At 39.1% G+C, this 266,113-nt stretch overlaps 2 protein-coding genes, 1 long non-coding RNA gene, 1 other non-coding gene and 1 pseudogene across 4 annotated transcripts; 3 read left to right on the forward strand and 2 right to left on the reverse strand.

Annotated features, from left to right (window-relative positions):
* Nucleotides 1–11,038: 11,038 nt before the first annotated feature.
* WIF1 (WNT inhibitory factor 1) lies at nucleotides 11,039–107,166 on the reverse strand. The gene is made up of 10 exons (XM_055579727.1): nucleotides 106,806–107,166; nucleotides 106,116–106,255; nucleotides 46,227–46,335; nucleotides 33,444–33,584; nucleotides 32,457–32,552; nucleotides 26,790–26,885; nucleotides 22,192–22,287; nucleotides 16,279–16,374; nucleotides 15,656–15,751; nucleotides 11,039–11,987 (listed from the first exon to the last, which is right to left on the reverse strand). The coding sequence occupies exons 1-10, from the start codon at nucleotides 106,951–106,953 to the stop codon at nucleotides 11,866–11,868; spliced, it is 1,140 nt and encodes a 379-aa protein (XP_055435702.1). The 5' UTR covers nucleotides 106,954–107,166; the 3' UTR covers nucleotides 11,039–11,865.
* LOC129642539 (U6 spliceosomal RNA) lies at nucleotides 23,741–23,843 on the reverse strand. The gene has a single exon (XR_008709805.1). It is a non-coding gene; the product is annotated as a U6 spliceosomal RNA (small nuclear RNA).
* LOC129650981 (uncharacterized) lies at nucleotides 106,955–109,476 on the forward strand. The gene is made up of 2 exons (XR_008713983.1): nucleotides 106,955–107,090; nucleotides 108,918–109,476. It is a non-coding gene; the product is annotated as an uncharacterized LOC129650981 (long non-coding RNA).
* Nucleotides 109,477–179,427: 69,951 nt separating this feature from the next.
* Nucleotides 179,428–252,327, forward strand: LEMD3 (LEM domain containing 3). The gene is made up of 13 exons (XM_055579740.1): nucleotides 179,428–181,088; nucleotides 215,246–215,283; nucleotides 219,332–219,398; nucleotides 221,654–221,721; nucleotides 239,417–239,496; nucleotides 239,581–239,726; nucleotides 240,841–240,942; nucleotides 241,050–241,152; nucleotides 241,827–242,005; nucleotides 247,727–247,808; nucleotides 249,624–249,729; nucleotides 249,830–249,908; nucleotides 250,126–252,327. The coding sequence occupies exons 1-13, from the start codon at nucleotides 179,561–179,563 to the stop codon at nucleotides 250,287–250,289; spliced, it is 2,742 nt and encodes a 913-aa protein (XP_055435715.1). The 5' UTR covers nucleotides 179,428–179,560; the 3' UTR covers nucleotides 250,290–252,327.
* A 5,349-nt stretch (nucleotides 252,328–257,676) lies between these two features.
* On the forward strand, nucleotides 257,677–261,381 carry LOC129651000 (ubiquitin-conjugating enzyme E2 D3-like; annotated as a pseudogene).
* Nucleotides 261,382–266,113: the final 4,732 nt, after the last annotated feature.

Raw genomic sequence — 266,113 nt, forward strand, 5'->3', positions numbered from 1 at the left:
GTCATTTCAGGGTAGCTCTTCTTGGTTTGGATTTTTGATACATGCCAGATAATTTCAATAGTCATTCAAGCCAAACACCATTAGGAAGAGAAACGTGTTACCAAGAAACAATCCTGTGATGCTGATGCTTAATACAGATTATTTTCCATTTGTAATTTTGATATTCTTAAGATAAACCAGTAAACAGGTGCTAAATCAATTTACATTTTAAGTTTACATTAGAATATTTAAAAATCTTGCTGAATACCTGAATACTTTATGATATCATTTCTTGTATATGGTTTCTATTTTTTTTATCTTGAGCCATATGGAGGACATTTATTCAATATGCTTATTAAACTTTTATATTTGTACCACTTGCATAAACTGCCAAAATTATGATGATGAAACTCCTGTCTTTGGGTAGTCATTTGTTTTCCTTCCTTTTCTTTTTCATTGCCTCAGGAAATTCTTCTGAAACGGCCAGTTTCTCATTTACCCAATTTAAAAATTGCTCACCTGGCGATAGCCCTTTCCTCTTTACTACTTTGGTAGAAAAGTTTTCATTAAACTATACTTTATTGTGATGATTTGCCCCTTCTTGAAGAATATGGAAAGAAACAATCCTATCTATTGTTACTCTGTTGATATGACTGAGAGCGTTGTGTATTACATCACATTCTGATCTCTTAGGAGAACCCATAGGAGACATAGCTCTCTGCTCTCAGTTGGAGTTGGTATAAGTGCAGGCCCATGTAGGGCTATGCTAGCATCTCAGACTGTGTCATTAGGCACACTGGACATGCAATGAGAGAAAAAAATCTAGTTAATATGTGTCTTATTTTACATTCCACATATAAGTGACTTCTTATGATACTTGTCTTTCTCTTTCTGACTTACTTAGTATGATAATCTCTAGTTGCATACATGTTGCTGCAAATGGCACTATTTCATTCTTTTTTATGACGGAGTAGTATTTCATCAAATAGAGGTACCACATATCTACAAACAAAAACAAACTCACAGACATAGAGCACAGACTTGTGGTTGCTGGGGGGGTGGGGCGGGAGGAGGGAGAGGAGTGGACTGGGAGTCTGGGGTTGGTGCTTAGTTGCTCAGTCATGTCTGACTCTTTGTGACCCCAAGGACTGTAGCCCACCAGGTTCCTCTGTCCATAAGGATTCTCCAGGCAAGAATACTGGGGTGGGTGCCTTGCTCCCCCACCTCCAGAGATCTTCTCAACCCAGGGATGGAACCCAGGTCTCCTGCATTGCAGGCAGATTCTTTACCATCTGAGCCACCAGGGAAGCCCTTGGGGTTGGTAGTTGCAAACTATTACATTTAGAATGGATAAAACAACGAGGCCCTAATGTATAGCACAGGGAACTATATTGAATCAGTTCAGTTCAGTTCAGTCGCTCAGTCATGTCCGACTCTTTGCGACCCCATGAATCGCAGCACACCAGGCCTCCCTGTCCATCACCAACTCTCGGAGTTCACTCAAACTCGTGTCCATAGAGTCGGTGATGCCATCCAGCCTTCTCATCCTCTGTCGTCCCCTTCTCCTCCTGCCCCCAATCCCTCCCAGCATCAGGGTCTTTTCCAATGAGTCAGCTCTTCACATGAGGTGGCCAAAGTACTGGAGTTTCAGCTGTAGCATCAGTCCTTCCAAAGAATACCCAGGACTGATCTCCTTTAGGATGGACTGATTGGATCTCCTTGCAGTCCAAGGGACTCTCAAGAGTCTTCTCCAACACCACAGTTCAAAAGCATCAGTTCTTCGGTGCTCAGCTTTCTTCACAGTCCAACTTTCACATCCATACATGACCACTGGAAAAGCCATAGCCTTGACTAGACAGACCTTTGTTGGCAAAGTAATGTCTCTGCTTTTGAATATGCTATCTAGGTTGGTCATAACTTTCCTTACAAGGAGTAAGCATCTTTTAATTTCATGGCTGCAATCACCATCTGCAGTGATTTTGGAGCCCCAAGAAATAAAGTCTGACACTGTTTCCACTGTTTCCCCATCTATTTCCCAAGAAGTGATGGGACCAGATGCCATGATCTTCATTTTCTGAATGTCGAGCTTTAAGCCAACTTTTTCACTCTCCTCTTTCACTCTATATTGAATATCCTGTGATAAATGGAAAAGAATTTGTAAAAACCATAATGGAAAAGAATCTGTAAAAAGAATGTATAGCTATACATTTTTAACTGAATCACTTTGCTGTATAGCAGAGATTGGCAACAACATTGTAAATCAACTCTACTTCAAAATAGAAAAACATCTGATAAAACTTTTTAGGAGGTGTACTGTATATGGTCAGAGGAAATACTTTTGTCAAGCCACTTGCAGAGGTGTTAAGAATTTCAAGGGGTGTGATCAAGTAACAGTATGCTCAATAAACTCCCCTCTGAGTAGTGTGGCTGGACTTAACTAGAGAGCTTTTGTCTGCTGGGTGGGGCACAGAATTCTACAGTCAGAGACAAATTGCCTGGGATATTGGATGAGAAGCTGAACCCTGTCAGCAACCCTTATTTAAAAACCTGTCATACATGCAGCTCCTGTGTAAATAAATGTGGAAAATTTAAAGACTATCAGCTTGAAGGTATGCCAAAAAGTAGCTTTACCACACACCTACACATCTTGATCTAGTGCTAATGTGAATTCCTTACATAGTTTAACTTCCCCTGAGCAACTAGTTCATTTTTGCATTTATGATCTTTGGGCATCATTACCAATAATGGTTTCTTCTTTGAGGTCCTGGAGCAGAGCTTAGAGCCAAGTATATGGTCCACCTCTCTCAAGTATGAAAAGTCCCTGTATACCTCTGTCCTAAGCTCATCCCTGGGTCCATTTTATTGTCTAACTTTTTTATTTCCTTTTGCCTCATTTCTCCTAATTATTTTATCTTACAAAATGGTGTACATCTTCTCAGACTGCCTTCACTCAATCCTACTTCAGCTTTTAAATTATTATTTTCATGCATGCTAAGTAACACTGAAGAAGCTGATTGGTTCTATGAAGACCTACAAGACCTTTTAGAACTAACACGCCAAAAGATGTCCTTTTCATTATAGGGGACTGGAATGCAAAAGTAGGAAGTCAAGAAACACCTGGAGTAACAGGCAAATTTGGCCTTGGAGTACAGAATGAAACAGGGCAAAGGCTAATAGAGTTTTGCCAAGAGAATACACTGGTCATAGCAAATACCCTCTTCCGACAACACAAGAGAAGACTCTATACATGGACATCACCAGATGGTCAAAACCGAAATCAGATTGATTATATTCTTTGCAGCCAAAGATGGAGAAGCTCTATACAGTCAGCAAAAACAAGACTGGGAGCTGACTGTGGCTAAGATCATGAACTCCTTATTGCCAAACTCAGACTTAAATTGAAGAAAGTAGGGAAAACCATTAGACCATTCAGGTATGACCTAAATCAAATTCCTTATGATTATACAGTGGAAGTGAGAAATAGATTTAAGGGACTAGATCTGATAGACAGAGTACCTGATGAACTATGGATCGAGGTTCATGACATTGTACAGGAGACAGGGATCAAGACCATCCCCATGGAAAAGAAATGCAAAAAAGCAAAATGGCTGTCTGGGGAGGCCTTACAAATAGCTGTGAAAAGAAAAGAAGTGAAAAGCAAAGGAGAAAAGGAAAGATATAAGCATCTGAATGCAGACTTCCAAAGAATAGCAAGAAGAGATAAGAAAGCCTTCCTCAGCGATCAAGGTGAAGAAATAGAGGAAGACAACAGAATGGGAAACACTAGAGATCTCTTCAAAAAAATTAGAGATACCAAGGGCACATTTCATGCAAAGATGGGCTCGATAAAGGACAGAAATGGTATGGACCTAACAGAAGCAGAAGATATTAAGAGGAGGTGACAAGAATACACAGGAGAACTGTACAAAAAAGATCTTCACGACCCAGATAATCATGATGGTGTGATTACTCACCTAGAGCCAGACATCCTGGAATGTGAAGTCAAGTGGGCCTTAGAAAGCATCACTACAAACAAAGCTAGTGGAGGTGATGGAATTCCAGTTGAGCTATTTCAAATCCTGAAAGATGATGCTGTGAAAGAACCGCACTCAATATGCCAGGAAATTTGGAAAACTCAGCAGTGGCCACAGGACTGGAAAAGGTCAGTTTTCATTCCAATCCCAAAGAAAGGCAATGCCAAAGAATGCTCAAACTACCGCACAATTGCACTCATCTCACACACTAGTAAAAGAATGCTCAAAATTTTCCAAGCCAGGCTTCAGCAGTACATGAACTGTGAACTTCCAGATGTTCAAGCTGGTTTTAGAAAAGGCAGAGGAACCAGAGATCAAATTGCCAACATCCGCTGGATGATGGAAAAAGCAAGAGTTCCAGAAAAACATCTATTTCTGCTTTATTGAGTATGCCAAAGCCTTTGACTGTGTGGATCACAATAAAATGTGGAAAATTCTGAAAGAGATGGGAATACCAGACCACCTGACCTGCCTCTTGAGAAACCTATATGCAGGTCAGGAAGCAGCAGTTAGAACTGGACGTGGAACAACAGACTGGTTCCAAATAGGAAAAGGAGTCCGTCAAGGCTGTATATGGTCACCCTGCTTATTTAACTTCTATGCCGAGTACATTATGAGAAACGCTGGGCTGAAAGAAGCACAAGCTGGATTCAAGATTGCCTGGAGAAATATCAATAACCTCAGATGTGCAGATGACACCACCCTTATGGCAGAAAGTGAAGAGGAACTCAAAAGCCTCTTGATGAAAGTGAAAGTGGAAAGTGAAAAAGTTGGCTTAAAGCTCAACATTCAGAAAATGAAGATCATGGCATCTGGTCCCATCACTTCATGGGAAATAGATGGGGAAAGAGTGGAAACAGTGCCCAACTTTATTTTTCTGGGCTCTAAAATCACTGCAGATGGTGATTGCAGCCATGAAATTAAAAGACACTTACTCCTTGGAAGGAAAGTTATGACCAACCTAGATAGCATATGAAAAAGCAGAGATATTACTTTGCCAACAAAGGTCTGTCTAGTCAAGGCTATGGTTTTTCCAGTGGTTATGTATGGATGTGAGAGTTGGACTGTGAAGAAAGCTGAGAACCAAAGAATTGATGCTTTTGAACTGTGGTGTTGGAGAAGACTCTTGAGAGTCCCTTGGACTGCAAGGAGATCCAACCAGTCCATTCTGAAGGAGATCAGTCCTGGGTGTTCATTGGAAGGACTGATGCTAAAGCTGAAACTCCAGTACTTTGGCCACCTCATGCGAAGAGTTGACTCATTGGAAAAGACCCTGATGCTGGGAGGGATTGGGGGCAGGAGGAGAAGGGGACGACAGAGGATGAGATGGCTGGATGGCATCACCGACTTGATGGACATGAGTTTGAGTGAACTCCAGGAGTTAGTAATGGACAGGGAGGCCTGGCGTGCTGCGACTCATGGGTCACAAAGTGTCAGACACGACTGAGCAACTGAACTGAACTGAGGACACTTCAGTTGTGTCCGATTCTTTGAAAACCCTATATTTCGTAGTTGCCGAGCTCCTTTGTCCTTGGGATTTTCCAGGCAAAACTACTGGAGTGTATTTCTGTGCCCTCCTCCAGCAGATCTTCCCAACCCAGGGATTGAACCCATGTCTCTTAGGTCTCCTGCATTGGTAGGCAAGTTCTTTACACCTTCCTCTTCCTCCTTCATTGTCTTTTTCCTCTGCCTCCTCCTCTCTGTGGTAACATCATAAGAGTAACAACAAAAGAGCTGACCTCCACTGTTGTGATTCTACATGAATTGACAGTGACCAAAGGGTATATAATTCAGATGAAAATTCATAATGCATATGGTGGAGGGTAAAAGGGAGGAGTGGCTCAATCAATTTGCCCAATAGTAAAGGGCACATTGTTATATAAATAAACATACATAAGTAAGCAGCAAAGTATGTTAACTGTATGTAGAATCTAAAAACACAATAAAACACAAGTTAGTCACATTGCACCTCACCAAATAAAGCTATTATGTATATTGTTATTAAAAGTATTTCAATATATAATGAGTATCCTTCATTTATAATATGACTCAGTTCAGTTCAGTTCAGTTCAGTCACTCAGTCGTGTCCGACTCTTTGCGACCCCATGAATCGCAGGACTCCAGGCCTCCCTGTCCATCACCAACTCCTGGAGTTCACTCAGACTCACGTCCATCGAGTCGGTGATGCCATCCAGCCTTCTCATCCTCTGTCGTCCCCTTCTCCTCCTGCCCCCAATTCCTCCCAGCATCAGAGTCTCTTCCAAAGAGTTAACTCTTCGCATGAGGTGGCCAATTTTTGGGCCTAAGCTCCTAGCTGTATTTCCAAATGCCTTAGCAGACAATTCCACCAAGATGCCCTAAAGGTACATTAAACTCATCTTCAAAACCAAACTCAGCATCTCTGGAAAGGCACATCTCTGCTCACTCTTGTTCCTCCTTACTCATTAGCATCACTGTCCAGGTTCCTTTCTTTTCTTAACCCTTGCATCCAATCAGTCATCTAGTCCTCTGATTAGATTTGATGTTTCTTTTGAGTCTAAGCTCTCCTCTCTGATGCTAAAGCCATTTCAGATCCTATTATCTCTTCCCTTTACCTGAAGTCTCCTATGGGGGCGTATGTGTACGCCAGGTGTATGTAAAGTTACCTTTGAGGGTAAGTGAAGGAAATAATATATTAGAGATGGTACATATATTTTTACCTGTTCCTTTTTTAAAATTTATTTTTATTGAAATATGTTTGTGTGCGTGCTAGTCGCTCAGTTGTATCTGACTCTGTGACCCCATGGACTGTAGCCTGCTAGGTTCCTCTGTCCATGGGATTCTCCAGGCAAGAATACTGGAGTGGGTTGAATGCCCTTCTCCAGGGGACTCTTCCTGACCCAGGGATTGAACCCGGGTCTCCTGCATTAGTAGGCAGATTCTTGACCGTCTGAGCCACTGGAGAAGCTCAGCCACGGGGGAAGTACAGGGACTATAGTGTTGTGTTAATTACTGCTATATTACAAAGTGATTCAGTTCTGCACACACATACATATGTGTGTGTGTATATATATATACACACACACACACATACAAGCATTCTTTTTTTTTTTTTAGTTATTTTTTTTTAATTTTATTTTATTTTTAAACTTTACATAACTGTATTAGTTTTGCCAAATATCAAAATGAATCCGCCACAGGTATACATGTGTTCCCCATTTTTTAAAAAATATTCTTTCCCATTATGGTTTATCACAGGATATTGGATATAGTTTCCTGTGCATTACAGTAGGACCCTGTTGTTCATTCATTCTATATATAAAAGTTTACATCTGCTAATCCCAATCTCCCATTCCATCTCTCCCCCAATTCCCTTCTCCCTGGCAACCACAAGTTTGTTCTCTATGTCCGTGATTCTGTTTCTGTTTCATAGTTAGGTTTGTGCTGTGCTTAGTTACTTAGCGGTATCTGACTCTTTGAGACCCCATGGACCGTATGTAGCCTCTGACTCTTTGTGACCCCATGGACTGCAGCCTGCCAGGCTCCTCTGTCCATGGGGATTCTCCAGGCATGAATACTGGAATGGGTTGCCATGCCCTCCTCCAGGGGATCTTCCCAACCCAGGGATCAAATCCAGGTCTCCCGCATTTCAGGCAGATTCTTTACTGTCTGAGCCACCATAGTTGGGCTTATTTTTGTCATATTTTAGATTCCACATATAAGTGATATCATATGGTATTTGTCTTTCTCTTTCTGACCTACTTCATTTAGTATGATAATCTCTGGTTTCATCCATCTTGCTGTAAATGGCATTATTTTGTTCTTTTTTATGGCTGAATAGTATCCCACTATATATATGTACCATATCTTCTTTATCCATTCATCTGTTGATGGACATTTAGGTTTTTTCCATGTCTTGGCTATTGTGAATAGTGCTGCTATGAACGTGAAATATATTTCTGACCAAAACAAATGATCCTTTCATATGTTAGACTCTGGGAGAGAAAGGTAAAAGTGCTTCAGAACAAGTTTTAAATGTTTAATTCTTCTAAGAGCTATTTCTCCCAAGGTTTTAAAATTGTGAAATAGAGTTCTTCTATTTGTTTATAAAACACCTTCTTAAGCAATAGATTTCTCTTGAAGGATGTATGAATCTTTTTGAATTATAGTTTTTTCCAGATAATATGTCCAGGAATGGGATTTCTGGATCATATGGAAATTCTATTTTTAGTTTTCTGAGAAACCTCCATACCAAAATGTAAACCTCCAGCTTACATTTCCACCAACAATGTAGGGTTTACCTCTTCCTTTTAACATTTCTGGCTTTTATAATGTACACAGTGGTACAGTTATACATGTAAATAAATAATAGTCATATATAGGACTATGAGGGCCTTCCCAGACGGCACTAGTGATAAAGAACCCCCCTGTCTAGGATAAAGAATCTCCTGCAGGAGACTTGAGATGTGTGTTCAGAGGAGGGCATGGCAACCCACTGCAATATTCTTGCCTGGAGAATTCCATGAACAGAAGAACCTGGTGGGCTATGATTCATAGGGTCACAAAGAGTCGGATACATATGAAGTGACTTAGCATGCACACACGCGTAGGACTATGAACTCAAAAATTTCTGCTGGAGTGTGCAGTCAAAATGGTTTGGAGATGACTAACCTAGACTACTGCAGTTTGTCACCACGCCTTCAGTCCAGCTTCCTTGCAATTCTATTATTCATTGTGAGTTAATACAAGTAAAGTGTTTGGAATAAACTAAGCACTATGTAAGTGTCAACTATTATTATTATTATTATCCTATTCCCAAAATTAACTTTCTGCTGCCTCTTAGATACTCCTAATCGTGCATCTGGACTTTTATTTAGAAGTCTTTAATAAATAAGCCAGTTCTTATATTAGGATTTCCTGGATCCTGGTCTGCTTTGCCAAGTCTTTGTGAGCATAGGCTGACACTGGGCTCTGGCTAGTTGGAGGAGAAAGACTGCTGTCAATCACTGAGGTCAATCACCTCCACAGGATGTGATCACTCTGCTTGCAGCCTCTCCCTTCATCTCTTCCCCTAACACATGTCACTTCCCTAAATCACACAACTGATTATGTCACTGTCCAGTGTAAGAAGGCTTGTGAACTTTATCTATAAAATAAGGTCCACATCCCATTGGGAGAATGAGGCGAATAATAGGTTGAAAAGTTGCTACCTAGGATTTGTAGAGTTTTGTGTTCTGCTGTATTTGCTGAGAAAATGAGAAGAGCACAGTATTAGGGCTTCAGAGGCAAGTGGCATGAATTCAAGCCCATCCCTATTATGTGTAGTCTTGGGTAAATCACTTCTTGTCTCCATGATTTGGTTTTCTTCTATGCAAAATTGCATAATGATACCTGCCTCATAGGATTGTAAGATAACACATTTCATATTCTTGGGAACCAATATGTTCTTAATAAATGGCAGCACTTAAAAAAATGAAGTATGGTTGAATTACAATGTATGGTAGTTTCTGATATATAGCAAAATGATTCAGTTTATATATATATATTCTTTTTCAAACTATTTTTGGATAGTTTATTACAGGATATTGAATTTGGTTCCCTGTGTTATATAGTACGACCATTGTTTATCTGTTTAATATATGGTAGTGTGTATCTGCTAATCTCAAACTCCTAATTTATCACTCCTCCACCACTTTTCCCCTTTGGCAAACAAATTTGTTATGTCTGTGAGTCAGTTTCTGTTTTGTAAATAAGTTCATTTGTATCATACTTTAGAGTCCACATGAGTGATATAGTATGGTATTTGTCTTCTCTGACTTCATATGGTATGATAATCTCCAGGTCCATCCATGTTGCTGCAAATGGCATTGTTTCACTCTTTTTATGGCTGAGTAATATTCCATTGCATACCACACGTTCCTTGTTTAAATTTTTATTTTATGTTGGAGCATAGTTGATTAATAATGTTGTGTTGGTTTCAGGTGTACCATAGAGCGATTCAGTTATGCATATACATGTATCTATTCTTTTTCAAACTGTTTTCCCATTTAGGTTATCACAAAATATTGAGCAGTGTTCCTGGGCTATACGGTAGGTCCTTGTTGGTTACTTTTTAAATTAATTTTTATTGGAGTACAGTTGATTTTCAATGTCGTGCCAGTTTCCACTGCACAGCAAAGCAACCCAGCGACACACATACATACACTTTTTTTCCAGTTCTTTTTCCATATAGATCATTATAGAGTGCTGAGTAGAGTTCCCTGGACTGTACAGTAGGTTTCTATTAGTTATCTATTTTATATATAAAATAGTGTGTATATGTCTATCTCAATCTCCCAGTTTATCCTTCCCCATATTTCCCCCTTTGTTACCATAAGTTAATTTTCTACATCTCTGACTATATTTCTATTTTGTAAATAAGTTCATTTGTACCATTTGTTTTAGATTCTCCATATAAGAAATATCATTGTTTATCTTTGATTTACTTCACTCAGTATAATGATCTCTAGGTCTATCCATGTAGCTGCAAATAGCATTACCTCATTCCTTTTATGGCTAGTATTCCACTGTGTATCCCACATCTTCGTTATCCTTTCATCTGTTGATGGACATTTAGGTTGTCTCCATGCCTTAGGTATTATAAATAGCGCTGCTATGAATGCTAAAATGCATATATCTTTTTGAATTATAGTTTTCTCCAGATATGTGCCCAGGAGTGGGATTGGGGGATCATATGGTAACTCTCTTTTAGTTTTTTAAAGAATCTCCATATGGTTTTCCATAGTGGCTGCATCATTTACATTCCCAGTTGGTAACACTTTCATTTGTAATATTTTCACACCATTAGAAAGTCTTCACTAATGGGATATTTAACATAGTCTAGTTAGAGAAGATTTCTTGAAAGAAATGACAAGCTGGGAGCTGACATAAATAGGAGTGTTGCAGGCTCTGACAACAGAGTGTAGTGTGGCCTGGCTGAAGCAGAGACAGAACTGGGAGGGAAAGATGAGGCTGGAGAGCTAGTCCAGAGTCAGGGAAAGAATATCTTCTCTTTTTTATGATATTGCAAAGTTTTAACTTCTATTCAATTGCAACCAACTTTATTTCCATAAACTAGCACATGCAAAGACCATTCTATACCACACTCAGAAAACTAAAGCAGCATCTTTATTTTATACAAACAGTATAAAATGTTTATGTAAGAGCTGTGTTTTGTTTACAATATATTATATTGCTTCAAGCCAATGCCAACAGTTCATACATATATTCCCTATTTTATTGTTTACAATATATTATATCATTAAATGTCACTACCACAATGTTATTTCTTTCTATCTCTTTTTTAATACTGAATTCTCTGGAATCATGGTAAGGTCATGGTAAGGTAAAATGTATTATGAGTTTAAGGGGAATTTAAAAAATGTGACAAGTGTCTAAATACATGACAAAATAAGTTGAAATGCTAAGACTTCAGCACTGTTAACTGCTTCATCCAAACCCTTGTGATTTATGCATTTTTGTTCCATTTATCTTCTCTAATGTTGCCCAGCCTCTCAATACCGTGAATGCATTGCACTTTTGGAAATTATCTGCCAAGTACACACTGAAAAGACAAAAATTTAACCTGAACAACTGACATAACATAAAGTTGGTCCCAAAGCACCGAAACAAGAAAATCGATACCATCATGCTACAGCTGTACTTAGAAAACTTAAAAGGAAGAGTAAATATCAGCTCAGTGATTTATAATGAAGCTAATAAAATTCAGGCCAGTATTCTTAACTGTACTAAACATTACTTGAACATTCAACACATGAAAGGTTAACAAAGGCTATGAACTTGGTGTAACTTAAAATGTTTCAGATGTCGGAGTTCACCAGATGTAATTGGATTCAGGTGGGTCCTGCCGCTCCTCGGCCTTTTTAACTGAAGGCGTGTGCTGCCTGAGCTGGGCGCCTGCTGGCCTCAGGGCATGCAGGAGGCTGGCTCCATACCCTGCAAAATTATTCACAGCTTAAAAGAAAAGAAACTACAAAAACAAGCTCTTCAGATTCATTATTCACCATTCAAATTAAATCCATTTTCCCTTTCCAACCCAGAGTGAAAGACCACAGTGACCACAAAAAGCTACCTGAATGATGAGATGTTACAGGTTCAAGATCTCTTTTAAAAGAAATTCATTTTACTAACTCCATCAAATCTGGCTTCCATTGAATCTCTGATTCACTATATATTTTGGTCATGCCACGCTTGAAGCAAACTTGGGATGAATGTTATTGAATGGAAGGATGTTCTCCATCCAAAGGCTCGTAAGGATCGAGCACTGAGGTCTCATTGCAGGAGTGCTTCTGCAGAGAATGTTGTCATTGATCCTTTCATTGCCTTGCAAAACCAACCTCCATTATTATTGAACTGCAGTCCATGGGGTCACGAAGAGTCGGACACGACTGAGCGACTTCACTTTCACACATCGGAGAAGGAAATGGCAACCCACTCCAGTGTTCTTGCCTGGAGAATCCTAAGGACAGGGGAGCCTGGTGGGCTGCCATCTATGGGGTGGCACAGAGTCAGACACGACTGAAGTGACTTAGCAGTAGCAGCAGCAGCAGTTCAATAATAACAACTCCCATTCTTCATAAAGATCACATGATTAGGCATGGCTATTGCATTTACACAAAATATGAATTTTATAATAATTAAGGACTTCCATAAGTCAGACAGAGAAGGAGAATTATTGTATGAGATCCCTTATATGTGGAATCTAAAAAAAATGATACAAACAAATTTACTTACAAAAAAGAAAGAGACTCATAGACTTAGAGAATGAACTTCTGCTTGCAGGGGGTGAAGGAGAAGGATGGGTAGAAGGGATAGCTAGGGAGTTTGGGATGAACATGTACACACTGCTATGTTTGAAATGGACAACCAACAAGGACTGCATAACACAGGGAACTCTGCTCAATGTTATATGGCAGCCTGGATGGAAGGTGAGTTTGGGGGAGAATGGCTACATTTATATGTGTAGCAGAGTCCCTTTGCTATCCACCTGAAACTATCACAACATTGTTTATGAATTGGCTATACCCCAATACAAAATAGAAAGTTTTAAAAAATGAATCAATCTAAAAGAATTTAGGAAAAGAGAAGTGTTTAAAAAAAAAGTACACCAGTACATATATTAGAGAAGGGTTAGGAATTGAACTGACTCCTTCTCAGTGGGCTTTTGTGAGCCTTGGTCAAGATGGGTGTCTACTGATAGCATTTCCAGTTCATTGTAAGAGGAGTATAACACAATAATACAATGTGAGCTGTCAGTTACACAACTCAAGACTTCTTTTCTTCTTACTTATAAACTTCTGAAGATGCCTGGATCACTGACTCACTTCTGCTGATTTCCTAAAACTGATCTAAGACAGCAGTTAAAAATCTGCCTCCATCTTCCTGTGCATTAGAGTCAAGTTTGGCATTTCATTTGTTCCCTGTAGTTTTTAAATGCAAGCATGCCGTTAAGTAACTGCTGAGAACAGAATGCTTTGTTCCTGAATGCTTTTCTTTGAATTGTCAGCATGTAGGCTAGTAGCTCTTGGACCCGCCAAGACAATGAGCCAACAATCCCTACCCTGCTGCTCACCCTGCCACCCATGAAGCCCAAACCTCCCTGGTGAGGCAGAGCCCGAGCCAGGAAGTCTGTCTCCAGTGTCCTCCTCCCAACTAGGATGTCTGGGTGTCTAGGACCTCCCAATGTGTCGCCTCACTGGAAATCTGTTCTTAGTGGAACTCTCTGCCTCACAGCTTCCTTGTCATCTCCTTTTAAGCAAAATTAACCTCACTCTTTCAGCCTGATTCTCTCAGCCACTGTACAAAATGGCTGGGGGGCCTCTCCTGTAAAACATGCTTGCGTTTTAATCAAGCACCAAGGCATCTTCTTGACATGCATGGCTGAATCTGAAATGCATGGCTGAATCTGAAGTGCATGGCTGAATCTGAAGGCGGCAGAGATGACAAAAGCTTTCAGCAGAAAAGTCTACAAGTGAGGGTGCTACTGGGGCTGGGAGACCTGTCAGAACTGCTCATCTAAACTGCGTGCATGAGGGCCTCTCACTTGCCTTCTTGGAATGGTTAATTATCTATAGGTCTTTTACCTGAAGGAAGGTCCCCTTCTGCCCCATTTGGTACCATTCCATCATTCCCACCTGGGTAAAGGAGCCATTTTCCAGAGGAATCCACTTTTTGTTAAGCTATGTCCACCTGAAGCCAATTCAACCTACCATCCAGCCAAGGCAATGGTGAAAAAAAGACTCAGCTCAATGGCTCAGTGTAGCGTAGGCCAGACACCAATATACTTTAAAACAAACAAACATGTAAAGCTACACATAACTGGTTTTATACATATCAGAATAGTACAATGTGTGTTATAAAATATGTACAAAAAGTAGGAATTAGAGATTGAGATATATAACTATACATATAAAATTTCTACATAAATGTAATAAAAGAACATAAAATATTTTTTAAATCTCTTCAAACTAATATTTTCCCTCAGCACCCCCAGATGATTATTCCACACTCACTGGGCTATATGCATCACCCTTTGGAGACCATTAGAAAAACACCTGATATGAAAGTGATCTGTTCACTTTGTGTACATTATTTTGGAAACAACTTGATAGGCACAATCTGGACTTCTATTAATCAAGGGAGCTGCATGACTGAATGAAGCCTTTCTTTGCCCACAGAAAGTAGCCAGTGGGTCCATCCTCAGCAGTTAAGAGTTCAAGCTGCAGGATGAAACTGCAGAAATGCATTATTTATTTCCTTCACTTGCTGATCAACTGCCCCTCTCTCTCGATTCTGGGCACCACCAGGAAGGATCTTTTCTGTCTGTTCACTGATATGTTTCCAGTGCCTCGATTCATGCTTAGCACAGAGACGATATCAATCAAAACAGAATGATTGAATTTAGCAACTTTAACTTTCATTTTATGCATAAAATAGACCAGTGGTTTATTATCTTATCAGATCAGATCAGTCACTCAGTCGTGTCAGACTCTTTGCGACCCCATGAATCGCAGCACGCCAGGCCTCCCTGTCCATCACCAACTCCCGGAGAGATAGTCCATTTTTGGTGGTCAGTAAATGTGAAAAAAAATACAACTCCATGTTAACATCTCTCCTGTACTTCACAGACCTTTTCTCTCCCTTGAAAGAACCTATTTAAAGCATCCCAAAACCAACACAGTGTAAAGATTTTACACAGCAAAACTCTTCATGATCTAATGCTCCTTGATCAATCCTGAACGATAAAATGAGAACTGTGTAGCTACTGATCTACATTTGATTTAGAAATCTTACTTTTATTCATTTCTATCATAGTTAACATACCATATTACCAAACCAACCTGGAGTACTAATTTAACCTGGAAAATATTTGTGGTGATATTTTACAGATGTGGTGGTATTTTACAGCGATGCTTTCTTTCCTCTACACTCTAAAGCTTAGAGAGTTCTGGTGGTAGTGGGGACCACTGGAGAGAGCAGGAAGAGGAGGAGAAGTTGGTTTTATGCAACGGAAAGCAGAGCTGAGTTATGGCTTGTCTGTCCTGGCCTTTGGAGCCAGGAAATAGACGTGCAAGAGTCTGGCTCCCCAGACAGTTCACACTTACTTTTATTGCAGTGTCTCCCGTGCCAGCCTTCCTGACACTGGCACTTGTTGGGTTCGTGGCAGGTTCCATGTGTGCCGCAGCCAGGTTTGCAGACAGCTGGAGTCAAAGGAGATAAATAGAAAGTTTCCTGAGCTTTCACCAGTTAACAGAATTATGCAGCTGTCTTCCCCGCAGTTCTTTCGAATGTGTTAGTTTTGGCTTCATCCCTTCATGTGTTTTCCTAAGTCAATCTCCAGCTAGAAGTCAGCTTTGGACTCTTTTGAGTCAGTCCTGGAAGTGAGCTAGACTTGATGTTTCTCCGTGACAAAAGACACTCAGGAGGACTTTGAAACTGCCAGGCAATGGAAGTTAATCTTCCTTAAGAAAACTCCTAATAGTTAAAAAGTTTGGTGGTGTGTGCAAATGTGTCCAAGTTTGTTTTTTTGTTTTTTGTTTGTTTTTTTACATGCATGGATTTCATGTCTTTGGTCTACCTCAAGAAACATAAATTTCAGTGAAGAAAGGTTAATTGTGATGCCTCAGCAACATGCAGTAGGTACAGAAGTTAGGAAGTAAGAGAGAAGAGATCCCTGCTAGTTTAACTACCCGATAACACAGGTCGGCTGTGTGTACAGGGTACTTACGCTTTGAACAGAGGTCTCCTTGGTAACCTTTGGAGCACTTGCATTTGTTTTTACCAATGCATTTACCTCCATTTCGACAGGGCTGTGGGCATTTGCCTGAAATAGAAGAATGCAAATAAGCAAGGAACTCTGTTCTCCTTTCAGAGGCAATTACATTTTTTCAAAGGAATCGCAAGGCTTTGAGAGGATCAAGGCTTTTAAGTGGCAGTTATTTCCACTTATTTCCGATCAACCCTGGCTTTGTTACTGTTTGAGCTTCGTTTTGGGGACAAATAGGCTCATATTTTATAATTTTGGATATGAATCTTCCACAATGAGTATTGTTCAAATGCTGTATTTACATCACTTTTTTGACAAACAATGTTTTAACTGATTCATAAAAACTTGTAATTCAAGATATATTAAAAGTGAAGATATGGATGGCCCCCTAAGTGATCTCTCCTCTGAGTTCTGATTTTTGACTGTCACTGTTTCTGAAAGCAGGCCTATACCTGGACACGATGACTTCTGCCTTAGCCTAGGATTCTCCAGAAATCAGGACCTGCCTGCAGAGTTTATTTGGGGAAGTGATCCTTGGGATGAGGAATAGGGGGCAGGGAGAGTCAACAGCAGAAGAGAAAAAGCCAACACAAAAGTATGTTTGTAGATTGTTCATCACTGCAGGCAACTGGGCTCTATTCTGCAGCATCTTTCTGAGGAGTCAGGTAAATGGACTGCTCCTTCAAGTTGCCTGAAGGGAGAGAGAGGGGAGCGTTTATTCATCTGCACCAGTGTCCACTGACCAAAGGTCACCCCATGGAATAACTTTCTTGAATTTCTAGTCTGTGACTACAGATTATATATGTATAATCTGTATATATGTGCAGTTGCTCAGTCATGTCTGACTCTCAAGAGTCTTCTCCAACACCATAGTTCATCAATTCTTCAGGGCTCAGCTTTCTTTATGGTTCAATTCTCACATCCATACACAACTACTGGAAAACTATAGCCCTGACCATACAGACCCTTGTTGGCAAAGTAATGTCTCTCCTTTTTAATATGCTGTCTAGGTTTGTCATAGCTTTTCTTTCAAGGAGCAAGCGTCTTTTAATTTCATGGCTGTGGTGACCATCTGCAGTGATTTTGGAGCCCAAGAAAATAAAGTCTCTCACTGTTTCCATTGTTTCCCCATCTATTTGCCATGAAGTGATGGGACCGGATGCCATGATCTTCGTTTTCTGAATGTTGAGCTTTAAGCCAACTTTTTCACTCTCCTCTTTCACTTTCATCAAGAGACTCTTTAGTTCCTCTTCACTTTCTGCCATAAGGGTGGTGTCATCTGCATACCTGAGGTTATTGATATTTCTCCTGATAATCTTGATTCCGCCTTGTGCTTCCTCCAGCCCAGCGTTTCTCATGATGTACTCTGCATAGAAGTTAAATAAGCAGGGTGACAATATACAGCCTTGACGTACTCCTTTCCCAATTTGGAACCAGTCTGTTGTTCCATATCCGGTTCTAACTGTTGTTTCTTGACCTACATATAGGTTTCTCAGGAGGCAGGTAAAGTGTTCTGGTATTCCCATCTCTTTAAGAATTTTCCACAGTTTGTTGTGATTATATATATATATATATATATATATTTTTTTTTTTTTTATATTCAGTACTCAGGAGTCTCTGGTGGGAAGCGAGAGACGTGTGGCTCAGCTCAGGTGCAATCAGACTATGTTTGTACAGATTAGGTCATAGCAGTGATGGAGGGAAAGGCTGCCTGAGAAGGATTTGAGGTGGGGCACACAAAGTCCTTGATTCCACACTTGGGCATTTTTCTGGAATGTCTCAGATCCTAATAATACTTCATGCTTTATCTCTGTGCCAAATGAGGAGTGCTGATATTTTCACAGATCTCTGCATCCCAGGATTTTAGAGCTGGATGTAGATGTAAAAATCATATTTTTCTTCTTTCTTACTTCTATGCATGTGCAATCTAGAATTTGCCATCCTGAGGCAGAAGTTTTTTCTGGGTAAGCATTATGCTTGACAGACATGAAGTGAACCCCATATGAAAATCATTTTGCTAAAAACACTTTTTTTTATTTATCCAAAATGACTTTCCTCACATATAAATAATCCAACATGTACTCACTGTGGAGATCAGAGAGACAATTGAGATGTTAGTGTCTCTCAGAAAACTGAAATGCCATTAGAGCTGTAGGCCTTTCTGACACAGGGATGTTTCACAGAAAGGTGTTAAAACAACCTTAATACTTGAATGCCACCTTTCTATCAACCATTAAAATCCAAAAGAACCCTTTTTGCTAGGTTTGCACACAAAGAATAGCATTTACTCTGTGGTCAAGATCCAACTTCAATTTTAGGAAAGGAATATCTAACTCTGAATTTCCATTTGTATCAAAGGAACATCTGATCCCATCATATGCTCAGAATTGGATACTCTACAACATACTGGGGTTTCTCAACTAAGCAAGATGTGGGACAATAATTATATGGCAGAGAAGATAGAGGATGTATTGTGAACTACTTGGGGGGCCCAAAGTTCCCCATATTCCATGAGATGTGAACTTAGTATCCAGAGAGAATGGAGAGAATGGCTGATAGAATCTTTTCATTGTCTCCAAGAATGTTTTTGTTCCCTTGGCAAGAGGGAAGTGAGGACCCTGAGGCTCACTGCAGCCAACAGGGAAGACGTTCTCTCCCAGTTATCACAGAACAGAAATCTCTTTGCAGGTGACTGTTAGAAGGCCATTCCTAGATCAAACCTCATGGAGCAAAAGTATCATGAAGGGATGACTGTTTTAAAGTTCAGAATTCTATAAATGTCTTTAATATTGACTTTCTTTTCCTAAAACTATATTGTGAACAAATTCTTATCATTGGATAGTGGAACCCTGAGTCAACGTGAGAAATCACACATTTTTACCCAAATGAGACTAAGCACTGCCTGAAGACAAATAGATTTGACTAATTCTAAACAATTCAAATTTTAGCTATAACCAGTGAGGACAGTAGGATAAGGTACTGACAAAATAAAGATATTAAACATCCTCCACCCATCAGATTGTGAGGTAAATTTGTGACTATCCTTCACATAGAGAAAAGATGAAAATGGTTTACCATAAGTGCCAACAACCACCATCTCTGAGTCTTAGAATTTTACAAGTGATTTTTAACTGTTTTATCCAATATTCTAATTTTTTATGGCAAACATTTTATATAGATTACCTTTACAATAATAAAACCCATTAAGGTATTTAAAAACCCACTTTTGGTACAGTATAAATAATTTGGTTTCTTAAACTGAAGGTTTGTTAAGAAATCTTATAAAGTTTATGAACCTTAAAGAACAAGAAAAACATGTATATATATCCAGATACTTCTAACCATCGTCGTTTGTTAACCTGCAAGTATATCTCACAATCAAGTCAGAATGAAGTTTGAAAAGCCATCAACTTTGATAGAGGCCAGGAGAAATGATAATAGCATCAGAATACATATTTTATCTTAAAAAAAAGAGACAATAATAAATATTGGTAAGGATATGGAGAAATTGGAACCCTTGTACATTGCTGGTGGGAATGTAAAATGGTACAGCCATTTTGGAAAATAGTTTGGCAGTTTCTCAAAAAATTAAAGAGTTAACATATGGTCTAGCAATTCCACTCCCAGGTATACTCAGGAGAACTGAAAACATGTTCACACAAAAACTCGTACACAAATATTCATAGCAGCACTACTATTTGTAGTAGCCCTAAAGTGGGGACAGCCCAGGTGCCCATCAGCTGATGGATGGATAACCAAATGTCGTTGGTATATCCACACAATGGAATATTATTTAGCAAGTAAAAGGAAGTAATGATATATGTAACAATAGAGGTGAACCTTGAAAATACGCTAAATGAAAGAAGTCAGACATAAAAGGCCACATATTGTATAATTCTATTTATATGAAATATCTAATATCTAAGTACATTAGTGGATTCCAGGGGTTTGGGGTGAGGACCATGAGGAGTGACTGCTGATGGGAATAGGGTTTCTTGGGGGGATGGTAACATGTTCTAGATGTAGATGCTGTACAACTTGGTGAATATAATCAATATCAATTGTATGCTTTAAAATAGTTTCATGTATGTGAATTATGTCTCATGTTAAAAATAAGATATATAATTCAACTTTTTGTCTCTATTACACTATAGGCACTTTTCAATACAAGGCCCATTTTAATTTTTCCTGGTAATATGGTTCTGGCGATAGAAAAAAAAATTTCCTAAAAGGATTTGAGTATAACTTGTGATGGCAATAATCAAGAGCTTTCAAAGGCCCACATTTTTGGTGCAATTAGGGGAAAAAAAAGAATAGAAAACATTATCTCTGCCAATGGAAAGGTCATAAACCTAAGGGCATGAAAGAGCATATGTCCATGAAGAGAAAGGAACCCATGAACAAAGATTCATAAACATGAACCAATTAAGTACACAAAGTCTGAGTGTAAGTGTGTGGAGAAAATTGAGGGGAATTAGTTCAGAGATATCTTTATCGGGGCAGGGTAATTAACAAGAACAGAAACCACATCCTGACAATTAAATTACATGTTCTATGAAAACTTCAGAAGTATTTCATTTGAACTCTATAAAAAAAAAATCGTCATTTCAGCTATTACTCATTAAAGTGAAAAAATCCCCACAAATAAATTAGAGGTTGAAAGTTAAAATAGTAAGTCAGTATTATTTAAATCTGAACCCACTACAACTTCAGAAACTATGGCTAGAGCAAACACAGTGGTGTTTTATGGATATAATACAGCTGGAGGTGAAAATGCCATATTCCAGAACTTCCAGAAAAGTAGGGACATGCTCACTCACATTCCTTTTGTTTCTTCCTGAGCCAGGCTTTGGTGTTATCTGTTTTTGGGGTCACAAAGCAATCTAGGGTGAGGTTGGCTCATTTCTGAGTTGAGCAGAGAGCTTCAGTGACAGGAAGATAACAGGGCCAGGGCAAAGAGTCTGGTATCCTGGTTCCCAAAACAATGATTATCCACCACATTCCACTCTTAAATTTTTTTTTTTTTTTTGGTATCACAGCATGACAAACATCTAGAGAAGGCATAATGCGCATTGATTTTAAGTTTATGGATCAACTATTTTTTTTTTGTCAACCATAAATAAACACTTAAGAGACACTTCCTTAATCTAGATACAGAGTATTTTAGGCACATCAGAAAGTTTTATTGTGCTCCCAATCACTATTCTGGTTTCTATGATCTCCTATTACTTTTGCCTGTTCTTGAACTTCATAAAAATGGAATCATCCAGCATGCATTTTCGTGTGTCAAACTTCTTTTACTTAGTATAACATCTGTGCAATTCATTCACGCTGTTGTGTGCGCTATTAGATGCTTTTGTTTTTATTGCTCTTTGCCTTACTTCCCTCCTTTTTCTTGAGTCTGTCCTTTTCTCTGAGATGGATTACTAGGCCCTGGCTGGTTGGGAAATGTGGCAGTGAGTTGGGAAATGTGAACAGAAAGAAGAAAGCCAGAGGTGGGGGAAAAAGACTCTATGCCCGCAGGTAAGTGAACAAATTCCAGCTGTCCTAAAGCTCTGGTCTACATTTCTAGTCTCAAACTATGGACTCTCCACAAGAAACAGTGCAACATGGTGAAGAGCGCCAAACCAGACACAACCGAGTCAGAGAGTGTTTAATGAGTCAGCTGAGCTGATCTATGCCCCCTCCTCTACCCCACTGTTAGCAAAAATGGATGGCGGCTGAATCTAGTAAAAAGAAACCCCTGGCCTGAGACCTTAAGACAAGCTATTCATTGTCTCAGGGCTTCAGATTCCTCATCAATAAAATGAAGGGGTTGGACGGTGCTGCTAACATTCCCCACCCCAAACAAAGACAATGCAGGTCAGCACTCACTTGTTTCACACTGCTCTCCCTCTAGTCCTGGAGGGCAAATACACTTTCCAGGGTAGAAACAGGTCCCTCCATTAAAGCAGGTGGCTGAGCAATTTGCTGTTAGAATGAATAACAGGGTATTGCATTAGATAGTCACTTAAATCTAACAACAACATTTCATTAAGGCTAAGTGATACTTCTTAGGCATCTGCTACTTGCCCATTTACTTATTTAATAAAATAAGCCATATTACCCAGACAGCAGTGGTAATCAATTGCTTGACCATTTGCAGATTCAGGCAATATAACAGGATACCACACACGTGACACCGGACCCACCTCTAGGGGTTTGTTTGCCTCTTAGTGAAAAAAGGCAACAGTGGGTAAAAACAAATATCTTTTTAATTTTATTGTAAATATCTATGCTCTTAAAAGGAGAAGAATGCTATAAACCCAAGAAAATATTCAAGATGAACGAAGAATAAAAGGAGAAAACCTTCTTTGGAGCAGATAAAAGGGAGAGAAGTCATAAATATTAGGATTGGACAAAGGAGAAAGCAACTTTTTTCCTGATTAAGAAGAACAGAGATGCATCTTATATAACAGAAATTTTTGAAAAAAATAAGTTTTTATGACGTTTGCAAGAAAGAGTAATTATATTCAGGAAAAGGCAGCCTATTCCCCTTTATGAGATCCCGTAGGCAGGGAAGTGGCAGCAGCATGAGCTAGAGGGATGAAGAAAGTGGGTATGTGATTGTGGGAGTCCAATAAACTAGATTTTCCAGGTGATAATCATACTGCTGGTAATTCATCCTAAACCCTCCTTTTTAGAGTCAGCTTCTGGAGTTTCACTGCTCACTGGCACCTAAAATAGAGGGAGGACAGAAATGAAAACGGGGGAGAGCAAGTATCTAAAAATAGACAAGTTGGCTCATTCTATAACGGAGATGAAAATAAGAACGTAGCTATTCCAGTTTCACGGCCTATTTGTTCTTGTCCTATATAAAACAGGCCAAAATTGGCTGTAGGTGAATGAAAGCTGAAATAAGCATCCAGGAAGAAAATCAGAAAGGATTTCCAAAAGTTCTAAGTGTGTGCTTTCTTTGCGGAAATGAAATCCAACTAAAATATTCTATGAATATCATGCTTCCTAAATGATAAAGCTTTCGTTAAAAATCATAAGCATCTCCTAGCTTAAGGCCATGCTGTACTTGCCTTGGCAAAATCAAGCTTCCTGTCATGGAGGGTAACAGCAGCGCTAGAGGACAGGAGTTAGGATTTAGGAGAATCCGTTTTTTGAGCTTCCTCTTTGTTACTTGCCGCTAACATTGTTGAAAGTGAAGTGCTGCTCAGTGCTGTCTGACTTCGCAACCGCATAGGCTGTACCTCACCAGCCTCCTCTGTCATGGAATTCTCCAGGCAAGAATATTGGAGAGGGTAGCCATTCCCATTCTTCTCCAGGGTAGTATCTTCCCCACCCAGGGATCGAACCCAGGTCTCCTCCTTGCAGGCAATTACCATCTGAGCCACTGAAGCTAATATTAGGGCTGGACCTTTTTTAATAATCTAGAATTATTATGGAATGTTTCACAAATTTGCCGGTCATCGTTACACAGGGGCCATGCTAATCTCCTCTGTACTGTTCCAACGTTATCACATATATTGCCAAAGTGAGCAGAGGACAGTTGTTTTTGTGAGCATGTCCTATCTCCCCACTTGCCCCTGTTTCTCCTGGGGATAACAGGAGATGAGAAAACATCAGGATCTGTGTCCACTTTGCTGGATCTCACTGGACACTATCCTTACTAACATGTACAATGCAATGAACCTGGGAGTTTAATCAAAAGTTACAGAATGTGACAAACATTACAAATGTGACAAAACTGATTATTGAATCTGGCCACACCCTTAATAATTGCATAATTGCTTCTCTCCATCTCTGTTGTGCGATGATTCTTGACTAAGAAAATGAGCCAGAGACACCAAAGGACTTTCACTGGGGCTGAAGGTTTGCTGGGCCAGTATTTAACCACTCAGCTGTTAATGTTTACAACAGATGTCCCAAGAGCCAATGAAAGTTAATCTTTAGTGTTTCTTTAAATCTGTAGTGCTAAGGTCTAGTTCCATGCCAGTAATTAAACCATTTTTCAGAAGCTCTATACTCCCTCCTGGATAATAAATGCATCTTTTGGTTGAGATAGTAAAAAAACATTATTTCTTTTAATGTTCCCAGATCTCCAGTGAGACCAAGTGGAATTTCAACAGACTTTCCAAAAGAATAAGAAAAAGTTACTGGAATCTAACAAGAAGGAAAATCTTTCATCTGAAAGGTAAAATATTACAAATGTAAAAGGACTGGAATACACATAGATATTTTCCTTCACAGGACCATGCAGTGTTGAGACACCCTGGCATAAAAAAGACATTAGAGTTGATTATCAGTCACTGTGCATACTACACCAATAATAAGCCTCATAAATGGTCTTTTAAAATTGGATAATACATTTGTTCTTCATCCAGATTTCTGAAGGATTGGCTCTATTGCCTAGTAAATTTGAGATAATATGAATTTAATTCTGCTTCTAGAATTAAATTCTGCCCAATTCTGAAGTAGCAGAAGGGCCGAATGCTAAATTTAGACAAATGAAAAGAAGCTGCACAAGAAAGAATTTTTTACTCACTGGCTATTATTATCAGTGTCATTAGTGATTAATCTTTATAAAATTTTAAAGTTGTTTTCATTCCAATGCTATAGTTTTCAAAGACCACCTATCAATAAAAGGTAGAGATGTGAACATGTACTCTCAGTTAGCTTAGAGATGGGGGAACCAGGGGTCAATGGCTTAATTTCTATTTACCGTTGGGAAAAGCATGGCCCACAGAGATTGGTTTCTCTACTCAGAGTCACTTGTAGAGGAACCGGGTTCTGAAACAGGTAGCCTGAGTGGCAACATGGTACAGTGGAGGGTGTGAATTTGGGTCAAGCTACTCAAGGTCTATAAACTTTATTTTTCTTATCTGGGACTATGATGAATAATTATTTACATATCTCAAAAGATTGTTAGAACTAAAGTCAGGTAATTGTATGAAGATACTTTGCATATCACAAAATAACAGACAACCATAAATGATTATTCTGACTCATGCTAAGGGCTCTTTCCTTTAGCTTTTCTTTCATTTTAAAAAAGCTGCTCATTTCAATCTTAACTGGTGCTATCTGTATTATCACTAAAGAGACACTTCTTAAAAATAAGCACATTATTTTATTTTGGCCAATCCAATATTTATTTTAGAAAATAGTGCCCTACTCATGCAATTGGCTTTTCTGGTGGCTCAGTGGTAAAGAACCCGGCTGCCAATGTAGTAGATGTGAGTCAGTCCCTGGGTTGGGAAGATCCCTAGAGGAGGAAATGGCAACCCACTCCAATATTCTTTCCTGGAGAATCTCATGGACAGAGGAGTCTGGCGGGCTACAGTCCATAGGGTTGCAAAAGAGTTGGATACAACCAAGCAACTAAACAACAACAACAACTCACACAATTAGCATTTTTGACAAAAGGATAATTTCATTAAATACATACACTTTAAGGATGTTAATTTTTTTCCATCATACACTTTACAGATGTTAATTTTTTTCCATAAAAGATGTGAACCAGGCAAAGTAGATAGGTGTCTTGCAAGACTATGAATCACATCATTCTACTCTAGAGCCATGTTTGAATCTACTTTCTGAGAGTAAAATCTGGCTATGCTGCTGCTTCATAGGAAGGAGGGACCCAAGCTCTCAGGGATGTGATCTGTGAGCAGAGAATTAAATGGGTGATCAGTGAACTTCTAGGTCAGGCAATTTGGAAGAGACTGTTTTAGAAGCTCACCCATAAAACTGATTTGGGACATATGAAAACAGCAATGGGCCAGGAGTAGCTAACTGTCCATGAAACGTTATGCTCCCCTCCCATAAAGGGAAATAGCTGTCCAACCAGGAATGACATTTCTCCTGCTTGCATCCAGGTAGGTAATGAGGCTAATTCCTATCCATGGAATGTGTGTTGAAAGTTTCGTGGGTCACTTTTGGACTTTTTTTGTTTTTTTTTAAAGCAGTGCCTATTCCAATCTTTGCTGGAACCAGAAAGCTCCTAAGCTGTCAGCAGGATCATCAGTGCCTGGGGCCCTGAGTCACTGTATGGAGAACTGCCTTGCCCACTGACCAGGTTCCTGCACTGGAGCATTCTGTGAGTGAATGTAAACTTGTACTGTGTTAAGCTACACTAAAATTTATGGTTAATGTTAAAGCAACCAGCGAAGTGATACACCCTATTTATAAAGCTGTTATGAAGAGTGATGATATAGTAAATATACTTCTTTTAATTGAAACATATATATTACCATATGTAAAATAGATAGCTAGTGGGAAGTTGCTGTGTAACACAGGGAGCTCAAACAAGTGCTCTATGATGACCTAGAGGGGTGGGAAGGAGATTCAAGGGGAAGGGGATGAATGTGTACTTATGGCTGATTCACCTTGTTGTACAGCAGAAATCAACACAACATTATAAAGCAATTATCCTCCAGTTTAAAAAAAAAAAAAAAGGAAAAAGAACCATGTTCTTAGGAAGTTACCTTTATCACAATTGACTCCATAGAATCCAGGTGGACAGATGCAGAAACCAGGAGTAACACATAGCCCGCCATTCATACATCGTGGTGAGCAAAGGACTAATGGGGAGAGAGAATTCTAATTAAGGCCAATAGGGTTTTAGAAACAGGACCATTTTGGAAATGTCGATAATATAACAGGTCTACATTTTCAAGCTTTGTGGTTGACTCTAAAGGGGTTGCAGTATAACGATAGAAGTTTGCTATATTAAAATTATTTTGTGCAGTAAATAAGGTTATATTTTTAACCAATTTCATAGAAGAGAATTTTGGAATTGTTCCACTTGAATGGCTGATTAAAATTTTCCCAGAATCATTATTTTAAGTAAGATGTGGTCTTCTTAAGAAGTATCTTTTTCTGCCTTATTTCCTCAATTTTTCAATTTCAAACTATCTTCTGTAAATATCATTTTCTGCCGTATTTCCTCAATCTTTCAATTTCAAAATCAGTCCAGATGGAGCTCAGGACAAGATGGTGGAATAGAAAGACTTTGAGATCACTTCCTCTCATGAGAAGACCAAAATCACAACTGCTAAACAATCATTGATAAAAAAAAGACTGGAACGTACCAAGAAAGATATTCTACATCACAAAGACATAAAGAACAAACCACAACAAGACGGCAGGAGGGGCACATCCTCTACACAATCAAATCCCATACCCCCTGGGTGGGTGACCCGCAAACTGACAACAGTTGCAGAAGCTCTCCCACAGGAGTGAGAAGTCTGAGTCCCACATCAGCCTCCCCAGTCTGGGGGTCTGGCATCAGGAGGAGGCTAGACTTGAGTGCAGGAGCTCCACTGGACTGCAGGAAGCAGAGACTCCACTCTTGGAGGGCATACCTGGGCCTTGTGTTACCAAGACCCAGGGCAAAAGTAGTGACTTTACAGGAGCCTGGGCTAGACCTACCTAGTCTTGGAGGGTCTCCAGGAGAGGCGGGGGCAAGCTGTGGCTCACTCTGGGGACAAGGACACTGGTTAGAAGATTCAGGGAATTTTCACTGGCATGAGCTCTCTTGGAGGCCAGGCCAACATTTTGGCACCAAGACCGGAACCCACCCAACAGCCTATAGGCTCCAGTGCTTGTACACCTCAGGCCAAACAATAAACAGGGTAGGAACACAGCCTACTCATCAGCAGACAGGCTGCCTAAGGACTTCGTGAGCTCATAGCCACCTCATCTTGTTCAGTCACTAAGTCATGTCTGACTCTGTGACTCCATGGACTGCAGCACAGCAGGCTTCCCTGTCCTTCACGATTGTTTAAACTCATGTCTATGTCTCAATGATGCCATCCAACCATCTCATCCTCTGTCGCCTCCTTCTCCCCCTGCCCTCAATCTTTCTCAGCATCAGCCACCACTAGAGACACCCCTTGACACGGCCCTCCCCACCAGAGGGCCAACACCCAGCTTCACTCACAAGGCCCCTCCAAACAGGAAGCCTACATAAGCCTCTAGACCAGCCTCACCCACTGAGGGGCAGATAACAGATGCAAGAAAATCACAACCCCTCAGTCTGAGGACCTAGCCTAACCACAGCAGGCCAGACCCTACCCTGGGTGGGACCAACTGGGCCCCAGACCTGCAACTAGCAGGCTGACACAAGCTTTGGGACACCATGGAAACAATCCCACTTGCCATCACATCAAAAAGAATAAAATACATAAGAAGAAACCTATCTGAGAAGACAAAAGATCTATACTCAAAAAAAACTGTAAGACACTGACAAAAAAAAATTGAAGATGATACAGATGGAAAGATACACCATCTTCTCAGATTGGAAGAATCAATATTGTTAAAATGACCATACTATCCAAGGAAGTCTACAAATTCACTATTCAGTTCAGTTCAGTCACTCAGTCATGTCTGACTCTTTGCGACCCCATGAATCACAGCACGCCAGGCCTCCCTGTCCATCAGCAACTCCTGGAGTTTACTCTAACTCATGTGTATCAAGTCAGTGATGCCATCCAGCCATCTCATCCTCTGTCATTCCCTTCTCCTCTTGCCTCCAATCCCTCCCAGCATCAAAGTCTTTTCCAATGAGTCAACTCTTCTCATGAGGTGGCCAAAGTATTAGAGTTTCAGCTTTAGCAACAGTCCTTCCAATGAACACCCAGAACTGATCTCCTTTAGGATGGACTGGTTGGACCTCCTTGCAGTCCAAGGGACTCTCAAGAGTCTTCTCCAACACCACAGTTCAAAAGCATCAATTCTTCGGCGCTCAGCTTTCTTCACAGTCCAACTCTCACATCCATACATGACCACTGGAAAAACTATAGCCTTGACTAGACAGACCTTTGTTGGCAAAGTAATGTCTCTGCTTTTTAATGTGTGCTCTAGGTTGGTCATAACTTTTCTTCCAAGGAGTAAGCGTCTTTTAATTTCATGGCTGCAGTCACCATCTGCAGTGATTTTGGAGCCCCCCAAAATAAAGTCTGCCGCTGTTTCCACTGTTTCTCCATCTATTTGCCATGAAGCAATGGGACCGGATGCCATGATCTTTGTTTTCTGAATGTTGAGCTTTAAGCCAACTTTTTCACTCTCCTCTTTCACTTTCATCAAGGGTCTCTTTAGTTCCTCTTCACTTTCTGCCATAAGGGTGGTGTCATCTGCATATCTGAGGTATTTCTCCCAGCAAATCTTGATTCCAGCTTGTGTTTCTTCCAGCCCAGTATTTCTCATGATATACTCGGCATAGAAGTTAAATAAGCAGGGTGACAATATACAGCCTTGACGGACTCCTTTTGCTATTTGGAACCAGTCTGTTGTTCAGTGTCCAGTTCTAACTGTTGCTTCCTGACCTGCATAGAGGTTTCTCAAGAGGCCAGTCAGGTGGTCTGGTATTCCCATCTCTTTCAGAATTTTCCACAGTTTATTGTGATCCACACAGTCAAAGGCTTTGGCATACTCAATCAAGCAGAAATAGATATTTTTCTGGAACTCTCTTGCTTTTTCGATGATCCAGCGGATGTTTTGCAATTTGATTTCTGGTTCTTCGGCCTTTTCTAAAACCAGCTTGAACATCTGGAAGTTCATGGTTCACGTATTGCTGAAGCCTGGCTTGGAGAATTTTGAGCATTCCTTTACTAGCGTGTGAGATGAGTGCAATTGTGTGGTAGTTTGAGCATTCTTTGGCATTGCCTTTCTTTGGGCTTGGAATGAAAACTGACCTTTTCCAGTCCTGTGGCCACTGCTGAGTTTTCCAAGTTTGTTGATATTGAGTGCAGCACTTTCACTGTAATCCCTATCAAATTACAAATGGAATTTTTCACAGAACTAGGACAAAAATTTTTTAATTTGCATGGAAACACAAAAGACCCCTGGAACAGCCAAGGAAATCTTGAGAAAGAAAAACAGAGCTGGAGGAATCAGACTCCCTGACTTCAGATTATACTACAAGGCTACAATCATCAAAATAGTATGGTGCTTGCACAAAACCAGACACAGAGATCAATGGAACATGATAGAAAGGCCAGAAATAAACCTATGCACACCTATGGTCAATTCATCCGTGACAAAGGAGGCAAGCCCATGCAATGGAGAGAAGACAATCTCTTCAATAAGTGGTGCTGAGAAAAGTGGACAGCTCCATGTAAAAGATGAAATTAGAACATTGTCTAACACCATACACACACACAAACATAAAAATCAAAATGACTGAAGACCTAAAGATGAGACCAGATACTATAATACTCTTAAAGGAAAACATAGGCAGAACACTCTTTGACATATACTGCAGCAAGATCTTTTGGGATTCATCCCCTAGAGTAATGGAAATAAAAACAAAACCAAACAGGACCTATTTAAAGTTAAAAGCTTTTGTATAGTAAAGGTAACCATAAACAAAATGAGAAGACAAGCTGCAGAATGGCAGAAAATATTTGCAAATGATGTCACCAACAAGGGATTAATTTTTGAAGTGTACAAACAGCTCATACAGTTCAATATCAAAAGAACAAACAACCTAATCAAAAAATGGGCAGAAGTTCTAAATAGATGTTTTTCCAAAGAAGAGATAGAGGACTAATAGGCACATGAAAAGATGCTCAATATCACTAATTATTAGAGAAATGCAAATCTAAGCTACAATGAGATATCACCTCACACTGATCAGGCTGGCCATCATCAAAAATTCTACAAATAATAAGTGTTGGAGAGGGTGTGGAGAAAGAGGAACCCTCCTACACTGTTGGTGGGAATGTAAATTGGTTCAGTCTCTATGGAGAACAGTATGGAGGTTCCCAAAAAACTAAAAATAGAGTTACCATATGATCCTACAATCCCACTCCTAGGCATATCCAGAGAAAACCAGAATTTGAAAATACACATGCACCCCAGTGTTCACTGTAGCACTATATATAATAGCCAAGACATGGAAGTAACTTAAATGTACACTGACAGATGAATAGATAAAGACATGGTATACATACACACACAATGGAAAAATACTCAGGCATAAAAGAATAAAATAATGCCATTTGCAGCAAAATGGATGGACTTAGAGATTATCATACTAAGTGAAGTAAGGAAGGGAAAGACAAATATCATATGGCATGGCTTATCATATGGGATCTAAAAACATGATACAAATGAACTTATATGCAAAGAAGAAACAGACCTACAGACATGGAGAGCAAACTTATGGTTACCAAAGGGGAAAGGAGGCCCAGAGAGGGATAAATCTGGAGTTTGGAATTTATATATTTATACCACTATGTATAGAACAGATAATCAACAAGGACCTACTGTAGCTTAGGAAGCTATACTCAGTATTTTGTAATAACACATAAGGGAAAAGAACCTGAAAAAATAGATATATATGTATGAATAACTGAATCATTTTGCTGTACACTTGAAGCTAACAACATTGTAAATCAAATACTTCAATCCAAAAAATAAAAAAATAAATGCAAACAAGAAAAATTCTTATTTTTTTGAAGATGAAAAATATTTTGCTTATTCTTGTTAAATAAGTTCAGTCTATGTGAGCTTGTGGTTTATATACCTTTGTGGTTGAGAACTGGACACAACTGAAACACTAAGCATGCATCCAGTCATGGGATTAGTAAACATTTTCATGTTCATCTCTTTTTTTCGTATAACTTTCTTAGTAGTAATTTCACCGAAACAGATATATTTACTACACAAATGATCTTCATCCTCCCTTTTTTGCCTAGAGCACCTTCATAACTCAGGTGTAGACTTAATTGTGATTCAAGCTACTTTTATTTGGAGTAGATACTTTCAAATCGGTCACAATTCTCTTTTTAAAACCAATTTTAGTGGAGGGAGAAAAACTCAAAACTTTTGTAAGATTGTGCCAAAGCAGAGTGTATATAGTAGTGAGCCCGGGTGGGGGGATGGAGGAGAGTAAAAGTGGCCACAAAGAATGTAGACACTGAGCCAGTTTTCTGTGCCTGTCATCACATATTGGATTTAACAGAAAACCACTTCTAGAAGAAACACTTCCCAATAGCTTTCCTGTGGCTTTTTAAGGCTGCATGAATCCATATAATGTGACCAGAAAGATAATTTCAGGGGATGTGCTAAAAATACATGTGGGGCTCCTGTGTGACACCCATTTCACTAAGAAGCAAGCCAGGGAGCTGGCTGTCCGTGTTCTTTACCTTTCTCACAGTGAGGGCCGTAGAATCCATCAGGACATTCGCAGACCCGTCGTTCATTACAAAAGCCTCCATTTCTGCATCCTCCTGGGCACTCAGCTTCACCAAAGAGAAACAAGCTTTGTATGACACTTTTCAAAACATATTGAGTGAATTACGGGGAGCACGAGGAGTTTAGCGGTCACATTTTCCCCAGCACACCGATTGTAATCTATCGAATACCAATATTTCCACTTCATTCTCTCTACGTCACTTGTACTTTCTTAAGTTTTCAGGAAAATAAGACTTTGCTTCTCTCAATCCTACTTTTGACAGTTAAGGGGCTCGTGGAAGAAGGCAAAGCAAGCTTTATATTCTTCCTTCATCTCACCTATCAATTTACTGCACTGGACCTTCAATTCACACTGAGACAGAATGATGGATATTGCCCTCCATATTCATTGTCAGAGTGCGTAATGACTTTTTGGTACATCCCTAGGGCACTGAAAGCCTCCAGAGCTAAAATTCTGTGCTGGAAGAGCTTATATCAGAATAGGGAAGGGGACAGGCCTTCCCTTTCCCTGGTTACCCGGGCTGTGGTGGGAGGTAACTTTGCCTGGCAGAGATTGCTGGTGAGATGGCAGCGACCTGTTTTCCATGAAAGTCAGAAGGATAAAGTGTTTGGCAGCGGGTATGGGTAGTGGTAGTTGCTGGTGATGACTGGTGACCTTGCTATGAGGTTGAGGACTCCCAAAGACTATACTGGAAGAGGGGAGAAAGAGGTGGAAGACAGCATTTTGAAGGGTACTGGAGTCCCTAAAATTGTGAGTGGGGTCAAAGCAGAGCAAGTCTATCAGTACTATTACTGGACCCTGCACTTAGCAGCCCCTCCTCCCACTGGTGTGGTTATAATTATACAAAATAATTATCTAGCTAGCTAGCTACAATTTTTTTTGTCCAAATCACACCTGGAAGTTTTATGTCTTCTCTAGAATCACCATCACTGATTACCTTGTTGACATGTTTTAAAGAAGATGGCATTTTGAGGTGTCTGCAGGATGGTATTGCCTTCAGAATTCATGACAATCACATTCACTTCAAATGCTGCCACTCCATCTTGTTTGCCGAGACATGGGAAACCAACCTGAACAACTAAAGAAAAAAGAAGTATGGAGAAACAGTTTATCTAGTTGATTCCAGTTTTACAGACACCTCAGTAAGAGAGCAAAGAACAAAACAAAAATGTTCACATTCCGTTATTTGACATTCTTGTATCTCCACTAAAGTAAGAGCTATATTTTTATTATCTGGGCATTCTCTGCAGAACATATACATCATGCTGGGTAGAGAAAGAATTAATGACCCTCATTAATTTGTACCCTACTAATATAAAACTGAAGATATTCTGTTCATAGTCTGAACTTGTACCATCTTGAAAAAAAGATGGTAAAATTTTCTCTGAAAAGTAAAGGTGCAAACAGGTAGCATAGATTAATTAATTAATTAGGAAAAGAAACTGTATGAGCATCTTTACCAGCCTCCATATAATTCAAAAAGAGCTAAAAATCAACATTCCAGAATCCATTAAATAAAGCTCTATAAGCCACACCCCCACTGGTTTATTTTTACTCTCTATGCTTGAAAGTGACAAAATATCTCCTTTGGAAATACACCACAACTCAGACTAGACCCTAGTCACTGGACCGAGTTAATGAAGTTAGTATTTCCTCAGGCTAATTGTCAATATTAAGAAGTGTTCGTACCTCAGGAATTTAGAAGAGATTTCGCTGTGGTGAAATAATCTCACAATAGACTTATAACTAATGGTTTAGGTTCCTAAATAGGAGCTCCTTCTTTTCAGTGAGATGAACGATCCCTTGGGGTGTCTAGGTGTGACTCAGCAGAGAGTGGGAACTAACAGTGTTGCTGTACAGAGGAGGCGAGAGGGCCACCAAGTGTGAAGTACCCACAAGTCATTAGGTAGAAACGGGCTCAAGCCATTGGCTGAGAGGCTGACTACGTAACATTTCTGAAATACACGGGATTATCATCATATATCCACTGGGGAAAATTGATCCACTAGATTCTAGTTCCTCCTTTTGAATAGAAGAAATATTAATAAGAGACTGAAATTCTGTTTCATTTTGTTTCTGTATGGCAGGTTATGGTTATTGCCAAGCTTGGGAAAATCATACCACGCCAAGAAAAATACTTTCCTTTAAGAGTTTTTTTAAACCTTCTCCCTAGGTTTATAAGAAGAAATGAGCTAGAAACTGATCTTCTCTTACTGATGTTATCTTTTCTGTAAGGCACTGCACACCAGCTGGTCATAAAATCTTCTTAACATGCTTGGCAACCGAAAACCTACTCTCAAGGCTTTGGCATTGTCAGTGTTCATCACTGTGCCCTTCTCCAAATAACATGAATTTCTTTCCTGAATCTTGAGATCTGACCATTGCAAACAATCAATTAAATGGGGAGGGGGGGTTGGGGGTGGGGACAGTTTAAAAGAACTAAAAAGAGAAAAAACCAAAATTGTTTCTGAAGTTCCAAAGTAAAATTGTCCCCATTGAAAACCTTGGTTGAATGAAATCTTATATATGAAAATGTAAGTTTACAAAACACTAAAATCCATTGTAGGGATTTCCATTTCAAAAGGAGGTGAAGGAGCTGACAGGTAATTTCTTTCAGTCATTAACGCTACAACGCATTTTCACTTTGTTCAGATATAAAGTGTTTCTCTCATGACTCTTGCGCAGATGGGTAGGCCAGTAATTGCCCTGAGGCATAAAAACATGGAAGAACCTAAAAGATAGAACTTTCAGAATCTTCCTTACCACATCTTTCAGGTTTATCTTTTTCTTGGACCTTACTGAGCCTCTACTTTGTAGCCCACCTAATTCTCTTCAAGGCACTTCAGAGTTTTTTTAGCTTTCAAAATCTTGGTATGGAAGAGAAGATCCTTGTATGCAAACTCATCTTCATTTCTATTTATCAGCATTGTCAAGTTGCAAAACATATCTTAGATATCAAATATCAAAACATGTCTTATAATATGTATGGGAAATTCCATTGAGAATAATTACTAGTTTGTCCATATTTCCAGATGTGCTAAAAGCAAACCATTTACAAATCTAAGTTATGACTACATGTCCACATGCTCCAGTCATCAGGGGGTCTTCTAGACAATTTGGAAGGTTCTCATGTAAATGTGTGATTAGTTAACATAGCCTCTAAGTTCAGTGTAGGTACCAAGATGCACAGAGTTCCCTGGCCTTAAATATGAGTGTCAGTCACTTAGTTGTATCCGACTCTTTGCCATCCCATGAAGTATAGCCCACCAGGCTCCTCTGTCCATGGAATTCTCCAGGCAAGAATACTGCAGTGGGTAGCCATTCTCTTCTGCAGGGGACCTTCCTGACCCAGGGACAGAACCCAGGTCTCCTGCATTGCAGTCAGATTCTTTACCATCTGAGTCACAATAGTCCCACCTAAACAATATGTCTCTGAGCAATCCCAGGGAAGAAAAATGAGGATATAAAGTCCAACAGAAAGAAAACATGCCATAAGTAACTTCTTTAGAGTTTTCAAGACGAATTTTTCCCTTTAAATGGATAAATACAAATTTGAGTCAATATACAAACAGTTCCCAGTGGCACTAGTGGTAAACAATCTGCCTGCCAACGCAGAAGAAGCAAGAGACTCAGTTCGATCCCTGGGTCAGGAAGATTCCCTGGAGTAGGCAATGGCAGAGTTGGACACAACTGAGCACACACAAAGAGTTCATCCATTCAGTAAATACTTACTGATGTTACCATGTGACACCGCTCTAAGCAGTGGGGGTGCTTTAGCAAACAAGACAAAAACCCCAGGCTTTTGTGGCACTGAGGTCTCAATGATTTATTTTGGAGATATTTTGTGACAGTTAAATATTTCAATCATTTAAAACATATAGAAAAATAAAGCAAACATTGACACATGTTTAAAGCTACAGACTGGTTAGAATTCAAAGTAGCTGCAATGTTTGAGTCTGCAACTACTGGATTCTTTGGGTCTCAACTTTTATAACCTAAGTTCAATTTGCCTGTATTTTAACTTCACAACAGATGCATAAATGTCTTCTGAGCATATTGTCTAATGCTTAAAAAGGATCAGGTGGAGAATTGCACTTGCTGTGATCCATTGATTTGGATGGATCACGTGGTTTAGTTAAACTTCTCAGGCCTCAGTCTTCTCCTTTAGCCATAAGACCAATAATACTACTACTAAAATAGTTTTAAAAATATTTTCTTTTGGTGTGGGAAGACCTGTAATTTGAAAGGTTAAAACTGTAATATTACTGTTCACCATGAAACATGTCTTTCATTTTAAAAAGTCATTTAAAAAAACTCACACATCTAGCATAGTTCTGCAAAATTATGCCAACTGCAAATAGAGGAAAATAAAGTCTTTTATATTTTTGATTAGGAAAACCTGAGGCAATCTTGGCAGAAAACTAAAGATGTGACATCTTCATCTTCTCAGTAAATCAATAGAAAAGAATTATTTTACCAATCTAAAATTATGCTCAATGAACATTATTATAATACGAAGTATTTTCTATCTTCATCATGTAAAGATCTGATAAACTCTAGGTTTAAAATTATGCTTATTTTACTTATATATTTGTAATTTCAACCTGACAAATTCAACTTCCAGTGAAAGATGAACACATGAAAAATCCTCTCACCCTAGGTAAAAATATTTTCCCATATATATTCACCTCTTTTGATATAGGAGGCATATAAACATAACTGTTATGTTAACCTCAGTACAGAATGATTTGAAAGGAACTAGGAAATAATGTTCAGAGGTTAGGAGATACATAGTTTATGAGTTTCAATAAATTCACTTTTAAAGTAAAAGTAGAAATTAATGAAAGATGTATAAATTGTGCTAATTACACTTGCCCACTTTTCAGTTTTGAAATGTGAAATAGAAATTAAAAAAAAAAAAAAAAAGAAATTTTATTCCTTTTCTGCAAATTCTACTTGTCCTGTTTTCTGTTTATAAATTTTACCTGTAAGACCATTCAGGTAATAAGAATTATAATTGAACACCTTTTTAAACATATTTCAAAGAATTTTGCTTAGAAAACAAAATCTGACTTTAGTTAGCCTCATTTTCAGGGACTTGTATATAACCTGTGCTCAACTCAAAATAGATTTCTTTCAGTTCCCAAACATGTGGTGCATGTCTGCAGTACCTGACTCTGCACGCCTATCCTGCTGCCTGGAATGTTCTTTCTCCTCTTTTCTGTCCCGTGTTCTTCTGCTCACCACTCAAAACCCAAATTAAACAGCACTTGTTCTCTGTAGGTTTCCCTAACACCCCACCGCTGCCGCTGATGACATCATTTCACATATACCTCTGTATACAACTGCATTATAATCTAATGATTTGATTATGATTCTGCATCCCTTGCTAGGCGTCCCAGGTGGCTCAGTGGTAAAGAATCCACCTGCCAATTCAGGAGATGCAGGTTTGATCTCTAGATCAGGAAGATCCCCTGGAGAAGGAAATGGCAACCCACTCCAGAATTCTTGCCTAGGAAATCCCATGAACAGAGAAGCCTGGTGGGCTACAGTCCATGGGGTCACAAAAGAGTCAGACATGACTAAACCTCTAAACAACAACAAACAACAAATCCTTTGCTAAGAATGTGATTTTCAAAGGGAAGGACCATATGGTATGTGTTTTTATAACCTCAGCACCTAGTACATTGTCACAAACTAGGCACTGACAGTAACAAAGATATACCTTATGGGAGACACATCCATATACCTTTACACACACAGACACACACTTGCACAAATACATGTGCACACCTGCACACATACACAGACAGAGACAGAAATACCCCTGAGGCAGTGGGAGACAGAGTACAATATGAACAATGTGCACTCAGAAAAAACACACGCATAAAGAAAAAGACCTCAAAGGGAGAAACAGCACAGGCTCTCTATTTCCAAGGAATAACAGAAATGTGAAAGTTACCATGTGCTTTTGCAGCAATAAGCCTATGAGTAGAGAGCCACTTTTACCAAAAGCTAGATGGAAATGAGGCCAGATGTTGTGAATTCCAGTGCCATCTAGGCTGTATAATCGAGACCAGGGTAAATTACAACAACTCAGAAAAACTCAAGTAGATTGAACATAACTCACATGGCATTCAAGTACACACTGATGTGCCACCAACTGCACACAAACTATCTCTTCTATAGACGTAAACAACAAACTTATTCTGATTAAATAGTTCTTCTACACTGAGACAGGCACAGTGCTCACACAGCCTCAGCCTTGGTCATGCAAGCCACTGCCTCCCAACAAAGGAAGAAATGAGAAAGGCAGGCTAGGTCAGAGCTCATCCTCAATATCACATGATTATATGCTGCTCCATGAATATAAATCATTCAACACAAGTAGTCATCCGTGCTCCACGCTGTGCTGACAGCCATTCATTCTCCCAGCAATACTTACTGAGCATCTACTCTGGGCTTCACTTTCTGCTCAGAACGGGGGTCACCGGGAAGAAGATGGTCCTCCCAGCATTAACACCTATTTGACAGTTCCTACTCATTGGATTCCTGATGGTCTTGGTTGAGAAACATTCCTGCTGCCTTGGTTTCATGGGATGACAGAGACAGTGTTCCAACAGGCCAAACCTTGGCTTGATGGAAAATGTTTTTTGTTATCCAACTCAGGTATTTTACTGAACCATCCAGTTTGTATTTCCTCTTTTTGTTCCCTTCTGATGCCAGAAGGCAGGCACTTCCTAACTGTTAAAGATCAAGAGTTTTCTATTTCATGCAATGCTTAGGCACATAGGAGTCTGTAGGAGAAAAGAACACCTTAGCAGCTTGAAGATATTAAACAGACCAGCAGAGTAACGAATGCTACCTGGATGCTTAGGAGCAAGACACACTGATTTGATTACTTTTTAATAATTCAAGTTACCCTCATTGCTCAGGCTGGGGGTACTGAGCTTAATGAGGCAATGAATAATGCCCTGCAATGGACTAAAATTCCCATAAACTTCCTGCACCTGCATTTCTGCAAAAAAATCCTACATCTGCTTCCAAAAACCTACTTTGGCCACCTCATGCGAAGAGCTGACTCATTGGAAAAGACTCTGATGCTGGGAGGGATTGAGGGCAGGAGGAGAAGGGGATGACAGAGGATGAGATGGCTGGATGGCATCACTGACTCAATGGACTTGAGTCTGAGTGAACTCCGGGAGTTTGTGATGGACAGGGAGGCCTGGCGTGCTGCGATTCATGGGGTCGCAAAGAGTCAGTCACGACTGAGCAACTGAACTGAACTGAACTGAAGGAGGGGAGGTTATCTGTATAAAGTGTATGTGTGTGCGCATGCACACACATGCATGAGTCACTTCATCCCAGAAGGTTTGTTCTTTTTAGTCTCACCTTGTCTAATGCATTATCCACTTTCCCCTCTACATTTGATTTATAAAGATTCTAAATTATCAGTAAGTGATGTTTTCTCTAAATGTAACCAATTGAAATATATACTCAAAGCCTTACAGTTTCAACATCCCAAGAAGTAGATTTTCAGTAAGCTTTTTTTTTTCCAGCAGACACAAAAAATTAATAAAGCTGGGAAGATTTTGGAGACAAGCATTTGATTAGAAATCCAAAGATACAAGATTAATTTAAGTTGAACAGGTGTCACTGTGTAATTAATTTAATTAATGCATTTTCAAAGGGTTAAATGAGTTTGCAGTTCTTTAATAACAGAAAAAGATGCAGGAAAAATTCAAAAATATAAAATGGAAATTGAGAGACATGTTGTATATTTATCTTATTCCTGATCACTTCTTAAAAGATCAAAAAATATCAAGAAAAATTTTATAGAAAATTATATTTGACCAAAAAAGAACATCAACTGACATGGCACAAAACTGAGTAACACCCTATTCTAAGAATTTGGTGGTCATATTCTAAGAACTTTCTTGTCTCCATGATGCAGCGGTATGCAATAGTACAAGCACAATCATCTGAGCAGAACTGGGGTTTTCCTGTATTTGGAAAGGGATATTCACATCCTTGAAGCTATAAACCTCAGGTGAGTGTATCTCCAGAACCCAAGGCCTTTTCCTTCATGGGAACTTCCATCTCGATTGGAAGCAAATCCTCTGAGAGGGCCATGAGTCATAGCAGCAGCATTGTGATGACCCACGAGAAACTCAGATTCACTCTTCCTGTCTATACTCAGATGGGCGCCTATGCCAGAAAATTAGAAAAACTCTGTGCTTATTTAATCCCCAACTCTTACAGTGCTGGGATGCATCAATACAGATACATTTGGAAATAGTAGATAATCACAACCTGAAAATGGACTCTGTAAGGGTGCCTGATTTCCTGTTTCACCAATTTAAATGAGCTCCTTAGGGAGGAAACCATAGACAAAATGAAAGGGCAACCTATGGACTGGGAGACAATATTCACAAATGATGTGACTGACAAGAGGTTCATCTCCAAAATATGCAAAAGGTTCATACAGCTCAATATAAAAAAAACGAACAACCCAATCAGAAAATAGGCAGAAGATCAAACAGATATTTCTCCAAAGAAGAGATACAGACAGCCAACAGGCACATGAAAAGATGCTCAGCATCACTAATTATTAGAGAAACACAAATCAAAACTATACCACCTCACATTGGTCAGAATGGCCATCATTAAAAAGTCTACAAATAATGAATGCGATCCATCACAAATGAAAAGATAGTTTTGACCACACAGGATTTTAAACCCTCCTCAAAAAAAAATAAAACATAAATGATAAGTTGAAAAAAACTACAAATACTTTACAGTGATGCCGGGAGCCAGCGTGAGGAACTCTGCTCGTGGCAAAGGTCATGAGGAAGGAGGCTCGGCATACGCAAAGGTGGGATTGAGCCTCAGGAGTCCCCCTGGAAATTCTCAAGCATCTACCCCCAAAACCAGAGTCTGCCTACTTTACTGCTTTGTGCTCTCACCTACACCTCTGACTTTACGGGGGGCTGTCCCCCACCACCTCTCTCTCTCTGAAAAAGAGTTAACTTACAGCTCCAGTTAATAAAGTTCCTGGACGTGACAAGACTGTTTTAGTTCACAAACTCCTTTGGAAGTTCTCTAGCCTGCCTGAACAGGTTCTTCAGGCCACTTGTGATTGTTCACAGCCTCCCAACCGTGAGATGCACGAGATGTTCTAAACTTTCTAAATACAGATTCTTTTGAGCAGTTAGAAGATTATTAGTATAGTATAGTGGGTTGATTAGAAATTATATTGGTGAAGGGTTTTCATTTATTGGGCCAATGTCTGCTGCTAAGTTTCCATATCCCTTACCTACTGTGTCCCTGGGAGTGTATTGATTAATATAGTTGGTGTATAGGAATGTAAGTAGTAGCTTTAATGTTTGTAACCTTGGACCCTTGAGTTAATTCTTTTCTTGTTATAGCCCACCACACTTTTGCCCTATAGGAATGCAACTTTATCTAATGCTTTCAGAGGGTGGCGCCTGACTTTAGAATAATCACCTTTAGAGAAAAATAAGTTTTCTGAAGAAAGGGTCATAAAATGTTAACAGGCCTCCTGGCCAGAAAATGATGTAAATCACCTAAACTTTTGCATATAAGTTTGCAGGAAGAAAGCCTGGCTTTGATAAGGATCAAGGACTGCTGACCTTGCATGACTCTACCCCTCCCCCCATTATCCTCTATGCACAACTTAAGGTATAAAAACTACTTTGGAAAATAAAGTGCGGGCCTTGCTCACCTAAGCTTGGTCTCCCCATGTTTTTCTTTCTCTCACCTTCTGGCTGAATTCCCATCTGGAATGTGGAGGCTCGCCAAGCCTACTAATTTTGCCTGGGCTTCTAAGATCTGACTGGGGAGGCCTTAGTGTCTCCTCTCCTTCGGGAGAATGGGAGGATGCCTGCAGCCTACGTAGGTAGTGCAAACTCCTTGTCTTGGAGTTTTATTGGTTTTCCACGTAAACCAAGTTATTCAGCCTCTTTTCTCCACTGAATTTTTTCACTGAGCTATCCCTATTTAGCCACTCTTTATATCTCTAATTAACACTTAATTAAGCTATTGTCTCCTGATAGCCGACGTCGTCTCCCCTTCGAATTCCCTGGATCCACCGGGGCTGGACCCCGGCACAGTGAGCTTTGCAAATTAATGAAAAGAACCACAAAATATGAGCACAACGTACAGACATTTTACATTGTCTAATACAAGAAAATAGTCTCCTACCTCAATAGGCATTTAAAAAATCAAATTAAAAGAACATTGAGAAACCGCTTTTCACTTTTTAAGCCAGCTAAACAGCTAACATGATTAATAACCCATGTTGATGAGACTGCAATAAGTCAGGCTGTCTGCCACACTGGTAGCCAAGGTACCAATGGGTGCAATCTTTGCAGAAAGTAATTTGGGATTTTGGCAATTTGTTCTAAGAGCCTTATAAAAAGTTCAAGTTCATATCTTTTGACACAATAATTTTACCTCTAAGAAACTATTTTAACAAAATAATGAGAACTCACTGTTTCCAGATGACATGATCCTCTACATAGAAAATCCTAAAGACTCCACCAGAAAATTACTAGAACTAATCAATGAATATAGTAAAGTTGCAGGATATAAAATCAACACACAGAAATCCTTTGCATTCCTATACACTAACAATGAGAAAATATAAAGAGAAATTAAGGAAACAATTCCATTCACCATTGCAACGAAAAGAATAAAATACTTAGGAATATATTTACCTAAAGAAACTAAAGACCTATATATAGAAAACTATAAAACACTGGTGAAAGAAATCAAAGAGGACACTAATAAATGGAGAAATATACCATGTTCATGGATTGGAAGAATCAATATAGTGAAAATGAGTATACTACCCAAAGCAATTTATAGATTCAATGCAATCCCCATCAAGCTACCAACAGTATTCTTCACAGAGCTAGAACAAATAATTTCACAATTTGTATGGAAATACAAAAAACCTCGAATAGCCAAAGCGATCTTGAGAAAGAAGAATGGAACTGGAGGAATCAACCTGCCTGACTTCAGGCTCTACTACAAAGCCACAGTCATCAAGACAGTATGGTACTGGCACAAAGACAGAAATATAGATCAATGGAACAAAATAGAAAGCCCAGAGATAAATCCACGCACATATGGACACCTTATCTTTGACAAAGGAGGAAAGAATATACAATGGATTAAAGACAATCTCTTTAACAAGTGATGCTGGGAAAACTGGTCAACCACTTCTAAAAGAATGAAACTAGAGCACTTTTTAACACCATACACAAAAATAAACTCAAAATGGATTAAAGATCTAAAAGTAAGACCAGAAACTATTAAACTCCTAGAGGAGAACATAGGCAAAACACTCTCCGACATATATCACAGCAGGATCCTCTATGACCCACCTCCCAGAATATTGGAAATAAAAGCAAAAATAAACAAATGGGACCTAATTAAACTTAAAAGCTTCTGCATAACAAAGGAAACTATAAGCAAGGTGAAAAGACAGCCTTCAGAATGGGAGAAAATAGCAAATGAAGCAACAGACAAACAACTAATTTCAAAAATATACAAGTAACTCCTACAGCTCAATTCCAGAAAAATAAATGACCCAATCAAGAAATGGGCCAAAGAACTAAATAGACATTTCTCCAAAGAAGACATACAGATGGCTAACAAACACATGAAAAGATGCTCAACATCACTCTTTATCAGAGAAATGCAAATCAAAACCACTATGAGGTACCATTTCACGTCAGTCAGAATGGCTGTGATCCAAAAGTCTACAAGCAATAAATTCTGGAGAGGGTGTGGAGAAAAGGGAACCCTCTTACACTGTTGGTGGGAATGCAAACTAGTACAGCCACTATGGAGAACAGTGTGGAGATTCCTTAAAAAACTGGAAATAGAACTGCCTTATGATCCAGCAATCCCACTGCTGGGCATACACACTGAGGAAACCAGAATTGAAAGAGACACGTGTACCCCAATGTTCATTGCAGCACTGTTTATAACAGCCAGGACATGGAAGCAACCTAGATGTCCATCAGCAGATGAATGGATAAGAAAGCAGTGGTACATATACACAATGGAGTATTACTCAGCCATTAAAAAGAATACATTTGAATCAGTTCTAATGAGGTGGATGAAACTGGAGCCTATTATACAGAGTGAAGCCAGAAAGAAAAACACCAATACAGTATACTAACGCATATATATGGAATTTAGAAAGATGGTAACGATAACCCTGTATACGAGACAGCAAAAGAGACACTGATGTATAGAACAGTCTTTTGGACTCTGTGGGAGAGGGAGAGGGTGGGATGATTTGGGAGAATGGCATTGAAATATGTATAATATCATATATGAAACGAGTTGCCAGTCCAGGTTTGATGCACGATACTGGATGCTTGGGGCTGGTGCACTGGGATGACCCAGAGGGATGGTATGGGGAGGGAGGAGGGAGGAGGGTTCAGGATGGGGAACACATGTATACCTGTGGCAGATTCATTTTGATATATGGCAAAACCAATACAATATTGTAAAGTTAAATAAAATAAAATTTAAAAATATATATTTTTCAAAAAACAAAACAAAACAAAATAATGAGATGAACTTTAAGATTCTGCTACACACATTAATCCAACAAGTGTTTTTTGAATGCCCATTCTGTGCAGGGCCTTATATTGACAGTCGTGGTGTATTGACCATCTATTACTTTAAAAAAGAATGGTTACTGTGATATTTTTAGTATGCAAACCCTAAAAACAATCTACATAACATACAATAAGGGAACATAAATTATGGTATGTTCATAAAATAGAATATTATAAGCACATTAAGAACTTTTGGAAAAATCTGCAATGACATGGGAAAATGCTTATGTTAAAATGTTAAAAGCCAGAAAAACATTATGTAAAAACAATATATAATATTACTACAATTATGTAAAAAAAAATAGACTCAAGGCATAAGGAAATATTGGAACATGTTAACATAAGAGATCTCTGTATTTTTCTAAAAGTCATAAAACCTGGGCTCTAGTTTCAGCTCTGCCACTTACTACTAATATATGACTTTGGGAAAGTCAGTTAAACCTCACAAGCCTCGATTTTCTAATTTGTAAAATGGAGATGTAATTCAAGCCTTGACTCTCTCTCAGAACATGAATTAGATAATGCAAGAATTGGTGCTTTGTAAGCTGAAAAGTTCTAAATACCGAACTGCATACTGTACTTTCTAAGCAGAGAAGGATGATTAGATCTGAAAGACTGAACCCTTTTCTCCCACTTTTGCATGTCTCTTCTTTACTTCGAATTCCTATTTAATACAATGTTCATTTAGGGGAAGTTTTTCTTGATTTATCCCATTCCCTCTGAATCACTTAGTTTGTATCTTTGCCACATTTATATGCATTACATTAATTAGCACTTGTTGGCCAAGTATATTTTATACAGTGACTTTCTTTTTTTAATCTGGAATCATTTATGAACTGAATTTTTAGGAAATTCTAAAACTTCCATTTCTTCACGCCTATCCTAATCTTTTGTCCAAAGGAAATTGGGACATAACAACTGATTTGCCCTAAAATCAATAGCTCTCTTCAAGAAAACATCCTGTAATCTCTCTGATGGATGACATTTGGATCTAAAATAGTATTCCCACCACTATTATATTTTAAGCATAAACCTTTTCTGAGGCAAAGACCACCCACCTGATGCCTTGTGAGGCACTGTTCCCAGAAGAGGGACATTGACGGTTGGGTCTGCCATGATGCCTTTATCCAAGGAGCGCAAGGACAGGAATTCATAGAAGTATTCTGCCTGCAACAAAAGGCATTGACAATCAGTACCATGGAAACCACAGAGAGTGGGAAGGCACTTCTCAATTCATCATCCCTCTGATGGAATACTGACATTTTTCACCATCGGAATTCTGGAACACACAACACCTAAAATATTGTGTAGGCGTAACTCTGTCTTCTGGGTTTTAGAACTCTAGAATTAGACTGCTTGGAGAGAAGTGATTCTTCCAAAACATTAATAACACATATCCAAGATATTTACAAGGTAGCCTTTTAGCTTAATAGGATTGAGAAAAATGCTCTGAAGGAAATAGTTGATGTCAAAACAATCTTCAACTAGCCCTTATAAAATCCATCTGTTTCTTGGGTCATTCTTTAATTCTTTTCAAATGTGAGGTGACTTTTTTGATCAGAATTTGGAAAGACATAATAAATAAGTGATAACAAAAGCAAAAACCTAAGTGCAAAAGAAGATATGAAGGTCCAAAATTTAATGATCTTGGTGTTAACATTTATTTTTCAGTATCATTTCCTTTGGAAGGTTTATATAACATCTCAATTTAATTATGGAGAGAAAAAGTCTAAAAATGTAAAAACCACCTCTGCAATATGACAGTAAGCCTTAAAACTTTACATTGTAAAGTTTACATTTTCACTTTACATTTTCACTTTCCCACTGAATCTAGTTGAGAAGATGATTCTTGTTACTTGAATGGCCACAAACTACTGAGAGTAGTAACGTATAATCTCACTGTAGAGCTTTGATGCTTAACTGATTCTCATCTGGGTTATTAAAGGGACTTGTAATGGAAACAACGTGTTCTTGCTTAGGAATAAAGAACAATCAATAAATCATACAGATACCAAAATGAGAGTTAGGCAGACTAAGTGGTTCTGCAGTTATCTGCAGAGATATCCAGAATTTGGATTGGTTAATTAAGCTGATTACATAAACATGGGCTAGGAAGAGGTTTTAAAAATACAGCCTTTCTTACATGCAGTATAAAAAATTTACATGCATTATAAAATTTATTTTCCAACATGGAAGATATAAGAGATACATGGTAGACACTGATACAACTTTCTGCTTTAAGTCACAATATCAATGTATTAGGCATTAAGAACTTCATGAGTAAAATAATGTAAAAGGTTAATCTTAGAAGGTAATCTGTAGGGATACTGTCACACCTGTCTCAAGCTGAAAAGCACTTCAGGGTTTTACCAGGTCAAAAGGAGCACCTTCATTAACCAAAATTCCACTGCAACTGTTTCTTTGACTTGTGGCAATGGTTCCATAAGACCACTGTGAAGGGTTTCCTGGGTGGGTAAAAATGTTGTGTGAATTAATTTTACTAAATTCATTCATTAGGAGGGCCTTGAGGATAAAGAGTCATCAAGAGTTAATTCCTACCCTGTTTAAGGGAAGGCAGAGAATTGCAAGAAGTCTGATGAAAGGAGTATCATCAGGAAAGGTCATTCAATTGAATGAATTCCTTTGAAAGCAAGAATATTAATTATGTCCCTTCAAGAAAACCAATGATTATTAAAAGTGAGCTACATCTTAGATGGCATTTCATGAATTCAAGTGTTTTAAATGACTTCTACAAGCTGTACTTCCCTCTACACTTTACTAGATAATATTTATCATTTCACATTTTGTTCTAAAACATATCTTGGTTGGCATTATAAAGGATTTGGTGCTGTATGCCTTTATAGTTAGTAACTTTTGGTTATTTATATTACCAAATACAGTAATAATAACTAGCAACAATAAAACATCACTCACGAATGGCATACTACCAGCCAAGACTTACTCGAAATATTTGTATTTGTAGTACATTTAACATTGGAAAAGGGTTGAGTGAACAGAGTGCAAATATGTTTAAAATAAAACAATTCAGTTTTATTGAAAATAAAACAGTTTGAAGCTATATTGCTTCAAATACCACATGTTATCATTTGCTGCTCCATAATTATACCTTTGAGCTTTATCACATTATACACTAAATCTATGTTTATGTGGATGATATATTTTAAAATTGCATTTATAAAAACAAATATAATTTCAGCAAGTTTTAAAAATTATTTTTTGGGTTAATAAGAAAAAGGATGAAAGACGAGAGATGAAGATTAAAGAGAATGACTGCACAGGATTGATGGTAACTGATTTTTTGCCTTTTCTCTCTCTCCCAAATTTTCTACATATGGTTCCATGCCTTTCATAGTGAAATAAATACACTAATTTAACAATAGACATAAATCATATACCCTGCTTTCAGTTCTGTGTGGCTGATGATAATCACCGGCTCTACTTGTATAAATCTCTAATCATAGACGAAATATTCTTCTTAGGCTTCTATTTAGCATGGCTGTGCTCAGGTAACAATGTATTGAAATCTCTTGCTCTTCTTCCTGAAACTGTGCTTCAAGAAAACAACACTCAGTATCTAAGCAGCTTCTAAATGTCTCTTTCAGAAGTTTTTGATGATGTTCACCCAGTGTGGGACAGAAAGAATTTCACCCAGTCCAAAAACGTAACTTCATAGAACCTTTGGGTCTCCTGTTATTATCGTTTCATAACAAACAAACAAACACAACCTTTGCCAGTTTCTTTTTATTTTTTTTTAATTATCATTTGGCATGCTTCAAGTCTTAGTTATGGCATGTGGGGTCTTCGTTGCATCCTGCAGGATCTTTCCCCGTGGGCTGCGGTCTCTCTTGTTGTGACGGGCAGGCTCAGTAGCTGCAGCACGTGGGATCTAGAACATACAGGGTCCATAGTTGTGGCACACAGGCTTAGTTGCCCTGTGGTATGTGGGATTTTAGTTCCCTGACCAGGGATTGAACCCGAGACCCCTGCATTGCAAGGTAGACTGTTAACCACTGGACCGCCAGGAAAGTCCCTCCTGTTGCTGTTTTTCAGTATGATCATGTAAGGTGGGTTGGGAAGCATGAATGTGCTATCTTCAGTCCCAGAGAGTTTATAATTAGCGTTGGCATGACCTCACTGCAGGATGTAGCTGGGTTTAATGAACTCATCTGGCCAACCAATACTCTGATCTTATCAATCACAAATTTCACAGTAGGGTGACCCTTTGATTTCTCTGAGAATCAGTAAACATCATGGCTTTTCTGCTACAATCCTAAGACTGTATCACAAAGCAGGAACTGGTTAAAATGGCTTCTTTGGATTTTATCAGCAAAAGACAGTTGCCAGAGAAACCCATTTTTATTTGTTTGGCTTTCTTTTTAGAGATATTGATGCTCTAATCTCTAAAATAAACAATTTTCTTCATATATGGTATATTTGTTTTTAAAAGAAGTTTATGTCCACTGCCTTCTTAAAAACTCTAAGTTGAAAATCATTAGAAATTGACCAATTCTTTGTCTGATAGTGGAACAGACTTCTTTCAAAGTTTCACTGTCATTATAAAGCAATCTATCCAAATCACCAATACCATATAAATGTTTTTACAAATAAATCATCATCACCATGAAGTAGAGATGAAATAAATTCCTCATTTAAATTAAGGGCTTAAACACTTCCCTCCAAGTCATAGAGAATGGTTGATGAAATAAGTGATAGATTTATTAATGTTATAACTCCTAGATAGGACTTTCTGCTTTTACTTTATTTATAATATAATAACTATTCTTAGTCCCAAACTCTCTCCTGGAAAAACTTATTTGGGGGCAAATAAAACCTAAATTCTATGCCAAAGGGAACAGAGAGCTAGCTTTAAAGTTTGGGAACAAGTCTTACAAATTTCAGATTTATTACTAAGATAAAAGGAGCCCAGAGTATGAACTGTAATAGGGAGGTAGCATGCTGGAGAGCATAAAACCTCTATTAGGAAAAAGTACATTTTGTTACACTCAGTGACACTAGTGGAAACTCAGGTAGAGGTAACCAGGGTGCTTATTCGGGAAACACATGAAAAGATTGCCTTGTACTCAAACAAAGAATGGGTCTATTCAGAAGAATAATTCACTTCTAAATTAAGTTGCTGAGAAATCTTGCTGGCCTGGTTTACCACGCAGTAAATTTTCTTTTCATACAGAAGTATAAAAGACACCCAAATATTATCAAGGAAGGAGTGCTGGAGCCCATTTAACTTGCTTCCAAGCAACTTGGCTGAATATTCAGGTTGCTCCTTCCAGAAGAGATGAAGACATCATTTAAAATACAAATGGGACAATTCTGAAGGCCTTCACTCTGGCACTCTTTTTTGGGTAGACATAGAGAAAGGAAGCAGAGAATTGCATTAACCATTGGAGGGAATGGAGAGAATCCAGTATTTCTTTTTTACCTTTGAAGTTCTGAGTTTATGGTGTACACTTAATCTAATAAGCACAATAATTGCAGGAACCTCTGAGTTAAGAATCAAAGGTTCTTCATAAAACCATGGTTCTCAAACCCCTTTCAACTTCACGTATTATGATGTTGGCCTAAGCAGTCACAGGAAAATACTTAAACAGTAAAGGCATCGTATCTGTCCCCCCTAAAATTTCAAGTAATTCAAAAATATAGAATACAGTGCTGTAAAGTTTGCAATTTTACAAATAATTTTTGCTAAGTGTTTACTATACTCCAGTCACCATTCATTTAATTTTCACAACAACCTACTACTATTATAGCATACAAATATGTTCCGATTAGCCAGGCCCTGAGCGTGAGAATTACTAAAGGAATATAAAATAGCTCCTATACAGTATGTGAAAGGCAAGAAGAAATCTACTAAAATAAGAAAGGAAAATAGTTCAATGTTGAAGTTCCAAACAAAACGAATAAGCATGCCTAATGCTTAAAATAATCTGACGCCTGAATGTCTAGACCCAAATTTGCCAGATCTCACATTCTTCCTCAGCATTCTTCTTGTCACCTCTCTGCAAAATTTCATCCTTCAAGTTCACAACTCGTTGTCCTTGGATTCTGTGACAGTCTGCTGATTCTTCTCCCACATCTTGCTTTTCCTGCATTTCCTTATTAAGGCTCCTATCAGCTAAAAATCTTGGAAAAATCATTAGGACCCAAGCCTCAGCTCTTCAATCTTTATATTCTGTCATAAAACTCCTGCACTTTCACAGACTGAACTTTTTCCTCCTGAGCAACGAGCTGCGCGGTGTGAATACTTCACAGCACCTCATGGCTGTGCTTGTGCACACAGAGCCTCATTCATCACCTTCCCAAAACAGCTTCCCCACCTGATTTCTTAATTTCTGTTGACAGTATTATTATTTTTTCATGACAAAGGTACTGAACCTCAGAGTTGTCATTTCTTGCATCTCCCGATAGCCAGACACCAAAATCTTATCGTTTGCCTCTCCATAATCTCTCTTGAGTCTGTCTCTTCCATTCCCATTGCTTCCGTCTTAACTCAGACTTTATTTCCTCAAGGTGGCATTACTGTAAAATTTCTGAAATATCCTCCCTCCCTGCCTCTTTAATGCCATAACAAAAGCTAATATATCTAACTGAAACATCACTTTTTTATTAAAGTCAGAGAAGGCAATGGCACCCGACTCCAGTACTCTTGCCTGGAAAATCCCATGGATGGAGGAGCCTGGTAGGCTGCAGTCCATGGGGTTGCGAAGAGTCGGACACGACTGAGCGACTTCCCTTTCCCTTTTATTAAAGTATAATTTACAATATTGTGTTGTTTTCAGGTGTATCATATAGTGATTCAGTATTTTTGAAGATTATATTCCATAATAGGCTATTACAAGATAGTGGGTATAATTATCAGTGCTATCCAGTATATCTTTGTTGCTCATCTATTTTATATAGTTTTATATTTCTTAATTCTATAGTCCTAATTTTTTCTTGGGGATGGTCTTGATCCCTGTCTCCTGTATAACGTCACGAACCTCCGTCCATAGTTCATCAGGCATTCTATCAGATCTAGTCCCTTAAATCTATTTCTCACTTCCACTGTATAATCATAAGGGATTTGATTGAGATCATACCTGAATTATCTAGTGGTTTTCCCCACTTTCTTCAATTTAAGTCTGAATTTTGGCAATAAGGAGTTCATGATCTGACTATGCCAAAGCCTTTGACTGTGTGGATCACAATAAATTGTGGAAAATTCTGAAAGAGATGGGAATACCAGACCACCTGACCTGCCTCTTGAGAAACCTATATGCAGGTCAGGAAGCAACAGTTAGAACTGGACATGGAACAACAGAGTGGTTCCAAATAGGAAAAGGAGTACGTCAAGGCTGTATATTGTCACACTGCTTATTTAACTTACATGCAGAGTACATCATGAGAAACACTGGACTGAATGAAGCACAAGCTGGAATCAAGATTGCCAGGAGAAATATCAATAACCTCAGATATGCAGATGACACCACCCTTATGGCAGAAAGTAAAGAGCTAAAGAGCCTCTTGATGAAAGTGAAAGAGGAGAGTGAAAAAGTTGGCTTAAAACTCAACATTCAGAAAACTAAGATCATGGCATCTGGTCCCATCACTTCATGGCAAATAGATGTGGAAACAGTGGATGACTTTATTTTTTGGGCTCCAAAATCACTGCAGATGGTGACTGCAGCCAAAAGACGCTTACTCCTTGGAAGGAAAGTTATGACCAACTTAGACAGCATATTAAAAAGCAGAGACATTACTTTGCCCACAAAGGTCCATCTAGTCAAGGCTATGGTTTTTCCAGTGGTCATATATAGATGTGAGAGTTGGACTGTGAAGAAAGCTGAGCACAGAAGAATTGATGCTTTTGAACTGTGGTGTTGGAGAAGACTCTTGAGAGTCCCCTGGACTGTAAGGAGATCCAACCAGTCCATCCTAAAGGAAATCAGTCCTGGGTGTTTATTGGAAGGACTGATGCTGAAGCTCAAACTCCAGTACTTTGGCCACTTGATGCGAAGAGCTGACTCATTTGAAAAGACCCTGATGTTGGGAAAGATTGAAGGCAGGAGGAGAAGGGGATGACAGAGGATGAGATGGTTGGATGGCATCACCAACTCAATGGACATGAATTTGGGTAAACTCCGGAAGTTGGTGATGGACAGGGAGGCCTGGAGTGCTGCGGTTCATGGGGTTACAGGGAGTCAGACACAACTGAGCGACTGAACTGAACTGAACTGAAACTCCTAATTTGCCTTTCCCTAATCCCCTCTGCCTTTTAGTAATCACAAGTTTGTTTTCTCTATCTGTGAGTCTGTTTCAGTTTTGGACATAAATTTTCCCTGATGGCTCAGACGGTAAAGAATCCGCATGCAATGCAGGAAACCCAAATTTGATCCCTGGGTTGGGAAGATCCTCTGGAGAAGGGAATGGCATCCCACCCCAGTATTCTTGCCTGGAGAATTCTATGGACAGAGGAGTCGAGGGCTACAGTCCACAGGGTCACAAAGAGTTAGACATGACTGAGTGATTAACACTTATTTGTATTATTTTTTCAGATTCCACATATAAGTGGTATCATATAGCATTTTTCTTTTCTTCTCACTTACTTCACTAAGCATAATATTCTCTAGATCCATCCATGTTGCTGCAGATGGCAGTACTTCTTTCTTTTTTATGGTGGAGTAATATTCCATTGTGTTAGTTGCTCAGTTGTGTCTGACTCTTTGTGACCCCCATGAACTGTAGCCTGCCAGGCTCCTCTGTCTGTGGAATTCTCTAGGCAAGAATACTGAGGTGGGTCAGCCATTGCCTTCTTCAGGGGATCTTCTCGACCCAGGGATCAAACCTGGGTCTCCTGCATTGCAGGCAGACTCTTTACCATCTGAGCCACCAAGGAAGCCCTGGATTTATAAAAGGCAGAGGAACCAGAGATCAAGTTGTCAGTATCTGTTGGATCTTAGAAAAAGCAAGGGAATTCCAGAAAAACATCTGCTTCATTGACTATACTAAAGCCTTTAACTATATGGATCACAACAAACTGCGGAATACTCTTCCACTGGGAATACCAGACCATCTTACCTGTCTCCTGTGAAACCTGTATGCAAGTCAAGAAGCAACAGTTAGAACTGGACATGGAACAATGGACTGTTTCAAAATTAGGAAAGGAGTACATCAAGGCTGTATATTGTCATCCTGCTTATTTAACTTCTATACAGAGTACATCATGTGAAATGCCAGGCTGGATAAATCACAAGTTAGTATCAAAATTGCCAGAAGAAATATCAACAATCTCAGATATGCAGATGATACCACTATAATGGCAGAAAGCGAAGAGGAGCTAAAAGGCTGTTGTTAAAGGTGAAAGAGGAGAGTAAAAACCTGGCTTAAAACTCAACATTCACCTGGGGTCCGGAGACGTCTATGTTGGCCTTGGGCAGATTCACGTCCACTTCTGGGCCCTCTCCTTTGAAGCCAGGCATGCTGAACTTGGGCATTTTCACCTTGGGCATCTTCAGGTGCCAGTCTGGGCCATGAACGTCCACATCTGGAACATCAATGTCCACTTTGGGGCCCTTGATGTCAACTTCAGGGCCCTTGAGGTCACCTTCAACTTTGGGCAGAGATACGTCCACATCACCCTTTACCTTGGGGCCTTTCAGATTCAGGTCAACTTCAGGCATGGAGATCTTGGGTGCCTTGAGGTGCAGGTCAGGCATTTTAAACTTGGGACCCTTCAGTTTTCCTTCTGGACCATGAATGTCAATGTCGGGAGTATCTATGTCCAGTGCAGGGCCTTTAACATCTACTTTTGGGCCTTTCAGATCTCCTTCCAATTTAGGGATGGAAGTATCCAAATCTCTTTTTATCTTAGGTCCTTTCAAGTTCAAATCGATGTCACTCATGGAGATTTGTGGGGTTTTGAAGTGGACATCAGGCATCTTAAATTTGGGTCCTTTGAGCTTCCCTTCAGGACCTTCAATGTCCACCTCTGGCCCTTTCAGATCGCCTTATACCTTAAGCAGTGAAAGGTCCACACCACCCTTTACATTTGGCCCTTTCAGATTGATGTTCCAGATGTGAACATTGAAGGTCCAGATGCAAAACTGAAGGGTCCCAAGTTCAAGATGCCAGAGATGAACATCAAAGCTCCCAAGATCTCCATGCCTGACTTTGACTTAAATCTGAAAGGACCCAAAGTAAAGGGAGATGTGGACATTTCTCTGCCCAAGGTGAAAGGTGACCTCAAGGGCCCTGACATTGACATCAAGGGCCCCAAAGTGGACATTGATGTCCCAGATGTGGATGTTCATGGCCCAGACTGGCACCTGAAGATGCCTAAGGTGAAAATGCCCAAGTTCAGCATGCCTGGCTTCAAAGGAGAGGGCCCAGAAGTGGATGTGAACCTGCCCAAAGCCGACATAGATGTCTCCGGACCCAAGGTGGACATTGATGTTCCAGATGTGAACATTGAAGGTCCAGATGCAAAACTGAAGGGCCCCAAGTTCAAAATGCCAGAGATAAATATCAAAGCTCCCAAGATCTCCATGCCTGATGTTGACCTGGATTTAAAAGGATCCTTAGGCAAGGGTGATTTTGATGTATCTGTTCCTAAGATTGAAGGGACTTTCAAAGGCCCAGAAGTAGACCTTAAAGGTCCAGGTCTAGATGTTGAAGGCCCTGATGCCAAACTCAGTGGCCCACGTTTGAAGATGCCATCACTGGATATTTCTGCTCCTAAAGTAACTGCTCCTGACATTGATTTGCATCTCAAGACACCCAAAATTGGAATTTCTGGTCCCAAATTAGAAGGTAGTGAACTGGACCTCAAGGGACCCACAGTTGATTTAGAAGCTCCAAACTTAGATGTACATGTGGAGAGCCCAGATGTTAACATTGAAGGGCCAGATGTAAAAATTCCCAAATTTAAGAAACCCAAGTTTGGGTTTGGGGCAAAAAGCCCCAAAGCTGACTTCAAGTCACCTACACTTGATGTGACAGTTCCTGAGGCAGAGCTGAACGTTGAGGCTCCTGAAATTAGTGTTGGTGGCAAGGGCAAAAGTAAGTTTAAAATGCCGAAAATTCACATGAGTGGGCCTAAAATGAAGGCCAAGAAGCAAGGATTTGATTTGAATGCTCCTGGGGGTGAAATTGATGCCAGTCTCAAGTCTCCCGACATAGATGTCAGTGTTGCAGGGCCTGACGCCTCACTGAAAGTTGACATGAAATCTGCCAAGACCAAGAAACCTATGTTTGGGAAAATGTACTTCCCAGATGTAGAATTTGACATTAAATCTTCTAAATTTAAAGCTGAGGCATCTCTCCCTAGCCCCAAAATGGGGGGCGAAATCCAGGTGCCTGATCTGGATATTTCTTCACCAGGGATTAATGTGGAAGGTCCTGACATCAAGCTGAAGGCTCCCAAGATCAAGGCACCAGGTGTCGATGTCTCAGGGCCAAAGATAGAGGGCGACTTGAAAGGCCCCAGGGTGCAGGCAAACCTGGACGCACCTGACATCAACATTGAAGGCCCAGATGCTAAAGTCAAAGCACCATCATTCGGCATTTCTGCCCCTCAAGTATCCATCCCTGATGTGAATGTTAGCTTGAAAGGACCAAAGATAAAGGGTGATGTCCCCAGTGTGGGACTGGAAGGACCAGATGTAGATCTGCAAGGTCTGGAATTGAAAATTAAGTTCCCTAAGTTTTCGATGCCCAAGATCGGCATCCCTGGTGTGAAAGTGGACGGTGGGGGAGCTGAGGTCCAGCTACCCTCTCTTGAAGGAGGCTTGAGTGCACCAGACGTCAAGCTTGAAGGGCCTGATGTGTCTCTCAAGGGGCCAAAAGTAGACTTGCCATCAGTGAACCTCTCTACGCCAAAAATCTCTGGACGTGACCTTGACCTGAACTTGAAAGGACCAAGTTTTAAGGGAGATCTGGATGTATCTGTTCCCAGCATGAGGGTGCATGCTCCTGGGCTTGACCTCAGAGGTGCTGGTGGAAAGGTGAAGGTAGAAGATGATGGAGTGAAGGTGCCTGGAATTGATGCCACAGCAGCGCTTGACATTGGTGTGCCAGATGTGACCCTGAAAGGACCAAGCCTGCAGGGCGACCTGGCTGTCTCTGGTGACATCAAGTGTCCCTTGGTATCAGTAGGTGCTCCTGATCTAAGCTTGGAGGCACCTGAGGGTGGTATTAAACGTCCCAAGATGAAGCTGCCCCAGTTTGGCATCGCCACTCCAGGGTCTGATGTGGACATCAAGGGGCCTCAGGTGACTGGAGAACTCAAGGGGCCTGGCATGGATGTGAACCTTGGAGGCCTGAACCTGAAAGGGCCTCAGATCTCTGGCCCTCAAATCTCAGCGCCAGATGTGGACTTGAACTTGGAAGGACCAAAAATAAAAGGCAGCCTCGGGGCCAGTGGTGAGATGAAAGGCCCCACGGTTGGTCTTCCGGGCATCAGTGTTCAAGGCCTGGAAGGAAGCCTCCAAATGCCTGGAATGAAGTCATCTGGATGTGATGTGGCGCTGCCAGGTGTGAATGTGAAACTCCCAACTGGGCAGATTTCTGGTCCTGAGATCAAAGGTGACCTGAAAGGTTCAGGGATAGGTTTCCGTGGAGCTGCTCCTGACATTGACATGAAAGGGCCTTCATTGAATATGGCATCTCCTGAGTCAGATTTCGGTGTCAGCTTGAAGGGCCCGAAAATCAAAGGCGGCAAGGATGTTTCAGGGGGTGTCAGTGCCCCAGATATCAGCCTAGGTGAAGGGCACGTGAACGTCCAAGGTTCCCGTGGGGAGTGGAAAGGACCCCAGGTCTCCTCTGCTCTCAACCTGAATGCACCTACATTTGCTGGAGGACTTCATTTCTCAGGACCAAAGGTAGAAGGAGGTGTCAAAGGAGGCCAGGTTGGACTTCAGGGTCCTGGACTGAGCATGTCTGGGCCTCAAGGTCACTTGGAAAGTGGATCTGGAAAAGTAACATTCCCCAAGATGAAGATCCCCAAGTTCACCTTCTCTGGCCGGGAGCTGGTGGGCAGAGAAGTCGGGGTGGATATTAACTTCCCTAGAGTGGAGGCCAATATCCAGTCTGGTGCCGGAGAGGGCGAGTGGGAAGAATCCGATGTAAAACTTAAAAAGTCCAAAATCAAGATGCCCAAGTTCACCTTCTCCAAACCTAAAGGGAAAGCTGGCGTCGCCGGCTCACCAGAAGCAACTGTTTCGGGGTCCAAAGGTGACCTGAAGAGCTCCAAGGCCAGTCTGGGTTCCCTGGAAGGCGAGGCCAAGGTCGACACATCTTCACCCAAAGGCAAATTCTCCTTATTCAAAAGCAAGAAGCCAAGCCACCGCTCAAATTCCTTCAGTGACGAAAGGGAGCACTCTGCCCCTACCACCCCCACGGGGACTTTGGAGTTTGAGGGTGGGGAGGTGGCACTGGAAGGCGGGAAAATCAAAGGGAAACATGGCAAGCTGAAATTTGGTACCTTTGGTGGATTGGGGTCAAAGAGCAAAGGTCATTATGAGGTGACTGGGAGTGATGATGAGGCAGGCAAGTTACAGGGGAGTGGTGTCCTCATCCTCTTAAGAAGTCCCGACTGTCATCTTCTTCTAGCAATGACAGTGGGACTAAGGTTGGCATCCACCTTCCCGAGGTGGAGCTGACAGTTTCCACAAAGAAAGAGTAGCCGGCCTCTGTGTGTGTATATATCTGTATAGAACTCCATCAGCCTTGGGTGTGTTTGTATATAAACTCCAAAGAGAAACACGCCAACAGCCTCAGCGACAATTCAAAGATCTGGCCTCTGCCAGGGGCAAGTGCTGAAAAGCCAGCCGCCTTTAGGCTCCTCCCAGAGCTTTACAGATAGGTTCCAAGTTCTTCGTCCAGCCCACGTGCAAAATCAGCAGTATTTGCCTTCAGATTTCAGTTTTTTGTTTTGTTTTGTTTTCTTTTTTGCATTGAATGCTGAGAGCTCCTGTTTACTAAGCCAGCTTTTGTGTTTATTATCTTCATTTTTACTGAACATTGTTAGTGTGGGGGTCATGGAAACCCACTTTTTTCATTGTAATGACTTTTGGGGGCTTTTGTTAGTAAGGGTGGGGTGGGGTAGAAGGCAGTAGAGGGGAGCCAGACCTTTTTCTCCTACAATTGGGTCTACTCAAGCAGCAAACACCCAAAGAGGGCTGAGAGGAGCCAGCCGGTGGGGTGTGTGGGTGTTTCTAGAACTGTGTATCATTGCTTTTTGTTTCCCCAGGGGTGGTGGTCGGTCCCAGCCTGTTCGGTGCTCACGGGGGAGAGGGAATTAGAATCTTTTTGTAAATTAGGCCACCCACTTGCTCCACACAAGGGCCTTCCATTCTGTGTGTTGTAAGAGAAATGTTTTCTTCGTGATCGCCAGGTTCCTGATATTAGTTCTGATTTCCTTTAACAAATGTTATTGTGATTAAGAAAATTTCCAGCACTTTAATGGCAAATTAATTGAGAACGTAAGAAAATTGATGCTGTCAAGGGCAAATAAAGCTGTTTATTAACCCGGAAAAAAAAAAAAACTCAACATTCAAAAAACGAAGATTATGGAATCTGGTCCCATCACTTCATGGTAAATAGATAGGGAAAAATGGAAACAGTGACAGACTTTATTTTCTTGGGCTCCAAAATCGCTGTGGACAGAGACTGCAGCCAGGAAATTAAAAGATGCTTGCTCCTTGGAAGAAAAGCTAAGACAAACCTAGAGAGCGAATTAAAAAGCAGAGACATCATTTTGCCAACAAAGGTCTGTATAGTCAAAGCTATGGTTTTACCAGTGGTCTTGTACAAATGTGAGGGTCGGACCATAAGGAAGGCTGAGCACTAAAGAAGTGATGTTTTCAAACCGTTGTGCTGGAGAAGACTCCTGAGAGTCTCTTGTATAGCAAGGAGATCAAACCAGTCAATTCTAAAGGAAATCAATCCTGAATATTCATTGGAAGGATTGATGCTGAAGCTAAAGTTCGAATACTTTGGCCTTCTTATGAGAAGAGCAGATTCACTGGAAAGGAGCTTGATGCTGGGAAAGATTGAGGGCAGGCGGAGAAGGGGGTGACAGAGGATGAGACAGTGGGATGGCATCACTGAGTCAATGGACATGCTGCTGCTGCTGCTGCTAAGTCACTTCAGTCGTGTCTGACCCCGTGCAACCCCATAGACAGCAGCCCACCAGTATCCTCTGTCCCTGGGATTCTCCAGGCAAGAATACTGGAGTGGGTTGTTGCCATTTCCTTCTCCAATGCATGAGAGTGAAAAGTGAAAGTGAAGTTGCTCAGTCGTGTCCGACTCTTCGCGACCCCATGGACTGTAGCCCGCTAGGTTCCTCTATCCATGGGATTTTCTAGGCAAGAGTACTGGAGTGGGGTGCCACTGCCTTCTCCTGTCAATGAACATGAGTTTGAACAAACTCTGGGAAATGGTGAAGGACAGGGAAACCTGTCGTGCTGCAGTCCATGGGGTCACAAAGTCAGATGTGACTGAGAAAATGAACAACAACAGTATTCTGTTGTATGTATGTACCACATCTTTATTTACTCCTCTGCTGGACATCTAGGTTACTTTCATGTCCTGGCTATTGTAAACAGTGCTGCTATGAACACAGGGGTGCATGTATCTTTTTGACCTAATATCACTTTTGTCACATCACCATTCCCCTATTTCTCCTTATCTCCAGGATAAGGCCTTTAGCCTGTTTGAATGCTCTCCAAAATTTGGCTCCATGTTTCCCTTATTTTTTAATATTCCTCAACAGGGACATGCTGCTGGAGCTCAACTGGCCTACTTTGAACATACCAGAGATATGCCTGTATTCCAGTGTTTTCACTTACACTGACCCGTGTGTGTGTGTGTGTGTGTGTGCTAAGTTGCTTCAGTCGTGTCTGACTCTTTGCAAGTCAGACTGTAGCCCACCAGGCTCCTCTGACTGTAGGACTTCCCAGGCGAGAATACTGGAGTGGTTGCCATGCTCTTCTCCAGAGGATCTTCCTGACCCAGGGATCAAGCCTGCGTCTCCTGCAGCTCCTGCACTGCAGGCGGATTCTTTACTGCTGAGCCACTGGGAAGCCCATACTGACCTGTGACAGGACTTAAACCAATTTGGCCCTTAAACATGTACCACCATATATTATTAAGAAATTTTTCACATGGGTATATCATGTATTCTCATGTACATCTTGGATTCTTTGTGTTAAGAATGGGATTATATTTTTTTTCCAGCACTCTACTGGAGATTCACTCAGCCTTTAGATATTTGCTGAATGAATGAATGACCTACCAGGAAGCATTCAGATGTGTAAGCCCAGTGCATCCAGAACACTCTGTTGTGGTGAAGTGGCATTAGCCTCTGATTCTACTGACATGCAGCAGCTTCTCTGTTTTGGCAATTGGTAAATTACTGTACAGGTCGCAAGAGTCTCTTTTATTTTGCTGTCTGGCCAATCACCCCAGCATACGTAGAGAATAGTGAAGGTTTTGGAAGAAAAGATCAAACAAACATTGACATCTGATAGCCAGCCAGTCTGGGCATAGTTTGTAACTGTTTCATGCTTGTTTAGGGACAAAACCTTGGCAATCAGGCTCCCAGAAAGAATACAAGCAAATAATATAAACAAGGTCCAGTTCTAAAACATGACTTTATCCAGTGCTCTTCTGGTTCATATTTTCTACTTGCATCTCTCCTATAAGTTACATATGTATAATTATAAAGACAAGTAATTTGTATAAATTTTAAAGTTAATTAAATTTGTGAAAGTCACTCAGTTGTGTCCGACTCTTTGCGACCCCATGGACTATACAGGCCATGGAATTCTCCAGGCCAGAATCCTGGAGTGGGTAGCCTATCCCTTCGCCAGCGAATCTTCCTGACCCAGGAATTGAACCAGGGTCTCCTGCATTGCAGGCAGATTCTTTACCAACTGAGCTACCAAATTTGTAAAGTTGTATAAATGTACATAAACTTTGTGTTCTGTAAATTACAATATGCAATTGCAATGTCACTAAAATATCAACAATGACTTTTTTCCTGCTTTCTTTTGAAACTGGCCCTAAGAGGAATTTGCTTCAAAAACAAAAAGAAAAAGCACCTTCTCATGCAGGGTAGTTATTTCATCATGTCGCTGGCTTGGATGAAATTGACACTGAGATTAACAAGGCTTAAAGAGAGAATTTCAATTTGCCTAGTTCTTCTATTCTAGTAATCATTTTTTATACACCCTAGACTAGACCACAGTCAGTGGACCGGTTGAGGGAGTGAAGTTATTGGAATATAATGGTAATACTAAAACTTAAAGTCCAAGTAAACACACCCGGGACCACAAGAGTTTTGTAAACTAAAACTGGCAGGAGATCACACGGTTTGGCTTCACATGCATCTGAAATATCTAAGACATTTTCCATTTTTTCCTCCTAGGGTTTGGAACTATCCTTGCTCATGCAAACCAAAAACAGACCTGGTTATCCGACAAATCCCTGGCTAGTCACTCTCTTTTAAGAGCCCTAAAGAAAGGAAAGCAATGCAATAGAGAATTAAATTGCTATTTTGTATTAGATAAAACCAAAAGTTAGGATTGTTTATTTTTTTAAATGTATTTTTTGTGGGAGAGTTAAAGAGTTGACTCATTGAAAAAGACTCTGATGCTGGGAGGGATTGGGGGCAGGAGGAGCTTCCCTGGTGGCTCAGTGAGTAGAAAGAATATGCCTGCAATGCAGGAGACCTAGGTTCGATCCCTGGGTCGGGAATACTCCCTGGAGAAGAAAATGGCATCCCACTCCAGCATTCTTGTCTGGGAAATCCCACAGACAGAGAAGCCTCCCAGGCTATGGTCCATGGGGTTGCAAGAGTTGGACACAACTTAGTGATTAAACCACCACCACCAGCACCATAGACCATGTAGGCTCTAAGGAAAATCCTGTTCAGCACACATTCATCAGACTCCCAAAATTTTCCTTGGAAAGAGCAATGGAGGTGAGGCAAGAAATAGATGGGTCCCCAGACTGAACAGCTGGTCTTTGTCAAGTGAAATAAAATTGAAGATTTGTTCTTATTCAGACACTCGAAGGACAAAGCTAATGGCAGAAGCTGAGCTCTGCTAAAGAGATAAGATGACCTTTCCTGAGGTCAAGGAAAACTTCCCTGTCTTGCGCATGTGCAGGAAGGCTCCTTGGGGGTTAAAAAAGGAGGGGTCACCACCCATAATAAGTGTGGACATACTCCAACAGGCCTCTGCAGGGGGACCCGTCTTAGCAAAAGGTTGCACACGTGTATTGAGCAGGGTCTATGAATCAGTCAGGTGTAAGGAAAAAATCAAATTGGCCAAAAGTAAACAAAGACCCAGAAGTACTATCCTATATAAATGATTTAAATCACTTCTTTACCATGCCCCTTTTTAGAGAGGATGCCCATATGCTTTCTCTCTGGGTCTGCATCTCTGCCTAGCTTCTGACGTAGCTGTGTTTCTCATTCAGGATGCCCACACTCCTCTCTGGGTGTGTATTTCTGCCTTGCTTCTGTCTTAAACAAACTGCTTCTGTGCTCTCACATGTTACACTGTCTCTGATGACAAACTCTGTGCCTATTTTACAGTTTTTGCCTCTATGAAACATTCTTGCTTTCAAAGGAGGTAAGAGCCAGGGAAACTTTGCCTCTAGCCCCTTGTGGCCTAGCAGCTAGGATTCCTGGTTTGTATCTAGGTTTCAACTCCTGGGCACTAAGATCCCACTTTAGGACTGTTCACTCCTGTCTTTCTGAGATCACAGGCAGCAATGGGGCCTCTGACCTTGAGGCTTCTGAGACAAGTACCTCCTTCTTAGAATAATCTTGCCCTGATTCAAACATTTGCAAAGTTATGGATCACTGCCAACCTAAAAATTAGGCCTTAAGAAGGAGGACTGTTTGGGGCAACATTGAGTGGGGTAAGGTAAGGGACTGAGGAAAGAAAACATCATTCCAAGAGGTGCAGATGGCACTTTGGAGACTAGGTTCAGTCTATAAGTATGGGGGGGAAACAGTGTGGAGGAACTCAGGAGCACAGCTACAATTTCTCCCAAGTACTAAGACAGAAAAGTTATTGGAGACCATGGAAGGGCTAATAAAGCAGTCTGAATGGTCTTAGAGGAGATGGGAGAGGGAGGGTTCAGTTCTAACAAAGAAAAAGGAATACTTTTTCTATTTTTCCCTCCATATCTCAGGATTTATATTTGAATATATTTTTGTTAAAGCTTCAGAAGCATCACTGGGTATTCATGCATTGGCTAGGGTGGGGGAGGATGTACTAAGAGTTATTTCTTTAATAATTATTTAAAAACTGAGCAATCACACTTAGACCTCATTTATTCTTCATCAGCATCTCATCTCCTTGTTCTCTCCTTCACACAATTCACATGGCAGTGTATTTCAGCACATCACATTTTGGGGGGACATAATGACACTTACAAAATGTACCAATAAATTTGGGTAGTACATATACATACACTTCCCTGGTGGCTCAGACGGTAAAGCGTCTGTCTACAATGCGGGAGACCTGAGTTCAATCCCTGGGTCTGGAAGTTCCCTGGAGAAGGAAAAGGCAACTCACTCCAGTACTCTTGCCTAGAAAATCCCATGGACAGAGGAGCCTGGTGGCCATGGGGTTGCAAAGAGTCGGACACGACTGAGCGACTTCACTTTCATGCATTGGAGAAGGAAATGGCAACCCACTCCAGTATTCTTGCCTGGAGAATCCCAGGGACAGGGGAGCCTGGTGGGCTGCCGTCTATGGGGTTGCACAGAGTCGGACATGACTGAAGAGACTTAGCAGCAGCAGCAGAGGTATACATATTTCATTCTATGGATAAAAAGCGCTAAAATTTTTAATGGGCTTAGAAATATTGGGAGATATTGTCAATGATGGCTTATCCCATATTTAATATCAGGTCTTATTTTTCTTAGTTTCAGCTTCAGGTAATTTTCTTCAATTATTTAATATATTTTTCTTGAATCCACATGGACAGTATTAACTTCTTTGATAAAAATCATAAAAACCAGACTTTCCCCCTTAACTTTATGTTTTAAAAAAGATGCATTAAACTACCTTGGTAACAGCTGTGAGATATGCCTTAATTTGACTTCTTTGTTCATATAATTTCAATTTCATATACTAGAATACTATGTGACAAGATATCTTCCAATGCCCAGTTGTTCTGTTCCTACCTAAGAGCCAAACAGAAAAAAAAAAAAAAAAATCTGTAACCTCATAATTAGATTCACAGAGGCCAAAATTTACAGAACTAGTTGAGTAATCAGTTCAGTTCAGTTCAGTCGCTCAGTCGTGTCTGACTTTTTCTGACCCCATGGACTGCAGCACGCCAGGCCTCCCTGTCCATCACCAACTCCCAGAGCTTGCTCAAATTCATGTCCATCAAGTTGGTGATGCCATCTAACCATCTCATCCTCTGTCTTCCCCTTCTTTACCTGCCTTCAATCTTTCCCAGCATCAGGGTCTTTTCCAGTGAGTCAGTTCTTCACATCAGGTGGCCAAACTATTGGAGTTTCAGCTTTAGCATCAGTCCTTCCAATGAATATTTAGGACTGATTGCCTTTAGGATGGACTGGTTGGATCTCCTAGGAGTCCAAGGGGCTCTCAAGAGTCTTCTCCAACACCATAGTTCCAAAGCATCAATTCTTCGGTGCTCAGCTTTCTTTATAGTCCAACTCTCACATCCATACATGACCATTGGAAAAACTATAGCCTTGACTAGACGGACCTTTGTTGGCAAAGTAATGTCTCTGCTTTTTAATATGCTGTCTAGGTTGGCCATAGCTTTTCTTCCAAGGAGCAAGCATCTTTTAATTTCATGGCTATAGTCACCATCTGCAGTGATTTTGGAGCCCCCCAAAATAAAGTTTGTCACTGTTTCCCCATCTATTTGCCATGAAGTGATGGGACCGGATGCCATGATCTTAGTTTTCTGAATGTTGAGTTTTAAGCCAACTTTTTCACTCTCCTCTTTCACTTTTATCAAGAGGCTCTTGAGTTCTTTTTCACTTTCTGCCATGAGAGTGGTGTTACCTGCATATCTGAGGTTATTGATATTTCTCCTGGCAACCTTGATTCCGGCTTGTGCTTAATCTAGCCCAGCATTTCCCATGATGTACTCTGCATATAAGTGAAATAAACAGGGTGAGAATATACAGCCTTGATGTACTCCTTTCCTGATTTGGAACCAGTCTGTTGTTCCATATCTAGTTCTAACTGTTGCTTCTTGACCTGCATACAGATTTCTCAGGAGGCTTCTTGACCTGCATACAGATTTCTCAGGAGGTGGTCTGAAAGTCCCATCTCTTTAAGAATTTCCCACAGTTTATTGTGATCCACACAGTCAAAGGCTTTGGCATAGTCAATAAAGCAAAAGTAGATGTTTTTCTGGAACTTTCTTGCTTTTTCGATGATCTAATGGATGTTGGCAATTTGATCTTTGGTTCCTCTGCCTTTTCTAAATCCAGCTTGAACATCTGGAAGTTCACAGTTCATGTACTGTTGAAGCCTGGCTTGGAGAATTTTGAACATTACTTTGCTAGCATGTGAGATGAGTGCAATTGTGTGGTAGTTTGAGCATTCTTTGGCATTGCCTTTCTTTGGGATTGGAATGAAAACTGACCTTTTCCAGTCCTGTGGCCACGGCTGAATTTTCCAAATTTGCTGGCATCTTAAGTGAAGCACGTTCACAGCATCATCTTTTAGGATTTGAAATAGCTCAACTGGAATTCTATGACCTCCACTAGCTTTGTTAATAGTGATGATTCCTAAGGCCCACTTGACTTCGCACTCCAGAATGTCTGACTCTAGCTCAGTGATCACACCATCATGGTTATCTGTGTCATTAAGATCTTTTTTACATAGTTCTTCTGTGCAGTGTTGCCACCTCTTCTTAATATCTTCAGCTTCTGTTAGGTCCCTACCATTTCTGTCCTTTATTGAGCCCATCTTTGCATGAAATGTTCCCTTGGTATCTCTAATTTTCTTGAAGAGATCACTAGTCTTTCCCATTCTATTGTTTTCCTCTATTTCTTTGCATTGTTCACTTAAGAAAGCTTTCTTATCTCTCCTTGCCATTCTTTGGAACCCTGCATTCAGATGGGTATATCTTTCCTTTTCTCCTTTGCCTTTTGCGTCTCTTCTCTTCACTATTTGTAAGGCCTCCTCAGAAAACCATTTTGCCTTTTTGTATTTCTTTTTCTTGGGGATGGTCTTGATCACTGCCTCCTGTACAATGTCAGAAACCTCCATCCATAGCTCTTCAGGCACTCTGTCTATCAGATCTAGTCCCTTTAATCTATTTGTCACTTCCATTGTATAATCGTAAGGGATTTGATTTAGGTCATACCTGAATGGTCAGTGGTTTTCCCTACTTTCTTCAATTTAAGTTTGCATTTGGCAATACGGAGTTCATGATCTGAGCCACATAATCTGAGTCAGTTCCTGGTCTTATTTTTGCTGAAAGATAAGACACTGAAAGATGAACTCCCCAGGTCGGTAGTGCCCAGTATGCTCCTGGAGAAGAGTGGAGAAATAACTCCAGAAAGAATGAAGAGATGGAGCCAAAGCAAAAAAAAAAAAAAAAAAAAAAACACAAAAAACAAAACAAAAACAAACAAAAAAAACCATGATGCTGTAAAGAACAATACTGCATAGGAACCTAGAATGTTAGGTCCATGAATCAAGGTAAATTGGAGGTGACCAAACAGGAGATGGCAAGAGTGAACATCGACATTTTAGGAATCAGTGAACTAAAATGGACTGGAATGGGTGAATTTAACTCAGATGACCATTTTATCTACCACTATGGGCAAGAATCCCTTAGAAGAAATGGTGTAGCCCTCAAAAGAGTCCAAAATGCAGTATTTGGATACAATCTCAAAAATGACAGAACAGTCTCTGTTCGTCTCCAAGGCAAACCATTCAATGTCACATTAATCCAAGTCTATGCCCTGACCAGTAATGCTGAAGAAGCTGAAGTTGAACGGTTCTATGAAGACCTACAAGACCTTCCAGAACTAACACCCAAAAAAGATGTCCTTTTCATTATAGGGGACTGGAATGCAGAAGTAGGAAGTTAAGAACTACCTGGAGTAACGGACAAGTTTGACCTTGGAGTACAAAACGAAGCAGGGCAAAGGCTAACAGAGTTTTGCCAAGAGAACACACTGGTCATAGCAAATACCCTCTTCCAACAGCACAAGAGAAGACTCTACACATGCATATCACCAGATGGTCAATACTGAAATCAGACTGATTACATTATTTGCAGCCAAACCTGGAGAAGCTCTATATAGTCAAGTAACAGTCACCACTATAAATGTTTTTTATACTTCAGGAAAAACCATTGCCTAGAACATGTAACACAATTAGCCTTTTTAATTTTCTAGGCTCCTCTGGATATTTGCTATTTTAAATTGTTACTCATACATACACCAATCATCCCTCTTCAAGAAACAGAATCAAAGGAATTTCCTGGAGAATACTGATGCTGACAATCCATAGTCTGAGGACTGGCTCAATCTATGTGGCCAACTCCAGTAGTATCCAAGGACCCCTGAGCAATTCTTTTAAACATCTCTTCTCCTACACACAACAATTCCATAGACTCCTCGAAGTCCTCTGCCCATTCCTACTGTCTTCACTCAACTGATGACAATATCTTATCCACAAGACTGTTAGACAGGAATACTCTCCACTTTCCTCCATCCATCTACAAACAGGCACATCCACATTCCATCTTGCTTCCTTCCCACATCCTGAGTCTGGCAGCATCGATAATGTCATCTTCTCTCATTTATATTAATGTAATGAAAAGGTTAAAAACCCAACCCTGTCTCTACCAGGCTATCTTTCTTCCTTCCTGTCATTATGATGCTGCCAGAGGAGGCTATACTCATGGGCTTGGTTTTCTTGTCCATCAGTCTTCTGCTCACTACAGTATGGCTTTTGCCCTCATTACTAACAACATGCTTTCTTAAAAGATCACTGATGACTTCCAAATTGTTAAATCCATTGAGAGCTGGACCTTGCTCCTTGGAAGAAAAGCTATGACAAACCTAGGCAGCATATTAAAAAGCAGAGACATCACTTTGCTGATAAAGGGCTGTATAGTCAGAGCTATGGTTTTTCTAGTAATCATGTACAGATATGAGAGTTGGACCATAAAGAAGGCTGAGCACTGAAGAATTGATGCTTTTGAACCGCGGTCCTGAGAAGACTCTTGATGGTCCCTTGAACAGCAAGGAGATCGAACCAGTCAAACCTAAAGGAAATCAACCCTGAATATTCACTGGAAGGACTGATGCTGAAGCTTCAATACTTTGGCTACTTGATGTGAAGAGCCGACTTATTGGAAAACAACCTGATGCTGGGAAAGACTGAGTGCAGGAGAAGCGGGTGATAGAGGATAACATGGTTGGATGGCATCCAAATCAATGATATAAATTTGCGCAAACTCCGGCAGATAGGGAAGGACAGGGAAACCTGGCGTGTTGCAGTCAATGGGGTCACAAAGAGTCCAACAACAATCAGTGACTGACCCAATAAAAATATTCTCTTAAATGTTTTTTATTACAATCAATTTCTCTCTCTTTTTTTTTTTTTTGACCTATACATTACAACAATTTCTCTTCTCTCTCTTTCTCTGATGTCTTTCACTATGACCTTCACATACTTCTCCTTTTATAACTGCACCTGACAAAGAGTTCAGATGTGGGCCCAGACACCATTAGAGAATCCATAGCTTTTGTGTTTCCATAAATATGACTGTTTTTCTGTGGAGAGTAGACCCTAGCTTTTATCACATTCTTAAAGGAGTCCATGACTCAAAAAAAGGGTTAAGAATCACTGCCTTCAAGGTGAATGTTTCCAGGATACAACTTCTGGGCTCCTCTTCCTGCTTTTGCTCTCTTCTTGGGGTATCTTATCTGTTTCTCTCTCTTCAACTTACACCTATGTTTCTGTGATCTCCACATTTTTATCTCCAGTTTTTACCCTTCTTCTGAGTTCTAGATTCATATCAACAACTATCTACAAGACAGCTCCCCTTGGACTTAACATGTTTGAACCGAACTCATTATCTTTCCAAAGAACCTCTTCACTTTTATTTCTTAAGATAGCAACCAGTCCATAACCAATTGTCCAACCTATAAATGTGTTAGTCTTTATAAACTATTCTTTCACCAATCACCTCCACAAATCCTCATTGATTTTTCAGATCTGTCCCTTTCTTTTCCTTCCCACTGTTACTACCAAAATTCAGACACTTCTCACCCATGCTGCTGTAATTGTCCCTGACCTCTCTCTCTATTAATTAATGACTCCCAGATTTATTCCCTCCAATCCACATTATCATCCAGTTTTTCCTCTCTCATGCCAGCTGGACCACATCACTGTTCCCACTTAAAACTCTTAATGATTTCTGATCACAAGGCGGAGTTCAGCTACAGCTTTACATCAGGCTCTGCCCACAACCTCTTCTCTCATGTCTTCCCTCACAAGGCTTTGATCCAGTGACAGCAAGTTTTGAGTCCATTAAGCTGCCATGCTTTCACACAAACCCTGCTCCCTTCTCTATGTTTGAAATGTTTACCACCTGCCTTGTCGGATATGACTGAGTGACTGAGCTTGCACACTTTTGTCTACCAAGCAAACTTTGACTTAACCTTCCAGACTCAGGTAAAATGTCACCTCTTTGGTAAAACTTTTCCATTCCAGATGAATCTTTCCTGTATTTTCCCTTATCTTTACTATTGTATTTATATTAACAATCTATTTACTTGTCTTCCCACTCTCCTCTGTGGCAAGAACTTTGTCTATTGTCTATGTGTATTTGAATCCCCAGTGACTAATATTATGTTGGCCAAAAAGTTCATCTGGAGTTTTTCAAAACATCTTACAGAAAAACCCAAATGAACCTTTTGGCCAACTCAATATATATTTTTGTGGCTCAAAAACTATTCTTATTTGAATCCCCAGTGACTAATATATTTTTGTGGCTCAAAAGCTTTAGGTCCAATTAGTTATATCCTTAAAAAAAATAGGTAAATTATGTCTTACTATGTCTAGTCCAAGTCATGAAATTTCTGATTTTAAAGGAAACAGAAGCCCCAGTATACTTGTGAAGCTTTGACTGAGAGAGGTAGACTGGGATTCCAATCACAACTTAGCAGGAAAGGGTGACAGTGAGGCCGCACACAAGGAAGCTACGCTGGTCCTGAGCCTGCTCTCCATGGAGACAGCTTCTGCTGCTGCTAAGTCACTTCAGTCGTGTCCCACTCTGTGCGACCTCATAGACGGCAGCCCACTAGGCTCCGCCGTCCCTGGGATTCTCCAGGCAAGAACACTGGAGTGGGTTGCCATTTGCTTCTCCAGCGCATGAAAGTGAAAAGTGAAAGTGAAGTTGCTCAGTCGTGTCCGACCCTCAGTGACCCCATGGACTGCAGCCTACCAGGCTCCTCCGTCCATGGGATTTTCCAGGCAAGAGTACTGGAGTGGGGTGCCATTGCCTTCTCCAATGGAGATGGCTAGCAGTCCAAATAATATCATCCAGAGGCAGGCATGAATTTGGGCTACAGTCGGACCAACTTGGAAGAAAGCAATGACACCCCACTCCAGTACTCTTGCCTGGAAAATCTCATGGGCGGAGGAGCCTGGTAGGCTGCAGTCCATGGGGTTGCTAAGAGTCAGACGCGACTGAGTGACTTGACTTTCACTTTTCACTTTCATGCACTGGAGAAGGAAATAGCAACCCACTCCAGTGTTCTTGCCTGGAGAATCCCAGGGATGGGGGAGCCTGGTTGGCTGCCGTCTATGGGGTCGCACAGAATCGGACATGACTGAAACGACTTAGCAGCCGCAGCAGCAGCAGACCAACTTGGCTTGAATTCTCATCCCACTGCTTACTTGGGCAAAGTCTTAGCCTCTTATTCTTTCAACCCGTATTCCTGAGTGTGCCAGGCACCGGGCATTGTGTATGCCTCCAGTGCCGAGGTACAAAACCAGTATTTGTCCTTATGGAGTTTGCAGGCTAGAAGGGAGTTGATCAAATAATTAAGACTGTGATAAAGTATTTCAGAGTAGAAGTATGTAGTGCTTTGAGAATATGTAATTTGACTTCACTGGGCTTCCCAGGTGGCACTAGTTGTAAAGAAGGCATGGAAACCCACTCCAGTATTCTTGCCTGGAGAATCCCACGGAAGAAGAGCCTGGCAGGCTACAGTCCAGAGGGTCACACAGAATGGGACACGACTGAAGAGACTTAGCACGTACACACAGGGGCTCAAGAAAGGTTTGCCTGACTTCTGCTGCATAAGTGGAAGTTAAACAGGTCAAAGAGGGAACAGCGCTTTTGGCAGCGGAAAGGTCAGGTGAGGAAGCTCTGAGAGAACTTTGGCAAGCATGAGGAACTGGAGGGAGGCCAGCCCCTACTTTACAGCACTGTTGCAAGGATTAAAATAAGTACCATGTGTAAAGTAGGTAGCCAATGTTGGCACATAGTAAGCATTCAACAAATATTAGGATCTATGCAAGTCCCTTATTGATGGGGTGTGGCAGCAAAAGTTTCTAGACAGTGGGAGAACCCACAGGTAGAAAGAAGCAGTCTGGAGGTTTCTGGATGTTTGGGGCGGGAGGAATGAAATCAAACCATCCTATAGGACATCAGCCATGAGCTGAGGTGACAGAAGAGTTCAAAAGGGAAGCAGTGGCTGAGAAAATAGTCTAAAAAACTTTTCCTTTTTTGCTTTTTGCAGACATGCATTTACAGTCCATGTTATCATACATGGCAAAATTGCAATTACCTTATTTCTTTAGCTTAAAAACAAGTTAGAAATGCTTATCAAAGTATTAATTTAGATATGGTTAAAATGGGATGTTTTATATTTTATGTGATGTTTATCACAATAAAAATTTTTTTTAACTTTTTTCCTACAAATTATAGTATATCTGTAAAATGGAATATTATGTTTCTATTAAACACACTAAGGTATAGCTACAAAAAATATTAATTTAGAAGACAGAAGAGCAAGTGAAACTACACCACAAAGATGTAATCTACAAAATCTAGGTTATGGGAACCTCTATAGGCCAAAAACCTAGTCTCCTTAACAAAGATTTGAAGCAATTTAAAAAAGGAGAGCAACAAAGGGCAAACACAGATTACAAGAGGCCTAAAAGACTTAGTCCAACTCTCACATCCATACATGACTACTAGAAAAACCATAGCCTTGACTAGACGGACCTTTGCTGACAAAGTAATGTCTCTGTTCTTTTAATATGCTGTGAGAGTTGGACTATAAAGAAAGCTGAGCACCAAAGAATTGATGCTTTTGAACGGTGGTATCAGAGAAGACTCTTAAGAGTCCCTTGGACTGCAAGGAGATCCAACCAGTCCATCCTAAAGGAGATCAGTCCTGGGTGTTCATTGGAAGGACTGATGTTGAAGCTGAAACTCCAATACTTTGGCCACTTGATGCAAAGAGCTGACTCATTTGAAAAGACCCTGATGGTGGGAAAGATTGAAGGCAGGAGGAGAAGGGGACGACAGAGAATGAGATGGTTGGATGGCATCACCAACTCAATGGACATGAGTTTGGGTAGACTCCAGGAGTTGGTGATGGACAGGGAGGCCTGGTGTGCTGCGGTTCATGGGGTTGCAAAGAGTCGGACACAACTGAGCGACTGAACTAAACTGAAAAGACTTAACCAATCACAATGTGTGGACCTTATTCTGGATCCTTATTCAAATAAAGAAATCTTTAAAAATGTATGATGTTTCTGAGAGATAGTAGGAAATGTAAACACTAACCAGATGTTTGTCTATATTAGAGAATTATTTTTACTAGTTTTGTAGGGGAGTTGTAGTTATCTTTATAGCGACATACTGAAATATTTATGAAATGATATACCACCTGAAATTGTTTCAAAATGCTATGGGGAGAGGAGGTAGGTACAGAGTATAGATAAAACAAGACCAGCCAAAGTTAATAATTCTTGAATTTGGATGATGGACACATGGGTGTTCATTTTACTATTCTGTCTATATTTGTATATGTTGAAAATTTTCCATAATAAAAAGCTTTTTAAAAAATAAAACAAAATCTCATATTGACATCTGTGTGGAATGAATAAGCTTCAATTCACAGAGAATAACACACCCCAAGTGATACAGCAGAGTTTCCCTGACAGTCCAGTGCTTCCAATACAGGGGGCACAGGTTCGATCCCTGGTTGGGGAAATAAGATCCCATATGTGGCACAGCAAAACACACACACACACACACACACACACACACACACACACAATGAAACTTCATTCCCAAGTGCTAACCCTCTGGCTGGATGTTCATAACCAAGGCTCCCCACCCTCTCTCATCCAGACACACCAGCTTCCTTGCCGTTGCCTTAGCGTGCCAGGTACCTTCCCACCTGGGGAGCTTGGCACTAACTATTCCTTCTTCTAGGGAGCTTGCCCCTCAGATATGCACACAGTTACACCCTGAATTTTATTCTGGTTTCAAGTAAAATGCCATCTCATCCAAGCAACCTTGATCATACCTCCTCTCTGAAATAACAACTCCCACCATGCATATTCTTATTTTCTGCTTATAATTTCCCACATAACACTTATCATTACTTGACCTATGTCCACTTAAACTTTTTATATCTCCTTCTATTCACCACATGGAAAGTCAGCCCCACGAGGGCCAACACTTCACCTCTCTTCTCTGCTGCATCCCTACCACCTCGAGCAGTGCCTGCCGCATTGCAAGTGCTCAGTCAACTCACAGGATGAAGGAGAGATGGAAGGAATAAAGATCAGCTACATACAATGACCTATTCTTCTGTTTATGTTTCAATTTGGAGAAGATTTTGTTATTAATTAATCAGATGTAATTTACTTTAAAACCTTTGCCATCGTCAGAGCTGTTGGCTGAAATGGAGCCGTAAGGTAAAAGGCAAGATCTAGGAAAATCAAACATGCTTTTGGAAATATACACACAGTATAATTTAACCACAGTATCATTTTTATCTGTTTGTGACTTCTTTCTGTTCAAATTGAAACATAGGAAATTGGCCGTATGGGAGAAAACATTACATTTAGTTTAAGCAGAAGCAAGACAATCGACTCTCTGCATCCATTGATTTTGCATCCATGGATTCAACCAACCACTGATGGAAAATGGATGAAGCTGCAGATATAGAAGGCCAACTGTGTTCATTGCACTGTGCCATCATATATACTAAGGGGTAGAACATCATCAGATTTGGGTGTTCACGGGGGCTCCTGGATACTCCCCAGGTGGTGCTAGTGATAAAGAACCTACTTTGCAATGCAAGAGACACAAGAGACACGGGTTCAATCCCTGGGTCGGGAAGATCCCCTGGAGAAGGGCATGGCAATCCACTCTAGTATTCTTGCCTGGAAAATCCCATGGACAGAGGAGCCTTGTGGGTAGTAGTCCATGGGGTCACAAAGAGTCGGACATGACTGAAGTGACTTAGCAAATGCAACCAACACCCTGTGGATACTTATACCCTTAAGTAAGTTCAGTCAAGTAGTAGTTTCTTGAAGACAGAGACAAAGACGACTTCTGTAGTTCTTATCTTGTCTAACACTGTACTATACACTAGATGATATAGGCAATAAATACTACTGACTTAAACCAGTACTATATATATATATATATATATATCTGTTGTTGTTTTTGTCAGAAAAGTGTCTGTATCAATACAAGTAGGTCAATATGAGGATGAGAAGTCTTGTAAATAATTGAACAAGTATCTGAGAGAAGAGCACGCCAGCACAAGGAATGCTGCTGTTGCTGCTAAGTCGCTTCCGTCGTGTCCGACTCTGTGCCAGCCCATAGATGGCAGCCCGCCAGGCTCCCCCATCCCTGGGATTCTCCAGGCAAGAACACTGGAGTGGGTTGCCATTTCCTTCTCCAATGCATGAAAGTGAAGAGTGAAAGTAAAGAGTAAAATTGAAGTCGCTCAGTCGTGTCTGACTCTTAGCGACCCCATGTGCTGCAGCCTACCAGGCTCCTCCGTCCATGGGATTTTCCAGGCAAGAGTATTGGAGTGGGGTGCCATTGCCTTCTCCGGCACAAGGAATGGTTAGTGCCAAATCCCTTGGGCGGGATGGGACATGGGACAATCAGGAAACAGCACGGAAGCCAATGTGGCAAGACCAGAGCAGACTGGGCACTGTGATTATGGGCGCCCAGATGGGAGGGAAAGCATTGCCCTGGCACAGGCAAAGGTGCCAGATGCTCCCAGAGGAGGGACTCAGGAAAACTGCCCTTAATAACAAGATCAGCTCTAACCATCCTCTGGAGGTTAACTGTGTTTGACTGTGGGTGACACCAACACCCTGCCTTGCATCTCGTCTCGCTCTTTTGTGGCCCTCCCACCTGCACCCTGGGCATCCAGCCCGGGAGGAGGTCTAGTGAGAACAGTCAGCCGTGGTGCCTTTCAGGTCCCAGATAAGGGTGGGGAGGAGTTTTAACTATGAGTACATGTTTACTACTACACAGAAATGGATATTTTGATTACTGAAATGAGAACAGTTTTAGCACTAATCAGAAGACATTTTATTATCTCTGGCTGATGAGCAAAATTCCAGGATCTGCCTGAGGATTTGTCCAAAGGTCTAGGAGAAAGAAGCCCTATAGTAGATTTGGAGGTTCTGTTGTGAAAAAGACTGCTCTATGGCGTTTTGCTTATTTGCTGTAATAGTTTTAAGTCCTTAGATCCTTACAGAAGGATTTTTAAGAGCCAAAGACAGGACACCACATTTTCCATTTGAGTGTAAGCCAACCACACAGCCTCTCATTTTGCCCACTTAAAACATGTCAGAAGATTAGCACCATTCTGAACCTTCCTTTATTACTAATTGTTATGTTACATAGTTGCTTTTTCATTTCTAAAAGTTATTTCCTGTAGATAATTTAGTTATCTATAGGATAATAAAATGTCCTCTGATTAGTGCTAAAACTTTTCATTTCAGTAATCAAAATACCTATTTCTATGTAGTAGTAAACATGTATTCATAGTTAAAACTCCTCCCTGCCCTTAACTAGAACTTGAAAAGCACCGTGGCTGACTGTAGTTCCTCTTCTGAGAGGTAAACCGAGTTAAGGATAAGCTCTGTCTTCCCAAGCACAGTGAATGTGCTTTACAGGTAAAATAAACAGTTACGAGGCAAATGCAAGCAGACACCACAGTTAGCCAAGCTGATTCATTTAAAAAAAAAAAAAGCACATTAAAGCTGAATCAACTGTCATCTTTCCATGATGACTGTTGATCTGATGTGATGAGAGAAAGTTCACACACGTGGATGAGTCCACTGGGCTCCCTGATGGTCTGGGACATCGTTAACTAATAGACTGATTCTGGCCCTGGTTCAAACTTCTAAGCCTTTGTTCTTGGGGCTCAGAGGATGGCTTTGAAGTTCAGGATAAAGCTCTTCTAACACACCATTACCAAAGAATAACCTTTTGATTATGATCTCATGAAAGTCTAATCAATAACTTACATAAGTTAAAACCATGGCAAACAGTGACGATCCTGTAATTGGACCTTTATGAATTCCATATGTTACAATCTCGGCATTAGCTAGCAGTCTTGCATAATACATGTATCTCTTCCCCAAACACAGCCGCTGAACTTTTTTAAAAGGCTATGAAACTTTTCACAGCTACCGAAAAGAGTTCAGCCTTGAACTCTCTGGGCCCTTAAACTAGGGTGTGGGTACCTAGTGGGTAGGAATTTGGGGAAAGCTTAAAAGGCTACTTCCTCCAAATCCAACAGACACTCATTTGTGTAAAGCAATTAAAGCCAATAACTTTTTACTTAATTGCATGGCTTGTGTGCGTTGAAAAAATATTATCAGGGGAATAAAAGACTTCTCCAACAAATCACTGTTAAAACATAAATGGAAACTATATTCATTCAGCAAAAGGCATGCTCTCATGTGAAGTTCTCAAATAACCTGGACTTGGCAAGGAAGCCATTACATCATTATCTATAGTATCTAAGATTTATATTTACTTCTAGCTCTCTCTCGTTAAGCTAAATTACATTATTACTAAATTTTAAAATGTGGGTGTTCAGTGTAGCTTCACTAGCTTCACTTTGGGCGGAAGGGCAGTAGCAAATGAGAGAAGATTTGGAAAGGAAAGTACCTAATTCAGAGCCATGGGAGTTAAATACAAACAAAACAAATCCAGAGTTTTCTGATCTATGTAAGGGGACAAGGAAGTCTAAATTGAAGGAACACTTAATGACAGAATAAAAGATATCCAAAGATCAGTCCTACCTTTTTGGACTAAACATCAGATCTTTAAAGAGAAATGAGAATATAAAGCCAAAAGCAATGGCAAAGAGAGGACACGTCAAAAGAGTCATTTTTGCATGTTGGCCCCTCCCTCAAAACTATTACTACCCCGGCCAGTGTCACCTATTCAGTTTCATTACCGGTAACCACGATTTTTTTCCTTTTGCAATATATTTTAAAGTTGCCAAATCTATTTCCTAGCAAATGTATATATGCCTTTAGATGCCTTAGTTCAAAATAGCACTGCTAAATCTTTGTAACTCTACTGCTATTATATAGAATATCTCCACTTGCAAATGTTACTAGCTTTCAAATTAAAATTTGAATTACTAACTCACAATGCATTCATTGTACCCATCTACAAAGAAATATGATATCTGGCTTCATATCTCCTCTATTTGATTATAATTCCTAAAGGCTGAGACCATAATTTTTTAGCAATCTCTTTTAAATGGTTTAATGTCATTTTATAAAAGTAAAATCAAATATCTTGTGCATGCACACACACACAGAAAGGGATGATCAAAGCAGGCCATAACATCAATGGAAGAAGGATCCGGCTTTTAACCTCTTCAGTTTGATTTTTTTTTTTTTTAAGAAAATATCAGTGAGCTGATTTTGGTCCAGGTTCAATTCCTGGGTAGGGAATTAAGATCTCGCTTCACGCCCCCTCTCATTGCAGCCTTGCTGAGATCAGTCCCCAGTTATGACAGAGGATAACAGTTTACATAAGGAGGAAAAGACAGACCAATAGGAAAACTGTATGTATGCAAATCTGCAGAGCTTATATGATCTGAATCATGATTTGCGTGAATGTGTGGAAATTAAAAAATACTGAAAAAGGGGTCTCCTGTATTCAGGAGGGGCTCGATTAACTTCAAAAATGTCCTTGGTTCTGGGCTCCACTTCTGTGGCATTGGTACAAGACCTCTCACCAGTTGCCTGGAAGCAGGACTCAACATCCTGGGACTGCCCTGGCGGTCCAGTGGCTAAGACGCCACGCTCCCAAGGCAGGGGGCTTGGGTTTGAGCCCTGGTCAAGGAACTAGATCCCCATGTGCCACAACTCACAGTTTTCATCCCACAACTAAAAGATCCCACATGCTGTAGCTAAGACCCTTTCAGGAGGGGAAAAAAAGAATGGCTCTGGAAATTACAAACAGATCAGCATCAATATCTCTCTTTTAATAGCTAAAGGGATAAGCTAGACATCAACGTAGAGTCACAAGACACAAACAGTGCCTGACTTAACTGATGGTTTTCCTTAAGAGAGAGCACAGGAAACAATGGAGAGAGTCTACTTTTATTTCAGAATCACTATGGATTCCTTCCCACAGCTGGGACATCTAGCCTTTCTACCATGCTATGGAATGGTGACACAATCAAACTAAAAGGTATGCCCAAAGCATAAACCTGGAGAAGGCTGGTCTGCACACTGGTGTTTCACTCAAACTGATCTTGGAAAACCAACCACTTAGATATTCTTATTCTTTTAGAAACAAAATGTGAAGTTGCTCACAACAGCTATAGACTTTCTTAAATCAAGTAGATTTTAATACACTGCAGGACAGAAGTGTCCACATCTTAACCTATTTTAATTGGTTAAATTAAACAGAACATTATTAAAACTAGAATAAAATATGCCAACCACTAAAGCATAATGGGGCAATTGAAACTAGGCAAATCAATCTAGAAAATCCTAGCTTATCACAACCTGAATTTGAGTAAGCAATTTCATGCTATACAAAAAGTCAACTTGATTATGAAACCTATTGTGTGCAAAAATCCTTTCGTGCCATGCATTAAATATAATACTACTATTTATTTAAATGATATGAATCCAAAATTTCAGAGAAACATACAAAAAGCTTACTAAAGCTATTTAAAATGGCTTATGAAAGCTGCTTTTGAAAATTAAGTATTACTTTTCTAATTTTGTTTTTTGTCTTTAATTCTTACAAGGCTTTTTTTCTTTCTTTCTTTTTACATATCAGTATGGGAAACTAGTCTCTGATGTTAGTGACTTTTTGCTAAATGGCTATCCTTAAGGGTACAACAAAAAGAAGTGAGATTTCATTGTAGTAAGTGAGATTCTGGATGGATAGGAAGTGTGGGCCATCAATATGACGAAAGTCTGGATAGCCAAAATGATGGGGGAGTTCTTACAGAGGCACTTGAAGATCCACCCTGCAATGCTTCCTGTGAGAGGCTGAGCTCCCTTCCAGCTCTGCTAAGCTATGGCTGACCTTGAAAGTGTCTTTGTTCACAAGCAGCCTCTCTGTCAGCATTTCCTCCCCACTCCTGTCTGGACTGGCGCGCTGGTTCCTTCTTGTTTCGACTTTTTCCACTCCCAAACTTTGTCATTTGTTCATGCTACTCTTCCTGAGCCCCCCAAAACTGCTTTATTCTGGAAAAAAAAATCCTCCCATACATTTATTTCTAAGTTATCTCACTCCCACAGAACTCTTTCCATCAGCTTTTTTTTTTTAGAGTCATCTTGGCATTATCCCTTATATTTCTGTCCCGAGTGTTTTCCCTCAATTTGCTTTGGTTGAGCCATATCACTTTTCATATTATTAGAGGAAATGAAAGTAACAGAAGTTCTCGTACCATGGGGGGAAATTATGTTTATTAAATGGAAGAAGGAAGGAAAAGGGGAGAGGCTGTAATTCTAAGATTGCTGGATTCTAGGGGAAAGCATTTAGCCCCAGGAAAAGCCAACATTCTAAAATGAAATGAGAGAAGGACAACACAACATAAGGGTCACGACACGTTGTGCTGACATGATGACTTTCTTCCTTCTTAGGCAGTGGACAAAAGACCAAGCCAATCCTTTGCCTTTCAAAGTCAAGTAAAAACAGTGCTATGTTTAAAGATATATATTATCTGACTATTAAAAACTTTTCAGCTCTCGTTGAAAAATCTTTATCTCTAGTTTCTTTTGATGCTGTTGGAATCTCTACAATTCAGGATCTCAGAGAGCTTTGTAAACAGGTCAGTCTTCATAAAGCACCCCCTCTAAGGTAAAATGGTAGAACATGATAGCTTTGAGCTGGAAGAATTCTAGGAGATCATGTGGGGAAATTGAAGGTCATAGAGGTTAGGTTATATTTCCAAGGTCGGCACTGGCAGAACTGGACCAGCATGTTTTCCATGATATCACACTGCCTCCCTAACAACCATTTCCATGATGCTAACATTGAGATGAAAGGGGAAAAACCCACACTGATACTAGCCTAGGATTTGGGGGACTGCCATCATTAAATATCCACCGTGTCCTAGGCACTGTGTTGGATGAAACATACGATGGCCAGAGCTGAGCAGCATCTGTAAGGATTCCATCCAACTGCTGCCCCCAAATTGAACTTTAAAGTGTGTGTGTGTATGTGTGTGTGTTTATTGGGCTGGATAACACAAGAACAGATCAACAGATTTCCTTGACTCCATCCCGGCAGAAAAATTGTAGGCAATTCTTTCCTTCCACATTTTATGGGACCATTGAATTGTGATGTGGTGATGCTACTACACCTTTTCACAGCTTAAGCAAAGTGGAAAGCTCTGCTCTGGCTGCCAGCAGATGTGAGCTCTTTGGCCAGCTCTGTGGCTAGCTTTCTCTGTGATCCTCAGAAAGTCAGTCATCATCTCTGGTCTTGAATTTTCTCATCAGAAAAATAAGGTGTCTGAGGAATCTTTAAGATTCCTTCCATTTTAAGAGTTTATCATTCTAGGTGGAGGCAGTTCTTGACAAATTCTTCCAGGGTTGAACCTAGAGTCTGAACACTTGGCCATTTCGCTTCTGTTCACCATGTGTTCTTGTAGTTCATCCTGCATAGGTAACTAGATGGAGAACTGGGCTCAGTGAAGAGTTAGTTCTTGAACTTACAGTTACCAGGGGAAGGATGGGGGGTGGTGGGGAAGGGATAGTTACGGAGATTGTGATCAACATGTACACACTGCTATATTTAAAATATAAACCAACAAGGTCCTACTGTGTAGCACAGGGAATGTTGCTCAGTGTTATAGGCAGCCTGGATGGGAGGGGAGTTTGGGGAGAATGGAGACACGTATATGTATGGCTGATTCCCTTTGCTGTCCACCTGAAACTATCACAACATTGTTAATCAGCTATGCTCCAATATATAATAGAAAGTTAAAAAATATGATATATATATATATATATATATATATGTTTTAAAAAAATAGTTCTCAATGTTAAAGCCATGGCATATTAGCTCTGTGCTCTCAGTGATTGGAGACTCATGATTCATTAGAGTCATCCTTGCAGAGTGTATGGAAACATGGATATTTGACACACAGACATCCTTGTTTGCACATTTTTGTCTTTATCAATGTCTGAGTTCTTCAAAGTGCAGAGATACATTTCGATAAGCAAGTAAATAGATGACTTAAAACGAGGGAGCCAATGGGGTAGCTGAGAACTCTTATGCCCATTTCTCTTCTGTTCATCATGTGTTCACATAGGAGATCTCAGAGAAGCATGAGAGCTCCTGCCTTCGAAGTGGCTGCAGAAGATGCTCACAACAGAGAGGCCAGCAGTTTATAAATAATTATTTGAATCTACCTACCAGGTTTTAGTTCCCCCCTGAACATTGTATTCCACAGAAAGCACATTCAGCAGAGGTTAACAGACGCTTCAAAGGCTAACATGCAGAGTATTTACTCAGATATCAAGACTGCTGAATCAAGTGAAACCAGTTCTTTAGCTGCCCGAGCACTTTCTCTTAATAAATACTCCCCCTTCCACTCTTTCCCCTTCTACCCACTTGGATGTTCAGCTCTGATAAGCAAATTTACTTTGTCTTCTCTGTTACCAAACACCCATAGTGAAGTGAAGTGAAAATCGCTCAGTTGTGTCCAACTCTTTGCGACCCCATGGATATAGTCCATGGAATTCTCCAGGCCAGAATAATGGAGTGGGTAGCCTTTCTCTTTTCCAGGGGATCTTCCCAACCCAGGGATCGAACCCAGGTCTCCCACATTGCAGGTAGATTCTTTACCAGCTGAGCCACAAGGGAAGCCCAAGAATATGGGAGTGGGTAGCCTATTCCTTCTCCAGTGGATATTCCAACCCAGGAATCGAACCAGGGTTCCCTTATTTTGATAAATGTAGCAAACTATGTGGAGAAGGCAATGGCACCCCACTCCAGTACTCCTGCCTGGAAAATCCCATGGATGGAGGAGCCTGGTAGGCTGCGGTCCATGGGGTCACTGAGGGTCGGACACAACTGAGCCACTTCACTTTCACTTTTCACTTTCATGCACTGGAGAAGGAAATGGCAACCCACTCCAGTGTTCTTGCCTGGAGAATCCCAGGGACGGGGGAGTCTGGTGGGTTGCCATCTATGGGTCACACAGAGTCGGACACGACTGGAGTGACTTAGCAGCAGCAGCAGCAGTAGCAGCAGCAAACTATGACATTCTTCCTCGTAGAAAGTGCTATCTTCTAGCTACTAATGATAGTAACTCTCTAAGCTTTGAAGTTGATCTACTTGCTAATTCCCCTCTACCTTGTCCCAATCAAAAGTGACAAAACTTTACCACAGAGTGTTGGGAGAAAAAATTACTTAATATCTGTTTAGAAAAAAATTTAATGAGTATACATGCAAAAATAAATATTCCAATCACTATTTGAAAATATTTTTGGATAAGTATTTCTAAATATCTATATGAAACAGGCAGAGAAACTCATAAATATTTATTCATAGTCACTGAAAATTCATAGAAAATGTGCTTTGTTGCTATGTTAAAGGAATTACCTGGTTTATTCTTTAGAAATTACCTACTAGTTTTGTGTTTTTAGATTCAGTTCACTTCAGTCGCTCAGTTGTGTCCGACTCTTTGCGACCCCATGAATCGCAGCACACCAGACCACCCTGTCCATCACTAACTCCCGGAGTTCACCCAAACTCATGTGCATCAAGTTGGTGATGCCATCCAGCCATCTCATCCTCTGTCATACCCTGCCCCCAATCCCTCCCAGCATCAGGGTCTTTTCCAGTGAGTCAACTCTTCGCATGAGGTGGCCAAAGTATTGAAGTTTCAGCCTCAGCATCAGTCCTTCCAATGAACACCCAGGACTGATCTCCTTTAGGATGGACTGGTTGGATCTCCTTGCAGTCCAAGGGACTCTCAAGAGTCTTCTCCAACACCACAGTTCAAAAGCATCAATTCTTCCACGCTCAGCCTTCTTCACAGTCCAACTCTCACATCCATACATGACCACTGGAAAAACCAGAGCCTTGATCAGAAGGACCTTTGTTGGCAAAGTAATATCTCTGCTTTTTAATATGCTATCTCCGTTGGTCATAACTTTCCTTCCAAGGAGTAAGCGTCTTTTAATTTTCATGTCTTTTAATTTCAGTGTCATAAAGTCTGACACTGTTTCTACTGTTTCCCCATCTATTTCCCATGAAGTGATGGGACCAGATGCCATGATCTTTGTTTTCTGAATGTTGAGCTTTAAGTCAACTTTTTCACTCACCTCTTTCATTTTCATCAAGAGGCTTTTTAGTTCCTCTTCACTTTCTGCCATAAGGGTGGTATCATTTGCATATCTGAGGTGATTGATATTTCTCCCGGCAATCTTGATTCCAGCTTGTGCTTCTTCCAGCCCAGCATTTCTCATGATGTACTCTGCATAGAAGTTAAGCAGAGTGACAATATACAGCCTCGACGTACTCCTTTTCCTATTTGGAACCAGTCTGTTGTTCCACGTCCAGTTCTAACTGTTGCTTCCTGACCTGCATATAGGTTTCTCAAGAGGCAGGTCAGGAGGTCTGGTATTCCCATCTCTTTCAGAATTTTCCAGTTTATTGTTATCCATACAGTCAAAGGCTTTGGCATAGTCAATAAAGCAGAAATAGATGTCTTTCTGGAACTTTCTTGCCTTTTTGATGATCCAGCAGATGTTGGCAATTTGATCTCCGGTTCCTCTGCCTTTTCTAAAACCAGCTTGAACATCTGGAAGTTCATGATTCACGTATTGCTGAAGCCTGGCTTGGAGAATTTTGAGCATTACTTTACTAGCGTGTGAGATGAGTGCAATTGTGTGGTAGTTTGAGCATTCTTTGGCATTATTTTTAGATTAGAAGTATAATTTTAATTAATATCTATCTGAAGAGTTATTTCCACAGTTAATAACCACCCCTATGAGGCAGTGTTGACCTTGGAGGGCTTCACATCCCTGTGTGGAAAGGAGAGTTGCTTACTGCTCCCCCACTGCCCCCTACAGTGGGAAATTCCCACTGAGGTGAATTGGTTAGAACTTAGCAAAATGCAGGCTAAGATCAACCTCCATCAGTACCATTTAGAAAACTTCATTTGGAGGTTTAGAAATACGCCAGAAAAGGACACTGAAAAGGACACCCTTGCCTAAGTGTGTTTGAATGTGTGGCTCTGACAAGTGCTGTCTTCCATCCACAGCCACAGTGTACGTGCCAAGAGCCTGTCCAAGGATAGCCCAGCTGCTCTGACACAGAATTCCACGTGTGCAATTCAGTCCTAAGGGACAATTTTATTCATACTATTAATCCTAATATGGAAAAACTTTTATGCATCAATATGCCCTTCACAGAGTAATTTATATAGTGAAAAACTATCTAGAGACATAATCAAAACAGGAAAATATTTAAATAAACCAGAGAACAAACATAATAACATGTGAAACTGCTCCCACTTGTCCTTAAGCAAACAACAAACAAGTGAAAGTCGCTTAGTCCTGTCCGACTCTTTGTGACCCCATGGACTATACAGTCCATGGAATTCTGCAGACCAGAATACTGGAGTGGGTAGCCTTTCCCTTCTCCAGGGGATCTTCCCAACCCAGGGATCGAACCCAGGTCTCCCACATTGTGGGTGGATTCTTTACCAGCTGAGCCACCAAGGAAGCCCAACAACAAACAAAAAAGGACATAAATTGTTACTTCAGTGCAAAGAACTAGATGAAAAAAAAACCAAAATATTTTTTATTAGTTTTTATTGGAGTATAGTTGCTTTACAATGGTGTGTTAGTTTCTGCTGTACAGCAAACTGAATCAGCTGTACGTATACATATATTCCCTCCTTTTTGGATTTACTTCCCATTTAGGTCACCAGAGAGCATTGAGTAGAGTTCTCTGTGCTATAGAGTAGGTTCTCATTAGTTATCGATTTTATACATAGGAGAATCCCAGAGACAGGGGAGCCTAGTGGGCTGCCGTCTATGGGGTCGCTAAGAGTCGGATATGACTGGGCGACTTCATTTTCACTTTTCACTTTCATTCACTGGAGAAGGAAATGGCAACCCACTCCAGTGTTCTTGCCTGGAGAATCCCAGGGACAGGGGAGCCTGGTGGGCTGCCATCTATGGGGTCACACAGAGTCGGACAAGACTGAAGCGACTTAGCAGCAGCAGCAGCAGTGTATATATGTCAGTCCCAATCTCCCTATTTATCCCACTCCTTCCCCACTTAGTAGCCCTAAGTTTGTTCTATAAAAAACACCAAAATATTAACATTTCTTAACATAAGTTAACCATACATGACTCCCCTATTCTTCTTTCTCTTTTTCTGTATTTTCCAAAAAAATGTAGAGTGTACTAGTTTATGATGGAAAAAAGTAATGAAGTTAAAATAAAACTATAAGCATTCATAAAAAGAAATAGTTACACTCAGGAAATTAAGTACTACAAACTCTAATGAAGCCTAGTTTATGTTCCTGAGTATTGGGTTTTGCAAGTTATAATTAGTATAAAGACAGTTTGCAATGAAAAAAAAAACAAAAAACAAAAACCTCAATTTGTAACAGTGAGACAAGATCTGAGTTGATTCTCTATTCTTTGTAAACAGCCAAGCCAGGAATAAATGTTATGATTTGGAGAAGCTCTTAAAGGATAATCAATAGTAATACTATAGCTGCCCTGTCTTACCTGCCTCTGAGCTTAGCTCTCAGTTTATTAGTCAAACTGAATGGGCTAAAACCAAGCTAATAAGAAAACCAGAGAAAAGTTGTCTAAAATAGATTTTAGGAGATTTGATCCACATTCTGAAGGCAAACAGGATTTTGAAAAGTTAATTCTGCTTAAAATTTATTTTTGTTGTTGTTACAATTAACTGAACAGTCCAAACTGTTTTTTCTTCCTGTGATTTGAATTCAGACATAAAGCTAAGAACAATGCGGAAATGGTAATGATGAATAATAAATCATAGACATTTTAGAACTGAAAGGAACTCTTATTTTACAGATGAGAAAGAAAATGAAATACTTGTCTGAGGAACCAGATAAATGGTGTGGGGGCCAGGCTGGAAGCCAGGTCTCCGGAGGTTGGCTCAGTGTGACACTCTGAGTTCAGAGAGTGAGCTGCCATGGCTTGGGGTGGAATCTGGGCACCCTGCCAGCATGCTCCCTGCCTGGGATCTGGCTGACTACCTTCCTTTGGCTTCATGGCTCCCATTTAGCACTAACAGCTCATTAATACAAAGGGAAGAAAAGGCCTTACTTTTTCAGTGTCTACTACGTGTCAAGTACTTTGTACACATTATGCAACTGCATTTTGCTGCCACGGTACAAAGTAAATTAATTCTTTTCTTTTAGTACTTGAAGAAACCAAGGCCCCAAGAGTTTAAGTCGATCAGGATTTGGCCGAGGTATTCATTTGTCTCTTTTTGATGGTAACTTCTCCCACTGTTAGGCAGCTGACATGGAAAACTAGATGTGTTAGAGTTCTCCAGATACAAGAAACCAAGAGGATAAATAGATTGACTTGCTATAAGGAATTGGTTCATATAATCATGGAGGCTGACAGCAAGCTGGAGACTGAGGAGAGATAGTGGTGCTATTCCAATCAGAATCCAAAGGCCTGAGAATGAGGAGCATCAGTAGTGTACATTTCAGTCTGAAAGAAGGCAGGCTCAAGACCCAAGAAGAACCATTCTTTCTGTATGAAGGCAGCAGGTAGGCGGAGTTCTCCCCTCTCGCTCCTAAGAGGGTCAACCTTTTTGTTCTATTCAGATCTTCAACTGATTGGCTGAGGCCCACCCACATTAGCCCTTCGTCTACCAATTCGAATGTCAATCTCATCCAAAACGACTTCACCGATAAAGCAAGAATAATGTTTGATCAAACGTCTGGGTGCTCTGTGGCCTGGTCAAGCTGACACATAAAATTAACCAGTATACATCATATTCTTCAGTATGTTGAGGACCTGGACTAGGGAGAGGTAAGCAAGACACCCAGATCATGGATTTACAGAGGAGCTCACTCCTGGGTTCAACAAACACCCTGGAAGCCTTGCCAGTCTCGCCCTAGTCCTGGCTCTATGCTCCACTCAAAAGGGCAGATTCAATTACCTTTCTTAAACTGAAGTGTTTATATTATGAAACAACTTTCCAGAATCATGTAAACACCATCCTGGAAAAGTCTTGGGTAGGCAGAATTTCTTAAGGAATTGAAAGCAAAAAAATATCTGGAATACCAAAAGAAAACAGATCTGGGGGAATTCCCTGGTTGTCCAGTGGTTGAGACTCCATGCTCCCGATGCAGGAGGCCAAGGTTCAATTCTTAGTGACGAAACTAGATCCCACACCTGCCACTAAAGATCATGCATGCCACAACTAAGGCCCAGCACAGCCAAATAAATTAATATTTTAAAAAGGAAAACAGATGAAAGGTAATTATTTCTATGCTTACTATTGAATGGAATGATAACCCACTTATATTTTCCATGGAAAATATTTCCTTATAATTTAAACAGTATTCTACTGCACAGATCCTAAAGCCTTTCTACAAAATCACAAACACACAAATCTGTGCATTATAGAAAAATGCATAGCTATTCAAGATTAGGCTTGAATTATTTTACTTTTGGCTAAAGGTTACTCCCTGTAAATTACAGTTATCCCTCATATTTAGTTATGGGCAGTTACATTAATGCATGATTTTTTTCACAGTTATTGGGAGGACTGAATGAACCTAATGAGATCATATAAATGAAAATGTGTGTTAAACTATTAAGTGCAATAAAGAAAGGCATCACTGCTATTAATGGGATGATAGAGCAATGTCTTACCTCAATTTAGGAGCATGTGTGTGCTAAGTCGCTTCAGTTGTGTCCGACTCTTTGTGACCCTACAGTCTGTAGCCTGCAAGGCTCCTCTGTCCATGGGATTTTCCAGGCAAGAATACTGGAGTGGGTTGCCATTTCCTTCTCCAGAGGATCTTCCTGACCCAGGGACTGAACCCACATCTCTTATGTCTCCTGCATTGGCAGGCAGGTTCTTTATCACTAGCGTGAGCGCTGTACTAATTTATACACTTTCCTTCCATTAACAAGTAAATGTTTCCTCAAACTCTAGACACCATAGGACATGCAATGATAATTCTCCAAACTCAAGCCTGTGGGTATCCAAGAAATCAGATTAGTTTAATAATCAAACTTTGAGAACCAAAGACAGCTAGTCTGGAGTCAAGTTCTATTTGGCATTTGAAATAGGTCTTGACTTAGATGATTTGTTATTTGCCTTGTAAAGTAAGACTCTAAATGACATGGGTTGCAGGAACTCAATATTGATGTCTTCAGTTGGGGTCAGGGTCTTAAGCTCTACTGCATTAGGTATCAAGTGACAAAGTTCAGTGCTAAACTTTGGACAGGGGCAGACTTATTTTTGCACAGAACACCAAGCTGCTTTGAGGCTGTAAGGCTTGTGAAGAATATAGCCCAGCTTGGCCTCTTGAGTTTGTATAACTTAGGAAGCATGGAGAGGCTGAACCTGGACCTGAGGAGGCGGCTTCTCTCAGCGCCTCACTGCAGCAGCAGAGGTCAAGACAGTCCCCTCCAGGATGGAATGGGTACAGCCTTTCTAAGAACTCACAGAAACAGTTGGTCTTTGCTAGAGAAGAAGTAGGGGTAAATGAACCAGAGGCCGTACATCAGCAATGGAGGGGACAAGTCAGTAAATTTAAGGGTACAAATGCAAAGTAGCACTCACCAAATGTGAGTGCACAGACTGGTGGAGTCTTGGAATATTAAAGTTACAACAGGAAGACACGTTTTGGACCATTAAGAAGAGCAACTTTCTATGATTATCATGGTCAAAATCACTAAATAAAATCTGCCATAATAAGTTAGCTGCCACTGAGCATGTTCAGCTAGAGGCTATGTGACCGTGATCATGGATGCTTCAAAGAAAGGTTGGGATTCATGGGGTAGATGAGCTCTGAGATCGCTTTCAACTCTGCTAGTCTGTGACCTTTAAATAGAAACCAAAGAAAAAAAACTGGATGAACATGGAGAGATAACCCAAAGCTTGACTCCTGTCTGAAACTGAGCAGTTGTTTAAAAGGAAGAAATGGGTAATCAGTGTATCATGAAATCATTCACATTTTTAGTTATTTAGGATGAGTTCTCAAACATCTGATGAGTTTTAATGTTTACAGGGACCTGAATTTGGGAAAGCTGTTTTCTAACTTGCTGAATATATGAATGGTCTAATGAAATGAGTTACATAAAGATCACAGTACCCACAAACAGGTCTCTGTGAGAGAGAGAGCACCCCTACGGCCTTTAAAAATGCTGGGGTGGAAAACTCCACAAAGAAGTAACCTTTACATTGCCATCTGCTGGCTACTGGTATAAGTGCAATATAATACAATCTGAAATATCCTAATCAGATCCAACTGGAAATAAGAATACTGATTGAACTTACAAATGATAGGAATCAAATGGCTTCACTAAGTACTCAAATGCAAAATAAATACTAGAATACTTTTATAAGTCTGTTGGAGATTCACCCGGTTATTACCTTAATTAGATGTCCTACTTGACTTGTGAATTCTCCCAGTGGTGCATCCATGACCAGTACTGAAACGGCCCTTGGAAATGAGGCATCCTAACAAGTCCTACATTGGCAGTTTATTCAGGCCAATGTTCAGCTCCCACAGATAGTTTCCTTTGGGAGAGCTGACTCTATCCCCTAGCAGTATAGTGACATTTGTTATATTCATTTCCAAAAAAACATATATATATATTTAATATATATGGCAAGCGGAAGGCAGACTACATTAGGCCAAATTATCTTAAGTACATTAGTCATGAAGTCAAGCAGAGAAGCCATTCCAAATGCACATATCTTAGTCTCACAGGTGATAAGCTAGGCCTTGAAGAACACAGGGCCCCTATGCTGATAATTCACTCCTCCCCCAACAGAGGTAATGGGCCCTCTTCAGTACTTTCATAGCATCTTTTTCATTCTGCATTTAAAATGTGGTTGTTACTGTATTATTGCTATTTTGGTTCCTATCTGCTTCTGTACTAAATTGTAGTCTCCTTGAAAGCAAGCTGTGGTGTTGGAAGAGACTCTTGAGCGTCCCTTGGACTGCAAGGAGATCCAACCAGTCCATCCTAAAGGAGATCAGTCCTGGGTGCTCTCTGGAAGGACTGATGCTAAAGCTGAAACTCCAATACTTTGGCCACCTCATGCGAAGAGTTGACTTATTGGAAAAGACTCTGATGCTGGGAGGGATTGGGAGCAGGAGAAGGGGACGACAGAGAATGAGATGGCTGGATGGCATCACCAACTCGATGGACGTGAGTCTGAGTGAACCCCGGGAGTTGGTGATGGACAGGGAGGCCTGGTGTGCTGTGATTCATGGGGTTGCAAAGAGTTGGACACAACTGAGTGACTGAACTGAACTGAAAGCAAGCATCATATACAATTTACATTTCATTTTTTTAGCATTCAATACATGCTTTGTCATTAGGTAGTCCCTCAATAAGTATTTATTGAGTTGAGGTCAAAAGAAGGAAGGAAGAGAGGAAGACAAGAAGGACCCAAAGTGTCCAAAATCAGTATTTCTATTCTATACATCATGTCTTAGCTCTAGACTCTCGTTTTCAAATGCAGACTCTAGTTTTCAAATCTCAGACTTTGCCATCTGAGATGTTCAGCAGAAATTTCATCTTCAGCAATTTCCAAATGAGGCCTACTATCGTTGTGCCTCAAACTGTTCTGTAATTAGTTTACCAGTTAAGACTTAACTATCTTCCCAACCATGTAAGTCACCCTCTATTCCCCCATTTCCAGAATACTTACATTCAATAAGTTCTGCCAATTATACTGAAAGAGACCCATCAGTGGTATCTTCCTATTTCCTCCCTCCTTCTCCCAATTACCTGCTTTGGTTCACATCCTTGCCACCTCTTGTGGCATCTTAAATAACTTCCTAATTTGCTCCTGCCCTCAGTCAGCTACCTCATCTACCCTTCATCTGCCACCAAAACTATCCTCCATACAGATACATCATCATCTACTTTTAAACTTTCAATGGCTTGCCACTTTTTATAAGACAAGCCAACAGTGGCATACAGTAGTCATCATAATCTTCTCACACTTACTTTTTGAGATATTTTGTTCCCTAAACCCTAACAATTCTGGACAAATTGTCTTTCTCCAGCCGCTCCGCTGATTCTCAATCCTGTGTGCCTTCCCACAGGTCATTCAGTAGACCTAGAATGCCCATCCTAACCCCACCTGCCTTGGTCACCGTCTGCCCACTGAACAGTTTGTGACCCAGTTTAGATGGTACCTCCACTGTGCTGTTTACCCCAGAAGATAACAACTACAAATTTACCTGATCAATGGCAAGATCCTCTGGTTTTATATTCCCATAGCACTTTCCTTAGGGCATTTAATATGGGCAACAGCTAGCCCATAGGAAGGCTCTGTGCCAATTAGGTAGAAGTGTCCCCTCTGGGCAGAGGCAGCTCTGTGTCAGCTCTGTAAGACTTGACAAGTGAAATATGGGCTGGATTTCAGCTTAGTCGGGTTGAACTTGATGCTTTGGTCAGATTCCCTCAAGCAGTGACAAACCTCGTCCAACTGAACGTGGTAGCCCAAGAACTTACCACAATGATTACGATTGCTTTTTTTATTTTTTAAAAAAATATTTATTTATTTGGCTGCACCAGGTCTTAGCTACAGCATGTGGGATCTTTTAGTTGTGGGATGAAAACGGTTAGTTGTGGCACATGGGGATCTAGTTCCCTGACCAGGGCTCAAACCCAAGCCCCCTGCCTTGGGAGCCTGGAGTCTTAGCCACTGGACCCCCAGGGCAGTCCCAGAATGTTGAGTCCTGCCCCCAGGCAACAGGTGAGAGGTCTTGTACCAATGCCACAGAAGTGGAGCCCAGAACCAAAGACATTTTTGAAGCTAATTGAGCCCCTTTGTAACCGTGGCCAAAAGCCAGTGGTCATCACTAATAAGCTTCCCGACTCCAAATTAGGCAAAGATGCCCACTCCAGTAAACACCTTAGGGCACTCTAACCAATCACCTAACACTAACCTTCCAGCAGGGATTTTCTTTGTCTTGAGGCTATAAAAATTGGTTATTAATCCACGAAAACTGTTGACTCTCCCTGCCTGTGAGGTCACCCGCTGTGCCCATAATACCCCTTTATCTCTGCTCTTCGTCCTTAATAAACTCATTTCCTTCTAAAACGCTCTATGTGTGGAAGTTCTTTAGCACCCAGCACTTGGATTGCCCCAAGACATAATGGCCTTTCTGATGCCAGTCTTTACCACCAGCTGATGAATTCCTAGAAGGCAGGTAGATCAATCAAAATTTGTATTCTCAGAACCTAGGCCATGTAAAACATTGATAAGTATTGTTTGAATGGCTATTTTTTGGCATGAGGAGATATTCCAAAAATTATCAAAGATATCTTAAATATATAAATGTGTACATAAGTGTTCTTAGTTGTGTAGTCTTGGGCAAGGAATTTGACTTTCTTATGCCCTAGTTTCCTCATATACATAGTGGACATAAAAATAGTACCTACCCTAGGATTGTTGTGAGGATCTGATGAGATAGTATCTGTAAAGTGCTCAGAAAAAGCACCCCGTCCTGAGTATGACTTATTAAGTATTGTCTGTTACTATTAACATAGGATAAAAAAGAAAAGATTCTGAGGTGAATCTTTTTAACATTGACAATGAGACAATTCTGGAGGAAGAATTTTTCTGCTTTGATTTAAAAAATATAGAGACATTTCAGTTTATATAAAGATGCTATCATTAATATTAAATGATTAAAGATATTTTAATATTAAGGTATAGAATACTAATAGTTCAGAATTTGGAAGGCGTTTAGAGGTAACCCCACAGCTTTTCGTACAGATATAAGAACTGGTCAAGTGACCTTTCTGCAGGTTCTAGTGTTTCTCCATCTGACCCTTACCAAGTGTCCAGCATCATTTCTTCATCTCCCCTCTTCCAGAACCCCCAATATTCTCCCTTCCACTCATCTAGCCTCAGTCTCAGGTACCATTAGCCTTGCCCACAATGCATTTTCACAACTTTTTTTGCCTCTGCCTGTGATATCTTCCGTCCTGTGCCTTGATCCCATCTCAGAGGACTTAACCCCTCATGCACATTCTTCAAGCCCCACTTTGATTATTAGATCTTCTCTAGTGAAGCCTTCCCCTACTTCCTCAGCCAAAGCTAGCTGCTTCCTCCTCTGTGTTCCCAGAGCTCGCTCTGTGTTCATATACCTATTTAGCATGAATCAGAGTAAGGACAGGTCTTCCCAGGTGGCTCAGGGGTAAAGAACTCATCTGCCAATGCAGTAGATAGAAGAGACATGGGTTTGATCCCTGGGTTGGGAAGATCCCCTAGAGAAGGAAATGGCAACCTACTCCAGTATTCTTGCCTGGAGAATCCCATGGACAGAGAGGAGCCTGGTGGGCTACAGTCCATGGGGCTGGAGAGAGTCGGATATGACTGAGCAATTACACACTGGAGTGCAAGGACTCTAGATCCCACCTGTCGAGGTTTAAATCCCAGCTCTGTCACCTTTCACTTGTTCTTCCTTTGCTCTTCTCAGTTGTTTTCTCTCTCAAATGGGAACAATAATGTATTCATTCAACAGTTCATTATTGATTGCATATTGTGTGTCCGGAGAAGGCAATGGCAACCCACTCCAGTACTCTTGCCTGAAAAATCCCATGGATGGAGGAGCCTGGTAGGCTACAGTCCATGGGGTCGTAAAGAGTCGGACATGACTGAGCGACTTCACTTTCACTTTTCACTTTCATTCACTGGAGAAGGAAACGGCAACCCACTCCAGTATTGTTGCCTGGAGAATCCCAAGGACAGGAGCCTGGTGGGCTGCCATCTGTGGGGTTGCACCGAGTTGGACACGACTGACGTGACTTAGCAGCAGCAGCATTGTGTGTTAGGAGTTGTTCCAGGACCTAGAATTGTATGGCAAATAGGTCAAAGTCCTTGCTGTCATGAACACTTATGGGGAGAGTCAAATAATTAAAAATGAACAGTGGTTTGGCCAAAAAGTTTGTTTGGGTTTTCCATAATGCTATATAGAAACACCCAGCTCAGAGGCATCCCCCATTCTGCTGACAGGATGATCTAAATTCTAACTCTGCCTCTGTCTTACTCCAGTGGGTTAGTCACTAAGTCATGGCTGACCCTTGCAACCCCATGGACTGAAGCCTGCCAGGCTCCTCTGTACATGGGATTCTCCAGGCAAGAATACAGGAGTGGGTTGCCATTTCCTTCTCCAGGGTATCTTCCCAACCCAGGAATCTAACCCATGTCTCCTGCATTGCAGGCAGATCCTATTGTATTCTGTTTCATACTTTTTCATGGATTGACTCAACTTTACCTATAGAGTAAGTTTCAGGTGCCTTGACAAAGGATGAAGTTGTGGAGACCTAGCCCCTGCCTTCCTCTCCACTGCCTACCTTGCACATACACTCCAGCCACACCAAAGTACTAGTTCCCCAGATAATGTATGCCTGGTCTCTATGCCTCGCTTTACGTTGTCTCCTTTCCCTGAAAATCATCCCCTCTTCCACGTTTGTGCTTGTCCAGTTCAGACTCAGGGCCAGAGTTCTTTCTCCTGTGTGCTCTCATTCTAACCTGGGAATGCTTCAGTACTTCTACAACACTGCTGCTGCTGCTACGTCACTTCAGTCGTGTCCGACTCTGTGCGACCCCATAGACGGCAGCCCACCAGGCTCCCCCGTCCCTGGGATCCTCCAGGCAAGAACACTGGAGTGGGTTGCCATTTCCTTCTCCAATGCATGAAAATGAAAAGTGAAAGTGAAGTTGCTCAGTCATGTCCAACCCTTAGTGACCCCATGGACTGCAGCCTTCCAGGCTCCTTCGTCCATGGGATTTTCCAGGCAAGAGTACTGGAGTGGGTTGCCATTGCCTTCTCTGGCTTCTACAACACTACTTACCAGGAATTCTTAAAATGATCTGTCTCCATATAGCTGCCTCTCCAATTGGCTTCTAATTTTCTCAAGGGCAGGGACTGGGTTCTTTTGTTTTTTTGTCTACGTTGTTTTATTCTGGTGTTTTTTTTTTTTTTTTTAGAAACACTTATTTTTAATTGAAGGATAACTGCTTTACAATATTGTGTTGGTTTCTGCCATACATCAACATGAACCGGCTATATGGGACTGGGTTCTTGATTATGTTCTGTACCCAAGGCATGATCTGAGTTCTGGCCAAGAGCAGCTAAGCAGGGACTAGGTTCATATCCTTTATCTCACTGTCAGCTAAGAATTCACTCCCTAAACACGTCCCTTTGTCCCAGGCCCACAATACACTGCTGCCTGGGAGGTTTGTTCAGGTGAATAGGTTTCAAAAATGCCTGATATTTTCCAAGTGTCTTTCATCAGATTCATCCATAAAATCTAAAAAGAAGATAAAATGTATCTCTCAGAGGCAGAGACATTTGTTCCTTGATCCTAGAGTTTTAACTCGTAGGTTTTGAAAGGAAATCGAATACTTGAAGAAGCAGGCATAGTTTGAATTCATCCATTTACACTGTTCAACTTCTCATTATTTCAACTGCAAGATCACCTGCTAAGTATAATTCCTATTATCTTTATCATACTTTTTCTTGATACTTGGAAAGTTTTTCTTAATAATTAGAAATGTAATATAAGAGTTGAGAATGCTAAGTCAATTCCTCTTTGAACATTATTTTCTTTACTTAAGCATCCTTCTACAGTAAGTGCAAAGCTCTAGATTCCATCAGCAAATTGTTTTCCTATGCACTCACATAAAGTGATTTTTTTTAATATAAAGTGATTTTCTTTAATAGTTCTATGCTCTAATCACCTAAAAAAATTTAACCTGGAGCTGAGACTAATCATCACAAACTTTCAAAAGTTTAGTAAGAAAAACAAGAGCTAAATTATAGTTGTAGAAAAGCCATTGTCATATAATCTAAAATATGACACAAATTAATTTATCTATGAAACATGCAGACACAGAGGTTGCAAACATGAAACCACAGGCTTGTGGTTGCCAAGGGGGAGAGGGTTTGGGGAAGGGATGTTTTAGGAGTTTGGGATTCGCAAATGCAAACTATTACATATAGAAACGATAAACAACGAGGCCCTACTATATAGCACAGGGAACTATATTTCATATCTGTGATAAACCATAAAGGAAAAGAAAATGAAAAAGAATGTGTGTATATCTATGTATATGTATATCTGAGTCACTTTGCTGTACAGCAGAAATTAATACAACACTGTAAATCAACTGTACTCAAATAAATTTTAAAAAAGAAAAGCCACTGTCTACTTAACAGAGAAACCAGATTTCCTTAATATGTCCCTGGGACAAAGCTGCAAAATGTTTGAGTCCATTCTGTTCATGGTAGAAAAGAGAGAAACCTCCTTAAATTGTTTCTACCTTCTTCTCCCCCAAAACCCTTGTCCATTGTTTGACCTTGACATCTCCTTTACTGAATTTCCATAATCTCTCAGATAAGATACAAGGTCCACCGTGATCACCTAAAAGATGCCTTCCCCTTTAAGACCTCCACGCCCTTGAACAGACTGAGCTCTTCACTTGAAAAGCACTTTCTTCTCTTGCTGGTCTGGTGAAAGCTTACTTATCCTGCAGGAATTAATTCGGAAGTCACCTGCTCAGCTCCTGGCTCCCTTCCTCCTCCAGACAGGGAAAGGGGTGGCCTTCTTTGTGCTCTCAGCCAGCCCTAGACTTTCTAACCTCATTTGCCTGGGTGTGATGGATATTTGTTTCCTAGACTATGAGCTCCCTGAGGGCAGGGACCATGTTTACTCCTCTTTGTATGCTCCAGTGACTGACTGAGTGTCTGTATCTGTTGACTGACTGAATGCCAGCGGCAGAGAGAAACACTGCATGGGAGAACAACTCCTCACCCACGAAGTGTTCAGGGGAATGTAACCAAGTTCATCCCAGGCTGGCAAATGGAGAAAGCTGGCTAAAAAACTGCAGCAAAAGAAGCCCTGATCTGATAATACTTCATCCAGAGATGTGGCTGAAAGATGAAGAGCATTTTCACTACATTCTTGTTAGGGGAAACACTGACTGAAACTTATCCACCCCGGTTAGGCACCATAGTAACTATCTGCATGAGTCATCTTACAACAGGAGGTCTGGTAAGGAACACGGAACTAACAAGCCACCACCAACCGGAAGAATTTGGGAAAGGTCAAAATGAGACGCCACATGTCCTACCAACTTCCCAGAACCCTCCTTGCTGGAATCCCTCTTGGCTGAGCAATGCATGGGGCATGAGAAAGAACCCTCAGTCAGAATGACTGGCTAGAGAAAACCCAGAAACTAATCCCATCACCATAAAACCCAAGACAGCAAGCCACATGGCACAGCAGTCCTCCTGGGTTCCCTTACCCTACTGCTCTCCACCCAGGCACCCCTTCCCAGTAGTCTCTTGCTTTGACAGCAAGTGTTTCCTTGGAGACAATTCATTTCAGAGTGTTAGACGAAAGTCCACTCTTGGGCTATGGAAGTATCTCCCTTCCTGTACACTCTTCAATCCTCAAATTCTTTCCTTACAACACTCATCCTACTCATCAGGGACATTTAAGTTAAATGAGTTTAATCCAAAACAACTATGCTGAGACCTAAATGTTAAAGAATGCTGTGTAACATACATTCAATAAAGTCTTGATTTAAAAAAAAAATGATTTATCAAACATCATTTCTTTCCACCTCACCACAACAATTTAAAAGATTTCTATTGGTGCAAACATTTAAAAGTCAGGAATAAACATAGAGGATAACAGCAAAGGGTTTGTTTATGTATGTTGACACCACCGTGTGAGGAAGACCCAGCAGGGTTTACGTTTATGCCATATAAATCGCTCTAGAACCAGATGAGGCTTACAAGGTACCTTGCAACTCATCTCCTCTAAGCTATAAAGTCTCTCTTTTTTTTTTCCCCTGGCAAAAGTTTGAGAAACTTACTGCTGTTTTCTATCAGTGGATACAACAGATGGCTGGCACATGCCTGCTTGCTAAATGAAATGGGCCCTCTGCAGAATTACTCTTTGATCCCTGGTGGCACGTCCACAACACCACAATGCAAAATACCACAACGTAGCAGAATCTAAACACTAAAGGTTTAAAGTTGTGCTTTTGATATGAGTACCTTCTTTTTTAAAAGAAGAAATCATGCCCACAGTATGTAAACGTTTCCACATTCTCACTTGGAAACCATGAAACAGGGGTCAAAAATCGAGGAATTTCTTTCATTTGGTGACATAAAACCACTGCAAACTCCAAGGGTGCAAAGGGATGCAACTACTTGGGTTATAACTACCAACGCAATCATAACTCCATCAGGAAAAAAATGTGGACGGTACACATTGAAGGATTTAACTAATGACAATAAGCACTACCATAACTTCAGAGTTGGGAAGAGGTGTTTAAGGGCATTTGGCAGTTGCTTTGAAGAGCAAGAGGAAGTATTTAAATGAAAATTCACTCTCTATTGTTTTTCTTTGATTTTTGTCAAGGGGAGAAAGGAAGGAAAACACCATTTTAATACAGGTCTTCTTAACTCAACCAGTCCAAGGGGAAATTTGAGACTTGGAATTGCAACCAAATTAAGGGGCCCAGTGTTACATCATATCAACCACCATATTGCAAAACAAGCTCTCTAGGGGATGATCCAGTTGATCTTATAGATACCTGTCAGTAGAGTGATCCTATTTAAAAAAAAAAAAAAAAACCTAGCAAAAATGTGAGTCAGTTGTCAGGAAAATGGTCTGTTTCTGACTCCCCCCCCTCTCAATGGTACTTTCTTCATTTTAAATCTGAATTTGGATACAAATACACATATATAGGCTTTCCAGGTGGCACAGTGGTAAAGAATCTGCTTGCCAATAAAGGAGACACAGGTTTGATCTCTATGTCAGGAAAATCTCCTGGAGAAGGAAATGGCAACCCGCTCCAGTATTCTTGCCTGGAAAATCCCATGGACAGAGGAGCCTGGTGGGCTATAGTCCATGAGATCACAAAGATACACATTATGCACGCACATGCATTATGTTACACACTATTATATATAAAATAAAAAACAAGGACCTACTGTATAGCACAGGGAACTATATTCAATAGTTTGTAATCTATAATAGAAAAGAATCTTCAAAAAATATATATACATGTATAACTGAACCATCTAAAAAATAATATATATATGTATAACTGAACCACCTTGCTGTACATATAAAATAACACAACATTCTATAATAAAACAACAATGCTTCACTTAAAAACAACCAAAAAAGGCTAAATTTGGGTGCTAACTGGAATCATTTACAAAGACACAACAATCTAGGCAAAAGTCTCAGTCTTTGCTTATATTTGGCTTTGTATTATTGTTATTCTGGCAGTTTTCAGTAATTCAAGAAGTTTTTTTAATTGTAGAGAGCTAATAAAAGTTATGAACACATTTATATTTAACCTTACATTTTGGAAGATATTTCACTTTATACACTGTATCTTCAGCATATCTAATATTTTCTATTTTCAATGATCACACATTGAACAAAGAAGCATGTTCCTGCAGTTTAATCCAATAAAGTAAATTTTCCACACCATACACATGTCCACCCATTTCCCCAGGGTAGCAGGTAAAATGTTCTTCCTTTCCTGTATCCACAGCAATGTTCTAAACTTTTGTTTTTAAACATCCTAAAACTGAGAAAAATGAATATATATATATATATATTAGTGACTTCTAGAGGTTTCAAGAATTATGACCACTATACATGACTACTATACCGGGCTTTCCTGGTGACTCAGTGGTAAAGAGCCCGCTTGCAATGTAGGAGAAGTGGCAGGAACCTCCGGTTCAATTCCTGGGTTGGGAAGATCCCCTGGAGAAGGAAATGGCAACCAACTCCTGTGTTCTTGCCTGGGAAATCCCATGGATAGCCCATGGGGTTTTAAGAGTCGGACACGACTCAGCAACTAAACAACAACGATACATGACAAAAAGCTTACTCTAAGATCTGGACCTGTTGGTACAGATCATCAGAGCTTCCTTAATAATTCAGGTGATGGACTTAAAAGTTAATATTGGCCCATTATCTTCATCCAGAAGATTTCTCTTCCATAGACACCAATTTCATTCCAACCCTTGCCAAACATTATGAAGTGCAGGCATTTGGTCGTAAGAAGATAAGAAAACTAGCATAGATGGCTCAGCATAAATTCATCATCACTGCTACCAGAAGCTAGCAGAAAAAGGGGTGCCCTATTAACTAGGGACCAGAGTCGTAGTACCTTAGTATCTTTATGCAAGTGACAGAATATAGTAAAGTGATTAAGATCAAGTCTATATAATCTTTATAAACAAAGATCTATTTATACAATTTCTAGAAATAAAATATTTGGCCTGACACCAAATTTCTTCATATGGAAATCAAGAGTGGTGTCTCAGTATTAGAATTCAGATTTGTCTAACAAAACTTCTCATAAAAGTTTTATTTGAAAGCCTTTTGGTTTAGAAAGGGTTATTTTCCAAATAAAATGTTTAATTAGCGTGTAGTGTAGAAAACCAAAGTAGTTGCTCTTGGCCTCTACTTGTCTCAAATTTAGGGAAAAATTAGAATAAAGAATGCCTCATTGAAAAATATCAACTATTAAAAGTTATATACAGTAATAAAGACTATTTTCCCTTTAATTATCCCAATCTTTTAAGCTTAAGCCTCTTTAGTAGAAATTCTCTAATCTAAAAGCCTTGAGAAGGTGCATGTCAGAAAATGAATGAATATTTTAAATGGGCAATCAAGTAGAGACAGAATTTTTAAGAGAGAGGAAGAGGTCAAGGAATCTGATTTCAGGCAGGAAAGTTTAGCAAAGCAGACTTTTGAAGATTTCACAAAAAAATAGTCAGTGAGGACTATACATAAGCAAATTCTTTGGGATCCACAGGTTAAGATCAGCCATTTTACCATTTTGTTGAGTGATCTGCAGTGCAAAAATGAAACTGGATAAAAATATAAGTAAACTATTTATAATACAGTACATCATCCAGTTTTAGATTCTGAAGTATAACTTTTTACATACATTTAATGTAAAATAATTTTTAAAATTACAAATCAAAACACATTCACTGTGGAAAAACCAAAACATAGATAAACCAAAACATAGAAAACCAAAACCAAAAGGTAGACATAACTAACGTTAACACCTTGGAGGATTAGACATTTATCAGACATGTTTTCCTATAACTGTCCATATATTCTGTAATGAAACTAAACAGAATATACTATTATAGGCTATTGCATAATTTGTCATGAACATCTTTCCATGGCATTGAGTAGATGTCTAGATATATTTATTAATGCTTCTTGCCATTATCAGAGACTTCTAGGTTGCCCATTTTTTTCCTTTTATTAATAGCATGACCACGAACAGGCTGGCACCAAAAACTTTATTCGTATCCATGATTATTTTCTCAGGATGAATCTCTGGGAGTAAAATATCCTAGTCAAATGATCCATGTCAATTCTTTTGCCATCAGAGTCAAATTGCCCTACAGAAAGGCTAACATGCATCAGAAACAAGTCAGTAAGGATAATCCTCCACAAACTAAAAATACTTTTAAAAACTTGACCAACATAGCGTGAGAATATGAATCTCACTGTAATTTTTATTTGCATTTGTTTGGAGTCAAACATGAAAGTCATTTTAAATGGCCCCAAGAATAGCATGGGTTAGTGAACAAATACTTTATTGGAAGTAGATAACACCTACTGGATCTTCAATCCTAAAATTTTTAATTTTCCATGGTTACCGAAACATTTAATATTTAAGATTAAATTTTCATTAATAAGCTATGTGTCTTGCTTGTGCTGAAATCCCTAAATGTTTGACATTTTGAATGAAATAACTAGATAGTGGAAGGAACTCTTCATTTTTCCATGTAGATGTTTTGATGTGGTTTGGATTTAGCCAAAGTTGCCTTTCTAAAGTCTTAAAGTATTTTTTGGTATTGAAGTCATATTTTTTCCATATTCAAAATTTCCATGCATTTCAAAAACTATGGTGCTGGAATCACAGAACTTTATTGGCATTAGTCACATCTAAATAATATTTTAAAACATCTTGCTGTTTGGCATCATGTAGATTCTTTCCCCTTTCTCAGTATCCCCCACTCCTCCAAAAAGGAAACATACCAGATTTCACACAGTTACCTGTGGTAACCTATCTGGAGCAAACTGAACTGAGGTGCTAACATTGGCCAGCATAATCCACAAGAGGAATCAATACCTAAACCAGAGAGAAAAAGACTCTCGAAGCTTCATCTACATGCCAGTTCCACCACCCTCTCTAATCCTCTACAAGAAATATTCCTCAGATTCTTGGATATGCAATCCATTTTGTACTCAACAATATGTCAACGTTTGCAAAGGGGAGAAAGCATGGAATTTAAGCCTTTGCTTCAAGTTCCATTCTTCAGAAGACAAACTCATAGGAAAAATAAATAGATTGATAAACCAATCAAATCAACTAACCAGAGCTACTAATATTTTCTACTTTGCCTGAAGTTACTAAACACTGTCAGCTAGGGAGGGGTGCAAGTCAAACTAACGGTTCTTTGCTGTTGTTTGGTCACTAAGTTGTGTCCGACTCTTTTTTTGACCCCCATAGACTGTAGCCTGCCAGACTCCTCTGTTCATGGGATTTCCTAGGCAAGGATACTTGAATGGGTTACCATTTTCTCCTCCAGGGGGTCTTCCCAGCCCAGGGATCAAACCCTTGTATCCCACGTTGACAGGTAGGTTTCTTACCACTCACACACAAGGGAAGTCCCTAATGGTTCTTACAAATCTATAGAAGTATAAATAAAGAAAATGTTCCTTTTTAAAATCACAGAATCAATATTGATCCCAGCTGACAAGTGGTCAAACACAATAGATTCAGGTGAAAAATAAAAGGTGGCAATAAGACCATTCATTGATTTATCACTGGGTTTCACAATAATTCAAGATTAGCTGTCCATAAAGTATCTATGAAGAGGAAACTGTAGCGGGGGAAGGAAGGAATACCCTCCTCAGAGAGCAGTAGGAGCTTCAGTGAGCTTATCTGCAAAATGGGGGTATTAGAATAGATGACCCTCCTGTTAGGAACTCTGGTGGACCCAAAACATCTATTCCTGTATGACAATGGAAGTGTTGAAGGATCTAGAGTTGAAAGGAAAAACGAGAGAACAGACCTGTGGAAAAGGCAGCTTAAATAATCATGCCTATACTACAGCAGGTAATTAGAGAGAACCAAAGTGGTGTCTCAATTCAAAGTAACTACTTTTTATAAAGTGTTTTCTGGATCACATTCTTTATGAAAATAGCCATTTAAGCAGCTTTAGAGTAAAAAGACCTAAAATGTGATTTTAATTACAATGATTTTCATAAGTAGACACATTTTACCCACTAACGAGCAGAAGAATTTATTAACTTACCATTTGTCCTCTAGAGTAAATTCTCCAATTGAACAAAAGAAACTAAGCTTACATTTTATCTTCCCTTTCTTTTCCAAAATACAGGTCATTTAATACTGAAACACAAAAAAAGATGCTAATATGCTAAGAAATAAAAGGAATGCTTCTTCATAAAAATACAGTGTAGTTTTCTTTTTCATGTGAAGGTATTCAAAAACCAATAGCTTCCAATATTTTACAAACATTCTTTTATGACACTTTGAGTCTGTGAACTTGTACCAGAAATATATAGTGTTATCATTAGTGAATAACACTCAATATGTCATTTTTTCAAAGGCACAATATCAAAAGTACTTACAGACTTTAAAAATTGTTTTAAAGTGTAAACAATGTCACAGGTGGTTGGTTGGTATATATCAATACTATGGGGAAAAGAGACTTTTAAGTATTATGTTAAATTTTAAAGTCAATGAGCACAGAAAAAAGTCATGCTGCTATTTGAGGTCATTATATTTCCAGCAGTCTGAAGACACTGAGACTTATCAAAATAGTGATCTTAGGCACTTTGCCTAGCTCTTTCTTTTGGGAATCTTCAATTTATGTGACATATTTAAATAAATGGGAGTTAACTCTTTATTTGCTTTGGAGATCAGATGAGAAATCACTCTTGAAAATTGTAAAAAAAGAAAAATGTAGCTGACTACATGCTATATCGCCTTATTTCTATCTGCCATCAGGTGCTGGAAATATTAAAGGGTGATTTTCTCCAGCCTTTCTGGTTAACAGGACTCACCTGCCCTGCAGCTTGCCAGGTGAAATTCATAGAATGGATATTGACAGGAATAGCTGGCATTCTCTGCTGTGCTCTTCTGAAATCATGTGTAAAGGGGGCCATTTTCCCCTCTGAAACAATCAAGATATCTTCTTCAAGTCCTGGTTTAAAACACACACACAAAGAAATAAAGCTATCAAACTAGCTGAACTTAGAAGAATCCAAATCAGAACTTGAGTGCCAAAAGAACACCGAAGAATTAGTAATGGGTCATTTCTTTTCACAAAGCACCTGCCTTCAAGTACCAATTAATCTTCCTGTGGATGATAAGAATGATGGCAAAGACATGCTTTCAGTGAAACGGAGTGAACTGTGGAGTAAACTGGTGCCAACAAATGCTCGGTCCACTGAAAAACGCTGGATTGTAGAAACCAACAACAGCATGATCAGAACATTAGAACAGCTTAGATTTATGGAGAGAAAAGCTTAAACGCTTTTAGATGGAAAAGCGATAGTCCATAGGATCGCATAGAGTCCAACACGACTGAAGGGGCTTAGCAAACACGCAACTAACTAAAAAGGGGACAATCTTCCTTGGAAATTAAGTTTTAAAAACATTCTAAATGCATGTATCTCTCCTTTAATAGAAGAGCGGCAGGGCGTGAAGACCCAGGCATTTGGGAAGAAGTAGAAGCTCCCGCGAAACCTTACCTATGAGCACTCTCGCCTGGTGAGCGTCGATCCACAGGTACAGGCTTTCCTCCGGCTGCTGCCCGACCTCCGCTCGCAACACCAGCAGGTACGGGAGGATGCTCCAGAGCCAGAGCGCGCCGGCAGGGAAGGCGCTTTTCCGGGCCATGCTACTCCGGACCTCCTGGATCGTGGTTCTCGCAGCTGAAACTCCTCCCGCACCTACCCAACCTGCCGCCCTTAAGTTGTCTCCCAGCCGGAGCAGTTCCCCGCGTAGACGGCTGGGCGTGTAGCCTCTTGACTCTGGTACGAGTGAGCCTGGGTGTGCTGGAGGAGGAGTAGGAGGAGGGAGAAGAACTGGAGAAAGCGGGACAAGGGAAGGGGGAGCAGGTGGGAGAGGAGGGAGCGGAGGCTCAAGACTGGCAAAGCAGGAGATGCCAGCCCGCCGAAGGAGACACAACAGTCAGAGGGTTAAATATAGCGGGAGAGTTAGAGCAGGAAGGGCAGGCGCAAGTGCGATGCGAGCAATGAGTGACGGTGCCCGACGCCACTGGGGGGCGCTGGGGGGGACGCGCGGGGGTGGGGCGGCGCGGAACCCCGGAGACCTAGTCCACCCGCCGTGCGCCGCTTGGGAGCAAACGCGGAAAAGGGCGCTCCAAAGGACCCCTGGGACGTCACTTGCGCTGCCTTTGGCCAGATGAGGCATGAACGGAGGGAAATGCGGTGAATTGACTTATTACGGCTTGACTGAACCCAGACGATAATAATGATGATAAGTTCCATTGGTACCCCGGCGTTAAATGAAGGCTCATATTCCTCCACTTTTCTCACTGTCCCACTTCTCCCATATTCCGCCCCTGTCATTCTTCACTCTGCAAACACTTGGCGCATTCCCATCTATTTAAAACCCGAGAGTCCACTGTCCAGAAGTGCCCTGGTTGCTGGCGCTGGGGCTGACCAGGGCGTGGGGCTTTCACTCCTCGCTTGTCTGACACTGCGGAGAATGCTTTTTACAGCTGGGGAGGCTCTTCTCCCTGCTCACCGGCAGCACCCTGAGCTCTGGATGACAGGCTTGCCTAACGTGCTGGGGTCGGGCTCAAAAAGTCATGACTATCTTCATGCTGCTGCTAAGTCACTTCAGTCGTGTCCGACTCTGTGCGACCCCATAGACGGCAGCCCACCGGGCTCCCCCGTCCCTGGGATTCTCCAGGCAAGAACACTGGAGTGGGGTTGCCATTTCCTTCTCCAATGCATGAAAGTGAAAAGTGAAAGTGAAGTCACTGAGTCGTGTCCGACCCTCAGCGATTCCATGGACTGTAGCCCACCAGGCTCCTCTGTCCATGGTATTTTCCAGGCAGGAGTACTGGAGTAGGGTGCCACTGCCTTCTCCGACTATCTTCATAGTTGCAGGTATATCGAGAAATTTGGAGGCGCGCCGCGCTGGTACTGAAATCTCAGGCGCTTTAGAGCAAGCCAAGGCTCTGGCCTTGCATAAGGGAAGAGTAGTTGGCTGGCAATGGGCTCTGGCCAGCTACACCCATTAAACCCCAGTAGGGATTTAATTTGCCCCCTGCCAAATCCCTTGGGTGTGTGATGAAAACGGAAGCAAAAGGGGCTTTCTTCTTTTGTTTAACTTAGATTTCAGACTCAGAATCAGGTTGTTTACTTCTCTGTTTTTTGGCATCCAAATGCTGCAACAGATGTCCCAAGGATTGAGCCTGTGGTGTTTGGCGTGTTGTTTGACTCAATCCCTTGTGAGGAGGGGCTTCCCTGGTGGCTTAATGGTAAAGAATCCGCCTGTCAGTGCAGGAGAGGCATGGGTTCCATTCCTGGGTCAGGAAGATCCTCTGGAGACGGAAATGGCAACCCACTCCAGTATTCTTGCCTGGGAAATCCCATGGACAGAGGAGCCTGGTGGTCAACAGTCCAGGGGGTCACAAAGAGTCGGACATTACTGAGCACACAGGTACAAGGTGGGAGAACAAACCTGAAGTGGAACAGGTGCATGCATTAAGTATTGGGTCATGAGTTACTAAAGCATATGCATTTCTAATTATGAAATATTTTCAGTTGTACAACTGTTCATTTTCTAAAAGAACAAGTGTTTTGATGAAAGTTTTGCTTTCATTTTAGGTTTGAAGAATTTGTTAACAAAAGAAACCACTGGTCACACAATAAACAATTTCAATATTTAATCGAGGATTAATTGTCTTCATTTCAATTATACAGTCATTAAAAGAAAAGACAAAGGTCCTTCTAGTGAAAGCTATGGTTTTTCCAGCAGTCATGTATGGATGTGAGAGTTGGACCATAAAGAAAGCTGAGCACAGAAGAATTGATGCTTTTAAACTGTGGTGTTGGAGAAGACTCTTGAGAGTCCCTTGGACCGCAAGGAGATCAAACTAGTCAACCCTAAAGGAAATCAGTCCTGAATATTCACTGAAAGGACTGAAGCTGAAGTTGAAACTCCAGTACTTTGGACACCTGATGCGAAGAACTGACTCATTGGAAAAGACCCTGAGGCTGGGAAAAATTGAAGGCAGGAGAAGGGGAAGACAGGATAAGATGGTTGGATGGTATCACTGACTCAATGGACATGAGTTTGAGCAAGCTCTAGGAGCTGGTGCTGGACAGGGAAGCCTGGTGTGCTGCAGTCCATGGGGTAGCAAAGATTTGGACATGGCTGAGCAACTGAACTGAAAAGAATAAAGAAAAGTAAAAGCACATATATCACCAAATTGCGCCAACCAACATCCAGGCTTGAACAACCCTAGGAAGTCCCTCATTAATAGCAATCTGGAGTCCCATTTGGGAAAAGATCCTGGGCAATGCGTCCACCCCATGGGTGAGACTTCAAATTACAGTTTCCAGGGCTCCCACTTACAATCCTGGGCTACAAACATATCATCAATTTGCACACAAAAGTGCAGCCCTGGTTCTTTTTTAAACTTTTACAATGCTGTTTGTTTTATCTTGTGAGTCATAGGATTTTGTTAGATCTGGGGTTGGGGTGTGGGGATGCTGGCCAGACCCTCAGGAGCTCAAGAATTCCAGACCCACCTCCTTTTTTTTAATCTACAGTGCTGCCTGATTTGTGTTTGCAGATAGGCACAGAATCCAGGCAGTGTCCAGGCCAGTCAGAAGCAGGTCAGAACCTGCTCTCCTGCTTCTGAAGCCAAAACAGACTTCCTCCATTTTAATTTCCCTAACAAGAAATCTCCAATGGATTTGAACTTCTTAATTGTAAAAGTACTTTAAGAGCTTCTCACAACACTTTTAAATAGGTAGGTGATATTATTATTCCCACATTACTGATGGAGAAACCAGGCTCAAAAAGGTCCAGTAAGTTAGCTGACTGTGGTTACCCAGTGCTAACTACGGTTACTTACCTGGTCAGTGGTAGAGTCAGGGTTCAAATCCCGGTCACTCTGATTTCAAAGCCTATTCTCTTAACCACTATACCTCACACTGACAAGTAAATCATGATTAAGTCTGTTTGCAACCAAACCTTCACAGCTGTTCTACCTTTACAATGAAATTCACATCTATTCAAAGATTTCACTATTTTTTATTTCAGTGAATATTCATTTATGTAATGCATTCATATACATTCAGCAATACTTAAAGCACTTTAGCATTGTAATGCCAATTGTTCCCCAAAGATAATAATTTCACAACACAGTAGACATTTTCTTTACTCCAGAAAGGTGCAGTTTTAGCTGAAAGTATTTTTTTCCCTCAATAGTGCTCTAACCCCTCTAGCTCTTAATGTAAGGACGCCCTCTACAGGCTGTTCTAATCAAATAGTAATTGGTAAATATCCTTTATAAAATTTACTTTTTGGTAGAGAAAAAGAGGCACTAAATTCCCTCCTAACTCAACTTCTTCTGAGGGAGGTTCTTTTGCAACAGTTGATTCTGGTACTGGTGATACTGGTGATATATAGAGCTGTAAGGAATTTTCTCTGTTTACTTCTCCCCAGCAGTGGACACTTGGAGAAATTACATTTTATGGTAGAGAAAAGTGTTATTTAAAAATACTGGATTTGCTTTCTTTTGGTTTTTGAAGGGAAGGAAGGAACAGATGTTATACGCTAGTCAGCTATTTTTAAGAGTAAGAGGGTGTGTTTTTGGGGAAGAAGGTCCATCTAAGATTGAATCAGGCTGGATTTTCTTGTGATGTTAAAGAGCACAGAGGCTTTTTCACTCAGAAAAAAAGTCATATTTTAAGATTTCTCTGCTCAAATAAAAATATAATGTAACAATATTTATTGGCACATGATAAAATTCTGGAAATAATATGCTGGGAGGTATTACAAGTCAACTTCATTTAGTTTGAAAACTCTACCATTTATTTTCCAGTCCACTATCCTTGCTTTCCTTGTGTAACTCACTCTCATCAATTACATTTGTGGGCAGCTTCATGTATGTGTTCACTCATGTACACATTCAACATATATTTATTAAAGCCTATTTTGTATAAGAAACTGTCCTGGAAGCAACAGGAAAGACAAAGGCAATGAAAAATATCATGAAACTACATAAGAGACAAAACACAATCCCAGCCCTCAAAGACCACTGGGGCTATTAAAACGAGTAAGATAAGGATTCAGTAACCATAATTCAAGGCAACATACAGTGATTATTGATGAGACAGGATCGGAAATTCAAAGGAGAAATCTCATATCTGGGATTCTGAAAGTTTTTTAGTTCATTCATTCAAAAAACAGTGTGTGATGTATGCACTGTACAGGTAGAGGAGATAGAAAGGCACGTGAAAAGACAGCCCTGGCTTTTGAACTCAGTCTAACAGGGGAGATGGTTAATGAACTATAGGGAAGAATAAGCACTGTGACGGGTTTGTGCACAGGGTAGTTTGGGACTTTGATAAAAGTTCCCTAATGCAGCCTGGGACAAACGATGTCCAGCAGTAGCAAGAACCAAGAGATGAGAGAAAGAATGGTACGATCCAGGCCCTGCAGGTACCGATCTGCAGTGTGATGAGCCTGGAGTTGGGGAGAGAGGGATGGATGAAGCCAAAAGGGTAAATAGGAGTTGGTTATGGAAACTTTGCTGAGAAGAATTCTCAATAATTTATGGAGACACACTGTCCTCAAGGGCTTCCCCGATGGCTCAGCAGTAAGGAATCTCCCTGCCAATGCAGGAGACTCAGAGACACTGATTTGATCCCTGTGTCAGGAAGATCCCCTGGAGGAGGGCATGGCAACCCACTTAAGTATTCTTACCTGGGGAATCCCATGGACAGAGGAGCATGGTGGGCTACAGTCCATGGGGTCGCAAAGAGTCTGACACAACTCTCCTGCTGGCCACTCTGCCTTGTGGTCTCAGCCAGAGTATTTTGGTGACCACAGGGATTAGGACCAAGAATAGGGCATATCAGCTGCACTGTGAGCTGCATTTGGAGAATGGGGAGCAGGCACCCCTGCAGCACACTGGTCTGGAAAGGGAGCCACAAGATTGTAAGTGAAGAGAGCAAGTTGCCAAGCATTATTTTTAAGAAATGTTTATTGACATATAGTTGGTTTACAATGTTATGTTAATTTCAGATGTACAGCAAAGTGAATCAGTTGTACATATATATACATCCACTATTTTTTAGATTCTTTTCCCATACAGGCCATTATAGAGCATTGAGTTCCTTGTGCTCTACAGTAGGTCTTTATTAGTTATCTGTTTTATATATAGTAGTGTGTATATGCCAATCCCAGTCTCCTAATTTATCCCTCCTTCCTTTACCTCCTGATAACCATAAGTTTTTTTTTTCCAACATCTGCAACTCTATTTCTGTTTGTACCTTTTTTAAATTAGCACCATGCTCTAACCAGCTAGCTAACCAGCCATGACTGTTCGTACCCTTTTTTTAGATTCCACATATAATAGCATATAATATTTCTCCTTGTCTTACTTCACTCAATATGGCAATCTCTAAGTCCATCCATGTTGCACCAAGCATTATTTTAATGCAGTCCTGTTTTAAAAACCAAACACGGTATCTATCAAGTTAATGTGCATATAAAATCAAACATAGAAAATATCTAAAAGATTACACACCAAAATATTTCCAGGGGTTACCTATGAGGAGTGAGACTTGGATTAGGGAATGATTTTCACTTTATGCATATTTTCTGATTTTTTTTAATGGGCAGATGCTCTTGTAATTAAAAAGCATTTTGAAGAAGAAAGGTTGTTTCTCTCCTGCTTCAGTGAGTTTCTCTTGAAATAGTCAGCTGTCACCACCCTGAGCCAGCACTTCTTACGACATTGCTTGCATACTTTATCACTTAAGAAATGTACATCACAACACATGACAGCTCATTACTGAAGCACAGCACAGCCTGAGGATTCCTCACCATCGAGTGTAACACTCCTGCTCTCCTTCCCTCCCATGATAGCACTGCCAAGCAACCCAGCATATCTTGTCTTCCACGAACCATATCCATTATTTGCTCTTCATCCATGCTGTTTCATCCCTATGACATTTAACATTGCTTTTTTTTTTTTACTTTTTAAAAATGTTTTAATTGGTGGCAAATTGCTTCACAATGTTGTGTTGGTTTCTGCCATACAACAGTGTGAATCAATCATAATTACATATATATATACACACACACATATATCCCCTCCCTTTGCAGCCTCCCTCCCCTCCTCGCATCCCACTGCTCTAGGTCGTTGCAGAGCACCAGGCTGGGCTCCCTGTGTCACACAGCAGCTTCCCACTGGCTCTCTGTTTCACACATGATAGTGAATATATGTCGATGCTACTTTCTCAATTCGTCCCACCCTTACCTTTGCCCACTGTGTTCACAACTCTGTTCTCTACTAGGTTCATCAGTACCATTTCTCTAGATTCTATATATAGAAAAATGGTACTAACAGTGCTATTTTTTATGATTGAGAATAAAAGGAAAACAACTGCATTATCCAGTAGTAGAGAAATGAAAAACCAATTGGAATAAGATGAATTAGTAAGATGAATTATTACTGAACTGTTAGTTCTGACCTGTGAATTCAACCATGAAATTATCATCAGTCAAGATAACATCCATTAACCATCACTCCCAGAAGTTGAACAAATCATATACACTTTAAATATATGCAGTTTATTATATGGCAACTGCATTAAATTAAATAAGCTTAAACATTTTTGAGAAATAAAAAAATATTGAAGTTTCATCAGGACACGAACACTAATCATAAAAGAAAAAAATTGGTAAATTGGGTGATATTAAAATTAAGAAGTATTTTTTAATCAAAGGGTAGCATTGAGAGTGAAAAGACAAGCTATAAAGTGAGATAAGGTACTTGGGCATATACGACTCTTATCCAGAATATGTAAACAAGTTCTATAAATTAGTAAGAAAAAGGTCAAACAATCCGGTAGAAAAATGGTCAGAAGGCTTGAATAAGCACTTCATAAAAGAGCATACCTAAATGGCCAATTAACACAAGAGAAACTGCTGAACTTCATTAGCAATCATGGAATCAAAACTACAGTGAAACCAATTCATGTCATCAGAATGGTTAAAATGAAAAAAAAAAAAAAAAGACTATGTGAAGCTGGTGAAGAAGTGAAACATATATTGCTGGTGAAAGTATAAATTAGTACAATTATTTTGGAAAACTGTTTGGAAATACTAGTAAGGCTCAGTGATTGCACTTCTATGGAGAAGCCCAACAACAACAAAAAAAATGTGCACCTATTCATCCAAAGACATGCACTATTCTGGACTTTCCTGGTGGCCCAGTGGTTAAGACTCTGAGCTTCCACTACAGGGGCATGGGTTCCATCCCCAATCAAGCTCCTACATGCCACAAGGCACGGTGTGGCCAAGTAAACAAATAAATAATAATAGTAAAAAAAGACATGCTCTATTTATCTTGGCCCCTAAGTGAAAACAACTCAAATATCAACAGTGGAATGAATTTTATTGGTACAATGGACTACTTACACAGCAATGAGAATATGCAAACTAAGATCATGACATTGGTCCCATCACTTCATGGCACATAGATGGATAAAAAATGGAAACCGTGACAGACTTTATTTTCTTGGGCTCCAAAATCACTGCGGACTGTGACTGCAGTCATGAAATAAAGACGCATGCTCCTTGGAAAAAAGCTATGACAAACCTAGACAGCGTATAAAAAGCAGAGACATTACTTTGTCGACAAAGGTCCATATAGTCAAAGCTATGGTTTTTCCAGTAGTCATCTACAGATGTGAGATGTGATGTACATCTCACATGTGAGATGTGGACCATAAGGAAGGCTGAGCACCGAAGAATTCATGCTTTCGAACAACGGTGTTGGAGAAGACTCTTGAGAGTCCCTTGGTCTGCAAGGAGATCAAACCAATAAATCCTAAAGGAAATCAGTCCTGAATTCATCGGAAGGACTGATGCTAAAGCCAAAGCTCCAATCCTTTGGCCATCTGATGTGAAGAACCAACTCATAGGAAAAGACCTGATTCTGGGAAAGACTGAAGGCAGGAGAAGGGGACTACAGAGAATGAGATGGTTGTATGGCATCACTGATTCAATGGACATGAGTTTGAGCAAACTCTAGGAGATAGTGAATGACAGGGAAGCCTGGTGTGCTGCAGTCCATGGGGTGGCAAAGAGTTGGACACAACTGAGCGACTGAACAACAACAACAATTACATGCAACACAGATGACTCCTGTAGACCTCAGGTTGAGCTAAATAAGCCCAAAGGGTGCACACTGCATGATTCCATTTACTAAAAATCTCAAAATAGGAAACACCATCCATGATATTAGAAGTCAAAATAGTGAAGGGATTGACTTTGGAAGGGGGTAATGATTGGAAGTGGCTATAAAAGGTGCTTCAGGGTGTTGCTAATGTTTTGTTTCTTGATCTGGATGTTAGCTACATGGGAATGTTTATTTTGTAAAAATTTGTTAAATTGAATACTTATGATTTGTGCACTTTTCTATGTGTATATTTCAATAAAACATTTACTAAGAATTATCATATAAAAACAAAATTATAAAATATTTAGCAGAATACACACATGGGTGCTAAGTCCCTTCAGTCGTGTCTGACTCTTTGTGACCCCATGGACTGTAACCCACCAGGCTCCTCTGTCCATGGAATTTTCCAGGCAAGAATACCGGAGTGGCTTGCCATTCCCTTCTCCAGGGGATATTCCAGTTTAACGGGTACAAAGTTTCAGTCTGGGATGATGAAAAGTTCTGGAGGTGGACAGTGGTAATAACTGCACCATAATGTGAATATGGTGGCTCAGCTGGTAAAGAATCTGCCTGCAATGCAGGAGACCCTGGTTTGATTCCTGGTGGGGAAGATCCACTGGAGAAGGGATAGGCCACCCACTCTAATATTCTTGGGCTTCCCTGGTGGCTCAGCTGGTAAAGAATCTGCCTGCAATGAGGGAGACCAGGGTTCAACCTCTGGGTTGGGAAGATCCCCTGGTGAAGGCAACAGCTACCCACTCCAGTATTCTGGCCTGGAGAATTCCATGGACGGTCCATGAAGTCACAAAGAGCCAGACATGATTAAGCAACTTTTACTTTCAATGTGAATATCTTTAATGTAATCTTAAAATGTTAATAGTAGCTCTCTCAAGTTCTTATTTTCTCCACTTATTTTTCCTTTCTTCTTTTTGCTTGTTTTAATTTTATTTGCTTATTGTTATGTTCTAACATTTCTACAACAAAAAAGTAACTTAAATATTGAAAAGTATTGCTGAAACAGTAGCTATGGATTCTTGTGAAAGAAATGGAGGACACTAACTGTCACGTTAGCCACTTCTATGTATGAAGCATTTGTTTTATTAATTTGCTCCTCACAAAAGTTCTGTCAGGGAGTCACTGTGCATGTTTATAGAAGAGGCTCAATGAGGTTAGGTAACTTGTATAAGGTCAAGCAGTGAAAACTCCACCGAGCCAAACAACCTCAGGAAAGTTTAATTCCCAAGTCTGTGTTCATGTCACATAGAGCTCATGACTATGGCCTTTTAAATTATTAAAGAAGCAGGTCCCAGTGAAACTCCTAGTTACAACTCCACTCAGTCTGTGAAGACACATCCTGTATGAGAAATCATGACAGGAAGGAAGGCACTGGGGTCTGAAGTCGGAGCTGGGAGTTGAGTTTGAGGTGGACAGAGAGGTTGGACCCATCCAGGAATGTAACTTTCTCAGGCAAGAGACAGAGAGCTGAGAAGGACGACAGAACACAAATATGTTGTTTCGACAATAACTACATAGTTCATGTGAAAGCACTTCGTAATCTGCAAAGCCCCACTCATAGCTAATATTTTAGGAGCTCCAGCAGCAGTGGCCTGAATAACTAAGATGCCTGCCTGCCCTCACCTGTACGTCTCAGGCTGTTCTCAGGACAGAGGACTGGGAGGATTTTCTTGTGATCACTGATCTCTGAAGTCTCCAGAGCACTAGGAACCTTCCTCCCTTGATTCTTCTTTCCAGTTTATTTGCTAATCTTATGAATTCTAATCTCATCTGAAAGTCATCACAGACACAGGCATCCTAGAACACAGACTCCTGAAGCAACAGAAAATTCCATGGGTAACAAATACTACATGAAGGAGCTTTTTTTCAGAATGAGCCTCAAAAAAAAGAAAAAAAAAGAAAGCAGAACAGTTTTGACATAGAACTTTGATGAGGCCATTTTGCCTAGAGCAGAAGCAAACATACCACTTTCACTCATGCTTTTGAGAGGGCTGTTGTAGAACTACTAAGAATGGTACAGTTACCACCACAAGATAATCCTCACTCCTTCCTTCCTTGAGTCTTTCTGTTTAGTAAGGTTGGGGTATGTCAAAGAACTGACAGGATGGGTAAAGACATCTGGTTTGCACACCACTTGGGAAAAGAAGATCTTGTGTCTGATAGTTTGCAAACATTCTAGAAAAAAATATAGGTGAGCATTTGTCAATCTTTCTAAACTAACACTCCAAAGATATACATGGATATATATCATATATATGTATGAAAGATACATATATAAGATATATATATGTATCTTTACCTATGTAGATACATATATATATTTATATTCATATATATATAACCATATCTATATCTATATCTCAGGGACATAAGAAATAATATTAAAAGGTAAATGATATCCTGAGGGAAATGCTGGGTTAAAATCTTTCAGTTCAGTTCAGTCACTCAGTCGTGTCCGACTCTTTGCGACCCCATGGACTGCAGCACACCAGGCTTCCCTGTCCAGCACCAACTCCTGGAGCTTGCTCAGACTCATGTCCATAGAGTTGGTGATGCCATTCAACCATCTCATCCTCTGTCATCCCCTTCTGCCTTCAATCTTTCCCAGCAACAGGGTCTTTTCGAATGAGTTAGTTCTTCGCATCAGGTGACCAAAGAACTGGAGTTTCAGCTTCAGCATCAGTCCTTCCAATGAACACCCAGGACTGATCTCCTTTAGGATGGACTGGTTGGATCTCCTTGCAGTCAAAGGGACTCTCAAAAGTCTTCTCCAACACCACAGTTCAAAAGCATAAATTTTTGGCACTCAGCTTTCTTTATAGTTCAACTCTCATATACATAAATTCTTAACAAAGACAATTCTTGCCAAAATTTTAAAAAGAGTTGACTTTCCAATAGAAAAATGGCAAATAGGGGCAAAACTCCAGAGAACTGACATACACATACAAATGAACACTATGGCCATTTAAAGACATGGAACCAACCAAAATATTCACACATGATGGAATATTACTCAGCCATAAAAAGAATGAAATAATGCTATTTGCAACATGAATGGACCTAGAGATTATCATACTAAGCGAAGTGAGTAAGACAGAGAAAGACAAATATCATATGATATTGCTTCTATATAGAATCTAAAATATGACACAAATGAACATATCTACAAAATAGAAACAGACTCACAAACATAGAGAACAGTCTTATGGTTGCCAAGGGGGAGGGGAGGTGAGGGGATGGATTGGGAGTTTGGGATTTGCTGATGCAAATTATTATATACAGAATGGATAAACAATGAGGTCCTATTGTATAGCACAGGGAACTATATTCAATATGCTGTGATAATCCACAATAGAAAAAAATATGAAAAAGGATATAGATATGTATGTGTAACGAATCACTTTGTTGTACAGCAGAAATTAACACAACATTGTAAGTCAACTAAACTTCAATAACATTTTTTTTTTAAACTATAGTAGTTTAGCATTTTGGAGAAGGCAATGGCAACCCACTCCAGTACTCTTGCCTGGAAAATCCCATGGGCAGAGAAGCCTGGTAGGCTGCAGTCCATGGTGTTGCTAAGAGTTGGATACGACTGAGCGACTTCACTTTCACTTTTCACTTTCATGCATTGGAGAAGGAAATGGCAACCCACTCCAGTGTTCTTGCCTGGAGAATCCCAGGGACGGGGGAGCCTGGTGGGCTGCCGTCTATGGGGTCGCACAGAGTCAGACACGACTGAATCGACTTAGCAGCAGCAGCAGCAGCAGTTTAGCATTTTAAGATATCCAACTTTGATGGTAATTGCAGAAATGCAAATAAAAACAATGAGATATTCCCTTTAACTGGACTGGAAAAGGTCAGTTTTCATTCCAATCCCAAAGAAAGGCAATGCCAAAGAATGCTCAAACTACCGCACAATTGCACTCATCTCAAACGCCAGTAAAGTAATGCTCAAAATTCTCCAAGCTAGGCTTCAGCAATATGTGAATGGTGAACTTCCAGATGTTCAAGCTGGTTTTAGAAAAGTCAGAGGAATATATGGCAAAACCAATACAATATTGTAAAGTTAAATAAAATTAAAAAAAAATAATAATAATAAAGAAAAGTCAGAGGAACCAGAGACCAAATTGCCAACATCTGCTGGATCATGGAAAAAGCAAGAGAGTTCCAGAAAAACATCTATTTCTGCTTTCTTGACTATGCTGAAGCCGTTGACTGTGTGGATCACAATAAACTGTGGAAAATTCTGAAAGAGATGGGAATACCAGACCACCTGACCTACCTCTTGAGAAACCTCTATGCAGGTCAGGAAGCAACAGATAGAAGTGGACATGGAACAACAGACTGGTTCCAAATAGGAAAAGGAGTACATCAAGGCTGTATGTTGTCACCCTGCTTATTTAACTTCTATGCAGAGTACATCATGAGAAACGCTGAGCTGGAGAAGCACAAGCTGTAATCAAGATTGCCGGGAGAAATCTCAATAACCTCAGATATGCAGATGACACCACCCTTATGGCAGAAAGTGAAGAGGAACTCAAAAGCCTCTTGATGAAAGTGAAAGTAGAGAGTGAAAAAGTTGGCTTAAAACTCAACATTCAGAAAACGAAGATCATGGCATCTGGTCCCATTACTTCATGGCAAATAGATGGGGAAACAGGGGAAACAGTGTTAGACTATTTTTTTGGGCTCCAAAATCACTGCAGATGGTGACTGCAGCCATGAAATTAAAAGACGCTTACTCCTTGGAAGGAAGGTTATGACCAACTTAGATAGCATATTCAAAAGCAGAGACATTACTTTGCCAACAAAGGTCCATCTAGTCAAGGTTATGGTTTTTCCAGTGGCCATGTATGGATGTGAGAGTTGGACTGTGAAGAAAGCTGAGCGCCGAAGAATTGATGCTTTTGAACTGTAGTGTTGGAGAAGACTCTTGAGAGTCCCTTGGACTGCAAGGTGATCCAACCAGTCCATTCTGAAGGAGATCAGCCCTGGGATTTCTTTGGAAGGAATGATGCTAAAGCTGAAACTCCAGTACTTTGGCCACCTCATGCGAAGAGCTGACTCATTGGAAAAGACTCTGATGCTGGGAGGGATTGGGGGCAGGAGAAGGGGACAACAGAGGATGAGATGGCTGGATGGCATCACTGACTCGATGGATGTGAGTCTGAGTGAACTCAGGAGTTGGTGATGGACAGGGAGGCCTGGCGTGCTGCGATTCATGGGGTCGCAAAGAGTCGGAGACGACTGAGCGGTTGAACTGAACTGAACTGAACTGAAAGAAAAGATGAAAATGATTGATAGCATTCTCTGTTGCGAGGGTTAAGAGTTGGTGCAGTCTTTCCAGAGAGTTATATGGTATCTCATATCAACGTTTATTTATTTATTTAAACTTTTAATTTTGTATGTGAGTATGGCCAGTTAACAATGTTGTGATAGTTTCACATGAATAGCAAAGGGACTCAGCCATAATATGCATGGATCCATTCTCCCTCAAACTCCCTACCATCCATGCTGTCACATAACATTGGGTAGAGTTCTCTGTGCTATACAGTAAGTCCTTGTTGGCTATCCATTTAAAATACAGCAGTGTGTACATGTCCGTCCCAAACTCCCTAACTATCCCCTCCCCCCATTCGCTCCCACCCTGGCAACCGTAAGTTTGTTCTCTAAGTCTGTGACTCTGTTTCTATTTTGCAGATAAGTTCGTTTGTATCATGTCTTTTTAGATTCCACATATAACGATCACATCAAATTTTTTTCTTTTTTAATTTTTATTTTTTTTAACACGAAAAACATTTTGTACTAGGGTATAGCCAAAAAACCCGTGGCTGATTCATGTCGATGTATGGCAAAATTTGTGGCGACAAAATTGTAATTAGCCTCCAGCTAAAACAAAACAAAACAAAACAAAACAATGTTGTGATAGTTTCAGGTGAACAGTGAAGGGACAGCCACATATATATACATGTATCCATTCTCCCCCAAACCCCTCTCCCATCCAGGCTGGCACATAACATTGAGGAGAGTTCCATGTGCTCTGTATGGAACATGTGCTATACATGGTTTTTGTTGGTTGCTGCTGCTGCTAAGTCATTTCAGTCGTGTCCGACTCTGTGCGACCCCATAGACGGCAGCCCACCAGGCTCCCCCGTCCCTGGGATTTTCCAGGCAAGAATACTGGAGTAGGTTGCCATTTCCTGCTCCAGTTGATGAAAGTGAAAAGTGAAAATGAAGTCGGTTACCCAATTTAAATATAGCAGAGTGTATATGTCCCTCCCAAACTCAACTATCCCTTCCCCGCATTCTTCCCCTGCCCCAACAACCGTAAGTTTGTTTTCTAAGTCTGTGAGTCTATTTTGTAAATAAGTCCTTTGTATTGTCTTTTTAGATTTCACACATATGTCTTTTTAGACTCTGCATGTAATGATCACATTAACGTTTTAGATAGGCATATTCTTTTAACAAAAATTTTTACTTCTGAGAATTGATGAAATAACTAGATAGGAATGAGACATACATGAACACGAATGTTCTTGATTAACTTTACTATATTAAAGAACTAGAAATAATTTTCATCAAAACTGAACAAATGAGCACACAGTAGACTCCTTTAGTGCAAGTTAAAATGGGGTCTGGGATTTCTCTGGAGGTCCAGTGGTTAAGGCTCCATGCTTTCACTGCATGGGTTCCATCCCTGGTGGGAGAACAAAGATCTGCATGCCGTGGGTGGTGTGGCCAAAAAAAGCAGGGGTCTAATGGAATTTGTTGACATAAAAAGAAGTACTCATTATTTTAAATGAAAAAAGCATGGGTGATCATGGTATTCTCAACAGTATAATTACAGAATGGTTTAAAATATGTCTATGCATGTTAACATATTTGTGTATATCTGGACACTACTTATGTTCACAGTGATTAAATGATTACTTTATCACAGATTTTCACTTTCTTCTTTATCTTGTTTAGTTCTATTATCTAGGACCTTTACAATAAAGGTGTATTAATAAGAAAAAGCAGTAAAGCTACTTCATTGGTTTGAAAAATATTTTATGGGTTTTTTTGCCCCAAGCAAAGAGATTGAATCAAAATGTCATGTGCCTCTGCAAACGATGACTATTTGGGAGTCTGCAATAGAATCATTTGAGGTTAGCTATCAACAAGCTTGATTAAAATCAGGCTTTACAAAGACTGTTCTCATTTATGCAAGAATACCAAGGGACTGAATGCTGTCTGGAGCCTTGTTTACAATATATTTATAGTCCCACAAAATTTCACTTTAGTACCACTTGGGAGGCAATGTGGAGTAATGGAAAAAATACAGATTGTGGAAACAGGACAGAGTCCTCCCTTCCCTACACCCATCAACTGAATATTTGAGGATGCTTTGTTTGATTAGCTACTTCAACTCAGATTTAGTTTAAGGAATGTTTCTGGCTTTAAAGTGTCTGAAATATAATAGGTATTTCGTGAGCATCTGTAAAATATACATGGCAAGATTTAATGCAATATTTGGATCCAAATGGCTCTCTCCTGTAAATTACTAGCTTCTTCCAAGTTACTACAGACTGTCTGCAAAACTTTACTCTCAACAGAGGTTATTCTAATGGCATAAATGTCTTGAATATTTATCACTAATGTATATGAAGCTATATAACTTGGGCCCCAAGAAGAAACTTTGCTCTGCCCTTTGGTTATTGCAATACAAACATTACCATTAATAGACAATGGGGACACAGGTCTAGCTTCAGTATCTGCAAGAACTTAGCAGCATCAATTAGTATCTCAGAAAACATCATGACTCTAAAAACTCTTCTCACCTAAGAAAAAACTCTCTTCATAATTAAAAAACATTTACCAAGGCTTTTATAAAATATATTGTGGAAGTTGCCTTGTTTAAAACCATAATAAGGGTTGAATTCTCTCTTGCATTCACTCCTGAGAATACTCAAGTTTCTTGAGGCATTTTTCTCTGGATCATTTGAACATAACACTTTTTCTTTCCATTCATGGAAATAATCACAATCAAACAGTGCCAGTTTATGTGACTGGCTTTATTTATGTAATATACTAAGGCAAAAAAAAAAAAAAAAAATAGGGTTTCCCAGGTGGCTCAGTGGTAAAGAATTTGCCTGCCAAGCAGGAGATGTGGGTTTGATCCCTGGGTCAGGAAGATCCCCTGGAAAAGGGAATGGCAACCCATTCCAGTATTCTTGCTTGGGAAAATCCCATGGACATAGGAGCCTGGTGGGTTAGAGTCCATGGAGTCGCAAAATAGTCAGACACGACTTAGTGACTAAACAACAACTAAGGCAAAACAGATTTTTGCATGTAGTAACCTTACAAAAAATGCACTTGTGAAGTTTTGAAAGGACACATTCAAAATTTTCAAGGGAGATTAACTAATTGTGAAAGTAAGACCTATTGAAGGAAAAATACTTTGGCAGAGTTAGGTGCAAAATAGGAAATTAATTTTGTCACTTTCAAGTTGATCAGGTTTTCAGAGACTGTTTCAGGCTAAACAAACTCAAAACAGAACTGGGATAAACCAAAATGATAATCTGTTAATCTCTCACATGGGGAATCTATTTTGGAGACTAGAATATAAAAGTCAGCACTCCAAGACTTCCCTTTCCTAGTATGAAGGTATATGCAGAATTCACCTGGTAATCAGAAGATCTGTGAATGGTTATTTCCACTGAGAGTCTTGGCTGGCATGAGTTACTTAATCTTGGCCAGTGAGTCTCCACTGCCATCCACTGGGAGGCATTTTAGAAATGCCTTGTGGGGATGCTTTTGGTTATTACAACAGTTGGAGGGCACTTTGGGCTCTTAAAGGGTGTGAGCAGGGATAGCTGATGTCCAGCTATGCACAAGACCCGACCACACATGAACTGTCCCAGAGTCTACGTATTTTTTATGACTGCATTGGAGATTCACGTAGATGAAAACCTCTTATAATTATCTGAACCTAGAAACCTAGCTCCATTCTACATATAAACATACAGTTGTTAATATATACTGAATTTCCAGAAGTGCAACTACTGGGAGTAGTGAGATTCTGTGAAAAGTAACACTGTATTTGGTTTTGTTTGGCTCTTTACCAAGAATTATTCACCTTTTGGAAAACTCACATCACACCTCTGCTTTTTTCATTTCCCTATACTTTTATATATAATACCTTCTTATCTTATTTCCCTTAAAACCAAACTTTTCATTAAAGTAGATGCAAACATCCATTTGGATTTTATTTAAGGATCATAATGGGGAAATAACAAAATATCTAAAACATTGGATTGGCCAAAAGTTCACTGGGTTTTTCCATAAGATGTTACAGAAAAACCTGAATGAACATTTTGGCCGACCCAATAAAAAGGCAACTTTGTGTCAGTCTAGGCTATGTATTGGAGAAGGCAATGGCAGCCCACCCCAGTACTCTTGCCTGGCAAATCCCATGGACGGAGGAGCCTGGTAGGCTGCAGTCCATGGGGTCACTAAGAGTCGACACAACTGAGCGACTTCCCTTTCACTTTTCACTTTCATGCATTGGAGAAGGAAATGGCAACCCACTCCAGTGTTCTTGCCTGGAGAATCCCAGGGATGGGGGAGCCTGGTGGGCTGCTGTCTATGGGGTCGCACAGAGTCGGACATGACTGAAGTGACTTAGCAGCAGCAGCAGCACGCTATATATTCGGAGAAGGCAATGGCAACCCACTCCAGTACTCTTGCCTGGAAAATCCCATGGATGGAGGAGCTTGGTAGGCTGCAGTCCATGGGGTCGCTAAGGGTCGGACACGACTGAACGACTTCACTTTCACTTTTCACTTTCATGCACTGGAGAAGGAAATGGCAACCCACTCCAGTATTCTTGCCTGGAGAATCCCAGGGACAGGGGAGCCTACTGGGCTGCCGTCTATGGGGTCGCACAGAGTCGGACATGACTGAAGCGACTTAGCAGCAGCAGCAGGCTATATCTTACGTAATTCCATTTATGTGACATTCTAGAAAATCAGGGATACATCAATGGTTGTCAGAGGCTAGGGGTTCCGAGAAAGGTTTAATTACAACCGGGCATCAAGAGGGAATTTCTTGGGGACGTTAACTGTTTTGATTCTTGACTGTGGTAGAGACTACTATATGACTGCATGCATTTGTTAAAACTCAGACATGCATACCAAAAAAGGTTGAATTTTACTGTATGTGAATTTTTAAATGTTTAAAAACTGGGGGGAGAAAACCACAAACAAAGCACAGAAAATAAACAACCAAAATGGCAGTGTTGGGTCTTAGTGTTGAGAACCACTGAACTAAGCCATAGACACCCTGATCGTATCTAAGTTTCCACAGTTCACATCTCTAGTGACTAAACTACTCATTCTCCTCAGTCTTCTGTATAGCGTCAGATATGTGGAGAGATATAAATTCCTCTTTATAGGACTCATGACAGTGAATGAACTACATCTCAATCAAAGCTGGCAAGTTATTGGCGGTTAGGATTAAAATCTAGCCACTTAATTCTAGTGATAACTTACTACATTATACAGCCTCACTAGTTTTGTGCTTCAATGGAAAAATGCTGTGAATTCTTCAGCTTTTCCACTCACTGCTATGTTACAACTCTAAAGTAAAATAAAATAAATTACCAGGACTCACATTATACAACCTCATGAGTTTACTAAGAAAGTAAAAAAAAAAATCTTTTTTTGCTAGAAGAAAAGTGTACTATAATGTTACTTCTACAAGAGAAAATCAAGTCTCTTGTATTTTTATAAGGTGTTTACAATTAGTCAATGTTTGGATTGGGGTGTTAAAGACCTTTTGCCATTTACAGTATTTATTCTTCAGCCTTCTGAAACTGCTTTGGGAAATTTTAACATGTAGAAATGTTTAGTTCACTTATTGTAGGTGATTAAAACAGTTAAGGAAGGAACATTAATAAATGCCTTAATTTGGATAATATTCAAATAATAGATGTCAAAATGATGAATTACTAGCTTTTTACATTTTCTTATCTAATGATTTAACCAATTAAGTTATATGAATATGTAATAAGGATATATGGTTCAGATAATCATTAATTGATACCTGTGCTAAGAATCTGTAATTCATATTCAGCATGTTGGCTTTCTAAAAGAAGAATCAAATAAATGTCACTTCATTAAATTTGCTTACAATAATTGACACTGGGATTCAGTGTGAAGTTAAATGATTCAAAAATTGAAAAAACCAAACTGTACTTTATTGACCATAAGTTGAACCATGGATTTGAAGGCAAGATGAAGCCTCCAATGCTGATACCGTATGTTCTATTACAGTATCTATTATAATGGCACATCATCAACCTTCAGGTGGCACTCCTATATTTACTCAAAATTGTAGTTGTGATTGTCCCATTCATCATCAATTGAAAATTGGAGGGGTGGCAGTGGAGATAGAGGTATAGATGAAACACAATTGGCTCTGAGTAGATAATTATTGGAACTGAAACTTCCTCTGCTGCTATGATGAAGTAACTGGTGCTAGACTTGTCCTTCTATTACAAACAATGAGGAAAGTGGACAAAATATAAGAAGCAACTGTTTTAAGACATTGAATGATAGGAATTGTTAAGTTTGCAAACCCTAAAAGAAAAGAAAGCCCAAGATCGCTCTGGATGTTTTTCTGAAGGCACTTTCCTGACTATGGAGTAGAGAAAGGGAATTCAAGCAGACCAAGGTAGTCTCTGGGGAAACAGAGATGGGGAGATCAAGGCAGATGGAATTTGTGAAGCAAAAAACTTAGAAGAGAGATTGTGGGGTTGGGAGGAAGCTCAAGAAATGTTTGCAGAAGTTCCCTTGCTGCTGCTGCTGCTGCTATGTCGCTTCAGTCGTGTCTGATTCTGTGCGACTCCATAGATGGCCGCCCACCAGGCTCCTCCATCCCTGGGATTTTCCAGGCAAGAACACTGGAGTGGGTTGCCATTTTCTTCTCCAATGTATGAAAGTGAAAGTGAAGTCGCTCAGTCGTGTCTGACTCGTAGCAACCCCATGGACTGCAGCCCACCAGGCTCCTTCGTCCATGGGATTTTCCAGGCAAGAGTACTGGAGTGGGGTGCCATCGCCTTCTCCGAGAAGTTCCCTTACTAAGCTGAAAATCCACAGGGAGGAACTTCACAAGGCTGGTTAAGGATCTACTCAGAAGCAATAACCTTAAAAGTTCCCAGAGCTGATGCAGAGCAGGGAGACATTTGAGTTCCAATCAACCAAATTGTAGAGACTTCACTGAACAACTGAAGTACTTGGTGCCAGAAGGATAATCCTTTAATGGCAGGGTTAAACTAGCTCTAGAATACATATTACTCCAGATCCACTCTAATGGCTTCCCTTGTGGCTCAGCTGGTAAAGAATCTGCCTGCAATGCGGGAGACCTGGGTTTGATCCCTGGGTTGGGAAGATCCCCTGGAAAAGAGAAAGGCTACCCACTTCAGTATTCTGGCCTGGAGAATTCCATGGACTGTATAGTCCACGGGGTCACAAAGAGTTGGACACGACTGAGCATCTTTCACTTTCACTTTCCACTCTAATGAAGCTTAACAACAAGATTCAAATGGATTGAACTAACCTGCAAGTTAACTCTCTTCAAAAACAAGGCTCAACCCTTAAAAAAAATTTTTTTTAAATCCTGACATTTAAAACCTGAAATTCATAATGTCCAGCATCCAATAAAAAAATTACTAGATGTGTGAAGAAGCAGGAAAAGGTAATACATAAACTAGAAGACAAATGAATCAATAGGAAAAGAGTAAGAAATGATGAAATTCACAGATAACTACTTTTAAGCACCTACTTTAAACATGCTCAAGGGTTTAAAGGAAAACATAAACATAATGAGGCAAGAGATGGCAGCTATAAAAATGATATAACTGGAACTAATACACTGAAAAGTGCAATATCTAAAATAAAAAAATTCACTGAATAGGCTTCAAATCAGATTAGACATTATAGTAGTTTTCTATAAACTTGACATAGCACTAGAAATTTTCTAAACTGAAACACAAAGGAAAAAGACTGAAACAAAATACAGCCTCAATGTCTGTAGAACAATATTAAGCAGACTTACATATATGTAATTGAAGTTTCAGAAAGACATAGGGAAAGGAGGGAGAAAAAAGTATTTGAAAAAAGAATGTCTAAAATATTTCCAAATTAGATGAAAACTGTAAATGAGCAGATTCAAGAAGCTCAACAAATCCCAAGCAAGATGAACAGAGAAAACTGCACTAAAGCACATCTTAACCAAACTGCTGAAACCAAGTAATAAAGAGAAGAAACTTTAAAGCAGGCAGAGAGTAAAAGACACATTACTTATAGAGGAATAAGCTTAAGGCTTCTTTTTAGAAACAATTCAAGCTAGAAGAGAACGGATTTTACAGTGCTGAAAACAACACCAACCTAGAATGCTATATTCATTGGAAATGTTCTTTAATAAATTAAAATGAAACAAAAACTTTTTAAACAATAGTTGAGAAAACTTGTCATCAAAAATCTGATACAAAAAATACAAAAGGAAGATTATATAAGATGGAAATCAGAAAAGCTAAATATGAGGATAAATACAAAATAATCTTTTCTACTTTAAACATTTCCTTTAAAGCAACTGACTCTTTGAAGCAAAAATAGTAATAAAGTATTGTGAAGGCAATGGCACCCCACTCCAGTACTCTGGCCTGGAAAATCCCATGGACGGAGGAGCCTGGTGGGCTGCAGTCCATGGGGTCACTAAGAGTCGGACACGACTGAGCGACTCCACTTTCACTTTTCACTTTCATGCATTGGAGAAGGAAATGGCAACCCACTCCAGTGTTCTTGCCTGGAGAATCCCAGGGACGGAGGAGTCTGGTAGGCTGCAGTCCGTGGGGTCATTAGAGTCAGACACGACTGAGTGACTTCACTTTCACTTTTCACTTTCATGCATTGGAGAAGGAAACGGCAACCCACTCCAGTGTTCTTGCCTGGAGAATCCCAGGGAAGGGGGAGCCTGGTGGGCTGCCGTCTATGGGGTCGCACAGAGTTGGACACGACTGAAGCGCCTTAGCAGCAGCATTGCAAAGTTTATAATGTACAAAAGTGAAACATATGGCAGCAATAGCACAAAGAATGAGAGGGAAGAAACTGAAGTACGGTCTTAGTACTTTCTTTAGTATACGTGGAGAGGTACAGTACTATTTGAAGGTAGACTCTGCTTAGTTATAGATGAATGTTGTACATCCTAGGAAAAACAGTAAAAAAAAAAAACGGAGGCACAGTTAATAAAATAATAGTAGAGATAGAATACTAAAAATAATCTAAAAGAGGGGGGAAATGAAAACAGGATAGATATAATAAGTAGAAAACAAATAGCAAAATGGTAGACTTAAAACTAACTTAAGGGGCTTTCCCAGGCAGTGCAGTGATAAGAAAAGAATCCACCTGTCAATGCAGGGGACACAAGAGACATGGTTTCGATCCCTGGTTTGGGAAGATGCCTTGGAATAGGAAATAGCAAACTTTCTGGAAAATTCCATGGACAAAGGAGCCTGGCAGGCTATCGATTCATGGGGTTGCAAAGAGTCATACACAACTGGGCAACTAAGCACAGCGCAAAGCTAACTATATCTTTAATCACATTAACTATAAAAACTCTAAATACCCATTTAAATAGCAGAGATTGTCAGACTGGATTTTAAAAAAGGAAGACTCAACAATGCTGCTTACGAAAAAAGATGTTTTAAATATAAAAACTCAGGTAGGTTAAAAGTAAAAGGATAGAAAAAATGAAAAATGTATATCAATCAAACATTAGTCATAAGAAATAGAGGCATTATTAGCATCAGAGAAAACTGACTTCAAGACAAGGAATATAAGCAGAGATAATTGTTGAAGTTGGGTGATGGATATATGCCAGTTCATTATACTATTCTCTTTAGTTTTGAAAATGCTTGGCATTTTTCATAACATAACATTAAAAATTGAAAGATGAGAAACATGTGTTAAAACAAAAAATTTTTTTTTCTGTATAGACTGAATATACTCATCCTTATTTCATTTACCCATTTTGAAATAAAAATAGCTTATGCTGTGGGTTTGCATTACCAGCCTTAGTATCATAGAAACCTAATTTTTCTTTTTCTATTATAATCATTTTAAGAGAAATTAAAGTAATACATATTTTGAAATCATACTTAGGATCTTCCCTGGTGGCTCAGACTGCAAAGAGTCGGCCTGCAATGCAGGAAGCCCAGGTTTGATCCCTGGGTCAGGAAGATCCCCTGGAGAAGGAAATGGCAACCCACTCCAGTATTCTTGCCTGGAGAATCCCATGAACAGAGGAGCCTGGTGGGCTATAGTCCATGACTAAATACACAAGCACCCACAGGAGTATTAGAGAAGGTTAATAATTCCCCTGGTGGATGTGGCTATTAGGTTCTGGAAGGCTGTGGGTGGATTTCAGTTTTATAGAGTTCCCACAGTTACTACATATTTGGAACACTGTATTGCAATTCACATTTTATAGCTACTTTTCTCAAACACTCCCGAACAGAAAAGAATGTTTTCCATTATTAACAGAATAATTTTTCTTTTCTCTTCTTTTTTTTGCAAAAAAGAGAAGCAATTTGAAAACTGCCAGATTGAAAATGGCATATAATTGACATGACAATAAACCATTTCACAGAGAATAGCCATACATGGCATTTAGCCCAGTTTAAAAAGATTTTGTCATTTAACTTCCATCTTCTCCATTGTTATTTACCATCCTTACTAGAGTTTCAGTTTGTCACAGATAAGCATAATTTCCGATCTCAGACAAGATTTTGTAGATAAGCTGTGCTTCTCATACACAGAAGTCTATGCATATTCTTCCCTAATTCACTAGGTAACATTCAATAAACTTCCAACAGAAACTGAAAGATAATGTTTAACAGAATTTTACCAAAGTACACCTTAAACATGAAGCATTTTTTGTTATAATATTGCAAGAGTACTGGAGTGGGTTGCCATTGCCTTCTCCGTCTATTTTTATAACACCATACTTATACACAGGGCTTCCGTGGTGGCTCAGTCAGGAAAGAATCTGCCTGCAATACAGGAGACCTGGGTTCAGTCCCTGAGTAGGGAAGATTTCCTGGAGGAGGGAATGGCAACCCCTCCAGTATCCTTGCCTGGAGAATTCCATGGACAGAAGGGCCTGGTGGGCTACAGTTCATGGGGTCACACAGAGTTAGACATGACTGAGAATGCCGGCATGCATAGGTTTCAAGAAAGATTTTTAAAAAGAAAACTTAAAAAAAAAAACAAACACCTTTTTATTTTGTATTAGGCAATGGCACCCCACTCCAGTACTCTTGCCTAGAAAATCCCATGGATGGAGGAGCCTGGTAGGCTGCAGTTCATGGGGTCGCTGAGGGTCGGACACGACTGAGTGCCTTCACTTTCACTTTTCACTTTCATGCATTGGAGAAGGAAACGGCAACCCACTCCAGTGTTTTGCCTGGAGAATCCCAGGGACGGGGGAGCCTGGTGGGCTGCCGTCTCTGGGGTCGCACAGAGTTGGACACGACTGAAGCGACTTAGCAGCAGCAGCAGCATAGCCCATTAACAATGTTGTGATAGCTTCAGGTGAACAGTGAAGGGAGTCAGCTATACATATACATGTATCCATTCTCCCCCAAACTCCCCTTCCATCCAGGCTGCCACATAACATTGAGTCGAGTTCCATGTGCTGTATAGTAGGTTCTTATTGGTTTTCCATTTTAAATACAGCAGTGTATACATGTCCATCCCAGACTCCCTAACTATCCCTTCCCTCATCCTTTCCCCAAACAGCCCTTACCCCGCCCCGCAATCATAAATTCACTCCCTAAATCTGTGAATCTCTTTCTGTTTTGTATGTAACTTCATTTGTAACATTTTAGATTCTACATTTAAGGGATTTATATGATATTTCTCCTCTGTCTGACTTACTTCACTCAGTATGACACTCTCTAGATTCATCCATGTGACTGCAAGACAGATTTCAAGTGGTTTAAAAGATACATTGAATATAACTGGATGGCACACATTTTCAAGACAGGGATTCTTAAAGTTAAAATCAGAACATATAATTCACCCTGCTGCTCCCTTCCCTCTCATGAAGAAGATTTCCAGTTGCTTACATTGTTCACATTAGTGGTTCTCAATCCTGGCTGCATATTAGTGATCTCGAGTGGCCATGGAGCAGGGCTTGGGTTCCCAGGCAGAGATGGAGGCTGGGTCACTGTGGTGAAAGCACCAGATCCTAGCCACTAGACCAGTGGCAAGGGCCCTGGTCTTCAACCTTGCAGAAAAGAATTTCCATAAAGATAGAAAGTAGTGAAGCAAGTATTTATTAAGAGGGAAAAAAAGGACAGTACATATGGATAGACACACAAGGGTCTCAGGGAGAGAGAGAGTTACTGAGTCGCGCCCTCATAGCAGTTTGAATTACTTTTATGGGGCATTTCTTCTGGGTTTCTTTTGGCCAATCATGTTGATTTGCCTGGTTCATAGTCCATAGTCGGTATATCTTGGGATCCTCCCATGTCTGTGCACTCATCTTTTAGCCAAGATGGATTTTACTGAAAAGATGTCTGGGTAGAACATCCCTTGACATAACTCCCCTGTGGCCTCCAAGGAGCCTTTTCTGTACATGTGTGGTCAACGAGGTCTCCTGACTCTGAGAAAAGAAATATGTGGTCTGGGCAGGGCCTAGCCTCCTCCCTTAATTGTCCTGCTAGTCTTGTCTTGCAGTTTCAGTCAATAGGGAATGAATCGCCTCAATTGCTTTACCCTGTCAAGGGTTGGGATGGGGGACAGGGTGGGCATCTGCTTCCTGTCTCATTAGACTCTCATGGAGCTCTTTGGAAACCTACCCATGCCAAGGTTCTAACCAAGCCCAAATACATCAGGACTGGCAGCATCAAGCTGAGGCTTTTGTGGTGATTCCAATGTACAGTCAGTGTGTGGAACCTATGCCTGTCCCCACACATACACTCTCTACCTCTCTGACTTCTACAAGTCTTCCCTAGATCATTTCACTCTAGCCACACAGGCTCCTCACCAACTTTGTAGCCCATCCATCACATTCCCTACTCAAGGCCTGTGTATCTACTATTCTCGCCACCTGAAATATTTTTCTCCCAGACAGGCTTGCTCCCTCGCCTCCTTCAGGCCTTTGCTCAAACTTGTCTTTGCATTGAAGTTTCCTATCCCTCCTATTTAAAACCATACCCTCCTCCACCCTGCTCCAACATTTTCATCTCCCCTCCCTGCTTTATTATGATTGGTAGTCTTTCTCGCCATCTGACATATCTTATGTACTTTATACACTCTCTCATCTCTACACTCCCCAAAACTAAGTTCTGCAAGCTTAGTCTGTTCTGTTCACTACTATATTCCCAGGACCTGGGAGAATGCCTGGCACTTATTTAGCACTCTATGCATATTTATTTGTTAAATCAATTAAGAGAGAGAGATAAAATAAAAGGCCTTATATAGGACCCCCAGGGCTTCCCAGCTGGCTCAGACGGTAATGCGGGAGACCTGGGTTTGACCCCTGGGTTGGGAAGATCCTCTGGATGAGGGCATGGCAACCCACTCCAGTATCCTTGCCTGGAGAATCTGCATGGGCAGAGGAGCCTGGCGGGCTACAGTCCATGGGGTTGCAAAGAGTCAGACACGACTGATTGAAACCACACAGCACACAGCACAGGAATCCTAAGTGTGACATATTGGTTGGCCAAAAAGTTACGGAAACACCTGAAGTACTTTTCGGCCAACCGGGTATTTGATAGTTCAGTTCAGTTCAGTTCAGTAGCTCAGTCGTGTCCAACTCTTTGCGACCCCATGAATCGCAGCACGCCAGGCCTCCCTGTCCATCACAAACTCCCGGAGTTCACTGAGACTCAAGTCCATCGAGTCAGTGATGCCATCCAGCCATCTCATCCTCTGTCGTCCCCTTCTCCTCCTGCCCCCAATCCCTCCCAGCATCAGAGTCTTTTCCAATGAGTCAGCTCTTTGCATGAGGTGGCCAAAGTACTGGAGTTTCAGCTTTAGCATCATTCCCTCCAAAGAAATCCCAGGGCTGATCTCCTTCAGAATGGACTGGTTGGATCTCCTTGCAGTTAACCGTTACCATAACATTAGGAAGAAATCTGTAATTCTTTCCACAGCCTCCCTCCTTCTAAGGCCACCTTCCTGTAACATGGTATAGGAGAGATACTTCTCTGGGCCACCATGGATTTTTCACTCCTCCCTGCCACCTGAAACTTCAAGTCACTTGTCATTGCCACGTGACACTCTTAGCCCCACACAAAGATCAGAAAAAGTGACTCTAGGGTAGACCTCACTGTCCATGCTGGTCTTTTCTTTATGACCCAACCACTCACTCACATATAAGTACAGACAGGTGAGATTTTGGTGAAATCCTGGGAAAGGGGGGTTAAATCAAAGGCATGCAAACACAGACTTAGACATCCCCTTTCCATCATGTTTTTTATTTGTTCACCTTACAGTTCCCACTGGCAAGCTTTCTCCCCAGGTTCCAGCCTTGTCTTCTCACTCTTTTTCCTTCTCTTCCCTCCTATACATTCTCCCTCATCTCTCAGGTGTTTGTTTCTCCACCAAGCACAGTTCAGGTAAAATTTCCTCTTTCAGTATATGCTCTGTGATCCCACTTGCACTTCCCACTTATTGTTAAGATATTTTCCTAAATGAAAACAGCTCTCCCCCACCTTGGAAAGAATTATGGGGAGGGCTGTAGAAATCATTTCTCTCAATGAAAAAAATATATATACAATGAAGGGAAAGAGAGAGGTTAATGACTATCCAAGGTAAAATCTCCAGTAATCGGGATTCAAACCCAGGTCATCTGTGATACCTTGTGTCTTACTGTGTTAATGATAAAAGAATCTTGTGTTAGGCAGAGATTAATGTGACCATTTCACAGAGAAAGACACTAGCTCACAGCAATAGTGCCTTGTTCATTCAGATGTGTTTATAAATGTGGGTCAACCCATTAGACTGGTCTTTTTATTACATTATAATAGCAGCTGTAATACCTTATGCTAAGAAACCATAAGTTTAGTTAATATAATTAACAGAACTGTATTAGTTAATATAGCTCATATATCTGTAGCATTTTATTTGGAGGAACTAAAAGTTTAGAGAGATAGATAACTGTAGCCAACAATTATATGGCATTTACCAGGTGTCAAGCACTCTTGTAAGCATTCTACATGTGTTAGTGTATTTAACTCATAATCTTGGTGAGCGTTCTAATAATGATGATGATGATTGCTTCCACTTGACAGTCAAAGTCACACAGCTAGTTAATGACAGTGACAGCTGGGATTTTAAAACAACTAGCCTGATTCCAGAGTGTTTGCGCTTAATCGCTCTGCAGTATAAGGAAACCATCCCTCCTTTACATTCTGACTCCACCCAAAACATTTGAGGATTGACTTATTGGCCAGGCTTTTCTACGTGCTTTACATGTTATCTCTTTTAATCCTTACAAAGTCCAGTGAGGTGGGTACTCTTATCCACATTTTACAAATACGGAAACTAAGGCTCATAGTTAAATGAGTCATATAAGATCATGGAGCAAATAAACGGTAGAGCCAAGATTTGATCCCATGTCTTATTTACTACACCGTATCCTCTTTTCGGAGAAGGCAATGGCACCCCACTCCAGTACTCCTGCCTGGAAAATCCCATGCACGGAGGAGCCTGGTAGGCTGCAGTCCATGGAATTGCTGAGGGTTGGACACGACTGAGCGACTTCACTTTCACTTTTCACTTTCATGCATTGGAGAAGGAAATGGCAACCCACTCCAGTGTTCTTGTCTGGAGAATCCTAGGGCCGGGGGAGCCTGGTGGGCTGCCGTCTATGGGGTCACACAGAGTCGGACACGACTGAAGTGACTTAGCAGCAGCAGCAGCATTCTCTTTTCAAAATATACAGTACCTATATAAATGAACATATACAAATACATACATACCACATGGAATCTAAGAGCTCAATGAGCTTAAGAAAAAAGGCAAACATATGACCTTCTGATTTCATTTCTGATCTTAAAAATATGATTGGAACCACGTTTTCCCCTTGACCTTGAGGGCAAAGATAATGTCCTATTTTTGTTTATATTCCCAACACTAGGCACAGTGTTAAGTAGGTAAAAAAGGAAACGTTCGTTCCCATGAATAGTGATTTACTTCTTAAATCATGAATATTGGAATATGATGGACTCCTGTAAAAATGACTTTTTATGCTTTTAGTGTGATGGAAATTGGAAGTGACCGTAAGTATAAGAGACAGTGCAATACCTGGCAGATGTTTGGCTTCACAAATAAATTTCACTTTAGATATTCAATACAGCTCATGGGATTCAGCCAAATGGTAAGTCTGAAACAAAACCAGCTATGAATAAGTAGAATTCGGTGACTGAAACTGCTCTTTGGGTTATGGATAAAATTGCCACAGTCAACAAGGTACTTTAATATTCTGTGGGTGATTTAAAACAGAAAGGGGATAATAAAACAGTTTTTGAACAAAAAGGTAATTTGAACCTGGTAAGCAGGCTTGAAAAATATTTTTTGAAGGAGAGTAAGGGCAGTGTACCTAGGTAGGTTTCTACATTGGACCATGCTATTAAAAGAATGGGGTGGTGGGAACAGGGGTAGGCAAAAAAACAGACCCCAAAGATTTTCTGTGTCCTAATCCCCAGAATCTGTGGATATATTACCTTGTGTTGTGTTAGTTGTTCAGTCGTGTTCAACTCTTTGTGATCCCATAGACTATAGCCCACCAGGCTCCTCTGTCCATGGAATTCTCCAGTCAAGAATCCTGGAGTGGATTGCCATTCCCTTCGCCAGGGGATCTTCCCAACCCAAGGATTGAACCCGGGTCTCCTGAATTGCAGGGAGAGTCTTTACCTTACATGGCAAAAAAAAAAAAAAATTTCAGATGTGATTTAGTTAAAGATCTTGAGGTGATGAGATTATGGTGGATTATCCAGGTGGTCTCAATGTGATCAAAGGGTCCTTCTAAGGGAAAGTGGGAGGCAGGAGAGTGAGACAGACGAGATGGAATAACAGAAGCATGGGTTGAGTAATGCACTTTGAAGATGGAGAAGAGAACCACAGGCCAAGGAAGGCAGGTATCCTTTAGGAGCTCGAAGAGGCCAGAAAATGATTTTCCCTGTTCAACCACCAGACACGACACAGCCTTGCCTACACCTTCATTTTAACCAAGTAAGACCCCTTTTGGATTTCTGACCCTCAGAACTATAAAATAATAGATTTGTATCATTTTTAAGCCACTAATTATGAGGCAATTTGTTACTGCAGTGATAAGAATCTGATAAAGAAGCCAACTTATCCATCATTATCACAATTCAAACAAATCATTTTTAAAGAGCTAATCAAGCAAAAGAATATATCATAAAGAATAAGATTAATAAATTTGACTATGTAAAATTTCCATGTATCCAAAATAAAAGACAAATAACAAACTGAGAAAAATACCCAGAACAAATATGACAGAGAGAGAAGAAATCATCTTCGTATTGAAAAAGAACTATCGAACTAGAAAATTTCTTAATGGAAAAGTGGGCAAAGAACATAACTAGATAATAACCAGGAAAATGCAAATGGTAAAAAACATATTTTTAAAAAATTATCTCATTTTTAAGGAGAAAATGCAAATTAAAACAAGACTAAGATACTATTTTTAATTTACAAAACCTGAACAGGGGACTTCTCTGGTGGTACAGTGGTTGCTGCTGCTGCTAAGTCGCTTCAGTCGTGTCTGACTCTGTGCAACCCCATAGACGGCAGCCCACCAGGCTCTGCCGTCCCTGGGATTCTCCAGGCAAGAATACTGGAGTGGGCTGCCATTTCCTTCTCCAATGAATGAAAGCAAAAAGTGAAAGTGAAGTCACTCAGTTGTGTCCGACTCTTAGCGACCCCATGGACCCCATGGAGGAGCCCACCAGGCTCCTCCATCCATGGGATTTTCCAGGCAAGAGTATTGGAGTGGGGTGCCATTGCCTTCTCCGGGTACAGTGGTTAAGACTCCACAATTCCAATGCTGGAGGGCACAGGTTGGATGCTGGTCCAGGAACTAAGATCCCACATGCCCCATGGCCAAAAAACCACAACTGGAACTCTTTTAAAAATTTCATATTCAAAGTTAGCAAGAGTTCCACCAGAGAGGCAGTCAAAACCAATGCTGGTAGAGGTGTTTATTTATGAGTACTTTACCAAAAAAAAAAAAAATTTGCTATCATGTATTAAAAGGTATGGGGCGTCCCTGGTCACTCAGCAGTAAAGAATCCACCTGCCAATTCAGGATAAGCAGGTTCGATCCTTGGGTTGGGAAGATCCCCTGGAGAAAGAAATGGCAACCCTTTCCAGTATTCTTGCCTGGGAAATCCCATGAACAGAGGAGCCTGGAGGGCTACAGTCCATGTGGTCACAAAATCATCAGGTACAACTTAGTGACTAAACAATAACAACATTAAAAGGTATAAAAATGTTTACATTCTTTTCTCCAGTGGTTCAGGTTTAGGGAGTGGCTGGTTTTTTTCTTTCTGCTCCTCCATGTCACCATTCTACCGTTCTTGGTTCTACTACATGTTGTCCACAGAAAGATCCTGCGCTCCCTTGCTCTTTAGCTTCTAGTTGGGTCTAGCCAGTGAAGGAGAAGAGACAGCAGAAAAGCAGAGGAAATCTGAGGACATTTACCTCCCATCACTTGATCCCTCCCTCCTGCCATGGCTTTGTGAACAACTTTATTCTGTAAGCCAGTGGTTCTCAAACTTCAGAGAATCAGAATCATTTGGAGGCCTTGTTTCCAGATTGGTAGAATGGGGAAGGGCCTGAGAATTTGCATTTCTGATAGATTTCCAGGTGTTGCTGATACTGCTGATCTGGGGACCAAACTTTGAGAAGTACAGATTTAAGGCCATGGTTTCCTGTGGGGCAGCTCTAATTGCTTGGTTGAGACTTCCTTTGTGAGCCAGTAACAATGTGGCCCTTTTCTCTCTTGGGCTAGGGATGGGAAGTGTGTGTTTGCCAATTCCTGAGTGCTTCACCATTCCTTGTTGATTCCTTTAACCCTGCCCACACCTCTAATAATCATCAGTCCTTTCATGAAGCTCTCTTGAATTAAACATTTGGAATAGGTCATCAATTTCCTGCTAAAACCCCAGCTGATGTAAGGATTTACCTTTGAGAAATAATCAAAGGTGCAGACAGACTTTTGAGCAAAAATGTTCCTTGCAGCATAATTTACAATAGCAGAAATATTAGAAACAAGGTGCATAGCCAACAATAGGGGAAAGATGGAATATGAGGTAGTTATGAACAGCTAGCTGTATAACTGTATCGGCTAACGTAGGGAATGCTCATGATGCAACATTTAAGTGAGAATAAGATATAAAACCATATTCAGTGAATGTCCACAATTTTTATAATCTTGTGTGGATGTGCTTATATAGGTTCAAATTGAAATGAAGTTGAAAAGAGAATAGTTTACTGAAGGAGGATTTGATTCACCGGTATTATTTGTATTTTTCTGATTGAACATTTTGAATCCAGAAGTAACTCCAATTAACATTTTCTTCCTTCATTTCCAGTTGGCTTCAGAATTAAAACCATACTTAATATTACATAAATATAAATATTATACTTAATAGATTTAAATTTTATATTTAATTAATGAAATTAAAATGTGCTTAAATATAAAGGAATAGGAACCAATTCTTCATGTCACAACCTCTTTCTTTATTTTAAACACGTGGATTCAGACAAATTTAATCCAAAAATTTTTACTGAGTACCTTCCCTCAAGGAAGTAACAGTCTTGGAAGGCATATAAGACACAAATAAGCAAAAATAAACAAATGGGACTTAACTTATAAGCTTTTTTTTTCAACTTTTATACCATAAACAAAATGAAAAAACAACCTACAGATGGAGAAAATATTTGCAAATGATGCGACTCAGTTCAGTTCAGTTCAGTGGCTCAGTAATGTACGACTCTTCGCAACCACGTGGACTGCAGCACGCCAGACCTCCCTGTTCATCACCAACTTCTAGAGTTTACTCAAACTCATGCCCATTGAGTTGGTGATGCCATATGACATGCATCTGTCAAGATGCGACTGACAAGGGTTTAATTTTCAAAATACACAAACAATTCATAAAACTCCATAACAAAAAAACAAACAACCCAATCCAAAGATGGACAGAAGACCTAAATAGACATTTCTCCAAAGAAAACAAACAGATGGCCAATAGGCACATGAAAAAATATGTGCCTTTAATTTTCTAAATGCAAATCAAAACTACAATGAGTTACCACCTCACACCAATCAAAATGGCCGTCATCAAATAGTCTACAAATAACGATGCTGGGGAGGGTGTGGAGAAAAAGGAACTTCCTACACTGCTGATGGGAATGTATATTGGTGCGGCCACTAGGGAAAATAGTATGAAGTTTCCTCAAAAAATTAAAACTAGAGTTGCCATATGATCCAGCAATCCCATACATGGGCATATCCAGACTATAATTTGAAAAGACACATGCACCCCTATGCTCACAGTAGCATAATTCACAACAGCCAAGACATGGAAGCAACCGAAATGTCCACCAACAGATGAATGGATAAAGAAGATGTGATATACATATACAATGAAATATTACTCATAAAAAAGAATGAAACAATGTCATTTGCAGCAACATGAATGAGCCTGTTGAGATTAGCATACCAAGTGAAGTAAATTTGAAAGAGAAAGACAAATGCCATATGATATCACGTTCATGTGGAACCTAAAATATGACACTAATGAACACATCTACGAAACAGAAACAGATTCAGAGACATAGAGAACAGACCTGTAGTTGCCAGGGCTAGGGGAGGGAAGGATTGGGAGTTTGGGATTAGCAGATACAAGCTATAATATCCAGAATGAATAAACAACAAAATCCTACAGTATAGCACAGGGAACTATATTCAGTATCCTGTGATAAACCATAGCAGGAAAGAATCTGAAAAAGAGTTTATATATGTATAACTGAATCACTTTGCTGTACAGAAGAAATTAACAAGAGCATTGTAAATCAACTATACTTCAATAATAGTTTTTAAAAAGACACAAGATCAATGTGGAAGAGTGGAAAAACCACCACTTGGGATTAAAACACTCGAGTGTGATTTTAGATTTTGTCACAACCACAATCAAGCAGTCCATGAAATCTTTTGCAGAGTATGTAGTAGAACATATAGAAATTATAAAGCTCAATTATGTAATCAGGGAATCAGGAAGAGCTTTTTCATCATTCTGAACGCTCTGTGGCATGCATAGCAAGTATGTGTTTACTAAGCTGGAGTTAACATTAGTCTATCCTTTTAATTGTTCTCCACTTCAGAACAGATGTACACATTGTTCTCCCTGCACATGCATAATTACCAAAGTTTTGGCATATTAGTTATACTGAGAATGAAAATTCAAAACCGGAGGATAGTTAAAACAGAGGAGGCATTTTTCATAGATGGGAAAATGGGTATCTCATCCCTGATTCTTAACAAAGATATGTTTCCATGAAGAAAACTGGAAAGGCTGCTTAGGAATCTAGCTTATAGAAAAATAAGCAATTCAAATTTGTATGAGTCAGAGAAAAAAATTACTTTAAAAATTATACAACTGGAGGAAAGACAACCCAACAATGAACTGGTATCATCAAACTGTTAATGACTATAGGGGTCAAATAAAATATGAATGTAGGATAAACCTGAAACTCTGAATTAAAAAGAATATGAGCAACTAAGATGCAGTGAGATTTTCACTTCTGCCATTTCAGTTCTGATCACATCATTCTAATCATCTGTTTCTTTCACTCCTGTTGAACCTCCTGGGCTTCCCACGTGGTGCAGTGTAAAGAATCTGCCTGCCAATGCAGGAAGTGCAAGAGACGTAGGTTCAATCCCTGGGTCAGAAGGATCCCCTGGAGAAGGAAATGGCAACCCATTCCAGTATTCCTTCCTGGAAAATTCCATGGACAAAGGAGCCTGGCGGGCTATAGTCCATGGGGTTACAAAGAGTCAGACACAACGGAGCAACTACACATGCACACAAACCTATTTGTCCAAATAATAAATTCAAGTTTTACTTTTCCCTGCTCTTTCATAGTATCTGCCGGCTGCAACTTCATTTATATCCATATCCACTAGACTGGACTCTTTCATCACTACATAAATTTATGCCATAGTCTGTTTGCCCAGACCTCAACTTTAGGAATCCCTAATGTCTTTTCTTTGCTCAGACTCTGAAGCTGTCAAACCCAGCTGCAGAACCACAGTACTAATCTTACCTTCTGCCTAAAATTGTGAGAAAAGGCACAATGAAGAATCTCTCCAAATTGCCTCCTAGTTAACCAGGAAAAAAACTTATATGAGAAAACTTGTCTATGAACATATGGTAAAATAAAAGATATAGTCAGATTTTGTTAAGAAACAAAATAGTCCTACCTATCTGTGAAGTAGGATTGAAATATCAAATAAGCTTGTTCTTGCTCATTACTTGTTGCCACCGTGACCATGGCTCAGTAGCTAAAGGCACTGACTTTCCATCCACTCTGAGCTAACTACACCATTTATTATCAGATAGGAAAGACATAGAATGACTTTTAGGTATCCAAGAACATAGAAGTCATATTGTCTTTCCAAACAAATGACCTAAAGGCTTGCTTCAGAATCCCAACATATTAATAAAAATTTAGATTCAAGAAAATAAAAGAGAAGGCTAAAGGAATTAGGATAATCAGTAAGGTAAATTAAATATCTAGAGAGAAGTTGAATTTTTACAAATAGTGTATAAATTTGAAATAAAGTTAGTTACTTGAAACAGGTGATTTATACTATTTAACATGAAGATAATGATGTAATTTTTGACTACAATCTAAAATAACTCTCCCCCCCCACAGAAAAAAAAAAAAGAAACCACAGGAGAGAAAGGAGAAACTTCACCAAAGGAAATCAAAGCCCTGGGTTTTGCATCCTTAATAATGGGGAGTACAGTTCTTATGTTGCTCTTGATTTTAATAATTAGATGGCAAAAGTCTAAGAATGGTTTAATTGAAACAGGATGCCTTCCTTCTTAATTATCTCAGACTATAAGAACAAACTAACAATCCAAGTCTAAAAGAGGAAAGGGATTAAAACCTAGCAACTATAAAATAAGACCTTTTGCTTTTTGTAACAATTAAGATGGTCATTTACCTCTTTTTCTGCCCAGAACCCCTGCATTTTTCTGAGCAAAGAACCTCATCCTCCATCCCCACTCTATCCATAGACTACAGATGGAAATAACATCGTTTTACATGATGTTATGTACCTGGCCTAATTATGTAGATGTGAATATCTGACTTAAGCTAAATCAGTCCTAGAACCTCACCATCCCCAATCCACTCACCACCCAGCCCTGAACATCATACTCCTTTTCCAGGGTTTGTTCAGGAGTTGTGCAAAAGGGTTATTATTATTTTTTTTTTTTTAACTTTGAGGATAAAGCTGGGAAGATGGGTGGAGAGGTATGTATGGACAGTATAGTAAGAGAGGCAAAGAAGGAAAGCAAAGCAGGAGGATCTTGGAGCCTCAAGTCTCTGATTCAGGGCGTCCCTAGCTGCACTCTTGCCCTTTATGGTTACAGGAGCCAATGCATTTCCATTTTACCTAAGTTAATTCAAGATTAATTTCTAAATCTTGAAAAAAACATACATGTAAGATTTATGATTATAAATGCAAATGAATTTAGTTCTCTTAGTAAAAAGTCAAAGACTCAGATTCCAGTAGAAAATAAATCCAGTTTTATGGCTCCCTCTACAGTACCTGACATCTTGAAATCATCTGAGATTTTACTTCTGGAAAATTAATTTTTTACTTTGTGTATTAATAATGAATTAATTATAATTAATCCGTGATAAAGTTCACAGATTCCTTTATTGTGATAAATGAACTAACGCATGAAAAGTGATGCTTGGCATACACTAATCATTCAACAATATCTGCAGTGATGAAGAGGTTTTATCAACACTCCACACAGAGCCCCTTTCTCTCTGCACTCATCTCAGATGCTAGCAAAGTAATGCTCAAAATTTTCAAAGCTAGGCTTCAACAGTACATGAACTAAGAACTTCCAGATGTTCAAGCTGGATTTAGAAAAAGCAGAGTAACCAAAAATCAAATTGCTAACATCTGTTAGATCACAGAAAAAGCAAGAGAATTCCAGAAAAACATATACTTCTGCTTTATTGACTATGCCAAAGCCCTTGGCTGTGTGGATCACAATAAACTGGAAAATTCTGAAAGAGATGGGAATACCAGACCAGCTTACCTGCCTCCTGAGAAACCTTTATGCAGGTCAAGAAGCAACAGTTAGAACTGGACATGGAACAACAGACTGGTTCTGAATTGGGAAAGGAGTACATCAAGGCTGTAAATTGTTACTCTGCTTATTTAACTTCTATGCAGAGTACATTATGAGAAATGTCAGGTTGGATGAAGCACAAGCTGGAATCAAGATTGCCAGGAGAGATATCAATAACCTCAGATATGCAGATGATACCACCCTTATGGCAGAAAGTGAAGAGGAACTAAAGGGCCTGCTGATGAAAGTGAAAGAGGAGAGTGAAAAAGCTTGCTTAAAACTCAACATTCAAAAAATGAAGATCATGGCATCCAGTCCCATCAGTTCATAGCAAATAGATGGGGAAACAATGGAAACGCACAGATTTTTATTTTCTTGGGCTCCAAAATCACTGCAGATGGTGACTGCAGCCATGAAATTAACAGACGCTTGTTCCTTGGAAGAAAAGTCATAACCAACCTAGACAGCATATTAAAAAGCAGACATTACTTTGCCAACAAAGGTCCATCTAGTCAAAGCTATAGTTTTTCCTGTGAGAGTTGAACCATAAAGCTGAGAGCAGAAGAATTGATGCTTTTGAACTGTGGTGCTAGAGAAGACTCTTGAGAGTCCCTTGAACTGCAAGGAGATCAAACCAGTCAATCCTAAAGGAAATCAGTCCTGAATATTAATTGGAAGGACTGATGTTGAAGCTGAAGCACCAATACTTTGGCCACCTGATGTGAAGAACCAATTCATTGGAAAAGACCCTGATGCTGGGAAAGATTGAAGGCAGGAGGAGAAGGGGACAACAGAGGATGAGATGGTTGGATGGTACCACCGACTCGACAGACATGAGGTTGAGCACTCGGGAAGTTGGTGATGGATAGGGAGACCTGGCATGCTGCAGTCCATGGGGTCGCGCGGAGTCGGACACAACTGAACTGACTGAACTGAATCCTCAGCTTTCACTGTCTCAACTACCTGGATGATTTCCAAACCGATGTCACCAACCTGGTCACCGCTCTTGGGCTCCCTTGTCTTATTTTCAATTTCTCATACAAATCATCACTTAAATATTCCACCAGAACCTCAAGCTCAACATATCCAAATTAAACTACCTCCTAATTTCCTAATTCCAGCTAATGGAACTAGCATTCTCCTCATTCCCTAATCTGGAAAGCTTTGTTGATTCTCTAGCCCGACTCCTTCAACAAGACAGTTGAGCCCAATGCCAAGAACATGCAGCTTCTCAGTCCACGTTAGTCTTCTTCCTTGTCCTCCTTTAATTTCCATACACTGCCAAGTCCTGTAAAAAATTTTAAAATGCCACTTGTGCTTACCTTTCTCTTTGTGACTCCCTCCTTCCAATGTATTACTTTTTACCAGAATTGAATTAGACTCCTAGTTTTCCTCCTAATTTTCCAGTTTCTTCTCTCTTCTGCGATCCTTATAGAGTATCCTCCTCAAACACACCATTCATGCATTTCTTATGTGTTACCTAATAGGCTCCTTGGTAGCTCAGACGGTAAAGAATCCACCTATAATGTAGAAGATGCAGGTTTGATCCCTGGATCAGGAAGATCCTCTGGAGAAGGGAAGGGTAACTCACTCCAGTATTCTTGCTTGAAGCATCCCATGGATAGAGGAGCCTGGCGGGCTACAGCCATGGGGTCACAAAGAGTCAGACACAATTTAGCGACTAAACAACAACAGGTTCTTTGCGTTGAACATAAGTCTAAACCCCTCAGCCCAACATGCCAGACTTTCTACTGACATGAGTCTAACCTATATCACCAACTGCCCCCTTTATGGACACTATGGCTCAGTCGACCTGGCACACTGGTTTCTACCCGATAACCCAAACACTTTCTGAATTCCGTGATATTTATCCTTGATATTTCTTCTGCCTAGAAAGTATTCCTGAATCATCTCTGCCTATCAAACCCTAGCTATCCTTCCAGGACTTTGTCAAATATCACCCTTGCCAAAAAAAGCCTTGATTTGTGCACCAACTATGACTTGTTCTTTCTTTAAGCCACTATAGCATTCTGTATGTTAGTGATGAAAATATTTTTCTTTAAAGATTTTCAGAATTTGTTATCCTGACCTCTTACTGGATTTTAAGTGTTTAAGGGTTTTTGTCCCACTTATCTTTTAATTTTATGAAGGACCTTTTTAGTACAGCATATTTCACAGAGTTCAATGAATATTTAATAAATTTAATAAAGATTGTACTCTTTAAGACAGAAAAAAATTATTCTGAAAGCATGACCAATGTTTCTTGAGCAGACTATGTAAAACAAAGACTTGTTCAAATACAAAAGGCTATTTACTATATGTAAATCTTTGCTTAGAGAATGAACTAGTTAAGTATGTCTTTGCGCAACACATGAGAAGGCACCCATCATTTTTTATGGTGGTAGACCTGAATGAAACATGTACTCTGCAAGAAAACCAGGCCACAGAAACACCTGTGAATAGAGGTCTTTCTGACTATTTGATGAAGTGCCAGAAGTTAACCCTTATACACAGTTTATTTAGAAATATTTGACTCTCTGTGTTATTTTTGTTAATACGGAGATAATAACAGCTTTCACACACTACACTGCACAGCCTGAGTAGATGTAAGAAAATAATGGAATACAGGTCTAGGAATGCAGATTGCAACTCAATTCTGGAGGACCTTGAATGTTAGTATTGAAATTTTATTTAGTAAGCAAGTCACGAATTTTTGTTTTTGTTTTTTTCTTACTGTTTGTGCTTGATGTTGTGGGCACTATCATAGACATGTGTTTCAGGGAAATTAACTGCAGAGCAGCAAGTAGGTTGGATTGGAAGGAGAGCCTAGAGGTAAGGACCTAACTCATCTACTTAAAGTAGGAAAAGGTCAATTGGACTAAAATGGCATAAGTAATGGACAGGAGGGAAAGGATGCTGATGAAGGAACTATTACAAGGGACTTACCAAGTGACCTGTAAACGATTATGATGGTCAGGGTAAGGAGAAACCAGAAATTGCTCTCAACGTTTTGACTCAGAAAGTGGAGACAGTACCATTCAGTGGGGGCTGGGATGGGGAGGAGAAAGAGAGAGAGGCCCTAGAGGAGCTGGAAATGTTATTTCCTTTACTCCTCTGGTGGTTCATATGGTAAAGAATCTTCCTGCAATGCAGGAGACCCAAGTTCAATCCATGAATCAGGAAGATCCCCTGGAGAAGGGAATGGCTACCCACTCCAGTCTTCTTGCCTGGAGAATCCCATGGACAGAGGAGGCTGGTGGCTACAGTTCATGGGGTCACACAGAGTCAGACATGACTAAGTGACTAACACTTCCTTCCTCTGAAAACAGGTTTTCCTCTTCCTTCTCCATCTTTTATTTTGGTTACTCTTCATTTGTTTGCCCTTTAAAAGTTAGCATTTCAGACAAGTCACTAATACCTGGGTCATGCAAGCCAGTTAGATATCTCTTTTTGAGTAGCAAATGGAATATAATTTTAAAGGATGTATCATCTGCAGTTTCAGGTTATCAGTGCGGGAAAATAGATTATGGTTATGTGCTCCTGGGGCAGGGAGAATATAAACTGGGAATTAGATTTTCCATTTAGAGATATGTATATGGTTTGGATTTCTACAGTTTAGATCAATTTTATTGAGATTTACATATAATAAAATACATTCATTTAAGTGTATTGTTAGGTATTGAGATTCATATTTAAATCTTTGAGTGGATACGTTTCCTTTTTAATTGGGCAAATATCCAGGAGTAGAATTGCTAGATTACATGGTGAGTTTATGTTTGACCTTATGAGAAACTGCCAGATTGTTATCCAAAGTGGGTGTACCATTTTATATTCTCACCAGCAATGTGTGAAAGCATTGGTTGCTCCACATCCTTGTCAACACTTGGTGTATCAACTTTTTGAATTTCAGCCATTCTAGTAGGTATGCTGTTGTATTTCACTGTTTTAATTTGCTTTAATCAGCAAATAACTCCAATAACTAGTGATGATGTACATACTGCCATGTGTTTATTGGCCATTTTTATATCTTCTTTTGAGAAGTGTCTACTCAAATACGCTGCCCATGTTTAAATTGGGTTGTTTGTCTTCTTACTGAATTATAAGTATTTGAGATACATGTTCTTTATCAGATATATGTATTGTGAATATTTTCTCCCAGTATGTGGTTTGCCTTTTCATTTGATTAAATGCGGTCTTCAAAGAGCAGAATATTTTAGTTTTAATGACATTCAATTTACCATTTTTCTTAATGACCATTACTTTAGGAACTCTAGTTTAAGAAAATATAAGCCTCAGCATTAACTTGCTACAAATTGCAAATTGTTATCAGTTTGCTTGCAAATTGCAGAATTAGGTTAGAATCTAGACAAACTTTACAAAAGTCCTTGAATGTGACTTCCACCTTTGTTTATATTATTAGGTATCATTTTGTGGGTATATTGTACACCATTTCCTTCTCCAGGGGATCTTCCCACCGCAGGGATCCAACCTGGGTCTCCTGCATTGCAGGCAGATTCTTTACCATCTGAGCCACCAGGGAAGCTCTGTACACAATAAGCAGTATAATAAATACTTCATATATTTCATTTAATCATTACAAAAAGCCTTAGTGAAGAGGAAACTTATCTGAGTAATAAAATAAGTAAAGGCTTAAATATTATCAGTGGCAGAACTAGAGTCTACCTGACTCCAAATCCCTTTGCATCTTAAATACTATGCAGTGAATCAAGATTGCCGGGAGAAATATCAATCACCTCAGATGTGCAGATGATACCACCCCTATGGCAGAAAGTGAAGAGGAACTCAAAAGCCTCTTGATGAAAGTGAAAGTGGGGAGTGAAAAACTTGGCTTAAAGCTCAATATTCAGAAAACGAAGATAATGGCATCTGGTCCCATCACTTCATGGCAAATAGATGGGGAAACAGTGGAAACAGTGTTAGACTTTATTTTTCTGGGCTCCAAAATCACTAGATGGTGAGTGCAGCCATGAAATTAAAAGACGCTTAATCCTTGGAAGGAAAGTTATGACCAACCTAGATAGCATATTCAAAAGCAGAGACATTACTTTGCCAACAAAGGTTCGTCTAGTCAAGGCTATGGTTTTTCCTGTGGTCATGTATGGATATGAGAGTTGGACTGTGAAGAAGGCTGAGCACCGAAGAATTGATGCTTTTGAACTGTGATGTTGGAGAAGACTCTTGAGAGTCCCTTGGACTGCAAGGAGATCTAACCAGTCCATTCTGAAGGAGATCAGCCCTGGGATTTCTTTGGAAGGAATGATGCTAAAGCTGAAACTCCAGTACTTTGGGCACCTCATGCGAAGAGTTGACTCATTGGAAAAGACTCTGATGCTGGGAGGGATTGGGGGCAGGAGGAGAAGGGTACGCCAGAGGATGAGATGGCTGGATGGCATCGCTGACTCGATGGACATGAGTCTCACTGAACTCCGGGAGTTGGTGATGGACAGGGAGGCCTGGCATGCTGGGATTCATGGGGTCGCAAAGAGTCGGACACGACTGAGCGACTGATCTGATCTGATTTGATCTTGTCTAGGAAATTTTTGTATATGTAAAAGTCATGAAGATATTTTCCTATGTTTTCTTCTAGAAATACTGTGCTTTTAGTTTTTATGCTTGTGATCCATTTAGGTTCATTTTTGTATACAGTGTGAGGAAAGATTGGAATTCATTTCCTCCTATGAATTGAAGTTGCTCCGTCATCATTTTGAAAACAGTCTCCTTTCCCCTGCTGAATTACCTTGACACCTTTCTGGAGAATCAACTGGCAATTTGTGTGGGTCCATTTCTGGAACCACTGTTCTTTTCCATTGATTTGTAACTCTTATATGGATACCACACTTGTATTGCTTACTGTAACTTTGTATCTTGGTGATATTGTGATTTATAATAAGAAATACATAATTCTGGCATAGCATTCCTATAACCCTTCAAATTACTTAACTGTGGAGAATGATAAAGGTGTCTTTTGTTATTTTGATGAGGTGATCTTTGGAATACTCCTAACTTACCTAAAAGTCAGGACTAGTCACCAGAGGAATCAGCGAAGTGATTAATGGATTGGAACTTTCCGTCCACGTCAGGAGAAGGCAGAAGGACTGGAGGTTGAATCAATCGTCAGTGATTTAATCAATCAATGAAGCCTCCACAAAAACCCAAAGCACAGGGTTTGGGAGCTTCTGGGTTGGGGAACATGGAGGTACTGGGAGAACTGAGCAGCTGGGCAGGGCATGAAAGCTCCGTGCATCTCTTCCATCTGGCTGTTGAGTTATATCCTACTATAGTAAACTGGCAATCTAGTAAGTAAAATATTTCTTTGAGTTCCATGAGCTGCTCTAGTAAATTAATCAAACATAGGGAGGGGGGGTCCCAGAAACCTCTGATCTATAGCCAGTTGGCCAGAAGTACAGGTAACAACCTGGACTTGTGACTGGTGTCTGACAAGCCTAGACAGTGTATTAAAAAGCAGATACATCACTTTGCTGAAAAAGGTCCATACAGTCCAAGCTATGATGTTTCCAGTAGTCATGTACGGATGAGAGAGTTGGGCCATAAAGAAGGTTGAGCACTGAAGAATTGATGCTTTCAAACTGTGGTGCTGGAGAAGACTCTTGAAAGTTCCTTGGACGGCAAGGAGATCAAACCAGTCAATCCTAAAAGAAATCAACAATGAATATTCATTGGAAGGACTGATGTTGAGGCTGAAGCTCCAATACTTTGGCCACCTGATGCAAAGAGCCCACTCACTGGAAAAGATCATTTTTTAAAATGATCTACTTCTCTATCACAAATCCCTTTCTGCTTAAAATACTTCAGATGGCATCTCTTTCTAGCACTGTGATACACACAGTTAGGAGACATTCAACAAAGGTTTAAGCAACCAGATGTGAAAATAAACAGCCAGTTCAGGGACAGAAATTAAGTTCCTGAAAGAGACAGGTGTGCCAGACACAGTCTCCATCACAAGAAAACAACATGCTCTCCTAGTTACCGGGCAATCAGAATCAACTTCAGGACAGCCTATGTGTTTAGTCGGTAAACCTCTATCCTGGGGCTTTTGCGGCTCCTGCCATTCCCTATGCCTAGAAAGAAATTTGATCCCAATTTGCTGGGCAGGATGACACATTTATCTCATGGTAAAGACATCTCAGTGATGACAATTAGAGAGATGCAGGGACAGGGCAATAAGCAGAGCAGTTTAAAGCTTAAAAGAATAATTTCAAGGTGAATAAAAGGCAAAAGTACTTCATAAGGCATTTAGTATATGTGTGGTACTCATTACCCTCAAGATATGAAATAGATATATAGCTTTAAATGCATTTTTCTTCATAGACCATTAAGTAGTCAAACACATAAGTAGTCAAACACGTCATTGAGCCCATTTGTCATCCAACTTAGAAATCCCCTCCATGTTACTGACTAATGATTATACAACCCTTGCTTGAATAGAGTGATAGTTCACTATTTCACAAGCCTGGCTATTCCACTTTCCTAATCATCAGAACAATCAATGGAATTCTGTTTTTAATGTCAAATACCACATCATTTCTCTGTAAGTTTTCTGTCTGAGGGCAAGCACACGGTCTCTTGCTACTTATCTCTATTTCAAAGTATCTCTGATAGTCATTTCCACTCACAGAAAGCCTCAATTCCCTTTTAGGAAATCCTATTTCTTCCATGGTGTATGGTTTTCAGAAGAAAAAACCTGTCTGCTTGCCTCCCACTTTGGAAACAAAGGGCAAATCCTTCCTATCTTCACCCTTATAAAAGTAGTATATGGATGCATCCTAGGTTTGGTACTACACACTTTCTCTTCAGTTTTTTAATCTTAGAATGTGGAATGAATTTTAAAAAATAGACATCATTCAACACAGAGGAGAGGTAGTGAGCCAACTGCAGTTTGCAGTTATGAGACAGTGGCTGCATTTCAGCTTCCACATCAATTTGTGTTACCTTGATTATTGTTCATTTCAGAAACTGGTTCTCTAATCTCAAGGCTAAGTGCTGCAATAGCCTCTCAATGGTTTAATTATCTTTTAGTGTTTGTTTCTGTTGCTTATGATTCAAATCTCTAACCAAAACACTATATATGAATGAGTGGATAGGTTTTTTCCCCTGAAGTGTTTAGTCTCTGCTTCACTTAGTTAGGGACAATTTGGTTGCAATAGATAGAACCCACTGTGGCTGACTCAAAAAAATTAGTTTTATTGCAAGAGCACAAAGAAACTTCAAGACACTAAGAGCATGAATTAGAACTGGGTCCAGGAGAATTGGAGCAGGGAAATGGGAAGTCAGGAACTGTGGTTATTCTTTGCATCTCTCAGGGGTCAAGTGTTTTCTTTCATATTTGTGTCTCTCTTGTGGCTTCACTGCTATTTTCTACACATATTCTTGTGTCTGTTCCTCCTAGGTTTCTGTTCAATCATCTCACATTGACTGCTCGTGACCTTTTAGCTTAACCTACCATCAAGTGACTAAAATCTATGTCAGATTATCCAAGGAAAGAAAAATGTGCTCTCTGACCTGCCAGTAGACTGGCTGACTTTGAATTAGGTATTCATCCTGAGTCAAATTAGCTAGGGAAGAGGTGGGGACAGGTTAATTGTATATCCCTCTGCAGGCAGTGGATGTGGCAGGTCAAGGTAGAAGGTGCAGCTGGGAGTGACTGGCAAACTGGTTGACTGGTTCAGTGTGCGTTTGATGGCAAATGCTCCCCACATGGTCAGACATTTTGAAAAATTGTAGTCTGGGAATTGGAAGTTATCCTTTTTTAAGACTCATCCAAGATTTCCTGTGTGTATGCATGTATGTGTATGTGTGTGTCTGGTCAGTCATGTCTGACTCTCTGCAACCCCTTGAACTGCAGCCTGCCGGGCCCCTCTGTCCATGGAAATTTCCAGGCAAGAATACTGCCAGGGATTGAACCCACAATTTCTGTGTCTCCTGCATTGGCAGGCAAATTCTGGACCTCTGAGCCACTAGGGAAGGCCACATTTCCTGCTCACTAAGAATAATCTTTCTCACCAAAGGACACCAGCTTGTTGGTAAGTAGCCATACTGACCAGATGTTGCCCCCGAGAGGCTGACAGAGACCTATCCCATTTCTCCTCATTCCCTGTCACATGCCAGGATGTCTATAGACCTCCTGCATTAGAATCAACTGGGAAGCTTGTTTAAAATGGAGATGGATTCTTTGGATTCACTCCAAACTACCAAATCAGCATTTCTGCAGGGGCAGGATTGGAAAGAGCTGCCCATCTATCTGCATTTTAAATAAATTCTCTAGGTGATTTTCAAGTACATTAACATTTAAGAACCACTGGACAAAAATATAAATTACTTGAGGATAGGGTACAATTAGTCTTATTCAGCATTAAACCCTTTATACATTGCCTGGCACACAGAAGATACACACAGAATCAATAAACTATCTCTTACATTAACAACATAATTCTGATTATATAGAAACATGTATTGGTGATAAGGCTTAACTTAAAATTACTGACTGAATCATAAACTGGATTATATTACAATACCAAATTATTTTTATCAATTACTAAGAATACTTGTAAGGTGTCAAACATCCACCAATTATTAAAAAAAAAAACTCATTGTAAACAAAAGTCAAGGACCAGATGGCTTTGCTGGAGAATTCTACTAAATATACAAAGAAGAACTTATACTAAACCTTCTCAAATTCTTCCAAAAGATTGAAGAGGAGGGAATATTCCCAAAGTCATTTTATGAAGCCACCATGATCCTGATTCGAAAACTAGACAAGATCAGATCAGATCAGTTGCTCAGTTGTGTCCGACTCTTTGCGACCCCATGAATCGCAGCACACCAGGCCTCCCTGTCCTTCACCAACTCCCGGAGTTCACTCAAACTCACGTCCAACGAGTCAGTGATGCCATCCAGCCATCTCATCCTCTGTTGTCCCCTTCTCCTCTTGCCCCCAGTCCCTCCCAGCATCAGAGTCTTTTCCAATGAGTCAACTCTTCGCATGAGGTGCCCAAAGTACTGGAGTTTCAGCTTTAGCATCATTCCTTCCAAAGAAATCCCAGGGCTGATCTCCTTCAGAATGGACTGGTTGGATCTCCTTGCAGTCCAAGGGACTCTCAAGAGTCTTCTCCAACATCACAGTTCAAAAGCATCAATTCTTTGGTGCTCAGCCTTCTTCACAGTCCAACTCTCACATCCATACATGACCACAGGAAAAACCATAGCCTTGACTAGACGAACCTTTGTTAGCAAAGTAATGTCTCTGCTTTTGAATATGCTATCTAGGTTGGTCATAACTTTCCTTCCAAGGAGTAAGCGTCTTTTAATTTCATGGCTGCAGTCACCATCTGCAGTGATTTTGGAGCCCAGAAAAATAAAGTCTGACACTGTTTCCACTGTTTCCCCATCTATTTCCCATGAAGTGATGGGACCGGATGCCATGATCTTCGTTTTCTGAATGTTGAGCTTTAAGCCAAGTTTTTCACTCCCCACTTTCACTTTCATCAAGAGGCTTTTGAGTTCCTCTTCACTTTCTGCCATAAGGGTGGTGTCATCTGCATATCTGAGGTGATTGATATTTCTCCCAGCAATCTTGATTCCAGCTTGTGTTTCTTCCAGTCCAGCGTTTCTCATGATGTACTCTGCATATAAGTTAAATAACTAGGGTGATAATATACAGCCTTGATGTACTCCTTTTCCTATTTGGAACCAGTCTGTTGTTCCATGTCCAGTTCTAACTGTTGCTTCCTGACCTGCATACAAATTTCTCAAGAGGCAGATCAGGTGGTCTGGTATTCCCATCTCTTGAAGAATTTTCCACAGTTTATTGTGATCCACACAGTCAAAGGCTTTGGCATAGTCAAGAAAGCAGAAATAGATGTTTTTCTGGAACTCTCTTGCTTTTTCCATGATCCAGCGGATGTTGGCAATTTGATCTCTGGTACCTCTGCCTTTTCTAAATATAAAATAAGATTACTAATAAGAACCTACTATATAGCACAGGGAAGAAGCTTTTGAACTGTGATGTTGGAGAAGACTCTTGAGAGTCCCTTGGACTGCAAGGAGATCCAACCAATCCATTCTGAAGGAGATCAGCCCTGGGATTTCTTTGGAAGGAATGATGCTAAAGCTGAAACTCCAGTACTTTGGCCACCTCATGCGAAGAGTTGACTCATTGGAAAAGACTCTGATGCTGGGAGGGATTGGGGGCAGGAGGAGAAGGTGACGACAGAGGATGAGATGGCTGGATGGCATCACTGACTCAATGGACGTGAGTCTCACTGAACTCCAGGAGTTGGTGAAGGACAGGGAGACCTGGCGTGCTGCGATTCATGGGGTCGCAAAGAGTCGGACACGACTGAGTGACTGATCTGATCTGATTTGATTTTATATATAATGGTGTGCATATGTCAATCCCAATCTCCCAATTTATCCCTCTCACTTCCCTTTTCTCCTTGGTAACCATAAGTTTGTTTTCTATATCTGCGACCTTATTTCTGTTTTGTAAATAGGTTCACTTATACAAAAGTAACCCCTTTTAAAATTGCATTAAAAAAATACTTAGGAAAAAACCTGACCAAGGAAGGGAAAGGATTATATGCTGAGAACTATAAAACATTGATAAGGGAAACTTAAGATGATTTAAATGGATAGCTATCCTATGCACTTCGATTGGAAGAGTTAATATTGTTAAAATGGCTACACTACCCAAAGTAGGTGATCTCTATCAAATTATCCATGACATTTTTCACAGAACTAGAACAAATAATCCTAATATTTATATAGAACTATAAAAGACCCAGAATTGCCAAAGGAATTCTAAGGAAAAAGAACAAAACTGGAGGCATAACCCTCCCAGACTTCAGATACTACTACAAAGCTACAGCAGTCAAAACAGCATGGTATTGGCACAAAAATAGACATATGGATCAATGGCACACAATAGAGAACCCAAAAATAAACCCACACACCTATAGTCAATTAATCTTTGACAAAGGAGGCAAGAATATACAGTGGAGAAATGACAGTTTATTCAGCAATAGTGTTGGAAGTGAAGTAAATCAGTTGGAAGTGAAGTAAATCAGTTAGAACACTCCCTCACACCATACACAAAAATAAACTCAAAATGGCTTAAAAATTTAAACATAAGAATGACACCATAAAATTCCGAGGGAAAACATAGGCAAAATATTCTCTGACATAAAACTGTAGCAATGTTTTCTTAGGTCAGTTTCCCAAGGCAATAGAAATAAAAGCAAAAATAAATGAATGGGACCTAAACAAATTTATTAGCTTTTGCAAAGGAAACCATAAATAAACAAAAAGACAAGTTACAGACTGGAAAAAAAATATTTGCAAATGATACAACTGATAAGGGGTTAATTTCCAAAATAGAAAAACAGCTCATACACACAAAGAACAAACAACCCAGGGAAAAATATGTGCAGAAGACCTAAATAGATATTTCTCCAAAGAATACATGCTGCTGCTGCTGCTGCTACTGCTAAGTCACTTTAGTCGTGTCTGACTCTGTGTGACCCCATAGACGGCAGCCCACCAGGCTCCCCCATCCCTGGGATTCTCCAGGCAAGAACACTGGAGTGGGTTGCCATTTCCTTCTCCAATGCATGAAAGTGAAAAGTGAAAGTGAAGTCGCTCAGTTGTGTCCGACTCTTCGCGACCCCATGGACTGCAGCCTACCAGGCTCGGGGATTTTCCAGGCAAGAGTACTGGAGTGGCTTGCCATTGCCTTCTCCACAAAGAATACATACAGATGGCCAAAAGAGGATTAGCAGATACAAACTATTATAAATGAAATAGATAAACAACAAGGTCCTACCATATAGCACAAGGAGTATATATATAGTTAAATATAAAACAATCACTTTGCTTATACCAGAAACGAACACAACATTGTAAATCAACTACACTTCAATAAAAAAAAGTCAATTTTTATGATACTTTTACTAGAATCCTCCTTTGTTTTTATGTTAGACTAGCCTCCAGCTCACATTTCAGTTCTTCTTCTCCCAGAGGCATAGGTATGGTATTCATGTCCTATGAGTCCAATTTCAATTAATTTTACATCAGACCATTTCAAGGTAGAAATAATTGTCTATATTATCCTTGCTGTTCATTTTTCTATTAGTTACCTTTTTTTGGGGTCACATTCTTTGAGACTTATGGGATATTAGTTCCCCAACCAGGGCCTGAACCTGGGCCAGGACAGTAACAGCACCAAGTCCTAACCATTGGATATCCAGGGAATTTCTCTATTAGTTACTTCTTGTGTTTCATAGTTGTTGAGTGCATAAAATGACTGTGGGATGAATGGGCATGTGGGGTGGTAATGGTCATGTAGATAACTTGCTAGTAGTAATCCCAAGTGACTCTTCAAGAAAGTGGTGGGTCATAGTCTTTCTTTGATCTCCTTTTTTTGTAAAAATGTATTGTTTTTACACTATTACAGAACAAATATAACAGCAGTTTTATGCTTTGAAATTTATATTGCTAATTTCATGAACTTTTAGAAATTCTATAATAGTTCTGATAGTTATGAATGTTGTCTCCTTCTGTGACACTGTGTCAAAATGCTATGACATTAGAGGGAGAGGAAGAGACTCATGTTCCAGCTCAGCCCACCCCCCACTCACTTCCTCTCTTGCCACTGAAATGTCTGCAAACTGGCATGTTCCCTCCTCTGTTCCCATTTTCCCTTCCAACACCATCCAAAGATCCTGGTGCTATCTTCTGGAGACAGAGGGGTTTAAATTAAGTTTAACCTAAAAAAAAAACTTCATGTACATGAACTATATCTCCAATTCAAAACATACCCAAAATCCAATCACTTCTCTTTTCCTGCACTGCCCCCACCCTGGTCCAAACAACATCAACTCTTGCCTGATTATTTCAATAACCTGTTTTGCCTCCATGCCTCCACCCTGGCCCCACCCGCAACAGCCTACTCACAATAGAACTCCCAGAAATATGCCTCAAAAACACATGAGATACAGTCACTCTTCTATCTAAGCTCAGTTCTCTGCTCTGTGATGACCTAGAGCAGCGGAATGGAAGGGTGGGAGGGAGGCTGAAGAGGAAGGGGATATATGTATGCATATAGCTGATTCGTGATGTTGTACAGCAGAAACTAACACAACACTGTAAAGCACTTATACTCCAATTTAAAAAAATCCTCCACATGGCTCCCCAACTCATGTAGAAACTGGCCAAAATCTTGAAGTCCTGGTGGCTCAGATGGTAAAGCGTCTGCCTACAATGTGGGAGACCTGGGTTCAATCCCTGGGTTGGGAAGATCTCCTGGAGAAGAAAATAGCAACCCACTCCAGTATTCTTGCCTGGAAAATCCCATGGACAGAGGATCCTGGCAGACTACAGTCCATGGGGTCAAAAGAGTTGGACACGACTGAGTGACTTCACTAAAAGGCCCTATCCTGACCTATAGTAGGTAGTCAATAAGTTTTTGTTGAATGAATGAATAAATTTAAGGAACTCTTAATTCTTATTTTCAGATTAATGCTCTAGTTCCTCAAAAGTTCCTCAATGGCTCAAATAGTTTCCAGACTTTCATTCTGGTCATCCTCTCACACAAATTTTAGGTGTTTAGTGTCCTTTCTAAAATCTGGCACCATGATTAATACGGTGATCCAGTTTTAGTATAACTCACACAGCTTACTCCATACATCCTTTTATCACTGTCATGTAGGATTACAAGATCTGTTTTGGAAGCCATGTCATAACATTGAGTCGCATTCTGTTTTTAATGAACAAAAATTCCCATTTTTGTTCACCCAGAAATTGAAGTTAATTCAAATCTACTCATCTTTGCCTCTGTGCAGTAGGTATTTTGAAACAATGTAAGGACTGACCAAAAATTACTTCTTTCACAGAATTTGATTCTTTTTGTTCAAAGACATTTGCATCAATGCTTCTAATTGCTCAGTTTTGCTACTATGGCAACACTGTTAGTTGTTACTATTTTTTCAGCCATTACATTTTCCATCATCACCCTGTCCCCCTTGTCTTCCAACTAGTATGCAACACAAAGGGGTTGTTTTTTCTTTTTTCTTTTTTGCTGAGATTATATTCCGAGATCTTTTAAACGATTCTTCTGATATGATTAATTATAGTATAGAAAGAAAAAGTAAATAAATTCAGAAGACCTAGGTACTATCACATTTTCTAGCTTTGTGATCTTAGAGAAGTAAATGAAACTCTATGCCTCAATTTCATCACCTATATAAAATGAGAATGATAACTTGCTTTTGCTATTCAATAGGATTGTTCAGTGAGAACATGGAAGTGCCAAAGCAATACTGATATAAAATAAGAAAAATGGCCAAAGATCCTTAATCAGGTACAATTAAATAAGCTTCTTCTCTTATCCTGTTATTTTTCCCCCCCTTAAAATACAGCTATATAGTACAGAGAGCTGGTCTGATGTTAGGATGCCTGGGTTCTAACCTTCATTTTCTCACTAACTAGGTGAGGCACCTTGGACAAATAATATAACCTTCTAAGCTTTATTTTCTTAACTTAAAAACAATAGGATTTGCCTATATACTTTCTAAGATCCCTCTCAGCTTTTAAATTTTTGAAAATCTGTCATGCTGGTCCACATTCAAGAATAACACAAATCTTATTTGCACATTTGTCTTCATTAAGGTACATGTCTGGTGGCTTTTATAATTTAGATACTTATGCTGCATTTCAAACAGGAGTAGAGGTGCAGTGCCTGTAAGAGCTAAAGGCTTTTTAAAAGAGTTCCAAAACACCAAACTGAAACCAAAAAGTTTAGGTAAGTAATTAAAGAACCACTTGAGCTAAACTAGAAAGAATTTTCCAGTTACTGAATGTGAGTTTTGTAGCTCAGACCCCACCCAAAACCCATGGGTACTACAGACTTTAATAACAATAATACATCTTATTTAAATAAAAACAGTTAATCTTTTATATGAAGTTTAAATGTTTCAGACATTAGCCATCAATTACTTCTTTCCTTTAGAAAAAATGCACCACTTGGACTTTTACACAAGAAAGTCAAAATGCTAAGAAGGGAACATTAATATGAATGAAGAAGAGAAAGATGACTTGGGACATTACCTCAGATTCTTTTATGAAGTTTATTTTTATTAAATATGCAATTGAGCATTTAAAGTGAGTAAAGAAAAATTAATATTATATTATTCATAATCCCACTACTGTATGAAACTTTGTAAACACTTATTAGTTTTTAATTTACAGGCATATATTGAGTTCCTTAACTTCTGGGGAATAATCAACTTTAGGCCTTCATTGGAAGAGCCTATTATCCACAGGGAGAGTAGATGAGGAGAATCTTCAGAAATGTGGCTTAGCACCTTCCCAGACATCACTTTCTTAAGTTTTTTTCTATCTCACATAACACGAGCCTCTTTCAGTCTCCTCTCTGTTGGTTTCATGTTATCTTCTCTTTCCCTAAATGTTGGAATACTTCAGGGCTCAGTTCTCTTATCTTCTCTTGTTTCTGTGTAGTTATTTTCCACGGCTGTGAATTCCATCCATATGTTGCTGATACTTATAACTTTAGCCCAGACTCCTGTAATACATCTGCTTATTAGACTCTTCTATTTGGAAGTCCCAAACATAATATGTTACAGAGGTTCAGAACATTCTACAGAAGGCAGTGATCAAAAACATCCCCAAGAAAAAGAAATGCAAAAAGGCAAAATGGTTGTCTGAGGAGGCCTTACAAACAGCTGAGAAAAGAAGAGAAGCTAAGGGCAAAAGGAAAAGGAAAGTTATACCCATTTGAATTCCAAAGAATAGCAAGGAGAGATAAGAAAGCCTTCCTCAGTGATCAATGCAAACAAATAGAAGAAAATAATAAAATGGGAAAGATTAGAGATCTCTTCAAGAAAATTAGAGATACCAAGGGAACATTTCATGCAAAGATGGTCACAATAAAGGACAGAAATGGTATGGATCTAACAGAAGCAGATGATATTAAGAAGAAGTGGCAAGAATACACAGAACAACCATATAAAAAAGATCTTAATGACCTGGATAATCATGATGGTGTGATCACTCACCTAGAGTCAGACACCCTGGAATGTGAAGTCAAGTGGGCCTTAGGAAGTATCACTACGAACAAAGCTAGTGGACGTGATGGAATTCTAGCTGAGCTATTTAAAATCCTAAAAGATGATGCTGTGAAAGTGCTGCACTCAATATGCCAGCAAATCTGGAAAACTCAGCAGAGGCCACAGGACTGGAAAAGGTCAGTTTTCATTCCAATCCAAAGAAAGGTAATGCCAAAAAATGTTCAAACTACCACACAATTGCACTCATCTCACACACTAGCAAAGTAATACTCAAAATTCTCCAAGCTAGGCAACAACATGAACTGAGAACTTCCAGATGTTCAAGATGAATTTAGAAAAGGCCAAAGCCAAGGAACCAGGGATCAAATTGCCAACATCCACTGGATCATAGAAAAATCAGGGGAATTCCAGAAAAATATCTACTTCTGTTTCATTGACTATGCTAAAGCCTTTGACTGTGTTGATCACAACAAACTGTGGGAAATTTTCTTAAAGAGATGGGAATACCAGACCACGTTACTTGACTCCTGAGAAATCTGTATGCAGGTCAAGAAGCCATGGTTAGAACTGGATATGGAAAAACAGACTGGTTCCAAATTGGGAAAGGAGTCCGTCAAGGCTGTATATTGTCAACATGCTTATTTAACTTCTATGCAGAGTACATCATGAGAAACGCCAGGCTAGATGAAGCATAAGCTGGAATCAAGATTGCCAGGAGAAATATCAATAACCTCAGATATGCACATGACAACACCCTCCTGGCAGAAAGCAAAGAGGAACTAAAGAGCCTCTTGATGAAAGTGAAAGAGGAGAGTGAAAAAGCTGGCTTAAAACTCAACATTCTGAAAACTAAGATCGTGGCATCCGTTCCCATCACCTCACAGGCAAATAGACAGGCAATGGAAATAATGGAAATAATGACAGACTTTATTTTCTTAGGCTCCAAAATCACTGCAGATGGTAACTGCAGCCATGAAATTAAAAGACACTTGCTCCTTGGAAGAAAAGCTATGACAAACCTAGACAGCATATTAAAAAGCAGAGACATTACTTTGCCAATAAAGGTCCATCTAGTCAAAGCTATGGTTTTCCAGTAGTCATGTATGGTTGTGAGAGTTAGACGATAAAGAAAGCTGAGCACCAAAGAATTGATGCTTTTGAACTGTGGTGTTAGAGAAGACTCTTGAGAGTCCCTTGAACTGCAAGGAGATCAAACCACTCAATCCTAAAGGAAATCAATCCTGAATATTCACTGGAAGGACTGATGCTGAAGCTGAAACTCCAATATTTTGGTCACCTGATGGTAAGAACTGACTCACCAGAAAAGACCCTGATTCTGGCAAAGATTGAAAGCAGGAGGAGAAGGGGATGATAGAGGATGAGATAGTTGGATGGCATCACTGACTCGATAGACATGAGTTTGAGCAAGCTCTGGGAGTTGGTGATGGACAGGGAATCCTGGTGTGTGGCAGTCCATGGGGTCAGAAAGAGACGAACACGACAGAGCTTCTGAACTGAACTGAAACATAACATATCCAAGTGAATCTCCTGACTCTCCCCAAAACTTATTATATCTCCAGGTAGGTACATTTCAGTAAATAGCAACTCCTTTCTTCTGGATACTCCATCCCCAAAAGTTGGAGTCACTCTTGATTCCTTTTTCTCAGATCCAACATCCAACTTGTAAGTAAATCCTGCTTAGCTCTACCCTTAAAATATGTTCAGAATCCAAATGCTTCTTACTTCCTCACACTACTGCTCTGTTCCAAACCATAACCTTTTTCACCTGAATTTTTGCTGTAGCCTCCTAACTTATCTCTTTTTCTTTCTCTTTCCCCTCCTAAAATCTATTCCAAACATAACAGGTCTTAAATGTAAATTAGATTATGTTGCTCCATTCCTCAAAACCTCCCGTCTGTTCATCAGCCTTTCTGTGAAAGCAGGATCCCGCCTTGCATATTCCCACTCTGGTTTTTGCCCTTGCCATTCTCTTCAGATGCCTACACAAATGGCCCTTTATTGGAAAGGTCTTCCTAACCACCCACATGAGATAGCGTCCCCCACCTATGACCTTTACTCCCCATCCCATTTACCTTGCTTTGTTTTTCTTCTTAGCACCGTTCATTTACTGACACATTACATGTTATTTGTTAATGTCTATCTTCTTGATCTAAAATGTAAGGTCCATGATATTATTTTGTTCATTGTAGTGTCTCCATCCCCTTGAACAATGTTTGGCCTACAATAAGAACTCAATAAATATTTGTTGAACAAGTCAATGAACAAACCCTGCAGTCTTAACTAGAGACTACAAAATATTTGCTTTTAGCACCTAGAAAGTAGGCATGCCATTCATTGAATTGATATAGTGAAAATGACTGAATTGGAGCTATATACATCTGAACTGCACAAATAAGGTATTGATCAAAAATATAAGTTGCAGAGAATATACAAGGGAAAAAGACAGTCTCTTCAGCAAGAAATGATGGGAAAGTTGCACAGCTACATGTAAATTAATGAACTTAGAACACATCCTCATACCATACACAAGTAAACTCAAAGTGGCTTAAAGACTTTATAAGATATGACACCATAAAACTCCTAGAAGAGAGCATAGGCAAAAATTCTCTGACATAAAGTGTAGCAATATTTTCTTAGGTCAGTCTCCCAAGGCAATAGAAACAAAAGCAAAAATAAACAAATGTAACAAAACTTACAAGCTTTTATACAGCAAAGGAAACTATAAACAAATGAAAAGATACCTATGGGTCTGGGAGAAATTATCTGCAAATGATGCAACCAAGGGTTTAATTTCCAAAAATATACAAATAGTTCATAAAACACAATAAAACCCCAATCAAAAAATGAGCAGAAGACCTAAACAGACATTTCTCCAAAGAAGACACACATATGGCCAACAGGCACATGAAAAGAAAGATACTTAGCTTTGCTAATTATTAGAGAAGTAATTTGAGAAATAATAAATTTCTTATAATTATTAGAGAAATGCAAATTAAAACAGCAATGAGGTAACACCTCACACCATCTCAAATGGCCATCATTAAAAAGTCTAGAAATAGCAAATGCTGGAGATGGTGTGGAGAAAAGGGAACCCTCGAACACTGTTGGTGGGAATATAAGTTGATACAGCCACTATGGCAAACAGCATGGAGATTCTTCAAAAAACTGAAACTAGAGTTGACATATGATCCTGCAATCCCACTCCTGGGCATGTATCTGGACAAAACTATAATTCAAAAAGATACATGCACCCCTATGTTCATAGCAGCATTATTGACAATAACTAAGACATGGAAGCAACTTAAATGTTCATGGACAGATGAATAGACAGAGAAGCTGTGGTACATTTATGGAATGGAATACTACTTAGTCATAAAAAAGAATGAAATGCCATTTGCAGCTACCTAGATGGACTTGGAAATTATCATACTAAGCGAAGTAAGTCAGAAAGAGAAAGACAAATACCAGATCATATCACTTATATGTGGAATTTAAAATATGACACAAACGAACCTATATACGCAACGGAAACAGACTCACAGACATGGGGGACCAACTTGTGGTTGCCAGGGGGAAGAAGAGGCGGGAGAGGGACAGATGGAAATTTGGGGTTAGTAGATGCAACTTTTATATACAGAATGGATAAACAAGGTCTTACTTCATAGCACAGGGAACTATATTCAATACCCTGTGATAAATCATAATGAAAAACAATATATATATATGTATAACTGAATCACTTTTATGAACAGCAGAAATTAACATAACATTGTAAATCAACTATACCTCAATAAAAATGTAGGTTCAGAAGAAAACATATTTTATACATATATAAAATTTTAAAATAGCTTAAACATACTTTATAGATAGTATGATATACATATTGTATATACATTATATGTATATAGAGAAAGACAGAGACAGAGAAACAGAGCAAGAAGAAAGGGAAGATGCATGAGAATGCTAAATACCAAATTCAGACAACAAAATGGATATCTGAAGGAGGTAATATGGGCAGAGATGTTCACAATATAATTCTTTTTGTATATGAAAACAAAAAAATTAGTTATGTGTACTTTAATGAAAAATTCTTGGGAGGCTAAAGGAGATAATCTTTCCATCTTTATGTATAATACAATTAAATAAAATTCCCATTATACAACACTGTTTTCCTTCAAAAACCTTCTTACTACCACGCATGAAGTCTTTACCTTTTTAAAATATTCTTTTTATTTTGGAGAATTTCAAACATGTAAGAAATGTAGAGAGATTAGTATGTTAAACCCCCATGTACGAGGAGTTCTCCTTCTCTTCAAAATGGAGTAACAAAGATTAGATTTATCCTCTGACCTGAAACAACTGAAAATAAACTGAAACAGTTTCAAGACATTGTATATCAGGCAATGAAGGACACCGATCACTGAGAAAGGAGGGAAGAATGAGGTGAGCCTTATGCCCCAACTTTATCTGGACAGAAGTTTCAAGCCTGACAGCAGAGAGGGGACCCCAGTGAACATCGCTGTGGACCTGTTCTTCAGGGGCCAAATGCACAATGAAAGAACACACACCATTCAGAAATGTTCCTCTTGTTCGGGTGGGCAGAAATGTTCTTATTTAGAGGCAAGCAGAAGCCAGGAACAAGTTTCTGTCATGAGTGATGGGAGACAAAGCTTTCCATCCCATTGACAGAAATCAAAAGTGGTCTTCTCCCTCTGCTACCCACTCTGTCCAGGCTTAAGCGTCTGGGAAGAATGGATAAGAAATATCAAAGGATACATAACCAAAAGTTTGAAAGTATTATAAAATACAGACTTGATGATTTTCTGTGCCTGTCTCCTATCAAGTTCTCGTATCACAATCAATATAACACAAAGTAATGATCTAGTAGAAAAATTGGATAATCAGAGAAATGCAAATCAAAACCACTATGAGGTACCATTTCACACCAGTCAGAATGGCTGCAATCCCAAAGTCTACAAGCAATAAATGCTGGAGAGGGTGTGGAGAAAAGGGAACCCTCTTACACTGTTGGTGGGAATGCAAACTAGTACAGCCACTCTGGAAAACAGTGTGGAGATTCCTTAAAAAACTGGAAATAGAACTGCCTTATGATCCAGCAATCCCACTGCTGGGCATACACACTGAGGAAACCAGAAGGGAAAGAGACACGTGTACCCCAATGTTCATCACAGCACTGTTTATAATAGCCAGGACATGGAAGCAACCTAGATGTCCATCAGCAGATGAATGGATAAGAAAGCAGTGGTACATATACACAATGGAGTATTACTCAGCCATTAAAAAGAATATGTTTGAATCAGTTCTAATGAGGTGGATGAAACTGGAGCCTATTATACAGAGTGAAGTAAGCCAGAAAGAAAAACACCAATACAGTATACTAACACATATATATGGAATTTAGAAAGATGGTAACAATAACCCTGTGTACGAGACAGCAAAAGAGACACTGATGTATAGAACAGTCTTATGGACTCTGTGGGAGAGGGAGAGGGTGGGAAGATTTGGGAGAATGGCATTGAAACATGTATAATATCATGTATGAAATGAGTTGCCAGTCCAGGTTCGATGCACGATACTGGATGCTTGGGGCTAGTGCACTGGGACGACCCAGAGGGATGGTATGGGGAGGGAGGAGGGAGGAGGGAGGAGGGTTCAGGATGGGGAACACATGTATACCTGTGGCGGATTCATTTTGATATTTGGCAAAACTAATACAATTTGTAAAGTTTAAAAATAAAATAAAATAAGAAAAATTGGATAATCATAAACTGAGCTATTCAGATCTCTTTACACCATTGTTTATATGACATGAGGCAGAAAACTTTGGTGTTAAGATGCCTTTTGCTGCTTAAGGAAACCAAATCTCTAGAGTAGCCTGGGTCATGAGCCTCTTTGCAGGTATATTTCTTAAACTTCATGCTAAATTTGTAGATTCACACTTCTCTCCTAGTTCTAGCTAATTCTATAGGAGTCTTATCTCTAATGTATTTCTTCTTTGTGTGCCACCTCATAGTCTTTCTAATACTATTTTGTGACATGTGGTATCACTTAATAAGCCAGGCCCTTGGAAGGATGGAAATTTCATTCAGACACAGATCCTTATCTCAAAGAACACAGAGGGAGAAATAAACCAAGTATATGAATAAGTCTAACGTAAATGCACAATAAGAAGTACTATATGAAAGTACTTTCAGAAAGTTTGGAACTTGTAAGAGATCTTAATGGTCAAGTATTCTTACTTCATTTTACAGATGCAGAAACTAAATGAAAAAAGGTTACATGATTTCCTCTGTGAAGTACAATCTTCTCATGTGAGGCATTGTGGTGCACTGGAAAAAACAGTGAACTTAGGGTGAGACAATCTAGGAATGATTTTGGATATCAGCTAGTAAACTCTCATTAAGCACAAATTATCAAACTTTCTTGAGCCCTAGTTTTCGCATCCACAGAAATAGGATAATAATGCTTGCCTGTTAGGGTTGGCAAAAAGATCAAATGAGATAATGAAAAGGCTTTCTTGATTATGAGACAATATGAAAATATAGAATATTACTACAATTAATTAACTGCCGAACTGGAATAGACCTCAAATCTCCTCATGTTGAGACCTATGTCTATCGCATATTAATATGAAACACTCTCTATGACTCCTTGTACATGATTTAGCAATTCACCTTCTTGCACAGGGTAGATTATAATTATCAATCATATGTATGTTGTTTACTTGAGTTCTATGAGCATTCATCACCTGTTTGAGTTATATACAGCAAATTAAAACAGATGCTCTTTCTATGAAACTTTCTTGGCTAATTCTCACAATAACATAGGATAAGAATTTTATCTAACATTTCTCAATACCATGTTGTATTTTCAGCCTGTTTATTCTGGCTTCTTCCTTTGAAGCACTGTTAGAGTTGAATAAAAGTTGAGCAATTAAAAAGAAAAACATCAGGAGCTTTGTAAGTCAAAGACATCCTTGAGGCACTTTAAGAAAAGTTAAGTGATAACATCATTATAATATTGTGTTACTTCTTTGATCTGCTAAGAAGTTAAATGAAATAATAAGCTTTTTTTTATTTCTGAGTTTTCTTTCCAATTGTTGCAGGTAGCAATTAAACTAAGGAATAGGTTAACTGTAAAAGCTTTTGTCCTCTTCCTCACCTCATTACAGACACCTTTCTCTTTAGGATGGGTGAGAAAAGTGAGAACTAAGTTTATTTTCACACATATTACTGTATGATTTAAGAAAAGTATTCAAGAGGTTGTGTGCTATACTGGAAAGAATATGAAATTTGGATTCTGAGGCCATGGGTTTCAGTTCTCTGCCTGGCTCTTTAGACTTGAGTCAAGAAACTTTTCTAATGTCAGTTTTCTTATTTGTAAAAGATGAAAACTAATAGAATCCACCCTTTGGATTGCCCAAGGAATTGTATGATCATATCAGATCAGTCGCTCAGTCGTGTCCAATTCTTTGCGACCCCATGAATCGCAGCACACCAGGCCTCCCTGTCCATCACCAACTCCCGGAGTTCACTCAGACTCATGTCCATCGAGTCAGTGATGCCATCCAGCCATCTCATCCTCTGTCGTCACCTTCTCCTCCTGCCCCCAATCCCTCCCAGCATCAGAGTCTTTTCCAATGAGTCAACTCTTCGCATGAGGTGCCCAAAGTACTGGAGTTTCAGCTTCAGCATCATTCCTTCCAAAGAAATCCCAGGGCTGATCTCCTTCAGAATGGACTGGTTGGAACTCCTTGCAGTCCAAGGGACTCTCAAGAGTCTTCTCCAACATCACAGTTCAAAAGCATCAATTCTTAGGCGCTCAGCCTTCTTCACAGTCCAACTCTCACATCCATACATGACCATAGGAAAAACCATAGCCTTGACTAGATGAACCTTTGTTGGCAAAGTAATGTCTCTGCTTTTGAATATGCTATCTAGGTTGGTCATAACTTTCCTTCCAAGGAGTAAGCGTCTTTTAATTTCATGGCTGCAGTCACCATCTGCAGTGATTTTGGAGCCCAGAAAAATAAAGTCTGACACTGTTTCCACTGTTTCCCCATCTATTTCCCATGAAGTGGTGGGATTGGATGCCATGATCTTCGTTTTCTGAATGTTGAGTTTTAAGCCAACTTTTCACTCCCCACTTTCACTTTCATCAAGAGGCTTTTGAGTTCCTCCTCACTTTCTGCCATAGGGCGGTGTCATCTGCATATCTGAGGTTATTGATATTTCTCCCGGCAATCTTGATTCCAGCTTGTGTTTCTTCCAGTCCAGCGTTTCTCATGATGTACTCTGCATATAAGTTAAATAAGCAGGGTGACAATATACAGCCTTGACGAACTCCTTTTCCTATTTGGAACCAGTCTGTTGTTCCATGTCCAGTTCTAACTGTTGCTTCCTGACCTGCATACAAATTTCTCAAGAGGCAGATCAGGTGGTCTGGTATTCCCATCTCTTGAAGAATTTTCCACAGTTGTATGATACTTCCCCCAAAATTAAAAGACAGCTAAAAAGATGCACATCATCTTTGGAAGAGAAAATAAAATTAAATCATTTTATTGCAACTTTTCAGAAGAAAGAGAGAAAGAGTATAAGACTGTTACTGCCTTGATCACATGTTGCTGCTTGACTATATAAACCTTCCCTCCTCAGTAAGAAGAGGGGCACAGTTCTTGAAGCACTAGCCCACTGTGTTCTCCCTTTGCCTGGCAAAGTAATAAAGCCCCTCCTTCCATCTCCACCATAAAAAATCATTTTAAAAATGAGGCACATGAATATAAAGTTAGAAAATTTAGATGGTGTTAGCAATGCAATTGATTTATCAATATACCTCATACAGCTCTAAACACTTGCTATCAGTTCAGTTCCGACACTCAGCCGTGTCCGACTCTTTGTGACCCCATGAATTGCAGCACGTCAGGCCTCCCTGTCCATCACCAACTCCCAGAGTTTACCAAAACGCATGTGATTGAGTCGGTGATGCCATCTAGCCATCTCATCCTCTGTTGTCCCCTTCTCCTCCTGCTCCCCAGTCCCTCCTGGCATCAGGGTCTTTTCCAATGAGTCAACTCTTCACATGAGGTGGCCAAAGTATTGGAGTTTCAGCTTCAGCATCAGTCCTTCCAATGAACAGCCAGGACTGATCTCCTTTAGGATGGACTGGTTGGATCTCCTTGCAGTCCAAGGAACTCTCAAGAGTCTTCTCCAACACCACAGTTCAAAAGCATCAATTCTTTGGCACTCAGCTTTCTTCACAGTCCAACTCTCACATCCATACATGACCACTGGAAAAACCATAGCCTGGACTGGACAGACCTTTGTTGGCAAAGTAATGTCTCTGCTTTTCAATATGCTATCTAGGTTGATCATAACTTTCCTTCCAAGGAGTAAGCGTCTTTTAATTTCATGTCTGCAGTCACCACCTGCAGTGATTTTGGAGCCCCAGAAGAACTTCCAGATGTTCAAGCTGGTTTTAGAAAAGGCAGAGGAACCAGAGGTCAAACTGCCAACATCTGCGGGATCATGGAAAAAGCAAGAGAGTTCCAGAAAAACATCTATCTCTGCTTTATTGACTATGCCAAAGCCTTTGACTGTGTGGATCACAATAAACTGTGGAAAATTCTGAAAGAGATGGGAATACCAGACCATCTGACCTGCCTCTTGAGAAATCTGTATGCAGGTCAGGAAGCAAGAGTTAGAACTGGACATGGAACAACAGACTGGTTCCAAATAGGAAAAGGAGTCCGTCAAGGCTGTATATTGTCACCCTGCTTATTTAACTTATATGCAGAGTACATCATGAGAAACGCTGGGCTGGAAGAAGCACAGGCTGGAATCAAGACTGCCGGGAGAAATATCAATAACCTCAGATATGCAGATGACACGACACTTATGGCAGAAAGTGAAGAGGAACTAAAAAGCCTCTTGATGAAAGTGAAAGAGGAGAGTGAAAAAGTTGGCTTAAAGCTTAACATTCAGAAAACTAAGATCACGGCATCTGGTCCCATCACTTCATGGGAAATAGATGGGGAAACAGAGTCAAACACTTGCTATGTTTGGGACATGAATTTGAGTCTGAACTTCCTAGCTATCATGTCAAAGAGGGAAACAATGGCAAGTCAGCAAACCAACAAACAGGCTTCCCTGCTGGCTCGGTGGTAAATATCTGCCTGCCAATTCAGGAGAAGTGGGTTTGATCCCTGGGTCAGGAAGAGTCCCTGGAGAAGGAAATGGCAATCTAATCCAGTATTTTTGCCTGGGAAGTCCAAGGGACAGAGGAGCCTGGCAGGCTTCAGTCCACGGAGTTGCAAAAGAGTCAGACATGACTCAGTGACTAAACAACAGCAACAACAACAGCAGACAAACAGTGTCCATACACAAGGTGAAAAACAAATTCGTAGTTTTCCAATTCCTCAAAAAGTGAAACACAGAATTACCATATGAAATGAAATTCTTAGGTACTTACCCAAAATAACTGAAAAGAGGTATTCAAGCAGATACTTAATATCGATGGCAGTAGTAGTCACAATAACCAACAAGTAGAAACAATCAACATTTCTATCAATGGATGACAGATAAACAAAATGTGGTATATCCATACTAGGAAATACTATTCAGCCATAAAAAGAAATGAAGTGTTGGATACATGTGACATCTTGTTGAATCTCAAAATGCTAAATGAAAAGAGTCAGATGCAAAATGTCACATTATTGTATGAGTCCATTTATGTGAAATATCCAGAGGAGTTAAATCCATAGAGTAAGGAAGAAGATTAGGTTGCCAGGGAGCTGAAGAGGGGAAGAAATAGGGAATGCCTCCATAATGGGTATGGGGTCTCCTTTGGGAGTGCTGAAAATTTTTTGGAACTAGATAGAGGTGATGGCTGCACAACTTTGTAAATGTATGAAATGCAACCAATTGTATACATTTACATGGTCAATTTTATGTTACATGAATTTCATTTCAATAAAATAATAATAAAAAACAAATAAAGCAAAATCCAAAACCGAAACAAATGAGTTGTCTGGAAAATTGCAACTACTGATAATATTGAGGTCAGAAAGGACACTCTCTAAGGAAATAAACCCTAGCAATATCACTGAACATAATGTGTCATCATTCTTCGGAAGGTCCTTCAATATAGGCTAATGTCATGATTATTAAAGGAAATACGGCAAAACGTATATTCCTGGGAACCAGGGGGAGTACGGTGTTAGTAATGTGGCTCAAGCTACAGTGGTCTCTGACAAGCAGGCTTAAGGCATATTAAAACATATTAAACTACTAAAAATATATAGAGGAAGAGATAGATTATCTATTCTTCTGTAATACTTCATAAATTTTCCTTTAGTCAAAATTTTGGAAGCTGTAGAGCAGGAGTGAGTTTGAGACTGCACTCCCTGTAGAGCATGTGGGTACAGTTTGCTAATTTAGAGCCTGTGCTAAGTTAGCCAATCTGGAAGCAAGAGTAAGAACCATTGGTAAATGAGGAGAATGTTGGAAGTGAGTAGTGACAGTGCTGAGTCAGCGAAGGTTCTCCTGAGAAATATTAGATCTGCTCAAACAAAGGGTAATTATAACCCCACAGGAGTTCCATGTAATAAATCATGCCCTCAGTATCTTGAAGGAGGAAAGGTTTCTAGTAGAGGCCATGGGACTATGCATATAAAAACTCTTTGTAAAGTATAAAGTTTATACCAATCGTAGTTTTCATTCTTATGAATATCTGGGTATAATACCTAACAAACAAACAACATATTTGAATAGCATTTCCATATACAATATTCATTAATTATTCTTAACAAATACTTATCAAATATTATTTGTGTACCCAAGAAGGATAAACTATATTATCAACATTTTAGAAAATAATTGAGGTTCTGAGAATCTGAGATTTCCTTATGTCACATAACTTGGAGACTCCAGACCTTTGGTTCCTAGATCATTCCAAACTTTATGCTCCAAGGGCTGAAATGACTAAGGACTATGGTTGCCAAATTCCTTCGTCTTCCTTAAGCACTAAATGTGATTATTTAACACCCCGGGCAAAGATTCATCATTTCTATTTCTGTCTGTGCAGTGGTTCAGTTCAGTTCAGTTCAGTCGCTCAGTCCTGTCCGACTCTTTGCAACCCCATGGACTGCAGCATGCCAGGCCTACCTGTCCATCGCCAACTCCCGGAGTTCACTCAAACTCACGTCCATTGAGTCAGTGATGCCGTCCAACCATCTTATCCTCTGTCGTCCCCTTCTCCTTGTGCCTTCAATCTTTCCCAGCATCAGGGTCTTTTCAAAGGAGTCCGTTCTTCACATCAGGTGGCCAAAGTATTGGGGTTTCAGCTTCAGCAGCAGTCCTTCCAATGAACATTCAGGACTGACCTCCTTTAGGATGGACTGATAGGATCTCCTTGCAGTCCAAGGGACTGTCAACAGTCTTCTCCAACACAACAGTTCAAAAGCATCAGTTCTTTGGTGCTCAGCTTTCTTTATAGTCCAACTCTCACATCCATACACAACTACTGGAAAAACCATAGCTTTGACTAGACAGACCTTTGTTGGCAAGGTAATGTTTCTGCTATTTAATATGCTATCTTAATGTCTTAATATGACCTAGTTGGTCATAACTTTACTTCCAAGGAACAAGCGTCTATTAATTTCATGGCTGCAGTCACCACCTGCAGTGATTTTGGAGCCCAGAAAAATAAAGTCTGTCACTGTTTCCACTGTTTCCCCATCTATTTGCCATGAAGTGATGAGACCAGATGCCATGATCTTAGTTTTCAGAATGTTGAGTTTTAAGCCAGCTTTTTTACTCTTCTCTTTCACTTTCATCGAGAGGCTCTTTAGTTCTTCTTTGCTTTCTGTCATAAGTGTGGTGTCATGTGCATATCTGAGGTTATTGATATTTCTCCCAACAATCCTGATTCCAGCTTGTGCTTCACCCACCCCAGCTTTTCTCATGATGTATTCTGCATATAAGTTAAATAAGCAGGGTGACAATATACAGCCTTGATGTACTCCTTTTCCTATTTGGAACCAGTCTGTTGTTTATGTCCAGTTCTAACTCTTGCTTCCTGACCTGCATACAGATTTCTCAAGAGGCAGGTCAGGTGGTCTGGTATTCCCATCTCTTTCAGAATTTTCCACAGTTTATTGTGATCCACACAGTCAAAGGCTTTGGCATAGTCAATAAAGCAGAAATAGACGTTTTTCTGGAACTCTCTTGCTTTTTCGATGAGCCAATGGATGCTGGCAATTTGACCTCTGGTTCCTCTGCCTTTTCTAAATCCAGCTTGAACATCTGGAAGTTCACGGTTCACGTACTCTTGAAGCCTGGCTTAGAGAATTTTGAGCATTACTTTATTAGCGTGTGAGATGAGTGCAATTGTGCGGTAGTTTGAGCATTCTTTGGCATTGCCTTTCTTTGGGATTGGAATGAACACTGATCTTTTCCAGTCCTGTGGCCACTGCTGTGTTTTCCAAATTTGCTGGCATATTGAGTGCAGCACTTTCACAGCATCATCTTTCAGGATTTGATATAGCTCAACTGGGATTCCATCACCTGCACTAGCTTTGTTCATAGTGATGCTTCCTAAGGCCCACTTGACTTGGCATTCCAGGATGTCTGGCTCTGGGTTGGTGATCACACCATCATGATTATCTGGGTCATGAAGATCTTTTTTGATTAGTTTTTCTGTGTACGCTTGCCACCTCTTCTTAATATCTTCTGTTTCTGTTAGGTCCATACCATTTCTGTCCTTTATTGTGCCTATCTTTGCTTGAAATTTTCCCTTGGTGTCTCTAATTTTCTTGAAGAGGTCTCTAATCTTTCCCATTTTATTGTTTTCCTCTGTTTCTTTGCATTGATTGCTAAGGAAGGCTTTCTTATCTCTCCTTGCTATTCTTTGGAACTCTGCATGCAGATGGGTATACCTTTCCTTTTCCCCTTTGCCTTTTGCTTCTCTTTATTTATAGCTATTTGTGAGGCCTCCTCAGACAACCATTTTGCCTTTTGCCATTTCTTTTCCTTGGGGATGGTCTTGATCCCTGCCTCCTGTATAATGTCATGAACCTCCGCCCATAGTTCTTTAGGCACTCTGTCTATCAGATCTAATCCCTTGAAACTATGTGTCACTTCCACTGTATAATCGTAATGGATTTGATTTAGGTCATACCTGAGTGGTCTAGTGGTTTTCCCTGCTTTCTTCAGTTTAAGTCTGAATTTGGCAATAAGGAGTTCATGATCTGAGCTACAGTCAGCTCCTGGTCTTGTTTTGGCTGACTGTATAGAACTTCTCCATCTTTGGCTGCAAAGAATAAAATCAATCGGATTTTGATATTGACCATCTGGTGATGGTATTTTCTTTAATTGCTGTTACATGGAGTTCTCTCTCAGAATCCATGCTTACCAAATACACACACAATGCTTGGCTGTACATTATTGGCTAACATATGAGTGTATCTTGTGTTAGGTGTGGTGCTAAGAATTAAGCAGACATATTTTCATTTAATCCTTAAAATAGCTTTCTGAGGAAGGTTTATCATCTCTCTTTTGTTAATATAGAAATTAAGACTCAGAAAGATTAAATAATTTGACCAAAGCCACAGGCAGAAATATATATATAGTCTGACAATCCTTATAGGAAAATATTTAAAGATCCCTGAAAATCCGAGGCTGACTTCTGTGATTCCTACCTGAAGAGCCAGTAGGGTGTGGAACAAATGTTGAAAGTTCATGACAGGACTCTTCTATATTCAGTTTTGCTTAACTTCAGACTCACAGCTTAACCACTCTGCTATTGTGAGACACAGGTCTAGTATGTCTGTAATCATTTGATTCCCCACCCAGACAATTATGGTAATAAATTTGGGGTCATTATCATCATAAGTGGCTAAACTTTTCTATGTCAAACCCTCTTTAAAGTACTTAACAGTCATAGAATTCAGGAACATTTATGGATTTTAAAGTCCTCTGATGAATGACTAGGAAGTGCCTGTCCACGTGAAAGTATTTTTCAGGAGACAGCAAAAGTAAAAAATTCAGATTACTGAGTATTATTCTGCTGTTGGATTCAGGATGTCAAAAAGCTAGTATGTATACTTTTGACAAATATTTTCCTGCTCAGATGTGTATAATGTAACAGGGCAAAATAATTCATTTGATGAAGACATCATGGTGTGTCAGATACTGTGGTAGATGCTGCCACATAGCTGCTCAGTTCAGTTCAGTTCAGTCGCTCAGTTGTGTCCGACTCTTTGCGACCCCATGAACCACAGCACGCCAGGCCTCCCTGTCTATCACCAACTCCCGGAGTTCACTCAATCTCACGTCCAGAGTCAGTGATGCCATCCAGCCATCTCATCCTCTGTCGTCCCCTTTTCCTCCTGCCCCCAATCCCTCCCAGCAACAGAGTCTTTTCCAATGAGTCAACTCTTCACATGAGGTGCCCAAAGTACTGGAGTTTCAGCTTTAGCATCATTCCTTCCAAAGAACACCCAAGACTGACCCTTAGGATGGACTGGCTGGATCTCCTTGCAGTCCAAGGGACTCTCAAGAGTCTTCTCCAATACCACAGTTCAAAAGCATCAATTCTTAGGCGCTCAGCCTACTTCACAGTCCCACTCTCACATCCATACATGACCACTGGAAAAACCATAGCCTGGACTAGATGGACCTTTGTTGGCAAAGTAATGCCTCTGCTTTTGAATATGCTATCTAGGTTGATCATAACTTTCCTTCCAAGGAGTAAGTGTCTTTTAATTTCATGGCTGCACTCACCATCTGCAATGATTTTGGAGCCCCCAAAATAAAGTCTGACACTGTTTCCACTGTCTCCCCATCTATTTCCCATGAAGTGATGGGACCGGATGCCATGATCTTCGTTTTCTGAATGTTGAGTTTTAGGCCAACTTTTTCACTCTCCTCTTTCACTTTCATCAAGAGGCTTTTTAGTTCCTCTTCACTTTCTGCCATAGCGTGGTGTCATCTGCATATCTGAGGTTATTGATATTTCTCCCGGCAATCTTGATTCCAGCTTGTGCTTCTTCCAGTCCAGCGTTTCTCATGATGTACTCTGCATATAAGTTAAATAAGCAGGGTGAAAGTATACAGCCTTGACGTCCACCTTTTCCTGTTTGGAACCAGTCTGTTGTTCCATGTCCAGTTCTAACTGTTGCTTCCTGACCTGCATATAGGTTTCTCAAGAGGCAGGTCAGGTGCTAGGGTTTGAGTATTCAAGAAGTGTCAATCTGCCAGGGTTAGAGGAAAAGGGAAATGTTCTTTACCAAAAAGGGCAAATTTCATCTCTCTGAGAATCATTTCCTATTCTGTAAATGAGAGGGTTGGATATCCAGGTCTTAAGTGATTCCGTTTTTTGACTGTGTATGGTTTCTTCTCTTCTGCCACTACTCTCATGTGAAAATATTCATCTCACACTGTCTTAGCTTTGCAATGCATTAAATTAGTTTGACAAGTATCTACCGAATTTCTACTCTCAGGCACTAATGGGGTGAATGAAGCAAAGTTCCTCTGCTCATAAAACCTACAGTTCAAAGGCACAAGACAATAAATAAATAGGAAGACAAATGCATAAAATAATCATTAATAATAAACAAATAACTGTAGGTTGGAAAGGTTCCAAGAAGAAAATAAGCAAGATGGAACGTTTTTGTTTCTTCAGTCATATAATGTGATTGGCTCTTTCAATTCACCAAATGACGACCTATCAAGGTTATCAGATTTTAAAAGCGAAAAAAATAATGATACCTTACAACTAACTCGGGAATCAATAAGCATTACTCTTGAAGAAAATTGTATTGGGGCTGGTTTACTCTGTATCTTTTCCTTGAAGCATTAGAGGAGCTGCTTCTCAAAATGAGCCGCGAGAGGAACTTTTTTTTTTTTTGGTGAGTCAAGCGGAAAGACAAAGTGAAAAGAGAACCAGGGCTCAGGGAAATTTGCCAATCACCTTGCCATCAAGATTTCTTTAAGTCTCTGGGCTCCCCTTGGCAGCGGGAATCTGGATGAAAAGAAAATTAATGCCAAGAACTTCAAGGCAGATTTCCCTTCAATTATTACTGCCCGGTGGCAGGAACCTGGAAAGAAGAGGTCAAGGTGTGGCTTGGCAAGAGGCAACTCCCGGGAAAGGCGCTGAGAAGGGCAGGGCGGAGAACAGACGGAGAAGGAGACACCCCGAGATGCAAGCGCAGAAAAACTTTCGGCCGCTGAAGCCGCGCGCGGCTCAGGTGGCCCTTTCCCGCTCAGGTGAGCTCCTCCCGTGCCTCCCATTGGCCAAGGCGCCCGTGGCGCTGGGAGGGCGACGCAGCCCGGTCTAGTTCAGGGTCTAGGGCAGCGCGTCACTTCCGGTAGCGCGGAGCTTGTAAAACACCCTGGAGAGAAAATGGCGGCGGCAGCGGCTTCGGCGCCTCAGCAGCTCTCGGATGAGGAGCTTTTCTCTCAGCTCCGCCGTTACGGCCTATCTCCTGGCCCAGTGACGGAGAGCACCCGCCCGGTCTACCTCAAGAAGCTGAAGAAGCTTCGAGAGGAAGAGCAGCAGCAGCACCGGTCCGGGGGCCGCGGCACCAAGACGCGGAACAGTAATAACAATAACACGGCAGCCGCCACGGTCGCCGCCGCCGGACCAGCGGCGGCGGCCGTGGGGATGGGGGTCCGGCCGGTCTCCAGCGACCTCTCCTACTTACGGACTCCTGGGGGCCTGGGCCGGGTTTCGGCTTCGGGTCCGGAGACCCCCTTGGGAGGGCCTGGGGGCGCCTCGGCCACCCTCACGGCTGGCAGCAAAGTACTGCTGGGCTTCAGCTCGGACGAGTCGGACGTGGAGGCCAGTCCCCGGGACCAGGCCGGCGGCGGCGGCGGCGGGAGGAAAGACCGGGCTCCGCTCCAGTATCGCGGGCTCAAACCGCCGTCGGCGCCCCTGGCCGCCAGCGAGGTGACTAACAGCAACTCGGCCGAGCGGAGGAAGCCCCACTCGTGGTGGGGGGCCAGGAGGCCGGCGGCCCCCGAGCTGCAGAGCCCGTCGGGGAGAGATGGGGCGGCGGACGACGAGGAGCAGGAGGGGGAAGACGGCGAGGACAGGGACCCGGAGGCCGAGGAGCCGCTGTGGTCCGGCCGGACCGTGAATGGCAGCCGGCTTCTGCCCTACAGTTGCCGGGAAAACTATTCGGACTCGGAGGAAGAGGAGGACGACGACGTGGCCTCCAGCAGACAGGTATTGAAGGACGACACCCTTTCTCGGCATCGGCCCAGGCGGGGCCACAGTAAGCCTCTCTCGCCGCTGCCTGCGAAATCGGCCGGCGGCCGGCTGGAGACCTCAGTTCAGGGAGGGGGAGGAATCGCGATGAATGACAGGGCGGCGGCCGCCGGGAGTCTAGACAGAAGCCGAAACCTCGAGGAGTCGGCGGCGGCGGCGGAGCAGGGAGGAGGGTGTGATCCGCTGGACTCCAGCCCCATTCCTAGATACCGCGTTAACGCTAAGAAACTAACCCCTCTCCTGCCGCCGCCACTCGCGGACATGGACTCAACCCTGGATTCGTCCACAGGCTCCCTTCTTAAAACCAATAATCATATCGGCGGCGGGGCCTTTGGCGTGGACTCCCCCAGGATTTTTCCCAACAGCCTCCCTCCCAGCGCGGCGGTGGCCGCCTCGAGTTCACTCAGGATCAATCACTCCAATCATACAGGCTCCAATCATACCTACCTGAAGAACACATACAACAAACCGAAGCTTTCCGAACCCGAGGAGGAACTTCTCCAACAATTTAAACGGGAGGAGGTGTCCCCCACGGGGGGTTTCAGTGCCCACTATTTGTCCATGTTTCTCTTAACTGCTGCCTGCCTATTTTTCCTCATTTTGGGACTGACTTACCTAGGCATGAGAGGGACAGGAGTATCCGAGGATGGAGGACTCGGCAGTAAGTATTCAACCCCGTGGTGAAGGCAACAAAGGGAATGCTGTTAGTGGCCGGCTCTAGCCGCACTGGGCATTTTACCCGAGGTGACTTCAACCTGCAAGCACATGGTTTAATAGTGCAACACAACACATTGAGGGCATTCGTGTCATCTTTCTTTAAGAAAGAATATGGTTATCGTGATAAGAACGATAACCCTGTGGCTGGTTTTAAGATTTTTCTGTATGATGTATTGGGGAATTCAAAACATCTTCTAAAAGAACAAAATATTATAAGCAAGCCTGTTAGTAGAGAGCATTTAAAATGTGTGACTTAAATTTTCTTTGGGCCTTAAGTAGTAACCATATGTGGAGATACCAGTCCAATTACTCAAAATTTGAAGTTATTTTGACTGTTCAGGAATCATAAAGGCAGTGGGTTTTTTTGTTTTTTTCAAATTGAGTTGTTCTGAAAGGCAGTGTAAGATCTCTTGAAACTGTAGTTAAATATTTTGTAATGTTGCAGTGTTATATTTTGTAGGATTAAGTATATGTGTAGGTATCTCTAATTTCTTAAAGTGAATGAATGCAGAAAGTCAGAAGGCATGCTTCTAAACTGATTGATTTCCCAGCCCAGAGCAGCTCCACTTCCACCAGTGGAAAAAAGTAGTGGAATGGCAGTGCAGGGGTTTGCAGTCACCTTAATTTGGATTGGTTTCCAGGCCCTGCCTTTTGCTTTGCTGAATGGCTGTGGGCAGTCACATTCACTCATTCATTAAGCCAGCATCATCTGTATTGAGCACTCAGGATACAGCAGTGGTTAAGTCAAGGTGTCCCTGCCCTTCAACACAGGAAGAAGATGAATACTGATCACTTTATGTTCTATGAAGGATATAAGGATGGTGTAATTGGTGTACTGTACTATAGACAGGGCTCTACTATATAGGGCTTCCCTCATAGCTCAGTTGGTAAATCATCTGCCTGCAATGCAGGAGACCCGGGTTCGATTCCTGGGTGGAGAAGATCCCCTGGAGAAGGAAATGGCAACCCACTCCAGTATTCTTGCCTGGAGAATCCCATGGACAGAGCCTGACAGGCTACAGTCTTCGGGATCGCAAGAGTCGAATACAACTTAGCGACTACACCACCACTGTAGACATGGTGATGGTGGGAACTTTGTGAAATGAGACCTGAAGCAGGACAAGACAACAGCCTTGTATTAGACAGGAGAGCATTCTGGGCAGAGGTTACAAGAGGAGGAGGAAAGGCCTTGAATTGAGCAAGGGGGAGTGAGCTCGAGTGTGAGCTTCCCTGACATAATCTGTAAAATGATGCTAATCTGGATTAGAATGATGCCTGGGAAGATTAAAAGAAAGTAAATTTAGTAAGATGTACTTCAGATGTACTTTAAAGAAATTAGAGATATCTACATGTATACTTCGGTGAAGGCAATGGCAACCCACTCCAGTACTCTTGGCTGGAAAATCCCATAGACAGAGGAGCCTGGTGGACTGCAGTCCATGGGGGTGCTAAGAGTTGGACACAACTGAGCGACTTCACTTTCACTTTTCACTTTGATGCATTGGAGAAGGAAATGGCAACCCACTCCAGTGTTCTTGCCTGGAGAATCCCAGGGACGGGGGAGCCTCATGGGCTGCCGTCTATGGGGTCTCACAGAGTCGGACAGGACTGAAGCGACTTAGCAGCAGCAGCAGCAGCAGCAGCAGCAGCACACATACTACTACAAAATGTAACATTTTGTTAGATTCAGCAGTACATTTAGAAAGATGTACTGCTGAATAGGTAAGTTCTCAATGTTAGGTCCTTCTCCCCTGTACCATACCCCCTGAAACTTTCTACCCTTTTCACTCAACATGAATTCACTACTGGTTTGTATTTATAAAATTGACTTCCTAGTTCAAAATAATTAGTTTTATTTCGAAATAGTCAAAAGATGCAGTTAGCAGACTTAAAGAGTGTAGTGAAAATAGTGTAAGCCTCTGTTTGGATATAGTCAATTCTAAGATAGTCAAATAATAGATTATGATAGTCCTTAACTATAGAGGGATTAGAAGAGGACTGAAATCCAGCACTCACGTTATGGTGCCCTGGAAGCAAAAGGGATATATATATAGTGTCCTACCCCAGATATTACAGAGAGAGACAAGAAATAAAGTCTAGTATCTAGAAGTTACACTAGTAAAATTCACATAAATGACATTACCTATGAGCAGTACCTATCTGCATGCTTGTTTCTGCAATGGAACTGGTCTGTTCTGTGAACTGGCCCTTTTTTAAGAAATAAAGGGTTTGCAGGTATTATTGCTGAATCTGCCCAGCAAACACAGAGGCAGATGGTGTCATCCTCACTTTATAGGTGAGTACAGTGAGACTCAAAGAAGCTAAGAAATGTACCCACAGTTAAACAGCTAGTGAGTGACAGTACTAAGATTTGGTTTCAGATTTTTTTTTCAACTATTATGCCCATCCTACTTTGGGTATTATTTATAGAGAGCTTTCTAAATTAGAGGATAGTTTTATTAGAATTAAGAAAATAATTGAATACTTGGTAGGATTTCATACAGAATTACACAATTCTCAACTAAGGTGACTTAACATCTTTCTTGTCACTGTTAAGATGAATGACTAATAATTTTTTAGGCATGAAAATTTTAAATGGACTAGAAAGGGATAGGATTGCTAGGGCTTAGGTAACCGCCAATCACTTTCACCAGTGTGGAAGGAAGGAAATTATAAAGTAGTTTGCACTTTAATAAGTGGTAAATGTAAGGTAGCCCGGGGGATGGAAAGAACAGTAGCTAAGAGACAGAGAATCCAGGTCTTAGGACTTGTCAGAATGACCTTAATCAAGTTAACCCTGAGCCTTGTTTTCTTACATATTAAATGGGAGAAACAGTTTCTTCTGTATGTCACAGTTGTGAGGATCAAATGACATAGTTTGTAAACAAATGTAAAGTGATATTCAAAAGTTTGGACAGCAGTTGTATTCCTGGTATACTACAGTATATATGTGAAGAGAAATGGTTGTCATTTTTTTTATATTTATTAGAGTATTTCTTGCCTATTCAACGTTTAATTTTTACTGAATTCTGTGAAATACATATTGTAGATATTGATATAGAAATTTGAGTCAAAATGTGATGAATCCTTAAATGTATTATATACTTGACCTACTGTATATCCTGGTAGAAAGAAGGTGCCTGTTAGTTCAGTTAGTGTGCACACCTAACGGTGAATAACTTCACTCCCTGTATTTATGTATTCTGAATCCTTTGTCACAGTATAATGGTTAGTCAGTGCTTAACTGTAGGTTTCATTGATCAACCAGTGTGCTTATGGAAATAGTTTACTTTGAGTAATAATTTTACCAGAAGATTGTAAGTTAAATGTGAGAGGAAGCTTTAGCAAGCTTTTATTACTTATCTTTTAAATTATGTATAAAACATGTAGTAGATTAGCCCTTTTCTTTAAAAACTTATCAGTACCCTAGTTTTAGTAATTAAGTTACTATGAGTCTCTGCTTTCTCATATGTAAAATTCGGGGGTTGCCATAGATAATGTCTGTGTTCTTTCCAGCTCTAAGTTTAAAGATTCTGATTTTGAACTGCCTTACCAAAACAACTCAAGGATCAGCTTGAAGTTACATCAGATCATGACAACCCACCAAAAGAAAATAGAAAGGCAGAACAGATTAACTTTCTTAGGCTCATATGATCATTATTTAAAAGTTGTTTTTCAGTTACAAGAGACATGATTTTCGTAGAAAATTTGAACTGATATCTATGAAACAAAAAATGAATCAGTATTGTATGCCTCACCCCCTAGTCTCACACTCAACCCTGGCATAAGTTCAAATAATAAATTAGAACTTTCTTAATGCTTTGCATGTAAATATCAATATATGCATACATATGTACATGAGTGTGTGCGCACAGACATTTTCATTGAACAGTAGAGTGCCTGTTATGTGCCAAGCAATATTTTAAGCTGCAGGGATATGTGGAGAACAAGGCAGATGAAATGTCTCCTCTCCTAGAGTTTACATTCTAGGGGGGTTGGGGAGATGGACACATGAATAAATGATAGTTTCAGTTAGTGATAGTTGCTAACGTGAGAATAATGATAGTAACTTGAAGGCCATAGAAGTGACATCATACTGTACATATTCTTCAGCTTATTTTTTCACTTAATATTGTATCATGGTTAACTTTCCTTATATTAAGCTTAAGTACAAAGCCATAATTTAAAAATCTCACACTTCACTTGTCCCTTTCTAACCCTTTGCTGCTGCTTAGTCACCAAATTGTGTCCGTCTCTTTTGCGACCCCATGAACTGTAGCCCACTAGGCTTTTTTGTCCTTGGGATTTCTCAGGCAAGAAGACTGAGTGGGTTGCTGTTTCCTTTTCCATCTAATCCTATAAAAATGCTAAAATCTCTGCCATCCTGAAAATGCTATTTAACCCTGTTCTGTAGCTCTTACTCCTTCTCAGCCAAGATTAATGTCTCTTTCCTCCCCTACCATTCACTCAGCCCCCATCTAGTTTTTTTGTTTTTGTTTTTGCTTCACACCCTCTTCAGCATTTATTATTTGTAAACTTTAAAAAAAAATTATTTATGTATTTTTGACCATGCTAGGTCTTTGCTGCTATGGCATCTTCTTCTAGTTGCAGCGATCAGGGGTTGCTCATTGCAGTGGCTTCTCTTGTGGAGCACTGTTCCTAGGACGTATGGGCTTCAGTGGTTGCAGCGCACAGGCTCAGTAATTACATCTCTTGGGCTTAATTGCTTTGTGTTTGTGAAATCCTCCCAGACCAGAGATCGAACCTGTGTCCCCTGCGTCCGAAGACTGATTCTCATTCTCTGTGCCACAAAGAAGTCCTAGTTTAGCTTTCTTTACCATCCATTCCCTCTGTAACCTCACTGTTTGCCTCAGTTACTCAGTTGTCAAATCCAAAAGGTTTAAAGTTCACCTCTTTGATACATTCAATACATCTACAATTCACTTTTCATGAAACTGTCTCCTTCCCAAACTTCTGTATCACCACTCTTTCCTACTTTTCATTTATTTGTCTTATATTTTAAACATTGGTGGTCTTATTCTTTTGCAGTTTGCCTAGTTAGTTTCTCCTGGCTAATACCTCCCAATTTTATATTTTTTGCCTTAGATTTCTCTCTTCTGGGTTCTTGACTTAATCATTTATTAGAGAGTTTTTTTCTGGATGTACCAGAAGTAACAACAGCATCTGTCGTTGTCAGCTTTCATTCTTTTACTTTGTTTCTCCTGCTTTGTTCCCTGTTTTAGTTAACATTTATATTTAATAACATGGTACATTTCCATCCACCCAGAACTTAAAGCTAAAAATCTTAAATTTGCCTCCATTCTTTCCTTTCCTCCATCTTGCTTCCAAACTCAAATCACAGTCTAACTTGTTACCAAATCCTGAAGTTCTACCTCCTACCTATCTTTTGAATTAGTCTCTTTCTCCTCATTCCCCACTGTCTTTCCTGAACTGTTCTAGCAGTTTCCTAATAGTTGTCTATGCTTCTGGACTATAGCTTTTCCAGTCAATTTCTCAGTGCCAGAGGATTATTTAAAAAAAAAAAAGTAATATTTCATTCATGCTTAAAATTACTCAATGGCTTTCCCTTACTCGTTAGATCAAATCTAAACTCCTTGGCTAAACTGTTCATGATCTAAGTATTCCTGCTTTTTCTTACTTCATTTCCTAATAGTCCCTCTTATCACACTTTACTTTCTGGAAAACTGGAACTTTCTGGAACACTACTTGATATTCACTGACTGTCATGAGGTTTTTGTGCCTTTGTGCATGTTATTCCCTTCTTTGAAAAGGTTGTTTCTTCTTAATAACTGCTCTTCATTCTTAAAAGTCTCACCTCTGCCTACTTTTGACTCCCTATCCTTTTTATCCTGGAGTTTGGCTCATCATTTGCTGCTCAAATAAGATCTTTCCCATTCTTCATATCATTTATTTCATCGTTTATAATTGTGTACGCCCACTGTGCCACATAGATTACAGCTCCTTGAGGTAATGTTTCTACAGGAGGAATTGAGTACACTGGTAAAGAGCACAGGCTTTTCACTCAGTTCTGTGTTTGAATCCCTCCTCTCTCGCTTGACCACAGGGTCATGAGCCTGGTTGACTGAGAGAACAATAATACCATTGACGGGGATTCAGTTCAGTTCAGTCGCTCAGTCGTGTCCGACTCTTTGTGACCCCATGAATTGCAGCACGCCAGGCCTCCCTGTCCATCACCAACTCCCGGAGTTTACTCAAACTCATGTCCATCGAGTTGCTGATGCCATCCAGCCATCTCATCCTCTGTCATCCCCTTCTCCTCCTGCCCCCAATCCCTCCTGGCATCAGGGTCTTTTCCAATGAATCAACTCTTCGCATGAGGTGGCCAAGGTATTGGAGTTTCAGCTTTAGCATCAGTCCTTCCAAAGAACACCCAGGACTGATCTCCTTTAGAATGGACTGGTTGGATCTCCTTGCAGTCCAAGGGACTCTCAAGAGTCTTCTCCAACACCACACTTCAGAAGCATCAATTCTTCGGCGCTCAGCCTTCTTCACAGTCCAACTCTCACATCCATACATGACCACCGGAAAAACCATAGCCTTGACTAGACAGACCTTTGTTAGCAAAGTAATGTCTCTGCTTTTGAATATGCTGTCTAGGTTGGTCATAACTTTCCTTCCAAGGAGTAAGCGTCTTTTAATTTCATGGCTGCACTCACCATCTGCAGTGATTTTGGAGCCCCCCAAAATAAAGTCAGCCACTGTTTCCCCATCTATTTGCCATGAAGTGATGGGACCAGATGCCATGATCTTCGTTTTCTGAATGTTGAGCTTTAAGCCAACTTTTTCACTCTCCTCTTTCATTTTCATCAAGAGGCTTTTTAGTTCCTCTTCACTTTCTGCCATAGGGTGGTGTTATCTGCATATCTGAGGTTATTGATATTTCTCTTGGCAATCTTGATTCCAGCCTGTGCTTCTTCCAGCCCAGCGTTTCTCATGATGTACTCTGCATATAAGTTAAATAAGCAGGGTGACAGTGTACAGTCTTGATGGGGATTAGAGATGCTGAAAAAGGATTTTGGGGGGGAAAGGTGGCATAGAGAAAATTAGTTTATTTGAAGCTTATTTTTTGAGTTATTCAAGTGGAAATAACCAGTAGGCTATTGTAGTTACACAATTGGAATAAAGATGAGAGAGTGGTACATAATGTGAAAGTAAAGTGGTGTTTATTAAAGGAATAGATAACTTTTTAATATTTGTTTTTTTTAATTTGGGTTTTTCTTTTTCAAGACAAAATCAAGTGCTACAAAGGGTACCGTAGTTTTTTTAAATTATATTTTTACTTTTTCAAGCAGTTTGACTAGCCAAAATATCTAAAACTGTATCTGTAATAAAATAGGTATAAAGAATTTTGAAAATTATTTGTTGCTCTCATTCTTGAAGAATGAAAGCTGAGTGAGCTTGAAGTTTTTAAAAGTTGACCACTTTGTAAGAAAAAAATTCTTAAACTTCCAAGAACATTCATGGGAAAACCAGGGGTTTGTATACTTGAGTTTGATGATTTGAGAAATTAAAATCTACTATATAAAATATCTTTTATCTGAAAATTATCTCTAGCATAATTTAAAATAAAAATCATCAGAAAACTTGTAAATTCCCTATGAATATATTCATGGAGTCTAGTTTGAAACACTGGCATAAATATCAGGGCTTGGATCATTAAGAAAGAAACCTGGGTTTGAATTTGGGCCTTTCCTCTTCTTAGCTTTTTTATTGAAGGCAAGTTGCTGAACCACTTTAAACCTCAGTTTTCTCACCTGTAAAATAGAGTTGTGAGAATTAAATGAAATAATGCCTGTAAAGTAGTTGGCTCAGTACATGACACATAGTAATAATAATAATAGCTAATCCTTAATGTAGCACTTTGTGCCAGGCACTGAACCTAAACAATTATAATTGTTATGTAATCTTTATGATGCAGGTATTTATCTGATTTTGTAGATAGGGAAACTGAGACACAGAAGTTACGTAATTTGCCTGGGGTCATGAGTGCAGAGGCAGTGTTTAGACCCAGATAGTGGCCCTTAACCACTCTGCTAGATTGTCTTTTAATGTGTGTAAGTACATAAAGGCTCTGTATATGTCCTCTACTATTGTTTTTATCTAGACAGTTATCAAAGATGTGGATAGGTGAAGCAGCTTAATACATGAAATCCTAGAGTGCCAAGGGTAATCTGTGAAACAACTTTGTTAGGACAAGAAATTACAAATTTTTACTCACTTGACATTTAAGAATGATGTGGAACCATTTATCCTTACTTAGATTTTAGATTAATCAATTCACTGATGTATAAGGAGGGCAGTCTGCTGCAGTATAATACAAGTTACATAATATGTAAAACCATAAGTATATGATACTATTTCTAATTCTTGAAAGATTGACCTAGTTTCAAAAGTGGTGGGGAAAGTGGTCCTCTGATCGGTATTACCACTTTAAAACTTATGTTTTCCATTGTTCATTTTCAAGATGTAAAAGTCTTTTAAGTATAATACATTTGTTCTCTCATTTTTGCACCTTTTAAAAGAGCTTTGTATGTATTTTCCTATGCTTATAATTTATTTCAGTGGGAATGAAGCATTCGAAAATTTCCAGAATTTTTTAAAAATTAGATATTTTCATTATTTCTCAGTCGAGTTATGAAGTCTTAAAATAACCGCTTGCTGAGAAGTATTTTATTTACATGAAAGGAACCTTTGACCAAAGAGGTTATAACATCAGTGCAAAGAGATATTTATCTAGTTTATAAGAGTTTAAAACTGAAGTAATCTTTAAAATATATGGTAGGCAAGTAATAGTAGCTTCTTTATGAAAAGTATATTACTAATGGTATATCTTTATTTTTTATCCTGTATTAAGTATACATGCAGAATTGCTACTGTTTAATTTGGGAACCAAGCCCATACTAATTGTATAAATTATTATAACAGTTATTGTCTCATAGCTTTAGATTTTGACTTTCATACTCAGAATTTATTTTTAACAGATTTTAAAGTGAACCGGTAGCAGTGTATTTGGATTTTGCTGTTTTAAGAATGTATGTTTTAACCTGAATCTCACAAGTGGTAGTTTAAAAAACAAAACAAAACTTGATCTAGTTAATATTCTTCATTAATATCACTCTGAAAAATAGTTTTTAAGAGGGAGGTGTTTAGGTTTTAGTTTTTATCGAACATTTTTATGGTTAGGTTTTACATGTTTTATCTTATTCTTTTGAAAATACATTTCTAAGGAATTACCTTTTTAAAAGGATTATAAAAATTTATACTAGCAGGTAATAATATCTGAAAATAAAGTAACAAGTCTATCATATAGAAACCATCATTATTACTTTTACAAGGTCTTAATTGTTTTTCTTTATTCTAGAGGTATAGATTTTAAGGAGGCTTCCCAGGTGGCTCAGTGGTAAAGAACCACCCTGCCAATACAGGAGATGCAGGAGAGCAAGTTGCATCTCTGGGTTCAGATAGAGGAAATGGCAACTCACTCCAGTCTTCTTGCCTGGAAAATCCCATGGACAGAGGAGCCTGGTGGGCCACAATCCATGGGGTCTCAAGGAATTGGACATGACTGAGTGACTGAGCATGCACATAGAGTTCAAAGTTATGCCAGTTGTTTTGTCTTGGTAGCAGAGTTACTGCTCTGTGTCCATAGTTTTTTGCTTAGAATGTTTTTGCACAATGACTTAGGCATTCATTTTTATAGCTGTATTGATATCAAATGGCAAGTTAATATTTAGAAATAAGGCTTGGGTGCGAAACTTTGCAAGTTAGTGACAAGTGATGAAGAATGTACCAACAAAATTGCTCCCCTGTCTTGAATATACATGAATGGGGAAAAAATCCTTTAGGGGCAATGTGCATTTTAACACATGGAACATCAATTTTATTTTGAGACCTCTTTTACATGTATATATGTACAAAAGGAATTTGCTAATTGTGGCTAATTCCTAAAAGCACTTTGTAGTTATAAAGGAAACTTTTGTTCTGTAGGAATTCACCTAGGTATAATTTTTAAAATTTACATATAAAGAGAGTAATTGAAATTAATTGGCAGAGGGAAATTTATAGACAGTCTGTTTCTTCTAGTACCTGGGGTGTGGCTTAGAACCTTGCTCAGCCTTAGTAATGACTTCCTAGATTAAGGATATCTATTAAAGTGGAAGTGGAGTCGCTCAGTCGTGTCCAACTCTTTTTGACCCCGTGGACTATAGCCTACCAGGCTTCTCTGTCCATGGGGTTTTCCAGGCAATAGTACTGGAGTGGGCTGCCATTTCCTTCTCCTGGGGATCGTCCCGACCCAGGGATCAAACCCGGGTCTCCCACATGGTAGACAGACGCTTTACCGTATGAGCCATACCTATTAAGGTATCACAAATGCTTGCTTTCTTGAATTAGTTCACTTGAAGAAACATTGTTTCTCCTAGTCATTTATCCATTTACTCACTCAAATTATTTATTGGGCACCTCCAACCAGTACATTCTAAAGGAGATCAGTCCTGGGTGTTCTTTGAAAGGAATGATGCTAAAGCTGAAACTCCAGTCCTTTGGCCACCTCATGCGAAGGATTGACTCACTGGAAAAGACTCTGATGCTGGGAGGGATTGGGGGCAGGAGGAGAAGGGGACGACAGAGGATGAGATGGCTGGATGGCATCACCAACTCGATGGACGTGAGTTTGAGTGAACTCCGGGAGTTGGTGATGGACAGGGAGGCCTGTTGTGCTGCAGTTCATGGGGTCGCAAAGAGTCGGACACGACTGAGCGACTGAACTGAACTGAACTGAACAGATGTGATTCTAGAGGATGAGTATATGCTTTGTAGAACTGTAGGAGTGATACATTTTCCCAACACACCACCTTCCTCCTCTCCCCTTGCATTCTCTTCTCTCTCCTAAATTTATGTACTACCTAGTGCATCATTGTTTCAGATTTGTATATTGTAACTTGGAAAAGATGACTTTAAAACTTAGTTTCTGCAAATTTGAATACTCCCTGTGATAAAGTTTACCACAAAAGAAATAGTTTCATTTCTTACAGGACTTTAGAAGTAATAAAGTGTATAGCTGGTAAGAAGTTGCTGAAAAGCACAGGGAGCTAGGCCTGGTACTCTGTGATGACCTGGAGGGGTGGGATGGGGGAGTGGGAGGGAGGATCAAGGAGGGGATATGTGTATAGTTAGGGCTGGTTCACGTTTTATTATGCAGTGGAAACAAACAATGTCCTAAAGTGATTATCTTCCAATTAAAAATAAAAAAATGTTAAAAGTAAAAAAGAAAAAGATAAGAAGAATGAATTTATCCAAAATGAAAATGTCATCAACTTGAAACGTTTATGATTGTGGTTCAAGATGTTCTAGGAGTATTCTTACAACAAAAGTCTTGTTTTGTTTTTTTTAAATGTCATCTTTAAATCTCCCTTCATTTGGATTGTAAAGCCTTACATGATAAAAGTGTTTACTAAGAACTTTCTGTATTCAAGCAGTTTATCTTAATTTACATGAAGGGAGCTATTAATATTTATCTCCATGGGGAAACTGAAATACAGAGGGAAAATGGTTAGGTTTGCCTTGTGTTAAGATCCCACCACCAGCTAAGTTTTCAGGCCAGCATTTGAACCCATGATCTGACTTAAGAGTCCACAATCTTAGCCACTGGGAAGCAATAGATTTTCTTAATGTGTCTTTTCTCACCTAATAACTTTATTGGGGCAGGTAAGTCACTCGTAACCTCTGGGCCTTGATTTTTGCATCTGTCAAATGAGGGGATAGTAAAATCAACTTTACTTACAGCCATGAATTTTGTAGGGCACCGACGTGATGTTTGTGGAAATGCTTTCTAGAAATTATAAGTGATGTATAACTATGTTATCTTTTATTTTTTTAATTGGAGGATAATTGCTTTACAGTGTTGTATTGGTTTCCTCCATATAACAACGTGAATTAGTCATAACTCTGTGTGTGTATGTGTGTATCTCAAGAGAGATTTTGAGCACTCATCCCACCCCTTGAGATCGTCACAGAGTACCAGACTGGGCTTCCTGTGTTATATAGCAGCTTCCTGCTAGCCATCGATTTTACACACGGCAGTCTATATATGTCAACACTACTTTCTTATTCTGTCCGACCCTCTCCTGCTATTTTTAATGTCATAAGTTAGAATTTCCCAACAATAGTAGTTTAAGCAGCGTGTGTTCAGCACTATGACATGTCCTGCTACCACTAAGTTGCTTCAGTCGTTTCCAACTCTGTGTGACCCCATAGACGGCAGCTGAGCAGGCTCTGCCATCCCTGGGATTCTCCAGGCAAGAACACTGGAGAGGGTTGCCATTTCCTTCTCCAATGCATGAAAGTGAAAAGGGAAAGTGAAGTCCAACTCTTAGCGACTCCATCCATGGGATTTTCCAGGCAAGAGTACTGGAGTGGGTGCCATTGCCTTCTCCCATTATGATGTTAATAAGTAATACAAGAGTTGGTTAAATTTATAGCTCCTATCAGAATTTTTTAAGCTGTCTCTCAAACTGTCTGAGTAGATAAAAGGAGTCATCTTTTTATATTACCTAATTAGTGCCTTATTTCTAGGTGCTGAAAAAGAATTTTCTTATCTTTGTTGTTTGGTCACCAAGTCACGTCCAACTCTTTCCGACTCCATGAACTGCAGCACGCCAGGCTTCCCTGTCCTTCACTGTCTCCCAAAGTTTGCTCAAACTTACGTCCATTGAGTCATTGATGCCATCCAACCATCTCATTCTGTCGCCCTCTTCTCCTTTTGCCTTCAGTCTTTCCAAACATCAGGGTCTTTTCCAATGAGTCGGCTCTTCACATCAAGTAACCAAAGTAGTTGAGCTTTAGCATCAGTCCTTCCAGTGAATATTCGGGGTTGATTTCCTTTAGGATTGACTGATTTGATCTCCCTGCTGTGCAAGGGACTCTCATGAGCCTTCTCCAACACCACAGTTCGAAAGCATCAACTCTCAAATCCATAAATGACTACTGGAAAAACCATAGCTTTGAATATACATACCTTTTTTGGCAAAATGATGTCTCTGCTTTTTAATATGCTGTCTAGGTTGGTCATAGATTTTCTTCCAAGGAACAAGCATCTTTTGTGGCCTCAGTCAACTGTCCGCAGTGATTTTGGAGCCCAAGAAAATAAAATCTGTCACTGTTTCCACTTTTTCCCCATCTATTTGCCATGAAGTGATTGGACTGGATGGCATGATCTTGTTTTTTGAATGTTGAGTTTTAAGCCAGCTTTTTCACTCTCTTTCATCCTCATCAAGAGGCTCTTTAGTTCCTCTTTGCTTTCTGCCACCATCAGGGAAGCCCCTTCTTATCTTTACAGTTATATTAATTTAATAGGTTATGAAACAGTTTGAAATTAGATTTTAGCCTCCTTGACCATTAGAAGTTTGATTTGCTGATAGGAAAGATGGGGTACATTGCTTTAATCCAAAATATAGTAGTGAATTTGAAACAGAAAAACGTCTCTTAAGAAATATAGATGGGTCTTAGAGTAAGCTTCGGAGAAGGCAATGGCACCCTACTCCAGTACTCTTGCCTGGAAAATCCCATGGACGGAGGAGCCTGGTAGGCTGCAGTCCATGGGGTCGCTAAGAGTCGGACATGACTGAGCGACTTCACTTTCACTTTTCACTTTCATGTATTGGAGAAGGAAATGGCAACCCACTCTAGTGTTCTTGCCTGGAGCATCCCAGGGACGGGGGAGCCTGGTGGGCTGCCGTCTATGGGGTCGCACAGAGTCAGACACGACTGAAGTGACTTAGCAGCAGAGTAAGCTTCTGTTAACATTATCTGAAGAACAGACAGTACTTGAAGCTGGTAGAGAAGAATGGCCTGTCACATGCTGCTCTTCAGCTAGTTTGTAAGATAGGATACCGTGAGTACTGTTACTGCTAAAGTGGGAAGATGAGGTGTGCCCCTATGAATAGGCAGTAGATTGAACAGGGAGTAATGAAGAGATTGGGGGGTATAAAATAATTAAATGAATTTGATAAACAATATCATGCTGAATTACTAAGGAATTTAAAGTGCATTAAGATCTTTGGTCTCCTAGTTAGTTCATATGTAGAACATAATGAAATTTTCATCCCTGTTTGCATTTGAAATTTTATCAGAGATACGGTTTTAGACCAGAACTGTCTCAGAAACGTAGTATAAGCCATTATGTAATTTTAAGCCATAGGTAATTTTAGTTTTTCTAGTAGCAACATTAAGATGTAAGACAGGTTTACTTAATCTGGTAATCTAGAATATTATCATTTCAATGTAATCAGTTTAAAAATTATTGAGATATTTTGCATTCTATCTATATAAGAATGTACGGCACTAATAGCCGATTTTATACTCACAGCCTGTCTCAGTTCAGACTAGCTAAATTTCAAGTGGTCAGTGGCACAGGTGGCTAGTGGCTACTCTGTAGAATAGCACAGGTCTAGACTGCCCTGTGGAGAAGGCAATGGCACCCCACTCCAGTACTCTTGCCTGGAAAATCCCATGGACGGAGGTACCTGGTAGGCTGCAGTCCATGGGGTCGCTAGAGTTGGACACAACTGAGCGACTTCCCTTTCACTTTTCACTCTCATGCATTGGAGAAGGAAATGGCAGCCCACTCCAGTGTTCTTGCCTGGAGAATCCCAGGGACGGGGGAGCCTGGTGGGCTGCCGTCTATGGGGTCGCACAGAGTCGGACACGACTGAAGCGACTTAGCAGCAGCAGACTGCCCTGAGTTACGGAGTTATATTGGTTTAATAAGATCTGCTAATGCTAAGTCACTGTATTTCACTGTATTGCACTGTTGTAAAGCATAGTCACTTGCCTAAGGCAGGTTGGTGAGTGAGATTCAGTTCTTCCACTGCTCAGTCATTTTTGATTCACTGCGGTGACTTGATTTAATTAATCCTTATTTTAAAGTATAAATACAGATCATTTTAGTTTAACCTAAAATGGAAGAGGTATCCCCTAAATTCTTCCTTATATTTCTTTTGGGGAATATTCTTTATATTCTTTTCACCATTTCCTGTTGTAAACTGCTCTGTATAGCTCTTCAAACTAGACATGTAGGAGGAAAAAATGACATTTTGATTCTGGCACATGACTGTTTTGGGAGATAAGGAAAAAGTCAGCTACTGTTGAGAAAAATGAAAATAGAAATAACTAATAAAACTTTTGTTGTGGTAAAAAAAAATTTGTAGGTTTTAGTACTTTAGTTTGAGAAAGATTTCAGTCAGTCAAGGTCAGTTATTCAGTTGTGTCCAACTCTTTGTGACCCCATGGACTGCAGCATGCCAGGCTTTCCTGTCCACAACAACTCCCTAAGCTTGCTCTAACTCATGTCCATCTAGTCGGTGATGCCATCCAGCCATCTCATCCTGTGTTGTCCCTTCTCCTACCACCTTTCCCAGCATCAGGGTCTTTTCCAATGAGTCAGTTCTTCACATCAGATGGCCAAAGTATTGGAGTTTCAGCGTCACCATCAGTCCTTCCAATGAATATTCAGGACTGATTTCCTTTTGGGTGGACTGGTTGGATCTCCTTGCAGTCCAAGGGACTCTCAAGAGTCTTCTCTAACACCACAGTTCAAAGTACCAGTTCTTCGGCACTCAGCTTTCTTTATGGTCCAACTCTCACATCCGTACATAACTACTGGAAAAACCATAGCTTTGACTAGATGGACCTTTATTGGCAAAGTAATGTCTCTGCTTTTTAATATGCTGTCTAGGTTTTTCATAACTTTTCTTCCAGGGAGCAAGCATCTTTTAATTTCATGGCTGCAGTCACTATCTGCAGTGATTTTGGAGCCCAAGAAAATAAAGTTTATCACTGTTCCCATTGTTTTCCCACCTACTTGCCATGAAGTGATGGGACCAGATGCCATGATCTTAGTTTTTTGAATGTTGAGTTTTAAGCCAGCTTTTTTCCACACTCTTTCACTTTCATCAAGAGCCTCTTTAGTTCTTTGCTTTCTGCCATAGGGTGGTGTCATCTGCATATCCGAGGTTATTGATATTTCTCCCAGTAATATTGATTCCAGCTTGTGCTTCATCCAGCCTGGCATTTTGCATGATGCACTCTGCATATAAGTTAAATAAGCAGGGTGACAGAATACAACCTTGATGTATTCCTTTCCCAGTTTGGAACCAGTCTGTCGTTCCCATGTCTGTTCTAACTGTTGCTTCTTGACCTTAAACTAAACTGAATTTGACCTTAAACTAAACTGAGAAAGATTAGGGGTGGTCTTATTCATCACGCTCTTTGATTTATAAAACATCTCAGTTCTTTTGCATGGTGTTATTTTATGGTGAATTTACACTTAACATTTAATGAATTTGAATACCTAATGTTTGCTCATAAAGACAAGTTGTTTGCTTCTAGAAGGAAAAATGAACAGTCTTTGATTTTTGAATGTTTGTCTTCGAGATCATATGTAAAATAGTTGTTTAAACTTGAAACATGTCTAACTGCACTGTTTTAAGTTTCCAGGCTAGCCCATAGAAAGTTATTTAAAACCATATCGTTTTACAAAAGATACATGCACTCCAGGGTTCATAGCAGCTTTATTTATAGTTGCCAAGATACGCAGCCTAAGTGTCCATGACAGATGAGTGGATAAAGATGTGTATATACACAGATGTGCACACACACACAATGGAATACTACTCAGGCATAAAAAAGCAACAAAGTTTTGCCTTTTGCAACAACCTGAATGGACTTGTAGGGTATTATGCTAAGTGAAATAAGTCAGAGAAAGGCAATTCTATGATATCATTTGTATGTGGAATCTAAAAAAAATACAACAAACTAGTGAATATAAGAAAAAAGAAACAGTCTTACAAATACGGTGAGCAAACTAATGGTTACCTGGGGGGAGGTAGAGAGAGGAGCAACAAAGGTAAGGGATTAAGAGGTACAAACTGTTATGTATAAAATAAGCTACAAGGATATATTGTACAACACAGGGAATATAGCCAGTGTTTTATAATAACTATAAATGGAGTATAACCTTTAAAAATTGTGGATTACTATAGTGCATACCTGTAACATATAATATTTTACATCAACTATATAATATTGTACATAAAAAGTGTATATCCTGTTTTAGCACGTGTATCAGTTCAGTTCAGTCACTCAGTCATGTCCAACTCTTTGCTACCCCATGAACTGCAGCACGCCAGGCCTGCCTATCCATGACCAATTGCTGGCATCTACCCAAACCTATGTCCATTGAGTTGGTGATGCCATCCAAGTATCTCATCCTCTGTCGTCCCCTTCTCCTCCTACCTTCAATCTTTCCCAGCATCAGGGGAATGAGTCAGCTCTTCGCATCAGGTGGCCAAAGTATTGGAGCTTAAGTTTCAACGTCAGGTCTTCCCAGTGAACACCCAGGACTGACCTCCTTTAGAATGGACCGGTTGAATCTCCTTGCAGTCCAAGGGACTCGCAAGAGTCTTCTCCAACACCACAGTTAAAAAGCATCAATTCTTCGATGCTCAGCTTTCTTTATAGTCCAACTCTCACATTCATACATGACTACTGGAAAAACCATAGCCTTGACTAGACAGACCTTTGTTGGCAAAGTAATGTCTCTCCTTTTTAATATGTTGTCTAGGTTGTCATAACTTACCTTCAGTATTGGTATAAGTTTTAGGTCCTTAGAATATGAACATGTTCCGTGGGAGTTGCATTAGGAGACAGCAAGTTTATTTTTGGCTTTTTGTATTTTCTTTTCTGTCTCTTAATTCCTGTTCTTATGCTGGCCTAAGTTTCTTGCTATTCTGCTATAATCTTGGTTAAACATCTAAGTGCTCAGTACTTCAGATTTTTTTCTTTCTTTTTTTAAATTGAGATATAATTGACTTAGTGTATTAGTTTAAGGTATGCTTTTAATACATAATGATTTGATGTATGTATGTTTTGTGAAGTGATAATCACTAAGTTTAGTTAACATCCATCACCATATATAGTTACAGTTTTTTCCTTGTAGTGAGAACTTTTAGGAGTTACTATCTTAGCAGCTTTCAGTATACAGTGCAGTATTATTAACTATAGTCACCACACTGTCCATGACATCCCCAGGACTTATAACTGGAAATTTGTACCTTCTGACCACCTTCACCCATTTCCCCCACTGCCCTACCCCCCGCCTCTGGTTGCCACCAGTCTGTTCAGTGTCTATACATTTTGTTTGTTTGTTTAGATTCCACATACAAGTGAGATCATATAGAATTTGTCTTTGTTTGATTGATTTCATGTAGCATAATGCCCTGTAATAAATAGTAGGTCTAGTTATTGGGTGTTTGGCAAGTATAAACATAAATGTTTACACTTAAGCATTTAAATCTTAAGCAGTTTGTTTACATATTTTGACAAATGAAGAATTTGTAATGGAGGACTAGGCTAATCACTTAGTCCAAGATTGCAGGTCAGAGAGAGGAGTTAGGGAGTTAGGTTGTTGGTTGAACTGTGGCAGTATGAATTGAAAGCTCACCCCCCTAACTATTTTACTGTGTTGCATTTCTCTCACATTCCCTCTTTCATTTTTAACAAATTGCAACTCTGATTTTCTGAGTTCAGACTTTCAGCTAAATGATAAGAGAAATTCATTTGATTGAATTAATTCACAATATTATAGAATTCTGATAATAAAAATATGATTTTGATAAAACTTGATAATGTGATGATCTTTAGTGAGAATTGAGCCAGTATGGAATCAGAACTTAATCATGATTCTCTAAATCATCCTTCATTTTTATATGTGTTGTAGTTGGGTTGCCTCCATTTTTCAGTCAGAAGTTAGCTCAGTAGTTCTCAACTTAATGGGCCGAGAACATTTGGGAATACCACTCATTACAAGGTATTGTCTGATGACCTAACAGATGATTTGCCCTTCTCATATTGTGCTGTTATTTTTAACTGTGTATCAATACTACCATGATTAGAATATAAAAAATTACATATTCATGATAGAATTTTGTCTTATTTTCTTAGTGTGTGAATACTAAAAATACTACCTTGGGGATCTGAATATCTTGATGTAAACGAAATCCTTTTACTTGTAAAGAAACATTGCTTAAAACATGCTATAAGGAAATTATATACACTGGTTATATTTTAGAATTTGTTTTCAAGGCAACCATAGTGAATAATGGGAAATCAGTTGTAATATTTGAATGAATGACTAGCTTGCCAACCTTCAACTGGTAAAATCCCTTTAATCTTCTCAGAGGTGATTCTGCTTTAAATACAAGATCTTTATTAACCCAGATTTTCTCTCTGATTAGCGAAATTTGGGGCATTTAGTATAAAATTCAGGTAAGGGGGTTTTGGGCAGAAAGCCTTGCCTTGGGGGTCTTCTATTTTGTCTCTTTCTAATTTAAGAGTTTCTGAGGACTGTAATTTCTTCCCAGTAGCTCCAGGGCAGAGACAAGTGAGGAATGGAGTAATGGTGTATTGTGTTATTTTGTAAACTGAGTGCTGTCTATTTTTTTTTTTTATTTCATACTGGGATTGGGAAAAAAATGAAAAAGCTAAGATTTATTAATCTCTTTTCTCCCCACATTGCTAAGCATAATCAGAAACCATCCCATTTTATGTTAGTTTGCTAGATAGAGTCTCAAAGAGGGTGACCTGCCAAAGGTCCCAAGTCATAAATTTTGGAGCGAGTATTCTTTGCTCCAGAGATTTTTCTTTTTCATTTTACCTCACTGCCTTTCAGTGTGAAGAGTTATTTTTCATTCATCTAAATGACATGATTTCAGAAGTAAGCATTACTTGAGGAAGTTTTTATTTAAATTATGAAAATTTAATTTGTAATTTTAGATTAAAAAATTATTTTTGGCTGCACTGGATTGCTTTGTGTGGGTTTCCTCTAGTTGCAACAGGTGGGGGCTGGTCTTAATTGCGGCTCATGGGCTTCTCACTGCAGTGCCTTCTCATTGCAGAGCACTGGCTCTAGAGCACACAGGCTCAGTAGTTGCGGCACACAGACTCAGTAGTTGGCACCTCCCAGGCTCTAGAGCACAGGCTCAGTAGTTGTGATGCATGGGCTTAGTTGCTCCTTGGCATGTGGAATCCTCCCAGAGCAGGGATCAAACCCCTGTGTCCCCCTGCACTGGTAGGTGGACTCTCATCCTCTGCCACCAAAGAAGTCCTGTAATTTGAATTTAAAAATGTTAGTAGGTTGAAATTAATATATTAAAGTTATAAACTATATTAATATTGTGTCACCCAAGAAGGAAAAAGAATAAAGATACCACCCAATTACTTTGAAAATATTTAGTACCTTTATAAGAAAATTCTGTAATATTTGAGCTAGAAAATGAGAGAAATAGAATGATTTAGGGTCATTGCCTAAATTTTATTGTAGGCAGAATATCAGTCCACATACATTTAAAGAAATAGTGGTACAGCATTCTGTTGGGTTTGTTTCAATCAGTTCAGTCACTCAGTCATGTCTGACTCATTGCAACCCCATGGACTGCAGCACACCAGGCTTCTCTGTCCATCAGTAACTCCCGGAGCTTGCTCAAACTCATGTCCATTGAGTTGGTGATGCTATCCAACCATCTCATCCTCTATTGTCCCCTTCTCCTCCTGCCTTCAGTCTTTCCCAGCAGCAGGGTCTTTTCCAATGGGTCATTTCTTCACTTCAGGTGGCCAAAGTATTGGAGCTTCAGCTTCAGCATCAGTCCTTCCAATGAATATTCAGTCAGGATTGATTTCCTTTAGGATTGACTAGTTTAATCCCCTTGCAGTCCAAGGGACTCTCAACAGTCTTCTCCAGCACCGCAGTTCAAAAGCATCAATTCTTCAGCCTCAGCTTTCTTTATGGCTCAGCTCTCACATCATTCATGACTACTGGAAAAACCATAGCTTTGACTAGATGGACCTTTGTTGGCAAAGTAATGTGTCTCTTTTTTTGTGGGGAGGGCGTTAGTTTAGATTGCTTATTTAATTTTATTTATTTTAAGCAAATACCTCCTTTCTTTAAAATTCTTTTTTGGTAATTTTGTAATGGATTTTGTAAATATATGGTGATATGGATTTTGATGTTTTAAAGCAAGATTAAAGCTTGTAGAGTATACATTTGTGGGGGGTGAGAAACAACTTAAAATAGTAAATCAAATTTCTGGCAAGTCAGTTTGCTAACTAGAACAGACATAACATGAATGTAAATGTATGTGTAATCTTGTGCTTTAATTTATAAGACTTTTTTTCCTACCAGTTTATTACAGATTTGTTGCCATACTTTTTTGGGGAGGGGGCCTATTTTTATTAATAAATTTTGATTCTAAGGGAAGGAATTTTCCACTGAATGAATAAAAGTAGATGAAAAAAGTCAACATTTTTGTCTTATACAATCACCTTAGAGTTTAAAGGACTTAGAAGTCACTGGCTGCTTTGGACAGTGGGATTTGGGAGAAGATGTTTTAGTTCGTCTCTCAAGAGTCTTAAACTGGAGGTTTACTCAGGGTGTCTGTGGACTTGGACTGTAAAGACTTTAGGAATTAATTCAGGTCAAGATACTCTGGGACTGTACTGCATGCAGTTATTTCACTTACTTCTTAAAACAATCCTGAGAGCCAGGTGGTGGCTTTAATCATTTAATCATTCCCTTTAGATTAAGAAACTGAGGCTTAGGGAGGTTAAGAAACTTGTCTAAAGTTAGTAAGTAGTAGAACCAAGATTTTAGTACAGAGAATCTGACTTCTGGCATGGGATCTTTGTCCTTGTACAGTACTGTCTACCTGGATTTCATTTGAAACTATCTTCACCAGCTCCCCCTCCCCCAAAAGTTTTATATTCTACTAGACCAGGAGTTCTTAACCCCCTCTGGTCTCTGAACCTTAAAGAAGCCATAAGTGGATTCCAGGTAAACTCCTTGAAATTAGATGCAAATTTTGAATGTGTATTCATTTTTCTCGGGATAGGGTCCATAGATTTTGGCAATTTCTCAAGGGTCTCTGATCCTCCAAAGTAGTGAGAATCACTGCACTGTAAGCTGCTCTGAGGAAGGTACTATGAGTTTTCATCTTTGTATTCCTTAGCATCTGGTTTTTTGATTGCTCAAAAATATTCATTGAAGAGAATTTAACAAATAAGAGATCGTATGTGGGGAAGTAAGCTTAGAATTGGTCATAATTTGGTAATTTTAAGATACCTTGAAATGTTTACTAAATGAGTATGAGAGCATTAGTTTTATTTTCTTCTTTCAGAAAATTGTTTTGTTACTGACAAGTTTGAATTTTCAGCTCTAGTATATAGTAGCCCTATGAAGTTAGGTTTTTTGAAGTCAGAGCTTAAATTAGCAAAATTTAAGTGTGTTCAGAAATGCCATTGAAAAGTCCTCTAGATCTAGAGGCTGCTATGTGGTTTCTCTAAAAGGCCAGTTTTGTGTTTTTTGTTTTTTTCATCCAGTGTAGGAATGAACTGTTTTAGTACTTGGTGGAGCTCTAAGGTCCATGATGCTGCTAAGTCACTTCAGTCATGTCTGACTCTGTGCGACCCCATAGACGGCAGCCCACCAGGCTTCCCCGTCCCTGGGATTCTCCAGGCAAGAACACTGGAGTGGGTTGCCATTTCCTTCTCCAAGGCATGAAAGTGAAAAGGGAAAGGGAAGTCGCTTAGTCGTGTCCGACCCTCAGGGACCCCATGGACTGCAGCCTTCCAGGCTCATCCGTCCGTGGGATTTTCCAGGCCATAGTACATCTTTAAACATTAAAATCGTACTCTGTGCTTAAAGTATTCCTAGTTATGAGAGCCACATGGAAACTGAGAGCAGCTGAGGGAATGGCAGTGTCATATCTCCCATCTTAGGCTTTGTCTAGAGCACATGTGTTTTGACTGTATCAGGGTAGATTGGTTGTTGGGAATTGCATGCTTTAATTTTTTTCTAAGTGATTGTTCATGTTCACACATATTTATTTGTATTCTCTCTCTACTACAAGTAGGAGTTAAAAGTAGACATTAGGTGAAAATCTGATGATTCCAGCAAATGTTGTACTTTCCGTTCATTGTGTTCAAGCATGAGTTTTACTCTCAAGGTTTCATATATTTTTACCAACAAAAAAGTTTTTACCACGTCAAAACTGCTTACATTTTGTTTTATTGAATGTTTTTCTTTTTTTGATCTAATGATGACATATTTAAATTCCTCTATTTGCCAAATGACTTCAATTTCATCTGCTTTCTTCCAGAGCTAAAAGGCAAGATGTAACATTTGAGCACATTGCTCATAAAGTCGGTGTTGAGGGGTTTGGGTTTTTTTTTTTTTTTTTTTTTCTGTTAGTTCCAAATTCAGTTTATATGTTAGTTTTGGTCATGCTTTAATCTCTGTGCTTTGTCTTTGCATATAATGCCCCTTTCCGTTGTCTCTGTTTAATGCATGGAATAAGAACTATTTTTTGTTTTTTTTTTCAGTTTTACTCACTTTCTCATTGCACTGCAGCTTTTCTCTCTCCAGCTTTCTTGTTTGAATAATGTCTCCTTGCTGCTCAAAACTAACCATGCATTGTGACTGAGAATGTTACTAAGTAGAAGGAAAGTGTTAGTCGCTCAGTGTCCAGCTCTGCAACACCATGGACTGTAGACCAGCAGGCTCCTCTGTCCATGGGATTCTCCAGGCAGGAATACTGGCATGGGTTGCCATTTCCTTCTCCCCGGGATCTTCCCAACCCAGGGATCGAACTTGGGTCTCCCACATTGCAGGCAGATTCTGTACTGAGTCACAAGGGAAACCCTAAGTAGAAGGAAAATCTCATGAATTTAGTTGTATGGGAAATGCATGTTGTTTTATTGCATTGTGCTGGGGATGGGTTGTACAGTGTATCACAGATTCCTTTGGGATTTCTAAATTCTCTTTTAGCAATATTCTTTTAGAACAGCCTATTTATAATTCAGTTTCTATTCTTGGCAACATAAACCTTGAGGAAGTGTTATAGCCAGTCCCTAGTGTATAACAGTTAATGTTTAAAATCTCTTAATACAGTGAGCTGTCACCGTGTTTAATAAATCACAGTATTGTATTAACATAAATTCCTTGGGTGCCAAGATATCTGTTGCACAGATGCTTGCTATTATTTATAGGTTTGTTTCTAACCTTTGTAGGTTGACTTTTATTTTTCTTTTCATTTGTCACCATTCAGTAGCATAAATCTTTAACGGGCATATATGCAAAATAGTTTTCAGGAAGAGACTTTGAAAGTACTGAAAAAGCAGATCACTCAAAACTTTTGGACCTTAAGCAGTATAGTAAGATAAAGTTCCATAATTTAAATAGATATATTGTCTTTATTTGAATGTGTTCTTATATGGCCTTTCTTCCCAACATTGGGTAAACTACAGAAGTGTCTTTATCTGACAAAACTAGATGGTGGCAGTAGCCTGATCGTTTCTCTTTGGTTTTGAACCTCTAAGACCCGGTGTTGGGGTGGGGAAAAATTCATTTGTTTGTATTTTATTTTAGAGTAAGCTGTTGTATTTTATTTTAGAGTAAGCAATTTTCTGTAAGTCTGAGTCTTCTTTTATATTAAACATTTTTTGAGTGGGAACTTCAATTTTATTTGCTAGTCAGATTCAGTAATCAGTAACTTAGATATTCTTCTTTAAGTTATGGATACTCTATTAAGATATCAGAATTAATTTTTAGAAGGAAGGTGTAATGTTTTGATGTGCTAGTGATCTAATTTTCTAATTTGTAATTATTTTAGATAAATGAAGCCAGTTTTGTAAAATCATTGGTAGATGAACTACCTCCAGCTCAGGAGGTTAATGTATTAGAAAATAGTTTTGAATATTTGTAAACATCTACTTTTTAAAAGTTGCTAGACAAAAAGTCCTACATTTTGCTACTTCTTATATGCCAAGTTTCTCACACTATTTTAGTAAAATAGGATAAAATCTTACCTGTAAATGTAAATTATATGAATTTTTAAAAACAAGACTATAGTAGCCAGGTCTTTCTAAAACAAAACAAAAAAACTCTTACATTCCAGTAACTCTTCTAGCTTTTTGCATAAGAGGAACTTTTCAGTTTTCAATTTGTTAACAATTTAGACTAACTTGGAAGAAGGAAAAAAAATTTTTTTGTACAATAAGCTGCAACTATTACAATTGGGGTTTTAACCTAATGTATCTAGGAATTGAAGTGGTCTTTTACCAGTTTTCTGGTAGGATTTTAGCAACATTAATGAATGGGGCTTTCCTGGTGGCTCAGTGGTAAAGAATCTGCCTGCCAGTGCAGAAGATGGGAGTTCCATCTTTGGGTAGGGAAGATCTCCTGGAGAAGGAAATGCCTGCCCACTCCAGTATTCTTGCCTGGAGAATCCCATGGACAGAGGATCCTGGTGGGCTACAGTCCACAGGGTTTTGAAAGAGCTGGACATGACTTAGCGACTAAACCACCACCACCATTAACAAATACTTATTGTTTTGTTTTTTATACTTTTTCTCCCCTAGTATTTTTTTTTATGAAACATTTCAAACAGGAAATTGAAAGATTGTGCTGTGAGCACTGTAGATACTACAGTTCACATTTTCTGTATTTGCTTTACTATGTATCTTATTCATCATTCACCGTTCTTTTTTAAAAATATGTCTAAGTAAATTGAAGATATTAGAATATTCCACCCTTACATACTTCATGAATGTTAGTAATTAAGAGTGAGGTTCTTTTTCTTTTTAGGTAAAATTTGCATGTAGTCAAATGCACAAATCTTTAATGTACCATCAGATGAGTTTCAAGGAACACATATAGCCATGTAACACAAACCCCTGAGATATAGAACATTACCTTCACCTCTTCTTCCTCCTGCCCAGTCAGTACACTGTCACTGTTCTGTTGTTTTCACCATAGATTTATTTTGCTTATTCTAAAACTTCATATAAGTGGATTCATAGAATACTCTTTTGTGAGACTTTTTCACTCAGCATGATCTTTTTGAGGTACATTAATGTTGCATTTTCTAGTAGTTCACTCCATTTTATTACTTTTGGTTTATTTTGAAACCTCGGGTGTACTTTACACAGAAATTATTTGTCCTTTCCTGAATTCTTAAAGCACACTATACTAAATTCTAAGGTACTTGTTATATCATAGATTCTCATTTATCTTCACTACTACGGAAGCAACATGTTTTCATAGCATGGTGTGTAAAATATGCCCCACTAATACTTGTTGAAGGGTATATAGTTAAAAGTCTTTCTTACTGCTTTTGTTACAGAGATCCCAAACTTGAGTTACAATTATAATGCTTAGATGACTGGAGAAGGAAAAGGCCACCCACTCCAGTCTTCTTGTCTGGAGAAGCGCATGGACAGAGGAGCCCGGTGGGCTCCAGTCCATGGGGTCCCAAAGAGTCAAGAGACAACTGCAGGACTAACACTAGTGCTTGGATGAAGATTAAATAAAATTTTAATTACAGTCTGTTGTCAATTTTTTCCAAGGGAGTCTTCATTTTTTATGGTGAGCAAATGTGAGACTTTCAAATGACCATAAGTTTGAAAGAGACCATAATGATTCTTAGCATATAGGGGTGAAGAGTGGGAATCAATCAAATAATAAGACTATTGCCAATTTAATTTTGACTTTGACCTTTTATTTCTCTGAATACATTGTTTCAGTTTTCATTATATTCTTGGTACTTTGATAATCACATTTAAAGCCCTTTTTATTTTATAGAGTCACTGTGTACATTTCTTATTCTTTAAGAAAACTTATTTGGAAGTAGCACAGGATCATTGGCCTCTCAGAACAGGGCAAGTGAAAAGTTGGGAGTCTTGTATAAGATATGATAAGTGGAGAAGCATCTGTGTTTTTGCCGTTCTCGTTTCTTTCACTGATTAGCCCAATCTAGGTCTGTACCTCTGTAAATCCAGATAGATAGGTAGGCTTACTATGGAAAGGTTATTTATGAGTAGAACATGGTGATACAAGAGTTTGCCTTAGGCAAATTTTATAGTAGACAGTTCTTGTCCATAAAATTCTGCCTATTGTGATTGCAGATTGAATCTCAATATTCACAGTAATTTACTAAGTACATTTGAAGTGGGCTGTTCCTGAGCTTTAAAATGTCCGTATATTTAATGGAGCCATGGAATAATAGGTGAGCTCTCAGAGAACAAATGGGCAGCAGTGCCGTGTTGTGAAAGAATGCACTGCCTTGTTCACCATGTCCATTTTTAGATCAGTCTGGCTGGCAGTGAAATGTAGAAGTGCTTGCCACACAGGTGCAGTGTTCTGCAGCTGTTGGAAACATTTGCCCTCCCACCCACCCCCCACTCCCGCACTCCCCCACTTCTTCACATATAATTATGCTCTGTTTAAACCGTTAATGCTAGAAGATGGGATTTGAGAGTTTGAATGTCTGTTTATAACTAGGTACAGCTCAGAGAGATAATTGGTCATTTAAGCAGCTGAATTTAATTGTCTAGATGACTTGACGTTTCCAAAAACTAAAAACCTAGCCTTAAGGTCAGAGTTTTAGAATTACAAGAGACTGCCTTTACCTTTGAAAGAGCATGTCTGCAGAGTTACTGACCTCCAGACTGAACTTCTTGAAGACAGAGCTTATATATATATTTTCATTTTTTAATCTGTTGCAACAAGCATAATGCCTGGCACCTAGTAGGCACTTGATATATGTTTGTGAGAGTCTTAGATTAGCAGATGAAGCCAAAATATTATTTAGATGTGGTATGGTTCTAAATCAGAAAATTATGATTTTTTTTTTTAAGCAGATGCCTCATGGTAAGTTATAGCAGCCTTGAGAACAAAGTGCTGCGGCAGCAGAAAGAAGGGGAATGGTCAGTGCTGCCCATGGTGGTTGTCGAATACTTTTACGTTTTGATATATCGTGGAAAATCTTTTCCTAGACTACAGTTTAGAGAACTTGGTTTTGAAGAGTTTTTATCATCTTAAGAGACATCAGTGTATTTTCTCTAAAGCAGTGTCTTTTCCTTCTTATCCCCATTTTAGGCAATTTTCATGCATTACGTAAGGAGATTAAAGTTTAATGATTCCAAATCTGAAAGTTCTAGAGAAGAATGTTTTCCGTAAACTGACTAGAACAAATATTTTCTTTTCTGTAGTTGCCTTTTATTTTCTGAAAAGAAAGTAGGCTTTGGAGTCAGGCTTAGGTTTGAATCCTAGCTCTTTAAACAGCATTTACCTGAAGGAAGCAATTTAACCTAATCATGCATCAGTTTCTCTGTCCATAAAATAGGGGTAATACCTGCTGTAAAATAGTGGTATAAGGAGAAATAAGCTACTTCCTAAAAGCGTGGCATCAATATTCCTGGAACATATTAAGAATTTAAGAAATATTACTTCCTTTTTATTCGAAGGAGAATCTTGTGGAGAGCAGGATTGTAGTACTTCTCTAGCATTAGGGAAACTGTTGTAGGAGGCTGCACTATGCCTTCAGGCTTCTGTTCTTTCGGCATTTATTAGTACACAATATCTGCAAGGCAGGTTGAGATTTTGCAGTCTTGTTGGTGGAGGAAACAAAAAACTGATAGTTAAATTATAATATAAGATAGTAGGGATATTGAGAGTAAATACGTAGAGGTTCTGAGAAGAGGAAAGTCCCGATAAACTGCAGTTGTTAGGCATCCTTCATGACTGTAGGAGAGCTGCAAACTGGACCTTAAAGACAGAATGAAGGAGCAGGAAAAACATTGAGAGGATCAGAAGGATAAAAAGTGCAGAGCCTTTCTGGCAGAAATTTTTTTCCACCTTTACTCAGATATAATTGACATACAACTTTGTGTAAGTTTAAGGTATGCAGGTATGTCAATTTGGTAAATTTATATATTGCAAAATTATTACCACCTTAGCATTAGCCACCACGTCCGACCTGTCACAGAATTGTATCATTTCTTTTTTGTGGTGAGAACATTTAATATCTATTGCTCTTGGCAGCCTGCAAGTTTTTTTAACAATATTGTTAGCTATAATCACTGTGCTGAACATTAAATTCCCAGAATTTGCCAGTCTTGCAACTAGAAGTTTACCCTTTGATCCGTATTTCCCCCATTACCCCCACTGCCCATCCCCTGGTAAGCACCACTCTACTCTCTGGTTCTCTGAGTTTGGCTTTTTTAGATTCCACAGATAAGTTATATCATATTGTATTTGTCTTTCTCCGTCTGAATTATTTCACTTAGCACAATGCCCTTAAGGTCCATCTATATTATTGCAAATGGCAGAATTTCCTTCTTTCTCATAATACTCCATTTGTACATATGTACTGCATCATCTTTATCCATTCACCCAATGACAGGTTGTTCCCATATCTTGGCTATTACAAATAATGCTGTGATGAATATAGGGGTGCAGATCTCTCCTTGAGATCATGTTTTCATTTCTTTTGGATGTATACCTCATAGATTTGCTGGATCATATGGTAGCTCTGTTTTTAATTTTTTGAGGAACTTCTATACTGTTTTCCACAGTGACTGTACCAATTTACATTCCTACCAACAGTGTATAAATCTTCCCTTTTCTCCCCATTCTCACCAAATTTACCTCATCTATTTAAGGATAGCCATTTTAACAGGTGTGAGGTGATATCTCACTGTGGTTTTGATTTCCAATTCCCTAATGGTTAGTGATGTCGAACACCTTTTCATATACCTCTTGGCCATTTGTATGTCATCTTTAGAAAAATGTCTGTTCAGTTCTTTCTGGCAGAATATTTTTATATGGCTGGTAATAGTAGTTTCAACTATTTAGAACACAAAAATGCTGGGGCTGACTGAAACTGTCTGTGCTGATGTAGAGGAAGCAGGAGGAAAGTACCCTGAATGTATTATTTCAAGAGAGTGACCTGTCACTTATTACATGTGTCTTTCTTTTAAAGCATAAGCCAGGTAGCATGCTTCCTATTCTTGGAGATTTCTTGCTCAGATTAATAGATAAAAAATCTTCAAAATCCTGTATTATCTTACCTATTAATTCCCTTAAATAATCTTTGACTTCATTTTTTGCTATTTGCTCTCTCATCCACACAGCTCTATTTCCAGGAGTAATATGACTGACATGCTACCACTTCACAGCCTGCGGACTTCTTTCTGTCTGTAAAACTCTTCCTTCAGGTATCCATGTGGCTTGTTCCCTCAGCTCTCTCGGGTTTCTACTCCAGTGCAATCTGAGGAAAGAGGAGAAAAGGGAACTCTTGTACCCTGTTGGTGGGAATGTAAAAATTGGTGCAGGCATTAGGGAAAACAGTATAGAAGTTCCCTCACATGTCAAGTGCCATTCCTACTGTTTTATTTCCAAAGCACTTAGAACCATTTGACATGTATTGTAAAAAGTGCATTTGCTCATTGTCTCTTCTAATCCTTCTAAAATATAGACTCCTTGAGGGCAGATACATTTTTTTTTTTATTCACTGCCACACTACCAGTGCCTAGCGCAAACTAGACAGGAAATACTTATTAAATGAATAAACTTTTTCTTTCTTTCTGAGTTGTAAAAGAACTTTGGTCACCGTAGACTTTTCTTTACTTTAGTACCATTGAATGACCAAAACAAGGCCTTCCTGAGGAAAGCATCAGTTCATTTGGTTAACATTAAACATGTACTTTGCAAATAGAGACATGCCTCAGAGATACTGTGGGTTAGGTTCCAGACTTACTGTAATAAAGTGAATATTGCAATAAGGGGAGTCACAGGAAATTTTTGTTTCCCAGTGCCTATAAGAGTTACACTTAAACTATACTGTCTAAAAAATGTGTAATAGCATTATGTCTAAAAAAAACCCTACATTTGTAATATACTTCATTTTTTCCCCTTTTTTATCTGAGAATTCATAATGATTGACAAATTTGATCTCACCCTAAGAAAATGGAAAAGGTTTACACTTGTTTAGAAAGGGTCAGTAAAACTAGTAACATTTTTGAAATTTATGTGAGAGAAAGAGGTTTAGAGAAGGGGAGTCAACAGTATGTCTTATAAGTAAGTAGGAAAGTATCACAAGATTTGAATTAGTTCCTTGAAGCAAAATGTGATGGGAAATGATTGAACGATTTTGAAGAGTCTTTAGTATAATTAAAGACATATTTTTAGGACTTTGATTTTTGCTAGGACAGTCAGAAGAAGAGAAGTCAAAATTTTAAGGACATTTATAAAGAAAAGTTTGATGTATTTGAGGTTTGAAATAATCTGAACAAGAAAAATGAAGGAAAAATGGCCGCAACAGGAGAATTTGAGAAAAAGCAGAAATGAGACGCTGTTTGGGATGTAGGGAATATAGGAGGACAGTGTTTGAAATACCAACTTGTTATTGTCATTGCTTTAGGGTAAGCGATAAGAGGGCTTCCCTAGTGGCTGAGTGGTAAAGAATCCACCTGACAATGCAGGTGATGCAGGTTCGATCCCTGGATCAGGAAGATCCCCTAGAGAAGGAAATAGCAACTCACTCTAGTATTCTTGCTTGGAAAATCCCATGGACAGAGGAACCTGAAGGGCTTACAGTCCAGAGTCATAAAGAGTCGGACATGACTAAGTGAGTAAACAACACCAACAAAGCAATAACTACAATTTACTCTCAGTTTCCATCCTTAGAAAAGAGGCTAGAAAGTGAGGTGACAGTTGTGTTTTTTTGTTTTTTTGTGTTTTTTTGCTGTGAATTGCTTTTGGAATATGGTTTCTTCTCTACAGTGGCCTAATTAGCAGGGGAGGGAGGAATGTTTTCACTAGGGATAACAGGATGTTTTTTATCCTTCTATGATCATAGGTAATGTGGGTGAGAGAAAAAGTACTGATGTAGTTTCAGAAATACTGAAATGATTTGGGGGAATAAAACTTAGATGCATAGAAATGCTTTTGCTTTGTTAAAACTGCTGTTTTTAAATGGAGTTTCCTTTCGAATCTTAACCTCAAGACTGTGTTTACTTTTGTTTGTTAATTTAGTAGGTCTGTCTGTTGACTTAGTATGTGACAGTTTTCACGGAAGTCAGGGAACATTTTGCTTTTTTTTAGCAGTGGGTGTGTATATATTGTTGGCCTTTTAGATATGTTATACTTGAGCTAGCCAAGTGTGCTAGATAAGAGGCCGAAACCTAGAAAGAAACAACTGGCAGAGCAGTGTTTTTCAACAGAATTACTGTTCTGCTCTTTGGCTTTCTCATTGTCATTCTATACATCTCCCTTCCCAGTTGCTCAGACGTACCCTTTTCCAGCTTCCTGCAAAATTTAACGCTTCTGCTTCTATGTTAACACACAGCATTGAATAAAGAAGGGCAGATTTAGCCTAGACAGCTCAAACAGCACTTTTCAAGCACTAACTGTTTGCTCAATACTATGCTTGACTCTGAGCATACAAACCTGAATACACATGATCCCTTGTGAGAAAGTCACAGCAGAGCAATCTAGTGGGAGAATGTCCACAATCTACAGTAATATTTTCATAGAGATACTTGAAGAGCTATTTTCCATTTAGTAATCTTGACAAAAACAAATGCATAAACAGTCAGAAAGTGGTCCTCTCATGGCTTTTCTTCATAAATATTAAAGTCTTTAAATATTTTAGAATTGCATGTTTTAATGTTTTTTAGAATTTCTTTTCAGTTCAGTTCAGTCGCTCAGTCGTGTCTGATTCTTTGCGACCCCATATAGACAGCAAAGAAAATACTTGTTTTTTTAGAATCATTTGACCAATTTAAGTAGATTGACAGAGCATTTTTGGTAGTATATTGAACTAAATATGGCTTTATTTTAAATTATTTAAATTTTACATTAATAAAAATTAGTGTATTAAAAAGGATCTTTTCAGTCCAAGCATGTTCTGATTCTTAACATTTTATTTAATCTTTAAGTTTTATTCTCCTTCCTATTTTCCTATTGAGTACTTTTGATTTTTTGTTTTTAAAAAATTTTTCTTGGCATGAAAACCTTATTGCTTTATAGAAAAATGCTGTCTGAAAATTCATTATCAAATCCTTTTAAGATGATAGCAGAATATGTTTCTCCCCCTTTTTTAAATTGTATTTTTTTATTTAAACTGGTCTCACACATGAACTTTCTTAGAATCGAGTAGTTCCTGGTTCCTATGGGACTTCCTGTTTTCTCAAATAAAAATAGAAAAGCACCTCAGAAAGGAAACCTGGTCAGTGTGAACAGCTTTGTAGGCTCAGTTAGTCTTAGTTGTGTCCTAACTTACAGAGATCCAGGTATCTGAAAGCTTTGAATATTTTTGCATATAATTTTAAAGTAGAGGGTAAGGAGGAGATTCTAAATAATAACTAGAAAAGTGCTATATAATATTCAGCCATAAACTTGTTTGAATCTTTTGGGGAAGGATGGATATAGGGAGGTTAAATGGAAAATGGTAAATCCTTTCTTTATAATATTTATTAGAAAAAAGTTGTTTAATATTGAGACCTAATTCTTAGCTATTTTGATGTGTGTGTATGTTTCTTGACACTTTTCCAGATGTTAGCAAGGACTAGGCAGGTTTGTCTTTTAATCATTGGAAGTAAGAATTCTAAATGAATTACTCAGTTTTAAAGCATCTTGCATATTTCCTCTAGTAGTAACTGACTTTTATATTTTGAAGAGAAACCAAGTTAAGGAGCCGAAATAAAGTCACTAATAGTAATGATCATAGGTAACATGTTAAGTGTTTGACACTGTATCAAGCATTTTATATGATTTATCTCATTTAATCCTAACAACTGTATAAAGTAGGTGTCATTACATCCTTCCCTTATAGAAGAGGAAACTACAGCTTAAAGTGGCTAAGTAGATAGTAGTTCAAGGTCACGTTGCTAGCAAGCAATGGAGCTAGGGCTGGAACCAAGTCTGAGACCAGAGCACCTACTCTTAATTATTATAGAGCAAACTACAAAATCATAGTGAGAATGGTAAATATAGTAAGTCTGAAAAATTAGTTCTCTAACCTTTGTTATCATCAATTTGTTTGTATTTTGTTTGCATGTTTACATTCAGTTTTAACAGAGTACATTTTAGCATTTCTCAGGGCTTGGTTAGGGGGATTCTTATTCTTAAATGATACTAACAGTTCTCTCTTTTTCTTTCCTTGATAGTAAAAAACCCCTTTGATGAAACATTTGGAAAAATGCAAGTAAGTAAATCTTAATACTGATACTTTATGTCATGTTTTTTATGATAAAAGTATTAGGATGAATATGAACTGACAATAGGAATTTTAAAGGTTCTTTTATGCTGAGGCAATAAATTTTCTTATTTTTGAGTATTCCCTTTCTATAATATAATTAAATCTGACACAGATTTTCTCCAAAGAGCAGAACTGTTTATCATTTAAAGATAAAAGCCAATCGCAAAGTGAAATGGCAGTGGCATGTCATCTGGGGATCTGGTCTTAGCCTTTAAAGTGTGTGTGTGTTTTCTTAGTTGTTGGATACTCGAGCAGATTTTGCTCTTTTGTTCTCTTTGGATTATTTGCTCATTGGCAGGCCTTTTCAACTGTCAGGAAGCAAAGGATTTAGAGTCTTATGCAACCTATTTACGATTCCTTTTCTTTTTAAAGGATTTATAATATTAATTTTAACCTAAGTGTTACATGGAAATATTTTTCACTTGCCCCTCATCATTATAGGCAATACAAAGGTTGTGATATTTAAGTTTATATTATAATACACAATTAGTTGTTATTTTTTTTGTTTGTTTTATTATTATAGGAACTGAGAGTAATATAGATAGACCTGTATGGAAAACATTGTTGTGCTAAAGGATATGTGATAATGTGAAGTCAGATCCATAGATTGTAACTTTAGATTGTTAGTATTGATTATTTTCAGTAGTATTTTATTGTGACGATACTTATTTTTTTTTAAAGTTGACTTGATCAGTTATGATATTATCATTGCTATGGCATCGTAGTTTAAATTTGCAGTATATACTCACTGAACATTGAAAATGCAAGACTTTATTTTCTTCTGTATAATTTTCCACTTGGAGGAACCTGAAGTTCCTAACCTCTGAATAATAGTAATAATTATAATGAAGATAATGGCTAGTCACTTAAGTGTTCATTCTGTGCAAGGCACTGTGCTAAGTAATTAAAATCCATTATTATCATTTAATTAAGGACTTGATACAAATACAGAAAATATCCTTGAGACAGTTGGCTGAAATAGAGACGGGAATATTTAAAGGTGACACTATATGAGAAAATTTGGTGGCATCACCCTATAGTTTGACTTTTCCTCCTACAAATCAGAATGATTCAGAGAATGAGATTTGCTTCAGAGAATGATTTATATGACTAAAAGAAAATCTGGAGCTTACCAAAATACACAATTAGAAGGTAGCTATTAGTATTTCAAATTAAAAAATTATTTTTGCTAATGAAAGGTTACTTTTGAAAGCTTACTTTAAATATGGATTTGTTTGTAGATCTTTAATTTGTTTTCAGGGTGATCAGTAGACACATTTCAAGCCAAGAATTAGAAGAGAGTTTGAAAAGCAGAATGGAGGAAGTTTATAATGAAACTATAAGCCAATATAAGTTTCTATAAGAAAGTAACTTTGGAATTTAATATACAGACCTTTCAGGTTTACCTATAGTTTAGCATAATGGTGCTAAAGATTATTGAACCAAAGCCTTTCTGCTCTTCAAAGTTAATTTAATAAAATATTCCATAAAACTATTTAGATCATAATTTAGTTGATCATTTGGATGGCACTTGACACCCTTGTAGTAATATAGATGGTCATTTTGAATGAGTTGCCACTGGAAAAATAATTCTTGAAAAAATTATAGTCGAGATTTTGGGGTGTTTAAATTCTTTGTAAGAGACTGTAATAGCATATATGTTATCCAGTATGAGATCCAGTTACGTATGATTAAGTTTTGTTATTTTTTCTACTTGTCTAGTCCAGCGTTAACAGATGTGAATGAAAAGATGATGTTTATTCCCAGGCCTCTGATGTTCATTAAAGATATAATCACAGAGGACAGTGTCAAATATTTGGCTTTAGTTTTGATTTTGAAAGGGGTGTGGAGAGGGGCATGATCAAGACATGTAAAACAAAAAGGAAATCACTCTCCTTCCCAGATAAGAAAGGAAAGAGACTGAAAATGCTCAGCTATTTTAGTACCAAAGCTTAGTCAGATTTACCTTGGTTTTATATATCAAGTCTGTAATCTACGCAATCAGTGGGAAACCTCATCTTATTATATTGAACATATTTATTAAAAGTCATTTTGTGGTTTAATCTATCACAGATGCGTAGCTTTCAGAATCCTGTATTTCAGTCCCTGCAGTTACTTTTTGACGTCTAATTTTTACAGTTTGGATTTTTAATCTTATTTGATAAGGACTGACTTGATTCAGAATCTGATTGAGATAGAGTTGAGGAGGTGAAAAAGCAAACGGGAAAAGCGAGTAGTTTGCTTCTTGCTACTTGGAAAGCAAGTAATGCTGAAGGATTGTCACCTATCTTTGTCTCTATCAACCGTCTCACATAAAACCAGGGACTGTGCTAGTAGGATTGCGGCACCTCTGATGAATTTTCTTCTTCCTCCTGTCACTCATTAAAGCTTCATTGACAAAAGTATGCCATGCATAGTGTGCAAACTTGTCTCTTCTGTCCTTGAACATACAGCATGAAAATAAATGGATGTGATTGCATGTCATTGGGCATATGAACTTGACTTTCCTAGCTTTTTATATCCTGTATGAATTTGTTCTTGGTCACATTTATCCAATAATCCTATTTCATCAGAAACTTCGGGAGAAAGGAAATCATAAAGACATAACCTCTCATGAATCATGCATTTATTTCAAATAGTTTGATAAGCTGTTCTTACCCCCTCTTCTAACCTACCCTCCTCCATTGTTTATGTCCATCTCTGTTAATTGTGATTACTCTTAAATTGAGGTCTCAGTGCTTTAGCCTTCTTGAGAGGGTCCTTAGGTGTTGCAGGAGTCTCCACTCTGGTTTCCTTTCATATGGTCAGAATAATATTCCTGACACACATTTCTGTTTAACTTTTCTTCTCCTAAATGTTCAGGATGAAGTCAAACTCTTTGTCTTGGTATCTAGGGTTCTCTGGCTATTGATTCCAAACTACTTTTCCAGGAGTTTGCTGAGTCAAAGTTGGCTACTGGTTATGTAAGAAATATAACCAAAGCATTTACGCTTTCAGGCCTATGCTGTGTCTTCTGCTTAGAATGCTGGTCAATTCTATTCTTTCTGTGAAGCTCAGTTCAGATATTCCCTCTTCCATAAATGGATCTTTCCAGCCCTCTATCTTCTGTATTTACATTGTACTTTGTTTGCAACTATAACGTTTAGTATGTTTTCTGCCCTTAAGAACAGGAATCATCTTGTTGGTGTGGATTTCTCGCTTTTCTGAGAACAGTTCTTAACTCCCAGTTGTTGTTCAGTCACTCGGTTGTGTCCAGCTCTTTGCTGCCCCATAGTACTGCAGCACGCCAGGCTTCCCTGTCCTTCACCATCTCCTGGAGCTTGCTGAAACTCACATCCATTGAGTTGGTGATCCATCCAACCATCTTGTCCTCTGTCCCCCTCTGTTCCTGCCTCCAATCTTTCCCAGCATCAGGGTCTTTTTCAGTGAGTTGGCTCTTCATGTTAGGTGGCCAAAGTATTGGAGATTCAGCTTCAGCATCAGTCCTTCCAGTGAATATTCAGGATTGTAGATGCTTATTAAATGTTTCTTTCACTTTAATGGTTCATAAATGTATGCATGGCCACTTTGGGAGCCTCGGAGTGGTTTGAGGGTTAATCAAAAATGTCAGGTTGGTTGACATTATGTGGTTGTCAGGTTAAAACAAAACATGAAGAAAACAGTCAATATGCGTAAGTATGCATTGTATAGAGGGGAATTGGGAGCATTGCTTTGATGGGGGCGGTTGTTATGTAGGAGAACTTTTCTGTCACTAAGGTTAGTACAATATCCCAATCATCCTCAAGAAAGGAGAATATTTAGATAGTTTAGATTCTTAGGTTAAGGTTTCTTTAAAATATGGTAGCCATTGGTTAAATATGAATTTGTCTTTTATAATATGTAGCTTCTATGATTTTTAAATTTATTTACTATTTTTCTTTTCAAACAAAGATTATTATTTGGTGCATTTTCCCTTAGGATCAGATATTTTATAATGTTTTTCTTTTAAATTTAGGAAAGTGAGAAAAATCTTCTGATGAACACTTTATACAAGCTTCATGATCGATTGGCACAGCTTGCAGGTAATTGTTTCAACATTCATAGTATGTAAAAATGTTTTGAAGATTAATTTGTATATGTAGCATGTGATATCAATAGAAATGGTTTTTCCTAAGTTTAGTGTTGTTATGTTACATACATGTGGATATTTTCTCTTTAGAAGTTTTTACTCCCTGTAGGGAATGGGTTTTTATTAGTATAGATATGTTTAATCAAGGCCTTTATCCTGCCTGACATATGTATACAATGAAATATAGATACATACTGTATTATATAAGTTATCACTTTTTTATTGCACTGATAGTAACAGAATTCTGAAAGCTTGTATATCAATTGAATTGAGTAAACAACAAATTAACTAAAATCATAGATCTAATATAAAAGTACAGATTTTCTTTTGGTGAAGGTATAGGTGTCGTTTCTTTGGATAAAGTAAGTAGATTACAGAATTTCTTTCTCCTGACACATTGCATTTTCCTCATATTCTGCTCTAAGTAAATCTGAAAATTCTCAGGTATGCAGCATATCTGCAATTAGAACAAGAGAAGTGAATTGGCATCAAGTTTAGCATCAAGTAGCCACCTTGTCGTTTATTATCTTTTAAGTTGTTTCACTTACTTTAAATATAATCTGAAAGAAGAGACTTTGGATTCTCTTCCTATAAACAGTTACAAGGAAAGCAAAATGTAATTTTACAAACTTTTGTATGTAGTGAGTCCTTTTGTAGAAACCAGATCATTTGTAGAAGCCTAGTAGGTAAATGTGGAACTTCTCTGGTCCAGTAGAGGCATTTAGAATCTGGATAGTTCCCCAGCCTCTCACCAAGGTTTTTTTTTTGGGAGGAGGAAGTTAGTTCTTTAATTCTGGTCAGTGTTTTTGGCTAATAATTCTGTATATATCATTAAAAGCGTTTTTTGCATTGACTGATGGACTGTTAACATACATATGCTGCAAACTAATGACATTAATTTGGTAGCTGTAGCACCCAGAAATAGAGTATTTAATCTACATGGAATTCCTGATATTGCTCCTATAATACAAGCTTCTACAGTTGTCTCTACAGCAGTTTTTTATGAAGTGTATTAGATCAACATAATCTGGAGTGCTTTTAAAGATACGGATTCCTTCCTGTAGAGCAGGGGTCTGCAAACTTTTTATCTGTGAAGGGGCCAGATAGTAAATTTTTAGGCTTTGTGGGCTAGACTGTCTCTGTCACAGCTACTCAGTTCTGCTGTTAGAGCATGAAAGCAGCCATAGATAATACATAAATGAATGAATGTGGCTGTGTTCCAATAAAACTTCATTTATAAAAACTGGTGGTAGGCCACAGTTGGTCTTTGGGTTTGCCAGCCCCTGCTATAGATCTGTAGAATCGGATCTCTGAGGATAGATTATAAAGTTTGAAGACTTTTTTTGGTTCATCTAATAGGTATTCTTGTTTTACAACTATGGCCATTAAAATCTGGAACAAAATTTATAAAGTTGGAATATGGTTGCTTTTATGATAAAAAAAATTTGCCAAAAATTTTACTTTAACTATTATACTTTTGTGTTAAAAAAGTTTTTTTTAAGTACTTGAAAGAAATAGTAGGAGAAACAAAATTGAAGTTCACTGTAAGGATAATTGATATCTCATAACCATAGAGTGCCTGGTGGGGTGAATAAAGCTTTGGATTCTCTTATAAATAGGTATGAGAAAAGGAAAATGTAGTTTTCCAAACTTTTGTATGTAGTACAGCTGATTATAGCTAGAAGCTTCTAATTTCCCTGTTGATCTGTGTTATAATATTTTTTTAAGTTTTACACACGCCTTGCTAAAAGTAGGCTTAGTAATACTCCAAAATGGACATTTTAATTCAGATTTACTTGAGTCTTGAATTATTAGCTTTAGTAATAGATGTACAAGTTAGCACAATGAATTTTCCCCCTTGAAAAATATATCCATAAAGGGCTTTCTTTGCACCAAGACCTATGAATAAGCATCAGTGAGCACCACTTGGTTCTTACCCCTGGCTAACAATTTCATTAGGAATATAAAAGGAAGGTATATTTCTATGTAGATTGAAATGCATTTAAGGTTGTGGTTTATGTAAAAATACTTGTTTACATTGCCTATTTTAAGTTTTTTCTAGACAATATAAGAGTGTTTGTCTTCTTTCTTTACCGATGATAATACAGTTTATAATTGTGTATTTTATAAAACTGTTTTGATTAATTATATTTGTTTTCTTTTGTTTAACATAGTACTGATTCAAAATTAATATGCTAATTTTTTCAGGAGATCATGAATGTGGCAGTTCTAGTCAGAGAACACTTTCTGTCCAAGAGGCAGCTGCATATTTGAAAGTAAGCAGTGAATTAGAATTTTAATAGCTCTATTCCTAAAGTTAATATAAATTATTACAATTTATATTTACTAGCTGATGCATTTGATTACTTTTACTGTTAAAAGTTTGGGCCTGCTGTTCGGTGTAATGTGACCAGATAGAGAAAGCAGAATTACTCAGCTGTTTTAAAGTACTCTATTATGAGAGAATGCACAGTAGTTTGGAAAGGGTACAAACACCATTGATGAGAAAGAAATTGAGATGGGTAAGTAGTACATAAGAAAGCAAGTAAACATCTAACCATTGTCATTTATTTCAGTCCTTCTGCCCTGCGATAATTTCATTTCATGGTTCTAAGAGAACTTGCAGATACATTTTTCTATATGACTGTGAATAATGTTTAGGAAATCTTAAATGAAAGGAAAAGTACTAGAAGGTTAAAATGGAGACGTGTCACTCTGATTGCTAAAGAGGGGAGAGTGGATATTGAAAATCATACTAGGGAGCTTGATGTTAGTCCAGTTCTGTAAAGATGTGAGTACTTGCAGATGGAAATACTAATCCCTAAAAGTTGGCATCCATTCATTGAGAACAGGTCATGTCATACAAACTTCATTGTAATTGTGGTAAAAAACACATAATATGAAATCTACCATAAAGTGCATGGTATTGTTGACTATGTATATGTCATTGTGCAGCAGATCTCTCAGGCTTTTTCATCTTGCATTACTGAATCTGTGTACCCGTTGCACAGCAACTCCCCTTTTCCTTCTCCTAGTCCCTAGCCACCACCATACTACTTTCTGCTTCTATGAGCTTGACTATGGTAGATACCTCATATAAATGGAATCATGCAGTATTTGTCTTTCTGTAACTGGCTAATGTCGTTTAACACAATGCCCTCAAGGTTCATTCATGCTGTAATAGATGGCAAAATTTCCTTTTTTTTTTTTTTTAAAGTTGAATAATATTCTACTGTATATACCTCACATTTTCTGTATCCATTGATTTGGTAGGCATTTAGCTGTTTCCACTTTTTGACTATTGTGAATAATACTGCAGTGAACATAGGCGTGCAAATATCTCTTAGATAGTGTTTTCAATTCTTCTGATAAATACCCAAAAGTGAGATTGCTGGAACATGTAATAGTTCTATTTTTAATTTTTTTATTAACTTCCATACTGATTTTCCTAGTGGCTGCACCATTTTACATTCCCACCAACTGTTTACAATGTGCGTGTTTGCTCAGACACTGTCGTGTCTGACTCTTTACAACCCCATGGACTGTAGCCTGCCAGGCTCCTCTGTCCATGGGATTCTCTTGGCAAGAATACTGGAGTGGGGTGCCATGTCCTCCTCCAGGGGATCTTCCCAACCCAGGGATTGAACCTGCATCTCTTACATCTTCTGCATTGACAGGTGGATTCTTTGCCACTAGTGCCACCTTGGAAGCCCATAGTTTACAAGGATTCCCTTTTCTCCATATCCTTGAATACTTCTGTTTTCTTTTGGTTTTGGTTTGTTTTTTTAATAATGGCCATCCTAACAGGTGTAAAGTGATATCTCATAGTGGTTTTGATTTGCATTTCCCTGATTAGTGATGTCAAGCATCTTTTCATATACCTGTTGAAGTTCCTTATTTATTTTTGGATATTAACCCTTATCAGATGGTTTGTAAATGTTTTCCCCCATTCCACAAATTGTGTTTATACCCTGTTGATTGTTTCCTTTGCTGTGCAGAAGCATTTTAGTTTGATGTAGTCCCACTTGTCTCTTTTTGCTTTGGTTACCTGTGCTTTTGGTGTCATATCTAGAAAATCGTTGTCAAATCATAATTTAAAAATCATTACTAAGACCAATGTCATGAAGTATTTCCCTAAATTTTCTTCTAAAAGTTTTATAGTTTCATGTCTTATGTTTAAGTCTTCACTCCATTTTGAGTTGATTTTCGTGTAGTGTATGATAAGGTTTCAGTTTCATTCATTTACATGTGGAAATCCAGTTTTCTCAGTACTGTTTTTTGAAGAAACTATCCTTTTCCTATTGTGTGTTCTTAGCACACTTGTTGAAATCAGTTGACCATCAATCTGAGTGTGTCTCCATTTTATTCCATTGGTCTATATGTCTGTCTTGGTGCCAGCACCATGCTGTTTGATTACTGTAACTTTATGATATGCTTTGAAATCAGAAATATGGGGCCTCCACTTTTGTTCTTCTTGCTTAATATTATTTTGGCTATTTGGGATTCTTTGTAGGTCCATATGAATTATAGTATTGATCTATTTCTGGAAAAAAAAAAAACCTGCTACTGAAATTTTGATGGGAATTGCATTGAATCTGTAGATTGCTTTGGGTAGTATGGACATTTTAATTAAGTCTTCCAGTTCACGAACCCAGGATGCCTTTTCATTTATTTATGTCTTGAAGTTTCTTTTAGCAGTGCTTTGTAGTTTTCAGTGTGTAAGTCTGTTACCTTCTAGATAATGTTTATTCCTAAGTATTTTATTCTTTTTGATGCTTTTTGTAGATGAAATTTTAAAATTTTCTGGTTGTTCATTTTTATGTGTAGAAATGCAACTTCTTTTTGTATTTTTTTTTTTTTTCCTTCAGTCCCACCCCTTTGCTGAATTTACTTAAGTTCTAACGTTTTGGGGGGTTTTTTTTGGTGGAGTCTGTAGAGCCTTCTATGTATACAATCATGTTACCTGCAAACAGATAAAATTTTACTTCTTCACTTCAAATTTGTATGCCATTTATTTTCTTTTCTCACCTAACTGCTCTACTGTATTGAATAGAAATGACAACAGTGGACATCTTTGCCTTATTCCTGGTCTCCAAGGAAAAACCTCAGTTTTTCATGATTAAAAATATATTAGTCATCAGCTTTTCATATATGGCCTTTATTGTTTTGAGGTAATTTGCTTCTCTTCCTAGTCTATCATGTGTTTTTAATCACTTAAGGTGTTGAATTTTGTCAAATGCTCTTCCTGTATTTATTGAAATTATCATATGATTTTTCCTTCTGTTAATGTGATGTATTACATTGATTGGCTTTTGTGTGTTTGTCCTTTCATTCTTGGAATAAATCCCACTTTTGAGCCTTTTAATATGCTATTAAATTCACTTTGCTAATAGTTTGTTGAGGATTTGTGTCTATATTCATCAGGGATATTGGTCTGTATTTCCGTTCTTGAAGCATTTTTGATGTCAGAGTAATGGTGGCCTCATATAATGAGTGTGAAAGTGTTCCTTCCCTTTTAAGTTTTTGGAGGACTTTGAGAAGGCTAAATGTTAATTTTTAAAAAAATATTTGGCAGAATTCTCCAGAGACGCCATTGAATCCCAAACTTTTCTTTGTTGGGAGGCTTTTGGTTACTGATTCAGTTTCTGTACTAGTTATAGGTCCGTTCAGATTTTTTCTTCGTTATTTAGTCTTGATAGGTTAAATGTTTCTAGGAATTTATCCATTTTTTTCTGTTATCTAGTTTGTTGACAAATAATTGTGCATAGTAGGCTCTTAAATCCTTTGTATTTCTCTGACATCAATCTTAAAAATCTCTTTCATTTCTCTTAAAAAAAAAATTTTTTTTTTTTTTTTGGCTTTGCTGGGGCTTCATTGCTCTGCGTGCTTTTCTCTAGTTGCAACGAGCAGGGTCTGCTTTCTAGTTTTGGTGTACACGGGCTTCTCATTGCAGAGGCTTCTCATTGCAGAGTGGGCTTCGGTAGTTGCAGCACAAGGGCACAGTAGTTGTGGTGCACTGGCTTAGTTGCTTTGCAGATACGGGATCTTCCTGGTTCAGAGATTGAACCCGTGTGTGTCTCCTGCATTGGCAGAGGAATTCTTTACTACTGAGCCAGCAGTAAGACCCCTTCCTCTTTCATTTCTGATTTTGTTTGAGTCTTCTTTCTCTTTTTATTAACTAAGGGTTTGTCAATTTCGCTTATCTTTTAAAAAACCACATCTTTGTTTTGTTGTTTTTTTGTCCTATTTTCTATTTTGTTTCTGCTCTAATTCCTATTGTTTCCTTCTGCTAACTTTGGGCTTAATTTATTCTTTTTCTAGTTCTCTGAGGTGTAGAAATGGATTATTTGAGATCTTTCTTTTTTAATGTAGGCATTTACCATAGTGAAATTCTCTGTTAGAACTGCTTTTGCTGTATCCCATAAGAAGCTATTGGGTTTCTTACATCTGAATGTCCATTTCTTTCCCCAAATTGAAAAGTTTTGGTTATTATTTCTTGAAATAAACTTTCTGCTCCTTTCACTCCTCTCCTTCTGGGACTTCATAATGTGTGTATTGGTCTAACTGATGATGTTCCAAAAGTCCCTTAAGCTTTCTTCACTCTTCTTCATTCTTTTTTCTTCCTCTGACTGGGTAATTTTAAATGACTTATCTTTTAGTTCCTTGATTCTTTGTTCTGATGGATTTAAGACTGCTGTTGAACACATGCTGTGAATTTTTCAGTTCAGTTATTGTATTCTTCAGCTCCAGAGTTCCTGTTGGTTCTTTTTAGTATTTTCTCTCTCTTGATATTCTCATTTTACTTATATGTTGTTTTCTGAGCTCAGTGAGCATCTTTATGCCAGTTTACTATGAAATTTTTATTGGATAATTCATATACCTCAGTTTCTTTAGGGTCAGTTTCTGGAGATTTATTTTGTTGTTTTAGTTGGGCCGTGTTTCCTTGTTTCTTTTTGTGTGTCTTGCTACTTTGTTTTGGGATATTCCATTTGAAAACACAGCCACATCGCTCAGTCTTTAAGAACTGCCTTCATGCAGAGGAAGACCTTTACCGGTGATCTCAGATATGCTGGGGTCTCCTCAAATCTTTATTGTGGACTTGTGGGTATATATTTCCAACTAGAGAGGTTTTACAGGTTTCTTTTTTTTTTTTAATAGTTTCACTATATATTGCAATTAATTTTTAAGTACATACATTTTCAGTTGGAGTTTCAGTATCAAACTCTCAAAAGTTAATAATAGAATGAGTAGACAGAAAAGTAGAAGGGTATAGTAGATCTGGAAAGCACTATGAACCAATTCAACATAATTAAGATTTATATAATTTTCACACAAAAGTGGGATACAAATTCTATTCAGGTTCCCATAGATTATAAATCAGGAGACACTGGAACATATCCAGGAACGTAAAACAAAGTATAAAAATTTCATGGTCTGAAGGTATTGAAATACAGAGTCTGTTCTCTTATCACCATGGAATTATGTTAGAAATCTATCGAAAGATATTTAAAAATAACCCATGTAGCAGCAGCAGCAGCATGTATTTTCAAGTGCAATGTGACATATACCAAGAGAAATCTTTGACTTAGCCATTGAAAGTCTCGATAAAGTTAGAAGACTGAAAAAGCGCAGAGGGCGATTGCAGAGAAGAGGGCATTTAAATGAGAAGTTAATATCAGAATAAGAAATTAATACCAAAGATACTTTAAAAATCCCATGTATTTGGTAATGTCCAGTTTTAAATGATGGATGTATCATTTAAAAGAGTATCATTTAAAAGCCATAACAAGAGAAGAGTTGTGTCCGACTCTTTGCAACCCCCATGGAGTATAGCCCACTAGGCTTCTCTGTCCATGAGATTCTCCAGTCAAGAATACTAGAATGGGTAGTAGCCATTTCCTTCTCCAGGGGATCTTCCCGACCCAGGGATCAAGCACAGGTCTCCTGCCTTGCAGACGGATTCTTTACCATCTGAGCCACAGGGAAGCCCCACATCAAGGAAAATTAGAAAACATGCATGACAGAATAAAAGTGAAAAGAGAATTATCAAAATTTGTTGCATGCAGCTGAAGCTGCTCAGTGCAGCTAAATACAGTGTGGGATCTTGAATGAAGTATGAAAACAAATAATGGGCACTAATATAAAATTCTGTGAAATTGGGACAAAATCTTTTTATAGGAGCTTGTAGTCTCTTGCTCCCTCCAGTGCCTGTCTGCTGTACTGCGGGTCCTCTGGAGCAACAGCAAGCTGTCCCGCTCCTTTTTATCTTCAGCAACCCCCAGGCATCTAGCCCGTGTCAGATCTCGGTATTTTGAAACAGGTAATACAGAAACCAGTCCTTTGGGTAGCTCCTTGAGAAACTGAAACATTGGACACACGTTCCAGCTCTTTCCCTCCTCAGGGAGCAATGAGGAGTTGGGGGTTTTCTAACACTTACTTTGCACTGAGCTGCAGGCAGGGTCAGTGGCAAGTGAGTGTGTGCTAGTTCATGGCCTTTGTTCTTGGTGGTCCCCAGCCTGGTGCCCTTTGACCTATTAGTGCTTAGATTCAAGCACGACAGATCCCCATCTGTCTCCTACTGCTAAGTCACTTCAGTCGTGTCCAACTCTGTGCAACCCCATAGGTGGCAGCCCACCAGGCTCCCCCGTCACTGGGATTCTCCAGGCAAGAACACTGGAGTGGGTTGCCATTTCCTTCTCCAATGCATGGAAGTGAAAACTGACAGTGAAGTCGCTCAGTGACCCTCAGCGACCCCATGGACTGCAGCCTTCCAGGCTCATGGAAAATCCGTCCATGGGATTTTCCAGGCAAGAGTACCGGAGTGGGGTGCCATTGCCTTCTCCGCCCATCCCTCTGGTGGCCCCCCAAAAGTCTGAACATTTAGATAAATACTCCAGTCTTCTCTTTCCCTGCTCAAGGAGAAGCCAGGAATTGGGAATTTTCTCCCCATCACATTATGCTGTGCCAGAGGCAGGGGTTCCAGTGAGTGAGCGTTACAAATTTTCCTACTTTCATGCAGCTGGTTTTGTACTTGTTTGGGATGCAAGAACCTCTTAACTCATTTCTGGGTTTCTTATCATACAAAGGGAATTAATCTGTATATTGTTGAAGTTTGTGACTCTAGCAGGGAAGGAGGATCAGGGCCTTCCTATTCAGCTGTTTTGCTGACATCACCCCCTCTTTTTTGTTTTTAAATTTAGAATATTGTATTGTTCTAAAGCTTTCAGCAAGATTTTGGTGGCAATCTCCCATGATATGCTTGTCAAAAAAGAGAAATATGGTCTCAGTTTTTAACTTTATTCATAACTTACATGTAGATACACAAAAGATGTTAAGACAATATAATACGATGAGGAGTAGATGTTGATTCAAATTGTAGCACTGGCGTGTAGAAGCTTTGTGTCTTGGTAAAGTCCCTTTACTTCTCTGTACCTGTGTCTCAGTGTGAAAGTGGGACCATTGTTATTAATGACTATCAGAGTTGTTGGGAGAACTTAAGTGAAGGTAGAAAGTACCTAGTTCAGTTCCTGATGGTTATACTAACTTCCATTAAAATTTATTTCTTTTTTTGTGTGTTTCCTAACTAAACCAGTGTCATTCTGGAGAGAGTTTTCTTTAACATGCTGCAGATTTTGTCTGTCAACCTCATTCTCACCTTCATTTTCAGTTGTGGCCTAGATGACAACATTAATGACAGGTGAACCTGTGGAGAGTGTAGTAGCTAATAGTTTGGATAGCTGAAGGATCAGGTTCCAAAAAGGTCTAAATAAGGAGGATTTATAATTACAAGGCTCTGTCTTAAAGAGTAGAAGAATTGCTAGATGAATTATTCAGGTAAAGACAAAGATAGGATTGGATTGAGTAGGCTAAAGGGAACATAGAGTCAAATAGTCCAGGAAAAGGGCAGAACATATGGGGATCCAAAGCAAGTGAAAGTTTTTACTTTTAGCAGTAGGAAAAACTGATCCCAACCAATGAGTCCCTCTTGCTTTCCCCTTTTTTTCCCTCCAGTTGACTCTCTCTTGGCTCGCCTTGTGGCTTGCGCTTCCCTTGTCGCTCAGCTGGTAAAGAATCTTCCTGCAGTGTGGGAGACCTGGGTTCAATCCCTGGGTTGGGAAGATCCCCTGGAGAAGGGAAAGGCTACCTACTCCAGTATTCTGGCCTGGAGAATTCCATGGACTGTATAGTCCATGGGGTGGCAAAGAGTCTGACATGGCTGAGCAACTTTCACTTCACTTGACTGTCTCAGAGTGGTAATGGCACAGATATCAGATATGTGCTATCCTCGGTCATAAATTCCTGGGATAGGATTAAGTTACTTTTCACAAGAACCCTGAGATTCTTTAACTCTACTGATTTGTGTTCGAAGGAAGGACTAAATGGATTGGATAGGGCTTGGGGACAGGATAAGGCTTCATCGGTAGTTAAGTTGGAGCTGGAGGAGTCAGAGGTTGGTGTGGAAAGGTGATTAACTGCATCTTTTTCCCCTCCCCAGCCATTTGACTGGATAAGGTAAAAAAGAAGGGACACAGAACCAGAGTTGGGACAATTGAAATCTAAGCCAAGCAGCAGTGGGTACAAAAGAATTACTTCTATTAAAATCTGGCAGCAAAGAAGTTACTAGAAGCACCCCTTCATGAGTTGAGTAGAGAACTGTCTGTATTGAGGTTTTTTAAAAAAATGATGATAGTGAATTCCAGTCTTAAAAGATCTTCATATCTTTTCTCTGGAACTGTTTTATGTTTCAGATTAGGTTTTGCCTTTTTAAAAAAGAAATTTAGTAGAACATATAATGTGTCTTTTTACAAAAGATTTTGGATTAATATCTTAATTAGTTAAATGAAGTTACTTTCTACAGATAATATCATTTTTGTTATACATTTAGGGGGGTGTGTGTATATTCTTTTTGGAGTTTCATTTTCAGGTTTTCAGTTGCTGTGAAATCTGATATGACTTGTACCAAAGATGCAGTTTGGACTGCTACTAAAAGAAAAACCTTAAACAGGAATTTTTCCAAAAAAATAAAGTTTTATGGTCTAGATAAAAGCGTAGGTGCTGTTTTTAATAGGCTTCTTCTTCTTTTTTTTCTTTTCTATATAACATTACCCCATGCTTATGATTTAACTCATATAGAAAATAAAAGGAAAACTGCATTTCAGATTCACCACCTAAAGTTAGCCACTCATTTTGGTCCATGTTTCTCTAGTCTTACATTTCCCCCCTGAAATTAGTATCAGTATAAATGTTATAAATACTGATATTTTTTCCTTTAAGTTGTTAGCATTTTCCCATGTCATTGTTCGGGCTTTTAAAAGCTGTTCCTCTTTATTACTGAATAATATTTCTTTACATGTTTTTATTCTCCTGGGTTGTGGGATTTCAGTATTATGAAAGCATGCTAATTTTGCATTATAGTATTTGATTTTGTGATTATTTCCTTATTTCCTTAGTTCTAGAAAGGAAATCATTTGTTCAAAGAACTTTTGTTAATACTTTTGAAATATGTTGCCAAATTACTTTCTAATTTGTAATGATAATTTTAGCACAACCTATTTTATTTTACCCAAGTTCTCACATAAATATGGAAGAATCCCACTACAATTCTGGTATCAAACAGTGACAACCATATGTATATTGTAGGCTTTCTGCTTCTGGAGAGAGAGCTATTGTACCTTTTATGTGCTTGTACCATGGTTTCACCTGCAACACAATTAAGTTTTTGCATTCAGGAATAAATGAGCTAGAGAATGTGTAGAACTCCTATCCTGTAAGCTAATTTTCCCCCAGCGTCTGGTGCATTTTAAGTAAACGTTTGATGGAGTAAAAGGAATGAATTGTTTAGTTGCTAAGTCACCTCCAACTCTTTTGTGATCCCATGGATTGTAGCCCACCAGGGTTCTCTGTCCATGGGATTTCCCAGTCAAGAATGCTGGAGTGGGTTGTCATTTCCTTCTCCAGGGGATCTTTCCGACCCAGGGATTGAACCTAGGTCTCCTGCACTGGCAGGTAGATTCTTTACCACCGAGCCACCAGGGAAGTCCAAAATGAGTGAATAAGCCTCAGTAAAAACTTTGTTCACTTTGAGTCTTTATATTCCATTTTTTTTATTTCTCCCACTTTCTTCTTCAAAGAAAATTTAAATAAATGTGTCAATTAATTTAAATAACATTTTTTTCTTACTCCTACATTGTTTTTCTTGGGCTTTTTATTCCTCATTTTTGAGGTTGAAATCTAGTTTTGATTTGTGAAAAGTTAAGAGGTCCCTCTGGTGGAACATTTAGGAAATACGTGGCACTATATTTTCATGAAAAGACATAGATGCAAAGTTAAATGATAGGAGCTTTGTATGATAGCATAGCAATAGAATGATAAAATGAATGGTGGTTCATTTCCTAGGTCACTTTTAAGACCTGTTTAATTTTAAACACAAAATGTTTTAAGATTTGTGAAGAATATAATAGGAAAGAAGATTGTAAATATGCCGAATTATGGGCTGAATAAATTTTTATGGACTAACTTGGACTGTTAATCACTGTTAAGAAGATTGTGTCTTTGTGGAAAAATAAATATCCTAAAAAATGGAATGAATTAATACCTTTGATAATGGTTATAGTATTTCAAATATAATTTGTCTTGGTACTTTCTGTATGCTACCTTTGATTTCACAGTGATGCAACAAGGTAGGTGGTTTCAGACTCACCTTTATAAAGAAAATAAAGCTCAGTTCAGTTCAGTTGCTCAGTCGTGTCTGACTCTTTGCGACCCCATGAATCGCAGCACGCCAGGCCTCCCTGTCCATCACCAACTCCTGGAGTTCACTCAGACTCACGTCCATCGAGTCAGTGATGCCATCCAGCCATCTCATCCTCTGTTGTCCCCTTCTCCTCCTGCCCCCAATCCCTCCCAGCATCAGAGTCTTTTCCAGTGAGTCAACTCTTCACATGAGGTGGCCAAAGTACTGGAGTTTCAGCTTTAGCATCATTCCTTCCAAAGAAATCCCAGGGCTGATCTCCTTCAGAATGGACTGGTTGGATCTCCTTGCAGTCCAAGGGACTCTCAAGAGTCTTCTCCCACACCACAGTTGAAAAGCATTAATTCTTCGGCGCTCCGAGGGGTTTAATAAGTAGGTCATCCAGCTAGTAAGTGATGGAACTGTGAATAGAATCAAAGTATCTGCTTTTTTCACTATACTATTCTGCCTCTTAGATGGAAGAGCTGGGTTTATAACTTATACCTCATATTGAGTGGTCAAGAGACTGACACTGAATAGGGTTCAGAATCTGAAGATGTGAACAAAGTATATGCATCTGCCTACATGACTTATTTTCTCTTAATGTCCTCTTATGGTTATACATACAGCAATTCGGTAGTGGAGTCATGATCTGATTGCAGGCCTCTTGGATTTTAAAGACCATATTCTTTCCATTATTCCTGGAAGTAAAAGATCAACTTTCCACTGAAACATTAAGAACTAAATCACACTCACTATTGATTTCTGTGTGTCATATTTTACGTAATTTAAAGGTAGCATCTAGTGTGTATTGTTTGGCCCCTAAATCATGTCTGACTCTTTTGAGACTCCGTGAACTATAGCCCAATAGGCTCCTCTGTCCATGGGATTTTCCAGGCAAGAATACTGGAGTGGGGTGCCATTTCCTTCTCCAGGCTATCTTTCCGATGCAGAGTGTCTCCTTCATTGCAGGCAGATTCTTTACCACTGAGCCACCAGAATATTCACTAAAGCCACATAGCTATTAGTGTCATGCAGATTATCCGTTTGTGAACTTTATCTGGTAGATTATTAATGTTGGCTTAACTTTTTCCTGTACCACTATCTTTTCTCCTCCACACGTTTTGTTGCTTTCTTTAATGAACTGAATCTTTTCCATGAAGCAGTATTATTTTTGTGCTTTGAAACTGTAATTCAAGTTCAAAGCATCTGATATGGGTTTTTAAATTACACATTTGGGCTAGTTATTTTGAAAATAAGGTAAATTTGTAATTGGGAATCAATTACAGTGTATTAAAATAGTTTTAATTTGTTAAAGATTTGGGAAAACTTCCTGTCAATTTAGAAGGATTTCTGTGATGCTGTCAGCAGTGTGTTAGCTGAGCTGTTGCCTATAAATAAATAGTAACAAGTAATTATGTTAATAATAGACCTACTTTAAAAATTAAAAACTTGGTTTCCTCCTGAGTTTTATCATCAGTTATTTGAAAATGGGTGTTTTATGATACAGGAATGCCTTACCTCAAGGATTGGCAAACTGCAGCTCATGAGCCTGGTTTTGTATGGCCTGCTGAGGTTTTACAACATTTTTAAAGGTTGCATTAAAAATATGTAAGTGACAGAGACAAGAAGTGTGTATATGTTGCAAAGCTTAAAATATTTACTGTCTGCCCTTTGCTGAAAAAATTGGCCTACCCCTTGCATTACAGCTTTCCAGGTGGCTCCAACAAGTGAATAAAGCACTTAAGACTTAAAATCAGGTAGATGCTGCAGTGTGCTGCAGTGTTAGCATGAACTGTTTAATTCGCATATGCCAGAAAAAATATTCAACTTTTACTTCTACAAAAATTCCATTTTATGATACTGCTGCTGCTGCTACTGCTAAGTCGCCTCAGTCGTGTCTGACTCTGCGACCCCATAGATGGCAGCCTACCAGGCTCCCCCGTCCCTGGGATTCTCCAGGCAAGAACACTGGAGTGGGTTGCCATTTCCTTCTCCAATGCATGAAAGTGAAAACTGACAGTGAAGTCGCTCAGTCATGTCTGACTCTTAGTGACCCCATGGACTGCAGCCTACCAGGCTCCTCCGTCCATGGGATTTTCCAGGCAAGAGTACTGGAGTGGGGTGCCATTGCCTTCTCCGTTATGATACTATAGAACTCCATGTACTATGTCGAATATTTGTGGAAGTAATGGTTTATTTAAGAACTCAAATTCGGTTAAATCTTTAATGAAAATTTTAAATAAATTATCATTTGTTTCTTAAAATGTTTATTCATAAAGGAACATTCCATGGTTCTGTTGTGTTGCAAGTAGTGGTTGGATATCGAGGAGTATTTACATAGGAAAGGAGAACAGAAAATGGAAAAATAACAACAGATACCTTTGTCTATCCTTCTGCTGTTTTATAACTAGAAGTGTTAAGCTCTTTGTTCTTCCACATATTTAACTTATTAGAGTAGCTCTCCTTGTTAATTTGAACCATTATGTTTGTTTTTAACAGTAATTAATAAGAGCAGTCAAGCTATTTATAATCTTTAGCCTCCATTTTTATATTTAAATTACACAGCAAGTAAACTTAGAAATTCATTTAATTTTGCATTACTTGAAATATGTTTAGTCTAATTTTTCACGTTCTGTATGGTAATGAAAAAATGTCATAAAATACTGCATACTGCATTGAATAGAAACTGAAAAATGTGTATGTAAATACAAGTTAAATACAATGTATGTACTTCATTGATTTTTAAAATATCCACATTTTTCAAGGATGGAATCTTGTTTGTGTCTTTGAAGGATACAGTCTTTGAAAGGAACTAAATGAGTACAAAATCCTTTTCAAAAACCGATATGTTACAAACAGGAATTAACACAGGTCTTCAGCTCTGTGTCAGTTCAGTTCAATCACTCAGTCGTGTCCAACTCTTTGTTACCCCATGGACTGCAGCACACCAGGCCTCCCTATCCCATCACCAACTCCCGGAGTTTACTTAAACTCATGTCCATTGAGTCAGTGATGCCATCCAACCATCTCATCCTCTATCGTCCCTTGCTCCTCCTGCCTTCAATCTTTCCCAGCATCAGAATCTTTTCAAATGAGTCAGTTTTTCGCATCATGTGGCCAAAGTATTGGAGTTTCAGCATCATTCCTTCCAATGAATTTTCAAGACTGATCCTTTAGGATGGACTGCTTGGATCTCCTTGCAGTCCAAGGGACACTCAAGAGTCTTTTCCAACACTACAGTTCAAAAGCATCAATTCTTCTCACCTTTCCTTATAGTCCAACTCTCACATCCATACATAACTACTGGAAAAACCATAACCTTGACTAGAATGGCTTTTGTTGGCAAAGTAATATCTCTGCTTTTTAATACGCTGTCTAGGTTGGTCATAACTTTTCTTCCAAGGAGCAAGCATCTTTTAATTTCATGGCTGTAGTCACCATCTTCAATGATTTTGGAGCCCAAAAAACAAACTCTGGCATTGTTTCCATTGTTTCCCCATCTATTTACCATGAAGTGATGGGACCAGATGCCGTGATCTAGTTTTCTGAATGTTGAGTTTTATGCAAACTTTTTCACTCTTCTCTTTCACTTTCGTCAAGAGGCTCTTTAGTTCTTCTTCACTTTTTGCCATAAGGGTGGTGTCATTTGCATATCTGAGGTTATTGATATTTCTCCTGGCAATCTTGATTCCAGCTTGTTCTTCATCCAGTCCGTTTCTCATGATGTACTCTGCATATAAGTAAAGTAATAAGGGTGACAATGTACAGCCTTGACATACTCCTTTCCCGATTTGGAACTGGTTTATTGTTCCATGCCCAGTTCTAACTGTTGCTTCTTGACCTGCATACAGATTTCTCAGGAGGCAGGCAGGTCAGGTGGTCTGGTATTCCCATCTCTTGAAGAATTTTCCACAGTTTGTTGTGAACCACACAGTCAAAGGCTTTGGCATAGTCAGTAAAGCAGTAGATGTTTTTCTGGAGCTCTCTTGCTTTTTCGATGATCCAGTGGATGTTGGCAATTTGATCTCTGGTTCCTCTGCCTTTTCTGAATACGGCTTGAAGATCTGGAAATTCACAGTTCACATGCTGTTGAAGCCTGGCTTGAAGATTTTTGAGCATTACTTTGCTAGAGTGTGAGATGAGTGCAGTTGTGTGGTAGATTGAGCATTCTTTGGCATTGCCTTTCTTTGGGATTGGGATGAAATCCTTTTCCAGTCCTGTGGCCACTGCTGAGTTTTCCAAATTTGCTGGCATATTGAATGAAGCACTTTTACAGCATCATCTTTTAGGATTTGAAGTAGCTCAAGTGGAATTCCATCACCTCCACTAGCTTTGTTTGTAGGGATGCTTCCTAAAGCCCACTTGACTTTGCATTCCAGGATGTCTGGCTGTAGGTGAGTGATCACACCATCGTGATTATCTGGGTCGTGAAGATCTTTTTTGTACAGTTCTTCTGTGTATTTTTGCCACCTCTTCTTAGTATCTTCTGCTTCTGTTAGTTTCATACCATTTCTCTCCTTTATTGTGCCCATCTTTGCGTGAAATGTTCCCTTGGTATCTCTAATTTTCTTGACAAGATCTCTAGTCTTTCCCATGTTAATATTGTTGTATGGAGTTTTCAAAATCTTGTATTGCTTGTGCTTTATCTAATCCTCATCAGTGTAATATAACCAGAAATATGTTCTCTTGATGTTTCTTTATCAAAGCTTTAATCTTCTCTAATTTAGAGTAAGTGAATATGAGTTCTGTTTGATTTTTTAGTTATATGCAAAGTGATTTCTGGTGTCTACTTACAAAAATTAAAACAGTAATTATTGGGAGGAAGGTTCAAAAGGGAGGGATATGTATACCTGTGGCTGGTTCATATCAAGGTTGACAGAAAACAACAAAATTCTGTAAAGCAATTATCCTTCAATAAAAAAATAAATTAAAAAAAAAGGCAGAAATTGCCTGAACTTATCTTTTATAATTGAATAACTTTTTGAAGCAATACTAAACAAAATTTACTTTTTCTTATTTTCTAGTTCTTATTCACATGAATGTATATCTTTCATAGTTAGTAATAGTTGAATGCTGTATTTTACTTTTTAAAGTATATAGCTATTTAGCTCTAGTCATGATTATTTCTAATTTAATAATATCCAACAGAAGTGATCTCATATATAAATCATCTTTTAATCATTAAATGCTAACATTGACTACAGATTTTTTGGTATTTATAAATAATACTGAAATTATCACACTTTTAAAAAAAAATAGCCTATAGGTTATCGTTAGCATCTGAAAACCCTGGCAGTAGTTACACATAAGTAATGATGCCTAGCAAGATTAGTTTTGCTTCATAAAATTCTTTATTATACTTTCAAATTTGATATATTAAAATAACATTAGAAAGTAAACTGATCAAATGAGAACATTGTAATTTCCAATGCTGTTGAAGAATCTGTTGTTAAAATGCAGTAGCTATTACATATAAATATTTTTAAAGAATTTTATAAAGTGACTTCTTGTTTCTATTTCTACTTTTAGAAATTCATTTTTTTGCACTTCCAAAAGTATATAAAGACATACTTTTGAATAGAATACAAGTTCCCATGAGCATGGAGAATTTTGGCTTTTTGCTTAGTGCTCCATTTCTAGGTCCTAGAACAGTACCTGGCACATAGTGGGCCGTCAATAAATATTTTGAATGAAAGAATTTTTAAGGATGTTTATTACAGTATTATTTGTTATACTCAAATAATTGAAACTATTTCATGTTCATTAGTGAGAGGGTGATGGTGTAAAATAACCACACAATGGAATACTGTTGTACTGGAAAAAATTGGAGTTGTCTCATGAATATTTATACTGATATACATTGACAACACCAGTTCATTCTGTGAAAAAAGCAAGTAGAAAAACAGTTTGTATAATACAACACCATTTTGGTTTTTAATATTTTGATTTAAAAAAATACATAATCCACTTATGCATAGCACTTCTTAAACTTTGAGGTTTCAGGATCCTTTTGTAGTCCTAAAATTACTGATGATCCTAAATGGCATTTGTTTGTAGAATATATATGTATGTATTTATTTATTTAGATATGTATTTGCCATATTAGAAATTAAAGCAACATTTTAAAGTTTACTTATTCATTTAAAATAAGAATAATGACTTTATTACATGTTAGCATAAATAGTGTGTTTTATGAAAAATACTAGTTTCCAAAGTAAAAACATTTAGTGAGAAGTGGTGTCGGTTTACATTTTTGCAAATCTCTTAAATGTCCAGGTTAATAAAAGACAACTGAATTCTCATATCTGCTTCAGTGTTCAATCCATTGTGATGGTGTTTTGGTTGAAGTACATCACAAAAATCTAGCCTCACACAGATAGGTAGTCAAAACAGGGAAAAGTATTTTAATTCTCAAGTCAGATAGATACTCTTCTTTGATACAGCATCAAAACTCTACAAGTAATAGTTTCTTAAAGATTAGTGTAGTATAGAATTTAAAGCCATGACTGTGAACTTTTCATACTAAGGCCTTTTCGTCTGTTTTGCAGTTAGAATGGATTTTTTACCTATGCAATATTTTATAGCTTATGATTGGTCATTTGGAAAATATTGGGTCACTAGTTATTCGGATCTTCCAAATGTTGACACATTTTAATATGCTATACTCTAAAGTCACATTTGTGAATATCACAGCACAGTCTCATTTCAAAAGTTTTTTAAGCACTGAAATTGTTAAGCTCATAATAATGGATGTAAGTTTTAAAAATTCTGCTTTTCACTTCATTTGAAAGCTTTAATTTTATTGTGAATAACACAATCAGTTGTTTCTCTGAAACTGATGGGCATATTCATTCACTTGTTGAGAAAATGGCTGTGAAACCCAAGTCTAAGTAATTTGTCATTTTGTTCATCTACAAATAGCATTCCATTAAAAAGAAAAAGTGACTAATTCACTCTTATCATGATGGTACTTGAAAAGCAAATTTTAAAAACAATCTAGATTTATTTTTTAAATAAAAAATGAAAAAGCATAGCAAAATGTTAACAGTGGTTATCTTAGGGTGGTGGGGAAATGGTGACTTTTTTCTTTTATTTCTTTTCATTTTTCTGTATTGAATAATACATTTTTATTATCTAGTTTAAAGTGTTATATAAGGTATGTTATTTATAGGACAGCTTACACATAAAATCAAGTGAATGTGAATTATTAAGGTTATTTTCCTTATTTTTCTTATTAGGATTTAGGTCCTGAATATGAAGATATATTTAACGTCTCATTACAGTGGATTTTTGAAAATGGAAAAGATGTTGGAATAAGGTAAAGGATTTGGTTTCTACTTTGTCTATTTTGTAGTCTAAGCAGTGATTTTGACTGAATTCTCCCTTGATTATTTTTGCATAGGTGTGTTGGTTATGGCCCTGAGGAAGAATTGACAGATATAGTTGATGTTCAGTTTTTACAATCCACAAGACCACAGATGTCCTTCTGGTGTCGTTTTCGACGTGCTTTTGTTACTGTCACCCACAGGTTATTGTTGTTATGCTTAGGTAAGTTGTGAGAATGAGAAAGATACATTGTAGTCTAGATTTTTGCATGTGTATTTCATCAAATGCCAGGGTTGAGAATATACTTCTGTAATAGTTGTCATTATAAAGCACATCCAGAAGTCTTCACTAAGATATAGTAATATTGAGGGTTTTTATAATGTCAGTTGGCTTCCCCGGTGGCTCTGATGGTAAAGAATCTGCTTGCAGTGCAGGAGACCCAGGTTTGATCCCTGGGTGAAAAAATCCCCTGGAAAAGGGGATGGCAACCCACTGCAGTATTCTTGTCTGGGAAATCCCATGGACAGAGGAGCCTGGTGGCTATAATCCATTGGGTTGCAAGTTGTACACAACTGAAGGGACTAACACATAACACAATGTCAGTATCAATCTAAGAGCTTAGGAAACAGTGCTATGAGAAGTAGGAATCAGACTTTGTCATATGAATGTTACAGAAAAAGCAAATACAGTACATAGGTAGAAATCCACTTTAGGAAATAGAGCAGGAAGATACAAAAATTAGCTTATTTTTTAAATACTGGGTTAGGAATTAACTTTTTAAAAATTATTTTTAATTTTAAAAATATTATTTATCCAAATTAAAATTTTCATTCAGGCCTCCTAATTTTATGTGACTATTAGAAATTTCTTCTCTTTTCTACCCAAGTCCTTTAAAAATAATTTAGTTTGCTTAAAATTAAATGTTTACAGTCTCATAAGACTCACTTTACTAGTAGCTTAATGCTGCAAAGAAAAAGGTTTGTGAAGCATGTTACTTTGTACTCAGAAAAAAAAAATGGAATTTAAATGTTCAGTTGTCAACCCAAAGAAGAAATTCTTTTCTGGAAAGATTAAGTGACACACTGGGAAATGTTTAATATTAAATTTTTATATTTAATTTTATTATATAGCTAAATCAAACCACTGTCTTGAAGACTTATTCCACTATCCCATTATGGCAGTTAAAATAATCACCTGTAGAAACTGTCAAAATGGCTTTTTTTCCTTCTACTTTGTTATACCAGATTTAACAACTGACGGTTGTTTCAGGTTGCAACAAATATTACTGAATGCCACTGACCACAATTTTAAAACACAATATATGTAAATATTACAGGTGTAGTGATGGTTTGTGTCGTTCTGCGTTACATGAAATATCGCTGGACAAAAGAAGAAGAGGAAACAAGGCAGATGTATGATATGGTGGTAAAGATTATAGGTACAGTATTTGTAAAAATCTGAACTATTCTAGAATACTCATCATGTGATAAATTACATGGTGTCCAATAGTTGTTTTCTTTATAACTTTTTTTGATTTACTTTCAGATGTTTTACGAAGTCATAATGAAGCTTGCCAGGAAAATAAAGATTTACAGCCTTACATGCCTATTCCCCATGTGCGAGATTCTTTAATACAGCCTCATGACAGGTGTGTTCAAAGCCTTATGAGCTGAAGTAAATCAGAATGTTACCTTCTGCAGTCATGAAAATCGCATTGAGAGTTATGACCCTTCTCAACAATAGCTGTTTTACTATACAGGTGTCTTTTTGTACTTTAAACTCTTCTAAGCTTTCATCTATTATCGGCCTGATTTTAAGTGGCATAAGAGACAACTGGATTTCTAAGCATACTTTTCTTACTTTTTAAAAGTCTCTACCTTATTTCCTTCAATTATATCCTGATAAATAAACAGAGACAGACAGTAGCCAGTGATGTTTTACTAATGTTTTAAAATACTTTATTTTGTTGTTAATGAAGCTTTTTAAATAAAAGAATTCAACAACAACTTCTTGAAAATAAAAGATGATGTCACATCCTAAAGCAGTGTTCTTACCCTGTGTAAGATGTGTAGCAACATATCAGAATCATCAGTAGAGCTTTTGAGAGGGGAAAATACCAATTCATTGTTCCACCTCTGGACATCCAAATATGATAAATTTGATGGGAATTTCAGGCACCTTAATCTTTTTGGGAAAAACTGCATAAGCATTGATAAGAACAGCCCTAATTAAGAATAACAACTACTACCTTCAGTTACTAATATTTGAAAAAGATGACAAACAAAGATGATAGTAAATTTGTCATTTTCCTTCAAATGATAGGAAGAAAATGAAGAAAGTCTGGGATAGAGCTGTTGACTTCCTTGCTGCTAATGAGTCTAGAGTTCGCACAGAAACACGAAGAATAGGTGGTGCAGACTTTTTAGTTTGGCGGTGGATCCAGCCTTCTGCCTCCTGTGACAAAATATTAGTAATACCTTCTAAAGTGTGGCAAGGTCAAGGTATGTATGCTTAAACAACAAAAAAACATAGATAATTTTTTCAAATATAAAATTCTTATGTGTTTAAAATAGTACAACTGAAAGATATATGATGGCAAAGCTCCCTTCCAGCCCCATCCCATAGAAGGAGTCAGTGTTAGCTTCTTACTGTCCTCCCACTTTTCTGTGTGCTAATACAAGTAACGTGGTTTGTCTTCACAGTGATATAGTACTAGATACATTACTTTGATTTTTTTCTCTTTCACTTACTAAAAGCAACCTAGTATTAAAGATCTAACTGCATTCTTTTCCCCTAATATTTTTTGTGCAGATAATTTGTAATATATAATTTATATATTTCTTATTTATATATACATATTTATATATGCACAAGTATATATTTATTTTATATTTAAAACATATGTAAGTGATATCATAACTTTTTAACTTCTCTTTTTTTCTATTTTTGCTTGCCTTTTTCATTAAGAGTCTTTCACCAATGAGATACTTGCATATCTCATGCCAAGTCACTTTTGTGGGTGTCTTTCCATATTTTTCTTAATGTTTGTATAGTTGCAAAAACAGATAAAGTTTATAGGAGGATTTGGTGTTTGGTTGCCTTATGTACCCAAACCTCTACAAGTAATAACTGTTAGCACATTTGAATTTTTTGTGTATTAATGATTAATTGCAAAAAGAAATCTCATGGCTAGTTTAATTTGTATTTCAGAACTAGTAGTGAGTTGAGTTTCTTTTAATCTTGTTGGATAGAAAGCATATTTATCAATGCTTGCTATATTTAGACTATATGGGAAAGGTAAGTTAATTGTTTTGAAATTGAAATAAAATCCAATCTCTCCCTTTTTTCTCTAATTGAGTTTCACTTTCAAAGACCGTGAATAATAGGTTCCGTAATCGTGGCATAAAAATGAAGCTTTGTTGCCAAGATGACACTAAACCATTAACTATTTGTTTTAAAGGGTGCATGCTGGGGAGTTCCCTGGTTAGCATTTCAGGCTTTCACTGCCATGGTCCAGGATCAGTCCCTGGTCAGTGAAGTGAGATATCCCAGAACCGAGTGTTGTGGCTAAATAACAAAATGGTGCGTGTCTGAAGAGTTAGTATAATAGTTACAGTAGTCTTTTGAGTTCACTACCCCTGCAGGCTATTGTCATGTAATGGTACTTTCCCCAAGTAACTGTTAAATAATCAACCGTACTGAATTTTTAGTTCAGTTTCTAAATAGTACTTAAATAAGAAATTGATGATAATATTAGTATGTCTAAAGGTATTTTAAAGCACCAGTTAAAAATTAAACACTATCTGCTGGGAAGCACAAGAATTATCTATGCTTCTGACAAATGTCATGTTTGGAATAAATAGCATTCATTTAAAGGACCCAAAGGTAGCTCCTGAGGTATTTAAAATGTATCTTTCAGTAGCTACTGTATCTTTACATAGCCATGGGAATTAGAGTTTAGTTAGATCAATCAGTTTGATCTTTTGAACTACTTTCTGACTAGAATTGGCCAGGGATAGTTTCTTCCAGGTCTTTTATTTTCTGGAGTCTTGGGTGTAGGCTAAAATAAGGTGATATGAATGTTTCTGTTTTTTCTGGTTGAACCCCTGCTAACCTAGGTCATTATTAGAATTTCAAGGAAGTCAGGCTGTCTACAGCTAAAAGGTCATCTAAGAACAGAATCTATATACAGCTAGAGAAGTTCGGAAGGTACTAGAGGTTCACAGACCTTCTTGATGTGAGATTTGGCAAAGATTTTTCATATCTAGTGACTATACCTCTATCCCATGTCAAACACTGTTTGAATATTCATACTCCAGATGTTTCTTATTACTGACACTTCTGAAAACTTTAATTGATACACTCTGGTTTTGGTCTTGAACTCATCCTTTCAGCCTTCCTGCTTCATGTATTTGGGGACTCCAGAATCTCTGATTCTTCAGTGCAGATTCTTTCTCCAGTTCTTTAGCCTTTCTCCTATCTTTACTGCTTTTCCTGTCCATCTTAGTTTCCTTGGTCCATCTTTTCAGTCACTCGCTTGATAGTACCCTTATGTCATCACCTGTCCTTAATCTTACCCTGGTAAATTCCAACCAAGGATGGAACTGTTTATCTCTGCTTGTCTGTATGCTAATGACTGAGCAGAGCAAGGAAAGTCATAACCACTTGGCAGACTGGCACCTTTATAAATAATTAACCGCAAGTAGGTTGTTAGTACTACTTGCCTTTCTTGTTCTTACCATTTTTTGCTAGTCACTTCAGTTTCCTATTCTACTCAATAGCAGTTTTAGATCTCATCCCCTCTTTTCAAACCTTTGCTCTTCTCTCTTCTGATTCTCAGTTGATGACTCAAATAGAAGCAGTTGGATTGTATCTGCCTCAAATTTCCACCACCAAATCCATAGAATTACCAGAATCTGTCCTATCCTGGTAGCTCAGATGGCAAAGAATCTGTCTGTACTGTGGGAGACCTGGGTTTGATCCTTGGGTTGGGAAGATTGCCTGGAGAAGGAATTGGCAGCCCACTCTAGTATTCTTTCCTGGAGAATTCCACGGACAAAGGATCCTGGCAGGCTGTAGAGTCCATGGTGTTGCAAAGAGTCAGACATGACTGAGCAACTAACACACAGACATGCTCATCCTCACCTCCTGTTGCAGTCAAGGAGCTGTCTCACTTAACAGGGACCCAGCCCTTCTCTTTAGAGGATCCCTCTGGATCTCATTCCCTCTAGTCTTCTCACATATCTTCCCTTACTGTGTTTTAAATTCCTGCCTCTCCTGGATCTTTTCATTAGCACTGAAACATATTGTAGTCTCATCTTTAAAACACATTGTTGCACTATACATTGTCCTGTAGCCGTCACCCTGTGTCTCTACCTGCATATAGCCAAACAGCATTAAACAGTTTACTCACTGTCTTTACTTTTTCACCTCCCATTTATTCTTTGCTGCTAAGTTGCTTCGGTCGTGTCCAACTCTGTGTGACCCCATAGACGGCAGCCCACCAGGCTCCCCCATCCCTGGGATTCTCCAGGCAAGAACACTGGAGTGGGTTGCCATTTCCTTCTCCAGTGCAATGGGAGAAGATAATAGCAAATGAAGCAACTGACAAACAACTAATCTCGAGAATATACAAGCAACTCCTACAGCTCAACTCCAGAAAAATAAATGACCCAATCAAAAAATGGGCCAAAGAACTAAATAGACATTTCTCCAAAGAAGACATCCAGATGGCTAACAAACACATGAAAAGATGCTCAACATCACTCATTATCAGAGAAATGCAAATCAAAACCACTATGAGGTACCATTTCACACCAGTCAGAATGGCTGCGATCCAAAAGTCTACAAGCAATAAATGCTGGAGAGGGTGTGGAGAAAAGGGAACCCTCTTACACTGTTGGTGGGAATGCAAACTAGTACAGCCACTATGGAGAACAGTGTGGAGATTCCTTAAAAAACTGGAAATAGACATGCCTTATGATCCAGCAATCCCACTGCTGGGCATACACACTGAGAAAACCAGAAGGGAAAGAGACACGAGTACCCCAATGTTCATCTCAGCACTGTTTATAATAGCCAGGACATGGAAGCAACCTAGATGTCCATCAGCAGATGAATGGATAAGAAAGCAGTGGTACATATACACAATGGAGTATTATTCAGCCATTAAAAAGAATACATTTGAATCAGTTCTAATGAGGTGGATGAAACTGGAGCCTATTATACAGAGTGAAGTAAGCCAGAAAGAAAAACACCAATACAGTATACTAACACATATATATGGAATTTAGAAAGATGGTAACAATAACCCTGTGTACGAGACAGCAAAAGAGACACTGATGTATAGAACAGTCTTATGGACTCTGTGGGAGAGGGAGAGGGTGGGAAGATTTGGGAGAATGGCATTGAAACATGTAAAATATCATGTATGAAATGAGTTGCCAGTCCAGGTTCGATGCACGATACTGGATGCTTGGGGCTGGTGCACTGGGACGACCCAGAGGGATGGAATGGGGAGGGGGGAGGGAGGAGGGTTCGGGATGGGGAACACATGTATACAATAAAAATTTCTTTTTAATTTAAAAAAAAAAAAAAAAAAAGTGAGAAGTGAAAGTGAAGTCGCTCAGTCGTGTCCAACTGTTAGCAACCCCATGGACTGCGGCCCACCAGGGTCCCCTGTCCATGGGATTTTCCAGGCAAGAGTACTGGAGTGGGGTGCCATTGCCTTCTCCCCATTTATTCTTTAGCTGACTTCAATCTGTTACCCATCCCCATCATTTCAAGGAAATAGCTCTCAGACTTCGATGTTGCTAATTTCAATGGACATTTTTCTTTCTTGTCCTTATTTTACTTAGCAGTATTCACAATTGAACCTGCCTTGGTACTTTCTTGTTTTGTGGTTGCCACTTTCTTCTGGTTTTCATCCTACTTCTTAGCATTTCTTAATTCTTTTTTTCCAAATTTTCCTGGACCTCTAAGTATTGAAGTCTTTCCAGGCCATCTTTTATCTTCTCCTGGTCTTCTCAAATGATCCTATGCTGCAACTTCATTTGCTATATATATGTTGATAACTTTCAATTTTATATCATGCACTAAGTCTTCTGTTTTGACTTTCAGATTTTTATACACAGCTGTGTACTTGTCTTCTGTACTAAGAAGCGCCAGACTTTCAACACATGCACTAACATAATGTCATCTCTCTCCAAACTGACCTCTCCTCCAGTGTCCTGTTTAATTAATGATACTGTCCCCTCTTCAGTCGGTTCTGTCAAAAACCTGGGAGTCATCCTTAATCTCTCCCTGAGTCCCTACATGTGCGGTCATTAAACAAGTCATGTCAAATCTGTTCCATAATAGATTTGACTGATTCTGTCCACTTATTTCCATCTTCATCATTGACCTGTCTTATCCACATTGCCATCATCTCCCTCTTGGACAACGTAATAACCTCTGACTGGTCTCCTTGCATTCAGTTTTTACCTCCATCTATTTTCCACATAACAGTCTATTTAAAAATTTTAAGAGATCCCATCTTACTATCCCTGTCCTTAAAACATTTGAGTGGATTCCCATTGCTCTTATGGTAATGTCCAAGTACTTTAATGTGGCTTACATAGTCCTCCATAATCCAGCATCTTTCTCAGGTTTATCTTTCTGTTGTTCCATCTCTAGTCACAGTGGCTGTCTTTTAGCTATTTGAATATATCAAGTTCCTTCTTGCCTTGGGCTTTGTATAAGCTGTCACCTTTGCTTTAGATGTCCTTTACACCTCTCTTTATTCTGCCTCTGTTTGTTTATTGTTTAGGTTTCAGCATAAATTTTTTCTTTTTTAATTGAAAGATAATTGCTTTATAGAATTTTGTGGTTTTCTGTCATACATCAACAAGTATCAACCATAGGTACACCCTCCTCAGTGTTATCTGATATTCACAGATGGGCTTAAGTACATTGACAGCTTTCTATACCCTTCTTTCTTAGAATTTGCCACAGTTATAATTTCTTTGTTGATACTGTTTTTCATCTGTCTCCCCCACTGTAAAGTGTGAGATCAGTGACTCTGTGTCTGTCTTGTGACTGTGTGTGTCTTATTCACCTTGATCCAGGGATCTAGCTCATAGTAAAAGCATGCAATGAATATTTTTTGAATGAACTCAGTGACTGAATACCTTTCAATAAAATGGAACACTGGAAAATAGTAAAACTAATTTGTTTTTTTACAGCATTTCACTTAGATAGAAGAAATTCACCACCAAATAGTTTGACACCATGTCTGAAGATTCGAAATATGTTTGATCCAGTTATGTAAGTATTATGACAAAAGGTACATGCAATTTTTTAATATTTGGATGAAAAATACATGATAGTCTTACAATGCTGTGTCTATAATTGAAAAATCTCCTTTACTTCTGAATCTTAACTACCAAAATGTTACGGTTTTCCCAATTCTTCTTTTTAAATTTGAAACAAAGTTTTCCCAAAAGACACAGGTGTATAATGATTTGAAAAACTTTTTAAAATCTTTGTATTTACTGTGAATCCCTGTAGAAGACAGATGCTTGAATCAGATTAATGACAGATATGATGATAATCAACAGTATCCTTTATTAAATGTATGTCATGTTTGCCACCACTCTTTGCCTCTGTAGGCAATATAAATAAAAATACCTGCTGTCTTAAAATTTCCAAACCCTTATAAAAAATTTTCTACGAAAGGTACATACCCTCCTTTCTATAAGATTTGTCTACCTGTCATTGCAATATTTGAGGAACTTTTATGTCCATTTACCATTTGAGAAACTTTTCTATATAATTACAGTGACACGTGCATTCCAGAATATAGTATAGTCAGAAGTTATTTCTTTAAAATCCATAATATTTTGCAAATAAGCTGTAATAATCTTTAGAATTTGCTTCCTAGAGGTGACTGCTTATCTGTCCAATAATAGGACAAATCAATTCTATTTTTTTTTTAAAAAGCTGATGGTGGAAATTGTATTATATATAAAATATGCATAATTCCCATCTGATAACTCATTTATTTCAAGAAATAGTTGATATGGTAGATTAAGTAATGGTGAAATTGTTAATGTGACAAAGGACTGTCAGCATACACACACACAACACACACCCCCTTCATTTTGCAGAGGTAGAAACAACAGTGTGGTGATCCCTCTACTGGGAGTCTCACCCTATACCTTAGAGATTAGGAAGTCTATGCCAGCCCAGTATTTTATTACCTGAGATGAAGATTTATGATTTGAAGTGGAATGGCCTTTTCCTCTGCCCCACCGTCTGTATCTCACAAGGAAGACAAATGTGTGTTACTATAAACAGAACCTCTTTCATAATAGTAAAGTGACTTATTTTTGCAACATGTTTGTCATGTATAAAGTTTCTAATATTTTGGAAAAAAACAGCTCAGAATATAATATTTACTAAGAATTTTCCTTAAGTTAGGAATTTGAAAATGTCATTAAAAAATAATACTTTTATAAGTTTACCACAACTCATTGAAGTGTTTGTTAACACTTGTTTAGATAGAAAAGAGAAATGACTGTAAGTGCAAAGGATTTTAAACATAAAATTGAAAACATATTTATCTTGCTATGGTAGGCTGATCCTTCTTGCTGTGGTAGGCTGATCCTTCTTGCTATGGTAGGCTGATCCTTCAGTGCCTCAGCTTGTACAGGCTTACACTGGAAAGTGAGAACATAGCTGGGATTTCTGAATGCCAACATTTTTTAAATCTACCTACTGCTAGTAACAAGCATTTATATACTATTAGTTTTTTACAATATATGGTTTTTAAGCTGTCCTGATTCTAGTTAGGTATATGGTGATGCTAGTGGTAAAGAACCCACCTGCCAATGCAGGAGACATAAGAGACGCAGGTTCAGTCCCTGGGTCAGAAAGATCCCTTGGAGGAGGGCATGGCAACCCACTCCAGTATTCTTGCCTGGAGAATCCCATGGACAGAGGAGCCTGCCAGGCTACGGTCCATGGGGTTGCAGAGTCAGACACAACTGAAGCAACTTAGCATGCACTCGTTGAAGAGACAGAAAACTTCTTTCTGAGTAAGAATATGGCTGTTGATTTTTGTTTTCATTAATTTTTTAGGGAAATAGGGGATCAGTGGCATTTGGCAATTCAAGAAGCAATTTTAGAAAAATGCAGTGATAATGATGGCATTGTTCACATTGCAGTAGACAAGAACTCTCGTGAGGTAAAGTAACTTTCACTATTGAATTCTACATTTTGAATTGTTGCTATTAAACTAAGACTATTTCTTTCTTCCTTTTTGTTTTCTTTTTAAAATATTACAGGGTTGTGTATATGTTAAATGTCTGTCTCCAGAATATGCTGGGAAAGCTTTTAAGGCATTGCATGGCTCTTGGTTTGATGGTAAGAAATTTGAATACTACAAACATTTTGAAAAGATAAATTATGGCTTACTGTTAAATTCCACCAGATTTTAAAATAAAGAATCTTAGGTTATCATTTGTAGAGTAATAATTTTAATTATTTTATTTGTCTTCATTTATCTTTTACCACAGTTTGTTTTCTATTAATATTAAGCACATTCATACAGATCTAAAATATTATTTTTATCTTACAACAGGGAAATTGGTTACAGTAAAATATTTACGACTAGATAGATATCACCATCGCTTTCCCCAGGCTCTTACTTGCAACACTCCCTTGAAGCCATCAAATAAACATATGAACTCTATGTCTCATCTTCGTCTTCGGACTGGCCTAGCCAATTCTCAAGGAGGTTCCTGAAAAGACTTTCTTCCACTCCTAAGACTGTTCTTTACAGTAGGAAAATTCCTGTTTGGCTTCCTGTCTCCCTTTTTCAATGCTTTTTGTATGTAATATTTTTATTGAATACAGCTCTGTTTGAACGTTCCAGAAATCTTAAGGTTCCAAAGGGACGTGGCAGTGAGGCAGCAGTGCTGGGTAGATAGAGTAATTGTTTGGTTCAGTGTTTGGAGTTCAGTTAAGCCAATGCACTTAAAAGTTTTGCATGAGGAACATTGACCTTATTAAGCATTTTCAAATGTGATGGTTGTATTTTTGCACCAAGAAGTGTTTGAATAACCACACAAAAGCATGGGGAAAAGGCTTCTTGTTTTTTCCATAATTTCCTGTAAACTGATATTGTGAATTTTTTTATACAGTCACCTAAATAGTTCCTTACAGGCTAATGTGGTAAAACTATTAATTTCCCAATTTAACCTTAGGTTTCTATTGCTTGTAAGAGATTCATTTGCTACAGCTGGAATATGGGAAAATCAATTTGGGTTTAGTGGTTACATAAAAGTGTAAGTGGATGTACATGTACTTAAACTGGCTTTTGTATATATGTATAAATGCTGGTGACGGCCAAAGTAGTCTGTTTTGTGAGGATGTCTGCATTAAAGCAGTAAAATAAGCTTCCTATTTTATTCATAATCTAATGTGTGTATATATATGTATGTGTATATATGTGTGTATGTATATATATATGTGTGTATGTGTATATGTGTATATATACACACACATATATACATATGGCTGTACTATCATACAGATCAAACAGCCAAACACCTGGAAGTATTAGATACAAGTTTAAAATAACTTTTATAGGTTTTATATAAAAATGTCTGAGTATGATTTTGTGTGAAAGTTCCAATATCAGTTGTAATAGATTCAAATTTATGTGAGCAATAAAAAAGCAATTGGCAGATATTGGGAAACTATTTTGTGAAAAGCTGTATTTATTATAAATACTAGGGCTATGACATAGTACCACTGGGATTAAGTCATTTTCCCAATCTATTTATAATTTAATGAAATGTTAGCTTCCCTGTTATATGTCAAGTTTAAAACAGGGCACATTGTCGCAGCAAAATGTGTATTTGAAAAATTCCGTTTGCAATTTTGGGTTATGAAAGGTCGCAGTATATTAAATGCACGAGTGATGGTCACTTTGTGCCTGGGTATTTACTTTGTTTCAGTAAAGTTACTTTATTATGGTTTATGATTTCAGATTAAAATAGTTATGGAGCAAAGTTTACTTGTAGCAATTGGCTTTTTAAAAATAACCTGTTGATATATCATTGTCAGTCCAAATGAATATGTGAAAAAGCTGAAATTGTACCAATTTTGATTTTGTTTAAAGCTCAGTTTCCTTTTATTTAAAATTGTATATGTGTTAGGTTTGCAGCATGAACTTGCACAGTTAATGCACGTTTCCTGGTTAAGTAAACATGATGCACACTGTTCTGTAACAGAAAACCTTATTGTGCCTTACCTATGTGCTTTTGTGGGCACCATGTTTATGAAGAATAAAAAATGATTTGTTATCTGAAGAGAATAAATTTTAAATTCTCAGTTTATGTCTCAGATGCTAACGTGTGAAAATATAAATATATATATATAATATATATAATAACCAATCTTTCTGTATTTTATGTGCATCACAGTGATTTATCTGAGCTTAGTGACCCCATCTTGTGACCTGTTACAAGAGTGAATGTAAAAAAATAGTTGTGGCATTTTAAGAGGTCGCCTTTCGATGCATATGCATCTTTTTCTTGCTTCTAAAACATATTCCATGTAAGCATTGTACTTATTATTGTAATATATACTATTATGCAGCTTATTTTACCTGAAACTGTTAAGCCGACCAAGATCCCTCCCTGCAAGACAGATGGGAATGTGTATAATAACTAGATATTTGAGAAGTTCTGAAGTTTGATGTAATCTGTTACTTGTCCTGTTTAAAAAAAGGAAAAAAATTCTTAATTAAAAATTTATTAGGTTTTTTTTTAATGTGTCTTGGCTTTTAAAAAAATTTTTTTAAGTGCTCTGTGTGTTTATTATATTTTTTTAACCAGTGAAAGTAGATCCCTTTATTTTTAATCTTTTTGGGTATTTGTAAATATACATATGCTATAAAAGTGGATGAAAGTTAATTTTAACTTTCATCCATAAAGTTAATTTTCTTTATGAAAATGTCTTTGTCTAACTTTCAAGTGTTTGGCTCAAAGTGGGGCAAGAATATAGATCAGATAGCACTGCTTAGTTTAGCTAAACATTTTTTCATAGCAAGACTTGCTCAAAAAAGGAAGCCATTCTTTCACACATTCTGGCTCAAACGCCTTATCATAAATAAACAGTCTGTGGTCTTGCTACTTTGAGTAGCGTTGGTTTAGATTTTTAGATGGTTTAATCAAGTAAAAAGAAGACTTAGTTGGTAGAATTTTATTGATTGCTAACAAATGTCAGGCACTGTTATTTGTTAGGAGTACAAAGATGAAAAAGACATGACACAATCTTCAAGATGGTCATGATCTAGAGGAAGAACATAGACAGCTTACTTAAAAGGTACTGTTGAAAATATAATGAGTGAAGAAAGCAGAATAAATTCTGGGAGTATAGAGAGGTATAGATACCTTATGTATCTTAGTAGTTGGAAAAGATACCAGAACAGATAAAGTGTTAATAACATTAGACACTTTTGAATTAGTATAGATACAGTGATACATCTCTTTTCCCCTGAGCTCTCAGGGAAGCTTCTATTCTTGTGATGAGCTCATAAAAATTAATGTGTGGAACCTGAGTTACTACAAAATCCATTTTCATGCTCACTGGTGTGCAGATTCTTGAATATCCTGTGAATATTGAAATCTCTTGTTGAACTTTGTTATATTTTGTGTGCTATTCACTATTTGGATGACAAGTTGTAATTTCCAAGTGAACAATGTCTTGAAGTATCATATGCCCAGAACATTTCCTTTAATCATATTGACCTTACAATTTTCATTCCTTGCTCCTGGTGACATTACATTACTACAGGTCACCTACATGGCGGCTTCACCCTTTTTCCCTAGACTTACCTCATCAAGTCACTTCTTCAGATGACTCAACAAAGAATGTAAATCAAGCAGAGTTTTGGCAGCCACTCTTGCAAAGGGTGTTCAAGAACAGGTATTTAATTGAAAATTAGAAACCATTAGATGTGGTCTAAAGAAACTGCCCATAATGCTCATTCTACTGGTCTAGTGAGCATGACTAGCTACTCCCTTTAAGTCTCACTGGAGAAACTTTATGACTAGAAATACATCCTGATGGTAGATTTCTATACCTAAGAATCTCTGCTTGGGGCAGCAGGATAGACTCATTTTGTTGATTCTTAGACTTTAAAACCAGTAGAACCTGAGTACTTTAGATTTACAGTTTCTTGCATGGGTGGACATTGGAGACCTGCACATGCTCCTTAAAGTTGGAAAGAAGGCCATCTAGATATAGAAAGATCCATATAGTGAAAGCTATGGTTTTTCCAGTAGTCATGTGTTGATGTGAGAGTTGGACCATAAAGAAGGCTGAGCACAGAAGAATTGATGCTTTTGAACTCTGGTATTGGAGAAGACTCTTAAGAGCCCCTTGGACTGCAAGAAGATCAAACCAGTCAATCCTAAAGGAAATTAGCCCTGAATATTCAATAACAATGCAGCAGCTTTATTATACATCATTATACAACAGACAAATTCAAAATCTATTTGGCTTAGGAATTTACTAAGAATATAGCTGGCCCACAGATAAGAAAACAGCAACTGAAAAAGGCAAAAATTGTTCATTTTTTAAATTATAGTTGATTTACGTCATTGTGTTTCAGGTGTACAGCAAAATGATTCAGTTATACAAACCAGTCAATCCTAAAGGAAATAATTCCTGAATATTCATTGGAAGGACTGATGCTGAAGCTGAGGCTCCAATACTTTGGCCACCTGATGCAAAGAGTCAACTCATTGGAAAAGACCCTTACGCTGGGAAAGATCAAAGGCAGGAGGAGAATGGGGCGACAGAGGATAAAATGGTTGGATGGCAACACTGACTGAATGGACATGAATTTGAGCAAACTCTGGGAGGTGGTGAAGGACAGGGAAGCCTGGCATGCTGCATTCCATGGTCTCTCAGAGTCAGACACAACTGAGCGACTGAACAAGGCAAGAGAACACATGAAAAAGACAGATTGAGGAGAAACAACCTAGTACGTGTATAAACCTCACACAGTTTCTCATGGTGGAATTACTGAGTACAAGACTATATAGAGACATGAAAGGTAGGTGATGGTCAGTTCATGGAACACGCAGGTTATATTATGAATTTGGATGAAGGTCGTTAAAGGGAGATCGGCTGAGGATTTGTTGGGCTGAAAAATGGAGAAAGGATTTGAAAAATATCCAAGAGATAAAATGGGAAGGACTTAATTGGATATTGAAAGAGAAATTGGTGTCCAATTTTCTAATATAGGAATTCTAATCCAATATTTGGAGAATAGGTGATAAGTGAGAAATTGGATGGGGAAGATGATTAATTGAATTTTTGGATATGTTGAGATTGGGATGGCTATGGAATATCCAGGTGGGTATCCCTAGTAGGTGATTAGATTTTCAATTCTGAGGTATTCTGAGAAGAATCTGAGCTGGAGATAGATACAATTTGCAAGTTAAAACCACAGAGGTGAATTAGATGACCAAGAGAGAGAGAGGGGGGGAGTCCATATAGAGACAGAAATTTCGTTTAATCCCAATTCTGCCATATATAGCTATTTGACCCTTCTGTGGCAGTTTGGGTTGGGGTGAGATATTAAAATTCTGAAACAAATTAAGAGGGTAGAATTTGAAAAGGTCTTTGAATGGAGTGATGTTGAAAGAGAAATTTGGTATAACACATTTCTAGCTTGGGCAACGGGTTAGATGGTGTTGACATTCCCTAATTATGGATGCTGATGGGGGGAGGGGAGCCAGATGCTAGTCAGGATACTAGATAAGACTTTCCAGAATTGCAAGAGTTAGGCTAAATAGTCCTTCTGACTTTTCTTTCTCTAGTGTAGGACACTGTTGGAGGAAAGGTGATAGGGACAATCTATCACCCTTGAGACTGTCTCCAAAAAACAGAACTGTTAACTTCCACAAGGTTCTAGCATTGTCTATGATTGTCTAAGAGTGATTGAACATTTTCCTGATTGTAGAAAATGAGATGTTGAGTATATCTGTAAACCTATGACTATTGAAAGAAGGAATAAATACAAAAGTTGGTTTTTAAATAGGATTGTTTGTAAATGGTTTGCCACGCACTCATGACCAGGAACTCGTTTGTTGCTGTGTATTATACCCTTATAAAGCCTTTGTAAGCTAGTCAGGTTTTATAGACCTGAAAACCATTTTTTTTTCCCTTGATGACTTCATTTCTCCTTTGATTTATTGAGTTAATTAAAAAACGTAACTTTAAAGGGCAGTTTTAGTTTAATAGTTCCAAGTGCTACAATACTTCCTTTTACTTAAAAAAAAATTAATGTGGATATTTTGAGATTTCATTGACTTTATTTACTACTGAGTAATAGCTAAAACTCAAGTTGGCCTGTCTTTCTCTAGACCAGTGCTGTGTAATACTTAATATAATGTCAACCATGTATAATTTTAAAATTTCTGATGGCCACATTGTAGAAAGTAAAAAAACAGGTGAGATTAATCTTAATGCATTTTATTTAACCTTATATATCCAGGATATTATGATCTCAATATGTAATAAAAGATTTTATTAATGATTTTTTACATGCTTTGACATCTAGAATATAGATTACATTTACAGCTAGGGTGACCCTGTGTTGTATAACTTACAGTACTAAAACTTGTACAGATGGTCACCTTATTTATAGCCCATCTTTCAGATGCTACATTTTCACTGAACACGTTTGATCTATATTTAGGTTTCATAAAATCTGCAGTTTGAAAAGTTTATTCATATACCCAGTTTCTTCCAAATAGACTTAAAAATGTTCCTATAACTAAATCAGGTATCAGTTGTTAAATTTACATTAATTCAAATTAAAAACTTCAGTTCTTCAGTTGTCCCAGCCACATCCTAAGTGCTCAGTAGCTACATGTAGCCAGTGATTACCACATAGACAGTGCCAGTTTAGACAACCTGTACGTTCCTAGCTAAATCCTCATACTCACCCAGCCACTGTGCTACAACTAAACTGCGCTGCTTGCCCTTCCCCTTCATACTTAACTTTTGCTTGATTCTGACTTTACTGGCATTGTTGCTATTCTTTTTGCCTGAAACATGCTTCATTTCCTTCTATATACTCAAATGTTGCTCCTCTTCGAGCAAGTAAGTTCCCTTGGGTTGGAACTAATTTCTATCCTGTGCATTCCTGAAGTATTTGATCTCACTTGTCTTATGGTTTTGGCAGTTTCTGTCTTGTGTTCTAATATTCATTAATCTGTTGTAGTTTGGATTCTGTCCTTATTACCCCTCTGAAATCACTCTTTAGGGATCACCACAAGCTTCCTTTTACCAAATTCTAGAGTCATTTCTATGTCCTCACCTTTCTTGAACTCAGCACCAACTAATATAGCTGATCATTACCTCTGATTTTACTTAAAAATGTTTATTATGAAGTAATTCACACATACTAGAATATATATGAAGGCTTCCCTGATGGCTCAGACAGTAAAGAATCTGCCTGCAATGCAGGAGATGTGTATTCGATCCCTGGGTTGGGAAGGTCCCCTGGAGAAGGAAATAGCTACCCACTCTAGTATTCTTGCCTGGAGAATCCTCATGGACAGAGGAGCCTGGCAAGCTACAGTCCATGGGGTTGCAGAATCGGACATGAAAAAGCGACTTAACACTTTGACTTTCACTTAGGAAGTGTATATTTTATTTACATTTTGAAGTACAACATCATTTAAAAAATAGAACATTAACTTTGAAGTGCCTCAGTGTCTAGGAGAAGGCAATGACAACCCACTCCAGTACTCTTGCCTGGAAAATCCCATAGACGGAGGAGCCTGGTAGGCTGCAGCCCATGGGGTCGTGAAGAGCCGAACACGACTGAGCAACTTAGCAGCAGCAGGAGCAGCAGCAGTGTCTTTAATACTTCTCTGTCTTTCCTAACTTCCGGATGACAACTGTCTGAATTTTGTATCAATAAATCTTTTATTTTTCATTATAATTTTACCACATGTTTATGTGTCTCTATAAGTATAGTATTTCCTGCTTTTGGCTTTTCTGTGAATAGAATCAAATTATATGTATACTTTAGTGACTGTTTTTGCTCAACTTCGTTTTTGAGATTCATCTGTATAGATGCATGTAGCTATCACTCATCATCATGGCTATATAGTATTCTATTACAAAATGCATACCATGGTTTATCCATTCAACTATGGACATTTAGATTATTTTTAGTTTTATTATTATTATAATCAAGGTTGTTAGGAACATTTCTTCTTGGACATGTTTCCAGCTGCATGCATTCAAGTTTCCTAGGTCATTGAGACTCAAGAAATATGGTTCTTCAATTAGCAGTATAAACATTACTTGAGAATGTGTTAGTCCAAGCGGATTTGGGGCCCCACTCTAGACTTACTGAATCAGAAATTTTGAGTTGGGGCCTGGTACTCTGTTTTAAGGGCTTCCCTTGTGGCTCAGGTGTTAAAGAATCTGCTGCAATGAAGGAGACCTGGGTTTGATCCCTGGTTTAGGAAGATTCCCCTGGAGAAGGGAAAGGCTACCCACTTCAGTATTCTGGCCTGGAGAATTTGGGTCACAAAGAGTTGAACACGACTGAGTGACTTTTACTCTGTTGTAATAAATCCTCCAGATGATGCTGGTGGCATACTGAAGTTTGAGAACCATTGATGTAAGGTACCCTTTGTGAGATTAATTTGTACCTTCTGATTATGATTTTTGGCTTCCATATTCTTTTTGAAATACTTTTTAATATTTTTTTCCCATGACACTTGAGTACTCCTGATGAGGAAATGATTTACAACTGATGAGGAAATGATTTACAACTAAGGGACTAGACTGAAAAAATCACAAAGCCCATCAGGTGTATTCTACAGTGACGCTCTCAAGGCTCTGGCAAAGCCATAAACTGAAACAGTTTTCTTTTATGATAAAGTCAGCCTGCTCAAAGACAGTCTAGCTGCCAATTAATCAGTTTATTAAAAAACTGTATAAACAAGACTTACTGTTTCTAAACTGTCTGCAATTTGTTCCCTCCCTTTCCCCACATTTTGCACATTTTTTTGTCTTTTTTTTTGCTTTGATAAGTTTTTGATTATCTACCTCATGTGACTAAACCTGCATATAAGTAACTAATTAAATATTTCTGAGTATCCTTTCATACACCACAATTCTGTTACTGTTTTTTTTCTCCTACTTAACTGGTTACTCTTTCAGTCTCCTCTGCCAGCTCCATCCCCTTTACTCAGTCTTTTAATATTGCAGTGCCCTGGGCCATAGTGTAAGCTCCTCTACTATTCTCTATCTAGATATTTGCTCTAAATAGTCCTGTTTTATGGTTTAGTTGCTAATACGTGTCCGACTCTTACAACCCCATGGACTGTAGCCTACCAGGCTCCTCTGTCCATGGGATTCTCCTGGCAAGAATATTGGAGTGAGTTGCCATTTCCTTCTCCAAGATAGTCCTACATGGGCCTAATGACACAAATTTTTATCTCCAGCCTTGACTCCTCCCCTAGGTCTAGACTTGTTTTTTCAGCTCAGTACTTGATATCTCCATTTGGATGACTAAAGGTTTTTCACCTTTTACATAGCAAAACAAAACACTGATTTCCATGCCTAACTGCCTCCAAACTTATTCTTCTAGTCTTGCCTTTCTCCATAAATTACATACATCTTAAACTGAAAACCTAAGAGTTATCCTTTATTTCCTCTTTTCTTTCTCAATTACCACATTCAGTTAGTCCTTTCAGCTCTTCCATATCTATTTAATCTCCTGTCTATCCATTATCCTGATGCCATCATTTATGTCTTGCCTGGATGGCTATAAAAGCTTCCTAACCTGGTTTCCTTGTTCCCTGCCCAGCAACAGTTAATGTGACATGCAGGAATCAAAGTTGTCTTCAGAAACATGTATCAGAACACGACATTCCCTAAAACAAAATCTTGCAATGATTCCCACTGCATTTCAAATAAAATCCATATATTTTATCATGGCCTTCAAGGCCCTCTATATACTGGACTATGCCCATCTTTTCAACTATTTCTCCTATCATGCCTCAGCTTTCTCCACTCATTCTGGTTTACTTTCTCCTCCTCTGATACACAGCTTACCTTCGGGCCTTCATACTTGTTCTGTCTGGAATTCTGTTCCCAGGCCTAGATCTTTACGTTTGATGAAGTCCAATTTACTATTTTGTCATTGTTGTTGCTTGTGTTTTGCTGCCTAAGCCTTTGTATAATCCTAGATCATGATAATTTGTTTTCTTCTAAGAGTTTTATTGTTTTTCCTGTCATGTTTAGGTCACTGATCCATTTTGAGCTATGTTTTATATACAATGAGAGGGTAGGGGTCCAGCTTCATTGTTACATATGTGAATATCTGTTTTGGATGTCCTGGCAACATTTGTTGAAAAGACTGTTCTTTGCTCCTCTTGAATTATCTTGTCACTTGTGCTGAAAATTAGTTGACAATAAAAGTGAGTGTTTAGATCCCCACAGAGCCAGGGAGGCACCAGCTGCCCCATGGGGCGGAGGCTGAGTCCGCAGTGTGAGGGAGTCCCCGGCCCCTCTGCGCCTATGTCTGGCAGAGCTGGTGTGAGATGAAGAGACAATCCTTCCCAGCCACTGGGATCATCAAGAGTTTTGGCCGGACCTTCAAGCACACACCGAGATAGGAGCCAGACAAAAAGCACAGACTATGGTGCTGAAACAGATTAATAAGGAACTTAGTAATTTGGCCCATGACCCTCCAGCACAATGTTCTGCAGGTCCAGTTGGGGGATGATATGTTCATAGGCAAGCCATAATTATGGGACCTAATGACAGCCCATATCAAGGTGGTGTATTCATTTTCCTTCAGACTACCCCTTCAAACCACCTAAGGTTGCATTTACAATAAGAATTTATCATCCAAATATTAATAGTAATGACAGCATTTGTCTTTATATTCTAAGATCACAGTGGTCTCCTGCTTTAACTATTTCTAAAGTTCTTTTATCCATTTGTTCACTGCTATGGAATCCAAACCCATATGACTCCTAGTGCCAGAGATTGCATGGATCTATAAAACAGATGGAGATAAGTACAACAGAATATCTCAGGAATGGACTCAGAAGTGTGCTGTGTGATGCTACCTTAAAGTCAGAATAACCTGCATTATAACTGGAGTAAACTTTAAATTACTATTCCTTTTTTGATTTTCTTATCTGGCTGCTCCCCTATCAGACCTCATCTTTTTTAATTTTATTTTTTATTTACCTCCCTTCATTCATTCACATGGTCATCTGAGAAGACTTAAGTTCTTCCAGCTTTGAACAATAACTGCTTTTAGAAACTGTAAAGTAGTACAAGAGAACAGTTGCCCAAGATTCAGAATTTTTTAAAAAATGGAGCATGTGTATTATGTGGCCAATGTCTTCACTCTAACTTGGTTATGAGACTAAAACCATTCCTCACTGCTCTTATGTGCTGAAGAATCATCTAAGAGGGAGGAAGATGGATGCTGAGTTGTCACATCAAAGGAAGCAGCATTATTTAGCAGCATCCATTCTTGTTTAAGCCTTCCACTGTTAGAGATTTGAGGTCACATGATATACTTTATGCTCATAACTGATGTGGCTACAGAATTGGTATTGAATTTGTAGTATCAGCAGAACAGAAAATGTGATGTATTTTATGTATGTCAATAAAGGAATGACCAGTTCTGGTTCTACAGAGAATGGAAATTGGAAGTCAAACACCCTTTGTATTCCAAAACAAGGTCTCAAAACATTTTGTTATTTTCATTTAAATTGTTAGGAGGCTTGGAGTTACTAGTTAATCTATCTTCCAATATACTGTTTAATATAGCAAAGAATAAATGATGCAAGTTGTCAGTGGAGGAGTGACCAACTATTAGCTCTGCTAGAAACTGATTTATTTTTCTTCAATAAAATTGCATAAACGAATGAGTTAGCTGCCTGGATTAATCAGTATGGGAAACAATCTTTTGTAAGTGCAAGGCCGTTTTTTGTATGTACTTTTGGGATTTGCCTCATTGTTTGACATCAAATGATGTAAAGTTCGAGACAGTAAATATTTTGCCATGTTCAGTTAAAAGTGTGCAGTCTGTTACAAGTTGACATATTGATTGACTGGATCTATACAGAATCAATAAGCTATTGAGATAGTGTAGCTTTAGTATGCTGCACATGATACTGGTAGCTTGGGAGTTCATAGATGGGCTTGGAACCCAGCAGTTTTACAACATATATATGGAGTTTAAGAAATTTATTTTCCAGGTGCAATCCCCGTATAACTAAATTTTTTCTTCACCTTGCACACTTGACAGCTGAAAAGACCATAACATGGAAGTGACAATGGGTCAAAACTTACAAAATAAAGTACTCTTTTGGTGTGGGAGTTGACATGAGGCTATGTTGAAGTGACTACCTATGTGGGATATTGAGTTTTTTTAGTGGATTGAATATCCATTAAAATGAATTTGTTCAGCCATTTATGTTAATGAGCATTTAAGTGCAACAGATACCACTTCAGGTGACTTAGTTCGGTTCAGTCTCTTCGTAATAACCGACTCTTTCGACCCCGTGGACTGCAGCACGCCAGGCCTCCCTGTCCATCACCAACTCCTGGAGTTTACTCAAACTCATGTCCATTGAATCGGTGATGCCATCCAACCATCTCATCCTCTGTCATCCTCTTCTGCCTTCAGTCTTTCCCAGTATCAGGGTCTTTTCCAATGAGTCAGTTCTTTGCATCAGGTGCCAAAGTGTTAGAGTTTCAGCTTCAACATCAGTCCTTCCAATGAATATTCAGGACTGATTTCCTTTACGATGGACTGGTTGGATCTCCTTGCTGTCGAAGGGAATTTCAGGAGTCTTCTCCAACATCACAGTTCAAAAGCATCAATTCTTTGGCACTCAGCTTTCTTTATAGTCCAACTCTCGTATCAAAACATGACTACTGGAAAAACCATAGCTTTGACTAGACAGACCTTTGTTCTCAAAGTAATGTCTACTTTTTAATATGCTGTCTAGGTTTATCATAACTTTTCTTTCAAGAAGCAAGCATCTTTTAATTTAATGGCTGCGGTCACCATCTGCAGTGATTTTGGAGCCCAAAGAAGTAAAGTCTGTCACTGTTTGCATTGTTTCCCCATCTATTTACCATGAAGTGACGGGACCAATGCCATGATCTTAGTTTTCTGAATGTGGAGTTTTAAGCCAACTTTTTCACTCTCCTCTTTTACTTTCATCAAGAGGCTCTTTAGTTCTTCTTCACTTTCTGGTATAAGTGTGGTGTCATCTGCATATCTGAGGTTATTGTTATTTCTCCTGGCAATCTTGATTCCAGTTTGTGCTTCATCCAGTTCAGCATTTCTCATGATGTACTCTGCATATAAGTCAGGGTGACAATATACAGCCTTGACATACTTGGAACCATTCTGTTGTTCCATGTCCAGTTCTAACTGTTGCTTCTTGACCTGCATACAGATTTCTCAGGAGGCAGGTCAGGTGGTCTGGTATTCCCATCTCTAAGAGTTTTCCACAGTTTAATTCAACAAATAATGTATGAGACATGTGAGGAAAACTTTTCTAAAACAGATCAAAGAAAATAAATGGAGATAATCATCTTTCCTTGATAGACTGAATATAGCAAATAGGCTTCCTAATTCTTCCTAAAGTAGTGAAGAAGTTTAATGCAATTCCAGTAAAGGTTTCCATAGATTTATTGGGTTGGTGCAAAAGTAATTGTGGTTTTGCATTGTTGAACTTTGCTGTTCAACAGTGCCATTTAAGAATGTATTGGGATACATTCTTAAATCTGGTTATTTTATACATCATTTTATTGCACATTTCTTGTTTCATGTTTTTTTGCTAATGACTTATTGCTGTTTATTTTATATTTGTTTTAGACTAGGGAAATTATGTCTAAAAGCAAAAGACAAAAAGTGAATTCGAGTAATTTTCTTATTTGAGTTCAAAATGTGTCATAAAGCACCGGAGATAACTCACAACATAAACAATACATTTGGCCCAGGAACTGCTAACGAACATACAATGCAGTGTGGTTCAAGTTTAGCAAAGGAGACAAGAGCCTTGAAGACAAGGAGTACAGTGGCTGTCCATTGGAAGTTGACAATGACCAACTTAGAGAGAGAAGTTAACAAAGAACTCAACATCGACTATTCTACAGTCATTCAGTATTTGATGCAAATTGGAAAGTTGAAAAAGCTCAGTAAATGGGTGCTGTGTGAGCTGACCAAAAATCAAAAAAAATTGTTGATTTGAAGTGTTATCTACTCTTATTCTATGCAACAACAATGAACCATTTCTTGATCTGATTGTGACATGGGACAGAAAGTGGATTTTATACAACCACCAGCGCCAAACCACTCAGTGATTGGACCAAGAAGAAGCTCCAAAGCACTTCCCAAAGCCAAACTTGCACCATAAAAAGGTTATGGTCACTGTTTTGTGGTCTGCAGACTGTCTGATCTACTACAGCTTTCTGAATCCTGGCGAAACTATTACCTCTGAGAAGTATGCTCAGCAAATCAGTGAGATACACCAAAACTGCAACCTGCAGCCAGCATTGGTCAACAAAAAGGACCCAATTCTTCTCCACAACAGCAACAGCACCCTACCACACATCACACAACCAGTGCTTCAAAAGTTGAACTGATTGGGCTACAAAGTTCTGCCTCATTCACCGTAGACCTGACCTCTCACCAACTGACTATCACTTCTTCAAGCATCTCAACAACTTTTTGGAGAGAAAATGCTTCCACAACCAGCTTCTGCTGCTGCTGTTGCTAAGTTGCTTCAGTCGTGTCTGACTCTGCGACCCCATAGACGGCAGCCCACCAGGCTCCCCGGTCCCTGGGTTTCTCCAGGCAAGAACACTGGAGTGGGTTGCCATTTCCTTCTCCAATGCATGAAAGTGAAAAGTGAAAGTGAAGTTGCTCAGTCATGTCTGACCCTTAGCGACCCCATGGACTGCAGCCTACCAGGCTCCTCCGTCCATGGGATTTTTCAGGCAAGAGTACTGGAGTGGGGTGCCATTGCCTTCTCCATCCACAACCAGCAGGAGGCAGAAAATGCTTTCCAAGGGTTCGTTGAATCCCGAAGCACAGATTTTTATGCTACAGAAATAAACAAACTTATTTCTCATTAGCAAAAATGTGTTGATTGTAATGCTTCCCATTTTGATTAATAAAGATGTGTTTGAGCCTAGTTATAATGATTTAAAATTCATGGTCCAAAACCACAATTACTTTACTAGTAAATTAATGTCTTGGGATTGTAAATGAATTTATAGAAAATCAGCTGGAAGGAATAACAAAGATATTAAATTATTGAATTAAAATATGATTAATAAGGAGAGATTGGCATCAGATGTTAAAATTAAATCTGTGTTAACATTGTTACTTAGATATATAGTCAGACAACTAATGCTTTGAAACAGATACTTATCAATGCATAACTGATACTAGAAGGTCACTTAAATCTTTCTGCTACTGCTGCTGCTGCTGCTGCTGCTGCTAAGTCACTTCAGTCGTGTCCGACTCTGTGTGACCCCATAGACGTCAGCCCACTAGGCTCTCCTGCCCCTGGGATTCTCCAGGCAAGAACACTGGAGTGGGTTGCCATTTCCTTCTCCAATGCATGAAAGTGAAAAGTGAAAGTGAAGTTGCTCAGTCGTGTCTGACTCTTAGGGACCCCATGGACTACAGCCTACCAGGCTCCTTCATCCATGGGATTTTCCAGGCAAGAGTACTGGAGTGGGGTGCCATTGCCTTCTCCGTAAATCTATTTAAGGGGGACCAAATTTTCATAAGTAGTTTCACTAGAACTTTTAACTTGAAATTTTTTGCTAAGACTACCAAAAAACCTTACTTTCTTATAGTTAACATAAAATATTTTAACTCTTAGATATGTTTTCTGACAAAACCATTAGAAACATGGAATGATAATCTTCACTTCATGTTGGCTGTTCCATAATTGAATCATTTTACAAAACATCCCAGATTTCATCCATTTTTGTAAGAGTATCTTCTAGTCAAATCTTGTATCTTTGACCTTTTGTTCTTGTCAACTTTAATAGCTAGTTGGACTGATTGACACAGTCTATGGCTCTGCTCATGGCTTGAATAGTTTCCCATCATCTGTATCAATTTCATGAAATGCTACATATTTTATGAGACTTGCAAGTTCTCTTCATAGTCAATTTTCACTGCACTTGCATTGTATTTTTGAATGACAATCTGTAAGACAGTGGCAAACACAGACATTAACACAGGAGGTACTATGAAGCAGGAAAGAATGTTTGAGGAAGGGTTGTTTTCTCTTTTTTTTTGGCTACACTGTCCGGCTCGTGGGACCTTATTTCCTCAACCAGGGACTGAACCTGTGCCCTTCAGCAGTGTATACATGGAGTTCTAACCACTAGTTGTTGTTTAGTTGCTAAGTTATGTCTGACTCTTGTGACCCCATGGACTGTAGCCTGCCAGGTTCTCTGTCCATTGGATTCTCCAGGCAAGAATACTGGAGTGGATTGCCATTTCCCCCTTC

This window comes from Bubalus kerabau, chromosome 1, assembly GCF_029407905.1.
Source record: "Bubalus kerabau isolate K-KA32 ecotype Philippines breed swamp buffalo chromosome 1, PCC_UOA_SB_1v2, whole genome shotgun sequence".
In the NCBI taxonomy this organism is placed as follows: domain Eukaryota; kingdom Metazoa; phylum Chordata; class Mammalia; order Artiodactyla; family Bovidae; genus Bubalus; species Bubalus kerabau.

Coding starts and splice junctions, on each gene's coding strand:
- WIF1 (XM_055579727.1), bottom strand. CDS start 106,953: ATGGCCCGGAAAAGCGCCTTCCCTGCCGGCGCGCTCTGGCTCTGGAGC. Junction 46,336..106,115: donor CCTGGCAAGCTGCAGGGCAG/GTGAGTCCTGTT, acceptor CTTTTGTTGCAG/GCAGAATACTTCTATGAATT. Junction 15,752..16,278: donor AGGAGACCTCTGTTCAAAGC/GTAAGTACCCTG, acceptor CTTTGACTCCAG/CTGTCTGCAAACCTGGCTGC.
- LEMD3 (XM_055579740.1), top strand. CDS start 179,561: ATGGCGGCGGCAGCGGCTTCGGCGCCTCAGCAGCTCTCGGATGAGGAG. Junction 181,089..215,245: donor CGAGGATGGAGGACTCGGCA/GTAAGTATTCAA, acceptor TTTCCTTGATAG/TAAAAAACCCCTTTGATGAA. Junction 247,809..249,623: donor AATATGTTTGATCCAGTTAT/GTAAGTATTATG, acceptor TTAATTTTTTAG/GGAAATAGGGGATCAGTGGC.